General features: G+C 44.6%; 1 protein-coding gene across 4 annotated transcripts; it reads right to left on the bottom strand.

Annotated features, from left to right (window-relative positions):
• Positions 1–46583: 46583 nt before the first annotated feature.
• Positions 46584–171997, bottom strand: LOC117347856 (galactosylgalactosylxylosylprotein 3-beta-glucuronosyltransferase 1-like). 4 transcript variants are annotated; one of them, XM_033919308.1, is made up of 7 exons: positions 171903–171997; positions 122830–122934; positions 122564–122718; positions 76515–76993; positions 71334–71630; positions 54644–54755; positions 46584–46905 (listed from the first exon to the last, which is right to left on the bottom strand). In XM_033919308.1, the coding sequence occupies exons 1-6, from the start codon at positions 171953–171955 to the stop codon at positions 54669–54671; spliced, it is 1176 nt and encodes a 391-aa protein (XP_033775199.1). In that variant the 5' UTR covers positions 171956–171997; the 3' UTR covers positions 46584–46905; positions 54644–54668. The 4 variants fall into 4 exon arrangements, with proteins under 4 accessions (XP_033775199.1, XP_033775198.1, XP_033775200.1 ...); XM_033919307.1 differs by lacking the exon at positions 171903–171997 and adding an exon at positions 151140–151301 and having other exon boundaries at positions 122830–122929; XM_033919309.1 differs by lacking the exon at positions 171903–171997 and adding an exon at positions 151140–151265.
• Between the last annotated feature and the right edge of the window lie 116361 nt (positions 171998–288358).

The raw sequence follows: 288358 nt of genomic DNA, 5'->3' as shown, positions 1-288358 counted from the left end.
AGGTGGGGTATGTGACCCACCACGTTATGTTAATGAGTATGTGCTTTCTTTGCAGTGCTACACCGCTCTGTGAGGAAATGGAACAGTACCACATTCCACCACTAGAGCTTTGTTTGATGGGCACACAGAATTCAAGCCTGGTTTTTGGCAGGAATTTCAGTTTTCCTTTGTTCACTACTGATCATGTGTTTATTTTGCAGCACCGTAGCAGTTCGTATTCCACAGGCTGTCTCTGTATGTTGTTCACTCCCTTGGACAAACAAAGAAAGCAACCATACACTCCCCCCATTTGGTAGCAGTTCCGTAGTTACAGAGAAGACGAGCTTGAATAACAGACAAGATTTTCTTCAAAATGTTTCAGCATGAACTCTAAAACCATTATTCAGTTTCACTGAGACTGATCCATAGACTCAAATTTTATAATATTTGCATAGACATTCTGGACTCAAATGATTTTGCACAAATAACAGACTTTACTTCAAGCCAATTCACTTCATCTGAATTATGCTTCTGAACTTTAATTATGCTTTTGCATAATCCAGTAGGCTCATTATGACATCTTGTTAGCTATTGTATTGTCTTTATCATTGTCCTCATGCATTGTTCTCAGAAAAGACTCTTTGTTTACCCTATATTTAAAATTTTATTTTAATTTGCTGTATTTTATATACTGTGATAGGTTATAAGCTTGTCACACATTGTGGCAGTGCTTCTTCTTATTGGCTTTAGTTGCTGACATCACCAGTCTTTTTAATGATTTAATTTAATTTTGAGAAATGAGTTTTTGCACCACACACAGAAAAGAAAAATTATATCTTGTGTGCACTCAGTGCTTGCATCACCTGCACATGAGTGAACTTCACAGGGTTTCTACTTTGCATTACTTTACACCTTACTGTATTTAATTCTAGGTTACTATGCCAGACATTTCTGGGTATAGGGACAACTAAGTTTGGTAATATTGGGGTTCTCTTATTTTAGGGAAATCTAGGGATTTAGATATGTTCAATATATATCTAAGGTTCTATCTTTCTCTTAGCTATACTTTCTTTACATTTTTCTGACCTTTATACCTCAAAAAGTACTAGAGTTTCTTTGATACCTCTACAAATAACACAATGGATGCAAGTTTCGTCTTTATTCTGTTCTTCTGGCATATGGCTATTGTATCTGGATGGTAGAACAGACACTACCTATATACCTGCCCACTTGAATGGTAAGTTTCCTGTAAGGTTTTGCTTAGCCAGCACGTTGCATAAATTACTTGGAGAAGGGTTTTATCTAAGACAGTGGATGGGATTTGCTTGCTTTCTCACCTGAGAGAACAAGCATACCATGGGTAAGACATTCTCTGGGCTATGATTTAAGTCTGAGACTTGGGTTTTCCTGGTTCTTCGTTGGATCTGTCCTGTTTAATTGGTCCTGTCTAAAGCATCCTTGCAGAAGAAGGAATGACAGATAACATCCAACAAGCCTTAGGTGTGTCTGCTTTCGCCATAAATAGCTCGGCGTCCAAGAGGGGATTGTATAGGCCTGGTTTGGCGCAAACTACGCAGAAGCATTAGCAGAGCATGACAGAGACCTTTCTAGTCCTGATCAGAGGGTCTTATATACATGCAAACACATTTAAAGCTTTGAGAAGTTAGGATAATTAACAAAAGAACAGGAAATCGATGTGTAGCATAGGAAAATGTGAATTTCATATTTATGTGAATTGTTAGGTGAAGCAAGACAATAAGGGAAATCAGGTAATGCATAACATACTTCTAGAGGTATTGAAATAATGTTTATTAGAAGCAGTTGCAACACAGATGACATAGATATCCAGCAGTACAATATCACCAGGTCCAAAGAGATGGAATACAAATTCCAACAATACACGATCTGGTAAACTCAGAAAAAGAAAGTAAAAGCGGCCAAGCTCTGAGCCAGTCAGTCACAATCTGCAAAGTTTTAATTATTCAAAGAAAGAAGAACAGAAGCAACCCCCCAGCCATACCAAATGCACACCCCCTCCAACACTCCATACAAAACGCAACAATCACTCCACAACCACACACTCCCCCCACAACCACACACTCCCCCACTCATCCACCATCATGCCCCCCAGAAGGAGGAACGAGATACAGAGAGTAAGAAAGAGAAAGAACTGTAGAATCAAGAACGGGTATCCCGCTGTGCCCCCATATCCCCGGGACACAGCGACAAAGCCGTCTTCCACAGCCCCACATAGCAGCGCTGATCAAGGCGTCCCCCCCGCGGAGAAAGGTGAATTTCAAATTGTGCTACCTGGGCCATCCGATGGAGCCAATGAGTAAAAGAGGCCACCTGATCAGACACCCAATATTGCAAGAGAAGCTTTTTCACCAAAAGGAAGGCTAAATAAAGAAATTTCTGCTGAGGAGTCGAAAAACCAGCCTCCTCCAAAACTCTCAAGTCGCCCAACAAGAGCATGCCATAATCACGTGGGACAGGATGATGCACTATGCGCTCCAGAAAAGGGATAGCTTGCAGCCACAAATCAGTGGACGGGCATTCCAAAAAATGATGGGTCAAAGTCCCAGCAGCACGGCAACACCTGATGCAGACATCCCCCTCCCAAAGGCCCATACGAGCCCCATGCTTCCGCGAAATATATGCCCTATGTAATATCTTAAACTGCATTTCCCGAAGATCGGACGAGCCCCCCATGGTTCTAAGAGGACCAAACAATGCAAGAAACGCGCTCCGATCCCCCAGGAAGCCCAGTTCCTTCCGCCATACAGCGGCCACATCATCCAGGGCGCCCACAGACAATTGTGCCCGCAACAGCCGACCCCATGTCGACAGTCTGTTCTGAGCCGGCGGAACCAGAAAGAATAATGCATCCAAGGGACCACAGAGCCAAGCATCCCCCCACTTCTGAGTTAGCGTAGTATAGTAGTGGCGTATCTGAAGGTACACCCAAAAATGAGTGTGGGGCAGATTCCATCTCTTCTGAAGTTGAGCATAAGAAGGAAATACTACCCCATCTCCTCCATTCCAAACATCCCTCAAGGTCCGACACCCCCGCTCCTCCCACACCCTGAGGCGAGAAGGACCCATCCCCGGAACAAAAGCAAGGTTACCACACAACGGCAGGAGTATCGACGCAGCAGGCGTTTTCCGCTGCTGTCGCCTCCACCATCTCCACGCCAACCGTATCGGCTGGAGGAGAGCCAGTGTCGAGGAACCTCCGGGAACCGCCGAAGGCGGCAAATGTAGAAGGGCCAAGAAGGAGTGCGGCGCACACCAGGAAGCAAGCCAGCCCCCCGGAGCATACTTATGATGGCCAGTCCAACCCTCATGAATGAAACGAAACAGAGCAGCTACATTGTAATGTCGAACATCTGGGAGATTCAAGCCCCCCTGCGATCTATCCAGCATCAATTTAGCATAACTAATACGAGCCCTCTTGCGCCTCCAAATAAAAGTAGAAATAGTGGATCGAAAAACCCGCACATCCCGGGCAGAGAGCCATAGGGGGAGAGTCTGCAAGGGGTACAAGATTTTGGGCAGAAGAACCATTTTGGTGAGGGCAACTCTACCCCACAAGCCCAACGGTAACTCCCTCCAATGTTCACACTGGGCCGCGATGTGCTCAAGAGGTCGACTAACATTGTACTGATACAGGAGGGATAAGTCAGGTGTCAAATACACCCCTAAATACCGCAACGGCCCTCTGACAGGCGGTATGGAAAGAGCTGAGTGCCATGCCTCCCCGTGAGTTGAATCCAGAGGCAACAGTTCGGACTTGGCACAGTTAACCCGCAGGCCCGAGAAATTACCGAAAGTACGAACCACCCCGAGTGCTCGCTCCAAACCATCGAGGGGATGATCAAGATAGAGTAAGATGTCATCTGCGAAGAGGTTAATCCTACTCTCCCTGTCACCTATCCGAATTCCCCTAATAGAAGGATCAGCGCGCAACCTGGCCGCCAAAGGTTCGAGGGCTAGCACAAAAAGTAACGGGGAAAGGGGACACCCCTGCCGAGTGCCTCTACCTAAAGGAAAAGAAGCGGTAAGACCCCCATTCACCAGCAAACGTGCCTGCGGGCGGAGATATAAACTACGAATCCATTCATGATAGCGGCCGACCAGTCCATATTGTTGCAGAACCCAGAATAAATACTGCCACGAAATGCTGTCAAAGGCCTTCTCCATGTCTAAACCAACTATAGCCGATGTGCTCCCTGTCCCCCGTCTCGAGTGTAGTGCCATCAAGGCCCGGAAAAGATTCATAGAGGCATACCTGCCCGGAATAAAACCCACCTGATCTTCATGAATTAACAAAGGGAGGACAGCATTCAGACGGCGGGCCAATATAGCAGCCAGTAATTTGACATCCTGATTAAGCAGAGATATCGGGCGGTAGGATCCCACCTGTGCTGGGTCCTTCCCCGGTTTAGGGAGCAAAACCACATGGGCCATGTTTCTCAGGCCCAATCCCTGTCCCGCATGCATTGCATTATAAGCGTCCCCCAATGCTGGAGGAATTAAATCCGCCACTATCTTATAGAATTCGGGCCCAAACCCATCAGGTCCCGGCGCTTTCGTGAGTTTCAACGCTTTGATACCCAACTGAATTTCCTCCCCCGTAACCGGCGCGTTCAGAAGATCAAGTTGGGCAGCGGTCACTTGAGGCAAAGCTAAATCCCGGAAAAACTCCGTTCGGTCGTGATCAAGGGATTCGCGATGGGAATAAAGAGTCTCATAGAATTTCACAAATTGGGACTGAATAGCCTCTGCTCCAGTATGAAGACGACCCTCCTGATCATTAATGGACAAAATGACTTGTTGTTTTCGAGGAGGACGCACGAGATTAGCCAGCAACCGCCCGGCCTTCCCCCCCCCAGCGGTGCAGGCGATATCGTTGGAAATAAATATCCCTATGGGCCCGCTGCGTCAGAAGGACCTCCAATTGAGAACGGACATCGCCCATCCGACTCCTATCAGCCGCCGAGAGCGTAGCGACATGCCGTCGTCGCAAAGTTTTCAGCTCCTCAGAGAGCCGTAATAAATCTGCCTCCCGACGTCGCCGAACCCCAGACACATAAGCTATAATGTGTCCCCGGAGTACTGCCTTCGAGGCTTCCCAAAATATTATCGGGTCAACATCAGGCGTAACATTATGGCGACAATATTCCAGCCAGTGTTCCCTGAGATACCGGTGAAACTCCAAATCCTTGTACAAATGGCTCGGGAACCGCCACCCCCGCTGTGGAGTATCATTCGTAAGTCGGACCGCCAGTATCAACGGGGAATGATCGGATAATGGAACCTCTTCTATAGAAACGTGCTCTACCTGCGGGAGTAGTGAGGGCGGCGCCAGAAAGTAGTCCAAGCGGGTATAAACATCATGAGGGTGAGAGTAGAAAGTGTAAGTATGCTCAGTGGGATGCAAAGTCCGCCACAAATCCAACAAGTGCAGCTGATCCATCAGAAAATTGACCCCCTTGGCTCCATGGTCCCCCGTGCACATCCTCGCCAGCTTACAGTCCATCACAGGGTCTGCCGAGATGTTAAAGTCCCCCCCCAGCAAAGGTTGATATTCCGGGTACTGAGCTACTGTAGCCAGGAGCCCAGAGAAGAAGCGGTGACTATAGACATTAGGGGCATAGATATTACAAAACAGCCATTTCTGACCCCACAGTTCCCCCAACACCAACACATATCTGCCCTCTTTGTCCGAGAGAGTTTTGTGGATGTGCAGAGGCAATTGTTTATGAAACAGGATCGCCACCCCCCTCTGTCTGGAGTTAAAAGAAGAAGAACACACCTCGCCCACCCATTCCCTCCGCAACTTGGCATGCTCGGCACTAGAGAGGTGAGTCTCCTGCAGATATGCTATATCAATGTGATTACGCTTAAACCAATTTAGTAATTTCTTTCTCTTCACGGGGGAATGAATACCATCTACATTATAAGTAGAAAAGCGTAGATTAACCATTATCAAAGGAAGTACGAGATGACAAAATAGGAAGAAATGAGAAAAAAGAAGAGAGAAGGCCTCCCCAGCTAAGACCCCCCCTCTCTCTGCAAATAGGGCCCTAGTAGTAGGACAACAGCCCCCAACGTCCTCCAGCCCCGCCTGGAGAACCGGGACCACCAGAAAAAAGCAAAAGGTGCAGATCCACCACTCAACTCCCCGCCCCCCCTCCACACGCATACCCATACATCCCACCACTCACCCCCCCCCACCCCTCCGGACTCACCCCCATTCACACGACCCCACCCCAGAGAAAACTCCCCCAGGACACCCCCTGAACTCCCACCAAACCCCCAAAAAATAAAACAGCAAAACAAAATCCCCTAAGGGACGGCATATAACAGAGGGGTCATGGATCTGGGCAATCCACAATCCGATATTAGCAGTACAAAACATGTGTCATATAGTATATCAAGGTAATAAACAGTATAGAACAATATCATGCGCCCCACCCCCCAATCACATACAACCCAACCAGATGATGAGAATAGGCATTCTATAGCAAGAACAGGCAAGTGCAAAGAAAGCAGAACCACAACAGGACCACCGCCCATAGCACTCTCCACTCGAGAAGTAAATGCCAACACCAGCGAGACCTCCATGAGCTCATCCTCAAATCTCAATAAATGCTAAAGCACAAGATCAAAGGAGAAAGAAAGAGGAGAGTCCAGCAGCACCGGTCCGAACAAAAACAGCCAGGCAGAGATAAGCGCAAACCACCATGGCAGCAAGTCAGGCACCCCGCAGCTGCATGGACATGCCATCGCCAAGTTCAGGAAGCCGAATCTCCACCACTCTCCCCAGAGGGACCGGCAGCATTGAGGGTGTCGAGGAATCGCTGTGCCTCCCCTTTGGTCAGCATAGTGTGCACCTTGCCTTCCCTCCAGATCCGCAAGCTGGCAGGGTAAACCAGAGCAAAGCGAACCCCTTTGCGATGTAGGGATGTGCAGATGGGCGCCATTTCCCGCCTCTGGGATGAAACACATGCCGAGTAGTCATTGAAAAGTAGCAGCCGGCTTCCTTCGTACATCAAATTGCCAGCTGCCCGATAGGCTTTCAGCAAGTGTTCTTTCTCTCGCCAGTTCACATATTTGGCAATAGCCGCTCTAGGCTTAGAGGTGGACCCCGCAGCCGGACCCAGCCGGTGCACTCTCTCGCACACAAATGTGGCCGCCGATGCCTCCAGGCCGAGATGCTCCGGCAGCCACAAATGAAAGAAATTATAGAGTTCATCAGAGGACTTCAGCTCCGGGAGCCCCACAACCCTCAGGTTATTTCGCTGATGGCGGTTTTCCAGGTCGTCCACCTTGTCCTGGAGGGCCGACACCTGGGATTGCAGGCCATCAACTCGCCTCCGTTCCTCAAGGGCCTCATCCTCCCGGGTAGAAACACGCTGCTCCACCGCCCCCAACCTTTGAGCCTGGGCTTCAAACTTCTCGTGGATGCTCTCCACCGCCGACTGTAATTTGTTCAGTCGGTCCTCCAAAGCAGTCGTGACCAGGCGAGATATCTCCTGGGCCCAGTCTCCCACCTCCGGCGGTGCAGCACCGGGAGCCGACGCCATTTTCGGGTCCGGCGTGCAGAGTTTGCTCTTTGCAACTTTGGCCGCTTTAATGGGCATACCTGGGCTCAACCGGATCGGCAAACTCCCCCGAGGTTCCCGTCGGGAGACAAAGTGCGCTGGCCGTACAAGGGGCGAGGAAGAAGAACAAATAAATGCAGATATTTGCTGATATACAGTAATCAGAGCGCGGAGCCCAGCGGCACACGTCCGATCACCACGCTCGCATCACGTGACCCCCCTTCTAGAGGTATTAATGACTTCATTTTGTATTAATCTTCCTCCATGTTGGCTTCTGTCTTTCTTTGTGTCTCTTCTTGGGGAAAAAATACTGAAGTTTTCCCGCCTATAAAAGGCCTGTGATTCTAGTGGTCTTTGTGTGGACGACTATGCCTAGGGGAAATAGGAGAGACTTCATGGCCTAAGTATTAACAGATGGTCCTGGCATTCCAATACTGGGTATAGAAGAAAATCTTTCTTGAATGGTTTTGAATGCAGTATTGATCAGAAATGAAATATGAGTGTTGCTTGTATATGGGTGAAGGGATCCCTATGTGTGAGAATGATGTGTGATAGAATGATTTGTATTTAATTTCAAATAAGAACATAAGAATTGCCACTACTGAGTCAGACAGTGGTCCATCATGCCTAAGAGCAACAGCTGGAGTTAGGCCAAGAGTGAAGGAATGGTTACCATGGAAACCTAGAGGCCCAGCAAAAGTCAGCTAGGTTGACCTCCAGCATAGGAAGGGGGGGGTCTGGGGGTTTTCTGTTCGTATGTGTCAGTGAAACTTGAAGCTGTTAGTTTTCCAGACAGCTGATTTGATTTAAATTTTTTGAAAATGACAAAGTGTTCATTGGATATATTATAATGTTTTATTCATATTCAGAAATTGATGTAAACAAAAATATGATTTGTAAAACTTTTTTCTGTTAAGAGGAATTTTCTTTGTTTAAGCCTAAGGACAGCCTCTGTTGGTTGATTGGTTGACAGTTGTAAGAACATAAGAACATAAGCAGTGCCTCTGCCGGGTCAGACCACAGGTCCATCCTGCCCAGCAGTCCGCTCCCGCGGCGGCCCAAACAGGTCATGACCTGTCTGTATCACCAGAAGGGGCTCCCTTGCCACCTTGGTTTCTCATTTAAGTCCTGTCTTCCTATCGAAGTCCTAACCCTCCGGTCTAGCACATGCACGACCTGGTTTGGTTTCTATACTCATTACCTGATTAGCTTTCTATACTTGTGTTACATCCCAGCTCCTCCCTCAGTATCCCATGATCCCTTTATCCTTCAGGAATCCGTCCAATCCCTGTTTGAATCCCTGTACCGTACTCTGCCTGATCACTTCCTCTGGTAGCGCATTCCAAGTGTCCACGACCCTTTGGGTGAAAAAAAACTTCCTTGCGTTTGTTTTGAACCTATCTCCCTTCAGTTTCTCCGAATGCCCCCTCGTACCTGTTGTCCCCTTCAGTCTGAAGAATCTGTCCCTATCCACCCTCTCTATGCCCCTCATGATCTTGAAGGTCTCTATCATATCTCCCCTGAGCCTCCTCTTTTCCAGAGAGAAGAGCCCCAGCCTATCCAACCTCTCGGCGTATGGGCGTATGGGCAGTGTGATGTCATATTGGTCGGTGTGAAGGTATAAAAGGAACGCACCAGTATAGACTCTTTGAGACCATGCCTTACTTCAGGGAAGGTACAAATTTCACACCTGAGGGGTCTCCACTGCACTGAATGCCTTCCGAAGGATGTTTCTGATAAAACTAATTAAAATATAACCGATTAGCAAATATTTGTGCAGTTGCCATTCTTCTGAAACACCTAAGAGTGAGATTGGTGCAGTGCGCTAATCAGGGGTACAGATCCAACAGCCCAACTGTGCCCAGATCAGTGAGCTTTAGTGAATCTAGCCCTTGGTATTGGGGGCAGGTAAGAGTTACAGGTGGTGTTACAGTTGGGGGACATGATGGAGGACTTGTGCAGAGGGGTTTCTGCTGGGGATCATTGTAAGTTCTTGTTTGGGGGTGAGCAGGAGGATCTGAGGCTTCAGGCGAGGGAAGTCTTGAGAAATTACTTCTGAGCAAAATTTATACAATGCAATTACGCATTAAGTGTGTTTTGTTGGGATTTCACCAATGTAATTATTAATGCAGTTCATGTTTGGTTTAGGGTGAAAGTGATTTTGAAGAGACATAGTAGCCCCTGAAGAAACTTAGCAGTAAATGGCTGGGTAGCTGTCGGGCTAAAAAATAAGTGCTCTTCTTTATTTGATTTTTTCAAACTCACCAGACAGATAAATATCAGCCTGCAAAGAAAAATTAACTTGAACATAAGAATAGCCTTACTGGGTCAGACCAATGGTCCATCAAGCCCAGTAGCCCGTTCACATGGTGGCCCATCCAGGTCACTAGTACCTGGCCAAAACCCAAAGAGTAGCAACATTCCAAAATCCCAAAGAGTAACAAAAGAAACATAGAAATAGACGGCAGATAAGGGCCACGGCCCATCTAGTCTGCCCACCCTAATGTCCCTCCCCTACCTTTGCCCTGTGAATAGATCTCATGTGCCGATCCCATTTGGCCTTAAAATCAGCACACTGCTGGCCTCAATCACCTGTAGTGGAAGACTATTCCAGCGATCAACCACTCTTTCAGTGAAAAAGAATTTCCTGGTGTCACCTCGTAGTTTCACCAGGAAATTCTTTTTCACTGAAAGAGTGGTTGATCGCTGGAATAGTCTTCCACTACAGGTGATTGAGGCCAGCAGCATGCCTGATTTTAAGGCCAAATGGGATCGGCACATGGGATCTATTCACAGGGCAAAAGATTCTAGAACCCCAAAAAGAATCAAGATTCCAGGCAGAATTTCAAAGAATAGCAAGATTCTGGAACCCCAAAGAGTAGCAATATTCCATGCTACCGATACAGGGCAAGGAGTGACTTCCCCCGTGTCTTTCTCAATAACAGCCTATGGACTTTTCCTCCAGGCACTTGTCCAAACCTTTCTTTAAACCAGCTAAGCTATCCGCACTTACCACATCCTCTGGCAACGCATTCCAGAGCTTAACTAGTCTCTGAGTGAAAAAACATTTCCTCCAGTTTATTCAGTCAGTTGTCAGTATAAAAGCTAAACAAACTGTTCTTTCATATACAGTTTGGATCACCCTTCATTTTAACAATGCCTAAACGCAAGTGCACTTTTAATGTTAACTGACAAACTAAGTACCGATTTATAAAGCAGCAAGAAAGTATTCCATCGTACATCAGATATGAAAAGTGTCGTACAGAATTTAGCATAGCCCATGGAGGTGGTAGCGATAATGAGCAACATTGAAGATCAGAAAAACATAAAAATTCTGATATTGCTGCCGCTTCGAGTTCTTTGATACTTAATTTTTTTAAGAAAATGGATTCACCAACTTCGAAAGATCTGGAAGTTGCTGCGACGGAAGGCGCCTGGGCTTATCATATGGTGCAAGAGAACCACAGTTTTCGCTCAAACGATTGTGCTTCTAAGTTAATTCACTTGATAAATACTAACCAACTGTTAGTGTAAACTTTAGTCACTTAACTGTAAACCACTAACTATTGTCTGTAATCTTTTCAACTCTAATCTTATGAAGCTATATGGTGCCCACTCACATGATATAGCATCATATATACTGTTAATAGACTATTACTATACAGTCTTTTGCCAACATAAACTTCAATATATAAGTTTATGTATATATATTTATCTTTTTATTTCTTCTTTTCATTTGTATGGACCTTCGGATACTAACTGGACCATGGATTGTGCCCAGCTGTCTCTTGTCTTCATCAGTCCACTTTATTGTTTATTTCTATCAAAACTCTAAAATTCATTTTAATTTCATAATCATATTCCTAATTATTTATTCTCTTATTTTTCATAACTATTTCTTCATTTCATTTCTTAATATATTTTTTATTTAGTCTTATTTAATTGGCTACTTAGCTTTGAGGTAGCTCTCAAAGTTCATCAATGGCTACCTCGTAGCTAAGTAGCCAATTAAATAAGACTAAATAAAAAAATATATTAAGAAATTAAATGAAGAAATAGTTATGAAGAATAAGAGAATAAATAATTAGGAATACGATTATGAAATTAAAATGAATTTTAGAGTTTTGATAGACATAAACAATGAAAAGAAGAAATAACATAGTAGATGACGGCAGATAAAGACCCGAATGGTCCATCCAGTCTGCCCAACCTGATTCAATTTACATTTTTTAATTTTTTCTTCTTAGCTATTTCTGGGCAAGAATCCAAAGCTTTACCCGGTACTGTGCTTGGGTTCCAACTACCAAAATCTCTGTTAAGACTTACTTCAGCCCATCTACACCCTCCCAGCCATTGAAGCCCTCCCCAGCCCATCCTCCACCAAACGGCCATATACAGACACAGACCGTGCAAGTCTGCCCAGCATTGGCCTTAGTTCAATATTTAATATTTTCTGATTCTAAATCCTCTGTGTTCATCCACGCTTCTTTGAACTCAGTCACAGTTTTACTCTCCACCACCTCTCTCGGGAGCGCATTCCAGGCATCCACTACCCTCTCCGTAAAGTAGAATTTCCTAACATTGCCCCTGAATCTACCACCCCTCAACCTCAAATTATGTCCTCTGGTTTTAACATTTTCCTTTCTCTGAAAAAGATTTGTTCTACGTTAATACCCTTCAAGTATTTGAACGTCTGAATCATATCTCCCTTGTCTCTCCTTTCCTCTAGTAACATATTAACATAGTAGATGACGGCAGATAAAGACCCGAATAGTCCATCCAGTCTGCCCAACCTGATTCAATTTAAATTTTTTAATTTTTTCTTCTTAGCTATTTCTGGGCAAGAATCCAAAGCTTTACCAGGTACTGTGCTTGGGTTCCAACTGCCAAAATCTCTGTTAAGACTTACTCCAGCCCATCTACACCCTCCCAGCCATTGAAGCCCTCCCCAGCCCATCCTCCACCAAACGGCCATATACAGACACAAACCATGCAAGTCTGCCCAGTACTGGCCTTAGTTCAATATTTAATCTTATTTTCTGATTCTAGACCCTTTGTGTTCATCCCATGCTTCTTTGAACTCAGTCACAGTTTTACTCTGCACCACCTCTCTCGGGAGCGCATTCCAGGCATCCACCACCCTTTCTGTAAAGTAGAATTTCCTAACATTGCTCTTGAATCTACCACCCCTCAACCTCAAATTATGTCCTCTGGTTTTACCATTTTCCTTTCTCTGAAAAAGATTTGTTCTACGTTAATACCCTTCAAGTATTTGAACGTCTGAATCATATCTCCCCTGTCTCTCCTTTCCTCTAGGGTATACATATTCAGGGCTTCCAGTCTCTCCTCATACGTCTTCTGGTACAAGCCTCCTATCATTTTCGTCGCCCTCCTCTGGACCGCCTCAAGTCTTCTTACGTCCTTCGCCAGATACGGTCTCCTAATTGAACACAATACTCCAAGTGGGGCCTTACCAATGACCTGTACAGGGGCATCAACACCTTCTTCCTTCTACTGACTACGCCTCTCTTTATACAGCCCAGCATCCTTCTGGCAGCAGCCACTGCCTTGTCACACTGTTTTTTCACCTTTAGATCTTCGGACACTATCACCCCAAGGTCCCTCTCCCCGTCCGTGCATATCAGCTTCTCTCCTCCCAGCATATACGGTTCCTTCCTATTATTAATCCCCAAATGCATTACTCTGCATTTCTTTGCATTGAATTTTAGTTGCCAGGCATTAGACCATTCCTCTAACTTTTGCAGATTCTTTTTCATCTTTTCCACTCCCTCTTCGGTGTGTACTCTGTTATAAATCTTGGTATCATCTGCAAAAAGGCACACTTTTCCTTCTAGCCCTTCAGCAATGTCACTCACAAACATATTGAACAGGATTGGCCCCAGCACTGATCCCTGAGGGACTCCACTACTCACCTTTCCTTCCGTCGAGCGACTTCCATTAACCAACGCCCTCTGGCGTCTGTCCGACAGCCAGTTTCTGACTCAGTTCACCACTTTGGGTCCTAACTTCAGCCCTTCAAGTTTGTTCAACAGCCTTCTATGAGGAACTGTATCAAAGGCTTTGCTGAAATCCAAGTAAATTACATCTAGCATATGTCCTCGATCCAGCTCTCTGGTCACCCAATCAAAAAATTCAATCAGGTTCGTTTGGCACGATTTACCTTTTGTAAAGCCATGTTGCCTCAGATCCTGTAACCCATTAGATTCAAGGAAGTACACTATCCTTTCTTTCAGCAAAACTTCCATTATTTTTCCAACAACTGAAGTGAGGCTCACCGGCCTGTAGTTTCCTGCTTCATCCCTGTGACCACTTTTATGAATATGAACCACATCCGCTCTCCTCCAATCCCCAGGAATCACTCCCGTCTCCAGAGATATGTTGAACAAGTCTTCGCCAGAACCTCTCTGAGCTCCCTTAGTATCCTGGGATGGATCCCGTCTGGTCCCATCGCTTTGTCCATCTTCAGTTTTTCAAGTTGCTCATAAACACCCTCCTCCGTGAACGGCGCAGAATCTACTCCATTTTCTTGTGTAACTTTGCTAGACAATCTCAGTCCTTCAGGATTTTCTTCTGTGAACACAGAACAGAAGTATTTGTTTAGCACATTCGCTTTCTCCTCATCACTTTCCACATATTGGTTCCCAGCATCTTTTAGCCTAGCAATTCCATTTTTCATCTTCCTCCTTTCACTAATATATCTGAAACAATTTTTGTCTCCCTTTTTTACATTTTTAGCCATTTGTTCTTCCGCCTGTGCCTTCGCCAAACGTATCTCTCTCTTGGCTTCTTTCAGTTTCACCCTGTAGTCCTTTCTGCTCTCCTCTTCTTGGGTTTTTTTATATTTCATGAACGCCAACTCTTTCGCCTTTATTTTCTCAGCCACTAGGTTGGAGAACCATATCGGCTTCCTTTTTCTCTTGTTTTTATTGATTTTCTTCACATAAAGGTCCGTAGCCATTTTTATCGCTCCTTTCAGCTTAGACCACTGTCTTTCCACTTCTCTTATGTCCTCCCATCCTAACAGCTCTTTCTTCAGGTACTCTCCCATAGCATTAAAGTCCGTACGTTTGAAATCTAGGACTTTAAGTATCATGCGGCCGCTCTCCACTTTAACCGTTATATCAAACCAAACCGTTTGATGATCGCTACTTCCCAGATGAGCACCCACTCGAACATTAGAGATACTCTCTCCATTTGTGAGGACCAGATCCAATATCACTTTTTCCCTTGTGGGTTCCATCACCATTTGTCTGAGCAGAGCCTCTTGAAAAGCATCCACAATCTCCCTACTTCTTTCCGATTCCGCAGATGGAACATTCCAGTCCGCATCCGGCAGGTTGAAATCTCCCAACAGCGGAACCTCCTCTTTCCTTCCAAACTTTTGGATATCCACAATCAGATCCTTATCAATTTGCTGCGATTGAGTCGGGGGTCTATGGAAACTCAGAACCATCAGAAAATACTTTGATGCACCATCCTTCCGCTTACTGGTTCAATCATCCATCCTGAGCTTGCTCGATTATTGCAATATTATTTACTTAGGTTCCTTCAAAAAAACCATTCTAAGACTCAGAGTTATTCAAAATTCAGCAGTTCGACTGATCTTTAGGCTGAAAAAATGGGAACACATAAGCCCCTACTATCAAAGACTCCATTGGCTGCCCCTAGAGGCGCGAATCCTGTTTAAGTTCACTTGTCTATGTTATAAATCAATATTTGGTCTGGCTCCCACTTACCTGGTTTCCCACTTCAATCTGGCAAATTATCTTAGGCCCACACGAAGAATTCATCTGTTCACCTATCTGACAATAAAAGCCTGCCACTACAAAAGATTCTTGGACAGAACTCTTGCCTTCCAGGCAGGCAAATGGAACGACTGGCTTAGTAACGTTTTCGCGCACTCTTCATCCTACTTCAGTTTTAGAAAACTATTAAAAACAAGTCTGTTTAATCGATTTGTTAACTAAGAATCTACTCAGCACTTCTTTTAGCTTTCACATTCTTTATTATGTAAGATTGTATTGCTGACTTTGATTGTAACCTCTTCGCTGATTGTCTAGCACTTCTTGCTGTAAACCGCCTCGAACTTATATGGCTTTGGCGGTATATAAGAATAAAATTATTATTATTATTATTACACCCACATTGATAGAAGTTCCATCTTCTCTTTTCAGAGCAATCCATATTGCTTCTTCCTCTCCCCAGGTCCCTTGCATTTCGGTCGCTTGGATATTGATCTTTACATAGAGAGCTACTCCTCCACCTTTTTGACCATCTCTGTCCTTCCTAAAAAGATTATATCCCGGTATGTTTGCATCCCATCCATGTGATTCACTGAACCATGTCTCTGTGATAGCGACAATATCTAGATCTGCCTCTAACATCAGGGCTTGCAGATCATGAACTTTGTTGCTTAGACTGTGAGCATTTGTGGTCATTGCTTTCCAGATAAATATATAAAGATAAATAAAAAGATAAATATATATAAATATATTCATAAACTTATTTATATTGATATTGATATTGATATTGATATTGAAGTTTATGTTGGCAATAGGCTGTATAGTAGTAGTCTCTTAGCAGTATATATGATGCCGCATCACGTGAGCGGGCACCATATAGCTTCATAAGTTAAGGGTCTAAGTTAATTCAAACATGTTTTGAACAGAAATTTAGATATGCTCTTACGAAAACAGAAGCTGTTGTAAATGTGTTAGCGCCAATAGTAATAGGTGAATTAAAAGATCGCCTCAGCGAATACTATATTAACTGATGCTTCAAACCACGGGTCCACAAAAATATTCCCTGTTTTAGTTCGCTTCTTTTTACCGTACGAAGGCACACAAGTCAAACTTTTAGAATTTCAAGACCAACCGGGTGAAACATCAGACGTTATTTTCAGTTATCTAATGGAAATATTGACAGAAAATAATTTCACTTCAAAAATCATGGCATTTTGTGGAGATAATACTAACTGCAATTTTGGCGGATTGAATAGATGAGGTGTCAACAATGTTTATGCAAATCTAATTTATATCATGGAAGAACACTGATAGGAATTGGATGTGGAGCTCACATAATTCACAACACGATTAAAACTGCCACAGATTGTCTACCTGTAGACTTTGAACGCGTTATTGTGAAAATATATTCACATTTTTATATCTCTACTGTTTGCGTGGAAACTGAAAGAATTTTGTAATGAAGTTGACACAGAATATCAAAAATTACCAGGCTATAGTAAAACTAGTGGCTCCATTTACAAAGGTGTGCTAGTGGTTTTAACTCGCGCTTAGCGCACACTAAAATGCCACATGCGCTAGCCGCTACCACCTCCTTTTAAGCAGGCAGTATTTTTTCAGCTAGCGCGTGCTAATCCTTTGCATGCGCTAAAAACGCTAGCGCACCTTTGTAAAAGGAGCCCTTGGTGGCTTGCGCTTATGCCAGCTATTGAAAGAGCTTTGAAACTGTACAAGAAATTTAAAAAACTACTTTTTGAGTATTGATAAATGCCCAAACATATTGAGAACCTTTTTTGAAAATTCTAGCTGTGAATTATGGCTTTTTTTTATGCATGCACAGTCAGCAACGTTCCATCAAGCTGTGTTAAAGATCGAGGGTCAGAGTATTTCTGCAGTTGATGCCATGAAGGAAATTAATCAACTTAAAGACAATTTGATCTTGAAACAAAGTACTCTGTTTCTTCCCCACTCCGTTCATAATTTAATGGCAAAATTCCAAGAAAATGGCTGCAGAAGAATATATTAAAACTACAGCTGCTGAGTTCTAGAAAATAAGCAAAGAATATCTGGAGCAGTGGACTTGGTTCTGTGAAGAGTTAAAAATATTTGAATGGTCAAATTTAACCAAAATACCTACTTGAGAAGAAATTCAAAGTGTAATGGATGTATTGATTGAAAAGGGATTTCTTAATTGTAACCAAAATACAGAAGTATTTAATGAATATTCACTTATTTCTAACACTGCAAAAAGTGACAGAATGGAACACTGGGAGTGTTTCAACTAAAAGTCATTAGGTGGAATTGTTCAAACACTTTCACACCAATAATGTGGCCTGAGTGCAGAAAGAAAGAAATATTGGATGCAGTCAGATAGTAGTATAACCAGAGACTCATGAAGTTTTGTGAATCTTTACAAAGTTCTGAGATGGAGAATGATTATGAATCAGGAGAAAACATGTTTTGATTTAAATATAATTTCTTTGCTAAATGCACTATACGACTCCAATAATGTGGCCTGAGTGCAGAAAGAAAGAAATATCGGATGCAGTCAGTGGTAAAGAAATGCTTTTTTGCACTATGGAAGTTAAAGACCATTAAAAAATATTTTGATCCTTTATCTTTCAGGTTATTGGTACAGGCATTGATACTATCCATTTTGGATTACTACAATGTTGTTTATTTGGGAGCCCCAAAGAAAATTATGAGAAAATTGAGAATAGTACAAAATATGGCTGTCCGACTGATATTTGGGTTGAGAAAAATGAACATATCAGCTCCTATTATCGACGATTGCATTGGCTGCCGGTGGAAGCACAAATACTATTCAAATTTTCTTGCATTTGTTTTAAGCTGATTTGGGGATTAGCATCAATTTACTTTTTATCCCACTTTGTGTTGTATAACCCAATAAGGACAACTAGGAGTAGAAATTATTTGCTCATCTAAAAATTATTGGCAGCAGATACAAGACCTATTTGGATAGGACTCTCACATTTCAAGCAAGTAAGCAGCAGTCCTAGTTGGGCAATTGCATTACCGTATTTTCGCGGATATAACGCGCGCGTTATACGTGATTTTACGTACCGCGCATACCCCTCGCGCGTTATATGCCTGAGCGCGGTATAGAAAAGTTTTTAAACATAGTTCCCACCCCGCCCGACGCCCGATTCACCCCCCAAGCAGGACCGCTCGCACCCCCACCCCGAACGACCGCTCGCACGCGCTCCCACCCGCACCCGCATCCACGATCGGAGCAAGAGGGAGCCCAAGCCCTCTTGCCCGGCCGACTCCCCGACGTCCGATACATCCCCCCCCCCGGCAGGACCACTCGCACCCTCACCCCGAAGGACCGCCGACTCCCCAACAATATCGGGCCATGAGGGAGCCCAAACCCTCCTGGCCACGGCGACCCCCTAACCCCACCCCGCACTACATTACGGGCAGGAGGGATCCCAGGCCCTCCTGCCCTCGACGCAAACCCCCCTCCCTCCAACGACCGCCCCCCCCCCAAGAACCTCCGACCGCCCCCCCAGCCGACCCGCGACCCCCCTGGCCGACCCCCACGACCCCCCCACCCCCCTTCCCCGTACCTTTGGAAGTTGGCCGGACAGACGGGAGCCAAACCCGCCTGTCCGGCAGGCAGCCAACGAAGGAATGAGGCCGGATTGGCCCATCCGTCCTAAAGCTCCGCCTACTGGTGGGGCCTAAGGCGCGTGGGCCAATCAGAATAGGCCCTGGAGCCTTAGGTCCCACCTGGGGGCGCGGCCTGAGGATCCCCTGGGGGCGTGTCTCAGGCCGCGCCCCCAGGTGGGACCTAAGGCTCCAGGGCCTATTCTGATTGGCCCACGCGCCTTAGGCCCCACCAGTAGGCGGAGCTTTAGGACGGATGGGCCAATCCGGCCTCATTCCTTCGTTGGCTGCCTGCCGGACAGGCGGGTTTGGCTCCCGTCTGTCCGGCCAACTTCCAAAGGTACGGGGAAGGGGGGGGGGGGGGGTCGGGGGGGTCGGCCAGGGGGGTCGCGGGTCGGCTGGGGGGGGGGGGTGTTTGCGTCGAGGGCAGGAGGGCCTGGGATCCCTCCTGCCCGTAATGTAGTGCGGGGTGGGGTTAGGGGGTCGCCGTGGCCAGGAGGGTTTGGGCTCCCTTCTGGCCCAACTACACAAAGGTACGGGGAAGGCGGGTGGGGGTGTCGTGGGGGTCGGCCAGGGGGGTCGCGGGTCGGCTGGGGGACGGGCGGAGGTTCTTGGGGGGGGGGCGGTCGTTGGGGGGAGGGGGTTTGCGTCGAGGGCAGGAGGGCCTGGGATCCCTCCTGCCCGTAATGTAGTGCGGGGGGGGGTTAGGGGGGTCGCCGTGGCCAGGAGGGTTTGGGCTCCCTCCTGGCCCGATATTGTTGGGGAGTCGGCGGTCCTTCGGGGTGAGGGTGCGAGTGGTCCTGCCGGGGGGGGGGGGATGTATCGGACGTCGGGGGGGGCATCAGGCTTTCAGGATGGGGACAGACCTTCAAGGGGGGACAGGACTTCAAGGGAGGACAGTGCACGGAAAGTCAGGGGGGGTGAACGGAGAGTCGGGACAGCGCACGGAAAGTCAGGGCAGTGCACGGAAGTCAGGGGGGGTGAACGGAGAGTCGGGCAGCATGCGCGTTATATGCCTGAGCGCGGTATAGAAAAGTTTTTGTACATATCATCGTGATTTCTGCGCGCTATACCCCTGTGCGCGTTTTACAATGGTGCGCGTTATATCCGCGAAAATACGGTAGTGGAGCTATGCTGTCTTATGGTGTATTTCAAAAACAAATTAAGTCAGCACTGTTTGATAAATTTATTTCTTAAACTGTGGATACTGTTGTCATGATAATCTGATATTGAGTATATTTTAGAAAATTGTTGTATTTTAATTATTTGTAATTAGTTGATTGTCCAGTCTTCTTCCTTGTAAACCACCAAGAAGTCAATTGATTATGGGGGTATAGAAGAATAAAGTTTGTTATGATATGTATGTATGTAAAGAAGTACAACCAGAGACTCATGAAATCACCATACAACAAAGGTAGGAAAAATGATTTTATTTTCAATTTAGTGATCAAGATATGTCAGTTTTGAATATTTATATATTTTGCACTATATTTGTCTATTTTTCTATAGTTGTTACCGAGGTGATTGCATATTTTAAAGTCATCTGCCTTGACCTCTTTGAAAAATAAAACAAATATAAATGATAATTAACATTTTCTCGCCTTTCAGGGAGGGGTGGAGACCAGTGTTCCCGCTAAGGTGCGTTGGCCTGCGCGCGCGCACAAAATATTACATCGCAGCGCAAAGTTTCTCTTCACAGCGCACACACGCGTCGCAAAGGTAAGGGGAGGTAAGGTAAGGGGACGCATTGGGGGGATTGCACTTCCCCACAATTGCCATGCTTCGGTTCCTCTTCTTCCTTCCTTCCTCCCCCCCCCCCCCCCGCGGGACCCTGCGGCACCATCAACTCTTACTCCCTCTAATGTCGGCCCTGCAGCTCCAGACTTCCTCGCACCTTCTCCCCTCCCCCTTTGGATCGCTATTATTTTAAATGTTATAGCCGCGGAGCTGTATCCATCAGTGGAGATGTCTAACCTCGGCCTGCCCCGGAACTCTTACTGCAACAGTGACTTCCTGTTCCTGCCTAGACGGGCGGCTGCTGCAGTAAGAGTTCCGGGGCAGGCCGAGGTTAGACATCTCCACTGATGGATACAGCTCCGCGGCTATAACATTTAAAATAATAGCGATCCAAAGGGGGAGGGGAGAAGGTGCGAGGAAGTCTGGAGCTGCAGGGCCGACATTAGAGGGAGTAAGAGTTGATGGTGCCGCAGGGTCCCGCGGGGGGGGGGGGGGTAGGAAGGAAGGAAGAAGAGGAACCGAAGCATGGCAATTGTGGGGAAGTGCAGAGCTGCAGGGAAGAGTGTTGCGGTACCCAGCTGGAGGGAGAAGGAAGATGAGGGAGGGAATTAAAGGAGATGCCAGGGCTTGGAGCGTAGGAGGAAGGTATGCCAGTCTAAGGGAAAAGGAAGGGGGAGATGTGAGAGCATGGAGGGGGAGCGAAAGATGGAAGAAAAGGAAAGGAGAGAGAGGCCAGAGGATCAGGGAAGGGGAGATACCAGACTATGAGGAGAGGTGTGGGAGAGGGAAGGCGAGGAGAGAGATGCCAGACCAATGGGGTGAAAGGAGAGATGGAAGGGGGAGGCATACAGTTTCTGGAAGGGGCATAGAAGGAGAGAAGATGCCATATAGGGGAAGAGAGACGGCAGACAGTGAATGGAAGGAAGAGAGTTACAAGAAGATGAGGAAAGGAGAAACCACAGAAGACAAAGGTAGAAAAAAATTTCTATTTATTTATTGCTTTAGGAGACATGTGTCACTGTTTCTGTGAAGCATTGTATGCAGAGTCCAGCTTCTTGCTGGTTCAATTTAACCTTTGTCTATGTATTTTTATTTTATCCCCCCTTTTACAAAACTGTGAAGCGTTTTTAGCGGTAGCAGCTCTGATGCTCAGAATTTTATGAGCATCAGAGCTGTTACCTCCGTAGCTAAAATCCACACTACAGTTTTGTAAAAGAGGGAGGGGTTAGTTTGTGATTACATATTCCTTACTAGGCGAAGGTGTTTTCTGTGTTCTGTGTGTTCGAAAGACATGGTTTTCTGTTAGGATTGACGGTGTAGGATTGATCTGTGCTGGTCTGGCTTGTTTAGTTTTACAATGGGTGTATTGATGTACTGCTCACTGCAATATGTAAGATGCTGCCTTTTCCTAGGTACTCATGTGTGACGTGTGGTTTGTTACTAAAAATCATGTTTTTCTTACAGATGGGGGGGGGTGCCAAAAAATGATGGGCCCCGGATGTTACATATGCTAGGTACGCCACTGTATGTAAAGATACCAGAAAGCTGGCGTAGCAAAAACTTCTAAGTTTTGAGTATTTAACCCTCCCACAATCTCACGGGCACTCGTTTCAAGTTTATTGAGATTTTGATTTAAACGCAATATCAAATATTTTCAATGCATATAACAAAAATAAATTTGGGGAAATAAATAAAACCATTTGAACCAGTGTTCCCGCTAAGCTGCGCTGGCGTGCGCTGGCGCACAAAATATTACATCGCAGCGCACACGTTTCTCGTCACAGCGCACGATCGGAAGAGGCGTACGGCAGATGGCAGGGCGGCGAGAGGAGAATCGGGCGAGTTGGCTCATAACTTGCTGGCGCCCGATATTTTTGGCTCACGGTGAAAAAAGTTTGCTCACAACACCCGCCCGCTTAGAGGGAACACTGGTGGAGACTGAACAAGATGGCTGCCTGAAGCGCTCCACAGGACACCACAGAAAAATTTTTACCTTCTCGATGGTTAAGAGGAAGGCTAAGACCTGGATCTATCCAGCTGAACCCAGGTCGGCCCAGCATTTGTCCGGTCCAATGGATGCTTTTGTGGAGTGGGGACTACCAGTTGTAATGGCTGAAAAGTTCTTAGATGGAGGCAGGAACCAAATGGAGGATTCCATGTCCTCCCTCAAGGCAATCAGCTTCTCCCTGGAAGAACGAAGAGCTCCGGATCAACCACTCTCCCTTCCTGCGTGTGACGATGCAGGGAAAGAGGAGAGCAGTACAGCTCAGCCTGCAGACCATGGAGAGATTTGGCTCTGAGGCACAGGCATCGCAGGCTGATTCATCAACTCAACTGCAATCTGGTGAAGCCTTGAAGACGACATGGAAAACGAAGGACCCACTTCATCTCAATTTGCAGCAAGGTACTGTGAAATTATCTGATTTAGAATTAATTTTAACGATTCCAACCCTGGTTAAACCACCAGCGATTGACCTGGATTCTATTTGGGAAGCCATTTCCTCATTATAAGTATCTTTGGGCACCCAGATTCAAACTTTAACTTCCTATTGCGCTGGAGTACTTTCTGACTCTTCTAAATTCAATGATAGAGTGGAAAAACTGGAAGTAAATCATACAGTTCAACAGACTAAAACTGAGGCACTGCAAAATCAATGTCAACTTTAAATTAGAAATATTGGAAAATCTATCTAGAAGACAAAACCTCAGACTAATCAATTTTCCTAAAGCAATTTCTATTACACCTCTTGATATATTCAAGAGATACCGTGTTTCCCTGAAAATAAGACCTACCCCCAAAATAAGCCTAGCAGGATTTTCAGGGTAGGTCTTAATATAAGCCCTACCTCTAAAATAAGCCCTAGTCCAGGGATTTGCGGCAGTTTCCCTTCCCTCTCTCCCATCAGAACCCTGCCGCGAGCCCTACTTACCTCCGTAAGCAGCATCAGGCCTGATCTACGAGGGATGGGAGGGAGGGTAGGGAAGCTGGGCAAAGATCCTGCTACACGAGGGATTGGAGGGAGGGTAGGGAAGCTGGGCAAGGATCCTGCTACACGAGGAATGGGAGGAAGGGAAGCTGGGCAAGGATCCTGCTGCACGAGGGAAGGGAGGAAAGATGCTGCACATTGTGACCAGTCAGACTCTGTGCCTGACATGTTCTCAGCTAGAAACCCCAGGAGAGGGCAGAGACAGAGCTAGGAAAGCTGTTCTCAAGCCCCGCAGAGCCCATCAGCCTAAGTTCCCTGAGTACACTAGGGAAGACTCCGCTGAAGATGAGGTCCTATCTGACTATTCAGAAGCTGAAGACATGGAAACTCATCCCAGCTCAGCTAGGTTAGCTCCCAAACTTGTGAATATTAGGTTTAGACATACTCCTGTGAGAAAACCCTGCAGTTACCAGAACATCCTCAGGGGGAGCCCAAGAGAGCCTCAGAGCAAAGCCAGCAGCTTTCTCTTCAGAATTGGAGAGAACAAGGAAGGGAAGGGGCCCTTCTGTGTTCAGCAGCCAGCCAGATCAGAGCAACTGAATAGCCTGGAACCCATGGAAGTGGAGAATTTAGCCCCTTGCCAGGAAGCTGAGGCCTCACCTCAAGGGGAAGCAATGGAGGTTTGTGAACAGATATTTGCAGAAAAGAAAGCAATGGAAATTGATATTGCTTGCAAGGCTAGTAACTGAAAAAACTGTGTTTTTATCCCAGGACAAGCAGGCATGATATTCTCACATGTGGGTGACGTCATCTACGGAGCCCCAGCGCGGACAGCTTTTCAAGCAAACTTGCTAGAAGTTTCAAGTTTGCACACTGCACCACGCATGTGCATGCCTTCTCGCCCACTAGAGGGCGCATCCCACCTCGTGGTCCTCAGTTCAATTTTTTCCGCGGAGCCAGAAAGCCCTGTGGATTTGAGCTCCAGTTTTGTATTGCCTTTCTGCTGCCGCGTTTCGTTTTTTCGTTCGATTCGCGGTGCTCCTTTCTTTTTTGTGTTTTTCCTTCGTTTTAATTTTAAAAAAAAAATATATTTTTCTTTTCGTTGGGCTCCGGGGGCTCCCGGCAGCCGTGGCCGCGGGACGTCGGTCGTTCCCGGCCTCCTTTTCCGTTGATGTCCCGTCCTGTTACGGGATTTAAGAAGTGCAGCCGGTGTGAGAGGTTACTTTCCATCACTGACCCTCACCGGTGGTGCATTGTTTGTCTCGGGCCGGATCATCCGACAGCTTCGTGTGATCGCTGTGCTACTTTTCAGGCCAGAGCCCTCCGCCGCCGAAAGGCCAGAATGGCGGAATTGTTCGCCGTGGACGCGCCGGCTAAGGCCTCGATGTCGGCCTCGGCCTCGGCCCCGGCCTTGACCTCGTCCTCGTCCTCGGGAAAACCGGCTTCGGGTAAGTCCTCTGTTCCATCCCCGTCAGCGAAGAAGCCATCCTCTGCTCCGGCTAAGGCGAGTGGGTCGACCCCGGCCCCGCCTCGGACCCCGGCTTCGCACACCCCGAGGGAATACTCGAGACCGAGGTCGCCCTCCAGGGAGTGTGCTCCGGACCCGGAACTCCCGACCTTCGTGGGGATTCCGGCCTTACAGGACCTCCTCCGAGCTCTTATTTCATCGGAGCTGTCGGGGGCCCTGGAAGTGTTGCAGCGAGCTGCGGTTCCGGCGGCCTCGACCTCGCAGGCCTCGGCCGGGGCGCCCTCGACCTCGGAGGCCCCGGCCTCGGGGCCCTCGACCTCGGGAGCCCCGGCCTCGGTGGCCTCGGTCTCGGGTACTGTGGCCCCTTTAACCTCGGCCCCGGCTGTGCCCTCGACCTCGGGGGGGCCGCCTGAGCGGAGTGTGCGGCCCAAGGAAAAGTTGCGCAGAGTGCGCCGTATTTCCTCCTCTTCCTCCTCGAGGTCTTCCCGGGACGCCTCGCCCTCGACGCGACCTCGGACGGGGCGCCGATCGAGGAAGCCGAAGCGCCCGCGGGGCTCGCCTCGGAGGCACGATCGTTCCTCGCCGCTCGGGGGCGAGGCGCTGCAGGTATCGGAGTTGCGCCTCGACAACCCGAGGCTCCTCCGATCACCTCATGGGAAGTCTTCCCGTGCCGCCTCGCCGAGGAAGTGGGAGAGTGCCCCCCGGACCCCGGGATCCTCACCCAAGGGTTCTTCGAGGCGGAGAAATTCTCCTTCCCCCTCGAGGGCCTTGGAAAGAGAATCCTGGGGCTCGGGGTCGGTCAGGGATCCTCATTATTCCCATGAGGCCTCTCCCCTCTCCTCGGTGGGGAGGTCGAGAACCCCGTCTCCTCCAGCCAGGCCGTCCTCATTTTCCACTTTTGTTCAGGACATGGCCCGAGCCCTGGGGTTGGACCTTATGGTCGGTTCCCAATATTCTAAAGAATTTTTGGAGGAGCAAGACCTTCCCACTCCTCCTAGGGAGGTGCCTAGGCTCCCCCTCAACAGAGTCCTCCTGCAGACCTGGTTGAAGAATTTGTCGAACCCTCTTACAGTCACGTCTGTGCCTTCTAAAATGGAAGCGAAGTATAGGACGGTGCCCCCTAAAGGGTTTGAAAAGGCGCAGCTCTCCCACCAGTCTCTTCTGGTGGAGTCTGCCCTTAAGAAATCACAGCCCTCACGGGTTTCTGCGGCGGTTCCACCCGGCAGGGAGGGGCGGACCCTGGACAAGTTTGGCCGTCGCCTCTATTCAAATTCCCTGATGGCCACCAGGGTTCTAAATTATGCCTTCACCTTTTCCTCCTATTTGCGTGGCATGGTGAAGGACCTTCCTCAATATCGAGACTCCTTACCGGACTCCCAAAGAGCAGGATTTGATAAGTTTATGTCCAACCTGTCTCAATTGCGGTTGTACCTCTTTCATGCGGTGTACGATGCATTTGAGCTGGTTTCGAGGGTGTCGGCCTTCGCAGTGGCCATGCGCCGTCTGGCCTGGCTTCGCACCCTCGATATGGACCCAAACCTGCAGGAACGTCTTGCAGACTTGCCTTGTGTGGGGTCCGAGTTATTTGATGAGTCCTTAGATGCGGCGACCAAGCGGTTGTCGGAGCAGGAGCGCTCGTTAGCATCCCTGGTCCGCCCCAAACCTAGGCCCCCGCAGCAGAAACCTTTCCGTCCTCCGCCGCGCCGATACCCTCAGAAGTCGACTCCGGCTTTTTCAAGGCCGCCTCCGAGACGTCCGTCTCAGCGAGGCAGAGGGGGACAAACCCAAGCCCCGGCGCAGGGTCCTTCTAAACCCGCGCCTTCCTTTTGACGGGCTGAGCGGACGGGGCGGGTTCCCCTCCGCGAAATCACAGGAACCCCTTCCCATCGGGGGGCGTCTTCGGTTCTTCCACATGGCATGGACCGAGATAACATCAGACGCTTGGGTGCTCCGGACCGTCTCCGAGGGCTACTCGCTCAACTTTGTGTCCTTGCCACCGGATCATCCCCCAAGGGTGGCCTCTTGCAACCGAGCGCAACTTCCGATCCTTCTGGCCGAGGCCAGGGCTCTGTTGGTGCTTCGGGCGGTCGAACCGGTCCCCAAGGACCAGCGGGGTACGGGGTTTTACTCCCGTTACTTTTTGGTCCCAAAAAAGACCGGGGACCTACGCCCCATACTGGACCTCAGGAAGCTCAACAAATTCCTGGTCCGGGAGAAGTTTCGAATGCTGTCTCTCCCGGTTTTATATCCTCTCTTGGAGGGAGGGGACTGGATGTGCTCCCTCGACTTGAAGGAAGCATACACCCATGTTCCGGTGCATCCCGCCTTCCGAAGATTTTTACGATTCCAGGTGGGAGATCTGCACCTTCAGTACAGGGTCCTGCCCTTCGGCCTGGCCTCGTCCCCCCGAGTCTTCACGAAGTGCATGGTGGTGGTCGCAGCAGCCCTGAGGTCTCGTGGGCTTCATGTGTTCCCTTACCTGGACGATTGGCTCATCAAAGCCCCGACCAGGGAGGGGGTTATCTCAGCGACCCGACAGTCTATTGCCTTCCTGCAGAGCCTCGGGTTCGAGATAAACTTTCCAAAATCACAGTTGTGCCCGGCTCAGTCTCTTCAATTTATAGGCGCAGTGCTGGACACTGTGCGCCTGCGCTCGTATCTCCCGCCCCAGCGGTTGGAAGCCTTGGTGCGGATGGGCCGTCAGGTCTCTCAACTGTCGGTGGTGTCGGCCCAGCGCATGATGATGCTGCTCGGCCATATGGCGTCGACGGTCCACGTCACTCCGTTCGCCAGGCTGCACCTGAGGTTGCCTCAGTGGACCCTAGCTTCCCAGTGGCGTCAGGAGTGCGATCCGGTGTCTCGTCTCATTGCGGTGACTCCGCTTTTGCGGAAATCGCTGCGTTGGTGGACCGACTCTTCAAATCTGTCCAAGGGTTTACTGTTTCTCACCCCTCCTTTTCGCAAGGTTCTGACCACAGACTCCTCGGAGTACGCATGGGGAGCCCACCTCGACGGTCTTCGAACGCAGGGCCTGTGTTCTGCCGAGGACCGTCGGTGTCACATCAACGTGCTAGAACTTCGGGCCATCTTTCTGGCGGTTCGAGCATTCGTCCACATATTGCAGAATCAGGTAGTCCTCGTCCGCACGGACAACCAAGTGGCGATGTACTATGTGAACAAGCAGGGTGGAACGGGTTCTTGGCCCCTCTGCTCGGAGGCTCTTCGCCTTTGGGAGTGGGCGGTCTCCCGGAACATCTTCCTTCGGGCGGTCTACATCCAGGGAGAACAGAACTGTCTGGCAGACAAACTCAGTCGACTTCTGCAGCCGCACGAGTGAACTCTACACTCCGGAGTCCTGCGCGAGGTTTTCGCTCGCTGGGGAACGCCGCAGGTGGATCTGTTTGCCTCTCCGGAGACCCGCAAACTGCCCCTGTATTGTTCTCGGATGTACTCCCGGGACCGTCTGGAGGCCGATGCCTTCCTTCTCGATTGGGAAGGGAGGTTCCTGTATGCGTTCCCTCCCTTTCCTCTGATCATGCGAACGTTAGTACATCTCAAATCGTCCGCTGCCACGATGATTCTCATTGCACCTCGGTGGCCGCGTCAGCACTGGTTCTCCCTGCTGCTTCAGCTCAGTACCAGGGAGCCTCTTCTTCTGCCTGTGTTTCCTTCTCTGCTGTCTCAGAGTCAAGGATCCATGTTGCATCCCAATCTGCAGTCATTACACCTGACCAGTGGCGTACCAAGGGGGGGGGCGGTCCGCCCCGGGTACCAAGCCCTGAGGGGGTGCTCCCGGTCCGGTCCAGTTACCCCCCCCTGCGCCGGGTGTCGCGTCTGGAAACAGCCTGCAGCAAGATCGCGATGCCAGAGATCTTTGCCTGCTTCGACTGTTTCCTCCGCCACGGTCCTGCCCCTCCTCTGATGTCAGAGGAGGGGCGGGACCGCGGCGGAGGAAACAGCCGAAGCAGGCAAAGATCTCTGGCATCGCGCGATCTTGTTGCAGGCTGTTTCCCCAGGGCAGTAGCGTACCAAGGGGGGCGAGGGGGAGGTCCATCCCGGGTGCCGCCTTAGGGGGGGTGCACAGCTGGCCCGGTCCCTATCGCGCTCCTACCCTCCCAGCGAAAGCAGCATTGGCGCCATTATCGAAAAAGGTAATGGCGCCAGGCCTTGGAGCACCAAGGCAGACCGCTTCTCCCCTCTCCCAGCCGAAACCCCGCTGACCATCCTATCTCTCTCCCCCCCCAAGTGAACCTTTCTGACCCTCCCAGCGAAAGCAGCAAACCTCCCTCCAGTAGCGTCGGCTTTATCCTCCCTCTGCCGCATCACTGATGACATCATCAGTAACGCGGCAGAGGGAGGAGAAAGCCGCGAAGGAGGTTTGCTGCTCTCGCTGGGAAGGTCGGAAAGGTTCACGGGGGGGGGGAGATAGGAGGGTCAGCGGGGGTTCGGCTGGGAGGGGGGAGAAGCGGACTGCCTCGGTGCTCCATTACCTTCTTCGGGCAGCAGCAGCGTTTACAATTCGCTGCTGTTGCCGGCTTCAGGCCTTGTTCTCTGCCGGGTCCTGCCTACTTCCAGTTTTCATGAAGACAGGACCCGACAGAGAGGAAGGCCTGAAGCGGGCAACATCAGTGAATTGTGAATGCTGCTGCTGCCCGATGAAGTTCAGGACATCAGGACATCGGGGAAGGAGCAGGGAGAAATCGGCTGCTGGCTTGGGGGTGAGGGTAGGGAAAGAATCGTGGAAGTGAAGAAATCGGCACGATGGCTTTGTGCAGGCTAGGGGGAGAGAGAAAGAAAGGAAAAAAATAAAGAGGGGGGGCCAGGGGGAGAGAGAAAGAAAGGCAGAAAGAAAGAGGGGGACCAAGGGGAGAGAAAGAAAGGCAGAAATAAAGAGGGGGACCAAGGGGAGAGAAAGAAAGGCAGAAATAAAGAGGGGGTCAAAGGGGGAGAGAAAGAAAGGCAGAAAGAAAGAGGAGGGCCAGGGGGAGAGAGAAAGAAAGGCAGAAAGAAAGAGGGGGACCAAGGGGAGAGAAAGAAAGGCAGAAATAAAGAGGGGGGTCAAGGGGGAGAGAAAGAAAGGCAGAAAGAAAGAGGGGGGCCAGGAGGAGAGAGAAAGAAGAAGGATCAGAAGAAGGACCAGAGACTCATGAAATCACCAGACAAAAAAGTAGGAAAAATGATTTTATTTTCAACTTAGTGATCAAAATGTGTCCGTTTTGAAAATTTATATCTGCTGTCTATATTTTGCACTATGGCCCCCTTTTACTAAACCGCAATAGAGTTTTTTAGCGCAGGGAGCCTATGAGCGTCGAGAGCAGCATGGGGCATTCAGCGCAGCTCCCTACGCTAAAAACCGCTATCGCAGTTTAGTAAAAAGGGAGGGGGAATATTTGTCTATTTTTGTATAGTTGTTACTGAGGTGACATTGCATAAAGTCATCTGCCTTGACCTCTTTGAAAACCCGCAGAATATAAATGATAATTAACATTTTCTCTGCGTACAGCGTGCTTTGTGTTTTTAAAATTTTATTGTTGGTAGATCATTTTGACTTGGCCACAAAGGTAAGGGGGAGGGAGGGAGGGGAACTGCTGAAAGACATCTAATAATCCTTGCAGGCTTGACTGCAGGGAATTATTTTTGTAAAATCATGTTTTGTTATGTGACTGGCATTATCTAGACTTTAATTTCTATGAATGAATAGAATGAAAATGATATAAAATTACTTGCTTGTTTTTATGTGCGTGCGCTGAAGGAAAGTGGAGAGAGAGTGGGCTGAGGATGCTGAAGGGAAATGGGGAAGAGAGTGGGGAGAAGACGCTGATTTATAAATTGACAATTGTACAGAATATTGTTTCTTTTTATACTTTAATATAAACAATTCAAGGCTTGTGTGGATGGAATCAGGTGGTTTGCGGGGATGGGGACCGAGCTTAGGGGGATTAGTCCAATAAAATTGTATTTTTTTATATCTCATTATTTGTTTTATTTTTATTTGTTAATTTATAAAGTGGTGATTGTTATGTATCAGTTTTTTCAAATTTACATCTACTGTCTTTATATTTTGCACTGTATTAGAGGACATGTGTTACTGTTTTTTGTGGTGTTGCATTGTATCCAGGGTCTGGTTTCTTGGCGGATCAGTTTAACTTTTGTCTACATATTTCTATTTTAGTTTGTGATTATTCCATTTTGGGCGAGGGTGTATCTCTGTTCTGTGTGTATGAAAAAGACATAGTTTTCAGTTGGCATTGACTACAGGACCAATTGACTGTGCGGGATCTGTCTTGTTTAGTTTTACAATGTATGTGTTGGTGTTCTAGTGCTCACTGCAGTGTTTAAGATGCAGCCTTTTCCTAGGTACACTCTTGTGGTGCGATATGTAGATTGGTACTAAAAATCATATTTTTCATATAGATGGGGGGGGTGTCAAAAAATGATGGGCCCTGGGTGCCACATACCCTAAGTACGCCACTGCCTGCAACTACTCCATATGTACTTCTAATGTCATGACAATTTAGACATAATTTATGTTTTGTTATGTTTGGAATAATGGTTACATATATGAGGTTCAATAAAAGAAAATTTTCACTGCCTGTTTCTATTCTGACCATTTATTCCATTTCATGGTTATTGCAAAAAAAAAATAAAAAATTTTTTTACATGGGGGGGGGGGGGGGGGGGTGTCAAAAAATGATGGGCCCCGGGTGCCACATACCCTAGGTATGCCACTGCACCTGACAGCTTGGTTTCTTGCTCCTTAACTTCGCCTGATCTGTCTCAATCTGTGAGGGAGGTGTTGGAAGCCTCCCGCAAGATTTCGACTAGGCTTTGTTATTCGCAGAAATGGACCAGGTTTTCCACCTGGTGTTCGTCTTTTCACCTGGATCCGGTTTCGGTTCCGGTGTCCTCGGTTTTGGACTATTTATTTCACCTGTCGCACTCTGGTTTGAAAACCACTTCTGTGCGTGTTCATCTTAGTGCTATTTCTGCTTTCCATCAACATCTGGATGGGCGTCCTCTGTCGATCCATCCTTTGGTGACACGCTTCATGAAAGGGTTACTCAGGGTTTGTCCCCCTCTTAAGCCTCCTTCAGTCGTGTGGGATTTGAATGTGGTTTTAGCTCAACTGATGAAACCTCCTTTTGAGCCACTCAACAAGTCTCTCTTGAAATTTCTGACTTGGAAGGTGATTTTTCTGATTGCCCTCACATCCGCTAGGCGGATTGGGGAGTTGCAAGCTTTGGTTGCGGACCCTCCTTTCACTGTCTTCCATCATGACAAGGTGGTTCTCCGCACCCATCCTAAGTTTTTACCTAAAGTTGTTTCTGATTTCCACCTCAATCAGTCCATTGTCCTTCCTGTGTTCTTTCCTAAGCCCCACTCCCATCCTGGCGAGACGGCGCTTCACACGCTTGACTGTAAGAGGGCGTTGGCATATTACCTTCAACGCACCAGGTCTCATAGGAAGGTTCCTCAATTGTTTTTGTCCTTCGATCCTAATCGATTAGGGCATCCTGTTTCCAAGCGCACTCTGTCTAACTGGTTAGCTGCTTGTATTTCTTTTTGCTATGCTCAGGCTGGACTTCCGCCCCCGGGTCGAGTCACGGGGCATAAGGTCCGAGCGATGGCAGCTTCGGTTGCTTTCCTCCGATCCACTCCTATGGAGGACATATGTAAAGCTGCCACTTGGTCTTCGGTTCATACGTTCACCTCTCATTACTGTCTGGACACTTTGTCCAGAAGCGACGGCCGGTTTGGCCAGTCGGTGTTGCGTAACCTGTTTTCCTGAATTGCCATCCTCCCACCTGCCCTTTTTTGGTTGGCTTGGAGGTCACCCACATGTGAGAATATCATGCCTGCTTGTCCTGGGATAAAGCACAGTTACTTACCGTAACAGGTGTTATCCAGGGACAGCAGGCATATATTCTCACAACCCGCCCGCCTCCCCGGGGATGGCTTCTCTGCTAGTTATGGAACTGAGGACCACGAGGTGGGATGCGCCCTCTAGTGGGCGAGAAGGCATGCACATGCGTGGTGCAGTGTGCAAACTTGAAACTTCTAGCAAGTTTGCTTGAAAAGCTGTCCGCGCTGGGGCTCCGTAGATGACGTCACCCACATGTGAGAATATATGCCTGCTGTCCCTGGATAACACCTGTTACGGTAAGTAACTGTGCTTTTTGTTGAGAAGTTTTCCAAGCTAGTCATTGCTTTAAAGTGAACTGTTTTTGAATGCTGTTTTGAAGTTTTGTATGGACAATTACTAGGGCTTGTATAACAGCCTGCAGCTTAATGAGAAAGAGTTTTTTTTTTTCTTTCTCCTTGTTGCTACCTGGACCCATAGCACTACTGTGGCCCAATACAAGGCCCCAGGCGGGGGCAGGGCTCATTAGCTATAATGTTATAAAGGACTGTTGCTGGTGCTTTCTCAGTTTGTTTTGCTGGAGAAATGTTTTGGGGTTTATTTGAACTGCATTACTTTTGGTTTGAATGCAGTAATGTACAGGGACTGAGGACTGCTCTAATGTGGGAGAAGTTTGTCAAGATCTCGGGTGGGAATATTTGAAAATTTGTGTGAAGACAAACTTGGCAGGTCTCTTGCCCCAGCTCAGGAGCACCGAGCTGAGGGCCTCCTGAACTTTTTCTGTTTTGAATTTGGGTGTGTTTGGTGGAAATTATTACACTGTGCTTGGTGAGATTAATGCTCTCTAGAGTAAGGCCAAGGCCCAGGTGAGGCCTAGTTGCAGGAAGCTGTGCTGCACTTGCCATAGCACCGGGACTGTGTATATCTTGATTTGCTGACCAGGATTTTTGCTTTGAATTTTTCCTTTTTGTTTCTTGTCTGCCATTCTGATTTTGTTTTGTGGAATAAAGAACCCTGGATAGGATTTTGACTAATTACCTGATTTCCTCTTGACTGTTTTATTTGATATTTTGCCTGTGGGAACTGTCTCTTTATCGAGCAGCATACCAGTGTAGTTTTCCTGTGGTCCACTCGGGGCGCTATCAGTCTAGTCCAGGGCCCGGTGGCCACAACATGTGGGTTGAAGGAGCGGAAGGGAGAGATGATCATGTACATATCCCGAAAATAAGACCTAGTGCCTTTTTTGGGCCTAAAATTAATATGACACTGTTTATTTTCGGGGAAACATGGTATTTATCTGAAGTTTTGAAGGTTGCAGAGTCTTCTTACCCACCAATATCGAAAATCTATTATATACCATTTGGTAAGAAGAAATCAGAGAAGGGTTAGCAAGATTTCTCAATGGATAGTTTGTTTTGGGGGTTTTTTTTTTGTTTTTTTTTAATTATTTTATTTATAAAATTTTACAATATTTCCAAGCATATACATCTTGTACAGTAAAGTGAGATCAAACAACATATTAAACTAAAATTCCAAAATTAATATTTACTACAAGGAAAAACTAATCTAGCTGATCTCACACTAGTCCTCAATATTATTGGATCCACTATTAAGAGCAGAACATATATAATTCAAATTAATTAAGTATGAAAAATCCTTGTCTGACTAAAGTGCAGGGAGCTAGTTTTCCATGGACGTTGTTATTCCTTTTTCAAGACGTTTCATTGAGAGAAAACTAATCAACTGAGATGGCTCTGTAAATATATACTTCAATGATAAATATCTAACTACACATTTACATGGATATCTCAAGAAAAAACTACCCCCTATTTGAGTCACTCCAGGTTTTAGAATTAAAAATTCTTTCCTTCTTTTTTGAGTCTCTCTAGAGACATCAGGGAAAATCTGAATATGCTGCCCCAGGAAGTCTTTAGACCTATTTTTAAAGAAAAGTTTTAATATCCAATCCTTGTCTGGAGCCAAAGCAACAGACAACAAGAGAGTAGTTGGAACAGCCAGCTCTCTATCTGATTGTTCCAGTATTGCTGAAATGTCCAATGACCTCTCCCGGGGTTCCTCAATGTTTTCTTCTTTGAATTGGGGCTTAGCAGGTAGGTAATACACTCTTGTAAGAGGAGGTAAGGAGTTTTCAGGAATTTCCAAAATTTCCATAAAATATCTTTTCACCATTTCTCTAGGAGAAGTTGACAGGATCTTTGGAAAATTTATAAATCTCAAATTATTTATTCGACCATTATTCTCCTGTATTTCCAACTTCTTCCTGAGTAATATATTATCTTTAACCAACATATCTTGATTTTGTTTCAATAACATTAACTCCTTATTTGTATTTTGTGTCTCTGTTTTAAATTGTAACATATCCTGCTTTAAAACTTTTATTTCTTCCTTTTGTTCTTTTAATTCTTTATCCAAACTTTTTATTTGAGGATTTAAGGAATTCCCCAAGTTCACCACCAAGTCCCATAATGCTTCGAGTGTGACTGTAGGAGGTTTTGTAGGTGAAAAAAGTTGTAATGGTGTAGTATCTAAATGTTCTGAAATTAGCTTTACCTCAGTGACGTCTTGTATTCCCCCAACCTCTGTTGTCCCGGTCGCAAGTCCTTGCAGAGAGATCATTCCACTCTGCGTTGTCATATTCGGCGAGCCCTCCATACTAGCCTCTGTGGACAAAGAAAAACCCACCTCCTCAGGTGGATTCTGGTCCCGTGGGGAGCTGGCAGCTTGCGGCGTCGGTTGAAGGGGTGGCGTCCTAACGTCGGGGCTGAGAGTGATATCATGCTCAGGGGAACCCACCGCACTACTCTCCGGCGGTGTCCCCAATGAGCTAGGACCCGACCCTTCTTGTTCCCGTTGTAGGCGTCGGAGAAAATCATCAATGGTAACCACTGGGGTTAAGGGTCGCCGGGAGGCTCCTCCGGTATTCCTTCCTCGTCTTTTCGGCATTATTAAGAAAAGAAAAACTTCAACGACGTCCTCACTGCAGCAGACATGGGATAAACATCTTAGATCCAATAATAGGAAGCAGGATCCGAGCCGGATCTATGTACCCCAAATGAAAGTTGCCCACCATCGGCTCCTGGACTCCACGTGGCTCCTAAGGGGCTCCTTCGGCCACGCCCTGCGGCCGCGCTTTTAACGATGTTGGAGACGGACCCAGTGACGTCAGGGATCCGTCTCTGTGGATGCCTGACTGCGCCGCCAAACAGGAAGAGAAGCCGCCGCTGTTGGAATCCGGGACCAGCAACGGGTCACCCCACAACTATCCTCCAGTCCGGTAACTGCTCCCAGTACTACTACAGCAGCGGCTGCTTTTAACGATGTTGGAGACGGACCCAGTGACGTCAGGGGTCCGTCTCTGTGGATGCCTGACTGTGCCGCCAAACAGGAAGAGAAGCCGCCGCTGTTGGAATCCGGGACCAGCAACGGGTCACCCCACAACTCTCCTCCAGTCCGGTAACTGCTCCTGTTTTGGGTTTTTTAAAAATATCTTTATTCATTTTGAAGCCATAAGTAAGTGCAACATATAATACAATCATATTACACTATAAAAGCACTTAAATACAATTAAAATTGTAATCTATGACAAATAGATATATCACCCCCCATAATTATATTCAAAAAGTACACTCAAATTAAGAAATTAAAAATATGTTCCAACCAACCCTGGACATGTATGACCAAAGAGCAAAATCAACAATCACTCTTTGCAAAACGTTGTCAATGGCTCCCAGATCTTCAGAAACTTTTTGTAATGTACCTGTTGTATAGCCATAATAAGTTCCATTTTAAAAACGTGATAGACTCCCACCAAAAGGTATAGTTCAATCTTTCCCAGTTTTTCCAATTCCTTAAAATAAGCTATATGGCAACCCCTGTCTTAATAAAGAGAAGTTTATTATTGTGAGATGATAATTGGCAGTTGGCATTGGATTCAGATAGAGAATCGCTGTTAAAAATGTTCTTTAAATATCAGAATAAATTGTTTATGAATAGAAAAATTGGAATGTTTCTGGATGTGTCGAGGGTTTCCCAAAAAAGCAGAAGCAATTTTTGCTTCTACGACCCCAAATCATAAAGTTGGGGGTCAACTTTTAGGGCCTCTTCTACTAAACTGCGCTAGTGTTTTTAGCGCAGGGAGCCATGCTGAATGGTCCGCACTACTCCTGATGCTCATAGAGTTCCTATGAGCGTCGGGAGCAGTGTGGGCCATTCAGCGCGGCTCCCATTGCTAAAAACGCTAGCGTGGTTTAGTAGAAGAGGGGGTTACTCTCAGATTCCCTTGTAAATGTTTGATTAATCTTCAAGGAGTTAAATATATATATTTTTGAAGCATCACAATTAACTAAATTTTTAGCGAGTAAAGTGGTTGTTTTTTCTAGTACCCCCATTGGAAAAGGAAGGCTAGCCCATAGTAAGGCACTCATCTTTTTCTTTACCTTTTAAAAATTTGAGAATAAATTTCCATTGATATCACAGTCCCTTTCTTCTTTATTATTGGGGGACTAACTAACTGTACAATACAGTAAAACCTTGGATTGCAAGTAACTTGGTTTGCAAGTGTTTTGCAAGACAAGCAAAACATTTTATTAAATTTTAACTTGATATACAAGCAATGTCTTGCAATACAAGTACATACAGTATACACACATCACAAATGAGCCGAAGGTTCTCTATTCTCTGACGCTGCAAGAGTGTAGTGACTGTTCTAAACGAGCAAAGTCTTGCAATACGAGTACACATCATCACAACTGAGACAATGGTTCTTTTCTCTCTGACGCTGCAGGAGTGTAGTAACTGTTCTAAATGAGCGAGGTCTTCCAATACGAGTACGTATAATATTATGAATTAAAGTTTTGGGGTTGTGGAACGAATCGTCTGAGTTTCCATTATTTCCTATGGGAAAATTTGCTTTGATATACGAATGCTTTGGATTACAAGCATGCTTCTGGAACGAATTATGCTCGCAACCAAGGTTTTACTGTATAAAGATTGTTTCCTATTTTATTTTGTAATAATTATTTGTGGTGTTATAATTTCCATTGTACAGTTATTGTATTTATGATTTGTTATGATCATAAAAATTTTAAATTTAATAGAAATAATTACAAAAAAGATAATTAACATTTTCTTTGCATACATTGTGCTTTGTGTTTTAAAAAAAAAATTTTATGGTTACCATTATGAATTAATAAGATATTGTGTGTATATAAAAAATGAATGGAAGAAATTGTAAGTGGCATTGGGACGGGGCTAGGGCGGGATTGGGGGGTGGGGATGAAATTAGTAGATGTCCCCTTTTGAGGGAAAAAATAAATGGTTACCTTAGGTATGTCTAACATTTAGGTGCCCACAATTTGACCAGCAGTACAGCTGGTAAGTTACCTAAGTAAGTGGGAGCCCCACCTAAGTCCCATTCTTGCTCTTTCTCTTACAGATATGCGTTATGCAAATACATGGGTATTTGCAGAATAGTGCTTAGGAGCCCTCTTAGCACATTTGCATGTAAGTGCTAGTATTCTAGACATTTACCTGTGCAATGCATGCACAAAAATGGGCAACTAGGTTATGCAATTGCTTTTACAGGTGAAACAGTGGCCATTGTTGCAGTGGATGGAGATATTTGTAAAGAGACTTTCAGTATTAAAGATAATTTACAATAGAGTCATGCAGATAATATAGTGTTATATATGCAAAAGGATGTACTGAAGCCAGAGGATTGGGGGAGGGGAGGGGGGGGGTTCCAGCAAGAACAATGGTGGCAATTACTGAGGTCTTTTCGCTCCATATATAAGTGTAAGTTTGATTTTTATTATTGAGAAGGTTATATAAGCTGTCTAGTACACTGCTTCTCAACTCGGTCCTCAGGGCTTACCCAGCCAGTCAGGGTTTCAGGATATCTACAACAAATATGCATGAGATAGATTTTCCTGAAATTAATGAGCAACAATTTTTTAAAAATCAGAATTTATTAATGTAGAAAAACCAAGTACAGTGGAACCTTGGATTACGAGCATAATCCGTTCCAGGAGCATGCTCGTAATCCAAAATGCTCGTTTATCAAAGCAAGTTTCCCCATAGGAAATAATGGAAACTCACTTTGATACGTTCCCCCCCTCACCCCGATAACCGGCATCGCTCCCCCCCCCGCTCGCAAAGGCCCCCTCGCTCCAACCGGCACCCCTCCCGCGCGAAATAGCCCCCCCGCCCAAACAACTTAAACTCGGAAATAAGGTGCCTTACAAATGTTAAACACAGCAGCATGCATGACTATGAAGCCGTTTGCACCAGATGTTACACTCAACCCTACTCCGGGGCTTACCTCTGCAAAGAAACGCTCCCAGGAGGCAGCAGAGAAATGACCCGAGGCGCCAGCTGATCCTCCTGGAACTCCCCAAAACGCCCATGTCTAGGGTCTGCGCTCCAAGAAAGATGACGGCAACAGCAGCGGGAGGGCGAGATCTTCCGGCGCCGGCTCAAAAGGGAAATGCCTCGGTGGATTCCATGCTCGGGCCAGCCGGGCGGGCACATGTGCAGCGCTTGGAACTTACTCGCGCACAGCCCCGGCTCCTGCTTTCATCACGTGCCGCAGTCCTTCCGATGCCCCTATGGCTCTGCCCGCGAGGGAACTTTTTCAGCCCAAGCACACATGGAGGGGGGGGGGGCAAGGGGGAGGCGGGTCAGCTTCTCTTTGTAGTTGCAAATGGGAACAATTCCGAGATGAGCATCCTCAGGCAGAGCTGCCTCCTGCCCAGGTTGATTAAAAGCAGACGAGTTGAGTTGTGATGGTTGGGGTGTTTTTGTTGGTTTTTTTTTTAAGCGCTTGGAGTCCTCTTTCTCTTTTCTTTTTACTTCCTGGCAGACAATCCCCCTTGTTTCTATCTCAGCCTTTTCCAAACTCTGACCATCTCCCCCCTCCCCCCCCCCCGTCTGGCACCGGCACGCAGGCACAGATCGTGCCGGTGCCTAGAAGATCTTCCGGCTTCTGCCTGCCTTGAGCATGCATCTGCGCATGCTCAAGGCAGGCAGAAGCCAGAAGATCTTCTAGGCACCGGCACGATCTGTACCTGCGTGCCGGTGCCAGATGGGGGGAGGGTAAGTTTAAGTTGTTCGGGCGGGGGGGGGGGGACGGTTCTCGCGGGGGGGGTGTGCCGGTTGGAGTGAGGGGGGCCTTTGCGAGCGGGGGGGGCGATGCCGGTTATCGGGGGGAGTGCTCGCAAATCAAGTCAACACTCGGTTTGCGAGTCAAAAGTTTGCTAAGTGTTTTGCTCGTCTTGCAAAACACTCGCAAACCGGGTTACTTGCAAACTGAGGTTTGACTGTACATCATCTTAATGTATAGACTTTTCAACATAGTCACCACTTCTCTGTACACATTTTTCACCATCGTTCTGCAAGCTTCAAAATTCCCTTGCAGCAGAACTCCATTCTAGCTGCCTGGATGTCCTCCACCGTCTCGTAGTGTTGGCCTTGCATCTGTTCCTTCACAAAACCAAAAAGATGGTAGTAAGAAGGTGCCAGGTCGGAACTGAAGGCAGGGTGCAGAAAATCATCTCCTTCATTTTGATATCTCTGAAGAAGGTCTTGAGTGATAGCTTTTCTTTGAACTTTGTAGTTTTCGGTCAACAAGCCATGGGACCAGCGGCCACAAACATTTTGACCGTTTAAGCTTTCAATCATTTCCTATGCTGCACTGTGTCCTATTCCAAGTTTTGTTGCGATTTCAATCACAGTGACACGTCTATCTTTTTTAATGATATCATCAACCCTTTCCTTATTGCGTTCAATGCAGGCAGTTCAAGGGTGACCGCTATGAGGCTGATCTTAGATGCTCGTGTTTCCATCTTTGAAATGTTTCACTCATCTCCTAATACTGCTAGCACCCATACACACATCCCCATATGCATGCTAAAGTCTTTGGAGAATTTCTGCAGTGGGGATTTCCTCTTTAACAAGGAATTCAATGACATGTTGACAGAATGAAACATCAGTGTCTTTCATTTTGTATCTACTGCCTATAGTCACCTGATAGAAGCTAATGATGTCACAATACCTCAACACATAGTGTAAAGTCTGTATATTAAGATAATGTACTTGTTTTTCCTACATTAATGCATTCTGATTTTTAAAAAATTGATGCTCATTAATTTCAGAATGACCCTTGTATATTCTTTGTGAATATCCTGAAAACGTTATAGGCTGAGTGTGACCTAAGGACTGGGTTGCGAAGCACAAGTCTACTGTATCCAGTTCAGTGATTCTCAAACCTGTCCTGGGGGACCACCAACCATTCAGGTTATTAGGACATCCCCAATGAATATGCATGAGAGAAGGGGGGAGAGTGTGGCACAGTGGTTAAAACTATAGGCTAAGTATCCTAAGGTTGTAGGTTCAAACTCATGCTGCTCCTTGTGACCCTGGGCAAGTCACCTAATCCCCGCATTGGTCCACAGGGGTGGAGGTATAGTCAGACATAGGAGTCTGACTGGCAGTCCAAAGATTGGCTTTGCAGAAGCATTCCCAGCTCTGAAGCAGTGAAATTTCTTAAATCCAGAAAAAGAGAGCAAAGCATACCTGGTCTTCAACCCCAATTTATTAGCAACCAATCAAAAAGTCCAATGTTTTATTGTGTCCATCGGACTTTTTGATTGGTTTCTAATAAATTGGGGCTGAAGACCAGGCACTCTGCTCTCTTTATCTAGATTTGTGTTTAGCCATGCAGAGGCAATTGTCTCTCTCCTTGACTACATTGAAATTTCTCATCCAGCTACTGTGAGAGAGCTGAAAGCAGGCTGCAGCACTGATCCTGTCAGGTCACAGTGATAGATTATGAGTCCACCAGGACAGACAGGGAAAAAATTTATTGAGTACCTGAATAAATTTATGTAAACTATTCTGAGCTCCCTGAGGAGAACTGTATAGAAAATTGAATAAATAAACAAATGTGCATATATATAATGAAGGTGACAAACATGCAAATCTGTTTCATGTATATTCATTATGAATACCCTGAAAATCCAACTGGCTGATGCAGTGGCATACCAAGGGCGGGGCGGGAAGGGTGGTCTGCCCCGTGTGCTTGCCATGAAAGGGTATTCCCAGCCTTGGAGTCATGGTCTGGGAACTTCCCCCTCTCACAGCCCAGCCTCAAAGCTCTGGGTGGTCCCCTTTCTCTTTGTGCCAGTCCGATGTCACGCTGAATCACTGCTGGCCTCGGCAGTGATTCATCAACATTGCCTACAGCTCCCCTTTCTGCTTTCCATCTTCCATGGTTCACCTGGGTGAAAACAGGAAGTTGTGTCATTGGAGACAGACCATGGAAGATGGAAAGCAGGAAGGGGAGCCACGGGAAACATTGCTGAATCACTGCCAAGGCCAGCAGTTTTTTCAGCATGACAGAAGGTGAGGGCGACATTGGACAAGTGCGGAGAGTAGGGTGAGAACATACCGGATTGAGGAAGAAGCCTCCTGGACTTACTGTTGTTTGTTTAAGTACAAAGGGGGTATTAATTAAGAAGTGTCAGATTGGGTGTGGGGGAGAGCTTATGGGGCCAGAAACAAAGGTCAGAGAGAGAGAGAAATGATGGGCAATGAAGGGAGAGAAATTGGACCTGAGGTGGTGTGGAGGAAAAGGGAAAGAGAGACTTGAAGGGAGAACTGTTGGGAAGAGATAGGGAGAAATGGTGGACCTGGGGGAGGGAGGCAGGTAGGCAGGTAAGATGTTGGATCTGGGAGAGCAGGGAGAGTTGATGCCTGGGGAAAGAGATAGAAATGTTGCACATGATAATGGAGTGGAGGAAGGGAGAGATGCTGCAAGGAGGAGAATAGAAAGGTTTGACCCAGGGCACAAGGCAGAAAAAGAGAGAAAGAGAGAGATGGTAGACAGTGGGAAAGAAACAGAAATGTTGGATATGGCAATGGAAGGGAAGGTACAGAGATAGAAGATGGACGGTGAGCACTGAGAAAGAAGAAAACATCAAATGGGCAGGGGACCCTGGCGAGCGAGTTAACAGAACACAAACATAAACCAGAGCCTGGGACCAACATGATTTAAATCAGTGTTCTTCAACCTTTTGACACCTATGGACTGGTGGAAATAAAATAATTATTTTGTGGACTGGAACCGGTCCGCAGACCGGCAGTTGAAAAACACTGGGCTAAGTCATGGGCCAGACCCCGCCCAGCTCCACCGAATCTCCATCCCAGACTTCGTCCCCATAATAGTACTAATTGTAACACCATTTTTTCCATTTTTCATATATACACACATCACACACAATATAATTGTATTACCAACACATAATGGTAATCATTACATTAGTGATTTTTATTCCGCCATTACCTTGCGGTTCAAGGCGGATTACATAAGAGGTTATCTGGACATTTCCAGAAGAGTTACAGAGTTGAGCGGGTTACTTTGGGAAATGAAATGCTTCCTGCTTCCTGATTCCTGATGGATTTCTTGAATAGCAGGGTTTTTATTTCTTTTCTGAAAGTTTTGTAGTCTGGTGTTGTGATCAGTAGATTGGAGAGTTGGTGGTCTAGTTTCGCTGCCTGCATGGCTAGTAGGTCATCGTACATTTTTTTGCATTTAGCGCCTCTGATTGGAGGGTGCGTGAATGATGTCTGGGTTCTCCTTTGCCTGGTTGTGGTAGTTTGGATAAGGCGGTTGTTAAAGTAGGCTAGGCTGTCTCCATTTATGGCTTTAAATAGTTGACAGTAAAATTTGAATAGTATTCTTGCTTGTATTGGGAGCCAGTGTGAGTCTTATGCGGTGGTGGTGTGGTCATATTTCACTGAATAGATCAGTCTCAGAGCTGTGTTTTGTACAATTTGTAGTTGTTTTATCATGACCACGGGGCAGGGCAGCTAGAGGATGTTGCAGTACTCTAGAAGTCCTAAGACTAGGGATTGGACCAAGAGCTGGAATTGTTTTCTGTCGAAGAACTTTCGGATTAGCCTTAAGTTTCGCATGACCACGAATGATTTCTGTATTGTTTTGTTGATTTGTGGTTGCATGGTCCAGCATCTGTCTTTCATCACTCCCAGAAGTCTTAGGGTGGGTTGAATGGGGTATGTGATTGAGTTTATTACTACGTTTGTTGTGGATGGGGTTTTATTTTTTTCAAGAAGTATAAATTTTGTTTTGTCTGGGTTCAGTTTTAGTTTGTGGTCTTTCATCCATGTTGCCACTGTTTCTAGAGTTCTGTGTAGTGTATCTGTCATGGTGGGTGTTGGCTGATCAAAAGGAAGGAGAATGGTGATGTCATCTGCATAGCTATAGGAGGTTAAGCCTATTTTGTCTAGGTAGGTGCCGAGGGATGCAATGTAGAGATTGAAGAGTGTTGGGGATATTGGCAATCCTTGGGGTACACCACAGGGTGGGACCATGGTTCTGATTTTTCTTTGTGTGACTTTACTCTGTAAGTCCTGGATTGTAGGAATCCTTGAAACCATGTGTGTACCTTACCTGTGAGTCCTATTGAATCTAGTATTTGTAGTAGGATGTCATGGTCTACCAGGTCAAATGCTGCAGTGAGATCTAGTTGTATAAGCAGCATTTTTTTTTTTTTTTGCCTGTGCTGAGCTGTTGTTTAGCTGTGTCCAGGAGGGAGCCTAGTAGTGTCTCTGTGCTGTAGTTGGTTCTGAACCCAGACTGTGTAGGGTGGAGTAAGTTGTGATTTTCTAGGTAGTTGTTGAGGTTGTTTAGCTACGAAACATTCCATTAGCTTGATATATAATAGGATTGAGGCTATGGGTCTGTAGTTGGATGATAGATCTGTTGCTACTTTTGGGTCTTTTATGATCGGGGTGATGATGATGATTTTGTTGAGGTCTTGTGGGAGCAGGGATTGTATCCATTGTATGAGGAGTGTGCAGAATTTTGGGCTGGAGGCTTTTAACAAGTATGGAGAACAATGGTTGAGGTTGCAGGCTGCATGGCTGTATTTTTTAAAGAGACTGTTTAGGTCAGACTATTATATTGTAGCAAAGTCAGACCAGGTTCTGTCTGCTGAAGCTAATTCTTTTTCTATGGGGGGCATTGTGATCTCATCTAGGTGGATTGGGGTTTTTGCGAAGGTTGTCCTGGCTGTTGTAATTTTGTTTTTAAAGTATTCAGCTAAAAGGGTGGCTGAAGGAGGTGGAATGTCATTATTGGCCAGGTAGGGTTTGGTGTCTGTGAGTTCTTTTAGTAATTGAAATAGTTTTTTTGTGTCTTGAGCTTCTATGCCTATTTGGTTGGTGTAGTGTATCCTCATTTCTTTTAGTTTTTGCTTGTATTGGTTTAATTTTCTCCATGCTGTTTTTGTGTGTTCTTGGTTACTTTTTCTCCATTTTCTTTCTAGTCGTCTGCATTGTCTTTTGAGTAGGAGTATTTAGTTGTGCCCATGTGCCTAAGGCCCCGCACACAGGATGGGCCTAAGGCTCCCGGGCCTATTCTGATTGGCCCAGGCGCCTCAGGCCCCACCTGTGGGCAGGGTTTCTGCCGCCTTGGCCAATCCGGCCCCATTCTGGACCCGGCTGGCCTGCCGGACGGGTGGGCTTGGCACCCGTCCATCTGGACAACTAAAAGGTACGGGGAAGGGGGGTGGGGGTGTCGTGGGGTCAGCCGGGGGGGCGCAGGTCGACGGGGGGGGGGCGATCGGGGGTTCTGGGTGGCGGTCATTGGGGGAGGGGGGGTGTCGAGGGCAGGAGGGCCTGGGATCCCTCCTGCCCATATTGTAGTGGGGGGTGGAGGGTAGGGGGTCGCCGGGGCCAGGAGGGCTTGGGCTCCCTCCTGGCCCAATCCAGTCGGGGGGGGGGGGGTCGCTGGGGCCAGGAGAGCTTGGGCTCTCTCCTGGCCCGTTGTGTCGGAGGGGGGGGTCGCCGGGGCAAGAAGGGCTTGGGCTCCCTCCTGGCCATATCGAGTCGGGGGTGGGGGCATGATCGTTGGGGGCAAGAGGGCTTGAGCTCCCTCTTGCCCCGATGCCATCGGGGGGGTCGCGGTTCGATAGGGCAAGAGGGCTTGGGCTCCCTTTTGCCCCGATGTTGTTGGTGGGGGGGGGGGGGGTCACGGTTCAACATGGCAGGAGGGCTTGGGCACCCTCCTGCCTGGATCGTTGTGGGGGGGGGGATTTTATAACCGGTGTTTTTTTGACAGACACCGGTTACAGAATCCAGCTTTTAGACAAAGGACTGGCTCCTCCTTCGCCTAAAAGCCCTTCTGTTGGACGTTTGGGGTTTAGGCGTTTTTTTGGTTCATTATGGCCAAAAAGTGTAGACGTCATGGGAGTGTACTTGTAGACGTAGTGGTGATCTGGGTGTTTAGTAGAGGCAGGTCATAATCAAAACACGGATATTTGTTTTGGTTATGGACACTTTCCCTGCTTCTGCTTTGAACGTTTAAGGACTTAGGCCAAAAAGGAACTTAGACGGTTTTTTTGATTATGCCCCTCTATTTGTAGTTAAAATAACTGGTATTGGGGAGATGTGGTTTGCTGCAGCCTTCTAGTTGGTTAGGAGCAGGATGATCAGTAAGACAGTTTGTATTTGTTTTGTGTTAATGTTTTCATTGTGAAAGATAGGAGGTAATGGGATGGTGGGTGTGAGGTTGCAGGTGATTTTCTGGGGGTTAGGATGTTGCTTTCTCTCTTGGTGGTTGATGGTGGCAGATGATTGGATTTTGGTGTGATTGTGTGTGTGAATGGAGTTGAAGAAGACCCAGGTGATCTGGAGTTGGCTAGGTCAAGTCTGATTTGCGTCGTTGTGGAGCAAAGTTGGGTCGAGGAAGGAAGGACAAAATGGGAGATTTCTTCCTCTGCCTGCTGAAGCGCTGGATCAGTTTTCTCTGGCACTCAACTAGAGCTGAAGAAGAGTCGGGTGATCCAGGGCATCTCTGTTAAGCACACTGTATGCTTCTCATTATTCATTCCTACCAAAACAAAGATAACCCCATGCAAATACGGGACCAAAAACTAAAAGTACTAATATATACAAACAAACCCTAAGATGCAAAACTCTGCAGTACAACCCCCAGAGGAAAAGAAACAAATGCATTTTTTCCTGAACAGACAGCAGATGTAAATCAATCACTAAATTAAAAAATAAAATCATTCCCCCTACTGTTGTTGTCTCCCTCCTTCCATGCTGTGCCTTGCCTTCTGGCCTGCCCCCTAGTGTTATCTTCGGGCCGGTTCCCTCTTCCTCAGTGCTGCAGTATACAAAGCCATGGGCCTCTGCACCTTATCTGGAAGCTTTCCCTCTGACGTTTCAAAGTCAGAGAGAAGGCTTCCAGTGCAGGCGCAAGACGTGCATAGGAGCCTCTACTCACGGCTTTGTGCATGGGAAGAGGGAGCCGGCCTGAAAACAACGCCGTATCGATTGCACTGTGGACCAGCGGCTGAAGAGCACTGTCTGGGGCCCAATGCACATGCCGGCCCTGTGTACCGGCAGGAAATTTATGTGGACTGGCACCGGTCTAAATAATAAAATGACCAACAACAAAAGGTAGAAAAAATAATGTTATTTTCTATTTTGTGATTACAAGATGTCAGATTTGAAATATGTATCTTGCCAGAGTGGTGTAACTGTGTGTATAGCAGACTCCACACAAAGATTGACAACACCAACCTCTTCATCGGTCCAATATTCTTTAAAGTGCTAGTGTTAATGCATTTAAGGCTAATGCACTTTAAAGAATATTGGACCGATGAAGAGGTTGGTGATGTCAAGTTTCAAGTTTTATTATTTTTAATATACCGACCGTTAGCATGTATCTGGCCGGTTTACAAAGCTAAAAAAATAAAATAAAAGGTAAAATAATAATTATGTAAGGGGGGAAGAGTGAACATTAAAAAGACAATTAACAAATACTAACATGAACTTGAGGGTAATAAGGGGAAGGGAGAGTCAATAATTACATTATTAAAAACAAAATTTAAAAGAAAAGGGAGGGGGGATATAACATCAGGAATGGGGATCGCTTCATAAAAGCGGTTGAGATGATTTTGCTAGCTTTAGGAGAGGAGGTATTTAAAAGTTGTGGTATGCATCTTGAAATAAGAATGTTTTTTGTTTAGTCTTGAATTTGTCGAGACGATTTTCATGACGGAGTTGAGGTGGCATGGCGTTCCATAAAGTTGGAGCAACTACGGAGAAGTTAGTTTTCCTAGTGTAGTAGAATTCTTTGATGGAAGGGATGGTCAGTAAGTTCTGATCTGCTGATCTAAGGGTCCGAGAAGGGCAGAGAGGGAAAAGATGGAAGACGTGAGAGTTTGATTTTAAAGACCAGCATTAAGGTTTTATAAGTGATACAATGCATGATGGGTAACCAGTGGGCTTCTTTCAGAAGAGGAGTAACGTGATCATATTTCCCTACTTTATGGATAAGTTTGATTGCTGTATTTTGGATGAGCTGCAAATGACGTAGTTCTTTTTGGGGAAGTCCATTATATAGGGAATTACAGCAGTCTAGATGAGAGATGACCAGTGAGTGGATGAGGGTTATGATAGCATTAGTTTCGAGAACTGAAGTTAGGGAACGGGTAAGCCGAAGTTTGTAAAAGCAGGTTTTTAAAACGGAGCTTATCTGGTCATGAAAGTTACTCAATCATAGTAACATAGTAACATAGTAGATGACGGCAGATAAAGACCCGAATGGTCCATCCAGTCTGCCCAACCTGATTCAATTTAAATTTTTTTTTTTTTTTTCTTCTTAGCTATTTCTGGACGAGAATCTAAAGCTTTACCCGGTACTGTGCTTGGGTTCCAACTGCCGAAATCTCTGTTAAGACTTACTCCAGCCCATCTACACCCTCCCAGCCATTGAAGCCCTCCCCTGCCCATCCTCCTCCAAACGGCCATACATAGACGCAGACCGTACAAGTCTGCCCAGTAACTGACCTAGTTCAATCTTTAATATTATTTTCTGATTCTAAATCTTCTGTGTTCATCCCACGATTCTTTGAACTCAGTCACAGTTTTACTCTCCACCACCTCTCTCGGGAGCGCATTCCAGGCATCCACCACCCTCTCTGTAAAGTAGAATTTCCTAACATTGCCCCTGAATCTACCACCCCTCAACCTCAAATTATGTCCTCTGGTTTTACCATTTTCCTTTCTCTGGAAAAGATTTTGTTCTACGTTAATACCCTTTAAGTATTTGAACGTCTGAATCATATCTCCCCTGTCTCTCCTTTCCTCTAGGGTATACATATTCAGGGCTTCCAGTCTCTCCTCATACGTCTTCTGGCGCAAGCCTCCTATCATTTTCGTCGCCCTCCTATGGACCGCCTCAAGTCTTCTTACGTCTTTCGCCAGATACGGTCTCCAAAACTGAACACAATACTCCAAGTGGGGCCTCACCAATGACCTGTACAGGGGCATCAACACCTTCTTCCTTCTACTGACTACGCCTCTCTTTATACAGCCCAGAATCCTTCTGGCAGCAGCCACTGCCTTGTCACACTGTTTTTTCGCCTTTAGATCTTCGGACACTATCACCCCAAGGTCCCTCTCCCCGTCCGTGCATATCAGCTTCTCTCCTCCCAGCATATACGGTTCCTTCCTATTATTAATCCCCAAATGCATTACTCTGCATTTCTTTGCATTGAATTTTAGTTGCCAGGCATTAGACCATTCCTCTAACTTTTGCAGATCCTTTTTCATATTCTCCACTCCCTCTTCGGTGTCTACTCTGTTACAAATCTTGGTATCATCTGCAAAAAGGCACACTTTTCCTTCTAACCCTTCAGCAATGTCACTTACATACATATTGAACAGGATTGGCCACAGCACCGAACCCTGAGGGACTCCACTAGTCACCTTTCCTTCCTCCGAGCGACTTCCATTAACCACCACCCTCTGGCGTCTGTCCGACAGCCAGTTTCTGACCCAGTTCACCACTTTGGGTCCTAACTTCAGCCCTTCAAGTTTGTTCAACAGCCTCCTATGAGGAACTGTATCAAAGGCTTTGCTGAAATCCAAGTAAATTACATGTGTCCTCGATCCAGCTCTCTGGTCCCCCAATCAAAAAATTCAATCAGGTTTGTTTGGCACGATTTACCTTTTGTAAAGCCATGTTGCCTCGGATCCTGTAACCCATTAGATTCAAGGAAATACACTATCCTTTCTTTCAGCAACACTTCCATTATTTTTCCAACAACTGAAGTGAGGCTCACCGGCCTGTAGTTTCCTGCTTCATCCCTGTGACCACTTTTATGAATAGGGACCACATCCGCTCTCCTCCAATCCCCAGGAATCACTCCCGTCTCCAGAGATATGTTGAACAAGTCTTTAATAGGACTCGCCAGAACCTCTCTGAGCTCCCTTAGTATCCTGGGATGGATCCCGTCTGGTCCCATCGCTTTGGCCACCTTCAGTTTTTCAAGTTGCTCATAAACACCCTCCTCCGTGAACAGCGCAGAATCTACTCCATTTTCTCATGTAACTTTGCCAGACAATCTCAGTCCTTCTCCAGGATTTTCTTCTGTGAACACAGAACAGAAGTATTTGTTTAGCACATTTGCTTTCTCCTCATCACTCTCCACATATTTGTTCCCAGCATCTTTTAGCCTAGCAATTCCATTTTTTATCTTCCTCCTTTCACTAATATATCTGAAAAAAATTTTATCTCCCTTTTTTACATTTTTAGCCATTTGTTCTTCCGCCTGTGCCTTCGCCAAACGTATCTCTCTCTTGGCTTCTTTCTGTTTCACCCTGTTTTCCTTTCTGCTCTCCTCTTCTTGGCTTTTTTTATATTTCATGAACGCCAACTCTTTCGCCTTTATTTTCTCAGCCACTAGGTTGGAGAACCATATCGGCTTCCTTTTTCTCTTGTTTTTATTGATTTTCTTCACATAAAGGTCCGTAGCCATTTTTATCGCTCCTTTCAGCTTAGACCACTGTCTTTCCACTTCTCTTATGTCCTCCCATCCTAACAGCTCTTTCTTCAGGTACTTTCCCATTGCATTAAAGTCCGTATGTTTGAAATCTAGGACTTTAAGTATCGTGCGGCCGCTCTCCACTTTAGCCGTTATATCAAACCAAACCGTTTGATGATCGCTACTACCCAGGTGAGCACCCACTCGAACATTAGAGATACTCTCTCCATTTGTGAGGACCAGATCCAATATCACTTTTTCCCTTGTGGGTTCCGTCACCAATTGTCTGAGCAGAGCCTCTTGAAAGGCATCCACAATCTCCCTACTTCTTTCCGATTCCACAGACGGAACATTCCAGTCCGCATCCGGCAGGTTGAAATCTCCCAACAGCAGAACCTCCTCTTTCATTACAAACTTTTGGATATCCGCAATCAGATCCTTATCAATTTGCTGCGATTGAGTCGGAGGTCTGTAGACTACACCCACGTAGATAGAAGTTCCATCTTCTCTTTTCAGAGCAATCCATATCGCTTCTTCCTCTCCCCAGGTCCCTTGCATTTCGGTCACTTGGATATTGATCTTTACATAGAGAGCTACTCCTCCACCTTTATGACCATCTCTGTCCTTCCTAAAAAGATTATATCCCGGTATGTTTGCATCCCATCCATGTGATTCACTGAACCATGTCTCTGTGATAGCAACAATATCTAGATCTGCCTCTAATATCAGGGCTTGCAGATCATGAACTTTGTTGCTTAGACTGCGAGCATTTGTGGTCATCGCTTTCCAGCTATTTTTTCAGCGATAATCTCCTTTTTCGTATGGATTTTTGTGTAGTTTCACTTTCCGTTGCAATACTAAGAAATGAGTTGCTGATATTGCTTATGTTGCAGCCTTTACTACTATCACATCTTTTCTTTTGCCGGGGGTGGTCTCTGTGTGTGGAGTCTGCTATACACACAGTTACACCGCTGAGGTCTAACGAAAAAAGTTTATTTAAGGTGATTATCTACATAGTTTTACGGTTCATAGACAAAATCGCGCGAGACAACGGCGTGCCGACAACTGAGCACAGACAACTGAGCGCAAGGTTGACGGCGCACCTAAGAAAAGCACTATTTTAAAGGGTTCCGAAGGGGGGTGTTGGTGGGGAACTCCCCTATTTTACTTAACAGACATCGCGCTGGCGTTGTGGGGGGCTTGGGGGGTTGTAACCCCCCTCATTATATTTGAAACTGAACTTTTTGCCTGTTTTTTAGGGAAAAGGTTCAGTTTTAAGTATAATGTGGGGGGTTACAACCCCCCAAAACCCCCCACAACGGAAGCGCAATGTCTGTTAAGTAAAGTGGGGGGGTTCCCCCCCACACCCTCCGTCGGAGCCCTTTAAAATAGTGCTTTTCTTCGGCGCGCCATCAACCTTGCGCTCAGTTGTCTGCGCGCCGTTGTCTCGCGCGATTTAGTCCCGTCACCTAGTTTTACAACAGAGATAAACCTTAAATTTAAAGATTTTTGAAGCCTTTTTGAATCTTTTGTGGTGACAAGAGCTGCTGTTAGACAGCAAGATTGAGCTAGGACCTAACAGAGAGAAGAAAAGTCATTTTTGTTTATTTTGTGTAAATCACAGCACCAACTTGGGGGTGGAGAGGTTGTAACCCTATGTAATGTTACATTGTAACACTGTGAATGTTAAACTGCAACCCATTCTGATCTCTCTGTGGAGGATGGGGGTATAAAAATAAATAATTAAATAAAATATTTTTTTTATATTGGGGGGAGAGGGGGGGGTTAGAAAATGACCGGCCCCGGGTGTCACATACCCTAGGTCAGTGTTTTTCAACCTTTTTTGGGCAAAGGCACACTTGTTTCATGAAAAAAATCATGAGGCACACCACCATTAGAAAATGTTAAAAAATTTAACTCTGTGCCTATATTGACTTTATATAAAGTAATTCTCTTGAATAGGAATCAAATAAACACAAAGAAAGTATTTTATAATTACTTTATTATGAAATATTAAGTAAACAGAATAGTGAAAAATTATAAAATACTTTATTCAGTGCGAAACCTGGGCCTGTTTGGCTGAACACAAAGCTGATATTCTGGCTGGAATCGAAGAAAGACACACACGTAGCTCTTCGTCAACAGCCGTTCCCTTCACCGCCCCGTCACCGTCACCGCCATCCCTTTCACCGCCCCGTCACCGCCACTGCCATCCGATTCACCGCCCCGTCACCGTCCCCGCTGCATCCATATAAGCCTTAGTACTGTAATATTTAGCTTATTCCTTTCTTATAAATCAAAGTTCCTGCTGCTGAACTAGAGAAAGAGATGTTCAGCTGGCAGGGCTTTGTTTATAAATTTTTATCAACACAACTAATATACTATTTTATCCTAAAGCAAAAAATAAATAAATAAATAAATATAATTTTTTTTTCTACCTTTGTTGTCTGGTTTCTGCTTTCCACATCTTCTCATTCAATTCCTTCCATCCACTGTGTGTCTTCTCTCTACGTCTTCCATTTGCTGTTACTGTGCCTCTCCCTTCACCCCCCCCCCCCAATTGGTCTAGCACCCATCTTCTTCCCTCCGCTCCCCCATAGTCTGGCATCTGTCTTCTTCCCACTCTGTCTTCCACATTTCCCTTCGGGGTCTGTTCCTCTCCACCCTCCTTCAATGTCTGTCCTATTCCTTTCCACCACCACCCTTCCCTCCCTCCTTTACCATCTGTTCCTTTCTACTACCCTTCAGCTCCTTTCACGTGGCTTATCTATCTACCTTCCTCCCTCTTATTTTCATGGCACGTTACAATGTAATTTGTGCAAGCCTGCGAGCTCGGTCCCTGTCTCATCCCCACAAACCATCTCGCTTCTGTGCTCCTATTTTCTCCATTTCTAATATCTCCCCTATGTATCTGTCATTGCCCCCCCTGTGTCCATATACCATCCCCATGGCATGTCCCCTTTATGTCTCTGTCCCTATGCCCCATGCACATAATTTCCCCTCTTTCTGTTACCTTCCTGTGTCCAGATTTCCCCTATCTTCCTCTTCCATACCAGTGTGTCTCTTCTTTTCAACCCCATCTAGCTTTTTTCCCTCTTTCTTCCCCCCCCCCTGCTTCTAGCATCTGGCTCACCTGCCTGTCCTTCCCTTTCTTTCCTGCTGTGGGTTTTTCTTTCCGTCTTCATCCCCTTGGCCCAGAATCCTTTTCCCTTTCACTCCCTCCTTCCAATTTGAGCCGGGAACACGAGCGATCGCACGGTCCCCGCAGCCACCACTCGCCTGCCCAATCGATCCTACTGTTTAGCCAGCTCTCTCCCTTCGCCTCACCTTAGTTTGTAGGTTTTGTTTTTCGGCGACATGCACGTTTTCCCAAAGAGCCGCGCACTGCTCAGTGTTCAATCTTCTGCTCTGCTGCAACTTCCTGTTTCCGGTTGCGTCAGAGCAGAAGATCGAAACTGAACAGCAGCGGGGACCGGGGAAGTCTCATGGGAGCGCGTGCCGGACCCGGCCTGAGGCCTAATCAGTGTCTGCACCGTACGGCACACCAGGCAACATCTCGCGGCACACTAGTGTGCCGTGGAACAGCGGTTGAAAAACACTGCCCTAGGTATGCCATGGGGCTGATGATTTCCCAGGACACGTCTGAGAACTACTGATCTAGTTTGCTTTGAAATCTTCTGTTGGCATTATGCCAGGTTACAAATTGAATTTCTACTCAGTAGATTTGACAGCTAACAATCATTTTTTGAGGTTTAAGTGGCAGATTTGTTGCCGCATTAATATTTTTACCTGTTCCATTCACAAGATGTCTCAATTAGATTTCCACACTAGGATCTGTTAAGCCTTCGTTACCCTCATTCACCAATATAGGTTTCTCTGTTCTGGTGTGCCAGACTAGAATCTGAAAGCACAACAGCAAGCAACATGAGTTACAGAATCCAGATATGGTGCTGCACTTTCTTTCCCACTCATTTCTCTATCCTATAAAGAAGATATGTCATTGTATGGCATGACAATGGTCATTACAGTGGTCCTTAAGAATTACAAAGCTGAGACTTTAGCAATGGTTTTGAGTGATTACTGAGTCATAGCCTCATGGCCATTGAGCTAAAGTGGTTCACAAATAAAAAATTACATGGTGTAAAGATTGCTATTTAGTGATATATATATATATAAAAAATAGTACCTGAGATCGAGAGGAAGTTTTCATTATAGCAAAACATTTGCAATGTTTATTTAAGGAATAAGGATCCACTGCACCAGAGAATATAACACTGTAGTCTTGTTAGAGAGGATAAAATTCAGTGCTGTGATAACAACATGGTAATTAATGATGGAACCTGTCACCTTTGAGTATGTATTTGCAGACTTCTCTAGCCCTGACTTCTACCAGGCTAACACAGAGGCCAAATAAACTATTTAACCAGAGCAAAAGGAACTTTCTTTGAGTAAGGGCAGAACAGAGATGGTTTTGGTCACCATTGGGAAGGGAAAGCTAAGGGCTCCTTTTACTAAGCTGCTCTAGCATTTTTAGCGTTCGCAGCATTTTAGCACGCGCTAAACCCGTGCTACATGGCTAGAACTAGCATGCACGGCATTTTAGCGCGCATTAATGCCCTAACGCAGCTTAGTAAAAGAAGCCCTAAGTGTTTGTTCTATATTGCATGTGGTTTATGTGCTCACAAATTAGTTTGAACAAGGTTTTGACCTATGATAATTATTCCAGTGCAATAGGTGAGACATTCTAAAACAGTGTTTCTCAACTCAGTCCTGGAGTACCCCCTTGCCAGTCAGGTTTTTCAGGATATCCACAATGAGTATGCATAAAAGAAATTTGCATACACTGCTTCCATTATATATATATTTCTTTCGTGCATATTCATTGTGGATATCCTGAAAACCTGACTGGCAAGGGGTATTCCAGGACTGAGTTGAGAAACACTGTTCTAGACAGTAGGGTTATTTCTCCATAGCTGCGTGCTGCTACAGAAGGAATCCACTCCGGATTTTTTACTCGCCTTTGTTGTACTTCACTGGATCTCTACCTCCACCTTCAGTTCTTTCCTTTTGCACATGTGCCTGCAGGAGTGTTTGCTCTGCTCTCCCCATTTTATTATTTTAATTCGATGTAATTTCATCCCCTTTTCGTGGAGCAAGTTTGAAGTTCTGCCTGCTTGAAAGATCACAGACTTCGGTCTGTAGCTGACAGGCCCATCCCTGTTAGCTGGATACCTGTTAGCTAGCCTGCATAGTTTTCTCTAGAGCTCAGGGCCATCCCTGAAGTGGTCTTACCTTCTCTTAATCAGGGGTCAAGCGCAGACTGTTAGGTGCCCTTAGGAGGCACGATGGGATCTCGCAGGGTGCCGGCTGTGTCATCGCGCCTCTGCCCGTCCCGGTGCACATCCATTGGTATGCATGGGTGGAGGTGTAGTCAGACATAGGAGTCTGACTGGCAGCCTGAATATCAGCTTTGCAGAAGTATTTCCAGGTTTGTGTTAGTGAAATTTCTCATCCAGCTACTGTGAGAGAGCTTAAAGCAGGCTGCAGCACTGCTCCTGTCATGCACAGCGAATACACAGCCTGGCAGCTTGTAAGAGACATCAGGGGAGATTGGAAAAGTGAGGTTTGAAGGTTTCTGGATATTCCCTGTGTTTTCCCACCTGAAATATCCTAAAATTGCAGTTTTTACAGTTTGGGAAGTATGAAAAATATTGTGATTTTGGCATAATTTTTTATATGGTGGCCATCTTGGATCTTTTTTTCTAAAGTTTCCTGCTTCTTCAAAACTGCAAATTTTGCCTGGAAACATGCTGGAATGGAGTCCTTTGGCTCGTCTAATGTGGATTCTTGCCAGGATTGCGCAATTATAGTGCTTTTAGAGCATCCATGTGTCACATGGTGCAGTGGGGGGGGGGGGGGCTAAAGTGTCCAACTTAGCTTCTCCCCTACTGAAGCAGGTGACCAAATGCTCAGCTAGCCGATCGGGGTGGTTGTCTTTGCTTCTGTCAGCCAGACTGTGGACCCTCCTTAGTCAAATAAATGCAAATGCAAGTCATCTAAGAGTGACTTTCTGCCCCTAGAGCAGGACACTTTTTCTATATTTATGAAATTTTTGTGGTCAGAGTTTCAGACCAAGTGTTTATCCCCCTAAACAGTCTCAATCCACCTTCGCGGCGTCTCATAGTGGCGTGGTGCCTCTTGGCTTGGCTTTGCCTCAGCCTGCTGCGGCTCTTGCACTACCTGATCTTGATCTGAGGGACCCGGATGCTGTTGTTTCCCTTACTGATCCCTTGTTTGCAAGTACAGTGCTTCCCAGAGATAAGTTATGTGTGCTGGATCTGCGCATCTCTCAAACGTCTTGGATCCAGTGGATGATTCTACTGTCTTGAACTTATTTAAGTTTGTGGCCCTGCCCCTTCTAGATGCTTCCCTCTTGGACATGATGCTCAAGACTGTTTTTCTGCTCGCCAGTACTTTGACGCGTTGTGTGTCAGAACTGCAGGTGTTGTCTTTCAGTGATCCTTTCCTCCGTATTTCAGAGGTGGGGGTTACCCTTTGGTGGCTCAGGGCCACCATCAGGGCAGTACTACCAGTCCTGCATTCAGGGACCCGGAGCTGACAGGGGGCCCGGACTCCCCCAGGGTCCTAGGCCACAGTTCTTCAACTGCCGGTCCGCGGACCGGTGACGGTCTGCAGGAAATTTTTGCCGGTCTGCGCAGGGCAGGCAAGATTGACTCCCTTCAATTTCCTGCCGGTCTGCTCAGGGCTAGCAAGATCAACAGCTGAAGTCTGCGCTGGGCCAGAGAGATCTTGGGGAGCCTCCGAGAGTGGCTTTCTCCCCTCTCTGCAGCTCTCCTTCACTTACCAGCACAGCGATTCTCGAAGGCAGCCTCGGGGCTTTTGCTGAGTCGCAGCTGCCTCTGATGATGCAACTTCCTCTTTCCTCAGAGGCGGCGCGACCCAACAAAGGACCTGAGACTGACTTCCTGAATCGCTGCGCTGGGAAGTAAGGAGAGCTGCTGGGAGGGGAGAAAGCCACTATTGGAGTCTGGGAAGCTGCTGGGCAAGGGGAAACAGGGACAGCTACTACTGGAGAGGGAGAAGGAAAGATGCTGCTGGGAGGGGAGGAGGGAAAGGAATCTGGGAAGCTGCTGGGCAAGGGAAAAAAATGGACAGCTGCTACTGGACCTGGAGGGAAGGAGAAGGAGAGATGCTGCTGGGAGGGGAGGAGGGGAAAGAGTCTGGGAAGCTGCTGGGCAAGGGAAAAAAAGGGACAGCTGCTACTGGACCTGGAGGGAAGGAGAAGGAGAGATGCTGCTGGGAGGGGAGGAGGGAAAGGAGTCTGGGAAGCTGCTGGGCAAGGGAAAAAAAGGGACAGCTGCTACTGGACCTGGAGGGAAGCTTGTGGGCAAGGGAAAAAATAGGGACAGCTGCTACTGGAGAGGGAGAAGGAGAAATGCTGCTGGGAGGGGAGGAAGGGAAGAGAGTTACTGCTGGACAGGAGGAGGAGGAGGGAAGGGAGAATGAAAAAAGGAATGAAACAGCTGGCAGAGAGATTAGAGGAGGGGAAGGGGAAGGGGAGACACAGGCATGAGAAAGTAGAGAGATTGATGATAGGAAGGGGTCAGCAGAAAAATAAGCAGAAAGGGACAACGATGATAGATCTGGTGTAGGAGAGATAAAAATGAAGAGAGCAGTGAAGCTGGAATGAATCATGTAAAAAGGAGAGAGGGGGCACAAACTGGATGGCAAGGGGAGAGGGGCATAGAAAGAAGACAGATACCATATGGAAGGGGGAGAGGACAGACAGTGGATGGAAGGGGCAGATGCTGGATTGAAGAGACAGAGAGGGCAGGCGCTGGAAGGAAGAGAGTGAAAAGAAGATTGAAAGCAGAAACCAGAGACGACAAAAGGTAGAAAAAAATAATTTTATTTCTATTTTGTGATTAGAATATATCAGATTTGAAATATATATCCTGCTAGAGCTGGTGTTGGACATAACTGGGGACTGCAAAACCCAGGCAGTGCTTCTTTAGCTTCCAGCTGGCTTACGGCGCTCTCTGACCAGGGGGCAGTTGCGCTAGTTGCACTCCCTTAAAACTATTTCTGTCATGTGTGACTGCAGTATTCTGTTAGCATGATATTTCTGTGTAGCATTCTGTAATAATTTGGCTTGTTCAGTTTTCTTGATAGTAGATGGGATATATGTGAAGGGGAGGGAAGACAGGGGTTTTGTTGATCCTTGCTCTGAATTATTTGTATTTATAAAATGACAATTGTACAGAATATTGTTTCTTTTTATACTTTAATAAAATACATTCAATATAAAATCATAACTGAGGCTTGTGTGGATGGGATCAGATGATTTGTGGGGACCGAGCTCGCAGAGATGGGGTGGAAACGGGGTTTTTAAATTTTAGTCCTAGTAATTTGCCGGTCCACAAAATAATTCTTTTTTTTCTGCTGGTCCACGGGTATAAAAAGGTTGAAGAACACTGTCCTAGGCCACCATAGCACAAATTCCTGTATTATGCTTCTGCTGTGCACAACAATAAACAATAAACACTGCTGTCATACTTTTTTGTCCCCTGCTGATTTCCTGATAGCACCCCCTCCCGGACAAAAGTGGATCCTTCTACCTGGCCCGCGGCCGCAGCCGGCGATATACTAGGTGCGTGCCTCTCGTCTCCTGACTCCTTCACCAAGGCCCGCCCTGTCTCCACTCCGATTGGCTTGGGCTTAGGGTGCCTAGCCAATCAGGAGACACATCACTTGCATGACACTGAATCTGCGAGAGCGAGTCGGCCGGATGACATCACCACGTCTCTAGGAGGACAGGACGAGAGGAGCAGCACGAGGAGCTGCAGAACTAGTAAGGCAGTGATCAATTTAAACATGCACCTTTCTTCCTCCATCCCATAACACACACAGCCTGGTGGTGATGATTATCAGATTGATTCATGAATATATAATGATGTTATGAGTGTGCACCTCTTCCTTCCCATCCTCCTCAGCATGTCACATACAGCATGTTACTTTACACAAAGTCTGTGTAATGTAACATGCTGTATGTGACATGCTGAGGAGGATGGGAAGGAAGAGGTGCACACTCATAACATCATTATATATTCATCCATAGCTGCATGTTAATGATGTGCTCATATGCACTTATTTATCATCATAACATATACATCATTATTAATATGCAGCTGTGGATGTGTAAGGACAGGCTGAGGAGGATGGATGGGAAGGAAGGAAGGTGCACATATCAACATATCGTACATTTTTAACATGCATGATGCAGCTATAGGCAAGCTGAGGAGGATGGAATCATACAGATGTGTATGTTCAGATATGCGCTCAGATGTGTAGTTTTTTCTGATATATTTATTAAGCTTACAGTATTTATAAAAACACATTTAATACTTGTTACAAAAAGTATTGTGCAATTGTGATCTACTTCTGGCCTACAAAGGTCAAAAGAAATCCTTAACTGAGATTTTACATTCAAAAGTGAATTATAGCTACTAGCACTATTATTTATTAGTTATTTATTATGCAGATGTTTGTTAGTTTGTTATTAGTTCAGTATTAGACATATGTTAGTTTAGAATAGATAGGTATAGATTAGTTTAGTTTAGGTTAGGGCCCTGCTGAAAGAGTCTACCTTGACGTGGTTGCAGGCTTACAAATCTTTTGGTCAAAGAGTGCGGCGACAGAGAAAAGTATGTGTGTATTCGGCACATGGAAGAAGGGGGATTCGGGGGGGGAAGGGGTGTGTGGGGGGCCCAATAGGATTGCTCAGTAAGGGGCCCAGAAATTTCTGATGGCGGCCCTGTGGTGGCTCCTTCCTAACGAAGGTTGTTTTGGCTTTCCATGTCAATCAGGAAGTGTGTTTGCCTGCCTTTCAACCGATAAGTTGCAAGACACAGGACCATCTGTTGAAGAAACTGGATGTGTGCATAGTTCTGCGTTATTTGGAGGTCACCAACAAATTCTGACTCTCTGCCCATTTGTTTGTGCTGACTCATTCAGTTAAGCAGGGCACTCCCGCTTCCAAGGCCACAATTTCCAGATGGATCCATTGAGCCATTTCGTCAGCCTACATTCTTTCTTGGAAACAGTCTCCTGTTTCCATCAAGATGCATTCTACCAGGAGTGTGGCATCTTCGTAGATCTGTCTCTCCTGAAGAAATTTGCAGAAGGTGACATGGTCTTCTATTTACATGTTTGCCAAGTTCTTCAGAGTGGATGTGGTGGCAAGGCAGGACTCTGTCTTTGGATCCTTGGTATTAAGGGTCAGCACAGCAAGCTGCCCTAGCTTTTTGGGGGACTACTTTTGTACATCCCCACTGTCTAGAATGTGTCATCTATTGCACTGGAAAAAGGGATTATGTACTTATTCCGATAAGCTCTTTTCCATTAGATAGGTGAAACATTCTAGACTCCCACCCTATGCTTCCTGCACTTGCATACAGTTTTCAGTCTGTTTATGCTTCTCCAAGCTGATTCTTGGTGCCTGTCAGCCCTTTTGGGCTGGGAAGAATTTATATATATATATATATATATATATATATACACTTCTCCCTCGTTATTCGCGGGGGATAGGGGCAGAGCCAGACCACGAATGGTGAAAAACCGTGAATATCCAGCTCTGACCCACCCCTGCCTCCCTTCCGCCTTCCCCTGGCATCTCGGCCTTACCTGGTGGTCTAGCTGGTTTTTGGGGAAGGAGCGATCCTGCCCCGTGCAGATAGCCATTAAGAAATGGCTGTGGGGAGTTCCCGTAGTCTCTCGAGAGACTACAGGAACTCCCCACAGCCATTTCCTAATGGCTATCTGCCCGGGGCAGGACAATTTGTTTAAGCCTATTGCTACAGGTGCCTCTACTTCACTTGTATTGGATGGCTCTACATGCTTGGGTAGTAACTAAAAATGGTTCTAGAGAAACAAGTGAAGTATAACAGAGGCAGAGTGAAACATTCTGAGTGGATTCCTTCTGCAGCAGCATGTGGCTATAAGGAAATAACCCTACTGTCTAGAACAGGGGTGCCTAAAACGTCGATCGCGATCTACCGGTCGATCGCAAAGGCAACGCCGGTAGCTCACAGAGCCAATGTTCTCCCTAGCATTCCCCCGGTCACTGTCTCACCTTTAAACTAGTGGAATTATGGCAGCCTGCAGAGCGAACATAGCAGATTTCCGTCAGCCTCTGTAGCAAGTTCCCTCTGCCGCTGTCCCGCCCCCAACGTCAGAGGAGGTGCGGGACCACGGCAGAGGGAACGTGCTACAGAAGCTGATGGCAGCATGCTACGTTCGCTCTGCAGGCTGCCGTAATGAACTTTCAACTGTGATAGGCCAGAGAGAAGAACGGAGGTGAGGGATCCAGTCTAAGGGAAGCAGCACGATGATCCAGTCTGATGGAAGCAGCGGAGATAAGGTCCCACATGTCGGGGTAAAATTGGGCCCATTGCGAGGGAGGAGGGAGATTGCCTTAGAGACGCTGGATCGGGGAGGGGGGGGAGAGAGAAGAGACAAAAGGACCTTGAGGAGGGGCAGGAAAGCAGCCTTGAACAAAAAGGGAGTGGGAAGATAAGGCAGATCCTGGACTACTAGAAGGCTTAGAGAGGTTGAAACACTCTGAACCGAGGAGAGAGAGATGCCAGGCCCTGGGGAGGGGGAAGACAAAGAGAGTGAGAGACACAAAGACCTGGACCAATGATGGGAGGACTCAAAATGTTAGCAGAAGGAAGATAGAGAGGGAGAAACCTGAAACAAAGGGGAGGCAGAAGAGAGGGGACAGATATTGGGCTATGGGACAGAAGAGACAGAAGGGGAGAGACCCTGAGGAAGAACAAAGAGTTGCAATATCAGAACAGAGGAGGGAGACATGTTGCCAATAGGGGTGGAGGAGAGAGAAAGAAAAGCTGGAAGGACAGAGAGATGTTGGTTGGGGAATGGAGCGAGGTCTGGAGGACAGAAGAGGTGCACTCGATATATATATAAATAAATATGGGGGTCTTTTACTAAGGCGCGCTAGCTGATTTAGCGTGCACTAAATGCTAACGCGTCCATAGAATACAATGGGCGCACGCTAAATCGGCTAGCGCACCACAGTACAAGAGGGGGTATATGTTTACTATTTTTATTGTTGGTAGATCATTTTGACTTGGTCGTTTTGAAAGTAGCTCGCAAGCCAAAAAAGTGTGGGCACCCCTGGTCTAGAATGTCTCACCTATCTACTGGAAAAAAGCTTACCTGGGTATGTACATAATCTCTTTTTACCCCGTTCTAGTGTTGAAAGTATTGACACAAGGGCATTTCAGTTCTGATGTTTTTCCCTTGAATATATTCTCATTTTATAGTTTCCTTTGGTTTATCACTGGGTTCATTTATATTTGTTGCCAATTTTTAACACTTTCCATGACCAATTTATGTGAATTATATGAATGTTAAAATTGAAAATGGAAGTGGCTACTCTTGGATATAAATATCCCAAACATGCATTTAATTCTAACCGTGGCTTACAGAAATTTGTTGACCCTATATTTAAAAAATCAAAACCAAGCCCCCAATAGAACAAAGGAGAAAATTGGTGGTACAACTGACATAATATTTAATTTTTGGAAGATTTATCCTAGGAAACTGCAGCATTATATTCATTTATTGCAAAGTTGTAAAAAAAAAAAGACATATTCAGGACCTGCAGCTTCCAACTGAGAGATTTATTGTCTGCAGCTGACTTTGTTCCATGTGTGAAAAAAAACTACAAATTTATTTTTTAAACAATCTCATATAAAATAACTAAAGTGACCTTTTTCTAAAATGCATTAGAAATTTGCACTTAACACACTGAAATGCAAGGTCGTCAGTGCAGCCAGCACTCCTTCAACATCGGGACAGGCAGTCCCGCTGCTGTCCGCTCCAGCCAGCTGAGGGGGTCCTTCGGAGGAGCCTTAATTGCCGGTTCAGCCGGGAGGGAGCCTGTCGTCAGTGCAGCCAGCACTCCTTCAACATCGGGACAGGCAGTCCCGCTGCTGTCCGCTCCAGCCAGCTGAGGGGGTCCTTCGGAGGAGCCTTAATTGCCGGTTCAGCCGGGAGGGAGCCTGTCGTCAGTGCAGCCAGCACTTCTTCAACATCGGGACAGGCAGTCCCGCTGCTGTCCGCTCCAGCCAGCTGAGGGGGTCCTTCGGAGGAGCCTTAATTGCCGGTTCAGCCGGGAGGGAGCCTGTCGTCAGTGCAGCCAGCACTCCTTCAACATCGGGACAGGCAGTCCCGCTGCTGTCCGCTCCAGCCAGCTGAGGGGGTCCTTCGGAGGAGCCTTAATTGCCGGTTCAGCCGGGAGGGAGCCTGTCGTCAGTGCAGCCAGCACTCCTTCAACATCGGGACAGGCAGTCCCGCTGCTGTCCGCTCCAGCCAGCTGAGGGGGTCCTTCGGAGGAGCCTTAATTGCCTGTTCAGCCGGGAGGGAGCCTGTCGTCAGTGCAGCCAGCACTCCTTCAACATCGGGACAGGCAGTCCCGCTGCTGTCCGCTCCAGCCAGCTGAGGGGGTCCTTCGGAGGAGCCTTAATTGCCGGTTCAGCCGGGAGGGAGCCTGTCGTCAGTGCAGCCAGCACTCCTTCAACATCGGGACAGGCAGTCCCGCTGCTGTCCGCTCCAGCCAGCTGAGGGGGTCCTTCGGAGGAGCCTTAATTGCCGGTTCAGCCGGGAGGGAGCCTGTCGTCAGTGCAGCCAGCACTCCTTCAACATCGGGACAGGCAGTCCCGCTGCTGTCCGCTCCAGCCAGCTGAGGGGGTCCTTCGGAGGAGCCTTAATTGCCGGTTCAGCCGGGAGGGAGCCTGTCGTCAGTGCAGCCAGCACTCCTTCAACATCGGGACAGGCAGTCCCGCTGCTGTCCGCTCCAGCCAGCTGAGGGGGTCCTTCGGAGGAGCCTTAATTGCCGGTTCAGCCGGGAGGGAGCCTGTCGTCAGTGCAGCCAGCACTCCTTCAACATCGGGACAGGCAGTCCCGCTGCTGTCCGCTCCAGCCAGCTGAGGGGGTCCTTCGGAGGAGCCTTAATTGCCGGTTCAGCCGGGAGGGAGCCTGTCGTCAGTGCAGCCAGCACTCCTTCAACATCGGGACAGGCAGTCCCGCTGCTGTCCGCTCCAGCCAGCTGAGGGGGTCCTTCGGAGGAGCCTTAATTGCCGGTTCAGCCGGGAGGGAGCCTGTCGTCAGTGCAGCCAGCACTCCTTCAACATCGGGACAGGCAGTCCCGCTGCTGTCCGCTCCAGCCAGCTGAGGGGGTCCTTCGGAGGAGCCTTAATTGCCGGTTCAGCCGGGAGGGAGCCTGTCGTCAGTGCAGCCAGCACTCCTTCAACATCGGGACAGGCAGTCCCGCTGCTGTCCGCTCCAGCCAGCTGAGGGGGTCCTTCGGAGGAGCCTTAATTGCCGGTTCAGCCGGGAGGGAGCCTGTCGTCAGTGCAGCCAGCACTCCTTCAACATCGGGACAGGCAGTCCCGCTGCTGTCCGCTCCAGCCAGCTGAGGGGGTCCTTCGGAGGAGCCTTAATTGCCGGTTCAGCCGGGAGGGAGCCTGTCGTCAGTGCAGCCAGCACTCCTTCAACATCGGGACAGGCAGTCCCGCTGCTGTCCGCTCCAGCCAGCTGAGGGGGTCCTTCGGAGGAGCCTTAATTGTCGGTTCAGCCGCGGTACGCGGCCCGCGGTCGCGAGCCTCGGGTCGCGAGCCGAAGGGGCGTGGCTAAAGGGGCTTGCCCCTTTTGAGCCCCTTCGGAGTCCAGAGGACCAGGGAGCAGAGGTATCTAATTCCTTAATATGGGCAAGAGGAAGGTTAAAGCAAATCAATCTGCTACAATGACGGGCCCGATGGATCGTCATCTTATGCTTCCTGGTTTGTCACATGTTGAAGAGCAGGTAACATTAGATACTCAAGCTGTCTCCCTATCCTCAGGGGAACCATCACCACCTCCTCAACCATCTTATTCCTTAGGGTTAGAAGTATCTCCTCTCCCTTTTAAAGAGGGAGTAACTTCTTCCCCACAATTATCTTTATTATCTGAACTGGAGGTTTCAGGACAATCCTTGGGGCAAGCTAAAGAACTAATTCCAGTACAGATGAGTACTGGGCTAGGCTCAGTTGTTATCCCTAAGGATAAAGTGATCACTCTAAATGATATTTGGCTTAGCATTAATAGAATAGAGACATCATTGCAAAAAACTGTTTCGGATTTGTGTCAATTTTCAACTGATATAACAATGAAAATTAAAGAGCAAGAAGGTAAAATTGGTGAAACAGCTGTTAAGTTTGAAAAATTGGATCAAGTAGTAAGTACTTTACAAGCTAGTGCTGTTTCTAATATTAAGGATAGTATGGTGATGCATTCTAAATTAGAAAAAATGGAAAATTCTATCAAGGTTAAAAATCTTCGTATTTTAAATTTTCCAATCACACATTATCTGTCTCCGATGGAACTCTTGAGAATGTATTTGAAAGAGATATTACAATATAATAATGTGGAAGCTTTTGAAGTTGATAATTTGTACTACATCTCGAGAGATTCCAAGGTTATGGCAAATGAAGGTGAAATGGATAAAATGGTGTCACCTGATAGTTTGAATGTTTCGCAGTTTCTAGAATCATCTAAAGATATAATAGATAAACGTGCAACTCTTCTTGTGACTTTTAAGACAGAGTTGGAAAAACATGCTATTTTAAAATTGTATTTTGCGAAAAAACAGGAAATGTTTTGTGGCCAACGGGTGATAATTTTTCCTGACGTCGCTAGACAAACTCAGTTTAAAAGGAAGCAGTTCCTTCAGCTAAAGCCTAAGGTTTTGGCAGTTGGAGCTACTTTCTTTTTGAAATTTCCATGCAAATGCCTCATATCGTATGGAAGTGATAAATATGTGTTTTATGATCCAGTCCAGTTAGAAGACTTTGTTAAACAGAAACCTTTGTTGAAAGTTTAGTTACTATTACTGATTTTATTTTTGGAGGACGATGTATATAAATATAAATGCCATTTTGCCTGTCTTTAGATGCTAGATTGATGGATTTGATTCTTTTTTCTTTCCTTTCCTTTTTTTAAAAAAAAAGGTACTGGCGACCATGATAATGTGGACTAAGACACGGTTGATAATTGCCTAAATTTTTTATGTTCTCTATATTGAGTTTGTTGTGGTCATTCATGAATATTTGTTATTAATGTATTGTAACAAATAACCAAATAAAGAATTAAAAAAAAAAAAAAACACACTGAAATGCAAGATATTATTGTGGGGTAAGTGCATAATTAACACAGCTAACAGTTGGGGGGGGGGGGGTGTTCCTTGAATGTCAACTGTAGGAGCTCTGTTAAAATGTCTATTATCACATGCTATTCTAGTTGAAATTAAAGCATAGGCATGCAGCACTTCCTGTTTGTCAGCACATTATATGAGCAATGCATTAACTTCTTCACCCATGCCCTACCTAGTTAAGTCTCCTAAAAGAAAATGCCATTAACACACTACTAAAATCTGTTGTTTCTCTATATCACCAAAATCTGACCCTTCCTCTCGAGCACACTATCAAAATCCTTATCCACACTTTTATTACTTCTTGCCTAGACTACTGCAACTTGCTTCTTACAGGTCTTCCACATAACCATCTCTCTCCTGCAATCCATTCAAAATTCTGCTGCATGACTTATATTCTACTAAAGTCGCTTTGCTTACATCACCCTTCTCCTGAAGTCACTTCATTGGCTCCCTATCCATTTCTGCATACAGTTCAAACTCCTTTTATTGACTTAACAAGTGCATTCACTCTGCAGCTCCTCAATATCTCCTCTCTTATTCCTCCCTATATTTTTTGGGCAAGTCTCTCTTATCTGTACCCGTCTCCTCTACTGCCAACTCCAGACTACGTTTCTGCTCTCTTGCTGCATCGTCCTCCTGGAACAGACTGCCTGAGTCAGTATATCAAGCTCTTGGCAGCATTCAAATCTATCATAAAAGCCCACTTTTTTGAGGTTGCTTTTAATTCCTAACCCCCACTCACTTGTAAAGCACCAATGCCTGAGAAACTTCCTGACCTCCTACTTGTCCTGTTTGTCTGTTTGATTAGATTATAACCTCTACTGAAAAGGGACTGTCCCTTGAATGATTTGCCGCATGCTAATGAACATTTTACCGCAAACTGTTACTGCAGTTAGGCATTAGCCGAAACCACACAGTAAATTGCACGTTAACAGCTTAACACAACACAGTTTAGTAAAAGGGCCCCTAAAATCTGTATAATAATTATATAAACATTTTGACGTCGGCCAAAAATGATTGTTAGATTAAAGCACACACTAATTTAAATGCCATCGCTGTTTCCCACTGCCCAGTTTAATTTCTGGAACACCCAAAGTATTGGTTCTAAAGTACTAGACGTTCCAAGGCAGATATGATATTCCTATTCATTGCCAACATTGCCACCTGCAGCCATAAGGGCTATTGGGGTTGTAGACCGGTGGGTATAGTGGGTTTTTTGGGGGGAGGGCTCACCATATCCTATAAGGGAGTTCTGGTGAGATGTTTATGTAGCACCCTTTTTTGTGAAGTTCACAGCTGTGCCCTGTAAGGTGCCCCACTGCTCTGTTGCCATGTCTGGGTGGCAAGTCCATCAGAATGTCCAAATGGCCTTGTTCTGTGCGTTTGAGACTTAGACAAATTTTTAGTCAAAAATGTAGTATAAAGATAGATGTACTGGCGGTCTGGATGATCAATAGCCTAGATGTCCCGACAGACAATTTTCGGGAAAAAAATATTCTAGATGTATTTTTCAAGAATGGACATTTTACCACCGCCAACTTTGGGCGTCTAGCACCATACATCCGAATCAGACGGATGTTTCGTTTCTTTTGATTATGGCCCTCCATGTTTGAAAATGCAGTGACATTAACACCAAATACCTAGTAATCTCCAAGGCTAAATTTGATTCTATTGTAGATGGATAATTTTATGCAATCAACCAAATGAAATTACGAGGGCTCTTCACAAAGTTTCTGTACTTTCATATTTTCACGGGAAATGGTTGGGGGCAGGAAAAGTGGTAAGAGGGTGTGCTGTAAAATGTCATGTGAATAGCCAGTTAGGCAAAACAGGGTGATTATGTGCGAAAAGTGTTATACAGTAATTTGCTTTTGAGATTTTTAATAAATAGTGTTTAAAAAATAAAAGGGCGGAAACTTTTTGAAGATCCCTCATGTATTAGACTGGATTTGGAGGTACATAATAGACAAAAAGGAGCCTTATTGATGAAATAGTGAAAGGGAAGGTAGAGAACAATGGGGCAAACTAGATGGGTCTTAGAATCTTTACCTGCTCATATTCTGTTTGGAAATTAAGATGGCAATATATAAGTGGATTCCTCCTTTTGGGCACTCTGATGCTGCATGGTGAGCACCTATCCCTCGACAACATCTGGGTGCCCAGATCCTTTATAGAATGCTATCATAAGCTGGCATTGGTCAACCTGATAGTCAGACCGTAGGAGACAGCTGCCTTTCTCCTGTGGTTGGCAGTGAAACTGGAAATTTAGTGTTGGCACCGTATCTGGCAACTTGCACTGAATTTCCGCTTTTTTTTTTTTTTTAGGCTGGCTGAAACATAGTTGACTGAGCCAATATTTATTGGTTGGCTGGCTAAGTCCTAGGAGCCAAAGATAGACCTGCCTTTTTATACAGGTCTATCTGGTTGCTGAACTTAGCCAGTGAACCAATGAATATTGGCAGTGGCTGGCTAAGTCATGCGACATAGCCAGTTACCGAACAATCTGCTGAACGGGAAAGTCAGCGGGACAAAGCCGATCATCTCCCTCTGAATATTGGTGGATAGCTAGCTATGTGCTATTTGGCTAGCCAGGAGCCGTTCCTGGCTAATCAAATAGTGCGGAATATCAGATGGGGTGTCCCTAAAATATCGGCACCCACAGTTACACCAGCCATAAAGCTGGGGTATTTGGGATGCAAAAATGTGGCAAGGTGTGTGTAACTGGGAGTCCTGCACATGTTCTATCCATGCCTTGCCCATGTGTAAATTTCCCTGGAGTTTTGCACTTTTTACCAAATTCTGCATAGGTCACCAAAATTTTGGCACAGATCACAAATCTGCACATAAACTAATTAGGTGATAATAATCAATTGTTGGCATTAATTGACACTTAATTGATAGTAATTCAGAGTTACACATGAATCTGCCCTATAAAATGTGCACCTACATTTCCTAGTATGGAAATACTACTTTCCTAGTATAGAAAGGAGATGTGGCCATGGGAAGGGTGTTGGTGGGTTAGGAGTGTTCTTGGAAAGTAGGAGTGATTTTATAGAATACCTGGGTTTGCATCCTTTACATCCATCATTTGGGTGCAAACATTTACACAGCTTTTGGCAGGTGTAAATGCTTGTGCCTAGGGTTATCGGATGTCCAGGAAAACCTGAAGATATCTTCTTTTTAGAGGACTGTCCAGGTGCCCAGAGGGATTTCCAAAACCCGGCAGTTTGTCTGTCTTTTGGAAATCCCCGCCCTAAATCTGCACATGCGCAGTTGTCGACACAATGATGTCATACACATGTGAATGACTTTATCATGCCGATGTCTGCGCATGCATAGACGTAATCCTGAGCTCGGGGAGGTTCGTGGGGAGGCAGTGTGGGATGGGGGTATAATGGGGCAGAGCTGGAGGCACAATGGGGTGGGGTTGTGGGTAGAATGGGGCAGGACCCGGTGTCCTCTTTTTCTCATAGAGGAAATCTGGCAACCTTACTTGTGTTGAACTAGTATTCTGTAAAGGGCACTCTAGCAGAGAACCCTTTACAGGATACAATCTAGCTTGGATTGTAACAACATCCAATTTTGGGCAGCATTTACTGAATCTAGCTTTATAGCATTTATGCATGCCCTTACAGAATAGCCCTTAGGATAATTAGACCTGTAAGCAGTGACGTAGCAAGGGTGAGAGGCGCCCAGGGTGGTGGCGCCTCTCACCGTCCTTGTCTCCACCCCCCGCTCCTTCCACTGCTGCGTGCACACCCCATCCCTTCCCCCATATCTATAATTCACCGCCCTCATGACCCCGTCAGCTCTCCCTCTGACATCACTTCCTATGCGCGGCATCCAGAAGTGATGTCAGCGGTAGAGCCGATGCGGTTGCGCTCACGGCGGTGAACAACTAGAGATATGGGGAAAGGAAGGGGGATGCGTGACTAGGAGAAGAATGGGAAGAGGTGGCAGGGGGGGGAGGTGAGGAGGGGTTCTGGTGCCCCCTCCAACATGGTGCCTGAGGTGGACCGCCCCCCTCACTACATCACTACCTGTAAGTGCTAATTTACTCCACACGTGCACAAAGGAGCATGCACCATGCATGCCCAGTTATAGAATTGTCCGATACTACTTTATTTTCTATCTTCAATTGGAAACACTAGTGGAGATAAAGTCCAGACCCTCTTGATTAAATACCTTGGTGCAGTTGGCAGCTTTGGGCTCCAGGTCATTCAGGGTCACCAGCTGTTGAAGGAAGCTGCTTTCCTGGTAGCCACCTTTCACTCCATGAAATTTAAAGTATGCCTGAGATCGCTGGAGGATCAGCCTGAGGTTCACTGCGAAACCTGCCATGTCAATCGCAAATGGCCGGTGAGGATCAAACATAGTTTTCCAGCCATATACCTTCCCCACAGCATTCACCTTGGGTGACTCGTAAAGCAAGCCTCCTGCAAAGGCCACAGGCCACACTGACACTTTCCTGGTGGTACGCATCTGGTCACAGAGAAAAGAAAGTGAATGGTAGTATCCTGCTGAAGCGCTCCTATCCTGTAAAGGGGCCCCTTTTAGTTTATTTACTTGTGAGACAGCCTTTCTATTAACATATCAAAGCAGTGTTTATTTTAATTTAAATACAAATTAAAATAACACATTAAAGTAGTGCCAATTAAAGGCTGCTTAAGTAAGAGGTATTGCCTGAATAATAGAGTAGATTTATTATTTAATAATTTAATTCCGCTTGTTAATTGGGAAATCTTAAACCATTTGCAGCAATGAAGAAAATTATTTAAAATAGAGAAATAACATAGAAACCTAGAAAAATGAAGGCATATAAAGACCATATGACCTCTCTAGTCTGCCTAACCATGCCATCAGAATCCTGCTTTTCTGCACTTTACCATCAGGACTTGGATGTTATTTGTTAATGTTTGCTGCTACTCAGCTTTTTAATCATCGACTCTGTTGATAAGTATAACCTTAAGTTGTCTTAGATTCATTTCTATTACTGGTTTTGGATATTTACTCTTATATTTTACTTATTGATGATTTATTTAGTAATTGACTTGGTAGTATTATAATGATTGCTAAGAATAACCCTATGATTTTATCGGGTATTTTATACCTAATTTGTTATAAAAGCTGGGCTATTACAACTGAATTTTCTAATCCCATTCCAGTACATTATACTGGGTTTAAATCTTACAGACAGGGAATCTATCTAATAGATGCATATCGATTATTACATAATTGTTCTGAAGATGGGCCTTTTCAAATATCAGTACTTACTTCTAACCGGAGTCTTCCTAAACCTCATTCTAGAAGAGATAGGAATCTGATTCATATTAGTCGACAAGATGCTATTGTAAATACTAGCTTTATTACCTTGAAAGGATCATATCTGAATATTAGATCACTTAGAAATAAAACCTCGTTAATAAAAGATTGGTTAGAAGATTCAAAATTAGATTTTCTTTTTTCTAACAGAAATATGGCTAATATCTAATGATGACCCAATCATAAATGAATATGTTCCACATAACTATAAAATCTTACCTCTATCCAGAGATAGAAAGAGAGGTGGAGGTTTAGCTATTATTCTGAAAGATTCCTTTGATTTTATAAAGGTTTGATTTTATAAAGGTTGATTCATTTTCTTCTACTTCTACTTTTGATTGGGAAATATTAACTTGTCGTTTGTCTCGTTCAGATTTGGTTGATGTTTCAATGGTAACTTTATTTTATATCCCTTCGAAGAAATGGCATATTGTAAAAGATGATTTTTATGAATTTGTTTTATCTCATTCAATTGCTGGACCATATAATTTAATACTTGGCGATTTAAACTTACATTTAGACCAAGAAAATACGTTAGGAGTGATAAATCAAAAAAAGTTTTAAGAAACTCATGTTAATTACTAGCAGAGATCAAATTAATCAGGTTGAATTTTGGGCCCATTATGATTTATTACCAACCTCAGGTCAAGAAAAGAATTTTTTATCGGATTGAAATGATTCTCAATTCTCAATATTAGATCAAATAGCACCATTCAAAACGTATTTAAAAAGAACAAGAACATCAAATAAATGGTATGGCAATGAATTATTAGAGTTAAAAAGATTAGTGAGAAAGAAGGAAAAAGTCTGGAGAAGATCAGGCAAGGTGGAAGATAAATCAATATGGAGATTAGAGATAAAACCTTGATTAGGGAGAAACAAACCAAATATTATGCTCAGAAAGTAGGAAAATCCAATACAAATAGTAAAGAGTTATTTAAATTAGTTAATAATCTCTTTAATACAGAATCTAAAACAAGATCAAGGTTAGAAAGTCCAACATCAGCAGAGGCTTTAGCTCAGTACTTTGAAGCTAAGATCCATAATTTAAGAACCCACATAGATTCAACTTTGTATGCAAATTTTGAATTATTTTCATCCCAATCAAATGAGAGAATCAGGGCTGGTATGTCCTGGTCCCAATTCAACTTTCCTCTATTGGACGATGTTTTGTAACTTATTTTCTAAGTATGCAAAAAAGAATTGCCAACTTGATGATTGTCCTCCAATTGTAATGAGAAATGCTCCGCTCACTTTAAAATCAAAACTTTTTGATTGGATTGTATCATTATTAGTGGCTGGGTCGTTTTCAAGTGAGAAAGGTCAGACTTGAATCACCCCTATTATAAAGGATATGAAAGAAACTATAACTAATACATCCAATTTCAGACCAGTCGCTTCTATTCCCTTATTTACAAAAGTGATTGAAGGTTTAGTAAATGTGCAATTAGTGAATTATTTAGATAAATTTGAAATTTTACATAATTTTCAATCTGGCTTCCGCTCAGGATATTGCACTGAAATAGTTATAGCTTCAATAGTAGATCATATCCATAGCCTATTCAAATCGGGTTCAAGCGCAATTATTCTACAACTGGACTTGAGTAGTGCCTTTCACTTAGTTGACCATAATATATTACTAGTATGAAGGATTCCACTGGAATTTCAGGTAGGGTAGGGAATTGGTTTCAAGGGTTTTTGAAAAATAGGTCTTACCAGGTAAGTGCTGGACAATACTCTACCAGATGGGTAAATGAAAGTGGAGTCCCTCAGGGTTCACCACTTTCTCCAACTTTATTTAATGTTTACCTATCACCTTTATATTATTTATTACATGGTTTACAAGTAAAATTTTATGTTTGCGCAGATGACATTTCAATACTCATCTCTTTAACCAAACTCACTTCAGAAGTGTTAAATTATATAGCTTTTATTCACACACAAGTGGAAACTTTGTCATCTACATTTAGATTGAAATTAAGGGCTCCTTTTATCAAGGTGTGCTACGGGGGTTAGCGCGTCAGACATTTCATCACGCGCTAACCCCCGCGGCAAGCCAAAATACTAACGCCTCGTGAATGGAGGCATTAGCGGCTAGCCTGTGCAGTTAAAGACGGTATAGACAGTTCTAATCAATAAAAAAAATACTTTAGCTCCCAGGTTTTCTACATACATCACCAGCATGGCCATGTTTTGTCAAAGGGAATGTTTCAGGGGCAAATGGGTACCAATAGGTGTAACAGTCCAAACTTCACTAAACTGTTAAAAATAGTTTCAGAGAGAATAGTTGCTGCATTGACTGTGAGAAGGTGCAATTACTGATATATGGACTACTTCATCTTCACAAAAGAAATTTAAAACTTTAGTCAGGAAAATCTTTACTCTCGAATTAAGGGTACGCGTACCACATATTGAGAAACACCGATCTAAGAACTATATTGTCTTTCACCCAGGTTCTTGAAGCATGAAAATGTCCCATTTATCTGGTCTGGTCTAGCAGGAAGATTAAGGAGAATGTGTTTTTATCTGCTAATTTCTTTAATTGAGTCTTGCTAGACCAGTTCAGGATTCCACTAAGAAGACTAGAGCTCCTCGTTATTCCCTTCAGTATTGTAAATGTGAGGGACCATTCTACGATTATTGTTTTGACAGAGATTGAGTCAGTCTGGGGTCCCTAGTTGGATGTATGTTTTGGTTTGTTCAAATTGTTAGTTATAAGTGGTTTTTTTACTGGTATGTTTTTTTTTGTTGTTTTTTTTTAAATTCTTTATTCATTTTCAAAATTACATTAAGTATTAAATATATTCATTCACATTAACAATAAATACATCACTTACAAACAATCATTGATACATTTCATAAAATCTTATCCCTTCCCCTTTCCCATCCTCCCACCCATATATTCCATTATCATATAAAACATGTAATAATAAAATTCCCCCCTCACTGCACCTTAAATTGATAAAAATAAGGGAAATTATTTTAAATTAATCTGTACAATACTTTGTTAATGGTTTCCACACATCCTGAATCTTTTTAAAATAACCCCGTTGTAATGCAATAAACCTTTCCATTTTATAGATATGGCATAAAGAATTCCACCAGAAGTTGTAATTTAATCTCCTCCAATCCTTCCAATTATATGTAATTTGCTGAATGGCAACACCAGTCGTCATAAGTAGTATTTTATTGTTATTCAAAGAAATATGACTTTTTGCTCTCATTTCCATTTCAAATATCACAGTATCATAAGATAATGCCACTGGGTTATCTAATAAATTATTAATTTGGTCCCAAATTGATTTCCAAAAATTCATAATACATGGGCAATGAAACAATAAATGATCTAAAGTTCCTACTTCCAGATGACAATGCCAACATCTATTAGACAAAGAACTATCTAATTTTTGTAACCTAACAGGGGTCCACAACGCTCTATGTAACAGAAAAAACCAAGTTTGTCTCATAGATGCTGACACCGTACATTTCATCTTCCAAGACCAAATTCGTGGCCATTGAGATGCAGTAATTTCATGCTTAATCTCAATGCTCCAAATATCTTTTAAACCAGTTTTTAATTTCTTTTTATTAAATCCACTTAACACTTTGTACCACTGGGCGGCCTGGTGTCCCAAGAATTTCAGCTTTGGCATGGGATATTAACAAGTTCCAAGGCTGCACCAATTCTTATACTGTACTGATGATGACAGCAGTTTCTCTGTCCCCATCTGCTGGTGGAATGACACAATCCATTTGTCTGGGCTAGTCTAGTAGAACTTGAGAAAAAGAAATAGCAGCTATTGAGCATGTATTCCTATAAGCATGATTAAATTAAGTACCCTCTGCTCTATGTTCATTATCAAATACTATGCTAGAGGAGAAGAGAGACAGTTGACATTGTACCCAATGCCATAAGAAAAGTATGCCCAAAGTAAAAGAATAATGGGACAGAAGGGAAAAATTTGGAAATTAATCTTACTAATATCTGGAAATTTAACTGCACAGGACTAGGAAACTAATTGAAAAAAAAAAAAGTCTCCTCACCTCTTCAAACAGCTCCAGGCTGTAGGAGTTATCATCATCAGCAAAGTAAACAATTCCAGACTCGCTGTTGTTTTTATTAAAAGTCTCCCTCAGCCACCGGAGAGCTAGGTTCCTCTGCATTGTTCCTCGAGAAATGGGATTCGGGGGTGTTTCCACATGAAGATGGGTGTAGTTAAGTCCTGTCTCTCGCAACATTCTTGTTACAAGAGGGGTCCGTCTTTGGGAATCTTCCACAAGAATCCATTTCAAATTGGGCACATGTAACAATGTGTTGGCAAGACGTGTTAAATCTGCCTTCTGTAATGGGCGACTATACGTAGGTGTGATAGCATAGATAGTGGTTAGGTTAGCAGACCATGGAGGTGGCCTGGTGTAAAAGTATTCCGTCCTGACCACTTCCACTACGTCTCTGTCAGATGAACAATTCTTCTTCAAGTCTGAGCCCTGGCCTAGATCCCACCTTCCATCACTTCCTTCATCTATTAGAAGAAGACAACCATAGATCAGAGTCTAACAGTGTTAAACTGTTCACCTCTAAAAGCATTAAGCTTCAGTGAGCTGCTATCTTAGAAAAATCTGGATTTCAACCATTCTTGGGCAATTTTATATTAATACTGCAATCCACATGCATAGAACACTAACCTTCTAATTCTATAAATATGTACATAGAATTTAACGCTCAACATATAAAGTTGTGGTGCACAAGTTATAGAATAATGCTAGTTATATGCATAACTTAATTGGTAAATTAGCTGATACTTGGCATTAATAACCAATAATTGGCTATAATTGGGGTTAATTTGCACTTATTTGCAGTTATACACGTAACTGCCCTTAGTTGGGATTCTATAAATTGAGGCTCAGATTCTATAAAAGATGCCTAAATGTAGGTGCCTAACCCGGATGTCTCCATCCTTTTTTCTGGAGCCATTTGGTAACCCTAGTGTTGGTGGAGGGAACATCTGAAGTGATGCTATTCCAATAGGTAAACAACTGTCTACTCACGTGGAAAGCTTTGAAAATTGCACTTTTAAAGTAGCAGTTCTGTAGCTAGCTAGAAATGACTTTTCGCTAAAGAGCATATAGCACAGTATTGAAAGGGTACAAGTTGAAACAGCCTTGATTTTACTCCACTGTATTCAGGGAGATGTAGCTACCCATTTCTTTTGGAATGCAATAGAAAAGTACAGATCCACATCTCCATATAGTCAAAAGAATAAAACCACTATTGGCTTAGCTTGTTCCCCTGGATGGGGATCTCTATGGTTACCCTATTTACACATCATATTGATATTACTTTTGAATTTTGAAATTATTACAACATAATCTAAACTAAACTAAATCTTAAGTTTATATACTGCATCCTCTCCATAAAGATAGAGCTTGGCATGGTTTACAGGAATTTTAATATAAGGAAGGAAAAACATATTAAGAATTAGTGACTGGAAAGAGGGTAGCGAGATTTACATTTTTGAGAATAGCCAAGTTTTCAGATGCTTTTAGAATAATTGGAAGGAGCCCAGATTCTGCAGCAGGGCAGGAAGGTTATTCCAAAGCTCAGTGATTTTGAAGAAAAGAGATTTCCCTAATTTTCCTACATAAGTGATGCTTTTTAACGGGGGGAAAGATAGTTTAAGTTTTTGGGCGGATCTGGTAGTGTCAGGTCTCGAAGAATTCCAAGATAGTAGAATTAGGGGAGGAAGAATGCCATGCAGGATCTTGAATGTTAGGCAGGCATATTTAAAGCGAACCCTAGAAATTACTGGAAGCCAGTACAGTTTTGACAGAAGCGGGGAAACCTGATCAAATTTACTTTTTGTGAAGATCAACCTAGCCGCAGTGTTTTGGATCCGCTGAAGTCTTTGAAGACTTTTCTTGGTTAGACTTAGATAGATGGAGTTATAATAGTCCAGTTTGGAAAGAATGATTGATTGTACAAGGACAGCAAAATATTGGTGGAAGCAGGATCTCACTTTTCTCAACATGTGAAGACTAAAAAAACATTTTTTTACCAGAGAGTTGAGATGGTCATTAAATGAAAGTGTAGAAATACTTTTGCTCATTCTTTTTGGGATTGTTGGACTATACGCTCCTTTTAGAGGACTATAGTAACTTATATCCAACGCCTTTTCCCCTGTATCCTCTCGGGCACGGTGGAGCAATTGGTCTTGGACATCCTGGGAGCTTTCCGCAGTTTGCCTAAGGGGGATTCCCTGTGGTGTCGTAAGGTGTGTCTCCTTGCTCGTAAATGCATCCTGCAAAATTGGACAGTCCCGGAACTACCGTCCTTTTGGGGATGGCATTCCTTGGTACATAATTTGGCCTTCCCTAGCAACAGCAGCAGATGAATCCAGAGACCAATGGGATAGCACACATCTACCAGCAGGCGAAGATAGAGAAACTGATTAACAGGTGGTCCCATTGGCTGGCACTCCTCCTGTATCTCCAGTATTCTCTATCTCCCAGCAGGAAATGGATGCTATTCAACTAGCTCCTGAATTCTGGCTGTGACTGGAACTTTATTTTCTCCTGTTGAGGTTTCTCTTCAGTGAGACTGCCATTCTGTTTCTCCTGTTGAGGTTTCTCTTCAGTGAGCTGGCAATGCTATTTCTCCTGTTGAGATTTTCTCTTCAGTGAGACAGGGGTGTCCAGCTGAACTGTGCCGGCTTTAGGGGTTATACCTGGGCCCCCCCAGGTTCCTGCCTCACCCTCCCTCCATTGCTAGAGGGTCTGACTGGATCTCAATTTTTTTCTTCTTTCCCTTCTGTGTAAAAAAAAAAAAAGACCACAGTTGCTACATTCTGCTCTGATACTGCTGCTCAACCAGCTTTAACTGGCTTCAACCGGCCCTAACAACAAGCTTGTGAGTATGTCTCTGGTTTTTACTGTTGGTTGAACTTCAGGTTCTGTTTGGAAGTCTTAGTAATGTGGGTTCGGTCAACGTATGTTTAAGGAATGGATATTTTATTGAGGCTAAGTTTTATGACTAGAAATCCGTGGAGGGAGCCGGGACTTCCCGCCCTTTGCATGCACGCGCTTGGTTTCCTTGTTGGTTACAGCGCGGCAGTTACATGCTCGCACTTGTTCTCATTGTTGGGTTTCAGTGCAGCAGTAGTAGTCCTGTTTATTCTGAGGCTCTCTTTCATTGGTGTTTGTCACGGCCATGTGCAGCTGATTGTGCAGGTGCCGGTTTATAGCAGCGCGCATGAGATGGGACATGTTTTTTCCGGCGCTGTGGGCCGTTCTTCTGGTTATTCCCCGAGTCTGATTTTCTATCTATGCAAGCCGCGGCAGGGTAAATTTTGCGGGGCTTGAATCTGACTATGTTTCTAGGAGCGTTGATGCAGCAGCCACGTGTCAGCAAGAATCAGGCGTGCGCTTGGGTCTCCGGCGATGGCGGGAGAGCTGCAGCGTTCCGGTAGTTTGTTTCCAGCTGACTTTGGTCAGGGCATGCCGGGGCTTCTCTCCTTTCCAGTTCAGACAAGTTGTATGTGTTTCACCAGCTTTGGGACAAGCTTGGGCAGATTTATATGTCTATGTCTGTGTTCCTGCTGTACTCCATTGAAGGAAGCTGCTTGTTTAATCGGACTCTGGGGTTAGCACTCAAGGGGTTTACCAGAGAGACTCTGACCTGTGCTAGGTCACCCAGTCTTGGTTTGTCTCCGGACTGGGGTGACATACGACAACTCAAGGCACGGTGAGATCAGCAGTAAGATAGTGCCCTGTATTTCACACAGGTATCTCATTGTCTCTCTTGGGGTCCCTGCAGATTGAGCCTTTGTCTGTTGGTAACTGTCCTTATTTGGGCCTCTGTGCTGAGCTGCATGTGTCTAGTAGTGGCACAGGATATATATGCCTAAAGGTAGTACAAACAGTTTCTAAATTCGGGCTGTCTCTATGGGCATAATGACACTGCACATCTTCCTGCGGCCAGGACTCTCTTTCTCTATTTCTGAGGGGGCCTGGACTTCAGATTTCCATGCTTATCACGCTGGTTTCTCCTGTCGCCATTTTCTCATGGCACATGCTAGACGGGCCCCCCAACCAGACAGGAAAGGCTGTACAGCTTCTTTTAACCAGGAGCCAGTTACCTATTCTATCAAACCCGCGGAGGATCACACGCTATGTGGCTGTTAGCCTCATCCCTGAAGCTCTCATTAGCGATGTGAGCTTTGTCTGATACCTGTAAGGATGCTGTTGTTTTCCACGGGGCGGTAGATGCAGCATCTTGATTGAGTCTAGTACGTATTCACTTTAAAGGACATATGTATTTCGCTCATGTTGCATGGAGTTAGTACTGTTTTCATGGTTCCAGTATATTCCTCTTTACATTGTGAAACTTGAGTTTTCCTAGGAGAATCTTCTTGCAGATCCTACAGTTCTCATCCTGCCATTCCCTGACCTTCTGCAATTCATTCTGAGGGGATCTTGACTTCTTCCAATGACTCTTCAGGCTTTCTCATTAGGGAGAAGACACTATAATGTCAGGTCAGGGGGCTGTGAAGATTTTTCAGGATGCTTGCAACTTTGCATCCTCCTCAGGTTTCCAGTTCGTTCTTGGAGTCTCTATATTTTGTGTCCCTTTTCAGTGTTACTGGTCCTCAGGGCAGTTCTTGTAGTTCTTCGGGAACTAAGGGACGTTGTTCCACTTACTGCATGGTGCCCAAGATGGGGGCATTGGGCTGGCTGTATCCCATTCTGCTGAATTAGTTTCTCAGGGTTACACATTTCTGCAGAACAACTAGGAGAATATTTACATTTTCCCTATGGACTCCAAATCGGCACTAGGTTTGCTTGCCTCTTTTTGAGCAGTGCTTTCGGTTTTGGCACATGCCATTTCACCTACCCAAGGCTTCAAGAACATTTTAGAAAATGTGGGCAGTGGTACCGTTTTGGCGCTACCAGGTGATTCACCTAATTTCTTCTTGACTGACTGCTTGATTCGGACGTCTTCCAGTCGGGCCATTTGACTGACACGAAAAGGGTGGTTTCTTTTCCTCAGTTCTTTGGACGTGAATTTTCAAATTTGCACAGCGCTCTTTTCTCCTGTATTTATAGGTATATCGGGGAGATGTTTTTATTCATATAGGAGAGAAATGTGTTTCTTCTCAGAGACTAGGGCGATGGGTCACAGTCTCAGGTTTGCATTCTTCTTTGGTCACCATGACCCAGAGTATGGGATTCTGTATAGGTTATAGGATCCATGTTGCTGACTCCAGTGGGAACTTCGGCTTGCTTTCCCATTATAACGCTACAGCAGTCGCTTTTGTTTCGGTGGTTCCCGGTATCTCAGGCTCCAATTATTTGGTAGGCTCCTCATGCATCGCTCTGTATGATTTGGTGGCTCAGCGAGATTTCTCTTTTCAAAGGCATGCCTCGATCTTTGCTGGACTAGCTCATGACCACCAAACATCCCGGGCTGTCGGGTTGGGGGTCTCGGTGCCTTCCATCCTCAGCTCCAGGAGTCTGGTCTTAAGAGGCGACTCAGTATTTGTTCATCTTCTACTCTTGAGCATGGTCAGGCTACCTTTCTGGAGCTTCAAACCATTCTTTTGGAATGCCGCTGAGGGTCCTTTCAGTCAGTATTATGATGGGGGTATTTCTTTACAGCTTGGGCAGTAGGTGATGTACTCAGTTGCCAGGTACAGTTGTTCTACTTCAATAGGTGGACCCTCATCTTTCTCTTCTGTTGGCAGATCATTTTCAGGGTAAGGAAAAGAGTTTGGATAGACTTTCTCTCCGTGAAATCTGAGCATGGCCCATTTATTGTATGTTACAGTGTACAGCACTGTGTACGCTCTAGAAAGTGTAAACGTTAGTAATAGTGAAATCTTCTACATCCTGGATATTGGGAATTTTGGCTCAGGCGTTCTAGCTCTTTTTATGGACGTGAGATCTCCTGGAACTAGATCTCATGGCCTCTTCTCACAATTCAATGCTTCCTAGCTTCTTCGGTGGGCACAGGGAGTGGGAGTTAGAGGGGGTAACAGCGTGGCTTCTTTCTCACCTCTGGTTTCTCTTTTTCAGTATTTTCCCCTGGCTGATGGTGGCTTGGATTTGCCATCTCAAGCCGCTTTCCGGGCACAGTATTTGTAGAATCTCTGGCTTGGCTGCACCATCCTTGCTATGCAGATCTGATGAGTCTTTCGACAGCCAGACTAAGTTGTTTCCTGGTATCTCCGGATTTGCTCACCTAGGGTCCGATCAACATGGATATTCGTACTACTTTGGTATTATGACCTAGCTTTTGAGAAGTCATGACTGACGTGTAAGGGTTATGCGAAGCAGGTTGTTTCTTCTCTTATCCAGGCGCTACAGACGTCTTCACCTGTGGCTTCTGCTTCCTTTTGGAGGTTTTTCCTTTCTTGGATACTTCTCAACATTTGCATCCTTCCAGAGTTCCTTTTTGGCACAGGTGTATTGCCGAGGGCTTAGCGTTCAATTCCCTTCAGCTTCAAGTGCCATTCTTAGCTTGTTACAAGGGCTAGGTATATTGCTCTTCGATTACTTCTCAGCTTAATGTAGTTCAGTTCCTAAACGGAGTATGGTATATTTGTACACCTCTTAGAAAGCCCTGTCCGGAGTACAATCTTCAGGTACTTCTTCGCAGTTTACCGAAGGCTTCATTTCCTCCTTGTGCCGTTGAACATGGGGTTCTTGTGGCCATGGCTTCGGCTCTGCAGTTTTCCGAGTTGCAGACCTTGTTCAGTGGGGATTCCTATTTCTGATTTCCAAAATCTGGGGTATCAGTTCGGACGGTACCACAATTCTTTCTAAGGAGGTGTCATCCTTTCTTTTATGACACGCTCACTTTTCCTTCCTTCTTCCTGGGAGGAGAAATGGGGAGACGTGCTTTTATTCACTGCATTTTTTGAAAGTGCGTAGCGTTCTCCGCAAGCAAGGTTTCTAATGACTTTTAGTTGTTTAGATCACCTTTTTGTATTCTTCAAGGGACGCCTCAAACATATGGCGGTGTCCAAAGCCTCCATTGCTCGATGGGTCCAGGAGGACATTCTTTATGCTTGCTTGATGGCAGGGAAGCGGTTGGCGAAAGAACTTCATGACCATTCCATCAGAGTGATGGCTACTTGGACTCGGTCCAGAGGTTTTTTCCTTGGAGAAGTTTTGTCTCGCGGCTACTTGGTCTTCCGAGAGTGCTTTCTCTCAGCATTACTGGTTGGATGTGGGGTGCATGCGGTAGATGCGTTTAGTGCGTCGGTTGTTGCGGAGGCGGCGTTTGCTTCCCACCCAGATTGAGGATTGCTTTGCTACATCCCATTGGTCTCTGGATTCATCTGCTGCTGTTGCTAGGGAAGGAAAAATTATGTTCTTACCTGTTAATTTTCTTTCCCTTAGACGCAGCAGATGAATCCAGAGCCCCACCCTTTCTGGATATTGTCTGTCGTTTTTTTCTTTTGCAACTTTCGAAGTTTGTTATTATTGAGGGTTGTATTCTGTATTATTGCCTTTTGAGATTTGTTATGGGTAAGAAGTTTTTTCAATACTATGCCTATTGATGGTTACGGATGCTTGGGCAAGGAGCTATACTGGAGATACAGTAGGAGTGCCAGCCAATGGGACCACCTGTTAATCAGTTTCTCTATCTCCACCTGCTGGTAGATGTGTGCTATCCCATTGGTCTCTGGATTCATCTGCTGCGTCTAAGGGAAAGAAAATTAACAGGTAGGAACATAATTTTTCCTTGTGGGAGGCCTGTGAGGTGGTGGGCTGCCTGTGCAGACGTGGTCAGTTTTTGCTCGTTTGGGATGCTTATCTGAATTCTCTGTCCCCGAGGGCTTAGCTTCATTTTGAATACTATTCATTAGAAAGTCTGTGAAATGTTGAACTTTAGCTCGGCACCAGATACTGCAATCCCTTCTCTTTTTTTTTTAAATTTAGTCCAAGGGCCACAAGAGTCCGGACCCCTGGGGTGTTAGAGACCTCTGGGTCGCCTTCATTACTGCTCTCATGTGCACGTGTGTGTGTGGGGGGGAGGGGTTATGCTTTGTTGGGGTGGTATTGGGTGGGTTATGTTTTTTTGCACAGTTGTGCTTTGTTGACTCTGTATAATCTGGATTCTGTTGGTTCTATTTTTCTATTAAAAAAGATTTGAGCATAAATTGCACATGCCCAAATTGTGCATAATATTTAACGCCTTTTATGGAATTTGGGTGTTAGTGTCTAGTGCACTGTATTACGCACGTTAAACCGCTAGCGTGCCTTTGTAAAAGGAGCCCTTAATGCTGTTGTATATTCCCCCTCCTATTAGGCAGACTACTATTATGCAAGTTCTTTCTCTTCTTTCTGAATTTTCAACTGCCTCCCAATTCCCACTCATATTGGGTGATTTTAACATACATTTTGACAATTCAAATAATCCTGTAACCTTAGATTTTTTTGACCCACTTACATGACCTCAACTTTATTCCGTTATTTTCTGGCCCAACCCATTCAAAGGGGCATACATTAGGTGGGTACAAAAATCATATCTATCAGTACTCACTTTTTAAAAAGCCAGACATATTACAAGTTCCATGGTCCGACCATAGTTTCATTTTTTCATCTTATACATTACAGCCTTCCTCAGCAGTCACCTTAACACCCAAGATCATTTCCTCCAGAGATTTTCACGATCTTAATGAATCCTTAACCCCAACATTATTTTCTATTAAAATCAAACATTTTGAAACTGCAGTCCCAAATGAACAACTACAAATTTGGAACACAGCATGTCGTTCTCTTCTAGATACCTTAGTACCAATTGTCACTTGAACTATCTCTATTAAAAAACAACTTAATCCATGGTTTAATTCCACTTTACTCCTCCTTAAAAAAACAAATGCACTCCTGGGAATGCAGATGGCGATCTAACCCCACACAACTCAACCTTTACAGATACAAGGAACACTCACAATACTATCGTCAAATATTAAATGCAATAAAGAAAAAATACTAAATAGATAAAATCACCAAAGCAAAGAACTCATCGGCTCTCTTTTCTATCCTTAAAAAAATTAACCTACATTAGGGATTACATTACATTAGGGATTTCTATTCCGCCATTACCTTGCGGTTCAAGGCGGCTTACAAAAGATTTATAAACGGGATTACAATGGAGGAACCGATGATAAATTAGAGTGGTAAATAGATAATTTCGGGGCAAGGATAAATACAGTTTACAGGAAGTGTGTAAATGGAGGTTACATTAGTAGCATAGTTGTTATTGCTGATGTAGTGAGGGTAGATTTTTTGTCTATTTTGGCGTTGTTAATAGTAGGTGAAGTTAGGGCTGATTTAGGAATTTCTTAAAAAGTATTGTTTTTATTTCTTTTCTGAATGTCTTGTAGTCTGATGTGGTCATCAGCAGGTTGGAGATCCGGGTATCCAGTTTTGCGGCTTGAGTGGCTAGGAGGCCGTCGTGAAGTTTTGATCTTTTTACTTCATTGATCGGAGGAGGTATGAATGGGGAGTGCGCTTTTCTGTGTCTGAGTGTGTATGCTTGGTTGAGGCGGTTATTCAGGTAAGAAGGACTGTCTTCATTTAGGGATTTAAATAGCATGCAGTAGAATTTGAATTGTATTCTTTCTTGGATTGGTAGCCAATGTGAGTTGATATAAGCTTCTGTGATGTGGTCATATTTTCTCAATGAGAAGATGAGTCTCAAGGCTGTATTTTGGATTGTTTGAAGTTGTTTAATCATAGTAGCAGGGCATGGGAGGAAAAGGATGTTGCAGTAGTCTAGCAGTCCTAGGATTAGGGATTGTACTATAAGCTGGAATTGATTTCTTTCAAAGAATTTCCAGACTTGTCTCAGATTTCTCATGATTGTGAAGGATTTCTGGATTGTTTTGTTTATTTGCGGTTGCATGGTACAGCATCTGTCTATGGTCATTCCTAGTAGTTTTATGGTGGTTTGAATGGGATTGTTGATTGAGTTGAGTTCTAAATTGGTTGAGGTTTGGATTTTGTCATTTTCGAAGAGGATGAATTTAGTTTTGTCTGGGTTGAGTTTAAATTTGTGATCTTTCATCCAGATCATAACTGTATTAAGTGTTCGGTGTAGGATGTTTGGCATGGTGGGTTTAGGCTGATCATAAGGTATGAGGATGGTAATGTCGTCCGCGTAGCTATAGGTGGTTATACCTAGATTGTTCAGATGTGTTCAGAGAGAAGCAGTGTATAGGTTGAAGAGGGTGGGGGATAGTGGGGAACCCTGTGGAACTCCGCAGGGGTTTGACCAAGGTTCTGATTTTTCGTTGTTTGATTTTACGCTGTAGGTTCTGGATTTTAGGAAGCCTTCAAACCAAGAGTATACTTTATCAGAGATGCCTATTGCGTCCAAGATTTGCAGAAGGATATTGTGATCAACTAGGTCAAAGGCTGCAGTCAGGTCTAATTGTATAAGGAGCATTTTTTTCCCTGTACTGAGGTGTTGTCTGATTGTGTCCATAAGGGAGCCTAGGAGAGTTTCTGTGCTGAAATTGATTCTGAAGCCAGGTTGCGTGGGGTGGAGTAGGTTATGGTCATCTAGATAGTTAGAGAGTTGTTTGGCTACTAGGCCTTCTATAAGTTTGACATATAGCGGTATTGAGGCAATAGGTCTGAAGTTGGAAGGTTGGTCTGGTGGTCCTTTTGGATCTTTTTGGATTGGAGTGATGATGATTTTGCTGAGTACAGTGAGGAAAATGCCATCCGTGAGCGTGGATTGAATCCAATGTAGAAGTAGTGTACGGAATTTTACACTGGAGGTAGTAAGGAGATAAGAAGGGCAGTGGTTGTAGTCACAGGAGGCGTGGCTGTATTTTTTGTAGAGGTTATTGAATTCGGGCCATTGTATGTTGGTGAATTGAGACCAAGTTCTGTCTGCTGCGGTTGAATCTTTTTCTGTGGGGTGAATTGTGATTACGTTTGGGTGGGAAGGGGTAGAATCGAGGGTGGCTCTGGCATTGGTAATTTTGTTCTTGAAGTGATCTGCTAGGAGGGTAGCTGATGGGGGTGGGATATTGTTTGTGGTTGTGTAGGGTTTGGTGTCTGTCAGATCTTTTAAGATTTGGAAAAGTTTTTTGGGGTCTTGGGTTTCTGTGCCTATAAAATTTGTGTAATGAGTTTTCCTCTTGTCTTTTAGTATTCGTTTGTATTGTTTGATGATGTTTTTCCAAGCAATTTTTGTTTGGTCTAGGTTTGTTTTTCTCCATTTTCTTTCTAATCTTCTACACTGTCTTTTGAGTTGGAGCAGTTCATTGTCAAACCATGGGTCTGATCTTCTGCTGGTTCTGGTTTTGGTTTGTAGTGGGGCTAGTTCATCAAGGATGTTGGTGGATATATGTTTCCAGTGAGAGATGAAGTTTTTTGGGTCTTGGTCTTGGATTGATTCATCTACTTTTGACCAGAAGGTGGTTGGTTCGATATATTTGTGGGAGGTGTATGTTATTTTTTTAGATTGAGGTGTGGTTTTGTTCTTGTTCCAGTTGATTTTGAAGTTGTATGTGAAGTGGTCTGACCAAAGCGATGGGGACCAGGTTCCTTTGGGGGTTTGAATTGCTGGGGTGGATGGTTGGTGCGTCATGAATGCTGCAATGTCCAGTTGATGACCTTTTTCATGTGTTGTTTGTCGGTTTAGGATTTGGAAGGACAGGGCATTGAGGAAGGATAGACAGTTTTTTGTTGGTGTGGAAGTTGGGTCTTCTAGGTGAAGATTTAGGTCTCCTAGGATAAGGTTGTATTCCGCAGTTAAGGAGTTTTGGTAAATTAAGTTTTCAAATTCCGGTCTCACAGTGGTCCAGTTGCCTGGTGTTATATAGTAGAGCAAGCAGTTTAGTGAGTTTTTTAGAGTAGTGCTTGTGAGATGGCAGGCGAGGAGGTCCATTTGCGGGGTGGATGTTTTTTCTAGTATGTTTAGGGTAAGGGAGTCCTTGATTATTATTGCTAGACCTCCTCCTCTTTTTTTCTCTCTGCAGGTCACTGATATTTTGTACCCCTGCGGACATACCTCGGTTATTCTAGGGTCTGTGTCTGAGGTTAGCCAGGTTTCTGTGAGGAAGAGACAGTCTAGGTTTTCTGTTATTATCCAGTTTTTTATATGGTCAGTTTTGGGTCCTATGGTTCTGATGTTTACGTATGCACAGTTTATGGAAGCGATGTCTGTTTGCTGAATGTGTTCCGTTTCAGGGTAGATGAGAGTTTTGGGAAGATGTTGAGGTTTGGTTTTGGGGTGTGCAGGTCTTCTACTCCATGTTAGGGTGATAGGGTGTTGAGTGCTTGAATGATGGTTCGAGTTTCCTGTTGTGAGGGATCTCCTGTTGAGATTTTGGATATTGGTTGCATAGGAACTTGCGGGTAAGGTGGGTAGGTTGCTTGCTATTACTTTCCAACTGGTAATGAGGAGGATTATCAGTAGGGTGGCATGAGTGTGTGATTTCGGGGATAACTTCATTTTGATGATTGGGGATGTGGTCTTGTGCTGGCTCAGGGTGCTGGCAAGGGTGATTGTGCTCCCTGTTGTGTGGAAAATAGGTCTTGTAGTTGGATCTTTCTGGCTTTGGGAGGCGGAGCTGACCTCCTTCGCGGCTCGAGGTCGCTGTACTGTGTTGAGACCGTTCCCAAAGTCAGTGGTTGATGGTTTTGAGGTTGCTTCGCAAAGGTGCTCGCTAAGGCGCCTTTGACGTGCGCCTTCGATGGCGCGCCGAACGGCTGCGCGCCGTTGGCTGCTGAGCCTTTTAACTGGCTCAGTGGTGGAACGTCGGGGGAAAGGGGCGGAGTGCGCTCCCACGCTTCCTTTCCTCTGCTCGGTCCAGGTGCGGCTGCCGAGGCCGGTGAGTGAAGAAAAACTGTTTAAATTAAATAAAAGTAAACTTAAAGTGCAGAAACCTTGTCCTGCGCATTGCCGCTGAGCCTTTTAACTGATTGGTTCAACATTACCTTGATAATGAGTATGGACCATGCAGGTCCATCTGCCATCATTTGCTAAGTTACTTAGAAACTTAATTCTTATAAACTTATTGGTTTACCCTTAATGACTGTGATTGCTCACCCATGCTTTCTACTGAAATGCATTCCCATTATACTGGAATAAGCAGAAAGATCTCCGTTTTAATTACTTGGGGAGTGAGAGTTATATCCCTTTTTTTCACTCATTATGAGCCTTTCTCCTACCCTCACCACATCCAGATGGTACATGCAGGTTAAGTTATGTGCCATCACCAAGAGCCTCCAAGGAAGTTTCCTAGAAAGCTCTGCACATTGTAGTTACCTCACTACAAAAGAGGCAGCAATCATTCCATTCAAGAACGGACAATGGCCTTGAATTTGTCTTTTGTGCTGCAGCTGTTCTGGCGGTGGGAGAGAGCGAGCCGTTGGGGAGGTAAGGCCCGCTCAGGTCGGGGATCATGATGAACGGGTAGCCGGGATAGGGTGGGCCTTTGAACAGCCCTCCATCTTGCCTCTTCGCAGCTTCCTCTAAACTTTCTCGGGCTTTCTCGCGGAAAGAAGTTTCCATGCGAGGCGGAGGCCGCCTCTCCGCCTCGGAGTCCGAAGAGCTATTGCAAACACAAAATGGTCATTTCCAGGGAGCAATCCCCTTTGGCTCAAAACTTAGCCAACTTTTTTCCAAACTAAAATCAAGTTAATTAGGGACAAGACCATAAATATAATCTCAAGCTCCTTAGATCCCGGAGGATCACACCTCTTCCGGAACAGTAAAAAGCAGCACGCTTTGTGCTTCCTGCTCTAATTTTGTCTTATCATCACTGAAAGAAATTGAATGCATAATTAAATCTTTGATCATCAAAGGAACCAGTACAGAGCCTCTTCCGCCATTTATTCTAAAACATCATTTTTCTATCTTTGGTCCCTATATTCTCGAAATCATTCATAATTGTCTTGTCTCAGCCAGTCTACCTGCGGATTGGAAACATCCTGGGCTCCTTTTACAAAGCTGCACTAGCGGTTTTAGCTTGCACTAAACAGCCACGCATGCTAAAACTCTGCATACGCTAAAAATGCTATCGCAGCTTTGTAAAAGGAGCCCTCTATCTTATATCAAATTATTAAAAACCCAAAAAATAATGATATGGATTGCACAAATTATCGATCTAAAGCCAACCTCCCATTTCTAGTGAAACTAACCAAAAAAATTGTCTTTAACCAGCTTTCCGATTATGTGGACAAATCCCAACCAAACTTGTTTCCGTATGAAACATTCAACAGAACACTCCCTTTTAGGTCTCACCACAACCATCCACTATTTTCTAGACCAACACAAATCTGTGATTCTCATCTCACTGGACCTTGCCACAGCCTTTGACACAATAGATCACCAACTTCTGCTCCTTAGACTAGTTTCTATTGGAATTTCAAACCAGGTTCTTGATTGGTTTAAATCCTATTTTTCCGAAAGAACTTCAACTTTACATTTCAATAACTCCATATCAAAGCCTTTTAAAACTCATTTTGGCATTCCACAAGGTTCAATATTATCCCTTTTGTTATTCAATATTTACGTTGCCCCACTTTTAACTTTGTCAGTCAATCGGTTTCACTGTTTACGCATACGCCAATGATATTCAAATTTTACATGTCATTGATCCATCGAACTCATTTCCGCTATTAACCTCAAACTTGATAATATTCATGACTGGTTAACTTCAAACATGTTCTCTTTAAGCATTACAAAAACAAGCACTGTTCTATTCCCCTGGAAAGAAGGATTACAATTAGTTTTGCTAATATCCATCAACAACATTCCACTCGAATGTACTGATTCTACAAAATTTTTAGGTGTCATTATTGACAATAAACTCACATACCGTCCTCAGATTAGTGCCCTGGTCAAAAACTGTTTCTATAAGCTCAGGATGATCCGATCATTAGTTCCTCTTTTAGACTCTAAAGGCTCTTAACATCGTAATTCATTCTCTCATCATATATAAAATTGATTATTATAATTCCCTTTACAAAGGACTGTGTTAAAAAGACATTAAGCGTCTCCAACTTATCCAAAATACAGCTATTAAAATTATTACTAACTCGAAAAGATTTGATCATGATTATTAAAGAACGCACACCGAATTACATACAAAATTGCCTCATTAACTTTCAAAACTCAAAAGACTAATGCCTCTGCCTTCCTAGACAGACTTTTAATACCATATGATCCCCCCAGAACATTAAGGTCCACCTCACAACATAGCCTCAATGTTCCTTCACTTAAAATAATTGGCATTCGTCGAGCCACAATTTTTTTCAGTCACTGCTCCATTAATCTGGAATTCCCTCCCACTTTTTATTAGAGCAGAACAAAATTTGGACAAATTCAAGTGTAGTTTAAAAAGTTTTCTGTTTAAAGATGGCTACGAATGGGTCTTGTAATTTTTCAGTCTTTTATTTTTGAAGCCAATCCCTATTTCTTCTTACACCTATTGTGTTATCCTTTCATATTTACTTTACTTAAAAATTGTAGTTCTCCCCTTTTTTACTTCTTGTTTACATTGCCCTTTCTTAATTCAAGTCTGTCCAATTGTATGAAGATTTAGTCCTCTTTATGTTGTTTGTTCCCCCATTTTATATTTTATAATTTATATTTTAACTTTTTAATTGTACAATGCTTTGAATGTTATGTTAAGCGTTTAATCAAATTTTTATTAAACTATGAAACTATGAATGCCCCCTTCAAAAATTTGGTCCATCCAGATGAGATGCCAGTGAGATCTTTCCCACCCAAGCTCGTAAGCACAAAAGGCCTGCCACCTGAACTTTGAGAGATACCACCTCCAGGCCTTTCTCTATTCCAGCCTAGAGAAATGCAAGAATCACCAGGATTGGAGCTTTGAAGGGCTCCACCTTATCCTTGGTGCACTAGAGCTGAAAGCCCTCCAGGCCTTAGTGTAGACCGCAACAGTTGAAGGCTTAATTGCTTGGAGAAGAGTACAAATGACTACCTCCAAATATCCTTTGTATACTAAGACTGAGCACTCAGTAGCCATACCGTAAGGCTAAATTGATCTGGGTTCTCCATGTGGATTGAACCCTGACTGAGTAGCTTTGTTTGAACCAGTAGCTTGATGTATCTGTCCCATTGGAGCCTTACTAGATCTATACACCATGTCCAGAGGCCAATCTGGGGCTACTACCTTGTTTCCCCGAAAATAAGACCTACCCACAAAATAAGCCCTAGCAGAATTTTTGGGGTAGGTCTTAATATAAGTCCTAACCCAAAAATAAGCCCTGGTCCCGGGATTCACCGGCAGTTTCCCTTCCCTTCCCTCCCTCCCTTGTGCAGCCGAACCTCCATCCTTCCCTCCCTCCCATCCGAACCCAGTCAACTGTGAGCGATCCCTACATACGATACCTCCCTAAGCAGTGTCAGGCTGGCAGCACTCTACACAGGCTGCTTTGGCCTTGTCTGCCCCTAAATTCATTCTGCCGCATTACTGATGATATCATCAGTAACGCAGCAGAGTGAATTCACAGGTGGACAAGGCTGAAGCAGCCTGTTTAGAGTGCTGCTGGCCCAATGCTGCCTATGGAGGTATGTAGAGCTCGCTCGCGATCAGCTAGACTGACAGTGGTAAAATTGATTTATCCCAGGACAAGCAGGCAGCATATTCTTAACGTATGGGTGACGTCACCGACGGAGCCCCGGTACGGACCTTTTTAACTAGAAAGTTCTAGTTGGCCGCACCGCGCATGCGCGGGTGCCTTCCCGCCCGACGGAGGAGTGCGTGGTCTCCAGTTTCTTCGTTTCCGCGGAGCGAAGAAGACGCATGTGCTTTTCAACGGCCGTTGAAAACTCTCAATTTGCCTTCCCGCTCGCGATTTTTGATCCACTTTTGGTTCTATTTTTGTCTTTTGACTTCATTCTTTAAAAAAAAAAAATAAAAAAATTCTTTTTCGAGTCTTTTTCTTTATTTTTGCAGCTGGCCCCGGCGGGGCCTGTTGTAATCATCCAAGCCTCCGGGTTTGATTTCGCGGAGGCCGTGTTTCCCTTCATGCCCCCTCAGCCGGGCTTCAAGAAGTGCCAGCGGTGTGCACGCCCGATCTCTCTAACTGACCCACACAACTGGTGCCTTCAGTGTTTGGGTCCAGAGCATCGGGCTGACACCTGCACCCGCTGTGCTACTCTCAAGAAACGCACTCTTAAGAACCGGCAAATACAGCAAAATATTCTTTTCGGTACCGGTTCTACCATGGATCAGGCCCCGACGTCGACGGCACCGCCTAAATCGGCACCGACCACATCGACACCGCCTGATCCTCCTTCGGGGTCCATAGCGCCAGGTAAGCCGGCTAAGAAGCCTTCCACTTCCCTTGAGCGACCTCCAGCTACAGCGGTGACCCCGGTCCTTCCGACGTCCCGCCGATCCCGTAAACGCTCCGCTCCGATCACGGTGAGTGCCTCGTCATCGGCCTCCTCATCGCCGGAGCGTCGAGCAGCACCTATGGTACCGAAGAAATCTAAAGCGGTACCGGTGCCCCCATTGGAGGACCGAATCTCGGCCATCCTCCAGGACAAGCTTCAGGAGCAGCTACAGAAGCAACTCCAACAGCTCCTTCCAACCTTACTGGCACCGCTCCTTCCGGTACCGGTCCAGCCCGAGCTTCGCACCGCTCCACCGGTATCCACTCCCTCGGTACCGTTGAACACATCCATGCCGGTCTTATCTGCTCAGCCTGCACTTCAGACTTGCTCGGCAGAAGACCCTTCCCAGGCCCCAGATTGACGCCGGTCGTCTCGGGATCGGGATCGGCACCATTCCTCCAGGGACAGGGATCGACGCCGGTCTTCATCCCCCGGCACCGTATCCATGCGATCTGGCAAGTCCCTTTCTAAAACCCGCCATGCTGAGCCGGCTATCAGGGACCCAGACCTATGGGAGCAATCCCCACTCGGTACCGAGGAGGATGCCTCTTCTACAGATGAGGAACCCTCCATGGCTGAAACCACTTCTAAGCCCGAGCAATCCTCCTTCACGAAGTTCCTTCGGGAGATGTCCGCAGCTCTCTCCATCCCCCTTGAGTCCGACTCTAAGAAGTCCCAGGCCTTTTTAGAAGCTTTGGACTTCGACCAACCTCCCAAGGAGTTTCTTAAACTTCCTGTACATGATATCCTACGGGAAACATTTTATAAAAATTTGGAGACTCCACTTACTGTTCCAGGTGCCCCTAAAAAACTGGACAGTTTATACCGGGTCATCCCTATTCCGGGATTTGACAAACCCCAATTGCCCCATGAGAGCCTCCTTGTAGAGTCCACTCTCAAAAAATCTCAGGGCTCCAGCGTTTATGCCTCCACCCCTCCTGGCAGAGAGGGAAAGACAATGGACAAATTTGGAAAGCGCCTGTACCAGAATGCCATGCTGGCTAACAGAGCCAACAATTACACCTTTCATTTTTCATTTTATATGAAACACCTGGTCCAACAACTTTCTGCTCTAGAAAAATATATACCTGAGCGTAAGGTCCCGCTCTTCCAACAGCAGATTTCCAACCTCCTTCAGCTCAGAAAATTTATGGTGCGCTCGATTTACGATTCCTTCGAGCTTACTTCACGAGCCTCCGCACTGGCTGTGGCCATGCGACGCCTAGCCTGGCTGAGGGTGTCTGACCTTGATGTGAACCACCAGGACCGTCTCGCCAACGCGCCCTTTCTTGGTGACGAGCTTTTTGGGGAGTCTCTTGATACCACCACACAAAAACTTTCGGCTCATGAGACCAGATGGGACACCCTCATTAAGCCCAAAAAGAAAACTCCACCTGCACGACCATACAGGCCTCAGTCCTCTTATCAACGTCGATTCTCTGCCAGGCCGCTGAATCCTCCTCACCAGCAATCCCGCCGGCCTCGTCAACAACAACAACACACTCAGGCTCGTTCTCAGTCTCACCAGGCGACCAAGCCTCCGCCTCAGACAAAACCTCCTCAGCCCTTTTGACTCCTTTCTCCAGGGCATAGCCAGTCTCCAACCATCGTTGCCTCTTCCTCAACCGATCGGAGGCCGCCTCACCATTTTTCTCCAACGCTGGGAGGCCATCACATCAGACCTGTGGGTTCTCAACATCATCCGTTACGGATACTCACTAAGGTTCCAGACTCTCCCTCTAGACCATCCTCCCGTAGAGTCTGCTTCTCACTCCTCCCAAGCTCCACTCCTCCTCAGGGAGGTCCAATCCCTCCTCCTCCTCAATGCCATCGAAGAAGTTCCTCCAGACCAAAGGGGTCAGGGATTTTACTCCCGCTACTTCCTGGTACCCAAGAAAACGGGAGATCTTCGTCCCATCTTAGACCTCAGGAACCTCAACAAGTGTTTGGTCAAAGAAAAGTTCAGAATGCTCTCCCTGGCCACGCTTTATCCTCTTCTATCTCAACACGACTGGCTATGTTCCCTGGACCTCAAGGAGGCCTACACTCACATCCCGATCCATCAGGCTTCGCGTCGCTACCTCCGATTCCAGATACAGAATCACCACTATCAGTACAAGGTGCTGCCCTTTGGTCTCGCATCATCACCCAGGGTGTTCACCAAGTGCCTGATTGTGGTAGCGGCTTTTCTCAGGTCCCACAACCTACAAGTGTTCCCATACTTGGACGATTGGTTGGTGAAAGCAACTACATCTCCGCTTGTGCTGCAAGCCACTCATCAAACCATCTCTTTCCTCCATCTCTTGGGGTTCGAGATCAATTATCCCAAGTCGCATCTGCTTCCTACGCAGCGCCTGCAGTTCATCGGAGCAGTTCTCGACACCAATCTGATGAGGGCGTTCCTTCCTGCCGACCGGCACCGGACTCTGCTTCACCTTTGTCGGCAGGTGCTCCTTCATCCATCCATCCCTGCTCGCCAGATGATGGTCCTTCTAGGCCACATGGCCTCAACAGTCCATGTGACTCCTCTGGCACGACTCCACCTCAGGATACCTCAATGGACCCTTGCCAACCAATGGTCACAGACCACGAATCTTCTTTCTCATCCCATCTCTGTGACATCGTCTCTTCAGCAATCTCTTCAATGGTGGTTGAACTCCTCAAATCTCTCCAGGGGACTTCTCTTCCATCCGCCTCCTCATTCCATGGTCATAACCACGGATGCTTCCCCCTATGCATGGGGGGCCCACTTGGGCGATCTTCGCACCCAGGGACTTTGGACCCCTCAGGAGCGTCACCATCACATCAACTTCCTGGAGCTCAGAGCCATGTTTTATGCTCTCAAGGCTTTCCAGCATCTCCTCTACCCTCAGGTTCTTCTCCTGTGCACGGACAACCAAGTCGCCATGTACTACATCAACAAGCAAGGCGGCACCGGATCTCGTCTCCTTTGTCAGGAGGCCCTCCGAATCTGGACCTGGGCCACGGCCCACAATCTTTACCTCAAGGCTGTCTATATCCAGGGCGAACAGAACTCCCTGGCTGACCATCTCAGCCGCATCCTTCAACCTCACGAGTGGACCCTGGACCCTCCCACACTCCACTCCATCTTTGCTCGCTGGGGCACCCCGCAAGTGGACCTATTTGCAGCTCCTCACAACCATCAGCTGCCCCAGTTCTGTTCCAGACTCTTCTCTCCGCATCGTCTGACCCCAGATGCATTCCTACTCGACTGGACGGATCGGTTCCTCTATGCCTTTCCTCCACTCCCTCTGATGTTGCGGACCTTGTTCAAGCTCCGCAAGGACAGGGCCACCATGATTCTCATCGCCCCCCGGTGGCCCCGACAGCACTGGTTCTCCCTCCTGCTCCAGCTCAGCTCCAGGGAGCCCATTCCTCTTCCTGTGTTTCCTACTCTGCTTACACAGCAGCATCAGTCTCTACTGCACCCCAATCTGTCTTCCCTCCACCTGACTGCTTGGTTTCTCTCGGGCTGACCTCTCCAGATACCCTGTCTCAGCCTGTCCGTCGCATTTTGGATGCCTCCAGGAAACCCTCCACGCTCCAATGTTACCATCAGAAGTGGACCCGGTTTTCCTCTTGGTGCCTCCTGCATCATCACAATCCCACCTCATTGGCGGTAGAGACCATTCTGGACTATCTGCTCTCTCTGTCCGATGCTGGTCTCAAGTCTACCTCAATCAGAGTCCACCTCAGTGCCATCACTGCTTTTCATGAGCCTATCCTCGGAAAACCTCTCACGGCTCACCCTCTGGTTTCCCGCTTCATGAGAGGCCTCTTCAACATCAAACCACCTCTACAGCCTCCTCCTGTCGTCTGGGACCTAAATGTGGTTTTGTCAGCCCTCATGAATCCTCCCTTTGAGCCTCTTGCTACTACTTCGCTCAAACTTCTCACATGGAAGGTGCTTTTCCTCATTGCCATCACCTCTGCCAGGAGGGTCAGTGAACTGCATGCACTGGTCGCCGATCCACCATTCACAGTTTTTCACCATGACAAGGTGGTTCTGCGTACCCATCCTAAATTCCTTCCCAAGGTGGTTTCAGCTTTTCACCTCAACCAATCGATTGTATTGCCTGTCTTCTTCCCAAAACCCCATTCTCATCCTGGAGAACAGGCGTTACACACACTGGATTGTAAACGTGCCCTTGCTTACTACCTTGACCGTACCAGGGCTCACCGTTCCTCTCCTCAACTTTTTCTGACCTTCGATCCCAACCGTCTGGGTCGTCCTGTCTCTAAACGAACGCTGTCCAATTGGCTTGCTGCCTGTATTGCGTTCTGTTATGCTCGGGCCGGCCTGTCCCTGGAAGGACCTGTCACGGCCCATAGGGTCAGAGCTATGGCTGCTTCTGTGGCTTTCCTCCGTTCCACACCTATTGAGGAAATCTGCAAGGCGGCCACTTGGTCTTCAGTTCACACGTTCACTACTCACTACTGTCTGGATACCTTCTCCAGACGGGATGGACACTTCGGCCAATCTGTGTTACAAAATTTATTTTCCTAATGGCCAACCATCCCTCCTCCCTCTCTGTTAGCTTGGAGGTCACCCATACGTTAAGAATATGCTGCCTGCTTGTCCTGGGATAAAGCACAGTTACTTACCGTAACAGGTGTTATCCAGGGACAGCAGGCAGATATTCTTACGACCCACCCACCTCCCCGGGTTGGCTTCTTAGCTGGCTTATCTTAACTGGAGACCACGCACTCCTCCGTCGGGCGGGAAGGCACCCGCGCATGCGCGGTGCGGCCAACTAGAACTTTCTAGTTAAAAAGGTCCGTACCGGGGCTCCGTCGGTGACGTCACCCATACGTTAAGAATATCTGCCTGCTGTCCCTGGATAACACCTGTTACGGTAAGTAACTGTGCTTTATGGCCTGAGGAAGTTTGATTGTGTGATGCCTTGCTACCATGAATTGCATTGTCTTCCGGTGGAGGCTAGGGTAACATTAGTCGGAAATCTTTATCATAATACGCCGCCTGATAAGTGAGAGTGATATTCTTACTGATAAGCGATTCGTGATATTTCTTACTTTTACAGCCCTTGACCGAAGGAAACGTAAACAGAGCATGTGATTTCCTACCATTCTTCTGCGACAAAATATCAAACCTGTCAACAAGATATCGTGGGACAAGTCCGAAGGCTACTTTATAATATAACATAACTTTATTCTTCTACTAGTCTAATAGCCCATTACATTAATGGGTGCTAGAATATATGTCTGTCTGTCTTTCTTTCTTTCTGTCTCTCTCCCTCCCACTGTCTGTCTTTCTTTCTGTCTCTCTCTTTCCTCCGCTGTCCACCACCACCCCTTGCCTATTCCCCCTGTCCAGCAGCAGCCCTTCTCCCTTCGTTTTACCTCCCCTCTATCCAGCAGCACCTCTTCCCTGCTTCCCCTGTCCAGCAGTAGGCCTCCCTTCCTGTTTCCTCCCCCCCTGTCTAGCAGCACCCCTTATCTGCTCCCCCTGTCCAGCATCCGACTTCGTCACAGCTCAACTGCCTGCACGCGCTGACAACCGCCTCAAGACACTGCAGCCTGCACGTGCCGACAGCCGCTGTGTGCACCTCAATCCGACAGCCGCCTCAAGTCACCCTGGTATTGGCCCGCTCCCGGCATTGCTGCCACCGCTGCCATCCATGCTGGGCGGATAGATGGTTCCATGAGGAGCCTGTGGGGCCACAACCGGTCAGTGTGGCTGGTGATCGGGAGGAGGAGTCCTGATGTCTTCTAGCACACATGCGCCCTCTTGCCGGCCATGAACCTACAGATCAGGGAACACGAAACACGCCGGTAAGAGTGCGCATGTGCACTTAGGGTTTTATTATAGTAGATACCGCCACAATCAAACAATTTCTAGGCGGTTTATACTGAAGAGAGCTGGACAATCAGCGAAGTACAAAATACAAATAGCAAGAATACTCTTCAGTGTAAACCGCCTAGAAATCATTTGATTGTGGCGGTATAGAAGAATGAAGTTATGTTATATTATAAAGTAGCCTTCGGACTTGTCCCACGATATCTTGTTGACAGGTTTGATATTTTGTCGCAGAAGAATAGTAGGAAATCACATGCTCTGTTTAAGTTTCCTTCTGTCAAGGGCTGTAAACTTATGAAATATCAATAATGCACTCTTGCTTATCAGGCGACGTATTATGATAGAGATTTCTGATTAATGTTAGTTAGAGCTTCCAAACTGCACCAAGCGGTCTGGCTCAACAGGAACACCTGGGGGTTGCCCTGCATGCAGCAGACTGCCCATGTGGAATCTGTATTCTCTCCCAGGCAGAGCTGCCCCAAATCTGAGACCTCTAGGCACTGAAGCCTCCCAAAATGGATAAAGAAACTTACCCCAAAATTATAAAAACCGAACAGAACAGATTAGAACATACGTTCTCAATTCGCTTGAAGAAGGAAAAGCACTATACTCCACTGGTGAAAGAGGAGGAGCTGAATGATGATTGACATCCTTCTGTAATGGTTCATGACTAGAAGATATTCACCTACAGTACAGACCCCTATGTTTATGTAACAGAGTATTATTATTATGAAATGATCATATCAGCTCATAACAAAACTTACATAAAAACATAAAGCAATAAAATTATTAGACCAATTGTAAACAAAGAAATCACCTCATGATACAAAAATGTAATATTATCATCTGTACTACACACTGAAGCAAAAACACATACTTTATTCACAAAAGAGCAAAGTGTGAGAATGAAGAGGACCCTTTCCCATTACCAATCAATATAAGTAGTTTGCTGTGCAAAGGTCATTATTCTACTTCTGATGGTAGATGCCAAAGAGTCTGTGAGGATAATTCAGCAGGAAATTTAGACAGGTTCTTGGGATGGAAGAATAAAAAATTGTACACGGTAAGGTTTCAGTTCCTCTCTGCAGTGCCACTTTCAAGTTAAAGATGCTCTGCCTTTTGGTTCTGCCCCATTATTCAGCACTTCTGGAGGTGTATAATCTCTTATATGTCAGGGTTAATTGGGAGAGTCTTACGCAGTACCCCAGACCACTTTGTCTTGGATTTGCCAGAGGCTTTTGGCCATTTACTTAGGGGGCATCGAGCTATGTATAGGAAGATGAGTTTACTGGCCAGGAAATGTATTCTTCAGTGCTAGACGGTTCCGGATCCTCCGGCATATTGGCATTGGCAGAACCAATTACATCAGTTGGTCATTTGGGAGGCGCGAGATGCCAGAGGGTCTAGGAAACAAAAGATGTTGGTTTTGAATATATGGGAGCCTTATCTGCAAGTCTTACATCCTAAGGGTCGCAGTGCAGTTTTAAGATGGGTGTCCTAATTTGTTAGTTAGTTGGGTTGGGAGAGTAATGGTGAGTACTGGTGGGGCGGTGTGGAGAGTATTATTGGGGGGAGGAGAAGGGGGGGTTTGAGAAGGGGAAATGGGGTGTATTGAAGATTCTGACAATTAGTCAAAGATAGGTTAAATGGCTCAGGTGGGGGGAAGGGGTGGAGTGACTATTTTGGGGTTCATAAGAGTACAGGGCTTTGGAGTACCTTTCCACCCTCATTAATCTCACTTGCCCTATGTAGAGAAGGAAGGGGAGGAAGTTTGGTTGATGTTACTCTTTTATTGTATATTCTTGTTCTATTATTGTATATGATGCATTATTATTTGTACTTTGCACCTTTGGGGTGCGCTGGTGTTGTATTTGCTGTGTTTGCATCAATAAAAATTGCTTGAACCTAAAGATGCTCTGAAGTTCCTGCCCATCTGCAGAGCTATGGAAGAGGAGTACGGACTGTATGCTTTAGTGAATTAAGGGCTCAGGAGCAGGGCCGGATTAAAGGGTAGACCCAATAGGCATGTGCGTCGGACCCGAGGAGTTCATGGGGGCCCGATACGCTGCTATGATGACGTCACATCATCTACAGCACCAGCATGCCTTCCACAATCCTGCTGCAATCGCCATAATTTTGTTTCCACTATGCTCCAGTCTAGCAGCGGCACCTCTCCCTACACCCCTCCCCCCCCCTGCCCGACTAGCAGGCTCTCTCTCTTTATTGCAATTTGCCTGATAGCTACTGTAACATTAGGAAATAGATTCCTTCCAGCAACCTTAGTCCACTTCCGATGATGCAACTTGCTTTTCCCTTGGAGGCAGGCCCCGAGGCTGCTAGAGGGAATCGATTTGTTAACGCTATGGTAGCTTTCAGGTTTCTGGTCCTGGATCCATTATTGCTCTTTCCCGGCAGGGTGCTAGAGTTGGCTTCAATGCTGTTTGTGAGGAGTTCTGCTAATTGAAGTCCATTGGCTTGGAGGGCAATGTTGTATGGACAGATTTGCTGGTTAGAAAGCTCCTGGGATGCAACGCTAGGCACTAGGCACCTAGGCCCTGATTCTGCAAAGTGCCGTCCCAATTTTAGGCAGATGTAGGCGTCCTACAACTGTATAATCAGCCAATCGGGATGCACGTTTTAAAAAAAAAATGCTCCTCAGGCAGGCCACCTTTATTGAAGGCACCTCTGGGAGCCTAGGGAGGCCCGCAAGATGCCTACGCTCGCCTAAGGGCCTTAGGCGAACCTAGGTGGCCCTGCGCATCTCCCTAGTAGAGGAAGAGACACTTAAAATGTAGGCCAGCAAAATGCCCCACCAGTATTCGCCATTACTCTCCCAACCCAACTAACTAACAAATTAGGACACCTATCTTAAAACTGCACTGCAACCCTTAGGATGTAAGACTTGCAGATAAGGCTCCCATATATTAAAAAACAACATCTTTTGTTTCCTAGACCCTCCGGCATCTCACGCCTCCCACCTCCCAAATGACCAACTGATGTAATTGGGCCTGGGCCAATCACACCTTAGAGTTAGTGGGGATGGGCGGACCCGCAATGCCTAAGGCCTAATTGGTCCAGGCTTCTAGAGCCTGGGCCAGTCAGGCCTTAGACTTAGCAGGGATGGGCCGGGAAGAGCGGGCCCGTCTCATTTCGACGAGGTGGGCCTGTCGGCTGGACGGCAGCAAGACCCGTCCAGCTAGCCAACATTTAAAGGTTACTTGGGAGGAAGTTAGCTGGGGGAGGGTTAGGGGAGTCATCGGGGGGGAGGTCGTTAGCATGGGGGTTCCGGAGGGGGTCTGGCTTTCCGGCAGGAGGGGTTGAGCACCATCCTGCCGGCGATTGGGAGTTTGGGGGGTAGGGGCGGCTTTCTGGAAGGAGGAGTTCAGCACCCTCCTGCTGGTGATCTACAGTTTTGGGGGGCAGGTCGTTAGCATGGGGTGTCCGGAGGGGGGCCGGCTTTCCGGCAGGAGGGGTTTAGCACCCTCCTACTGGCGATTAGAAGTTTGGAGGGGTTCCGGCAGGAGGGGTTCGGCACCCTCCTGCCGGTGATCGGACAGGCAGTCACTATACTTATGCCTTGCCGCGATAAGTGTAACAACTGCCTCTACTCTAACCCGATTCTCTAACCGGCGTCTGTACCATGGATGCCGGTTACAGAATCGGGGTTAGTGTAGGCCCGATTCTGTATAGGACACCTCTCCCTGGCGTCCTATACAGAACCAGGGCCCTCTAATGTTTTAGATTTCTTTTTTTTTAATTACTTTTTGCTTGGATGGGGGTTCCTTGCTTGTGGCGGGAGGTAGGGCCTTGTGCTGGGGCATTGAGGAAAGATCTCTTCTGCAGGACTCTGTGAAGGCGATAGGATGGTCGTTCTCTCCCAACCATTTCTCTGCCTATTCTTTATCTTTGGGGTTCTTTTTTAAATGGGCTATCATGGTACCGAATTTTTATTTTTTTTGAGGAGGGGAGCATAGACATGCTGGACCTTTGTTTTGTTGTGTTCAGTGGGCGCTTTTGCTTCTCAACATTCCTTTCAACTATATTTTTCTTTCCTATCACTATTACTTTGTTAATTAAATGTATTTATTTTATATTTCTTCTTCTTTTTTATGACACTATTGCCTAATTTCTTTTGCTCCATTTCTGTGGGATACCGGGGCATTATTAGAGGGGAAACTATTGACCTTTATTAAGGGATTATAGTTGAGGGGGGTGAGAATGGACATTGGGTAGGAAGTTTCTAGGTGGTTGGACCTAAAGGGTATAGGAGGGAGGGTAAGATGGGGAGGCATTTGATCAGCAGCCAAGAGGATGGAGGGTTCATTTCTTGTGGGCTTGGGAGCTGTGCTTCTAACACTTCCTCCAGCAATGGATATTGAGGGATTTCAGGGGCAAGAGGGCAGCGAGGGAAGCTGAACTCACCTCACTAGTCAAAGGGGGTGGGGTATGCTGCTGCACCCAATTGGGGAGAGAGAGGGAAGGAAGGAGAAAGAAGACCAGGGAAGGGAGAGGAGAAGATAGAGATGCAAAGACCATGGGAGGGAAGGAAAGGAGATACCAGACCATGGAGGAGGAGGGAAAGGAAAGAGACAGATGTCAGAGCAGGGGCAAGGAAGGAAAGAAAATGTCAGATAATGAAGGGGGAGAGATAGAAGAGAAGGAGAGCATAAAGATACCAGGGGGGAACTAAGGAAACAGATGCTAGACCAAAGGGAAAGGAGAAGAAATGCCAGAGCATGGAGGGGGAGGGAGAGATAGGAGAGAGATGCCAGGCCATGAGGTTGAGTGGGAAGGAAGGAAGGAAAGGAGAAGAGATGCCAGAGTATAGGAGAAGGGGTGGAGACAGAAAAATGGAGAGGGGGTGAAGCTGAAATGATCATATACAAAGGAGAGAATAGGAACAGGACAGACAGTTTATTGAAGGAACATAGAAAGATGGAAGATGCCATATGGAAGAGAGAGGGCAGGCAGTAGATGGAAGGGGTAGAGAGAGGAGGACAGATGCTGAATGGAAGTGTGGGGAGAGGGGGGGATAGGGGAGGACAGACATTGAATGGAAGGGGTGTGAGAGAGAGGAGCAGATACTGGAAGGAAGTGGAGAGGAGATAGGAAAAAGGGCACATGCTGGATTGGGTTAGAGGATAGAGTGAGATACTGGAAGGGGTTAAGGAAAGAGATAGCAAGCTATATGTAGACACAATGAAAGAGGGAAATTGAGGACTGAATAGTAAGAAAGAATTTAGACAGAGGCATAAAATAAATTGAGAATGAAGACCAGGAAAGAATAGGAGGAAGGGAGTGGAGAGAGAGATGCCAGAGCAGGGGGATGGGAGGACGAAAGATACAGATACCAGATCTGAGGGGAGGAAATGAGGAGAGAGCGAGAGATGCTATAATCTTCTGAGAGGGTGGGAAATAGGGAAGAAGACAAGTGACACACCTGGGGGGGGGGAGTGGAGAGAAGTAGATGGATGCCACACCAATGGGGGGAGGGAGAGATGGAGAGAGAGGCAGTTTCTGGAAGAGGCATAGAAAGAGAGCAAATGCCATATGGAAGAGGCAGAGAGAGGGCAGACAGTAGATGGAAGGAAGAGAATGATGAGAAGATGAAGAAAACAGAATCCAGACAATAAAGGTAGAAAAATTTCTATTTGTTTTATTTATTTATTTTTGCTTTAGGATAAAGTATTATTGTATTGATAATCGTTTATTAATAGAAAATGGAAATAAGGTGATCCTGTTTATTAGTCTAATTTTTAATACTTTTTTTTTTTTTTTTTACTAATTCAGAGACCATAATTCCTTTCCTCAAGTCATGACAGGGATACTGTAACAGCAGTATAGTTTACTGACCTGAAGAAAGAGGTTTTAACCTCTGAAAGCTAAGTGAGAAATGTATCAGTCCAATAAAAAGACGGGCACAAAATTTTCTTGCCCCATGCCTCCTACCCAAGTGCAAAATATAAATGGGTGGGCTTCCCAAAGCCATGTCAGCTGAAGATCTCTTCCTCTAGGAAGGAAGGGGAGATTTGTTCAGAGATGTTTGGAGGTTGCATAGAAGAAAAACTATACACTGGCACTGGTATGGTAATCTTTGTTGTTTGTTTTGAATTTTAAAATAAAAGAAATACAGTCTAACTGTTGAGTGGGAATTTTACTCATTCAGGATGTGATGTGATGTTATTTCACTTCTCTCCCAAGGCATTTAAGTGATATAAAACTGGATAACTGTCAAGGTTCTAAGAAAATATACTTTAGGGACTGATATCTAATCAAACACTTGCAGGGAAACCTTAAGTGAAAAACATCTCTGTTACTGCTGGTTTCAAAATCAAGAACTGTCATCTCCTTTTTTGGGTCTCCCTTGAGACCTGGATTTTATGTCCCAAGAATTCCTTTGATCTATTCTTAAAGAACATCCTTAAAATCCATTCTTTATCGGGTAAAAGCGCTACTGTCAACAAAAGTGTAGCTAGAGAAGCGAAAGAAGTATCAGATGTCTCCAATAAATTGGAAATCAATAATATATAAAAGCCGCTGTTGTGTTATCAATCAAATCATGTATTGTTTTGTCTTTGTTAATGTCACACTAAAAGGCTGACAATAGATGTTTTATTACACTCATTAATAATTCTTGTTCTCAATTGTATGGACCTTCAGATAGCAGTCAGGCACCACGCTACTGGTTGCTTTGCTCTTCGTCGGTCCAGCCTTTACTAATTATTCATATAAGATTCATTTTGTTATTTTTTATTTTTTTGTATTTTTTTTTTTACTTGGAATTTCCTATATATTTATATTAAAGGAAAGTCACGTGGCCTATAGTGATCTTGTCCTATATTCACCTCTCCCGCCATGCATGTTTCATAATGAAACTTTTCTTTAGGGTCAAGGGAAACTGCAATAAAATAATCAATATCTATGCATTACTTTCTCATAAATAAAAGACAAACTGACAACGGATAGAGCCTCTACTGTGTAATACTGCAAAAAAGAAGAAAGAACCAGCTGCTTACCATTTGAGGGAGCTAACTCGGACTTGTAACATGGCCACGGTTTGCAATTAAGGCCATAAAATACAGCTGGCCTGATGCACATCACAAACGAATGACATCATAATCATACCAGTGCGAGGCTCAGCCCCAGCAGGACCGGAGCTAGTGACCTAGGGCACTCATAGGATCGATAACCACTCGATCTCCTCATTTAATCCTATGGGAGCCAGGGATTTAAGTTTGTATATCCATTTCAGCTGCCATATCCTGTTCTGTACGGACCCAGGATTTGTGTTCATTTAAACGGGTCTTGATGGAGCGCATAGTGCGCCCAATATAGATTTGTTACATGGACACTGGATCAAATACACCACACAAGTGGAATTACAATTTGTAGAAGCATAAGTGTAGTATTTAATTCCAGTGTCCGGGTGCACCCAGCATTGACCTGTCATAGTCAGGCTGCACCATTGACAACTGCCACATCCCGTATGCGTCCCCCTACTGTGAGGCACCGTCGCAAGCTTGCTTTTGACAAGCTCCCCTATATTTCTGGTGCATTTATACGAAAATATGGGTCTCTGGGCAGTTGGAAACAGCTAACCTAGCTACGTGCCAGTGTTCGAGTATCACCTTGTTGATTTTAGGGGACAGAGGAGTGAATTTTTGAACAAAAATTAATCCCAAATCTTCCTTGTCCTCATGGTAAGTCAGTAATAACTCACATTGTGCAAATTTTGCCCTGGTATAAGCTTGTTGTATGATCCCCCTTGAGTATCCACGTTGATAAAATCTAACTTTTATCTCATTAGCCTGAATTTTGAAATCTTCAAATGACGAACAAATCTGTCGTAAGCGCAGGAATTGACTAATCGGAAGACTGTTCTTCAAACGATCTGGATGAAAATTGTGATAACATAATAGACTATTCCTATCAGTGATTTTCCGATACAGGGACGTTTTGAATCCTTTCACTTCCTTCTGGATGTTAATATCTAAGAATGCAATTTCCCTAGTATTAATCGTTGCAGTAAACTTGATTTTGGGCAACAGACTATTAAGCCATACTATGAAGAGATCAAGATCTTGTATAGAGGCTGTCCAAATAAAAGATATTATCAAGGAATCTTTTCCATATGATGATATTTTTGAACCCCTCAGAATTATAGATGTATTTCTCTTCCATTTTCGCCATATATAAACTCGCGATAGATGGCACTACCGAGGCACCCATAGCAATTCCATGGATCTGTTCAAAACATTCTTCATTAAACCAGAAATAACTTCTGGTCAGAACCAATTCACCTAATTTCATGAGGAAGTCAGCGGAGATTCTAGGATACAAAGTCTTTTGATTGAAAATTACCTGCATCATCCCTAGTGCTTCATCAGTTGGGATCATTGTATATAGTGATGCCACATCAAGCGTGACTAGTACAAATACAAAAAAAAAAAAAATCACAAAATGAATCTTATATGAATAATTAATAAAGACTGGACCGACAAAGAGCAAAGCAACCGGTAGCGTGGTGCCCGGCTGCTATCTGAAGGTCCATACAATTAAGAACAAGAATTATTAATAAGTGAGTATTAAAATATCTATTGTAAGCCTTTTAGTGTGACAAAACAATACATGATTCCAATAAATTGGAAACATCCAGTGGGGTCTCTTGTTGATTTTCATTTCCAGGATGTTGCTGATCTATTTTCTGTGGCAAATAATAAACTCGAACAAAGGGAGGTATAGTTTGCTCTAGTATATTCAGCACTTCTTTAAAAGTACCTCTTCAGCATTTTTGTTGGAGTGACAGTAGGCTACTTTGGAAAATTTAATTTACGCAAATTATTTACTCTACTTTGATTTCCCAGAACTTCCAATTTTTTCCTTAGAAAAATATTATCTGTTACCAATGCTTCCTTAATTTTTTTTACTGAATTTACCTCTGTAGAAACTTTTAATAAATCAGTCTTAATTGTTGAAGTGTCTTGTTTTAAAGTTGAAAGTTCTTTTATCTGTATGTTCAGTCTCTCCCCTAATTCGTTTACTTGTGGTGCAATTGAGTTTCCCAAATTTACTACAAGGTCCCACAGAGCATCCAGAGTAACTTCGGGTGGTTTAGTTACTGTTGTGAAAGATACAAGTGGTAAAGAGTTTCTCAGTTCCCAGGCATACCTCTTGTCTACCTCGGTCCGTCTCCGCTATAGTTGTAATTCCTTCCTCAGGCGGTCTCTCTGGGGAAACCAAAATCGCCTCGGGATCCTCCAACAAGCCCTCACCGGCCTCCTGTGGCTCAAACACTGCCTCTTTGGACATGTTAAGCTCACGCAGAGAGCTTGTTCTCTGAGGCTGCGGGGGCGGTGTTCTGATGTCGGGACTCAAAGTGGCATTAAGCCCATGGAGATCAACAACGGCGTCACTCCCCGCCAATGTCTCCAGTGGGCGATTCCCCGACAGCCCTGGTTCCCGCTGCAGGCGCCGCAAAAGTTCATCTATAGGGCCGATTGGAGGTGCTGCTGGGTGTCGGTAGGTATGCCATGTCTGGGCTCCGGCATTGAATTTCCAGTATTTAACGGCTATGGGCATTGCACAAAGATAGGCCTGAGTTTTTATGCGGTCCTATTTATGTGATGCCCCCAGAATGCCGCCGAAATAGCTGGTTTTACATTAGGCGCTAACTGGACATTTTCAGTAGCCCTAACCTGATAGTTCCTCCAGCCTCTTAGCATCCAAACCTTCCATATGCCTCTCCCATCAAACTCTAATTTCCCTTCCCTTGCTCCCTGCCATTACCCAAATCCCCTCCCTCCATCCCCACCCACATTTGGTATGAGAAAGCATATCAGGAAACACTAATTCACTAAAAGAAAAAAGAAAGGCATACTACACTTATCATTAGGCATATAAATCCAAGACAACAAAAAAACTTTTTCAAACTACTAAAAGGAACTCAGACACCAAACCCTACCTGGCCACCAAAAGTGCCCCTCCCCCCACAGCCAATCAATTGGCTGAATTCTTCAGAAACAAAATATCAACAGCCAGAAACACCTTCACTGGGACCCCAAACCACCTCGACGTAATCTTGATACCACCTAAAGAAAACGAGGCCTACACAGCAGACAGAAACTGGTCAGATTTCCCAGACACACAATAGCACGACTTAGACAAACTCTACAAAAAATAAAGTCATGCAGCCTGCGACCTCAATCACTGTCCCCCATACCTGTTAAAAGCTGACAGCACTAGGTTCTGTACCCACCTCATGCGGTGGATTAGTTACATGCTCACAGAAGGTCAATTTCCACACAAAGTCGTCAAAATCATCATAACCCCTATTCTGAAAGGCCCAAAGGGAGCAATAGATCAGCCATCCAATTACAGACCTGTAGCCTCAATACCGCTATACGTCAAACTAATGGAAGGCCTCTTAGCAAAACTTCTCACCGAATAATTAGAAACCCCTAATATTCTTCATCCCTCACAATCAGGCTTCAGAGGCAACTACAGTACAGAAACACTACTAGTCTCTCTCCTAGACACAGCTAAACAACAATTGGTTTGAAGAATTCCTCCGCTCAAGAAGATACAGAGTAAAAGCAATCAGAATCCTGGAACAACCCTTGCGGAGTCCCCCAAGGCTCCCCACTATCACTAACACTCTTCAGCCTTTACATAGCCACACTTGGCACATGCTTAGACAAACAAGGTATAATGTCATACAGCTACACAGACGATATCACCATTCTCCTGCCTTTCGACCAAACCACTCCCAACACAACGAACAAACTACACATTGCACTAGAAACAGTATCAAAATGGATGAGAGACCACAAATTAAAACTGAACCAAGACAAAACCAAATTCTTACTTCTAGAAAGAAACAAAACCCCAACCATAACAAACCTAGAATATAAACTCCATCACATATCCCTTACAACCCAACCTAAAACTGCTGGGAATAATGATAGACAAAGGCTGCACCATGCAACTTCAAATCAGCGAAACGGTTCAGAAGGCATTCGCAACCATGCGCAACTTTAAGACAAAATACTTCAACATCGAACAATTCAAACTCATAGTATAAGCACTAATCCTAGGACTCCTGGACTACTGTAACATACTTTACCTGTCATGCCCTGCCAACATGATAAAACAATTACAAACAGTCCAAAATACAGCCCTAAGACTAATATACTCGCTCAATAAATACGACCACATTACCCCAGCTTTCCAAGACTCACACTGGCTCCCAGTACAAGCACGCATACAACACAAATTCTACTGTACCTTATTCAAAGCCCTAAATGGAAATGGACCAAGATATCTGAATAACCGCCTAATCTGGAAAAACACATCCAGACCAAGGAGAACTCAAGCACACTTTACCCACCCCCCCAATCAAAGGCATACAAAGCAAAAAAAAAAAAAAAAAAAAAAATATATATATATATATATATATATATATATATATATATATATATGTGGGTCTACTAGCCACCAGGGCAGCAAAAATAGACCACCACCTCTCAAATCTGCTGACCATGACACCCAACTACAAAACATTCAGGAAAGAACTGAAAACCATACTATTCAAGAAATTTGTCAAATGATCTAACCAAACCGTATAGACCATTCACAGATCCCAACGCATACTATAGCTATCAATCTTATAATCTCCCTGGGAATGCCCAGGCTAATTTCTTGCTGTAAACTGCCTAGAACTGAAAGGTATTGGCGGGATAGAAGACATCAATGTAATGTAATTCCCCTCTCCATCCCATACTGGAAAACCTCTCCTGAAATGATCTCTAGTCATGTCAGTAGAAGGACTTGTGCTTTCCTCATATTGGCTCAGCATCCAGCATAGCTTTGCCAACACTAGCAGCTGCACAACTGGCATTGACTTTGCTATCATGCTGGATGCTGGGCCAGTGAGAGGTCAGCATAAGTGATCTTGCAGTTTTAAGTAGGCACGTTTTGGGGGATTCTTACAAATGGGGTGGAGGTTGAGAGGCCGAGGTAGTACTTTAGAGACAGGAGGATTTCCTGCAAACAGCAAACATCTACATAAGAACATAAGAATTGCCACTGCTGGGTCTGACCAGTGGTCCATCGTGCCCAGCAGTCCACTCATGCGGCAGCCCTCTGGTCAAAGACCAGCGCCCTGAGACTAGCCCTACCTGCGTACATTCTGGTTCAGCAGGAACTTGTTGAACTTAGTCTTGCATCCCTGGAGGGTATTTTCCCCTATGACAGAATCCGGAAGAGTGTTCCAGTTCTCTACCACTCTCTGGGTGAAGAAGAACTTCCTTACTTTCATACGGAATCTATCCCCTTTCAATTTTAGAGAGTGCCCTCTCGTTCTCCTTACCTTGGAGAGAGTGAACAACCTGTCCTTTTCCACCAAGTCTATTCCCTTCAGTACCTTGAATGTTTCAATCATGTCTCTTCTCAATCTCCTCTGTTCAAGGGAGGAAAGGCCGAGTTTCTCTAATCTTTCACTGTACGGCAACTCCTCCAGCCCCGTAACCATCTTAGTCACTCTTCTCTGGACCCTTTCGAGTAGTACTGTGTCCTTCTTCATGTACAGCGACAAGTGCTGGACGAAGTACTCCAGGTGAGGGCGCACCATGGCCTGGTACAGTGGAATGATAACCTTCTCCGAGCACCATGGCCTGGTACAGTGGAACGATAACCTTCTCCGATCTGTTCATGATCCCTTTCTTTATCATTCCTAGCATTTTTTTTGCCGCCAGTGCACATTGCGCGGACTGCTTCATCGACTTGTCAATCAGAACTCCCAAATCCATTCCTGGGAGGTCTCTCCAAGTACCGCCCTGGACATCCTGTATTCGTGCATGAGATTTTTGTTACCGACATGCATCACTTTACACTTAAACACATTGAACCTCATCTGCATATTCGATGCCCTTTCCTTGAGCCTGATTATGTCACGTTGCAGATCTTCGCAATCCCCCTGCATCTTCACTACTCTGAACAACTTCGTATTCGCAAATTTAATTACCTCACTCGTCATACCTATGTCCAGGTCATTTATAAAGAATTTGAAGAACACAGGTCCAAGTACCAAACCCTGCAGCACTCCGCTCGTGACGCTTTTCCAGTCCGAGTATTGTCCATTTACTCCCACTCTGTTTCCTATCCACCAACCAGTTTTTTATCCACATGAGTATGTCACCCTAGATTCCATGGCTCACAATTTTTCGTAGTAGTCGTTCATGCGGGACCTTGTCGAACGCATCTGAAAATCCAGATATACAAATGTAGGCCGGCTCACCCTTGTCTATCTGCCTGTTTACTCCTTCGAAGAAGTGCAACAAGTTTGTCAAGCATGATCTCTCCTTGCTGAAGCCATGCTGGCTGGTCCTCATATTGCGTCCGTGAAGGTGATCAATGATGCGGTCCTTTATCAGTGCCTCTACCATATTTCCTGGTACTGAAGTCAGACTCACCGGTCTGTAGTTTCCCGGATCTTCTCTCGAACCTTTCTTGAAGATCCGTGTAACATTTGCCACTTTCCAGTCTTCCGGAATCCTTCCCCATTTGATCTACAGATTGGCTATCAGTTGAAGCAGTTCAGCTATAGTTCCTTTCAGTTTCTTGATTACCCTCGGATGGATGCCATCCATTCCCGGTGATTTATCATTTTTAAGCCTATCAATCTGCCTGCATACCTCTTCTAGACTGACCGTCAACCCTCAAGTTTATTTATTAATTTGATGAATTGCTTATCCATAATTTACTAAGCGAATTACAACGAGTTATAATAAACATTAAAAAACAAACAAATAATATTAAGTAAAAAAGGATAAAAAACAGACTCATAAACAAACATAACAGAAATACGAGAGGATAAAGGGGAAAAGTTACATCGTTAATGTTTCAGAAAAAAGAGGAGAGAACCATTCAGGGAAAAACATAAGGAAGGATGACTTGGCTACACTGCATAAATTATGTTTATTTTAAAGACTAAAGGCATCGTTAAAAAGAAAGGTTTTTTAGTTTATTTTTAAAATGACTCGAGTTCTTTTTCATCTCTTATGTCAGTTTCCCGTCTTCAGCTTCCGGTATATTGTGTATATCCTCTTCTGGAAATACAGACGCAAAAATTGTGTTCAGTTTGTCAGCAATAGCTTTGTCCTCCTTTAGCACTCCCTTTATTTCATGGTCATCCAACGGCCCTACCGCTTCCTCTTAATATATTGAAAGAACAGCTTGAAGTTTTTTGCCTCTTTGGCTATTTTTTCCTCAGTCTCTTTTGGCTCCTCTTACCGCCTTATGGCACTTGCTTTGATGTTGTTTGTGCTTTTTCCAGTTTTCATCTGTTTTTGACCTTTTCCATTCCTTAAATGAAGTCTTCTAGTCTCTGATCGCTTCCTTCACTGCTACAGTGAGCCATGCCAGTTCCTTGTTCTTTTTCCTCTTGGATCCCTTGTTGATACGTGGTATATATAGATTGTGTGCCTCGGTGACCGTGTCCTTAAAAAGGGAACAAGCTTCCTCTAGTGTTTTTACATTGCTTATCCTCTTCTTAATCTTCTTTCCCATCGTGAGTCTCATCCCTTCATAATCACCTTTTCGGAAGTTCAGTGCCATGGCCGTTGTTCTGGATTGATGTTTCACCCCTGCGTCCAGGTCCAAGCGGATCATATTGTAATCACTGGTTCCCAGCGTTCCCTCTACTTCTACATCTTGCGCTGGTCCTCATAGTCCATTTAGAATTAAGTCCAGAATTGCATTTCTTCTCATATATCTTGGCAGTTCCACTGTTGCTTGTGATTTTCCACAGCCTCCCTGTATGTTTCCTTGATCAACCTCTCTAACTTCCGGACTTCTTCCTCAATCTTGAAGATTTCTGCCTCTCTGACCTCCTCCTCCACTGCTCGAAGTGCTTATAGTTCCAGTATAGTTCCAGGAGTCTAACTTGTTTCTTCAGGTCCTTCAGTTCCTCGCATCGAGTGCATACATAAGACCGATTCCCAGAGGGGAAGTAGTCGTACATATGGCAAACGGTGCAGAAAACTGGGTTGCTCAACATCCTGCTTCTGTTTGCTGCTTCCATTGCTGTCCGCTTGTCGGTCTGCTGTCTGAAGTGGTTTCTCCCTGCTTTTGGTTGTTTCTTGAGTGTCCTCTGTGTCTGCTGCAGTTGCCCTCTGCTCTGTTTGCTTGTGTCTCCTCTGTGTCTGCTGCGGTTGCCCTCTGCTCTGTTTCTGTGTCCTCTGTGTCTGCTGCAGTTGCCTTCTGCTCTGTTTGCTTGTGTGTTCTCTGTGTCTGCTGTGGTTGCCCTTTGATCTTCTATGCAGTAACTCGTCCCTCCTTATGGCCCTTCGCAAGGACGTTCTCGCTAAGTAAAGCGCCTTTAGCGCTCGCTTTCGACGCATGCCGAACAGCTGAGCGCCGTTGGCCCATCCCCTTTTAATGGGGAGCTCTGGTAGATGACGGGATGGGCGGAGCTAACTCTCACCGCTGCCCTTGCTCTCTCCTGCCTTCTGCTCCTGCTTCCCTTCTCTCCTGCTACCCTTCTCTGATCCTCTGATTCAGAAAACATTGGAAGAAACAGTGACAGTAAATGAAAAATCTTTATTGCTGAAAGTCAAAGAAATGTGTGAGCATTGGAACCCATTACATCTTTCTTGGTTGGGGAGAATCCAAACTGTAGAAATGATGATTTTGCCTGTAGTTTATTATCAAATGAGCATGGTTCCTATTTATTTTCAGGGATCCTTATATAAAAAATTGAATGGTATTCTCGGGAAATTTATTTGGCTGGGTAAAACTGCTCAAATTGCTTTAGTATCCTTAGAAAAACCAATTGTGGAGAGTGGGGTAAATTTTCCCAATTTTTATAGATATCAAGCTTTTATAATGCATCAGGGTATGTATTGGATCCTTCCTAAGCTCATGGAACATCTCCCTGATTGGCTTTACTTAGAATGGCAACTCCTGTCCCCATTGCAATTGTGTCACATTTTCAAGTTTCAAGTTACCAAGGATTTATAAGGACAATAGAATTTTATTATCTACATGGCAGACATTAAAATTTATTAATAACATAATACCTATTCCAACTCATCAATCCACATGTCAGTCCTTATGGTTAAACTCCAAGATTCAAATTAGCGAGTCTAAGATCCTCTGGAAGCACTGGCTGCAGATAGGCATACACACATTGAATGATGTGTTATCAGACGGGAAGATGCTTGACTTTTCACGACTGCAACAATCAATTGGTATTTCAAAGTCTCGAGCATTTAAGTGGTTGCATTTGAAGCAGGCCAATCAGAATGGGTTCCCTGATTGGTGCAATTTAAAAACTCAGTATAGCTTGCCGGGCCTGTGTTTCCAGACAGATTTGCCAGGGCATCAGGCAGCCAAGTGGTATAAATTAATATCTGAGTAAAAAACCAAAAACTAGTCTAAGAGACATTTGGAGCATTGAGACAAAGCAGCAAATTTCTACTACTCAATGGCCACAGATTTGGATTTGGAGGATGAGACGTACAGCATCAGCCTCTGAGACAAATCTGGTTATTTTTGAAGTTTCTACATCACTATTTCTTATTCAATTTTTATGTATTTGAACTGCTTTCTGTATATTACTTATAATATCCAATAAAATTAATGAACTAAAAAAAAAAAAAGTTTTAAGACTAATAGATGCTGGCATTATCTGGATATAGGGACATTGGATCATCTGCTCTTCTTTTGTCCACTGATACTTAAATTTTGGCAATCCATTTGGAAGTTCCATTGGCATTGACATATGATGCAGTGCTGTTTGGTATGTTATTAATGCCCAAGAGTCCAATAACTTCACATAACAATAAATTATTTCTCATCATGACAGGAGTTGCCAAACAGCTTATTATAAAGAATTGGAAAAATTGGGTTAAACTATAGTTTTTGGTGGGAAACATTGTGCCAAACTTATAAGTTTGAACGTATGAGTTCAATGCATTTGGAACATTATAAGAAGTTCAAGGAAATTTGGGAGCCATTAACAAAATTTTGTAAGAATTGATTATTAATTTTGCCCTTTGATTCTGCACATCCAGGATGGGTGGGTGGGGGGGGATATGTAATTAATTTATTATTTGATTGCAAGATTGTCTATCTTGATCATTTCCATTATATTAAAGGATCCTTTTACTAAGGTGCGCTAGCGTTTTTAGCGCACGCAGGAAATTACCTCACACTGCGCGGAAAAACTAACGCCAGCTCAATGCTGGCATTAAGGTCTAGCACGCGCGGCAATGTAGAATGCGCTGTTTCACGTGTTAAAGCCCTAACGCAGCTTAGTAAAAGGAGCCCCAAGTGCTTTTACATTTTTAGGAAGGGTGGGTGGGGAGGGGGAGGGGGTTATGTATTTATTGTATCATTTGAAGGAATTGAGTGCTGTCTGTGTTAATTGATTGATAATATGTTGCACTTTGTGCTGGTTTTAAAATGAATAAAGATAAAAAAAATTAAAAAAAGAGGATTATGAGGGAGATTCTCTTTCTCATTTGTTGTTGTTTTTTGTTTTTTTTTTAAATAACGGTTGCTAATGGAGGCAGAGGGAGAGGAATTGAGGATCAGGAAGACGTTTACATTTTTGATACCATTAGTAAGAGAAGAGGATCACAGGCTTGGGCAATTAAAGCTAACTTGTTATTTTTGTGTGTATCTGAAGGAAATTAATCCCACTGTTCTATATGACAGCTGAATCTATCACCATCTCTTTGATTCAAACAATACATTTTATACTGAAAAATGCCCACATTATTTATAATTGGGATAACTGAATATACATAGTAACATAGCAGATGACGGCAGATAAAGACCCGAATGGTCCATCCAGTCTGCCCAATCTGATTCAATTTTAATTTTTAAAATTTTTTTCTTCTGGGTAAGAATCCAAAACTCTACCCGGTACTGTGCTTGGGTTCCAACTACTGAAATCTCCGTCAAAGCTCACTCCAGCCCATCTACATCATCCCAGCCATTGAAGCCCTCCCCAGCCCATCCCCCCAAACGGCCGTATACAGACACAGACCGTGCAAGTCTGCCCAGTACTGGCCTCAGTTCTTCAATATTTACTATTTTCTGATTCTAGATCCACTGTGTTCATCCCATGCTTCTTTGAACTCCGTCATCGTTTTCCTCTCCACCACCTCTCTCGGGAGCGCATTCCAGGCATCCACTACTCTCTTGGTAAAGTAGTATTTCCTAACATTGCTCTTCAATCTACCACCCCTCAACCTCAAATTATGTCCTCTGTTCTTACCATTTTCTTTTCTCTGGAAAAGATTTTGTTCTACGTTAATACCTTTCAAGTATTTGAACATCTAAATCATATCTCCCCTGTCCCTCCTTTCTTCTAGGGCATACATATTCAGGACTTCCAGTCTCTCCTCATACGTCTTCTGGCATAAACCTCCTATCATTTTCGTCGCCCTCCTCTGGACTGCTTCCAAGTCTTCTTACGTTCTTCACCAGATACAGTCTCCAAAACTGAACACAATACCCCTTCTTCTGCTTCTTCTCCACTAGAATCTGTCTATTAACACTTAAATTCCTAGGACTGATGTGTAGACCCTCCCCTGGACTGTGTCTACAGAAGTGGTCTCCAAAGCTGGGGATAGCTTTCAAGATGAGAACATCAATAGAAGTCTGTACAACACTATCATCCCCTTCTATTTTATGTAAGAGGGATAGGCATTAATTAGCATGAGCTCCTTAGATAGGAGGATTTAGGTGATGTGGTAGTATGTACAGAAATTACAAAAAAGTTGGCCAGGCTAACCCACTGTATTGTGAGCAGTAGTACGATCAAGAGGTAGAATGTTATGTTATGTTAAGTTTATCAGGTTTTTTATTCTGCCTTTACCTATTCAGTTCATAGTCAGATTACATTACAAGACATTGGATCAGTTACCCAGGACATGGACATTTTGACATGGACTTCAATAGGGTTGCTAGTACAGGTAGATCAGTTCAATTACTAAAATAGTTAGGTCATAGCTTCAAATACATAGTTACAAGTACAAGTAGGTTATTGTTGGTTCTTCGTTTTGTCCCAGGAGTTGCATTAGACAGTCTAGAAATGTGTTTTTACAATTACCATTTCAGTTACTTCAGGGTTAGCTCCCTGTCTTGGTACAGAAATGCTTTTAAAAGTTTTCTGAACCTGAGATAGTGGTCACAAGAACATAGTGTAAGTGGTAGTTGGTTCCAGCATTTTACTAATTGATATTGGATGTATAAGGCAATTTTCCTGGTTGGCTTTATATCGTTGCATGCTGGGAATTTTAAGTGGAAAAGATTTTTGGTGGAATATCTGTTGGAGGCACCCTGGAATAGGGTGGCCAACTTTCTTAGGTAGTCGGTGACATTCCCTTTCAGGATCTTAAAGGCAGTGATGCCTAATTTAAACTTGATTCTCATGGTTATGGGCAGCCAATGTACTTTGATATAGTAGGGCTATAGGTGTTCCAATTTCCATAGTCCATATATGAGTCTTACTGCTGTGTTTTGAACGAGTTGTAGACACAATAACGACGTTTTAGAGCAAAGAACTAGTGTTGCATTACAGTAGTCTAGTCGAGATAGGATTAGAGATTGCACTGAAATTCAGAAAGCCTCTGTTTCAAATTATTTTCCGATATATCTTAGTTTTCTCATCACAAGGAAAGATTGCTTTATTATTGATTGTACATTGCTCTTTATGGATTGATGGTTATCAATTTCTACTCCTAAGATTTGGGATTGTAGTAAGGTAGATGCTAGTAAGGAATAGATTAGTATGTGTTAGCTACCCTGGTACAGCATGACCTGTGTGGAGACAGGAAAGGTTCTCTTTGTATGATGGGAAATGATTCCAGTTGGTGTCTCAGCCTTGTACATTGCTAGCAGTGGCATAATAAGGAACTTCGCCAGGCAGCACTGGGTGTAAGAGATGGCCAACATACTATTGAACAGACTCATGTAGAATGGGCCATTTATGTATGTCACATAATGAAGTCACATGGAAATGAATTCTATATATAAACGCCCCAAAAATTGGGGCTGAAAAAAAACTATTAAGTGCTACTCAATAAACTATGCTCAAAGTTAGGCATACTGTATTTTTCGCTCTAGAAGATGCACTTTTCCCCAAAAAGAAATTGGTTGGAAATAAGGGTGCGTCTTAAAGAGCGAATATCTGCCCCCCCACACCTTAATTCCTTTGGCGGTCCAACACTGTAGGGCAGCCCTGGATCGCGGTAGGAATTGAGGTAAAGGGAGTGGCCCTTCCCTGTCTCGGTGTGGGGGCCCTATGGGAGGGACCCTGCTGGGGGATCCTGCCTGCCAGCCAGCCACCAGTCCTGCCTGTCACCAGGCCACTAGGCATGCCTGCCTGCCTGCTTCCCTGTCACCAGGCCACTACGCCTGCCTGCTCTGTGTCCTGCCCCTGCCCCTGCCTGCTCTTTGTCCTGCCCCTGCCAGCCCTGGGCCCTGCCCCAGCTTTCTCTGTGCCCTGTCCCGGTCCATCCTGTGCTGGCATACCACTAGACCACCAGAGGGGGGACAGGGTGCAGAGCCTGGTAGGGAGAATTTGGTTCAGAATGCTTTTTTTCTTGTTTTCCCTCTCTAAATCTAGTGTGCGTCTTATGGTCAGGTGCATCTGATGGAGCGAAAAATATGGTAGTTTATAGAATAGCGCTTAAGGCCGGGAACCATGTCTAATTTTAGGTGTGGCCATTTGGCACCAATGGAAACGTAGCGCAAATCCTTGTGCCTAAAGTTATGCTTGGATACCCTTATTCTATAAATTACACACGTAAATATGAGGAGTGCCCCTGATCTGCCTTTAACCCTCCCATTCCCACACTCACTTTTTGGAACCATGTGTAAAATTTAGGCATGGATCCCATGGTTAAATTTACAGACAAATTTAAATTCATGCTGTTAATTGCATGTTAAGCCAATTATCCACGCTAATTGGTTTGTTATTCAATTATGTGTGCGAATTGGATACAGCCCAAATTTGTGCATGCAACTCAAAGCACAATATATAGAACTAGTCTTTAAGCCCGTTACATTAACGGGTGCTAGAATAGATGTGTGTATCTGTCTTTCTTTCTGTCTCTCTCTTTCCTCGGCTGTCCACCACCATCTCTTCCCTGCTCCCCCTGTCCAGCAGTAGACCTTCTCCCTCCCTTTTACCTCCCTTGTGTCCAACAGCAGCCCTTCTCCCTTCCTTATACCTCCTCCCTGTCCAGCAGCACCTCTTCCCTGATCCCCCTGTCCAGCAGTAGGCCTTCTCCCTTCCTTTTATGTCCCCCCTGTCCAGCAGCACCTCTTACCTGATCCCCCTGTCCAGCATCCGCTAGCCCGGGCAGCCTTGGGGCTTTTGCTAGGCCGGCCCACTTCGCATTACCAAACTGGGCCGGCCTAGCAAATGCCCCGCATTTTCTGGTCCGGGGGTGAGAAGAGGCGTCAGGGCAGTGCAGCAGTCAAACCCGGCAGAACAGCAGTCAAACAGCCACCACTGTTGCAAGCCATCCCACGCGCCTGAAATGGAATTCGGCACAGAGGCACACAGCACGGTGGCAGGGAACACGAAACCCTAAGCGCGCATGTCTTGTCTTTCTGTATGTCTCTCTCCCTGGCCTCCTGTCTTTCTTTCTGTCTGTCTGTCTGTCTGTCTCCCTGGCCCCATGTCTTTCTTTCTTTCTGTCTCTCTCCTTGGCCCCATGTCTGTCTGTCTGTCTTTCTTTCTGTCTGTCTGTCTGTCTCCCTGGCCCCCTGTCTGTCAGTCTTTCTCTCTCCCTGGCCCCCTGTCTGTTTGTCTTTCTGTCTGTCTCTCTTCCTGGCCCCCATTCTGGTTTTCTTTCTTTCTTTCTGTCTCTCTCCCTTGCCCCCTGTCTGTCTTTCTTTCTCTCTCTCCCTGCCCGCTGTCTTTCTGTGTGTCTGTCTTTCGTTCTCGTGCGCTGAGATGCTTCAGCTCCAGCCCCCTTCTCCCATCTACCCTTAAATCACTCCTTTTGCCTCCTCCCCCAGCCTGAACAACCGCCAACCACAGTCTGGATACTGAGCATCAGTATGCCTCCTTCTGTTATTTTTGTGCTCTCCTTGGTCCTGTTAGACGGAGTGAGGGCGGGAGGGATGAGTCGCCGCCTCCATGCTTTCATGCTTAAGGTGCCTCCGCATGCGCAGTAGGAGTCAGGATCGCCGAGGGAGGGCAATGGGGAAACTGCCGCTGGCTCCTTCTACTGCACATGTGTGACACTGAATCACAGATCACGGAGGCAGGGATCACAGAGTTTGAAGTACGCATGCGTGCTAAGGGTTTTATTATGACAGATTAGGGGGATGACGTGTTGTATGATTTTATTATTATTATTATTATTATTATTAGGTTCTTATATCCCGCCATACCCAAAGAGTTCTAGGCGGTTTACATTCGTTACATTAGGATCCGGTCTGAACCCGGATTTACAAAATTTTTTTATCGGAATTGCAGGTAGCGCGGAAGGAGGCACAGGTTTATCGTAGTTGGGTTAGAGGATAAAATGGAGGGAGTGAGAAACCAGAAGAGGGGGGGGGAGAGGGAGGTGGGGGTGGGGGGGGAAATGACGTCGTCGTCATGAGAAATTAGTCCATAGAGAACTGGTTGATTCCTCAGCCTTGTATATTTATCAGCAGGGCAATGGAATATGGTGCATAGATGCTGTGGTAAGATAATGAGAAGTGGATTTGTCAGTTTATCACTCTTTTGCACTGTGATTAGCAGAAAACAGAAGTATTTTTGGGTAATGGTGTTGGACTAGGATGGCAATTAGATGGTAGGGAGTAGAACTATCAGGTTCTCACCCTTGTGTACTGGAAGCAGAGGGGCATTCTGGTGCCAGACAATGAAGAGTAAAGTCCAAGGCAGAATGATAAACACGATAGCGAGCATGTCTCTTCTATTCAACATCTCCAGGGCAGGCTGAACCCAACGCTCCTCAAGACCTGAAAGCAGAACCCTAAAATAGAACAGAAAAGCACATGGATAATATGGAGCAGTGAGCAGGAAGAAAACAGGAAAGACAGAGCTCACACCACACAGCAGCACATTTACACCATTTACATCTTACCAGAGCTTATAACAGAAGCAGATTTTGTAGTGCAACAGCTGCACAGGATGAAGGAGAATTTTACATGAACTTAGAGATGAGCCTGCAGCTGGTGAGAATCCTGCACTAAAAAGAAGAGAAATAGCAATGAATAAGTACATGGAGACATTAAACTTTTTTCTTGCCACTTCAGTACTCTTTCTTCTCTTACGTTATGAAATGCAAGACATGAAGAAAGCACAAAGATAAGCAATCTGGTGGAGTTATGAAGCTCAATGGTATTTGTATGGTTTTACTTAGGAGTGAATGCTTTTTGTAAGAGTGAATGTTCCTTAGTATGTTTGTTGTTTATATGGGCTAGGTCTGTACTATCTAATAATGGAGTTCTTTTTTATATTTGTTTATTTTACTTTTATTATATTCTGTAAAATGAACGAGCGGTATAACAAGATTAAGAAACCATATGAGTATAACAATACATATTAATAATGACTAAAAGCACCGTGTTGCATCCATGCATGTGCAGATGGTCTCCCAACACGGTCCCAACATGGAAACTTTTCAAAACTCAGCCAGAGTTCCGGATTTTGAAAAGCCATCCAGATGCCCGGCATGTTCTCTAAATAGATAACTTATCCGGGAAAATTTGGATGTCTGGGAACCCTAACCTGGGGTAATGTAGGGTTAAGAAACTTGCTCGGAGTTGCAATAGTTGCAATAGTTCAATACAAATCTAAATCTAGTTCCCCAGGTTCTCAGCTGCTAGTATTATTTAGCATTTCTATAGCGTTGATAGGAATATGCAGTGCTACACAACATCATATTTAAGAGAGTTTGTGGGGGGAAAAACCCTTGTCTCTAGAGCAAACTGGAACAGCTTTCCTCTCTGCTGAAAGCAAGGTTTTACAACCCTCTCTCTTTCCAGAAGGGACTGGCATTCAAAGCAAACAAAACAAACAGCTTCAGGCTTCAGTCTTTCTTAGGTTTGTGCAGGGCACTAGTCCTTAATGGCTTTATCAGATAAGGAGGCAGGTTGAAGCAAATGGAGCTAGCACTAAGCACCCAGCTGGAACCTCAGCCCCTTTTGCAGAGATATCGGTGCTTCAATCCCATTCCCCACTCTAGGTAACTGCCCCAGCAAGTCTTCACAGTACACAAACAGTTCATTTTTTAAGTTGAAAGAAAAACATTTACAGTTTCCAAACTTTTTGCTTGGCTATCAGTACCTCCAATGGCTACTTCCTCTCCAACCCCATTCTGGGGATTACTTGTCCACACAGGAGTGACTTCCACGGGCTGAAGTTGTTCTAATGAGGACTCCCCATTACTCTCATCAGCATCCAACAAATCTATGTCTGCTTTTTCCTGAAGGCTGGAGCTTTCCTCCCAGTCCTTCCTCTGGCAAGCCTGCTGCCTGGGTTTGGTTTCTCTCTCCTCTCCACTCTCCTTTCACTCCCCTTTGTGTAGCGGGGCACACCCTGATAAGGCTTGCTTTTCTCACTGATGCTTCTTCTGGGTATTTAGTAGTGCTACCCGATTCAAGAAAAAAAAATTTGATTCGATTCAGCCTATTGAATTGATTTTTCGATTCGATTTTCCTGCCCAATTGGGTGTTTTTTAAAAACATCCTGGTGGGTTTATTTTATAACCTCTTCACCCCCTTTGCCTTCTCTTAACCACACTGGCGCTGTGGTGTAAACAAACAAAAAAGACTTTTTCTCTCTCTGTTAAATCCTAGCTCACATTTGTGGTCTAACACCAGCTCTGGCAGGATCCACATTTCAAATCTGACATATTGTAATCACAAAACAGAAAATAAAATTATTTTTTCTACCTTTTGTTGTCAGGTCATTATTCCAATCTTGTTGCTCCCAGGCTGTGGTTGTCTTCTGATAATTTGCTTGCCAGGGTCTCCTTCCATCTGCCATCTCTGTCTTCCCCTTCCGTTTCCCTTCCCTCCTACAGAGGTCTGGCATCTTTCCTTCTTTTCGTCTTCATCTACAGATCCACCTTTTCTCAACTACCCTTTCATCCAGCATCTCTCCCTCCTTCCCCACCATCCCCTCAACCTTTCTTTTCCCACCTACCCTCCTATCCAGTATCTCTATCCCCCCTCCACACCATCCCTTGTGTCTAACTTCTCTCCCTTTCTGTTTCTTCCCTCCCTAAATCCCATTGCCCATCATCTCTCTCCCTCTCCTCTATTTTTAGACCCATTATTTCTTCACCCCAAAGTCCATCATATGCACTTCTCTTTGAACCCCTTTCCCTCCCTCCGTGTACTTCTACACCAGGGCCCATTCCCCTGAAGGTTTGTCCCCCACCTCCGAAGGCCTACACCCCACCCCTGAAGGCCTGCCTGTTCCCCCTGAAGGCCTACATCCCACCCCTGAAGGCCTGCCTGTCCCCCCTGAAGGCTTGCACCCAAGGCCTGCCTGTCCCCCCTGAAGGCCTGCACCCAAGGCCTGTTTGTCCCCACTGAAGGCCTGTACAACCTCCCTTCCCCCCAAAGGACTGCACACCCCATCCAGTCCCCCCCCCCCCCCCCCCACCGGAATGCCTGCATGTTCCCCCTGGCCTCCTGGCATCAATTTACCTAATTTCAGCAGCCTGGACCACGGCAGAGAGAAGGCAGCTCGGAAGACCCGATGGCAGCTTGCAAAAATCGCTAGCACTGGCGATTTTATCCAGCTGCTGAAATTAGGTAAATTGATGCCGGGAGGCCAGGGGGGAAGCCGGACAGAAGCACTTCCCGACTGACACTCCCCACTTGCCCTCTAAAGCGGGAACGGCAGCGGCCGGCAAGAGGCACACTTCTTTCTAACATTGCAGTATATTATTGCAAACTGCAAGTGATTGTATAGCATGCTACATACAATGTCAACACAATATGCAATAAAACATCGTTATAGACCACATAGGATGTGAGAAGATGTGGAACATATAGACCAGTGTCTCACAAACTTTTCCAGCCGGCGGCATACTAAATCCAGTGCCCAGGCCAGAAGGCACCTGGAAGTTGATGCAGTGACATCACGCGCATGCTTGATGTTATTGCGTCAATGTCCGCGCATGTGCGGAGGCCTATCTGGCTGCAATCCCACCATTACAAGGATCCAGGAGGTGTGGGGAGAAGAGTAGAGATGCCAGCCAGGAGGAGAGTCAGCTGCACCAACAGACTTCCTACAGGACATGCCTCTCGCCACGAGAGGCACATCCTGTAGGCAGACAGCCAGCATGGACGACTATCCTCCTTGACAGTGTGTTGCGGCACGCCAGAAATCTCAGGAGGTATACTGGTATATATAGGCAACCTATCAAAGTACGCTTGAGAATTTCTTTTAATCAAACCTGTAGCACTTAATACAATGGTGAATATTTCTTGCATCTGTATCCCTCATTTTGTTGGTTTCCAGTTGCATTGCGCACACCTGTGGTATTGACTCTGGTTCCAGTAACCCTAATTTTGTATGTCTTAAAAAAGTTGGTAATAGTGGAACCACACTTTCAGGCCTGGACTGAACTTATTTCAACAGGATTTTGCACCTGCCCGAGGATGCTTGCCATTTAGGAAGTGACTTTAAGAGTCACAGTGGAAACAATTTCTCTGTCTGATTAAGGAAGCACTTTGTGACTGATTCACTACAACAACTGCTAAACCACACAGGAAAGTTCACAAGCACATGTGGGGACAATTTGCAAACCAAGAGAAGACACTCTAAAAGAATTAGATAAGCGAACAATTTAAAACAAGGGTCAAATGCATAAATATGTGGGAAATATAAGAAAGTACTTAGAAAGCAAAAGTAGATCAAAACATGATATTGGAATGGATGAAGTGTAAACTTAAAGGTGAGAGATTGATAATTGAAGCACAGAAACAAACACAGCAAAAGAGACAAATGTACGCAGATTCTACAGCACTGAACTGGACTTGATTATACATCGTACCACTGGTCGTGATGTAATAGTGTTAGAAGGCCTGTACAGTATACAAAGTAGGGCTGCATTTCGATTAAAATTTTAAGCACGATTGTGCAATTGCAGGAACATTATTTATTTATTTTTCCCACTGCAGCTCCTTGTGACTCTAGTTAACCCTCCATTGTCTAGAGTCATAAGGAAATGCAGTGGGGAAAATAATATACCTTTACTCGCATGAGTCATCATGATTACAAATTTTAATAAAAATGCAGCCCTAAAAAATAAGAGAATAAAATGTAATGAAAAGATAAGAAATACAAAATGCAAGTTGAAAAATGACAAATTAAAGAATCTAAAATAGCATGCAGAATAGCAAGAAATAGCCATAGATTTTTCAGAGCCTACTTCAGCAAAGCAAGCCTAATAAGGTAACCAGGTTTATCCACTGGCATCTATCTATGGGGGTAATATTCAGCCAGTGGCACTCAGTATTTTGTTAAATATTGGCCAACAATGACTGAATTATTCCTGGATATTCAGTGCCAGCACCTATTTGGGAACAGCGTTGAATATCTAGACAGTCACGTCAAGAGTTACTCGAGTCAAGAGTTAAACATAAGAACATAAGAACATAAGAACATAAGAACTGCCATCTCCGGATCAGACCTTCGGTCCATCAAGTCCGGCGATCCGCACACGCGGAGGCCCTGCCAGGTGTACACCTGGCGTAATTTATAGTCCACCATATCTTTATATGCCTCTCTTAAGGAGATATGCATCTAGTTTGCTCTTGAAGCCTAGGACGGTCGATTCCGCAATAATCTCCTCTGGGAGGGCATTCCAGGTGTCAACCACTCTCTGAGTGAAGCAGAACTTCCTGACATTAGTCCTGAACCTGTCCCCCCTTAGCTTCATTACATGTCCTCTAGTCCGTGTCAAATTGGACAGTGTAAATAATCTTCTCTGCTCTATTTTGTCGATTCCTTTCAGTATTTTGAAGGTCTCGATCATATCCCCACGCATTCTCCTTTTCTCAAGGGAGAACAATCCTAGTGTTATAAGTCTATCCTCATATTCCAGTCTCTCCATACCCTTCACCAGTTTTGTTGCTCGTCTCTGCACCCTCTCCAGCAGTTTTATATCCTTCTTTAGGTAGGGAGACCAATGTTGGACGCAGTATTCCAAGTGTGGTCTGACCATTGCCCTATAAAGCGGCATTATAACTTTCTCCGATCTACTCGAGATTCCTTTCTTTATCATGCCCAACATTCTATTTGCCTTCTTTGCCGCTGCCGCGCATTGTGCCGACGGCTTCAGGGTCCTATCTATCAGTACACCCAGGTCCCTTTCTTGTTCACTCTTCCCCAGAGTTGCACCTGACATTGTATACTCGTATTCCTTATTTTTATTGCCTAAATGCATTACCTTGCATTTCTCCACATTGAACTTCATCTGCCATTTCTCCGCCCATGTTTCTAACCGACACAAGTCGCTCTGGAGTTTCTCTATATCCTCCTGCGATCTGATTGCCCGGCATAGTTTTGTATCGTCTGCAAACTTGATGATCTCACTGGATGTTCCTTCCTCCAGGTCATTGATATAAATATTAAAAAGGATCGGCCCAAGTACCGAGCCCTGGGGTACACCACTAGTCACTTTCTCCCAGTCGGAGAACTTCCCATTTATGCCCACTCTCTGCTTTCGGTTTTCCAGCCATTTGCCTATCCATCTTTGTATATCTCCCTCTATGCCATGGCTTTGTAGTTTCCTGAGAAGTCTTTCGTGTGGAACTTTGTCGAACGCTTTTTGGAAGTCCAAGTATATTATGTCCACAGGCTTCCCACTATCAATTTGCTCGTTTACGGTCTCAAAAAATTGGAGTAAATTCGTCAAACATGATTTCCCTTTCCTGAATCCATGTTGACTGGGTTTCATCAAGTCGTGTGCGTCCAAGTGCCGGACTATGCTATCCTTGATCAGTGCTTCGACCATCTTGCCGGGGACCGACGTAAGACTCACAGGCCTATAGTTGCCCGGTTCCCCTCTCGATCCTTTTTTGAAAATTGGCGTGACGTTCGCTATCCTCCAGTCGTCCGGTATCTGTCCAGTTCTGATTGTCAGGTTTGCAAGTTTGTGCAATAACTCTCCGATTTCAACCTTCAATTCCTTTAAGACTCTCGGGTGAATTCCATCCGGTCCAGGGGATTTGTCACTTTTAAGTTTGTCGATCTGATAGTATATCTGGTCTAAGTCCACTTCAACTGTGGTGAGGCTGTTCTCTATTTCTCCTGGAAACACTTTCTCTGCTTCAGGTATTGTTGAGGTGTCTTCCTTCGTAAAGACAGACGCAAAGAAGGAATTTAGTTTGTCTGCGATTTGTTTATCTTCCTTGATGTACCCTTTTCTTCCCTGGTCGTCCAGGGGTCCCACTGCCTCTTTTGCAGGTTTTTTTCCCTTTCACGTATCTAAAGAAGGGCTTGAAGTTTTTGGCCTCCTGGGCTATTTTTTCCTCATAATCCTGTTTGGCATCCCTCACCGCCTTGTGACATTTCTTCTGATCATCTTTATGTTTGTTCCAGGCTTCGGTTGTCTTTATGCATTTCCATTTTTTGAAAGAGTCCTTCTTTTCTTTTATGGCTTCCTTCACCTGTATGGTAAGCCATGCCGGTTCTCTTTTGCTCTTTGTTCTCCGATCTTTGGAAATCCTCGGAATGTAGAGATCTTGTGCTTCTGTGATAGTATTTTTCAGTAAGGACCATGCCTGATCTACCGTTTCAAGTTTGTCCACCATCTTCTCTAGTCGTTTTTTCTACCATGGCCCTCATGCGATCGTATTTACCCTTTTTAAAGTTTAAGGTGGTGGTTAAGGTTTTGGCATGTTTCCCTTTCCCGATGTCAAGTTTAAAGTTGATTACATTGTGATCACTCGTTCCCAGTGGAACCACGACTTCCACTTCTGTTATCGGTCCCGTGAGGCCATTTAGGACCAAGTCCAAGGTGGCGTTGCCTCTTGTCGGCTCTTTTACCATTTGTTCCAGGAAGCAATCCCCTAGCACCTCCAGGAACTTGGCCTCCTTGCCGCAGTTGGAGGTTGCTAGTTTCCAGTCTATCCCTGGGAAATTGAAGTCTCCCAATATAATTACATTGCCCGTCTTGCATTCTTGTTTGATTTCCTCCATCATTTCTGAGTCAATTTCCTCCGCCTGTCCTGGGGGACGATAGTAAAGGCCAATTTTCGTATCTGCACCATATTGACCAGGAATTTTGATCCAGAGTGACTCAAGCTTCTCTTTCATTTCTGTTGTAACCATTTCAACAGAATCTATTCCCTCCTTAACATATAGAGCAATACCTCCACCTTTCTGCCCTACTCGATCTCTTCTATACAGTTTGTATCCCTGTAGTACTGTGTCCCATTTGTTTTCTTCATTCCACCATGTTTCTGTTATGCCAATGATATCCAATATGTCATGTCTCGCTATTGTCTCTAGTTCCCCCATTTTGTTACCTAGACTTCTAGCATTCGTATACATACATCTAAATTCCCTTTGTGTTACCTTTTTGGACCTTCTACTCTTGGCCGTCCCTATAGTTTCAAATACGGTATCCTTTACTGCTCCTGTGTTATCACCCTTGTTTGCTGTGTGGTCGTCCTCTCCTGTGTCTGAGTTGTCCCTTTCTGCTTTTTCTCCCTTATTGGCTGTGGGGTCGTCTTCTCTTGTGTAGGAGTAGTAGTCCTTGGCTTCTTCGTCGGGGCATCCTGCTATCCGTGCCATCGACCGGTGGTCGACTGTCGGCTTTCCCCTATCTTTCAGTTTAAAGCCTTCTCGATTGCCTTCTTCATGTTGCCTGCCAAAACTCGTGCTCCTTCCTTGTTGAGGTGTAGTCCGTCCCTTCTGTAGTACTTGCTTTTTCCCCAGAACGCCGTCCAGTTGCGCACGAAGTCGAAGCCTTCTTCTTCGCACCATCGTCTCATCCAGGCGTTGATTACTTGCAATTCCCCTTGTCTCTTTCCATCCGCTCTTGGTACTGGGAGGATCTCAGAGAAGGCCACCCTCACCTCCCTGATCTTCAGTTGTCTTCCGAGTGAGCGGAGCTGGCCCTTCAGCTCTTCCCTGTCATACTTCCGCCCGCTCACATCATTTGTTCCCACGTGGATAAGCACAGCGGTGTCCTCTCCCCCTGCGCCATCTATGATCCTGGAGATCCTGTTGGTCACATCCTTCACTCTTGCTCCAGGCAGACAGGTGACGACTCTGTTCTCTCTTCCTCCTGCGGTGTGGCTGTCCACATGTCGTATAATGGAGTCGCCTACGATGATCCCCATCTTCTTTATTCGGGAGTTCCTTGGGGGGCGTAGGTCCACGTCCTTGGAGTAGGGCCAGTCTTCTTCCTCCACTGATACTCTTGAAATTGTTTCCTGTTCTTTGGGTGGGGGGATGTCTTCCTGTGCTCTCACTATTCCTCCTGGTGTGCGGTTGTCTCCTACCTCGTCTTCGGTTTCTTCTGTGTTTGCATGGGTGTCTTCTCTCCTCACATGGGTTTCTTGAGTACAGTTTTCCAGCCCTGGGATCTCTACGTGGTGCTGATGAGCTTCCTCTATGAACATTTCTAGTTCCTTGACCTCGTCGTTTGGGCTGTACTCCACTAGAATCTTCTCCTGTGCTCGGATTCTGTCTTCGAGTTCCATCACTGTTCCTTCCAATAGTCTTACCTGACATTTCAAGCTATCCATCTCCATGCATCGATTGCAAATGTATGCCTGGATCCCCGAAGGGAGGTAGTCATACATATTGCAGCCGATACAGAAGACCGGAAAGCTCACCTTCTGACTTCCTTGGGCTTCCATTTCTTGCTTCCCTCGTGTGTGCTTGTGTTCCTTGCCTGCTGCTTCCTTATGTTGCTTGCCTTGCTGTGTCTTTTGTGTGTGCTGTCTCCGCTCTACCTCACCTTGATTGTATGTGTGGGTTTGTTCCCTTGGCGTCTGTCTCTTCCTTACCTTCTGTGTTTGTCGCTTCTTTACCGTTCAGTCCTCCTCGGTGTTCTTGATAGTAGATACTTGATAGTAGATACTCGTCCCTTGCAAGGCCCTTCGCCGCGCGCCGAACGGCTGGGCGCCGTTGGCTCCGCCCCCTTTCAAGGGGGAGTTCGGGCTCTGACCTCGCTGACGCTTGGGGGTGGGCGGAGCTAACTCTCGCCGCTGCCCCTGCTGTGGATCGCCTTTATTCCCTGCCTTTTGCCTCCTGTCTCTCTCTTAAGGTCTTCCTACCTCCTCTCTGCCTTCTGCCTGCTTTTCAGCCGGTGTTCAGGTCAGCCAGTATACAACGACGATTCCTGGATAACTACCCAGTTAAATTAGGACAGTCTTTATGCTGTTTTAAGTTAACCAGATAGTTATCTGGTCATTGTTTACTCTTTTCAAAATTACAAGGACTAGGGGGCATGCAATGAAGCTACAAGGGGCAGCTGAAAAGTTCTCAACCTAACTAAGAAGAGAATAATGTAGAACCATGAAACTTATGAGTTATTCCACATGTTTCTTGACACTCTTCATTTTGTTCATATCATTGAAACAAAAAGTGTCAAGAAGTGTATGGACTAACTTGTAAGCTTCATATCTCCATATCATTCTCTTCTTGGTTGGGCTGAGAACTTTACAGCGGCTCCTTGTACTAAATCATACATTTAAAACAAATCATAGAAAATATTTCTTCACTCAGTGTATACTTAAACTCAATAATTTGTTGTGGTAAAAGCAGTTAGCATTGCAGGGTTTAAAAAACTATTGACTCGCTCCTAAAAGAAAAGTCCATAAACCATTTTTATGATGAACTTGGGAAAATCTGCAGCATACTCCTGGAATAAGCAGCATCAAACTGGTTTTTATTCTTCCAGGATGCTTGGAAAAAGGAAACTGGCTTGATGGATCTTTGGTCTGACCCAATATGGCAATGCTTAAGTTCCTATGCTTTTAACTCCTAGCCCTGGACCACCCAGCCCAAATTGGATGGTGCTAATACAATTTGCCTAGATTTTCAGTGTCACTGTGGTTATAAGCCCCACAACAGTACTTTGGCAGTTGTGGTTGAAAGCAGCAGTTAGGATCTGCGTACTTCAAAATCCTGAGTGGTGTAGAACGGGTACAAGTGGTCAATTTTTTTATTTCATCAAAATTACAAAGACTAGGAGACACTGAATGGAGTTACAGGGAAATACTTTTAAAACCAATAGGAGGAAATATTTTTTCACTCAGAGAATAGTTAAGCTCTGAAGCATGTTGTCAGAGGTTGTAGTATGAGCAGTTAATGTAGCTAATTTTAGGAAAGATTTCTACAATTCCTGGAGGAAAGTTCATAGTCTTTTATTAAGACAGACATGGGGGAAGCCATCGCTTGCCCTGGGATTGATAGCATGCAATGTTGCTAATATTAGGATTTTGCCAGGTACTAGTGATCTGTACTGGCTACTGTGAATACGGGCTACGGGATAAGATAGACCATTGGTCTGAGCCAGTAAGACTATTCTTATATTCTTAGTGTGATATAATTATGAGGGAAGTGCTGCTCTTCCCCAAGTGCGGGGCAATAGCATATGGTGGACTGATAGACCCATGAGCTGTTATTGCTCAGGGAGCAGGTGAGAGGCTTCAGTCTCTGGTGCTCCAGGGAAGGAGAGATGAGTGGTTCTTCCTTCCCAGTAGATTGTTCTCCTTATACCAGTTAGATTACCATCTGAGGATGTTTTTGTTGGATTACTGTCCATAAGAACATAAGAATAGCCTTACAGGGTCAGACCAATGGTCCATCAAGCTTAGTAGTCTATTTTCATGGTGGCCAATCCAGGTCTCTAGTACCTGGCAAAAACCCAAAGAGTAGCAACATTTCATTCATAATCATAAAGAATAGCAAAATTCTGGAATCCCAAAATGATCTACCAACAATAAAATTTTAAAAAAACACACTGTATGTAAGCAGAGAAAATGTTAATTATCATTTATATTTTGGGGTTTATTCAAAGAGGTCAAGGAAGATGACTTTATGCAAAGTTCCGGAACTTGGCTGCTGAGAGAATGGCTGCATGATCAGTGCTCTCCCTATCCCTGCTCTCCTAATAGTCATCAGCAACGATTTTTTAAAAACCTTTTTTCTGGTTTTTTGCTGAGAGTATGAGAACTGACTGCTGGTTAATCCTCCCTGCCATTAAGAAGTAGATCAGAAGTACGATTTGGCTAATTGTAAGTTATTGACAGTTGAGTTTTGAATCGCTGACAGTGGTCCTCTGATCCAGCAACTTGAAATCAGCACAAGAAAAAAAGAAGGAGCCTGCTTCTTTAGATAATCAATTTGATCCACTTATCTTCTGAGCTAGCGGGGGCTATGTGGCTGTTATCTGCTGACTGGAGCACTGACAGTGACTGGTGAACTGGCTGTTGATATTTATTTTTTTCCAGCCAGATACATTTCTCTCCCACTCTGAAATCTTTATCTAACTGCTAATTGAAAATCAACACAAATACCTACGAGCAGAATAGTGAAGCTGGTGCCTGAACTAGATAGACGCCGGGGCCGCACCAGCGGCAGGCAACAGAAGCAGCAGCGGGGTAATTAAGAGCATAGCTCCGCCCCTCCGCCGATCTAGCAGGTGATAACGGTGAGCATAAGGAGACACCGAGGCCGCACAGAAACCAGCGGCAGGCAGCAGAATCAGCAGCAGGGACTTAAAAGCACAGCTCTGCCTCTCCCCCAATCCAGCAGGGGATAACGGATGAACACAAGGAGACTCCGGGACCGCTCCGAAACCAGTGGCAGGCAGCAGAATCAGCGGCTGGACTTATTAGCACAGCTTTGCCCCTCCCCCGATCCAGTAGGAGATAACGGTGAGCACAAGGAGACGCCGAGGCCGTACCGAAACCAGCGGCAGACAGCAGAAGCAGCGGCGGGGACTTAAGAGCACAGCTGCACCCCTCCCTCAAATGCGCCTATATGAACATCAGATCTATTGGCCCTAAAACAGAACGCATAAAAAACTGGATAGAAGAAGATAACCTTGATTGCCTTTTCCTCACAGAGACCTGGATCACCTCTGATACAGACCCCAGAATAACTGAAGTCTGTCCAAAAAGCCACAAAATGACCCTGGTATGCAGAGAAAATAAGAGAGGAGGAGGAATTGCCATCATAGCCAGAGACACATTAAACATACACCTACTAGACAAAATAACAAACCAATACATGGATTTACTTGCATGTCAACTCTCAAGCACATCACTTAAAGGAACACTCACATGCTACATAACCCCAAGTAACTGGAGTACTGCCAGGCCAATATTTGAAGAATTTATCTATCGAAACTCCCTAGTAACTACCTACAACCTTCTTCTAGGAGACCTCAACCTTTACCTTGAAAACCATTCCTGCAAAGATGCTGAAACCGTACTAGCATACCTAGAAACCTTAACATATAAAATCTTAGATCCTCAAACTACACATGAAAAAGGACACCAGCTGGACATCGTAGCATACATGTCCCAACAGACCTCACACCCAGAAATTCAAACCTTAAATGGAAAATGGTACCGTTCCCTTTGGTCTGATCACTACACCTACTCATTTCAAGTTTCAAGTTTATTAATTTTAATATACCGACCATCAAACAAATATCTGGCCGGTTAACAATAAAATTTAAAAGATAGGAAGACTAAAAAATTTGAAATCAATTGGTCCTGTAACAAACACACTCCGACTACTCAACAGACTACCTTCCGCTCACGCAAACATATAGATCCCACAGTATTCTGGACAAAAACAGACACCATAATCCAACATTACACATCTAAAGACTTCATCTCAAAATGGAACCTGCTAAGTAGGGCCACCCTAAACGAACTAGCCCCAGAAAAAACTAAAACCAAAATCCACAGGAAATCAAACAAATGGTTCGACAACAAACTTCTCCAACTCAAAAGACAATGCAGACAACTGGAAAGAAAATGGAGAAAAAGCGACCAAGAATCCACAAAAACAGCATGGAAAGCAACAAACCGAAAGTACAAACAAAAACTGAAAGAAAAAAGAAGGGCATACTACTCGAAACAAATTGGAGATGGACCCCAAGACTCAAAAAAGCTATTCCAGCTACTAAAAGTCCTCACAAACACAACACCATACATAGAGAACAACAATTCGCCCCCACCTACAGCCACCCTCTTAGCTACCTACTTCAAAAACAAAATCACAAATATCAGACTCAGAGCCTCTTTCAGCGGAACACCCTCACATATAGAGACATCATTTCTACCAACAGAAAAAGAATCAGTTGCAGCAGATAGAACCTGGTCCCATTTTTCACCTATAGAATGGGCAGAGTTCAACAATCTTTATAATAAATACAGCCATGCAGCCTGTGACCTCAACCATTGCCCTCCATACCTACTGAAAAACTCAAGCATATTATTCCAATCCCTACTTCTACAATGGATATACTCATAATTACTAGAGGGTTATTTCCCACAAGAACTCAGCGAAATCATAATAACTCCGATACTAAAGGAGCAAAAGACCAACCTTCCAAATACAGACCCATTGCCTCAATCCCATTGTACATCAAGCTGATGGAAGGTCTCGTAGCAAAAACTTTAGCCTCTTACCTAGAGAATCACAACATACTCCACTCCACACAATCGGGATTCAGAGCCAAATACAGGACGGAGACATTACTAGGAACACTAATGGACACTGCAAGACAACACCTCTGTACAGGCAAGAAAATCATGCTGATACAACTAGATCTTTCTGCAGCCTTCGACTTGGTAGACCACGACATGCTTCTACAAACTCTCGACTCAATAGGAATCTCAGACAAGGTACTTGCATGGTTCAAAGGATTCCTGCAATCAAGAACTTACAGAGTTAAAATAATGCAAGAAAAATCAGAACCATGGTCTAACCCCTGCGGAGTTCCCCAAGGATCACCCCTATCACCCACACTATTCAATATATACATAGCCTCCCTCAGCTACTACCTAGATAATCATGGCATAAGTTCATACAGCTACGCAGATGACATCACTATTCTCCTGCCCTTCGACTAACCAGAACCCGTCATGACTAGCATAATACACAAAACTCTAAAATCAGTTGAAATTTGGATGACAGAGCACAAATTAAAACTTAACCCTGACAAAACTTATTTCATCCTACTAGAAAACAATAAAACTCCAACATTAACTAATCTTGTAATAAACTCAATCTCATACCCAATACAACCTACACTAAAATTGCTAGGAATCACAATTGACAGAGGCTGCACCATGCAACCCCAAATTAACAAAATAAAGGCATCGTTCATGACCTTGAGAAATCTAAGAAAAATCTGAACATTCTTCGAAAAGAAGCAATTCCTACTATTGGTACAATCTCTTATCCTTGGGATGATAGACTACTGCAACATACTATACCTACCTTGCCCCGTGACCATGATGAAGCAATTGCAGACAATACAGAATACAGCCCTGAGACTTGTATATTTCCTAAAAAAATATGATCATATCACAGAGGCATACCATGACTCGCACTGGCTTCCAATAGAAGCGAGAGTACACTTCAAATTCTACTGCTTACTTTACAAGGCTCTCAATGGAGAGGGCCCAACCTACTGGAATAGCTGACTAAATCAATCCTCCTCAATCTGACACAGAAGATCCCACTCACTTTTCTCTCACCCGTCATCCAAAGATGTCAAACGAAAAAAACTTTGACAACCTAATAGCCTCGAAAGCAGCTAAACTGGACAGATAAATCACTATTCTGTTATCTTCGACTTAAGACTACAAAGCCTTCAAGAGAGATATTAAAACCATACTCTTCAAAAAACACATAAAACCTATCCAGCACAACCAATCCCAACCAAATATCTAACACTCTATTTACCCTTAGATCTCTCTAATACTCTTTTATCTATCAAACGTTATCTAAAACCCATAATTTCACCCTATTCTTATCTTCTAAAGACCTCCACTTCCCTTTGGTAACACTTTACCCAATGTTTATTACCTTAAAAAATTATATGTCATCGCTTATTCTATTCCTTTTAATTTGAATGTAATTCTTGTTTTTAGTTTGAATGTAATCCGCCTTGAACCGCAAGGTAATGGCGGAATAGAAATCACTAATGTAATGTAATGTAATGTCACCTCAGTAACAATTATACAAAAATAGACAAATATACTCCCTCCCTTTTTACAAAACCATGATAGCGCAGGGAGCTGTGCTGAATGGACTCATAGGCTCACTGTACTAAATAACGCTATTGCGGTTTAGTAAAAGGGGACCATAGTGCAAAATATAGACAGCAGATATAAATTCTGAAAAAGGACACATTTTGATCACTAAATTGAACATAAAATCATTTTTCCTACCATTGTCTGGTGATTTCATGAGTTTCTGCATGCACTTTCTTCTTCTGACTGTGTATCTAATATTTCTTCCCTTCTTTTAGCCTCCTGTATGCTTCCTCTCCTCCAGACCTCATTCCCTCCTACAACTTTTTCTTCCTCTCTCCCTGCCCCCTTCCCTTTCATTCTTTCATCCTGCCCCCTTCTTTCTTTCTGTCTCCCTGTCCTCCCTTTCTTTCTGTCTCCCTGCCTGCCCCCTTTCTTTCTGTCTCATTGCCTGCCCCCTTTCTTTCTTTGTCTTTCTTTCTCCCTGCCCATCCAAGCCATCGCCATCGGAGAACAGGCCCCCAAGCCACCGCTGTCAAGTTATGTGCTCTCCCTGCTTCCCGACGCCGTAAACATGACAACAGAAGCACCGGGCCCACCAGCCTTCCCCCTGACATCAATTCTGACGTTGGAGAGACAGTTACGGGCCAGCCAGGCAGCGATTGGCTGGCCTGGAACTTTCTCTCTGATGTCAGAATTGATGATGGAGGGGGAGGGAAGGGGGAGGCTGGTGGACTTGTGGCTTTTGCTGTCCTGTTTAGGGTGTCCGGAAGCAGGGAGAACGCGAAAGCAACCCTATCAAGGAGCCAGGGATGGGCTCCGCGATCAACTTGCATTGCCTTCGCGATCTACTAGTCGATCATGATCAACTTTTTGGGCACTCTTGCCATAACACAAAACACAAACCCAAAAGAGAAATGAAAATGCTCACCTGCTGCAAGTTGAAAAAAAACAAAAACTCATTTAACTACTTACAGTTCGCAAATCTTAACTGCTGCTTTCAACAACAACTTCCAAAGCACTGTTGTGGGGCTTAAAACCATGTCCAGCCCTTCAGGAAAAAAATAAATAAATAAAAAATCACGTGACAGGTGAACTGAAAGTGGAGTTGCCAGATTGGCTGGGCCATGTTTAGCTGTCCTGTCATGTGATTTTTCTCCTGACAGGGCTGGGCGTGGTTATAAGCCCTACAACAGTGCTTTGGAAATTGTGGTTGAAAGCAGCAGTTAGGATCCTGAGTGGTGTAGAACGGGTGCAAGTGGATCAATTTTTAATTCCATCAAAATTACAAAGACTAGGGGACACTGAATGAAGTTACAGGGAAATACTTTTAAAACCAATAGGAGGAAATATTTTTTCACTCAGAGAATAGTTAAGCTCTGAAGCATGTTGCCAGAGGTTGTAGTAAGAGCAGTTAATAGTTGAACAGGTTTGTACAATTTCCTGGATGTAAGTTCATAGTCTGTTATTAAGACAGACATAGGGGAAACTACCATTTACCCTGGGATTGGTAGCATACAATATTGCTAATATTTGGGATTTTGCCAGGTACTAGTGATCTGTATTGGCCACTGTGAAGATGGGCTACGGGGCTAGATGGACCATTGGTTTGAGCCAGTAAGGCTATTCTTATATTCTCAGTGTGATATAATTATGAGGGAAGTGCTGCTCATCCCGAAGTGTGGTGCAATAGCATATGGGAGACTCATAGACCCCTAAACCCAAAGAGTAGCAACATTTCATTCATAATCATAAAGAATAGCAAGATTCTGGAATCCCAAAATGATCTACCAAAAATAAAATTAAAAAACCCCCCACAATGCACACTATGTACGCAGAGAAAATGTTAATTATCATTTATATTCCGGGGTTTATTCAAAGAGGTCAAGGAAGATGACTTTATGCAATGTCACCTCAGTAACAATTATACAAAAATAGACAAATATACCCCCTCCCTTTTTATTAAACTGCGATAGCATTTTTTTAGCGCAGGGAGCTGTGCTGAATGGGCTCATAGGCTACCTGTGCTAAAAAACGCTATTGTAGTTTAGTAAAAGGGCACCATAGTGGAAAATAGACAGCAGATATAAATCCTGAAAATGGACACATTTTGATCACTAAATTGAACTTTCTTCTTCTCTGTGCATCTAATATTTCTTCCCTTCTTTTAGCCTCATGTATGGTTCCTCTCCTCCAGACCTCATTCCCTCCCACAACTTTTTCTTCCTCTCCCTGCCCCTTCCCTTTCTTTCTTTCTCCATGCCCCCCTTCTTTCTTTCATTCCTTCTGTCTTTCTTTATGTCTCCCTGTCCTCCCTTTTTTCTGTTTTCCTTCTTTCTTTCTGTCTCATTGCCTGCCCCCTTTCTTTCTCCCTGCCACCCTTCCCAAAGCCACCTCCATTGGGGAACAGGCCCCAAGCCACCGCCATCGAGTTATGAGCTCTCCCTGCTTTCCGACGCCGTAAACAAGACAACAGAAGCACTGGGCCTACCAGCCCTCCCCCTGACATCAATTCTGATGTCGGAGAGGAAGTTCTGGAGAGGAGACTGAGGGGGGATATGATCGAAACATTCAAGATAATGACGGGAATAGACTTAGTAAAGACAGGTTGTTCACCGTCTCCAAGGAAGAGAGAACGAGAGGGCACTCTCTATAGTTAAACCTTTAAGGCTCTGGCAAATGTTCTAGAGCAGTATTCTTCAACCTTTTGACATCTATGGACCAGCAGAAATAAAATAATTATTTTGTGTACTAGCACCAGTCCGCGGACCGGCAATTGAAGAACACTGGGCTAAGACGTGGGTCAGACCCTGCCCCCATAACAGTACTAATTGTAACTCCATTACTGCCGTTGTCTTTCTGTTTTCACATGGAAAGTTTAGGAATTACGAGGCATATTGTCAGAAATATCGGACACTATATGAAAAAGAAAAATATTTTTATGTGAAGAGTGATTATAGAAAGAAATAGAAGTGGAGAGTCGAAAAGGGACCCACCAAAAAGAGCTGAGATAGTATCTCTTTTCTATTGTCAACCAGTGGTGTAGCCAGAAGGCAATTGTGTGGGCCAACAGAAATTTTGGATGATCACACATTTCCTCTCCCTATACCCCCTCCCCCAGTGCCTCACTTCCCCCTGCGGGAGCCCCCCAAAACCCTTAAAAACCAAGGAGTAGATATTCAAAGCAATTACCATTTGTGTGGGGCTACCTGGGGATACGCAGTGCTGCTGATTATCCCTGCTAAGCATCCAGCCCCTAACTGACTAGGGGTAACTGCATAAAGGGCCCCTTTTACAAAGCTGTGGTAGTGAGTCCCGACACTGAAAATGCGACTCAGCCCATAGGAATTGAATGGGCTGCGTCGCATTTGCCACACAGGAATCGCTACTGCGGCTTTGTAAAAGGGGCCCAAAGTTAGGACAGTGAAACAACTGTTCCAACTTTATGTGGCGAGTTAACCAGCCACTGGTCAGTATAAAACAGGAGTAACAAACCAAATATCAGAAAACTTATTTAGATAGGATGGAAGACCTGAAACAACCAGGCCTAACAACCATCAAAGAGATAAAATGAGAGCGCCTAATGAATAAGCCTATAACAAGGTCTCAAATTTGACATGATTGGTCATCTATTGTCCGACAATAACCTATTCCAGAGTATGGGTGACAAAAATACAAACAAACAAAAAATGATTGATTGACAAGTGCACTCAAACCTCACTGCAGCAGGAGTGTTGAAACAACCTTAGTGGATGGGAACAGACTTATGTAATAATGGGTGAGATTAAGTAAAATGAATGGCACAATGTGTTTTGTAAAAGGCTTAGAGATGAAATAGCGGAGTTACTACAGCAGATTTGCAACCTATCCCTGAGAACAGGGGTAATCCCGGAAGACTGGAGGATATCGAATGTTACACCCATCTTCAAGAAAGGATCCAGAGGCGACCCAGGGAATTATAGACCGGTCAGCTTAACCTCAGTTCCGGGGAAGATGGCCGAATTAGAAATCAAGGACAGTATCAATGAGCATATAGAAAAAAATAAGCTGATGAGAACTAGCCAGCACGGTTTCTGTAATGGTAGATCATGCCAAACGAACCTACTGCACTTCTTTGAGGGGATAAGCGAACAACTGGACAAAGGCAACCCCATAGATGTAGTGTACCTGGATTTCCAGAAAGCCTTCGACAAGGTGCCTCACGAGCGCCTACTAAGGAAACTGTGGAACCACAGAGTGGAAGGGCGCATACACAGATGGATCAGAAACTGGCTGGCGAATAGAAAACAGAGAGTGGGAGTGAAAGGTCATTATTTTGACTGGAAAGGGGTTACGAGTGGGGTCCCACCGGGGTCAGTACTGGACCGCTGTTGTTCAATATATTTATCAATGACCTGGAAGCAGAGACAAAGTGCGAAATTATAAAATTTGCAGACAACACTAAACTCTCCAGTAAGGTTAGAACTGTCGAGGAATGTAGAGAACTTCAAAGGGACCTGAACAAACTGAGTGAGTTGGCAAATAAATGGCAGATAAGCTTCAATGTGGAGAAATGCAAAGTTATGCACATGGGAAAAGGAAACCCGATGTACAATTACACAATGGGGGTGGGATAGTATTGGGGGAAGGCACTCTAGAAAAGGACCTGGGGGTTAAAGTGGATAGAACAATGAAACCGGCGGCACAATGCGCCACGGCCTTGAAAAAGGCAAACAGAATGTTGGGCATTATCAAAAAAGGTATCGCTACCAGAAGCTAGGAAGTTATCCTCCCGCTGTATAGGGCGATGGTGAGACCACATCTGGAGAACTGCATTCAATACTGGTCACCGTACCTTAAGAAGGATATGGCGGTACTTGAGAGGGTCCAGAGAAGAGCAACAAAAATGATAAAGGGCATGGAGAACCTTTCGTATGCTGAGAAGTTGGAGAAGCTGGGGCTCTTTTCCCTAGAAAAGCGGAGACTTAGAGGGGATACGATAGAAACTTACAAGATCATGAAGGGTATAGAGAAGGTAGAGAGGGACAGATTCTTCAGATTGGCCAGGGTGACAAAAACTAGAGGGCACTCGGAAAAATTGAAGGGAGACAGATTCAGAACAAATGCCAGGAAATTCTTCTTCACTCAGAGGGTGGTGGACACCTGGAATGCACTTCCAGAGGAGTTAGTAGAACAGAATACGATTTTGGGTTTCAAAATGGGACTGGACAGTTCCTGAAGGAAAAGGGGATTGAAGGGTACAAATAGAGGGGTACTATACAGTACAAAATGCTTTAGAGTAATAGATAACTTACAGGTCATTGACCTGGGGGGCCTCCGTGGGAGCGGACTGCTGGGCACGATAGACCTGATAGACCTGACTCAGCAGAGGCGATGCTTATGTTATGTTCTTATAAGATATAAGGAGCCAATGTTATTCAGTTAGGAAAGGAGACGTATGATCCTACTTCTTGGCTATTGATAGAAACTTGACTGTTATGTTCCGTGTTGTTTGTAGATGTTTGAGCGGTAAACCTGCTAAACCAGCCAAATGAGAATTTTTTAATTATTATTTAGTTATGCTTTTTCAAATACAAACACAACAATCCTCGTTACAGCAAATCAGAGGATTAATAATAAGAAACAAAAATACATATATTGCAAAATAAACATTAAGCCAGTAAATAGTACAACCTTCAAAATAAATATGCAATATTTGTTTGAAGAAATATCATATATAACTCTTCCTTAGACCACCATAATTTACCCTTTTAGGGAGCAACATAGAAATGACAAGGAGATCACATACAGAGTTAATTACCAACTTAAGAAACAGGCTTAATGTGGTTTATACCGGTTTAAATTAATTTTCCTTGCAGCTCCTTAGGTAAATTTTTGCAGGGATATATTTAGCAAGTGGCTCCCATTTTTATTGTTTCTTCCCTCATAGTCAGAAACAACTTCCTCCATTCTCGAGTGGATTTAGTAACATCAGGAAATATCCAAATTTTTTCTCCCAAAAATAAACTTGGGGAGAAATGGAAAAAAGTTCTCATAATCATATTTAAATCCTGCTCAAAAACCAAGGTACCATGATATTGAATTTCTAGCTGGGAGTTTTCAAGAATTCCAGATATATTATTTAAATCTAGTTCTTGTGATTTATCCAATTACTTATCTACAGGATTTTCAAAATTTTCTGATTTTTTCTTGGACTATATTAAATTCTATTTAATTGTGGTATTATTTCAGAAGAAATTTTTAAAGTTTCCATTAGATATCTTTTGAAGGTATCATTAGGTGTAGTCAAAGTCAATTTAGGAAAATTAAGTACTCGTAAGTTCAACCTGCGATTAAAGTTATCCAATTGCTCAATTTTCTGTTGAAGCAAAAGTTTATCTTTAACCATAGTAGTAGAAAGAGTTTGTAAAGAGGAAATATTTATTAACTTGTTCAAATTTCGTATTAGTTTCAAGTTGAAATTTTTGTGCTGATGTGGTAAATCATCCAATTTACTCTCGACTTTAGATAAGTCTTCAGCTGATTTTGTTGCTGTGGTTTTCAGTCTCTGCAGTACCTTCCAAATGTTTTCCAAAGTCACTGCCAAGGAGCCAAGTCCCTTTGCTCCTTCTGATGTTATCTCAGCGTCTTGGTCTGCACGGGAACTCCCTCGGCGTGTTAACACCGGGCTCAACTCAACCTTGGCACTCACACGTCCCGCGCCATCCTGTTCTAGAATCGGCAGTGATTGAGCTCCGGGGGTGGGGGGGGGTACAAAGTTATTTCAAGGTGCAAGTATCCGGTGGCTCCTTCCCCCGGTAATAACTGGCAAGCTCGTCAGAAATTGTTCAATCAATGATTGCCGAGGTGTATATCCGGACAACGCCCTTGCATTTAGTATGGGGCATATTCAAAATTCTCTTGAAGAAAAAAGTATTTCCAGCAGCAAACAGCAAGTTAGGATGGAACTCCGATTCTGACTGCTCACGCCACCACCATCTTGTTCCCTTCACAGCCAAATGTCCAAGAGAGAATTTTAACAGTCCAGGTGATTGAAAAGCAAAACATTCCAGAGATATTGAAGGTTTTTGGTGTCCAACAGAAACGTAACCGTTGTAATTTTCTTCAGTACAGCAGAATAGATATAGAAGATAGTGACTGAGCTCTGTCTCTTAAAGGCTAATATGAATCTATGTGAACACCTATCTTGACTTTTCAGTTACAGTAAGAGGGTTCTAAGGAATAGCGAGAGCCAGAGTGGAATTAGTAGCTGGGCTTGTAAATCTAATAACCATGTATTTATGAGGACTAAATTTTAATCCATGCTCCTCAAGCCAAATTAAAAATGAGTCAAGACAGGAGTTAAGTCCACAGAAGACAATATTACATTAGTGATTTCTATTCTGCTATTACCATGCGGTTCAAGGCGGATTACAAAAGGAGTTATCTAGCCATTTCCAGAGTTCTGAATACCATCAATATAGGAAAATGTACTAACAACGAAGCTCTAAATAAGAGTAAAATAATTTAATTTAATTTAATTCTTATATACCGCTAATAACCGTGAGGTTTCTAAGCGGTTTACAAAAATGATGCATTAAAGATACAATAAATAAAAACTAAATAAATAAGATAGGTACTTGGAAATTCCCTAACTGTCCCAAAGGTTCACAATCTAACTAAAGTACCTGAAGAAACAGTATGAAAAATAAAAATAAAAAAAGACAGAGGTAGAGATAGAGATAGAAATGAAATATTCCAACAAGTAATGAATAAATAATTTCAAGATAGAATTAAAATAATAATTAAAGTAAACAAAATAGAGATAAAAATAAGCATAGAGAGAAACAGAAACACACTCCAAAAAAGCATCAAGATCTTTGACTTGTAATTATTATGATCATTTAACACCAGATCTTAAATGCCTTTCCGGAATACATCATATCCCTATCCCTCTCCATACCCACCTCCATCTCCACCCCCAATTCACTTCAACCACCATTCCCATTCTATTCTTTAACTGCCGTCAACCCCAGTTCCAATGGCTATCATCTGGGTCCCGAGTTTCCTCCAAGAACAGGCGTCATCTCTGGCAAGGTAATCTCCACCGCTGCCGCAGATGATGTGAGATCCTCAGAGGTAGACCCTTCGGAATGGGGGAGGTGTGAAGATGGTGTCGGGTACCCTGCTGGAAAGGGCTCCCAAACCGACCGTTGGTCTGAGTGTCAGACTGCAGCTCTCCTCTGTTGGCTCTCCCCTGCTGGAATGGGGGAGGAGTGAGGATGGTGTCGGGTGCCCTGCTGGAACGGGCTCCCGATCTGGCCACTAGTGAAACTGGCAGTTGGTGCCGAGCACCGTCAGCGCTGCTCCTCCTGTAGTTCTCTCCCCTGCTGGAACGGGAGAGGGGTGTAGATGATGCTAGGTGCCCTGCTGGAAAGGGCTCCCAATCTGGCCACTAGTGAAACTGGCAGTTGGTGCCGAGCACCGTCAGCACTGCTCCTCCTGTAGTTCTCTCCCCTGCTGGAACGGGGGAGGGGTGTAGATAATCAAAATCAAATTGCGTTGGTGCCAAGTTGGAACCCTGAAGTATACCATGGGAAAAGGATCTTGATTTAGGAAAGTGGGAATCCTGCATAACCTGGAATTATCTCTTGGGCAGGCATGATTCAAACCAGCTAAAGACTGTACCCTCCAGGCCAGTTCTTCTAGTTTTTCGACAGCAGTGTATGATTTACAAGATCTGTGGCCACATTGAGGTCACGTTGGACTGTAAAAGAGCCCTTATAGACGTCTTAAGTTCATTCTAAGGACTCAGTAGTAGTAAGGCCAGCCAGTGCCAAGTGTGTCCATAGCTGACCCTGTGCAGCCCAGCAGTGAGCTTCCTATCTCTTTCCCAGTATCAAGAAATGGGTTTAAGGCAGAGCTTGCACATATCCTGCCATTCCTGATGATCCTTGGAAGCTCAGGTTGGGTCAGAGTGAGTCTGTGGTTTTACTAAGTATGAAGAGTGTTCCACTCGTGTGCCAGCTGTCTGCTTGCTTGGATCTTGCCTACATTAGAATCACTTGCCTTATGTCCCATGTTTGCCTTCTCTCTCTTTTAATTATTGTCCCTGGCATGTGGAAGTTTGGTGCAGTGCAACCAAACCAACACCAAAGCAAAAATTGTTAGATTGATTAGTGTAATTCCCCAGAGTGGCTAAATTTTTGGGCCGGTTCTGGATCGCTAACATCTCCATCCTGATACATTATGGATCTGCAGTGCTGATTTCAGCGAGTAGAATCAAGAACTACAAACTCCCATGCTGCTTTGGGATGTAAGTTCACAAAGTCTCCCTCCTGGAATTGGGTGGCTCTGAATTCTCAACTTTGTCCTGTGTGTAATGTAATGTAATTTATTTCTTATATACCGCTACATCCGTTAGGTTCTAAGCGGTTTACAGAAAATATACATTAAGATTAGAAATAAGAAAGGTACTTGAAAAATTCCCTTACTGTCCCGAAGGCTCACAATCTAACTAAAGTACCTGGAGGGTAATAGAGAAGTGAAAAGTAGAGTTAGAGGAAAAATAAAATAACAAGACAGCATTGATCTAAATACTTGGAAGGTAGAAGAGAGGAGAGAAAGGAATAGAAGCAGAATGGGTTAGCGTCAGTGATGAAGTGGAGCAAGTAAGTTTAGGAGGAGCGATTGAAGTTTCCAGAAAGGGCTTCTTCAGGGAAGAGACTTGGCCGACAGTCCCAGGATGCCTATGTCTCCTCCCCTGCGATGTTCTCCCATCCATGCATTCCCTCCCAGACACACTGCCCATGCCCCATCCGCTCCAAGGAGGCTGCCCCAGATGAGGCCCACGGTGAATGCAGGATTCTCTCCTCTGCGGGAAAGCCGCCCGGAGCCGACAGTCGATCTTCTTAGCAGATTGCAGGGTGGGAAGAGTTCACACTCTTGGTAGGATCGGGTCTGTGTGCTCTCGGTGGTTGTGGCTGGTCTCGTTGCTGCTTAGGTGTAAAAGCAGTTGATCTCCACTGCTGCTGATATTTAAAAGCAGGCAGATTGATCTCTCCAATGGACTGCAGGGGGAGGAGTTCACGCTCCTGGCAGGATCGGGTCTGTGGGCTCTTGGTGGTTGCGGTAGGTCTCGCTGCTGCTTGTATGTAAAAGCAGTTGTTTTTCTACTGCTGCTGATATTTAAAGCAGGTAGATTGATCTCTTAAACGGGATATTGGGGGAGGAGCTCACATGCCTGGTTGGATCGGGGCAAGGGCTCCTATTATAGGCAGCTGGTCTTGCTGCTACTTAGGTGTTAAAGCAGTTGATCTTCCTAGCGGACTGCAGGAGGTGTGGAGCTCACACTCCTGTCATGATCTGGTCTATGGGCTCTTGGTAGTTGCGGTTGGTCCCAATGCTGCTTAGGTGTAAAAGCAGTTGTTCTCCCACTGCTGCTGATATTTAAAAGCAGGTAGATTGATCTATCCAATGGACTGCTGGGGGAAGATCTTATATGTCTGGTTGGATCGTGGCAAAGGGTTCCCGGTAGTGGCGGCTGGTCCTGTTGCTGCTTAGGTGTAAAAACAGTTGATCTTCTTATCGGATTGTAGGGGGGGGTGGATCTCACATTCCTGGCAGGTTCGGGTCTGTGGGTTCTTGGTGGTTGCGGAAGGACCCGCTGCTGCTTAGGTGTAAAAGCAGTTGTTTTCCCAATGCTGCTGATATTTAAAAGCAGGCAGATTGATCTCTCCAACAAATTGTATGGTGAAGAGCATACACGTCTGGCTGGATTGGGACAAAAGCTCTCGATAGTGGCGGCTGGTCTTGGTGCTGCTTAGGTGTAAAAGCAGTTGATCTCCTACTTCTGATAATATTTAAAAGCAAGCATATTGATTTTTCCAACGGAATGCTGGGGGAAGAGCTTACTTGTTTGGCTGGATCAGGGCAAAGGGCTCTCGGTAGTGGTGGCTGGTCCTGTTGCTGCTTAGGTGTAAAAAACAGTTGATCTTCCTAGTGGACTGCAGGGGGAGGTGGAGCTCACACTCTTGGTTGGATCGGGTCTGTGTCTGTCACAATTAGCTTGTAAGCTCTTCTGAGCAGGAACTGTCTCTTGCGTGTACAATGTATAGCACTGCGTGCATCTGGTAGTGCTATAGAAATAATAAATAAACCAAGGCCAGTACTGGGCAGACTTGCATGATCTATGTCCGTATATGGCCATGTGGTTGAGGATGGGCTGGGAAGAGCTTCAATGGCTGGGATGATTTAGATAAGCTTTGACGGAGACTTCAGTAGATGGAATCTAAGCACAGTGCCGGGCAGAGCTTTCGATTCTTGCCCAGAAAGCTAAGAAGAAAATTTGTTAAAAAATTCAATCAGTAATTTAAAGAGTGGGTAAGATTGGGCAGACTGGATGGACCATTCGGGTCTTTATCTGCCGTCATCTACTATGTTACTATGTACATTGTTGTTATTGTAATGAAGGAAAGCAGAGAGGTTTCTGAGCTACATTGCTGTGGCAAAGTGACTGGATCTTCTTTAGGAAGGCAGTGAGTTGGTCAAAGACAACTTTTTCAAAATTATTGTAATGAAAAGTAAATGTGAAACTGGTTGGTAATTTTGAAACTGAAAGAGCAACAGAATAGGCAATCATTTGACCTTTATCTACAGCATCGAAAATCGCTCTGCAAGAGACTAGCGTTGACCATAGAATGCTTCTGCTGTTTGAGTTTTTGCCAGGATCTTGGCCTCCATGAAGATGAGATATTGGGCTAGATCAGTGGTCTCAAACCCTTTGCAGGGCCACATTTTGGATTTGTAGGTACTTGAAAGGCCTCAGAAAAAATAATTATGTCTTATTAAAGAAATGATATAATTTTCCATGAGGTAAAACTCTAGTTTATAAATCTTTTGACTAAGTCTTTAATATTATTATTATTGGCTCGACACGCACGTATTTCGGCCAATATGGCCTGCCTCAGGAACCTTCCTTAAAAGATCAATTACTTGGGTAAATCACTTTATCCAATTCCTCATGTACAGCCCTGACCAAAACAAGATCTTCAATAAATAACGTTGAGCAGACGTAAACCCCAAATGGATCTCTTTTTCCATATGTGTGTAGTTCCTTTTGAAATGAGGGATAGATGTATGCTGGTCTATATTTGGCGAAAGTTAACCGGCTAGGAACGGCCTCAGACTGTTAACTTGTGTCTCGGTGACTAACCAGTCATTTTCAGAGGCATTTCATCAGTTATATCTGCTGAAAATGCCTGGTTAGCGCCACATAAAAAGCAGAAAATGGGGGCATTTTGGGGGGTGTTCTGGGGAATGAAACTGCTTAAGTCTGAATTCTGAACTTAATTGACTTAATGGGAAATAAAGCTGCATAAAAAGAAGACCTATCTTTGCCTGCTAAGCCATGACTGATTAAGTCTGAATATCACCTTAACCATCCATGCAATATCTGGCAATGAAAGACCCAGATATTCAATGTCAGCCACTGAAAATAGCCCCGCATTGAACATACTGGTTGAACGCCAGCAGTAGGCAGTCACATCACTGCCCGCCGCTGGCTGAATCTCGTCCCAAGCCACACCAAAACCAGGTATTATGGATTTCCATGTGTTAATATCAGCTTTCTGAAGCTGGTTTTTATTTCTGTATGTGATATTGTGACCGGGTAAGACCTGGACTGGAGTAGCCCAAGCTCTGACCTGGGTCATCCAAGCCTCAGCCGAGTGGTTGAATGAGGCATGGAGGGTAGAGGCGTGTTTGCATCAAAATAAAAAGGTCCAGTACAGGTGTTTAGTGTGAATTTTAAGATGACTTTATTTTCTGGCTTTATACTGTAGTGCCATTTAAACTACAAACAAACAAACAACTCCCAATGGGTGGCTAAACAACCTGTTAGCCCACCAAGCTTATTCATTTTACAGTTCAAGGAAAAATATGGCAAACTTTAAACTACTTGCCTCTGAAGCAATTCTCAGGGTGTAATTAGCCCTTAACTCTTCTGTTACCCTTTGTTAATCAGAAGCAGTCATTCTTAATGTCTTTGTTACTTTGTTTTTTTGAGGCAATACCACATTATCAGAAACAGGTTTTACTTCCCTCAGACTTCACTCTGTGACCATGCCCTCAACCATGCCTAATTCCTCAGGCTCAATTTCAATATCCTCTACTGACATTTCTTCTGGCATTTTCATCTCATATTCAGTACCTTCAGAAGAAAGATTATAGGCTTGAGCTCCGAGGTCTTCCATCTGCATGTTTTGGGACATGCTGATCTCTGCCTTCTGAATCCGGGCTTGCACAGGTCAGCTTCTTCTCAAGGATTCAGGAATGCTGTAAGTTTGTGGCTGCTTCCTTGGCCTAGAGACCACACCCTTTTCTCTTGCATAGGGCTGATTGCCTCTCAAAACACCTGTGGTTCTCTGGTGCTTTGCTAATGAGCCTGGATAGCTTCCCTGCTCACTAACCCTGACCCCAGCAGAGTTGATTGCAGAAGCTAATCCCTTTGTGGGTTTTGCTATTACCTGCCTAGTGCATGCTGGTTCCTGTAGTTCTTTGCCTTTAGCATTTCCTACACTAGAACTAGCAAGTATAATCAGGTCACTTTTGGGTTGCCTTTCACTGGGGATAAATTCTGCAGGGCAGTTCCCTAACCTGCCTGCTCCTAGGGGTAGGTTTAGGGATAGTTTTAGAACACTGCAGGGTTTCTTCCAGCTTGACAGAACTCTCCCTGTCAAATATTCACCCCTTAAAACCCGACTTATTCTTGTCCTAGGTGCTGGCACAGGCCTAGCCTATTCTCCTACCTGGGAACAGGTTTCATGGCTCAGGGACCCTTCCTCATATTCTACAAATTCATTAGTGGACCCCTGTTCTCCCCTCTCGGTATGATCGGATATTAGCCCTTCACTAATTCTAGGAAAACAAATTTTCTCACAAAGCAGTTGGACAATCCTGTCCCTCTGCCTCACCTTGTAATCCACCTGTCCCAAATTGAACATGAGGATTTTTAGGGCTCCTCGGTACTCCAAGTCAATGACCCCTGCCCCTACATGTAGACCATACCTGGTCGCAAGACCTGACCGCGATGCAATACGGTCATAGTATCCTCTAGGTATTGCCACCTGCAGGTCAGTGGGGATCAGGCACCTTTCACCTGCGGGAATGACCACCTCCTTAGCACTAGACAGGTCACAACCTGCTGCTAACTCTGTGGCTCTATAGGGTAACGACCTGGAAATTGGCATGACGAGCGAGATGATTAAATATGCAGACAATACAAAGTTATTCAGAGTAGTGAAGACACAGAAGGATTGCGAAGACCTGTAATGTAACAAACACACTTGAGAAATGGCCTGCAACATGGCAAATGAGGTTTAACGTGGATAAGTATAAAGTGATGCATGTCGGTAACAAAAATCTTATACACAAATCTTATACAGGATGTCCGGTGCAGTACTGGAAGAGACCCCGCAGGAAAGAGACATGGGAGTACTGGTCGACAAGTCAATGAAGCTGTCCGCGCAATGCGCAGCATTGGCGGGAAAGAGGGTGAACAGAAGGCTAGGAATGATTAAGAAGGGGATCACAAACAGATCGGAGAAGGTTATCATGCCGGGCCATGGTACGCCTCCACTTGGAATACTGCATCCAGCACTGGTCACCGTACATGAAGAAGGACACAGTACTACTCGAAAGGGTCCAGAGAAGAGAAACTGAGATGGTTAAGGGGTTGGAGGAGTTGCTGTAGAGTGAGAGATTAGAGAAACTGGGCCTCTTCTCCCTTGAAAAGAGGAGACTGAAGGGGGGACATGATCGAAACATTCAAGATAATGAAGGGAATAGACTTAGTAGATAAAGAAAGGTTGTTCACCATCTCCAAGGTAGAGAGAACGAGAGGGCTATCTCTAAAGTTAAAAGGGGATAGATTCCGTACAAACGTAAGGAAGTTCTTCACCCAAAGAGTGGTAGAAAACTGGAACGCTCTTCTGGAGGCTGTTATAGGAGAAAACACCCTCCAGGGATTCAAGACAAAGTTAGACAAGTTCCTGCTGAACCAGAATGTACGCAGGGAAGGCTAGTCTCAGATAGGTCTTTGACCTAAGGGCCGCCACGGGAGCGGACTGCTGAACACGATGGACCACTGGTCTGACCCAGCAGTGGCAATTCTTATGTTTACTATAATCGTATGCAAAGAAGCCCAATTTATTCCTATGGGTTTCTTGGCATTTAGCCTTCGCTAATCATTAACGTGTGTTAAATCCATTGGCACACCTTAGTGAAAGGACCCCAAATACTTGAAAATTGTTTCTGAAGGAAAAAACAACTGGGAGTTAGATTTAAAGATTCGGATGAAAGATAAAAGCTTGCAGGTTAGTTTTGTTTAAACCATGTTGAAAACAGGTCTCTTTTATGTAAGGATTTATATTTCCTGAAAATACTGAAAGGGACCAAATGCCATAGGAAAAATAAAATCATTCAAGCATAATCTTATGTGCAAACCTTAAGGCTCTAGCAAATGTTCTAGAGCAGTGTTCTTCAACCTTTTGAAACCTATGGACTGGCAGAAATAAAATAATTATTATGTGTACTGGCACTAGTTCGCGGACCGGCAGTTGAAGAACACTGGGTTAAGTCGTGGGCCAGACCCCACCCCCATAACAGTACTAATTGTAACTCCATTTTTTCCATTCATTTTTCCAATACACACACAATATAATCGTATTAACAACACATAATGGTTAACCACACAATTAAACTACACAAAGCACACTGTATGCTTCTCAATATTCATTCCTACCAGAACACAGATAACACCTATGCAAATATGGGATCAAAAACTAAAAGTACTGGGTTTAGCTCCCAAATATATTATTGAGCTTTTCTCTTTTGCAACCAACAGACATAAAAGAAACTCACATCTGAATTTTGTTTTTCCGCCTGTTAGAGGATGTAAACTTAAAAAAATCTTCAAAATCTTTTTTCATATCAAGCAGCGTTATGGGGTAAGGATTTAGAACAATTGTTTTTGCTTACTGACACCTATGGGGAATTTAGGAGATATCGAAAAACATATCTGTTTTTCAAGTATTCAGGCAGCTAATTCATAAAAATTTTATTATGCACTATTTTGATCATTTTAGTGTCTCTAATTATTGGCTTTAAACTTTTTTTTTAGTTCTATAGTTCTATTCAACTTCTTTTATTGGTTTTTTTAAACTATTGTAAACCGCATAAAACTTTACGGCATTGCGGTATATAAACTGGTTATTATTATTATTAATATATACCAACAAACCCTAAGGTGCAAGACTCTGCATGCAGTACAACCCTGGAGGAAAAGAAACAAATGTATTTCTTCCTGAAAAGACAGGTATCCAACAGGATAGATTATACAGTACTGTATACATAGGGCAGCTATACAAACATCTCAAGCCAAAAAGCAAATACATGGAGAACAATGATAGCCTATTCATTCAAGCTACACAGGAACAGTGTGCTTGAAACACCAGGGCTCTAAACTCCTGAACCAACGTAAAAGATCACTAAACGTACTCCAAATTAATTACTTTTCGCAAAATGCTAGATCTGCTTTTCACATGCTATTACCTTCTTTAGAAAAATGATAAACTGATCGCTGGCTGAATTACTGACGTTGTCTTTCTGTTTTCACATGGAAAGTTTAGGAATTATGAGGCATATTGTCAGAAATATCGGACACTATATGAAAAAGAAAAAGATTTTTATGTGAAGAGTGATTATAGAAAGAAATAGAAGTGGAGAGTCGAAAAGGGACCCCACCAAAAAGAGCTGAGATAGTATCTCTTTTCTATTGTCAACCAGTGGTGTAGCCAGAAGGCAATTGTTGTGTCGGCCAACAGAAATTTTGGATGATCACACATTTCCTCTCCCTATACCCCCTCCCCCAGTGCCTCTTTTCCCCCTGCGGGGGCCCCCCAAAACCCTTAAAAACCAAGGAGTAGATATTCAAAGCAATTACCATTTGTGTGGGGCTACCTGGGGATACGCAGTGATGCTGAATATCCCTGCTAAGCATCTAGCCCCTAACTGACTAGGGGTAACTGCATAAAGGGCCCCTTTTACAAAGCTGTGGTAGTGAGTCCTGACACCGCAAATGCGACTCAGCCTATAGGAATTGAATGGGCTGCGTCGCATTTGCTACACGGGAATTGCTACTGCGGCTTTGTAAAAGAGGCCCAAAGTTAGGACAGTGAAACAACTGTTCCAACTTTATGTGGCGAGTTAACCAGCCACTGGTCAGTATAAAACAGGAGTAACAAACCAAATATCAGAAAACTTATTTAGATAGGATGGAAGACCAGAAACAACCAGGCCTAACATCCATCAAAGAGATAAAATGAGAGCGCCTAATGAATAAGCCTATAACAAGGTCTCAAATTTGACATGATTGGTCATCTATTGTCCGACAATAACCTATTCCAGAGTATGGGTGATAAAAATACAAACAAACAAAAAATGATTGATTGACAAGTGCACTCAAACCTCACTGCAGCAGGAGTGTTGAAACGACCTTAGTGAATGGGAACAGACTTATGTAATAATGGGTGAGATTAAGTACAATGAATGGCACAATGTGTTTGTAAAAGGATTTTAAGCTGAATTTTATAAGATATAAGGAGCCAATGTTATTCAGTTAGGAAAAGAGACGTGTGATCCTAGTTCTTGGCCATTGATAGAAACTTGACTGTTATGTTCTGTGTTGTTTGTAGATGTTTGAGCGGTAAGCCTGCTAAACCAGCCAAGTGAGAATTTTTTAATTATTATTTAGTTATGCTTTTTCAAATACAAACACAACAATCCTCGTTACAGCAAATCAGAGGATTAATAATAAGAAACAAAAATACATATATTGCAAAATAAACATTAACCACCTAATGCAATGCGCTGTCGCACAAAACTCAAATGTAGTCTTCTAAAACGATATTTTTGAGATTAACTGGGATCTCAAGTGCTCACAGCCATAGTATTGAAGTATTTTTCAAAATCAATGGCCGATACCGTGAGCTATCATTAAACCCTTATGTAATCTCTATTTTCTCTTCTGCTTATGTTCTATGCATTTTATTATTTATTTTTACTTTTTACTTTTATAATTTTTCCTTTTATAAAATGTATAAGTTAATTGCTTTTCTATCCCATATAGTGTAAAATCACTTATCTTATTTTCTTTCTTAATATTTCTCCTGATGTTTGTTCACTTCAATATTTCATTCTCACTTCCTTCACTTGGATATTGTATTTCACTTTCTTTCCTTTATTCTCTTTACTCTACGGAAGATCTCCGTTTCGCACCCAAATTTTAACACGGGGCTTCGTCAGGAAAGCGATAACATTCACTATAGAAAAAGCAAATTCCATTAATATTCACTTTAAAAACGGGTTTCAACATTAACTCTCACGTATTTATTTTAATATAATCTTTAATTCTTTGCGCTAAACTAGGTAATATGGTGATAGCTATTGGGAACAATTTTTCTTTTCTACATCATATACATTATAAATTCTTCTTTACATAATGTTTTAAACTTCCTTATGCATTATATTATAAAACACTCTGTTTTTCAGACACAAGATTCTACTCTTCCGTTTAACACAAATATCCTCTATACCCCGTTCGGATCAAAATAGCTTTTTCGCCTACCTCGCTTCTAATCATGACATGAAGATACTTCAGACTGGAGTCTCAAATCAATTCTAGGAGACTTCTTCTTGGTCTGCATAACCAGCTGCTATTGATCGGAGAATACGCCAGGCTCTAACTCTTTCTCATTTAAAGCCCAACATTGGCTTCTGACATCACATCCGGTAAAACCGGTGCAGCCACGGCCCCACTTAGACTCCGCCCCCTAAGCGTGCGTCATGACGTCACCCAGATTAAACTGAACTGAACTGAACTGAACGAAAGCCTGCTACTGTCATTCATTATAACTGGCAATCCTTTTTTTATGAAATTCTCTTCTCATTTACTCTTAATATATTCATAAACCTTTTTCTCATTTGCCTCCAGTTTTTACCTCTCTGCTATCATTATTATCTTTCAAAAAAAGGTTTGCCAGTTAATGGCTATGTTTAGCCCTTGGGGTTGTAAGCTGCCTAAACGCTCAATCCACCTTTGTTCTGTCTGTAACAGCTTTCTCCCCCTATCTCCTCCTCGTATTGATGTTTCAATTTTATCAATTACCATACATTTTAGTTGGAGAAATATTAAGAAAGAAAATAAGATAAGTGATTTTACACTATATGGGATAGTAAAGCAAATAACTTATACATTTTATAAAAGGAAAAATTATAAAAGTAAAAAGTAAAAATAAATAATAAAATGCATAGAACATAAGCAGAAGAGAAAATAGAGATTACATAAGGGTTCAATGATAGCTCACGGTATCGGCCATTGATTTTGAAAAATACTTCAATACTATGGCTGTGAGCACTTGAGATCCCAATTAATCTCAAAAATATCGTTTTAGAAGACTACATTTGAGTTTTGTGCAACAGCGCATTGCATTAGGTGGATAGTGAATTTCACAATAATAGCTTGAGTGGTAAAATAAACATTAAGCCAGTAAATAGTACAACCTTCAAAATAAATATACAATATATGTTTATAGAAATATCGTATATAACACTTCCTTAGACCACCATAATTTACCCTTTTAGGAAGCAAAATAGAAATGACAAGGAGATCACATACAGAGTTAATTATCGACTTAAGAAACAGGCTTAATGTGGTTTATACCGGTTTAAATTATTTTCCTTGCAGCTCCTTAGGTAAATTTTGCAGGGATATATTTAGCGAGTGGCTCCTATTTTTATTGTTTCTTCCCTCATAGTCAGAAACAACTTCCTCCATTCTTGAATGGATTTAGTAACATCAGGAAATATCCAAATTTTTTCTCCCAAAAATAAACTTGGGAGAAATGGAAAAAAGTTCTTATAATCATATTTAAATGCTGCTCAAAAACCAATGATACTATCAAGGTTTCAAGTTTCAAGTTTATTAAGATTTGTTATCTACGCAATATCATATATTTCAATGCGTATAAGAATTATTTTTTAAAAGGGGAGGACAAAACAAGACATTGTATATAAATTATATATGTTCTAATACAAACTGGTACAAAAGGCAAGGAGGATGAACTACAATCTTTAAAGGAAGAAGAAACATTTAGGGAAGAACACATATGGTGGGAACACATAAAAAATAAAAAAATAAATAAAGGATAATTTAGCAACTTACTCATAAGATTGATAAAGGTCTAAAGGTTTAGTAATTGGTAAGTTTTGCTGTCTATATTTTGAATGCGTCCTTATACAGAAAACTGTTTAAGAAGCACTTGAATTTTTCTAAGGAAGGTTCATTATGTAGGTATAGTGGTAAATTGTTCCAAACCTGGGGTGCTATGACCGAGAAAATGGTAGATCTCTTGGTCCCTATTATTTTTAGAGAAGGAATAGTTAATAAATGTTGTATTGATCTGAGTGCCCTAAATGGAGAATACGGAGCATGTGATTGTTGAATTTTAAAAGTTAACAATATGATTTTTAAAAGTTATTCTATGTGTGATTGGTAGCCAATGTGCAGCTTGTAAAAGTGGTATAACGTGGTCATATTTTTTTGCATTTGTAATAATTTTTATTGTTGTATTTTGTATTATCTGTAGCCTTCTTATTTCTTTATTGGTTATGCCATGGTATAAAGTATTGCAATAATCTAGCCTAGAGATGATTAATGAGTGGATTAGAATGTTGACAGCTTCAGGTTTTAAAACTTTTGATAATGATCTGATGAGACGTAACTTATAAAAGCAATTTTTAACTACTGAACGAATTTGGTTATGATAGGAGAGTTCCTGATCTAGTGTTACTCCCAATATTTTTGTTGTAGTTACTACTTGGAGAGGGATATTATATTATTTAAATCTAGTTCTTGTGATTTATCCAATTACTTATCTACAGGATTTTCAAGATTTTCTGATTCTTTTCTTGGACTATATTAAATTCTATTTAATTGTGGTATTATTTCACAAGAAATTTTAAAGTTTCCGTTAGATATCTTTTGAAGTTATCAATAGGTGTAGTCAAAGTCAATTTAGGAAAATTAAGTATTCGTAAGTTCAACCTGCGATTAAAGTTTTCCAATTGCTCAATTTTCCATTGAAGCAAAAGATTATCTTTAACCATAATAGTAGAAAGAGTTTGTAAAGAAGAAATATTTATTAACGTGTTCAAATTTCGTATTAATTTCAAGTTGAAATTTTTGTACTGATGTGGTAAATCATCCAATTTACTCACGACTTCAGCTGATTTTGTCACTGCGTTTTCCAGTCTCTGCAGTGCCTTCCAAATGCTTTCCAAAGTCACTGTCGAGGAGCTGAGTCCCTCTGCTCCTTCTGATGTTATCTCAGCGTCTTGGTCTGCACGGGATCCCCTGGTCTACACGGCAACCCCCTCGGCGTGTTAACACCAGGCTCATCTCAACCTTGGCACTCTCACGTCCCACGCCGTCCTGCGCTAGTTTCAGCAGTGATCGAGCTGCGGGGCTGGGGGCGAGGGGAGAACAAAGTTATTTCAAGGCCCAAGTGTCCAGCGGCTCCTTCCAACAAAGCTACAATGGCAAAGTCCCCTCCCCCCCGTAATAACTGGCGAGCTTGTCATAAATCGGTCCATCGACGATTGCTTGGGCGTAGAGGGGTCTATCCGGAAAACACCCTTGCGTTTAGTATGGGGAATATTCAAAATCCTCTCGAAGAAAAAAGTATTTCCAGCAGCAAACAGCAAGGTAGGATGGAACTCCGATTCTGGCTGCTCACGCCGCGGTCATCTTGTTTCCTTCACCGGCCAAATGTCCAAACGAGAATTTTAATAGTCCAGGTGATTGAAAAGCAAAACATTCTTGAGACAATGAAGGTTTTTGGTGTCCAACAGAAACGTAACCATTGTAATTTTCTTCAGTACAGCAGAATAGATACAGAAGATGGTGACTGAGCTCTGTCTGCTAAAGGGTTCTAAGGAATAGCGAGTGCCAGAGTGGAATTAGTAGCTGGGCTTGTAAACCTAATAACCATGTATTTATGAGGACTAAATTTTAATCCAAGCTCCTCAAGCCAAATTAAAAATGAGTCAAGACAGGAGTTAAGTCCACAGAAGACAATATATTACATTAGTGATTTCTATTCTACCATTACCTTGCAGTTCAAGGCAGATTACAGAAGGAGTTATCTGGCCATTTCCAGAGGTCTGAATACAATCAACATAGGAAAATGTACTAACAACGAAGCTCTAAATAAGAGTAAATAAAATCAAAATCAAATTGCGTTGGTGCCTAGATGGAACCCTGAAGTATGCAATGGGAAAAGAATCTTGGTTTGGGAAAGTTGGGAATCCTGCATAACCTGGAATGATCTCTTGGGCAGGCGTGATTCAAACCAGTTAAAGACTGTACCCTCCAGGCCAGTTCTTCTAATTTTTCGACAGTAGTGTATGATTTACAAGATCAGTGGCCACATTGAGGTCAAGTTGGACTGTAACAGAGCCCTTACAGACATCTTAAGTTCATTCTAAGGACTCAGTAGTAGTAAGGCCAGCCAGTGCCAAGTGTGTCCATAGCTGTCCCTGTGCAGCCCAGCAGTGAGCTTCCTATCTCTTTCCCAGTATCAAGAAATGGGTTTAAGGCAGAGCTTGCACATATCCTGCCATACCTGGTGATCCTTGGAAGCCCAGGTTGGGTCAGAGTGAGTCTGTGGTTTTACTAAGTATGAAGAGTGTTCCACTCGTGTGCCAGCTGTCTGCTTGCTTGGATCTTGCCTACATCAGAATCACTTGCCTTATGCCCCGTGGTGGTGGCGACGGCTCTGCGGTCGATGGGCCTTCAGGTCTTTCCGTACCTCGACGATTGGTTAATCAAAGCCTCGATGAAAGAGGGGGTTATTTCAGCGACCTTTCAGACTATTACCTTCCTTCAGAGTCTGGGGTTCGAGTTGAACTTCTCAAAGTCTCAGTTGTGCCCCTCTCAGTCCCTCCAATTTATCGGGGCCGTGCTGGACACGGTTCGCCTCCGGTCGTTCCTGCCTCCCCCTTGGGAGGCCAAGCTCGTGCGGCTGAGCCAGCAGGTTTCCCTGCGGACTTCGGTCTCGGCCATTCAGATGATGGTCCTCTTGGGACAATTGGCCTCCACCGTGCATGTCACACCGTTAGCGAGGCTGCATCTAAGGGTCCCTCAGTGGACTCTGGCCTCTCAGTGGCGACAGGATCGGGATCCCGCTTCTCATCACATTGCGGTGACTCCCTCCTTGAAACGCTCGCTCCTTTGGTGGACCAGCTCTTCCAATCTTTCAAGAAGGGTTGCTCTTTCTCACTCCTCAGCATCACAAGGCACTGACAACGGACTCCTCAGCGTATGCTTGGGGGGGGGCGCATCTCGACGGTCTGGGTACGCAGGGCCTTTGGTCGAGTGCGGATTGTCGTTGCCACATCAACTTGTTGGAGCTTCGGGCCATTTACAATGCCATGGTGCCTTCCGCCATTTGCTTCAGATTGGGTGGTCCTGGTACGCACGGACAACCAGGTAGCGATGTATTACGTCAACAAGCAGGGGGGTACGGGTTCCCTGTCTCTCTGCAAGGAGGCTCTTCGCCTTTGGAATTGGGCGTTCCGCCACAACATCTATCTTCGTGCGGTTTACATCCAGGGCGAGCATAACTGCCTGGCGGACAAGTTAAGCAGCCTACTGCAGCCGCACGAATGGTCTCTCCATTCCCAGACTCTGCGTCAGGTGTTTCTTCGGTGGGGGACTCCACAGATAGATCTCTTCGCCTCGCCCCTCAATCACAAGTTGCCTCTTTTCTGCTCCAGGGTGTTCTCCACGGATTGTCTCGAGGCCGATGCGTTCCTTTTGGATTGGACGGGCAGGTTCCTGTATGCATTTCCTTCCTTCCTATTGATTCTAAGGACGCTTGTCTATCTCGGGCCTGCCCGCGCCACCATGATTCTGATCGCTCCTCAGTGGCCTTGGCAGCCGTGGTTTTCCCTGCTTCTTCAACTCAGTGTCAGGGATCCTCTGCTTCTGCCTGTGTTTCCTTCTCTGCTATCTCAGAGTTGGGGTTCGCTGTTGCATCCCAATCTGCAGTCTCTTCATCTGACGGCTTGGTTCCTTTCCACCTGACTTCTTCCCTTGAGTTGTCCCAGTAGGTGAGGGATGTTCTGGAAGCTTCTTGGAAGGCTTCTACTAGGCAGTTTTATGCCCAGAAGTGGACTAGATTCGCCACGTGGTGTGCTTTAAATCAGGTGGAACCTTTGTCTGCTTCTTTATCTTCGGTTTTGGATTATTTGCTTCATTTGTCTCGGTCTGGCCTCAAGACCAATTCTGTTCGTGTACATCTTAGTGCGATTGCCGCCTTCCATCGGCAGCTTGTTGGGAAGTCGCTTTCTTTTTTTTTTTAAACGTATGTTTATTAGCAGTGAAAGATACACCACCCAACAGGGCGCAAACAAACAACAATAGGGCAAAAATTGTCCATGACAAGCGAAAATACAGTAGCCTAGGCGAAGCTTCCAAAACAGATCCCCCCACACAGATACAGTATGTAACAAGAATAAAGAGACATCGAGGGCATCGGAAACATAAGCGATGAAGGACAACCGATTGAGATAAAGCCGCCCAGCTGGGACGGCGATCTCACACCTTTTTAAATATTAGACAAATAACCCATAGAACCACAAAGAGCTCACAGCACCACTCACATACTGCACCATCCACACCGGTCAGGCAAAACACACATTCCCCCAATCCCCTCCCACCCTCCCCCCACCCTCCCCCCCTTCCCTGGGGCACCAGAGCAAGATAGAGAGAAGAATTAATGGAGCATATCAGAGGTATTGCAGGGGGAACACAGATTAGAAACTAAACAGGCGCCATTCCCCCGTCCTGTTCTTGTGATGGCACCAGGTCCCTCAGTCTCTCCCACAGGCCAACGTAATGTTGCTTAAGCACATTCGGAGATCTAGCATACAACCGAATTTCAAACTGAGCCACTTCCCGGAGTCTACTCCTCCAGTGGGGTATCGGAGGCGATTCCACCGACATCCAATAAGTCAAAATCAATTTTTTCACTACGAGTATAACATTATAGAAGAATCTACATTGGGGGATAGTGAAATCTTGATCCTGGAGGGAGGTCTGCAGACCCAGAAGGAGAAACCCATAGTCCCATTCAACCGTACGTTGCACAGCGCGCTCCAGCAGGGTGAGAGCCTCCTGCCATATACTCAATTTGGGGCATTCCATAAAAGAGTGAAGGTACGTACCTACTCGGTTCTTGCATTTAACACAGAAATCACTGTCCCAAAGCCCCAGGCGCGCCCCTCGCTGGGCAGTGAAATAGGCCCGGTGGAGAATCTTATACTGGAGTTCCTGAAAGTCAGCAGACTTAGTGTAAGAGTATAAAGTGCTGAAACAAGCTAAAAATTGGGGTTCGGAAATATCCTGTCCCAAATCCTGTTCCCAGGAGGAGCGCACAGGGGCAAGCACCGATAGGGGGAGAGACACCTTAAGGACTCGGTACCAGTGGGCAAGGGAATTAGCTATGGGCGGGGTAGCCGAGAAAAGAGTATCCAGATGACCTTTAACCCAAACCCCATCACCTCCTCTACGTTCAACATCCCAAAAGTGACGCACTTGAAAGTAAGAGAATAAATAACAAGAGGGGAGGCCCCACGCGTCTCGTGTTTGCTGGAAGGATGGGAATCCAGCGGGAGATAAATCAAGTAAGTCCTCCGTCGTCCCGCAGCCCCGAGCCGCCCATTGCTGAAATACTGAGTTACCCCAACCCGGCTGAAACCTGGAATTGCCCACCAGATGTACAAAAGGAGACACCTCCGGCGACAGCTGTTGTCTGCGCCTCCACCATCGCCATGCCAGTCTAAACGGTCGTAAAAAACGAAAGCAAACCAGATATCTCCTCCCGGGATCGTCCTGACGATGTAATGTATTCATAAAGTGAAAAGGGGAGCTCCAGCCCGCTAGCCAACCCCGAGGAGAATAACGAGAGTACCCTGTATAACCCTCATGAATCCAGCGAATGAGAGACGCTACATTATATAGCCGAATATCCGGGACATTAAGTCCCCCCAGGCATTTGTCCAATGTAAGTTTGGACATCGCTATCCGAGGGGCTCGGGACCTCCAAATAAAACGAGAAATAGTAGATTAAAAGCAAATTCGTCCCGTCTGCTAAGCCAAAGAGGCATAGTCTGCAAGGGATACAGAAGTTTCGGAACCAAAACCATTTTTACCAAAGCTACCCGACCCAGGATACCCAACGGTAGCTCCTGCCAGGTCTGGCATAACTTTCCAATAGCTTCAAGTTGCCGTCAAATGTTGGCATTGTAAAGAGTAGGCAGGTCAGTACTAAGGTATATTCCCAAATAGCGCATCGGTTTAGTCGTAGGGGCAATAGGCAACACTGCATGCCAAGGCTGCGCTGGGCCCCCTGACAGCAGTAGGAGTTCCGACTTGCTACAGTTAACTTTTAAACCAGACAAGGCTCCAAAGGCTCGAATCACCTCCAAGGCTCTGGGCAGGTGCAGGGGAACCTGGTCCATATAAAGTAAGATGTCGTCAGCAAATAAGCTGATCTTGCATTCCTGCCTCCTCACCACAACGCCCTTGATGGTTTCATCCTGTCGGACCTTAGCTGCTAGGGGCTCGATAGCCAAAAGAAAAAGAAGAGGGGATAGAGGGCAGCCCTGTCTCGTACCCCTCTGCAGGCCAAAATCCCCAGTCAAACCCCCGTTAATCAGTAAGCGCGCCCTGGGGTTATGATATAAAGCCGTCACCCAGGCCAGAAACTCACCCTGAAAGCCACTCCTACGCAGGACCCAAAAAAGGTAGTCCCAGGAGATGCTGTCGAACGCTTTTTCCATATCCAGTCCTGCCACCGCCTCTTGGCCGCCCCTACCCACCCTGTCGTGAATCGCGCCCAGGACCTTCATCAAATTCATGGAGGCATATCGGCCAGGTACAAACCCAACCTGGTCTGGGTGAACAAGATCAGGGAGAAAGCGATTCAAACGCCGCGCCAAAGTCACGGCCAGAAGTTTGATGTCCTGATCTAGAAGGGAGATGGGACGAAGCGACCCCACCAGGTCCGGGTCCTTGCCCGGCTTTGGGAGCAGAACTATATGGGCCATATTATCCGGAAAGAAGCTTCCCGTCTCCGCTACCGCATTGTACATTGCACTCAGGGGTTGCGCCACCAGGTCCTCAAGAATTCGGTAATATTCAGGTCCGAACCCATCCGGACCTGGCGCCTTCGCCAGTTTGAGAGACCGAATGGAGACGCGGAGTTCAGCCTCGGATATGGGTAGGCTCAGCAATGCAGCCTGATCCTCCTCCAGGTGTGGTAGAGATAGGCCTCGGAAAAATTCCTCGAGAGCAGTCTCGTCCAACGGGCGTTTACTATACAGGGTCTCATAGTACCTGACAAACTGTTCTGCTATTTGGCTTTCCCCCTCATGCCGGGTTCCCTTAGTGTCGCGGATCGCAGTGATGAGTTGGCGTTTTTTATACGGTCGCACTAGATTTGCCAGAAGTTTCCCCGTCTTGCCCCCCCACCTATGCATGTTATACCGTTGAAACGCAAGTGTCTGTTCCGCTCGCTGGTGAAGTAAAATCTCAATGCGTTCTCGTATTTTCTTATAGTCCGTTCTATCAGAGTCCGACAGAGAGGAGATATGGGCCCTGCGGAATTGATGTAGTTGACGCGTAAGCGATAAAAGCTCTGCTCCCCTAGCCCGGCGTTTGGCAGCCGTATATGCAATCACGTCCCCCTCAGGACCGCCTTGGAGGCATACCAGAAAGATACCGGCCCTATTTCAGGAGTGTCGTTAGTAGCCTGGTAATCTACCCAACGCGCTCGCAGGTAGGTCCGAAATTCCTGATCATGATACAGATACAGTGTCATTTTCCAGGAGGAAGCCTTGCTACCAGCCGCAAGAGTCAAAGAAAGATCCACGGTGGCGTGGTCAGAAACCATGGATTCCACTATTTCCGACCTAGAAGCCCTGGAGAACAGCCGTTGGTCAAGTAAGATGTAATCTAGTCGGGCGTACACTATGTGGACATGAGAGTAAAAAGTAAAGTCCGAATCATACGGGTGTAGGGCCCGCCAGACGTCCACCAGGCCGAAGTGCTGTGCCAGGAATTCCACCCCTTTATTGTCATGATCCCTTAAACTGCCCCTGGGAGGTTTGCAATCCACCCCTGGGTCTGCAGTGATATTCATGTCTCCCCCCAGGATCACCTGGTAATCCGGGTGGGCCGAAACCATAGAGAGGACTGTGGAGAAAAATTTATGACAGTAGGTGTTTGGGGCATATAAGTTACAAAGCAGCAGCTTTAGACCCCAGACCTCCCCCAGAACAATAACATATCTCCCCTTCCGGTCCGTCAATTGTTTATGCAGGACAAAGGGCAACCGCTTGTGGAGTAGAATTGCACCCCCCGCTGTCGGCCCCCAGAAGTGGAGGAATAAACATCCCCGACCCAATTTCTCCGCAATTTGGAGTGTTCAATCTGAGTTAGGTGGGTCTCCTGTAAATAGGCCACATCCGCTTTCAAATTACGTAAGTTAGTGAGTATGCGAGATCTTTTGACTGGGGACCTGATGCCATCAACATTAAAGGTAACAATCCTTAGTTCAGCCATAGCAGAGAGAGGAACACGTTATAAAACTCAAAATCCAGAGGGAAACATCCCTCTGAGAACGTAAAGATTCATCCATTTTCCACTAGCCATACATGAACTGAGCCTGTGCAGGAATAACATATAAGTGCAGGCGAAGCCTCCCAGCTAAGCTTTGCCGCCTTCGCTATCCAGGTGCCCCATGCCCCAGCAACCATGACCCCCACGCAACCCCCCCCTCACACAACCTCGACTCAGACACACACCCCCACGCACACCCCACCCCCCATCCCCCCAGCAACCCCCCCTCCCCCCATGCTGCGCCCTCCCTGCCAGCATACGTACCCATATACACCCCCCAGCCTGCCCGGAGACCTCCCCCCCCTCCGGAACCTCCCCTTCTGCATCCCAAAGGACCATACAACCCCATGTGAAATGAAACGTAAACATAACACATAAGTCAATAAGGTATCTCCATCAAGTCCATGACAGATTCTATATAAGAACCACATTGTGCCAAAAGGATTGCCGAGCTGGCCATGATGTCCCCCGCCAAGTAGATCCCAAAAGGTCCCACAAAATGAAGTGTGGCCGGGAGATAAATAGGAGTCCTTGCAAGCACAAAGAAACAAGAGCCATGCACCAGTATGCACAATCCACCAGAACCATGCCCCCGAAGCGGGAAGTCGCTTTCTGTCCACCCCTTGGTTTCTCGTTTCATGAGGGGCCTCTTGAATGTCCATCCTCCTCTCAAGCCTCCCCTTGTGGTTTGGGATCTCAATGTGGTTCTCGCTCAATTGATGAAACCCCCCTGTGAACCCATGGATAAAGCTCATCTGAAGTTCCTTACTTGGAAAGTGATCTTCCTGCTTGCCCTCACGTCTGCTCGCAGGGTTAGTGAGCTGCAGGCTTTGGTTGCGGCCCCACCTTTTACTGTTTTTCATCATGACAAGGTGGTCTTGTGCACTCATCCCAAGTTCTTGCCTAAGGTAGTGTCAGATTTTCACCTTAATCAGTCTATTGTTCTTCCGGTGTTTTTTCCTAAACCCCATTCTCATCCTAGTGAGGTGGCGCTTCATACTCTTGACTGTAAGAGGGCGTTGGCATTCTATCTCCAACGCACCCAGTCTCATCAGAAGGTTCCGCAATTGTTCTTGTCCTTTGATCCTAATCGGTTGGGACGTCCTGTTTCCAAGCGCACCTTGTCCAACTGGTTGGCTGCTTGTATTTCTTTTTGCTACACTCAGGCTGGTCTCTCGCTGCATGGTCGGGTCAAGGACATGAAGTCCGAGCGATGGCGGCTTCTGTCGCTTTCCTCAGGTCCACACCAATTGAGGAGATCTGCAAGGCTGCCACTTGGTCTTCGGTTCATACCTTCACCCCTCGCTACTGTCTAGATACTTTGTCCAGGAGCGATGGCCGGTTTGGCCAGTCGGTTTTGCGTAATCTGTTTTCCTAAATTGCCAACTTCCCTCCGTCCCTTTTTGGTTAGCTTGGAGGTCACCCACATGTAGAGAATATGCTGCCTGCTTGTCCTGGGATAAAGCACAGTTACTTACCGTAACATGTGTTATCCAGGGACAGCAGGCAGATATTCTTGCAACCCTCCCACCTCCCCGGGGTTGGCTTCTTTGCTAGTTATCTGAACTGAAGACCACGAGGAGGGAATGCGCCCTCTAGTGGAGCGGGAAGGCACACACATGCATGGTGCAGCACCAGCAAACTTGAAATCTTCAATCAAGTTTGCTTGAAAAGCTGTCCGTGTCGGGGCTCCGTGGATGACGTCACCCACATGTAGAGAATATCTGCCTGCTGTCCCTGTATAACACCTGTTACAGTAAGTAACTGTGCTTTATAGTTTATAAATCTTTTGGCTAAGTCTTTAATAATATTATTGTAATTTATAGCTAAAGAGACATATGATCAAGAAACCATTTTATTTTACTTTTGTGATTCTGATGAATATACCGAGGGCCTCAAAATAGTACCCGGCGGGCTGCATGTGGTCCCTGGACCGCATGTTTGAGACCACTGGGCTAGATGGACCATTGGTTTAACCCAGAAAGGCTATTTTTATCTATAATAATAAAACTCTAAGCGCACATGCGCACTCCCACTTGCGTGTTCCGTGATCAGTAGGTCCCTGGCAGGTAGGAGTGCGCATGCGTGCCTAGGGTTCTGTTTTCATGTAAGCCGATTCGTCGTCTTCGCCCACCCCCCGCCGTACCCGAACCCCCATTGACCCTCCCACCCTAACCCTCCCACCGTGAGATGACAACAAACATCCCGCCTCCAGCAGCGTCTGCAGCACTCCAAACACGCTGCCTCGTGGCCCTCCACCGCCCCAATTTCCTCTGCCACTTTCCTGATGACATCATCAGAGATGTAGCAGAGGAGATCAGGACAGCAGAAGGCCGCGAAGCAGCGCGCTCAGTGCGCTGTGGATGCTGCCGGTGCCAGGAGGCCCGTCGGTTGACTCGCAATGGAAAGGTCAGTGGGGTAGACTGCACGTCGGCAGTAGTGGCGGAGGGGGGAAAGATGGAAACATGCTTCTCAAGGGTTATACTGCAAAGGTGGATGGGAGGGAGGGAGGCAGGCAGGCAGGCAGGCTGGCTTCGGAGGGTGGGGGTGGGACAAAGTCTGGAAGGCAGTGAGGGGGACATAGGAAGGAGGCACTGGGGGGCACTAAGGACATAGAAAGGGGAACTGAGGGCACTGACATAGGAGGCACCAAGGGCACTAAGGGCACAGGACAGAGGCACTGGGTGCACTAAGGACACGGAAAGGAGATACTGGGGGCACTATGGACACAGGATGGAGGCACTGGGGGCACTATGGACACAGAGGCACTGGGGGTACTATGGGCATAGGAAGGGGTACTAAGGACATGGGAATGGATACTAATGACTTGGAAAAGAGGCACTAAGGACATGGGAAGGGGCACTGATGGCACTAAGGACATAGGAAGGGGCACTAAGGACATAGGAGGCACTGAGGGCACTAAGGACATAGGAAGGGGCACTGATGACATAGGAAGGAGGCACTGAGGGCACTAAGGACATAGGATGTGACACTAAGGACATAGGAGGCACTGAGGGCACTAAGGACATAGGAAGGTGCACTAATGACATAGGAAGGAGGCACTGAGGGCATTAAGGACATAGGATGGGACACTAAGGACATAGGAAGGTGGAACTGGGGGCACTAAAGGACATAGGAAGGAGGCACTGAGGGCACTAAGGACATAGGATGGGACACTTTGGACATATGAAGGGGGCCACGGAGAAACAGGCATGGCGCAACAAAGAAATATAGGCAGGCAGGGGGCCAGGGAGACAGAGACAGAAAGAAAGACAGACAGACAGCGTCCAAGAAAAGAGAGAGAGACAAAGAAAAAAAACACAAACAGACATCTACTCTAGCACCCGTTAATGTAACGGGCTTAAACAAGTTTCAAGTTTATTAGGATTTTATATACCGCCTATCAAGATTATCTAAGCGGTTTTACAATCAGGTACTCAAGTATTTTCCCTATCTGTCCCGGTGGGCTCACAATCTACCTAATGTACCTGAGGCTATGAAGGACGGAGTGACTTGCCCAGGGTCACAAGGAGCAGCGCGGGGTTTGAACCCACAACCCCAGGGTGCTGAGGCTGTAGATCCAACCACTGCGCCACACACTCCTTAATAAATGGCCACAAACAAACCACAGTGGAGATACGTAGTAATGTTGGTGTGCAGTTTATTCATGAAATGTAAAAGTATGTGCAGTGGCTCGACACACATGTATTTTGGCCAATATGGCCTGCCTCAGGAGCCTTCCTTGAAAGGATCAATTACTTGGGTTAATCACTTCATCCAATTCCTCATGTACAGCTCTGACCAAAACAAGATCTTCAATAAATACCATTGAGCAGACGTAAATCCCAAATGAATCTCTTTTTCCATATGTGTGTACTTCTTTTAGCGAGAGTTAACCGGCTGTAACGGCCTCAGACTATTAACTTGTGTCTCGGTGACTAACCAGTCATTTTAAGAGGCATTTCATCGTTATATCTGCTGAAAATGCCTGGTTAGCACCACAAAAAAAGCAGAAAATGGGGGCATTCTGGGGGGTGTTCTGGGGAATGTGACTGCTTAAGTCTGAATTCTGAACTTAATCGACTTAATGGGAAATAAAGCTGCATAAAAAGAAGACCTATCTTTGCCTGCTAAGCCATGACTGATTAAGTCTGAATATCACCTTAACCATCCATGCAATATCTGGCAATGAAAGACCCAGATATTCAATGCCAGTCACTGAAAATAGCCCCGCATTGAACATACGGGTTGAACGCCAACAGAAGGCAGTCACATCACTGCCCGCTGCCGGCTAAACCTCAGCCCAAACCACACCAAAGCCAGGTATTATGGATTTCCATGTGTTAATATCAGCTTTCTGAAGCTGGTTTTTATTTCTGTATGTGATATTGTGACCGGTTAACACCTGGACTGGAGTAGCCCGAGCCCTGACCTGGGCCATCCAAGCCTCAGCCGAGTGGTTGAATGAGGCATGGAGGGTAGAGGGGTGTCTGCATCAAAATAAAAAGGTCCAGTACAGGAGTTTAGTGTGAATTTTAAGATGACTTTATTTTCTGGCTTTATACTGTAGTGCCATTTAAACTACAAACAAAAAATAAAAAAAAAACTCTCAATGGGTGGCTAAACAACCTGTTAGCCCACCAAGCTTATTCACTTTACAGTTCAAGGAAAAGTATGGAAACTTTAAACCGCTTGCTTCTGGAGCAATTCTCAGGGTGTAATTAGCCCTTAACTCTTCGGTTACCCTTAGTTAATCAGAAGCAGTCATTCTTAATTTCTTTGTTACTTTGTTTTGTGAGGCAATACCACATTATCAGAAATAGCTGTTACTCCACTCTGTGACCATGCCCTCAAACATGCCTAATTCCTCAGGCTCCATTTCAATATCCTCTACTGACATTTGTTCTAGCATTTTCATCTCATATTCAGTACCTTCAGAATGAGGTGGTGACGGAGACTACCATTCTGGGTTTCAAGTGTAAGTTGGATGTATACCTCCTTGCAAAACATATTGATGGATACGGTTAACCAGGGTCTCCAACTGGGAGCACCTGGCTTGGCCTCCGCTTGTGCGGGTCGCCGGAATAGATGGACCTAGGGTCTGATCCGGCGTAGGCATTTCTTATGTTCTTAAGAAAGATTATAGGCTTGAGCTCCAAGGTCTTCTACCTGCTTGTTTTGGGACGTGCAGATCTCTGCCTTCTGAATCTGGGTTTGCACATGTTAATGTCTCCTCAATGATTCAGGAATGCTGTAAGCTTGTGGCTGCCTCCTAGGCCTAGAGACCACACCCTTTTCTCTAGCAAGGGGCTAATTGCTCTCAAAACACCTGTGGTTCTCTTGTGCTTTGCTAATAAGCCTGGATAGCTTCGCTGCTCACTAACCCTGACCCCATCAGAGTTGATTGCAGGAGCTAATCCCTTTGTGGGTTTTGCTATCACCTGCCTGGTGCATGCTGGTACCTGTAGTTAATGGCCTTTAGCATTCCCTACACTAGAACTAGCAAGCAGTGGCGTACCTAGCCTATGTAACACCCGGAGCCCATCATTTTTTGACACCCCCCATCTGTATGAAAACATGATTTTTAGTAACAATCCACACGTCACACATGAGTACCTAGGAAAAAGCAGCATCTTACATACTGCAATGAGCAGTACAACATCAATACACCCATTGTAAAACTAAACAAGCCAGACTAGTAGAGATCAATCCTGCAGTCAATCCAAAAAAAACCATGTCTTTCGAACACACAAAACTCCTTCGCCTAGTATGGAATATGTAATTACAAACTAACTCCTCCCTCTTTTACAAAACTATAGTGTGGATTTTAGCCATGGAGGTAACAGCTTTGATGCTCATAGAATTCTGAGTATTAGAGCTGCTACCACCAAGGCTGGTGCTAAAAAATGTTCCACAGTTTTGTAAAATAGAAATGCATAGACAAAGGTTAAATTGAACCAGCAAGAAGCTGGACTCTGCATACAATGCAACCCCACAGAAACAGTGACACATGTCTCCTAAAGCAATAAATAAACAGAAAATGTTTTTCTACCTCTGTCTTCTTGTAACTCTCTTCCTTCCATCCACTGTCTGCCATCTCTCTTCCCCTATATGACATCTTCTCTCCTATGCCCCTTCCAGAAACTGTATGCCTCCCGCTTCCATCTCTCCTTTCACCCCCATTGGTCTGGCATCTTTCTCCTCTCCTTCCCTCTCCCACACCTCTCCTCTGCAATCCCTTTCCCTTTTTCCCTCATTTTTCTTTTCAATTTATTTTCTGCATCTGTCTAGATCACGTTCTTACTACCCTCTCATCAATTTCCTTTTTTACTGTCTACCTAAAGCTTGCCACCTCTTCCCCTCACCCCCCAGTGTTTCCCTAACTCAATCCTTTTCTCCCTATCATGTGCCCTCCTTTTATTTATCCCCTCCTTCCCTCATATACCCTCTTTCTCTAACCCTTCCATCTAGTACCTTCTCCTCTTTCTGTCCACTTCCATCCAGTGTCTGCTCCCCTCTTTCTCTCCTCCCATTTACTTCCTGCATTTGCTCCCTTATCTCTCCCATCTGCACTTCCATCCAGCATAGGCTCTCCACTACCATCCATTGTCTGCCCTTTCTCTCTCCATCCACCCCTCTTCAATCAGCATCTGCCCCCTTTCTTTCCCTCCAATATCATAAGAACATAAGAAGTTGCCAGCACTGGGTCAGACCAGAAGTCCATCGCGCCCAGCGGTCCGCACCCGCGGCGGCCCATCAGGTCTGTGACCTGTGAAGTGGTTTCTGACCATTTCTGTAACCTACCTCTACATCTATCTGTAACCCTCAATCACCTCATCCTTTAGGAACCTATCTAAACCTTCCTTGAAACCCCGTAGTGTGCTCTGGCCTATCACAACCTCCGGAAGCGCGTTCCATGTGTCCTTCCCCCTTATGTCTCTACGCTTTCTCTGTACATCAATTCCATCAGCACCACCCTGCCCCCTTTCTTTCCCTACACCACTCTTACATTCCAGCAGTCCTGTTCCTTTCTCTCCCTTCATGCAGCAAGGTCCCGCGATGACTGTAGCTGCTGGCTGCCAGTCTACCCCACTCTTACGAACTTGCTCTGGAGCGGACTTGGCAACTGCATGCTGGAAGGTCCCATGATGACTCGTCTGCTGGCTCTGCTCCGGAAGAAGTTTCATTGGAGAAGGTGGACCCAGCAGACGCAGGGAGTTGCAGCAAAGTCCCGCAATGATTGCATCTGCCGGGTCCACCCCCTCTGATGTAACTTACTTCTTCCGGAGCAGAGCCGTCAGACAAGTCATCGCGGGTCCTTCCTGTACCTCAGCGCGGCTGCCGACACTGCTGCACAGAAAGTAAGTCAGAAGTAACGTGACCATTTATTTTTTTCATCAAAAGGGGACATCTATTAATTGACTGTGTATCCTTTCTTTCATTTCTTTCTTTCTGCACTCAGGCCCAACAATTGTCCCTTTCTATTCCCTTCCCTCCTTCCTTCCAATGTCCTTAGTGCCCCTAGTGCCTCCGTCCTGTGTCCAGAGCGCCCACAGTGCCTCCGTCCTGTGTCCTTAGTGCCCCCAATGCCTCCTTCCCGTGTCCTTAGTGCCCCAGTGCCACCGTCCTGTGTCCATAGTGCTCCCAGTGCCTCCTTCCATGTCCTTAGTGTCCCCAGTGCCTCCGTCCCATATCCATAGTGCCCCCAGTGCTTCCTTCCCATGTCCTTAGTGCCCCCAGTGCCTCCGTCCTATGTCCATAGTGCCCCCAGTGCCTCCTTCTCGTGCCCTTAGTGCCCCAGTGCCTCCGTCCTGTGTCCATAGTGCTCCCAGTGCCTCCTTCCATGTCCTTAGTGTCCCCAGTGCCTCCGTCCCATATCCATAGTGCCCCCAGTGCTTCCTTCCCATGTCCTTAGTGCCCCCAGTGCCTCCGTCCTGTGTCCATAGTGCCTCCCCCACTGCTGCTGCTAATCGCCAAGAAGTCTTCTTTCCGATGTCAATTCTGACGTCAAAGAGGACGTTCCGGGCCAGCCAGGCAGTGATTGGCTGGCCCGGAACGTCCTTTCCGACGTCAGAATTGACGTCGGAAAGAAGACTTCTTGTTGGTGATTAGCGGCAGCAGCGGGGGGGGGGGTAAGACTGCAGTGGCGCGGACCGGGGGAAAGGAAGGAAGAGCAGGTCCAGTTGCATGGTTAGGGCAGGAGGACCTGGACCTGGCCAACTGTGCACCCCACCAAGGCGTGCACCTGAGGAGGACCACTCCCCCGCCCCCCCTTGGTACGCCACTGCTAGCAAGTATAATCAGGTCACTTTTGGGTTGCCTTTGGGGATAAATTCTGCGAGGTAGTTCCCTAACCTGCCTGCTCCTTGGGGTAGGTTTAGTGATAGTTTTAGAGCACTGCAGGGTTTCTTCCAGCTTGACAGGACTCTCCCTGTCACATATTCACCCCCTTAAAACACGACTTATTCTTGTCCTAGGTGCTGGCACAGGCCTATCCTGCTCTCCTACCCAGGAACAGGTTTCATGGCTCAGGGACCCTTCCTCATATTCTACAAATTCATTAGTGGACCCCTGTTCCCCCCTCTCGGTATGCTCAGATATTAGCTCTTCACTAATTCTAGGGAAACAAATTTTCTCACATATCAGTTGGGGAATCCTGTCCCTCTGCCGCACCTTATAATCTGCCTGTCCCAAACTGAACATGAGGATTTTTAAATCTCTTCGGTAGTCCAAGTCAATGACCCCTGCCCCTACATGTAGACCATACCTGGTCACAAGACCTGACCGCGATGCAATACGGTCATAGTATCCTCTAGGTATTACCACTTGCATGTCAGTGGGGATCAGGCACCTTTCCCCTGTGGGAATGACCACCTCCTTAGCACTAGACAGGTCACAACCTGCTGCTAACTCTTTAAGGTGGCTCTATAAGGTAACTTAGCATTTTTAGAAAGACAAAGCATCTTAAAACTGGCTCTTCCTCCATCTTTATGTTCTTATGTTGGACTCCTATCCCTACCATTCTGACCTCTAAGGGAATAGGGCCTGCTTCCCTGGGACTAATCTTCCTAGCACATGCCTCTACTTCCTTTGCCTTTGCCTCCATATAGGGCCCACACTCTTGTGCCCATTCCTGCACATCCTTCATCATTGTGGGCCAGTACACCCTCTGCAAGGCTTACTGTATGGTCTGGGATACTGTCCTATGTCCCCTCCTGGGATTAATGTGTATGCTTTCAAAAAGCAACTCTTTTCATCTGCTAGGAACCACCAGCCTATGCCATCTTTTGCCTTTGGTGGAAGCTTTACTCATTTTATATAGTAAACCACCCCACAACTGTAGCTGAGGGTTGCGCCCCCCCCCCTCATGTTCTCCAACTCTGCCATACTGGCTTAAGAGTAGGATCCTGGCTCTTGGGCCCACTCAGGAAACCTCTGAAGCACCTCCCCCGGCACCCAGGGCTTCCAGCTATCTTGAAGTCCCCCCTTCAAACTGTCATTATAGCCATGCTTAGCAGCTCTTTTCTCCTCATGGAATGATTATCCCAGGACAAGCAGGCAGCATATTCTTAACACATGGGTGACGTCACCGACGGAGCCCTCGGTACGGACCTTTTTAACTAGAAGTTTCTAGTTGGCCGCACCGCGCGTGCGCGAGTGCCTTCCCGCCCGACGGAGGAGTGCGTGGTCCCCAGTTTCTTCGTTTCCGCGGAGCGAAGAAGACGCGTGTGTTTTTTCAACGGCCGTTGAAACCACTTTTTGCCTTCCCGCTCGCGCTTTTTTTCCATTTTTTATCTTCCTTTGCCTTCGGGTTTCCTTTTTCTTTGCTTTGTAAAAAAAAAAATAAAAAAAACTCTCCTCTTCGGCACCGGGTCGGCGATGGACTCCTCGACATTGACAGCGGTACCACAGAAATCGGCACCGTCTACCTCGACACCGCCCGACCCCACATCGGCGTCTCTGGCGCCAGGTAAGCCGGCTAAGAAGCCTTCCTCTTCCCTCGAGCGCCCTCCAACTACGGTGGCGACGCCGACCTTGCCGGCATCGCACCGGTCCCGCAAGCGCTCCGCCCCGATCTCGGTGAGTGCCTCGTCATCGGCCTCCTCATCGCCGGGGCGTGGAGCGGCATCTAAGGAACCGAAGAAAAAGAAAGCGGTTCCGATGCCACCCCTAGATGACCGTATCTCGGCCATCTTAAAGGTTCAACTTCAGGAACAGTTACAGCAGCAACTCGAACACCTGTTGCCCACTATCCTGGCACCGCTCCTTCCGGTACCAGACCGGCCCGAGCCCCGTACCGAACCCCCGGTATCCACCCCTTCGGTACCCATCAACACCTCCATGCCGATTCTTTCGGCTGAGCAGCTTCATACCCATCCAGTGGTTCACTCCCATACCACATCGGATCCTTCTCGGCACCAAGCAGTGCGTCATTCTTCCCGGGACCGGGATCGACGCCGGTCTTCCTCTCCTGGTACCGTTTCGGTGCGTTCTGGGAAATCTTTATCCAAGACCCGCCATACCGCACCTTCCACCCCGGTGTCTCGACATGCACCAGAAGTCCGGGACCCTGACTTATGGGAGGAAACCCCTCTCGGTACCGAGGAGGATCCCTCCTCATCTGATGAGGACCCGTCGGCACCCGATGCCACCTCCAAACCGGAGCAGTCCTCATTTTCTAAATTTCTGAGGGAGATGTCTGCAGCCCTGTCCCTTCCTTTAGAATCTGACTCAAAGAAGTCTCAAGCCTTCCTGGAGGCTTTAGATTTCGAACAACCTCCTAAAGAGTTCCTCAAGCTCCCCGTGCATGACATCCTACGGGAGACCTTTTACAAAAACTTGGAGACTCCCCTTACGGTACCGGGGGCTCCACGTAAACTGGACAACCTCTATCGAGTCATCCCTATTCCAGGGTTCGACAAGGCTCAATTGCCCCATGAGTCCCTTCTTGTTGAATCCACCTTGAAGAAGACTCAGGGCTCCAGTGTCTATGCCTCTACCCCTCCTGGCAGAGAGGGTAAGACCATGGACAAGTTTGGCAAGAGGCTCTATCAGAATGCCATGCTGGCCAACAGGGCGAACAACTATTCCTTCCATTTTTCGTTCTATATGAAACATTTGGTCCAACAGCTGCCTGCCCTTCAAAAGTACCTGCCGGAGCGCAAGGTCCCACTGTTCCAGCAGCACATCTCTGGCCTTCTTCAGTTGCGCAAGTTTATGGTCCGCTCGATATACGACTCTTTCGAGCTCACCTCCCGTGCCTCTGCCATGGCCGTTGCCATGCGCCGCTTGGCCTGGCTGAGAGTCTCCGACCTGGACATCAACCACCAGGATCGTCTAGCCAATGCCCCCTGTCTCGGGGATGAACTTTTTGGAGAGTCACTGGATTCCACCACCCAGAAACTCTCCGCCCATGAAACAAGGTGGGACACCCTGATCAAACCAAAAAAGAAGGCTCCGCCTGCCCGACCTTATCGACCTCAGTCATCTTATCAGCGCAGGTTCTCAGCCAGGCCACTCAATCCGCCTCCTCAACAGCCTCGGCGGCCCCGTCAACAGCAGCACCATGCCCAGGCTCGTTCTCAGGCCACTCAACCCTCCAAGCCTCTTCAGCCTGCTAAGCAATCCCAGCCCTTTTGACTCTTCTCTCCAGGGCACAGCCAGTCATCCACCCTTGCTACCTCTTCCACAACCAATCGGAGGTCGTCTCACCATATTCTCCAGCCGTTGGGAGGTCATCACATCGGACCAGTGGGTCCTCAACATCATCCGCCACGGCTACTCTCTCAACTTCCAGACTCTTCCACCGGACAACCTTCCCGTAGAGTCTGCTTCACACTCATCTCAAACCCCCCTCCTCCTGAGGGAGGTTCAATCCCTCCTCCTTCTCAATGCCATCGAAGACGTACCTCCAGATCAAAGGGGTCAGGGATTCTACTCCCGCTACTTCCTGGTTCCCAAAAAGACGGGAGACCTCCGTCCCATTCTCGATCTCAGGGACCTCAACAAGTGTCTGGTCAAGGAGAAGTTCAGAATGCTCTCCCTTGCCACGCTCTACCCTCTTCTTTCTCAACACGACTGGCTATGTTCCCTGGACCTCAAAGAGGCCTACACTCACATCTCCATCAATCAGAATTCTCGCCGCTACCTGCGGTTCCAGGTGCTGCACCACCACTATCAGTACAAGGTGCTACCGTTCGGCCTCGCTTCCTCACCCAGGGTCTTCACCAAGTGCCTTATAGTGGTGGCGGCCTTCCTCAGGTCTCACAACCTCCAGGTGTTCCCCTATTTGGACGATTGGTTGGTGAAAGCACCTACGTCTCAACTTGCGCTACAGGCTACTCATCACACCATCTCTCTCCTCCACCTCCTGGGGTTCGAGATCAACTACCCCAAGTCGCATCTGCTTCCCACCCAGCGACTTCAGTTCATTGGAGCAGTTCTGGACACCACACTCATGAGGGCTTTTCTCCCCTCCGATCGTCAGCGGACCCTGCTCCACCTCTGTCGTCAGGTGCTCATGCATCCCTCCATTCCTGCCCGACAGATGATGGTCCTCCTGGGTCACATGGCCTCGACGGTGCATGTCCTTCCTCTGGCACGTCTCCACCTTCGCACGCCTCAGTGGACTTTCGCCAACCAATGGTCACAGACTACGGATCTTCTTTCTCATCCCATCTCTGTGACATCATCTCTTCAGCAATCTCTCCAATGGTGGTTGAACTCCTCAAATCTTTCCAGGGGTCTACTTTTTCATCTACCCCCTCACTCTATGATCATCACCACGGATGCGTCCCCCTATGCGTGGGGAGCTCACCTAGGAGATCTACGCACCCAGGGACTTTGGATCCCACAGGAGCGTCGTCATCACATCAATTTCCTGGAACTCAGAGCCATGTTCTACGCCCTCAAGGCTTTCCAACATCTCCTCTGTCCTCAAGTCCTCCTCCTGTGCACAGACAATCAAGTCGCCATGTACTACTTAAACAAGCAAGGCGGCACCGGATCTCGCCCCCTTTGTTTGGAGGCTTTGCGCATCTGGACCTGGGCCACGGACCGCAATCTCTTTCTCAGGGCGGTCTATATCCAGGGCGAACAGAACTCCCTGGCCGACAATCTCAGCCGCATCCTTCAACCTCACGAGTGGACGTTGGACCCTCCGACTCTGCTCTCCATCTTTGCTCGATGGGGCACGCCGCAGGTGGACCTCTTTGCAGCTCCTCACAATCATCAACTGCCCCTCTTCTGTTCCAGACTCTTCTCTCCTCACCGTCTGGCCCCGGATGCATTCCTGCTCGATTGGAGGGACCGGTTCCTGTATTGCCTTCCCTCCATTTCCTCTGATGTTGCGGACCTTGTCCAAGCTCCGCAAGGACAAAGCCACCATGATTCTCATTGCCCCTCGGTGGCCTCGTCAACACTGGTTCTCCCTCCTGCTCCAACTCAGCTCCAGGGAGCCCATTCCTCTTCCTGTGTTTCATACTCTACTTACACAGCAGCATCAGTCTCTTCTGCATCCCAATCTGTCTTCACTCCACCTGACAGCTTGGTTTCTCTCGGGCTAACCTCTCCGGAGAATCTATCTCAACCTGTCCGCCTCATTTTGGACGCCTCCAGGAAACCGGCCACCCTCCAATGTTACCATCAGAAGTGGACCAGATTCTCCTCGTGGTGTCTCCGGCATCATCATGAACCCACCTCTCTAGCGGTGGAACTTGTATTGGATTATCTGCTCTCACTGTCCAATGCTGGCCTCAAGTCTACCTCCATCAGAGTCCACCTCAGTGCCATCACTGCGTTTCATGAGCCTATTCTCGGAAAACCCCTCACGGCTCATCCTCTGGTTTCCAGATTTATGAGAGGTCTCTTCAATATCAAACCGCCTCTCAAGCCTCCTCCTGTCGTCTGGGACCTGAATGTGGTTCTATCAGCACTCATGAAACCTCCGTTTGAGCCTCTTGCCACAACTTCGCTCAGGCTTCTTACCTGGAAGGTGCTTTTCCTAATTGCCATCACCTCTGCCAGGAGAGTTAGCGAACTGCATGCACTGGTTGCTGACCCACCGTTCACTGTTTTTCACCATGACAAGGTTGTTCTGCGTACCCACCCTAAATTCCTTCCCAAGGTGGTCTCGGCTTTTCACCTCAACCAGTCCATTGTGTTGCCCGTCTTCTTCCCTAAGCCTCACTCGCATCCTGGGAAACAGGCGTTGCACACGCTGGATTGTAAGCGTGCCCTTGCTTACTACCTTGATCGTACCAGAGCTCACCGAACATCCCCTCAGCTATTTTTGTCTTTCGATCCCAACCGTTTGGGTCGTCCTGCGTCCAAACGGACACTTTCAAATTGGCTTGCTGCCTGTATTGCATTCTGCTATGCTCGGGCCGGTCTCTCACTGGAAGGAGCTGTCACGGCCCACAGAGTCCGAGCTATGGCTGCTTCTGTAGCTTTCCTCCGTTCCACGCCCATCGAGGAAATCTGCAAGGCAGCCACTTGGTCCTCAGTTCACACGTTCACTACTCACTACTGTCTGGATGCCTTCTCCAGACGGGATGGACACTTCGGCCAATCTGTGTTACAAAATTTATTTTCTTAATGGCCAACCATCCCCCCTCCCTCTTTGTTAGCTTGGAGGTCACCCATGTGTTAAGAATATGCTGCCTGCTTGTCCTGGGATAAAGCACAGTTACTTACCGTAACAGGTGTTATCCAGGGACAGCAGGCAGATATTCTTACGTCCCACCCACCTCCCCGGGTTGGCTTCTTAGCTGGCTTATCCTAACTGGGGACCACGCACTCCTCCGTCGGGCGGGAAGGCACTCGCGCACGCGCGGTGCGGCCAACTAGAAACTTCTAGTTAAAAAGGTCCGTACCGAGGGCTCCGTCGGTGACGTCACCCATGTGTTAAGAATATCTGCCTGCTGTCCCTGGATAACACCTGTTACGGTAAGTAACTGTGCTTTTTGGACCTGGAAAATGGGAGGCAGAGGGAAGGGAGAGATGAACACAGGGCAGAAATAAAATACTGAGAAGTTGGATATAAAATGCTGGGAACCTGGATGCAGTTGGAGTGGGGGAGATATGCTAGCAGGCTGAACACTGCGATTAATTATGATTAAATTTTAATTGAAATGTAGCCTTTGTTATAATTTAATGAGCCAGAGTCTGACTTGGTTGTTAATTGTTCTTTCACACCCATTTCTCTTGTGAGGACTGCATAGGACACTATGAGGGGCATTTTTGATATGACTTCTAAGTTCGACTTTGGACATTTTTGGCAGCGAGTCAAAAGATTGGTTAGAGGAATGTCCATTTTCGAAACTGCAAAACGTGTAACTTTTTTTCAAAAATAACCATTTCTAGGAAGCAAGATGGCAGCAGGGTTAGGGATCAGAGAACGCTCTCTCTAACCTTCATCCTTAATTCTCCTCTTTACGGCGATTGTGGAATGTGTATTCAACCGTGGGCTTTACAGATAATAATGCCACATACTAAAAGGAAAGGCTCTGTCTGGCCGACTCCCTCATCGTCTGAGCAGTTGAAGATGGAGCATTTTCTGGCCAGCTCACCATCGGTTGCTGGAGAGGGGCAACCTGCGATTGCTTCTGCTATGCCCCCACTGTGTCTGACGTCAGTATTCTGCGATACCACTGTGGCCACTACCCGAGAAGGGTTGATGCAGCCACAGGGAGGGGGAGCTGCGTGGGAAAAGGACACTAAAGCCTTGATCAGCGATGGAGCAGAAGGAATTCGCTCCCCCCCCCAGTGGTGACTCTGGAAGGCATCTGGGATATGCTTCAAAGGCTGGAAGTTGCTGTGACTAAATCTACCACTGAATTTTCTGTGGTGACAAGTAAAATTGATAACTTCATTTGTGTCCTTTAAAACTCAAACTACCAGCAAATTTGAACAGACAGATATAGAAATATCCTCTCTTCAAAACCTCGCAGGGAATCTTGTTAAAGATAAACTTTTTGTTTTAAGGAAGATTGAACAAATTGAAAACTTTAATAGAAGATTAAACCTCAGGCTACTTAATTTTCCTAAAACAGCTGGCATTTTGCCAGCTGATATGTTTAAAAAAATTCTGGTGGAAATATTAAAATTCCCACTAGAAGCAATACGTCCTATAAATAAAATTTACTATCTTCCTGAAAAAAGAAGTCAGAGGATTTGCCTAGAAGTGATAAGCTACAACCTTTTGATTTGAGTAATCTGTCTGAATTTCTGAAATAATCTACCACAGAAATTGAAACTTGTTCCACTCTTCTTGTCTCATTTGTATTTGAACAGGATCTTAATGTAGTGATACATAAATTTTTCAGACTTCCACAAGCTCTATTTTTGGGTCAAAATATCTGGGTTTTCCCACATGTGACAAAAGCCACTCAGGAACAAAGAAAAGTATTCCTGAGTATGAGGCATGAAGTTAAAGCATTGGTGGCTACTTTTTTGTTAAGTTACCCCTGTAAATGTCTTTGTCAAGTATGCTGGGACAAAATATGTTGTTTTTATTCCCGACCAGCTTAGAGACTTGCTAGATACCAAGAAGCTAGTCCAGAATGTATAAAGCTAGTTTAAAAGGTTTTTGATGGTGTTATAACCCGTTAAGCATATTACCTGTAACTATACTTATTAATGATCTCCTTATCTTTCTTTGCTTCCTCCTGATATAATTTTGTGGACTGAGGAAGAGATAATTGCTTTCCTTCTTTTAAGAATATCTCCTTTTTGTTAAAATTTGAATTCTTTTTACTTTATTCTCTGTATTTCCTAAACAAGTGGATGCTTGTGAATTTGTTGAAAACTGATAAATCTATATATATAAAATCGGAGGTATGTATGTGTGTATGTGTGTATGTGCCGCGATCACGCAAAAACGGCTTGACCGATTTGAACGAAACTTGGTATGCAGATCCCTCACTACCTGGGGTGATATGTTCTGGGGGTCTCGCGGCCCACCTGCACATGTGGGCGGAGCTACAAACAGAAAATCAGATTTCACCCATTCATGTCAATGGAAAAAATGTAAAAAGCTGCCAACGCAAAAACGGCTTGCCCGATTTGAACGAAACTTGCTATGCTGATCCCTCACTACCTGGGGTGATATGTTCTGTGGGTCTTGCGGCCCACCTGCACACGTGGGCGGAGCTACAAACAGAAAATCTGATTTCACCCATTCAAGTCAATGGAAAAAATGTAAAAAGCTGTGGGACCGATTTGAACGCAAATTGGTATGCAGATCCCTCACTACCTGGGGTGATATGTTCTGGGGGTCTCGCGGCCCACCTGCACACGTGGGCGGAGCTACAAACAGAAAATCAGATTTCACCCATTCACGTCAATGGAAAAAATGTAAAAAGCTGTGGGACCGATTTGAACGAAACTTGGTATGCAGATCCCTCACTACCTGGGGTGATATGTTCTGGGGGTCTCGCGGCCCACCTGCACATGTGGGCGGAGCTACAAACAGAACATTAGATTTCACCCATTCATGTCAATGCAATAAAAGTAAAATGCTGCCATTCTCACAGGAATTTAAAAAACGGCTTGACCGATTTGAATGAAACTTGGTATGCAGATCCCTCACTACCTGGGGTGATATGTTCTGGGGGTCTCGCGGCCCACCTGCACACGTGGGCGGAGCTACAAACAGAAAATCTGATTTCACCCATTCAAGTCAATGGAAAAAATGTAAAAAGCTGTGGGACCGATTTGAACGAAACTTGATATGCAGATCCCTCACTACCTGGGGTGATATGTTCTGGGGGTCTCGCGGCCCACCTGCACACGTGGGCGGAGCTACAAACAGAAAATCAGATTTCACCCATTCATGTCAATGGAAAAAATGTAAAAAGCTGCCATTCTCACAGTAATTCCAACTACCTGGGGTGATATGTCCTGGGGGTCTCGCGGCCACCTGCACACGTGGGCGGAGCTACAAACAGAACATCAGATTTCACCCATTCATGTCAATGGAAAAAATGTAAACAGCTGCCATTCTCACAGTAAATCTAAAACGGCTTGACTGATTTGAACGAAACTTGGTATGCAGATCCCTCACTAACTGGGGTGATATGTTCTGGGGGTCTCTTCACCCAAGAATTTATATGTTCTTGCTCCTGGAGGTGAAACTAAAAATGTTGTTTATAATCAAGTTTTGTGTTAGTTGTATTGTATTCATTTTGTCAAATATTTCACATTATAATTTGAATATTGTACTTTTTATAAAGCTGTAAAAAAATAATTTCATTCACCACTATAAAGTATCTTTATTTGAATCCATTTACAGTGTTATTGCTATAATTAAATACCCGTGCAACGCCGGGGCATCAGCTAGTAAATAATAAAAACAACCATTTCTAGACGTGTTTACCTTTAGTGTGTCTATCTTTTTTGACCATTTTCAAAAAATACTACTACTAATAATAATAACTTTATTTTTATATACCGCAGTACCACAACAGTTTAGAGCGGTTCTAAAACATCCAAATACAAAACACACAAAATAAGCCATTGGGAGGTAGAAGGGGTCAGAATTTTTAGTAGACTGGCCACACAGATATCCTAACTGAGCAGTGGGCACCCTAGGGGGCACTGCAATAAACTTCATATACAAGATCCCAGGTACACATCTCACCCTAACCCCTTTGCATTCTATGGTGAGCCCTCCAAAATGTACTGGACCCAACTGTTTAACACTCTAATAGCCTTAATGCCTGCATGTGGCACCTATATGTCAGTACAGGAGGGTTTTGGTGGGCACACAAGTATACAAGTTAGGATAGGATATGGGCCTGGGTCCCCTTCTCTGGGTCCCACTGCACTGACCACTAGGCTACTCCTGCCACCTGCTTGCTGCTCTACTGGGACTGACCATAAACTTTCCCGCCCCTGCACGCACACTTGCACACTCACCAGTGGTAAGCAGCATCTGTCATAAAGAGAGCAATATGTACTATTTCTTTCACATCTTTGGGGGATGTGAGGGGGGCTGTGACCACTGGGGGAATGTGGAGGAGGGCCATGCCTGTATTCCTCCATTAGTCATCTGGTCAGCTTGAGCACCTTTTTGGCTCTTATTCATTTTTAAAACAGGTCTAGCTCCAAACGTCCATGGTGCCTTGAACATTTTGCAAAACATTTATTGCTGCAAAACGTTCAAGTCCTAAGCCCGCCCAAAACATGCCTTTAGCATGTCCCCATGAAATTTAGATGCACTGCTATGAAATGGCACAGATAACCATCTAGAAAGTAGGTTTTGAAAATGGCGATTTGGACATTTTGGTGATCCAAATGTACAAGTGCCACTTTATGACATCTTTTGGACATTTTTCTTGTTTGAAAATGAGCCCCTAATTGAGGTGATGTTATACTATGAACATTTTTATTCTGCGTAACCAAACTGAGGCTCAAGTCCATGTCTAGACTGGTCTGGAAGGAATCAAGGAAAGAAAATTAGTTTGTGAGATCTAATTTCTCCAATATTCTGTGTGTTGTTGTTTTTTTAATAAGGCATTGTTTTCTTCTTAATGAGGTTTTAAAAAAATAAGTTTTCAAACTATTTTGTTAAAAAGTACATAGCTTCTATGAGTTATGATGGTAGCTTTGTTTTATTTTCTGAATAACTTTGTATCGTCTGCAAATTTAATCGCCTCACTCGTCGTACCTATTTCCAGATCATTTATGAATATGTTGAAGAGCACGGATCCAAGCACCGAGCCATGCGGCACCCCACTGGTGACGCTCTTCCAGTCTGAGTATTGTCCACTTACACCCCACCCTCTGTTTCCTATCCGCTAGCCAGTTTTTAATCCACATGAGTATTTCACCCTCTATTCCATGGCTCTCAATTTTCCGAAGTAGTCATTCATGTGGAACCTTGTCGAACGCCTTCTGAAAATCGAGATATACAATGTCGACAGGGTCACCCTTGTCTATCTGCCTGTTTACTGCCTCAAAGAAGTGCAGCAAGTTCATCAAGCAAGATTGTCCCTTGCTGAAGACTGGTCCTCATCAGATTGTGTTCGTCAAGGTGATCAATGAAGCGGTATTTTATCAGCGCCTCTACCATCTTTCCCGGTATAGAGGTCAGACTCACCGGTCTGTATTTTCCCAGATCTCCCCTCGAACCTTTTTTGAAGATCGGCGTAACATTCGCCACCTTCCAGTCTTCCGGAATCTTTCCCAATTTGATTGACAGATTGGCTATTAGTTGAAGCAGTTCAGCTATAGTCCCTTTCAGTTCCTTGATTACCCTTGGATGGATGCCATCTGGTCCCAGGGATTTGTCACTTTTAAGCCTATCAATCTGCCTGCGTACTTCCTCTAGACTGACCGTCAACCTTGTCAGTTTCTCGTCTTTGCCCCCAGTCTTTGCCTGTCGGGTTCCAGTATGTTTTGTATATCCTCTTTGGTAAATACCGACGCAAAAAGTGTGTTCATTTTATCAGCGATGGCTTTGTCCTCCTTTGGCACTCCCTTTAATCCATGATCATCCAACGGTCCCACTGCTTCCTTTGCAGGTCGTTTCCCCTTAATATATCTAAAGAACGGCTTGAAGTTTTTCGCCTTCTTGGCTATTTTTTTCCTCGTAGTCTCTTTTGGCCCCTTTTACCGCATTATGGCACCTGCGTTGATGCTGTTTGTGCTTCTTCCAATTTTCATCCGTTTTTGACCTTTTCCATTCCTTGAACGAAGTCTTCGTGTCTCTGATCGCTTCCTTCACCGCTACAGTGAGCCACACCGGTTCTTTGTTCTTTTTCCTCTTGGATCCCTTGTTGATATGCGGTATATATAGATTTTGCGCCTCAGTGACTGTGTCCTTAAAAAGGGACCATGCCTGTTCAAGCGATTTTACAGTCTTTTTGATCTTCTTCCCCACCTTTCGTAATTCCCTTTTCGGAAGTTCAGTGCCATGGCCGTCGTTCTGGATTGATGTTTCACCCCTGCATCAATGTCAAAGCAGATCATATTGTGATCACTGCTTCCCAGCATCCCTTCTACTTCTACATCTTCAGTTTTGCACTTTGAGGAGGAAGCTAAGGACCCTCCTCGAGTGGTGGACCATCTGCTTCAGGGGATCCGGCTAGCATCTTGCTCTTTTCCCATGCATCAGGATATTCATGATGTGGTGCATGAACAGTGGCAGAGGCTGGACGCGCTGTGTCGCTTGCCACGGTCCAGGGCTAGACTATATGGCTTTCCTGATGGGGACAGGAATACCTTTAAGTCTCTTGTGGTTGATGCAATGGTCTCGGCTATCGCACATCGACACACTGTGATAGTTGAGATCAGTTTGGCCCTGAGAGACTCTCCGTAAGATGGAGGCTCTCCATAAGCAGACTTTTGATGTGGCTGCCATGGCTGTGGTGGTGGTCTGGTGGCTCGGGAGTCAGTTGATTGGTCTTTAATGGATCAGGAGGTGGCTAAGATTGAGCTCAGCGCTTCTTATATTTCTGATACTATGTATGATCTGTTGAGGGCATCGGCCAAGTCCATGACCCTTGGAGTAGCGACTCTCCGTACTCTGTGGCTTTGGGGGTTGGTTCGTGGATGTGGCCTCTAAGTCTAAGCTCAGTAAATTACCATTTCAAGGTTCCTTCCTCTTTGGGGAGAAGTTGGATAAGCTGGTTCAGACCTTGAGTGACTCTAAGGCAGGGGTGGCCAACCTTTTGGCTTCCCTGGGCTGCATTGGCCGAAAAAAATGTTTCTGGGGCCGTACAAACGCGCAAACGCTGCAGCAAGACAGAGGAGGGAGCCGGCAAGATGGTAAACACCCGGGGGCAGCAGAAGAAATCATTGCATCGTCCTTGACCGGGGTCACACAAAATACTTCATGGGGCCGCAGGTTGGACAGCCCTGCTCTAAGGTGTCTCAGCTTCTGGAGGACCGATCTTACCAAGCACCTTGTGGGCATTTATGTGAATTTCATAGGCTTCGCCGTGGCCAGGGATGAGCCCCTTTTCCTTCCAGAGGTCGCTTCTTTCAGCACATGCAGTGATTTTGGGAAGCCTGCTGGTTGTGGTTGAAACTCCGCCAGTGGCTCCTCTTCCGCTCATCCAGCCCAATGACTTGCAGCGGGTCCTTCCCTGGTTCCAGTGGGAACCTTCTTGCGGGAATTTTACCGGGGGTGGGCCGAGATCACAACAGATCAGTGGGTCCTAGAAGTAATTTGGGATGGCTTTGCTCTAGAGCAGAGGTCCCCAAAGTCCCTCCTTGAGGGCCAAATCCAGTTGGGTTTTCAGGATTTCCCCAAAGAATATGCATAAGATCTATGTGCATGTACTGCTTTCAATGCATATTCATTGGGCAAATCATGAAAAACCAGCCTGGGGAATTTCTGATTTCTCTTGACCTGACGGAGGCCTACCTGCATGTTCCAATTCGGGCCTCCCATCAGCAATTCCTTTGCTTTGTGATTTGGGAAAACATTATCAGTTTTATGCCCTTCCTTTTGGTTTGGTTACGGCTCTGCGGATCTTCACCAAGATTATGGTAGTCGTGGTGGCAGCAGCCTTACACAAGGAGGACTTTTTGGTTCATCCCTATCTGGATGACTGGTTGATTTGAGGGATTGTTTTAGGAGAGCTTCTGGGTCACGACTCGAGTAGTAGAGTTTCTGCAGTCACTGAGCTGGTTGGTCAACCTGTCCAAAAGCCAGTTGTCTCCATCTCAGCGCTTAGAGTGTCTCAGAGTTCTCTTTGACACTGGCTTGGGGAGAGTCTTCCTTCCCGAGGCCCAGGTGTTGATACTGCAGTTGCAGATTCGCTCCCTCATAGATTGTCGTTGCCCTCAGGTGCAGGATTTTCTGCAGGTCTTAGGGTCAATGGCAGCCTCCTTGGAAGTAGTCAGGTGGGCTTAGGTGCCCTCTTCAGTTTGTGTTTCTTCGGCGGTGGTCGCCACAGATTCACGATCTGGAGTCTCTCATCCCTTTTCATTGATTGGTTCATCGCAGACTGCGCTGGTGGCTACAGTCTTCCAATCTGGTTCAGTGAGTGAGTCTGGATGCTGATCCAGTGACCCAGTGGACACTTCTTCTAACGGACGCCAGTCTCCTTGGTTGGGGAGCTCAGTGTCTCAGTTGCTCAGCTCAGGCCAGCTGATCACTTGTGGAGACTTCCTGTCGATCAGTATTCTGGAGACCAGAGCCATTCAGTTGGCATTGCTGGCTTTCCAGCCGTTGCTAGAGGGCAAGTCAGTTCAGGTTCTCTCGGACAATGCCACAGCGATAGCTTATGTCAATCGTCAGGGGGAGCCAAGAGTCATCTGGTAATGCAGGAGGCAACTCTTCTCATGGAATTGGCAGAGGCTCATCTTCTGGAATTCTCAGCCTCCCACATAGCGGGAGTGGAAAACGTTTGGCGGACTTCCTCAGTTGTCGTGTGCTAGATCCTGGCGAGTGGTGTCTTGAGCTGGAGTCCTTTGAGTTGATTGTTCATTCGTGGGGCCGGCCGTTCATGGACCTCATGGACACAAGTATCAATGCAAAAGCACCGAGGTTCTTCAGTCGGTGCAGGGATTACCAAGCCGAGGGGCTGGATGCTCTGGTGCAGCTTTGGTAAACAGTTGGCTTGCTGTATATTTTTCCTCCATGGCCTCTGGTGGGAAGAGTGCTTTTTCGCATTGCCCGGCACACAGGCTGTGTGTTCCTGGTGGCTCCAGACTGGCCCAGGTGCCTGCGGTATGCAGATCTGATTTGGCTTTTTCGTGGCAGATCCTCTTCCACTGCCCCTCTCGCCTGACTTTCTTATTCAGGGTCCCATTCTCATGCTCATTCCAGGTCCCTTTTGTCTTACGACTTGGCTCTTGAAAAGGAACGCCTAAGTAAGAAAGAACATTCAGATAAGGTGATCGCCACCCTCTTGGGTTCTTGGAGGACTTTCCACCTCTCAAGCTAATGTGTGCATTTGCTGTATTTTTGAGGAGTGGTGTTCCATGTGTGATGTGGTTCGCCTTCGTTTGTCTTTGCCTCACATCTTGGAGTTTTTGCAGAATGGATTGAAGTGGGACCTTGCATGGTCCTCTCTCAGGGTACAGATAGCAGCTTTGTCTTTCTTATGTGGTATGTTGCATTGTTGGTATTTTGACCTCTTATCTGAATGTGGTTTGATTCTTGAGTGCAGAGAAAATGCTTCGACCATCAGTTTGTAATTTGATTCCTGCCTGGGATCTCAATCTGGTTTATTCCGTGCTTCTTTTTCCTCCTTATGAGCCTCTTGGCTCCTGCAGGTTGAAGGACCTTACTCTTAAGGTGGTGTTCCTGGTAGCTATTACTTCCACGAGAAGCATTTCTAAACTGCAAGCCTTTTCGTGTAGGCCTCCCTTCTTGAAGTTCTCCAGGGAGCAGGTCGTGCTGCGGCAGTTCCCTCCTTTCTTCCAAAGGTGGTTTCGCCTTTTCATGTCAACCAATCCATTGTCCTTCTGTTATTAGGTAGTTGGGAGGCCACTTTGGAGCAGAGACAGTTGCGCAGATTGGATGTCTGTAAGGTCTTTCACTCTTATGTTTAGCGGTCCCAGAAGTTTCATCAGATGGATTGTCTTTTTGTCCTGGTGGATCCTCGTAAAGGGGGCAGTGCTTCCAAGGCTATGATTGCGCGCTGGATCAAGGATGCTATTGCTTCGGCATACCTTCTTCAAAAGAAACCTGTTCCGGATTTTCTCAAAGCTCATTCCACATGGATTCAGGCGGCCTCTTGGTCTGAAAGTTTGCTTTTGCCTCTGGTGGATATCTGTAAAGCGGCAGTTTGGTCTTCTCTCCATTCCTTTGTTTGTCACTATCGTGTGGATGTTCAGGCGTGTCGAGACAATACAATACAATAAACCAATTTCTAGACCACATAACCAAATAGTTTGATGCGGTTCACAAAATAATAATAAAAAGTACAAGGAATGAGAAGGTAGGAGAGAAACTAGTTCGTGTTCCTGTGTTGGCTCTTTGGGGGTTCCACCCATGATGGGTACTGCTTTGGTACATCCCATCAGTTCTGTGCCGGTCTGGGAGGACAATAAAGAAGGAGAAATTAGGTTCTTACCTGCTAACTTTCTTTCTTTTAGTCCCTCCAGATTGGCCATTTTATTCGGTGTTTTATGCGAAGAGTACGTTTTTTTCTGCTGTATCATTTGATCTTGGTTGTGGGGAGTATAATAAGAGCAGCGGCATTTGGTTCGGCTCTTTTAGCTGGCGAACTGTGGGGACGTTTTGAAGGTTCTTGCTCTAGTCAGTATCCAATAGTGTTTTCTGGTCTGATCTGGACATTTAATTTGGCTTCTCCATGTAAGAGTGGAGTTGGTATGTTTCTTGTTCTCAGTTCTTAGTACTGCTTGGATATTCGTCAGACTGATTGTAGATGGGATTTCACAGCACACTTATACTAGTGCCAAAAGTCAATCTGTCTCAGTCTCCACCTGCTGGCAGAGGAACGTAAACCCATTCGTTCTGTACTGGTCTGGAGGGACTAAAAGAAAGAAAATTAGCAGGTAAGATCCTAATTTCTCCATCCAGCCTGCAGCATTCAGTACAATTAAACTGAAACTGGATATGTCCTTGGACAAGCAGGTAGCATATTCTGGTGTAGTTTTTAACCTTGCTTTGGAGGGGAAAAGGGTAAATAAATTATATTGGTATTAGGAGGAGGGGAGGCAATTCACCGTTAATACGCACAACATTTGAAGGGTGCACTGCCCATAGTGTCCACCCTAAACTACACCTATGGTTAGAACTCTTGTCTTTTCCTTGAATATGTAACTGTAAGACATTTCCCTTTCCTTGTGAAGTCTACAGGTAGCCCAATGGAATGATACCCCTGATGAACCTATGGGACCAGCCTTTTTTCGAGGGACCTTGCAGGTGGGTTTCATATGTCTGGACACTTTTTTGAAGCTAGAGGTAGCTCTGAGTGCAAGACTAGTATTACTTCTGGTTGCTGTGCTGTGGGAAAGTTGATTGACTCTGAAGTTTTCATCTCTTCCTAACATGCACTGCTGTTCAAATTTCACTCCATCTTTGTTGTTTATTAATGCCTCTGCTGTTTGTTTATAACCTACCTTTATATTCTTTCTTTTCCCAGGGCTGGGAGAAGGGTGCTGTATTTGTTAATGGATAGAACCTTGGATGATACTGGAGCATTGGTCCTCAGTGTACTCCATATCTCCCAAGAACCATGGCTTCAACCTGGCGAAAATGAAGTAAACCAACTTCTTTTTTTTTTTTTTTTTAAATTGAAAAGCTTTTATTGAAAAAACATTCCAAACAGTACATAGCAAGTGCACATGAAATGCAAGAACACAAATACAAAGAGCAAAATATCACACTCCAAATTAGCCCACAGAGCTACAATCAGCAATATAGACATGTGCAACCCTGCAAACGAAATAACAAACTATAATACCCACCCAGATACAACCAATACCCCCCCTCCCACCCCCCAGGGACAAAACACAATACCCACTACTTTCAGTAAGGTTGTGAATAATCTATACCAACCATAGACCAAATAGTGGAAAGGAATATGGAAATGGGATCCCCCCAAGCTTCGCCCACCCAGTCCACTTTCAAGGTCAGCTCAAGGCCCTCGACCACCCCTACCACAAACCCCCACAGAAGCCCGAAATTGACGCCACACATGAGCATAGCCATGTAGTTTACCATGCCTCAGAGCCGTTAAGTGATATAGATTCTGCCAAGTGAGCAGACGTTGCTCCACCAGGGCCCACGTGGGAGAAGGCACCTGATTCCACCGAGAGGCAATGGCCAATCGAGCAGCAGTGAATGCTAGTTTACAGAACAGAGAGTCCCCCCGAGCCAGGTCTAATTGATGCCAAAACAACAAGGCGTGTCGCCAATCGGCCGGAATCTGGACATCCAGGATCTGGGACACCCGAGCAAAGACCTCAGTCCAGAATCCACACACCCGCCCACACTGCCACCACATATGAAAGTAGGTACCTACCTCCCCACAGCCCCTCCAGCAAAGCACACTCGCACCCCCCTGCCAGCGAGCCACAGTCTGAGGGGTATAATACCAACGGAAAAGTACCTTATATCCGTTTTCAATCAGCAAAGCGGCTATACCCGCCGAGGAGATCTCCGACCATATGTCGCCCCAAGTGTCCCAGGAAATAACAGAACCACAGTCATCCTCCCAGGCCTTCATGTACGGAAGGGGAGCCCCCCGACCATTAAGACACCTATATACCACGGAGAGCGCTCCCCTCCGAAGCACTGGGCCCAGTAATAGCTCGAAGGGCGTCTTACCACCCCTCAAGTCCTCCAGAAGACCCGAGGACCTAATATAATGGAGAACCTGCAGGTAGGGGAACAAATCCCGTATCCCAAGCCCATACTTGCCCCTAAGTTCCATAAAGGGTCTAACCCCTCCCAAAACCGGGTCCCACAGCTGCCCCACACAAACTAAGCCCCGTGACTCCCAAGCTGCAAACACTCCCCCATCCCCTCCCGGTGGAAAGCCAGGGTTATATCTCAACGGAGTATACCAGGAGTGTCGCTTACTCCCCAGTAAACAAGCTTTGGTCTGATTCCATACCCTCAAGGAAGTCACCACCGAGGATACCCCCCCTACCAGGCTCGCCCTACCAGGCACCCACGGCCGATGTAACAAAAGTACCCCCTCACTTAACCGTTGCTCAATTTCCACCCACAGTTTCGGTGTCTGCATCTGCCATTCCAAGAGGGCGCGCAGCTGAGCAGCCTGATAATATTTCACCACATCCGGGACCCCCAACCCTCCGTCCCCTCTCCCCATGCACATGACCTTCCTACTCACCCTCGGCCGTCTACCAGCCCAGATAAAATTAAAGATATGCCTCTGCACCCCCTCCAAGATTTTCCTATCCACCCAAAGAGGCAATACCTGGAATAAGAACAACAAGCGAGGCAGAATCATCATCTTCACGATGGCCACCCGGCCCAGCCAAGAGAAATACAGATCTTTCCAATTAAGTAAATCTTGGCGAATGCGACGAAAGAGCGGTGGGAAGTTGAGGTCAAATAACTCCACTCCCGGCGGTCCAAAATAAACCCCTAGATAACGCAATGAATGGGAAACCCACCGAAACGGATACCGATCTCGAAGATAGGAAACCCGGTCAGCCGGCAAGTTAACATTGAGGAGCTCCGATTTACCAACATTGACCCGAAATCCTGATACCTCCCCATAAATCTCCAACTCCCGCAATATAGCCGGCAAGGAAGCTGCCGGGTCCTCCACCGTAAACAAAATATCATCCGCAAACAAAGCCAACTTAAAATCCCCACCCGGTACCATGACCCCCTTAATATCCGGATTCATTCGCACACGCTGCGCCAGAGGTTCCACGGTCAAAGCAAAAAGAAGCGGAGAGAGGGGACACCCCTGACGTGTACCCCGTGCTAGAGAAAAAGTCTCCGAATAACTACCATTCACCTTGATGCAACTCAGAGGTCCACTATATAGGACCCGAATCCAGTCCCGCATTCTCGGGCCCAGACCCACCGACTCCAAGACCCGAAATAAGAAAGGCCAAGAAACTCTATCGAACGCCTTCTCAGCATCGATAGACAAAAACACCGTTTCTCTCCCCCCCCCCCCTGGCCTTGTCATACAGATTATAGACCCTACGCGTGTTATCACCCACCTGTCTGCCAACCACAAATCCTGACTGATCCGGATGGATCAGCCGAGGGATCCAACTCATCAATCGGTCCGCCAGAATGCGCGTGAAGATCTTAGTATCCACCCCCAATAGAGATATCGGCCTATAGGAAGCACATTGGAGGGGATCCTTCCCCTCTTTGGCCAACACTGTCACCCCCGCCAAGCGCATAAAGAAGGGGAGGGCACTATTCCCTTGCAATGAGTTAAGAAAACGCAACAAGGGGGGCAGCAGCAGATCTTGGAAACGTTTGTAGTACCGAACGGTAAAACCGTCCAATCCAGGGGACTTACCAAGTTTCATAGAACGCAACGCACTACGAGCCTCAATCAATGTGAGAGGACGGTCCAACCGTGCCGCATCACCCTGTGCAATCTGGGGCAACCCTGCTGAATTCAAATAAGCAACCTGGTCCTGTAAGGGCCCTGAAGCTTCCGGGGTATAGAGTTGTGAATAATATTCCACAAACCGTGCGCGTATAGCTTCCTCAGTCTGTAACACTTCCCCAGAGGCCGCCCGGAGTGACAGGATCTGATTTCGCGTCTGTCTCACCTTAAGACGATGTGCAACCAGGCGACTAGCTTTATTGGAAAACTCAAAGTATCTCTGCTGGAGGAGCTGTAAATTATGGTGTAATCTATCCAAGTCCAAAGCCTGGAGATCCCTACGGGCCTGAAACAAGCGCTCCCGCAACACCACATTCCAAGGGGAACGCTTATGGAAACTTTCCAGCCTACCAATAACAATCAACAGGCCAGCAGCCTCCTCCCGCCTTTTTCGTTGCCGAGCCGATGACAGGGCTATCAGCCTGCCCCTAAGGGTAGCCTTTAACCCCTCCCAAACCGCCTCCAACGAGGCTCCACACTCCACATTCACATCTAGGTATTCTTGTATCCACCCTTCAATCTGCGTTCCCACCTCTGGGTCATCTAGAAGACTATCATTAAAACGCCAAAATTTCCGTCCTACCCCCCCTCCCGCCCCCTGGAAGCGCAACCACACCGGGGCATGATCCGACCACATAAGGGACTCAATCCCTGCAGACTCCACCCTCCGGAGAAGTCCCCTCTCCACAAAAACATAATCAATTCTGGAATAAGAGGAGTGTATACCCGAAAAGTAGGTAAAGTCCTTCACCGAAGGATGGAGCCACCTCCAGCAATCCACCACATTCAAACCAGCCAATGCCTCACGCAACAATTTCCGATCCCTTCTCCCATAATGATCCGCCCTCCCCGAATTATCCAAGTGAGGGGTCACTGTAAGATTAAAATCCCCACCGAGCACCAGGGCCCCCCCTTAAACTTAAGGATCCGAGGGACCAACTCACGGAAGAAGATCCCCTGTCCCTCATTAGGGGCATAAACATTTACCAGGGAGTACAAGATCCCCTCAATCATAGCCTCCAACATGATGTATCTGCCCTGAGGATCCCTCACCACCCTATGCACCTCGCAGCGGATCCCTTTACGGATAAGAATACCCACCCCGCACCTCTTAGAAGTGCCCACCCGGGAAGCCCAAAAGGCCTGCGGGAACCTGTGATCCCCAACCAAGGATTCATGGGACTGCAGTAAATGAGTTTCCTGGACAAAGCAAACATCAGCCCTCAAACGGAGCAATTCCCTATAGAAGGCTCTTCTCTTGTTAGGGGAATTAAGACCCCTAATGTTATAAGAAACTAATTTAAACACCTCCATAGTTCAAATAAGTATAGAGAAAATGCAAACCCAACCCCAACATATATGTCCCCTTCTCCCCCCATCCCTCCCCCCACCCCCCCTCCCCCACAGGAAGAAGCTCCCCCATAGTACGTAGAGTACCAGAAAGAAGAGAACAGAAAAGAGAAATCCTACCCAGCCCCTGTCTCCCCAGCAACCTCCTCCCCCCCACATCCCCTCCCCTCCACCCCCCACTCCCCCACGTGAGAGTCCACAGATCTCCCACCAACATATAAGGAATGTAACAATCCCCGAAGCCCCTGTCACACCACCCCACAACCAGACAAAATTGTCAAATAACAAACAACCTCCACCCCAAACAAACACAACCGCCCATCCACCCTCCATAATCCACTCCCCCCTCCCGCTCCCTATCCCTCCCAACAGTCCCTCAGCACCCCACTCTCCCACCCCTCCACAACATGTCCAGTACAGCAATGTCCCTCCAAGAGCACCGCCCCATAACTTGAACAGAGGAGCACAGTCACCCAGGGCAGATTGCCCCCCCACTGGAGGAACAGCCCCCTGGCAGCGCAAGGGGGAAGGAACAGCCAGGCAAAATTAGCGGTCCTCCCACAATGGAGAGTACCTCAGGCGGGAGCAGTATTCTGAGGCGAGGGGCCACTGCCTCGGCTCCCCCTCCCCCCTCGTGACCCCTGATCCACACGCTGCCATCTCAAGGCCGTTGGAAGCCGCACGCTACTGGTCCCTACCCCCACAGCCGAAGCAGGTTCCTCTGGAATCTCGATGCCAGCTTGTTGCAGCAGGGTTCGGGCTTCACGAACTGTAGTAACTCTGGTGTGCACTCCATTGATAGTAATGACCACTCCAAAGGGATAAGTCCAACGGTAGCGCAGATTGCCACGCTGCAGAGCCTTCGTCACTTCTCGGAATGCCCTGCGCTTCTGTAGTGTACTCGCTGCCAGATCTTGATAGAATTCCAGCCGATGACCCTCCCAGGTCACCGTGCCCATTTCTCGAGCTCTGCGGAAGATCTGTTCTTTAAGCACAAAGCTCCTTAGACACAGCACAATGTCCTTAGGCTGATCCGATGTGCGGGGCCCCATAGCTCTGTGAGCACGCTCCAGACCTGGATCCAACGTGTCATTCTGCAACAGCCAGCGAAGCAAAGTAGTAGTGGTAGCACTGACATCTTTATATTCCGGCAATTCGGGTAAGCCCCGCACCCACAGGTTATTTCGCCTGGTACGGTTCTCCAGATCCTCCACCTTGTCTAGCAGAAGCTGATGTTCCGCGGCGGCACTCTCCAAGAAGCGCTGCATCCCGGTCACTGAGTCTTCGCAGCTATCCATGCGCATATCCACCACTTCTACGCGGTTGCCCACCTCCACGAGGTCCGTGCGCAGCTCCTGCACTACCTCCCGGGCCTGCACCATCATCGCCGAAATTTCGGCTTTCACCTCAGAGATCCAGCGCTGAATATCTAGCTTGGTAAGGGGATCCGCAGGGGAGCACTCAGGGGCCAACGCGGCAACCGGTGCAGCCACCTCCACTAGAGCCCCACTCGAATGCGCCGCCTCACCTCCGCCGGTCTCTAGGCCCGCGCTGCCACGTGCTGTCCGGCTCAGCGCTTGTTCCAGCGTGCGCTGGCCGTTTTTCTCCGTCGGAAGTTTTTTGCGCGTTGCCATGGGGTCCCTACTCCTTGCGCTCTTCACCCCACTGCCTGAAGGTATATTTTAATGCTTTTTCGCAGCAAATTTAACAATTTAGCGCCGGGCCCGAACGGAGCTCTGAGATCAAGCTCCCGTTCGCATCGGTGACGTCACTTCCTCCTCAGTAAACCAACTTCTTTGTATCTTTCCTTCTCCTTAATTTGAAGACCCATGAAGGCAAACTTGATGAAAAATAACAGATCATTGTAAACATGTTGATAAACTGTACAGATGTTCTCAATGGACAAACAGAATTGTTCAGCCACATCAAAGATGATGTCATCAGATGACATTAAACCAAGTCTGTTCTTTCATAATTCAGAAATATTTAGAAAATTTTCTGAGCATGTACAGATGTTCCTATATGGTACCCTAGCTTTTCCTACTCAGGCTCTACTGCAATAGTTAGCATTTAGTTCTTGCTTCACTCAAAAAAACAAATGAGAAAACAGAAAACCACTAAGATGCTAAACTCTGTTTCAATCCATGGTCGGATTAGAGAATGAGCAATCATGCAGAAAACCAGGCGGTGAGCCATTTTCTGCATCGGGTCAGCAAATGCGATCATCACTAAACAAGTAAAAACTGGTTTAGCAATGATCCTCAGATGATCATTGACTTTAGTGCATCTAGCTCTTAGTCACATTTTTTGCACCTCCATTCTTAAGACCCTAGGTAGTAGGAGAGAGCAGTATTAACTGCCTGAGGGGGGAAAGCATGCCATGAAGACTGAAGGAACTCTATACACTCAAGTTATTTTCATTGATAGCTGAGAGGTGGACACCATGGAACTCAAGAGAAGACCGTGGGATGTCCTAAAGGGGTCCTCGGGGCCCTCTAGTAAGTCTAATGTGGGCAACCTGTTTAAATTGTTGGAGTTCCCAGGCTCCGGCAGAAGGAGTGTCGGTGGCTGATCAAGTAGGTTTGTCCAGTGCAAATGCACACCCTCCAGTAGAAGTCACTGGGCAGGGTCCAGAAGCCCAGTCAGATAAGGATTGGGGAGACTGGGAATCTGAATCTATGCCTTTGCTGTCCCAGAGTGAGTCTTCTATTGTGGGAAATGCAGAAACCCAGGCAGAGACCATGAGTTCAGAGGCAGTAGTAGTACTGGACCTGGGGAGGATCTGAATGTATGCCATCTGTTCAAGTCAACAGCCTTGTTCTAGCTTATTTCTGTGATACTGAGAGAATTAAAACTGGATTTTCCGCAGGCATCTTCTATACAGTGCTCTATTATGAGTGCTTCCCAGATTCAGATATTTTTCTTCCTTGCATCCTAATCTCACTTCTATAATTATGGAGCAGATCTCACTTTAATTACGGAACATTAGGAGATCACAGAGGGCTCCCTAAGGGTGCTAAGACTATGACTAATCTTTACCTGATTTTCAGCAGTTATTTGCCCAGCCAAAGGTGGTTTCCCTGGAAGCACAAGTTACCAGGCGTACTTCCCTCCTTAGTAAAGGGGGGAGTAATGTGAAAGGATGCACGGGACTGCAGGTCAAATGTTGTTTTAAGTTTTAGTTATAGTTTATTATTTATAGTCTGCCTTTATCCAAGGTGGATCACAGCATCAACATACATAATATCCAGACAATACAAAGAGAAAAACACCAATACATAACTATTACAAAAAAATTTTCATCCAGATATAACATCAAGAATAGATCACTGTAACATGTCAGAGAAAACCTGAAAAACTCAGTTAAGATATTAGAGGTATACTGTATTTTATCTGACAAAAAAACTGAGCTTCAACAATTTCTTGAACTGACACACACATCTTTATGCTGTTGAAGCTATCCTGGTAGCTTATTCCACACGTTCTTAATCTTTCAAAATGTAAATTTTTGTGAGAGGGAATGGCCTGCTGAGCACAGTGCTCTAGATGGAACACATGGTGTCACACAGTCTTGTAGATACTTGGATGACGACCGATTCAAGCTCAAATACACTAGCAATAACAGTTTATGCCTCACCCGAAATTCCATAGTCAACCAATACATGGAGATGAATCCTACACAATAAATGTAATATCGAATTCTTTGCTATCTGCAGAGCTTACATGCTCGATGATGGACTGCCCAATAGCATAATGTTATGATAATCAAGCCCCCCAAAACAATAGATTGAACAACTTGTTTAAAATCCTTTTTAGACAAGTATGATTGAAGTTTATTTAACATTCACAATTTAAAATAAACTTAAGCAGCAAATCAAAGCTTTAGCCTTGGGAGTTAAAGCAGCATTGGCAGCTCCTTTTGTGGCACATGCCTGTCAGACGAAAGTCCATTAGATTCCGGTCACGGATGATGACCTCTACCCCCAGCTGGTAATGGCAGGGATTGATTATATAGTGGATGCCCTATATGACATATCAGAGTCTTGAGCAAGGTATCTGCTTATTCTGTCTCCGCCCACATGCTTTGGATCAGGCAGTGGGCAGGAGATTCAGCTTTGAAAGCCGCTCTAAGCAGTCTTCCATTTAAGGAGAAGATGCTCTTCAGTAAAGAACTGGACAACTTTATGGCCACTGTGGCAGACCATCATCCTAAGATTCTTCCAGACATGAGACCTTATATCCCACAGGGTCTAGATGAGATACTTTTCATGGCTGAAGGCACTTTCACCAGTACTCCAGAGGAATTGGTACCCAGAGAACATAAAGTTCTCAGCAGAGGTCCAGAAACTCCAGACATACCGGTCAACATGCACTTGCGGCCTCTAAGAAGTCTCGAAGTCAGGTCAGTAGCCTTGCCTCTGCAGATAGGAGGGAGGTTAACGTCCTATTGGATCTGCTCGGACTGCTGGGTGCTGGTAATAATACAAGCCGGATACAAACTCTTTTCCAAAGCTTGGAAAAGAGATGACTAAGGGGAGATATGATTGAAGTCTACAAAATCCTGAGTGGAGTAGAATGGGTATAAGTGGATCGATTTTTCACTCCGTCAAAAATTACAAAGACTAGGGGACACTTAATGAAGTTACAGGGAAATACTTTTAAAACCAATAGGAGGAAATATTTTTTCACTCAGAGAATAGTTAAGCTCTGGAACGCATTGCCAGAGGTTGTGGTAAGAGCAGATAGATAACGTAGCTAGTTATAAGAAAGGTTGGACAATTTCCTGGAGAAAAGTCCATAGTTTGTTATTGAGACAGACATGGGGAAAACACTGCTTGTCCTGGATCGGTAGCATGGAATGTCTCTATTCTTTGGGTTTTTGCCAGGTACCAGGGACCTGGATTGGCCACCATGAGAATGGGCTACTGGGCTAGATGGACCATTGGTCTGACCCAGTAAAGCTATTCTTATGCTCTTATGAATTCAGCTACCTCCTAGTGGACTACTTTCAGGACAGCTGGAGAAGGCGGTCAGAGTCCCAGCAACAGTACAAAGGTTCAGCCATAAAACCCTTTCCTCTCACAGAATCGTGCTTGGGCAGATACTCAATATACTTCATAGTGCTCAAGAAAGACTCAGACGACTGGAGACTGATCCTGGATCTGAAATCAGTCAGTCAAGCACTAAGTGTGCTGCAGTTCCATATGTAGACCGTTCGTTCATTGCAATGGTCGCACTAGGGTTAATTCCACGCCTTCCTGGATTTGATGGAGGCCTATTCCCATAATTCCGGAGCACAGGTTTTTGAGATTTCATGTGCTAGGAAGACATTTTCAGTTCTCTGCACTTCCTTTCGGTCTGGAGATGGCTCTGTGCACCTTCACCAAGGTGATGGTAGAGGTGGCGGCTAACCTCAGAAAGGAGGGAATTCAGGAATTGGCTGATCAGAGCCTTATCCAAGATGAGAGAGAACAGTGTCCTAGGTCAGTGTTCTTCAACCACCGGTCCATGGACCAGTGCAGGTCCACAGAAATTTCCTGCCGGTCCACAGGGCCAGCACATGCATCAGACCCAAAACAGTGTTCTTCAACCGCCGGTCCACGGTGCGATCGATGCAGCGTTATCTTCAAGCCAGCTCCCTCTTCCTAACTGATTCAGTGCACAAAGCCAAGGGCATCCTGCGCCTGAACCAGAAGCCTCTCTGACGTTGCAACGTCAGAGGGAAGGCTTCCAGATGAGGCACGGGACGTGCAAGGTACAATTAGTACTATTATGGGGGTGGGGTCTGGGGTGGAGATTGGATAAAGATGGGCGGGGTCTGGCCCACAACTTAGTCCAGTGTGCTTCAACTGCTGGTCCATGGACCGATGCCGGTCCACAGAATAATTCTTTTATTTCTGCCGGTCCATAGGTGTAAAAAGGTTGAAAAACACTGTCCTAGGTGGTCCAGCTGTTGCAGGATCGGGGCTGGATTGTCAACTTCTAAAAGAGTCACCTGGAGCCAGATCCTGGAGTATTTGGAAATCCATTTCAACATGGCAGAGAATTCTGTCTTTTTTCCCAAGCCGCACAAACGGAAGCTAACAAAAAAAGATTTTAGACTTCCCGAACATGCCAATTCCCATGGCTTGGCACTAGCTCCAGCTACCAGAATCTATGACAGCATCCATAGAAGTAGTCCCTTGGTCAAAGGCTTATGTGCATCCTCTCCAGGATGCTCTATTGTCCTGATGGCCCCTGCAGACAGATTGGCTCCTGAAGCCGCTAGCCTGGATGGTAGAAGTGCAGCGAAGCTTGTATTGGTGGCTCCAGTTGGAGTCAATGGAGAAAGGCAAGCCACTGCACATTGTGTCTTGAGTGTTTCTGATGAAGATGCCAGTCTCTACAGCTGAGGGGAGCATTGCCTCAGTCATCCAGTTTAGGGCCAATGGACACCTTCGCAAAGGAAATGGTCTATAAACTCACTGGAGCTGCGAGCCATTCAACTCACCCTACAAACACTGGAAAAAGATCTCTGGAAGGCAAAATGGTCAGTGTTTTTTCAGACAGTGCTACAGTGGTAGTTTATGTCAGTTGACAGGGAGTTACCAGAAAAGTACTGAGCTTCATTGACTATCTCATTCAACAGACCTTGGACCTGGGAGAGTGGTGTTTGTCCCGCAAAGCATTCAACCGCATGGTGCATCGATGGGGGTGGCTGGTGCTCGACTTCATGGCATCAGCAGAAAACAAGAAAGTGGATAGATTCTTCAACTGCAGATTCAAGCTGAGAAATGCCAACTTCGCTGCCCTAGTTTAGTGGTTCTTAAACCTGTCCTGGGATCCCCCAGCCAGTCAGGTTTTCAAGATATCCCTAATGAATATGCATGAGGCAGATTTGCATGCTTGTCATCTCTCTTATATGCACATCTGCCTCATGCATATTCATTAGGGGTATCTTGAAAACCTGACTGGCTGGAGGATCTCAGGACAGGTTTAAGAACCACTGCCCTAGTTCAACCATGGCCAGAACAAGAGCTGCTGTATGTTTCCCCCATAGCCCATGATAAGCTGGGTCATACAGTGGATAGCAAACCATCTGGGATTGGTAATCCTTGTGGTGCCAGATTGGCCACATCATCCATGATATGCAGACCTTGTGCTCCTTTGAAAGAAGAGAGGTCTTAAATTGCCAGTGCATTTGGATCTCCTGCTGCAGGGTCCAGTTCCCATGGAGAGTCCAGAATGCTTTGGTCTTGTGGCATGGCTCTTGAGCACTCAGATTACTCAGAAGTGGTTATAGCTACCCTCCTTAGAGCCAAGAGGCCACCAAAGATTGTGGGCTATGCAAAGACCTAGAAGTCATTTCAACGTTGGTGTGCAAAGAACATGGTGGAGCTGTTAAAAGCCCTGGTGTCAGGTGTTTTTGACATTTCTGCAGGCCAGTCTGAATAAAGAGCTGGCAGTTGGATCCCTCAAAGTCCAGGTAGCAGGTCTCTCATGTTTCAGAGCCTGAGTGGGAAAAAGCTCTTTGGTCCAGTCGGGTTTTCAAGATTGCACTGCTTTCATTGAATACTAATAGATCTCATGCATATTCATTGTTGAAATCATGAAAACCCGACTGGATTTCGGCCCTCGAGGACAGACATTTGACACCTCTGATCTAAGGCGACCAATTCCAGATGGACTCACAAGGCAATCTTGTTGGCATTCATTGGCTATAGGAAACAGCCACCGATTTCCTTGAGAGCACACTCAAGTATGGCTTCTTCGTGGGTTGAGTCTCAGGCAATCCTCCCAAGGAGATTTGTTGGGCAGCTATGTGATCCACTCTCCATACATTTACAATGTTTTACAGAGTGGATGTGGTAGTACAAGAGGATACAGCGTTTGGGTCCTCAATTTTAAGGGCAGCTCATCAGTTCTGCCCTAAACTCAAGAGTCTGCTTAGCTACATCACCTATCGTCAGAACTCCTAGACATATTCTTTATCTTTATTGGAAGATTCTATACCACACTAATGACTGGGGAGTCAATTCAGAGTGGTTTTCAAGAATATTTTATTTATTTATTTTGATTTCTATCCCGTCCTCCCAGTAGCTCAGAACGGGTTACAAGCCAACATTCACAATGGAAAACATTTTGGACAGTACAAGACTATACAGCAACTTAAGTACAGGAGAGTGCAGAAAGGAGGGGGAATATAAGGGGGTCAAGGGGTAGTTTGCAGTTAGAATTTCAGTTAAAGAGGAGGGTCTTTACTGCTTTCCGTTAGGTCATCAGAGAGTTCTGTAGTCTGATTTGTGGGGGGGAGTTGGTTCCAGAGATAGGGGATGAAGTGGCTGTAGGAGTGTTCGCAGGTGGTTTCTGACAGGAGAGACATTCCTGGGGGGATACATAGGCATTTCTCTGTTTCAGAGCGGAGGATGCGGGTGGGGGAGTACAGGGTTAGCTTGGATCCTATGTACACTGGGGTGGTGGCGTAGATTCTTTTATGTGCTATCACCAGGGCCTTGAAAGCACAACGTTGGTTGATTGGGAGCCAGTGCTCTGCTTGGAGGGCTGGGGAGATAGGGTCATGATAGTTGAGGTTATGTAGGAGGCGGGTTGCTGCGTTTTGTACGCGCTGGAGGCGTTTGAGATCTTTTTTGGCCATTCCATTAAATAGGGAGTTACAGTAATCCATCCTGGAGAGAACATAGACGTAGAGGAGTTGGGCTAGGTCAGGTTTGGAGATGTAAGGTTTGATTCTTCTCAGTTGGCGGAGTTAGTAGAAGAAGGTGAAGACTATTTGAGATATGTGGGTGGACAGAGACAGGTGGCCATCTAATGCTACTCTTAGGCTGCGTACCTGATCTGTTGCTGTTAGTGAGGTGGAGTCCCATGATAGAGTTGGGCGTGTGTATTTGGTACATTTTTTTACTAATCCATAAGAATTCGGTTTTGGAGGTGCTCAGCTGTAGTTTGTTGTTTAACATCCAGGTTTTCATGTCAGAGAGGCAGAGTTGGAGATTATCAATTTGGGATAATTGGTTTTCACCTAGTGGGAGGAGTAGCTGGATGTCATCGGTGTAAGAGTGAATTTTGATGTTGTACTTCTGGGCTATATCTAGGACAGGTATGATGTAGAGGTTAAAAAAGGAGGGGAGGATAGAAGGGCGCCTTGGGGAACACCGTATTTGATAGGTTTGATGTCAGATTTGGTCTGTAATGGATTTTAAAATACAGATTATCATTTACATCCTAGCTGCTTGGCTAGGATGCCATATGAATTTTAGTGTTTATTGTTGCATTTATATTATTACACTATTATATACTGTATGCATACTGTATTTACATACATCCTAAATAATTCTAGCAAATAATGTATGAGGTTCAAGTTTACAGTTTAATCATTCTAAGTATATTTAAACCATCTTAAATAGACATATTGTACCAGAATGGAAGATTAGGTTCTTACCTTGATAATTTTCTTTCTGGTAGGTGTGTCTAGGAGTTCTGACTCTCCGCCCTGTCAGTTAGAATTTGCCTGTTTACTGTCTCAGACAGAGCGTACGTCTACAGCTGGAGATTATCTCCTTCCAGTGTAATATGAAGAATAAAATACCAAATGTAAAAAAAAAAAAAATAGTGAGTCTTTCAGTGCTGGTTGCACCTTGACCTGTGGGTTGTTCATTCTACCTGGGTTTACATTATAGGTTGATTAACCAGGCAACAGGAGGACAAAGACATGGAATTAATCGAGGACATAGAGAACATCACACTGCGCGGGGATACAGTAATGCTAGGAGACGTCAACATGCCAGATGCAGATTGGAACACACTCTCCGCGACTACGGGTAGCAGCAAAAGAATATTAACCTCCATAAAGGGTGCACGTCTCAAGCAATTGGTATTGGAGCCCACCAGGGACCAGGCGTTACTAGACCTAGTTCTCACCAACGGAGATAGCGTCACGGAAGTCTCAGTAGGAGACACACTGGCCTCCAGCGACCATAATATGGTATGGCTCAACCTCAAGAAAGGTTTCCCTAAGACAAACACAGCAACAAGGGTTCTCAACTTTAGAGGCACAGACTTCAACCGCATGGGAGATTTTGTCCATCAGGAGCTACAAGCAATATCTGACAATGTGGAGGATATGTGGTCGTCTCTGAAGTCACGAAGCAACAGACCGATACATAAAGACAGTAAGTAAACGCAGGAGAAACAAAAGACCCCAATGGTTCAGTAAAGAAATTTCAGACCTAGTTAAACAGAAAAAAGACGCATTTATCACCTACAAACATTTAGGCAGAGAGAGGGCGAAAGAGGACTATCTAGACAGATCTAAAGCTGTCAAAACAGCAGTCAGAGAAGCCAAACTCCGAATGGAGGAAGAGCTAGCACGGAAAATTAAGAAAGGGGATAAATCTTTCTTCAGCTATATTAGTGACAGGAAAAGAAACAAAGATGGGATAGTACGCCTGAAGCAATCGGACGGTAACTTTGCGGAATCAGATTCTGAGAAGGCAGAACTACTAAACAAATACTTCTGTTCAGTGTTCACCCGCGAAGCGCCGGGAGCTGGACCACAGCTGCAGACGGGAGATAACCAGAAAGACCCATTTCAAGATTTCGAATTTACGCCCAGTAGCGTCTATGACGAACTATCAAGACTCAAAGTAAACAAAGCCATGGGACCGGATAACCTACACCCCAGAATGCTCAGGGAGTTAAGGGAAGTCCTGGCAGAACCATTATCTGTTCTTTTCAATCTTTCCCTAAGCACAGGAAGGGTCCCCTTGGACTGGAAAACCGCCAACGTAATCCCACTCCATAAAAAGGGCTGCAGGACAGAGACAGCAAACTACAGACCAGTGAGTCTTACGTCTATAGTGTGTAAACTCAAGGAAACACTGATCAAACAGAATCTTGACACAATCCTAGACGAAGAAAAACTGCGTGATCCACACCAACACGGGTTCACCCAGGGTAGATCCTGCCAATCTAATCTGATTAGCTTTTTTGACTGGGTTACTAGACAACTGGATGCCGGAGAGTCACTGGACGTGGTATATTTGGACTTCAGTAAAGCATTTGATAGCGTCCCTCATCGAAGATTACTGAACAAGCTGAAATCGATAGGATTAGGAGACACTCTAACTACATGGGTTGGGGATTGGCTGAGCGGTAGACTTCAGAAGGTGGTGGTGAACGGTACCCCATCCGAAGCATCGGACATGATCAGTGGAGTGCCGCAGGGCTCGGTCCTGGGCCCGATTCTATTTAACTTATTCATAAGAGATATGACGCAAGGACTTAGAGGAAGAGTATCACTGTTCGCCGACGCCGCCAAACTTTGCAACATAGTAGGCAAAAGCTTATTACCTGATAATATGACACACGACCTACTGTTGCTGGAACAATGGTCAACTACTTGGCAGCTAGGCTTCAATGCTAAAAAATGCAAGATAATGCACCTGGGTAAGAGAAACCCGCGTAGAACTTATGTACTAAATGGTGAGACCTTGGTTAGGACCACGGCGGAACGCGACCTAGGGGTGATCATTAGTGAGGACATGAAGGTTGCCAATCAAGTGGAGAAGGCTTCCTCCAGGGCAAGACAAATGATGGGGTGTATCCGCAGAGGTTTCGTCAGCAGGAGACCTGAAGTTATGATGCCGTTGTACAGAGCCATGGTGAGGCCTCACTTGGAGTACTGTGTTCAGTTTTGGAGACCACACTACCGAAAGGACATGCTGAGGATCGAGTCGGTTCATCGAACGGCCGCCAGGATGGTCTTGGGGCTCAAGGATCTCATGTATGAAGAAAGATTTAAAAAATTGCGGCTGTACTCACTTGAGGAAAGAAGAGAACGGGGAGATATGATTGAAACATATAAGTACATCACGGGACGCATCGAGTCAGAAGATGATATCTTCTGGCTCATGGGACTCTCAACCACCAGAGGGCATCCGCTGAAAATCAGGGGAGGGAAGTTTCATGGCGACTCCAGGAAGTACTTCTTCACCGAAAGAGTAGTGGATCATTGGAACAGACTCCCACTCCAGGTGATAAAGGCCAGCAGCGTGACGAATTTTAAGAGAAAATGGGATACTCACGTAGGATCTTTAAGGGAGTAAATTCAGGGGAGGGGATACTTGGAATGGGCAGACTTGATGGGCTATAGCCCTTTTCTGCTGCTTTTTTCTATGTGTCTATGTTTCTAACCTAATTCAATTTTGTCTTACAGAGCAGAACAGAAATGGATTATCAGAGATGTTCCCTTTACCCCTCCTTCCTATTTCTTTTGTTGTAGTGATAATCGATTGCTTTGGTACAAACTAAAGGGGGCACTATAGCCAGTGGAAGTTGAAGAATGAAAATGTCATCCTTCTGCAACACAACTCGTGAGAGGGTGATATTACCCATCAACAGGACTTCTAGACACATCTAACAGAAAGATGATGATCGAGGTAAGAACCCAATTTTCCAATTCCAAAAATATAATCCCATGCAAATAGCCCATCATCCCAAAAGCCACTGGAAGTTGAAGAACGTAAATTTCATCCTTCTGCAACACAACTCGTGAGAGGGGGATATTACCTATCATCAGGACTCCTAGACACATTTAACAGAAAGATGATGGTTGAGGTAAGAACCCAATTTTTCGATTCCAAAAATATAATCCCATGCAAATAGCCCTTGAACCCAAAACCTAATTGCCCCATCACCCTGCATACTGCCCTCATTTTTGCATATATACATACATACCCACATATCTAACAGCCTACAGGCAATGCAGTTATACATTCACCTACATACATATATAATAGGGTTGGAAAGAATTACATGAGCCATGCTCTGTCTGCTTTTACACTTGTTATGGTCTACTGTTTGTAGCGTTTTCTTCAGGACCATCTTCTCCCCTCTAGGACAAGAGGGTAAGGGAGAATGATGAGCAGGAAGGGGCTAATTTAAGAAGCAGAGTGGCTTTTCTGTTTTGTCTCCCACTCCAAGCAGGTCTTCCTTTTAAGCATGAATGAATGTCAATTCCTCTTCCAGGCTATTCCTCTAGAAATTATGCTTAAGTACCAGTGTAGCCTTGACTATCCTCTTCCCTTCATTGTCAAGAATGGGTGATATAACTAATTCTCTCACACTGTATGAATACAGCTACTTTTATAGCATCTAAGAGGAGCCTTCATTCTGTTCACAATTAAAGGGATCTTCTTCTGACAGTAAACATTTCTTCTTTATTTTCTGTTCTAACAGATCATAATTTTTGAGCAGCATAGAGCTGGCCATATCCTTCAGTCAATGGATGTACCTCTCTTGGGGAAGACTTTATATGTGGATTAATAAGACCAATACATTCCCACCTAACTGAGCTAAAGAGCAGCAGAACTTCCTGCATTGAACCAGGAAAATGATCTGCAGGTACTGTTTCTATTAGAGATGTTTTCATGCATTTCTGTTGAATTCTTATAATGGTCCTCTAGTGGATTTTAAGTTCTACTGCACATAGGAAAAGCATACAACCTGGTATTAGCCAGGAAGGTCTCAGTGCTATGGTGGAAATAGGTCAGAGACTGAAGGTGTAATCAAATGTAAGAAAGACACATTCCTCAAGAGGCAGTGTGACCTACTAAGAGAAGGGAGGAAATAGGGAATGCTAGACAGACTGGTAAGCCTTGATATACTTCCAGACACCTAAGACTTTTATAAGAATTCATTTTTCTTGTAGGAAGAATGATCCCTCTCATAAGAACAGAAACATTTTATTAAGCTACTGGGCAAAACAACTTGTTTTGCCTCTGTTTAAATGCCCATCTTGAAATCGTTATTCAGCTTTATGTTCTGGTTTATCAGTCAGTGCTTGTTCTTATACATACCATTAATACTTCCAAGGCAAAGTTTCATATTACTTGAATTTCACTATTTTCCTGGTGCACTTTTACTGCAATTAGTTTTTATTTTATTTTTATACAAGAAGAGAATTTCTTTCTTCAATTAATCATTGAATAAAAGAGTGATGATGGAAATTGTAGAAACCATTTCCAATACAAAAAAGGGAAGAAAAAGCTGGATGCTTCAAAAATGCTCCTGAAACCTGTATCAAAGAGTGATGATGGAAATTGTAGAAACCATTTCCAATACAAAAAAGGGAAGAAAAAGCTGGATGCTTCAAAAATGCTCCTGAAACCTCACTACTGCGGGAGCCTTCTTACATCTGGAGGATACCACCTGAGGGGATTTACAGCCGGTTCCTGGCCTCCTGCAGCAGCGGTTTGGGGTTTATTTTTCCTTCGCTGGAAGGCATCTACAGAGACAGACCCTCTGACATCACCGGGTCCGTCTCCAACGCTTTAAAACCAAGCCGCCGCCGAACCGGGAGCCTTCTTACATCTGAAGGATACCACCTGAGGGGATTTAAAGCCGGTTCCTGGCCTCCTGCAGCAGCGGTTTGGGGTTTATTTTTCCTTCGCTGGCAGGCATCTACAGAGACGGACCCCCTGACGTCACCGGGTCCGTCTCCAACGCTTTAAAACCAAGCCGCCGCCGCGACTGAACCGGGAGCCTTCTTACATCTGGAGGATACCACCTGAGGGGATTTAAAGCCGGTTCCTGGCCTCCTGCAGCAGCGGTTTGGGGTTTATTTTTCCTTCGCTGGCAGGCATCTACAGAGACGGACCCCCTGACGTCACCGGGTCCGTCTCCAACGCTTTAAAACCAAGCCGCCGCCGCGACTGAACCGGGAGCCTTCTTACATCTGGAGGATACCACCTGAGGGGATTTAAAGCCGGTTCCTGGCCTCCTGCAGCAGCGGTTTGGGGTTTATTTTTCCTTCGCTGGTAGGCATCTACAGAGACGGACCCCCTGACGTCACCGGGTCCGTCTCCAACGCTTTAAAACCAAGCCGCCGCCGCGACTGAACCGGGAGCCTTCTTACATCTGGAGGATACCACCTGAGGGGATTTAAAGCCGGTTCCTGGCCTCCTGCAGCAGCGGTTTGGGGTTTATTTTTCCTTCGCTGGCAGGCATCTACAGAGACGGACCCCCTGACGTCACTGGGTCCGTCTCCAATGCTTTAAAACCAAGCCGCCGCCGCGATTGCGGCTGCAGCCCCTTAGGGCACGCCCCTTGGAGCCACGAAGAGCCCGGGAGCTGGAAGCCGGTTGGTAATATAAAAGTCTTCCTATAACTTTTACATGACTGCTTAGAATATGGGGAAAATAAAGATAAAACCTAAAAGTTCTACACCAGTGGTATCGGGTCCAATGAATAGACATTTATCATTATTTTCTGATAATCCACCAGTGGCACCACCAAATGTAGACTCCTCCTTGTCAGGAGCCTCAATAAGTCCTCTCAATCGTACTCCTCCCCTTCATCCGGTACCCAGTGATAGTGGGAATATAACACCCACTACATCCGAAGCTCAAGTGGTTTCATCTACCCATTTAAGTAAATTAGTATATGCTGAAATACCTAAACCATTGATATTTACTGGTGGAGTGGATGAAAACACACGAACAGAGGAAACACAGGATATTACCTTAAAAGATTTATGGTTAGGTATATCCAGAGTTGAAGGGTTTCTCAGGACAACGATGAAACAAATGGGAGACTATTCTCAGTTAGTTTTTTCTAAATTAGAAAATGTGGATGCTGACCTAGGTTGTTTGGATAAATGACTAAATGTGGTGGAAAATCAATGTAATAATTTACAAGCTGTCTCGGTATCAGCTGTTAAAGATTCTACAGTAATACATTCTAAAATTGAATCTATAGAGAACATGAATAGAGTGAAAAATCTACGCTTGGTCAATTTTCCAGTAACTCATTTATTGTCACCTGAGATTTTATTAAGGAAATTTCTTAAAGAAGTACTGGGAATGACCAATGCTGAGAATTTTCCAATAAATAATTACCGTATTATTATACTAGCTGATGCCCCGGCGTTGCACGGGTATTTAATTATAGCAATAACACTGTAAATGGATTTAAATAAAGATACTTTATAGTGGTGAATGAAATAATTTTGTTACAGCTTTATAAAAAGTAAAATATTCAAAGTATAATGTGAAATATTTGACAAAATGAATACAATTCAACTAACACAAAAATTGATTATAAACAACATTTTTAGTTTCACCTCCAGGAGCAAGAACATATACATTCTTGGGTGAACCCACCCTTCCCACGTGTGCAGGTGGGCCGCGAGACCTCCAGAACATATCACCCCAGGTAGTGAGGGATCTGCATACCAAGTTTCGTTCAAATCGGTTCCACAGCTTCTTACATTTTTTCCATTGACTTGAATGGGTGAAATCTGATTTTCTGTTTGTAGCTCCGCCCACGTGTGCAGGTGGGCCGCGAGACCCCTAGAACATATCACCCCAGGTAGTGAGCGATCTGCATACCAATTTACGTTCAAAGCGGTCCCACAGCTTTTTACATTTTTTCCATTGACTTGAATGGATGAAATCTGATTTTCTGTTTGTAGCTCCGCCCACGTGTGCATGTGGGCCGCGAGACCCCCAGAACATATCACCCCCGGTAGTGAGGGATCTGCATACCAATTTTCGTTCAAATCGGTCCCACAGCGTTTTACATTTTTTCCATTGACATGAATGGGTGAAATCCGATTTTCTGTTTGTAGCTCCGCTCACGTGTGCAGGTGGGCCGCGAGACCCCCAGAACATATCACCACAGGTAGTGAGGGATCTGCATACCAAGTTTCGTTCAAATCGGTCAAGCCGGTTTTGAATTACTGTGAGAATGGCAGCTTTTTACATTTTTTCCATTGACATGAATGGGTGAAATATGATTTTCTGTTTGTAGCTCCGCCCACGTGTGCAGGTGGGATGCGAGACCCCCAGAACATATCACCCCAGGTAGTGAGGGATCTGCATACCAAGTTTCGTTCAAATCGGTCAAGCCGGTTTTGAATTACTGTGAGAATGGCAGCTTTTTACATTTTTTCCATTGACATGAATGGGTGAAATATGATTTTCTGTTTGTAGCTCCGCCCACGTGTGCAGGTGGGATGCGAGACCCCCAGAACATATCACCCCAGGTAGTGAGGGATCTGCATACCAAGTTTCGTTCAAATCGGTCAAGCCGTTTTTGAATTACTGTGAGAATGGCAGCTTTTTACATTTTTTCCATTGACATGAATGGGTGAAATCTGATTTTCTGTTTGTAGCTCCGCCCACGTGTGCAGGTGGGCCGCGAGACCCCCAGAACATATCATCCCAGGTAGTGAGGGATCTGCATACCAAGTTTTGTTCAAATCGGTCAAGCCGTTTTTGAATTACTGTGAGAATGGCAGCTTTTTACATTTTTTCCATTGACATGAATGGGTGAAATATGATTTTCTGTTTGTAGCTCCGCCCACGTGTGCAGGTGGGATGCGAGACCCCCAGAACATATCACCCCAGGTAGTGAGGGATCTGCATACCAAGTTTCGTTCAAATCGGTCAAGCCGTTTTTGAATTACTGTGAGAATGGCAGCTTTTTACATTTTTTCCATTGACATGAATGGGTGAAATCTGATTTTCTGTTTGTAGCTCCGTTCACGTGTGCAGGTGGGCCGCGAGACCCCCAGAACATATCACCCCAGGTAGTGAGGGATCTGCATACCAAGTTTCGTTCAAATCGGTCAAGCAGTTTTTGAATTACTGTGAGAATGACAGCTTTTTACATTTTTTCCATTGACATGAATGGGTAAAATCTGATTTTCTGTTTGTAGCTCCGCCCACGTGTGCAAGTGGGCCGCGAGTCCCCCAGAACATATCATCCCAGGTAGTGAGGGATCTGCATACCAAGTTTCGTTCAAATCGGTCAAGCCGTTTTTGAATTACTGTGAGAATGGCAGCTTTTTACATTTTTTCCATTGACATGAATGGGTAAAATCTGATTTTCTGTTTGTAGCTCCGCCCACGTGTGCAAGTGGGCCGCGAGACCCCCAGAACATATCACCCCAGGTAGTGAAGGATCTGCATACCAAGTTTCGTTCAAATCGGTCAAGCCGTTTTTGAATTACTGTGAGAATGGCAGCTTTTTACATTTTTTCCATTGACATGAATGGGTGAAATCTGATTTTCTGTTTGTAGCTCCGCCCATGTGTGCAGGTGGGCCGCGAGACCCCCAGAACATATCATCCCAGGTAGTGAGGGATCTGCATACCAAGTTTTGTTCAAATCGGTCAAGCCGTTTTTGAATTACTGTGAGAATGGCAGCTTTTTACATTTTTTCCATTGACATGAATGGGTAAAATCTGATTTTCTGTTTGTAGCTCTGCCCACGTGTGCAGGTGGGCCGCGAGACCCCCAGAACATATCACCCCAGGTAGTGAGGGATCTGCATACCAAGTTTCGTTCAAATCAGTCAAGCCGTTTTTGAATTACTGTGAGAATGGCAGCTTTTTACATTTTTTCCATTGACATGAATGGGTGAAATCTGATTTTCTGTTTGTAGCTCCGCCCACGTGTGCAGGTGGGCCGCGAGACCCCCAGAACATATCATCCCAGGTAGTGAGGGATCTGCATACCAAGTTTCGTTCAAATCGGTCAAGCCGTTTTTGCGTGATCGCGGCACACACACACATACACACATACATACCTCCGATTTTATATATATATAGATTCCTCCAAAAAAACTTGAATCTGCCCAGGAGGTGGACCATCTGACCACACCAGAGGTAAATTTGACTGAATTCCTAGAAGATACACAGGATGTGATTCAGAGTCGGTCCACCCTGGTAATAACATGCATGAGCGAGATGGATAAGATGTTGATAAAGAGACTTTACTTTAAAAACAGGTTAATGAAATTTTGTGGGGATTTGGTTAGGATTTTTCCGGATGTATCCAGAACCACACAGTTGAGGAGGAAAGAATTTTTGAAATTGAAGGATAGAGTGTTGGCACTGGATGCATCCTTTCACCTGAAATTTCCCTGTAAATGTCTGATTAAGCTACAAGATATTGAATATTGTTTTTGGGATCCTATACAACTACAACAATTTTTAATTGCAAGAGAAATGAGATTTGTTTCACCTTGCTGAGAAATATGAGGAGAATTAATATAAATAGTATCCCAGTTTAAGGAATGATTCAGGGTCCATTAAATATGAACCAAGAATTATTATCCTTTGTATTTCTCGAACTCTACTTTATTAAAAATAGTAAGATATACTCCCCATTAATGTGGGCTTGAAAGGAGCTTTGTATGTATGATTTGATTATGTATAGATTTAATGTGATTTCCTTTTTCTTTTGAATTATTGGATATTGTAATGTATTCAAAATTAAAAATAAAAAAAGAAACCTCACTACTTTTAAGTGGTTAAATCCAGTTGAGATTCTTGATGACAGTTTAGTGTTCCAACAGGTCATCCTAGGACAAGCAGTCTTAATGTAACAGATTTTAAGCCTTTGCTCTATCCTAATCTCTGTCCAAGTGTAACCAGGGTTAAAAGTTTAAAAGATACTGAGTGAAAAAACAGGGTTTAAAGAAAATTTGGAAGGGTTTAAAGAAGCAGAGAGTGTCTGGAATTTAAGAATTGTGTTTTTTTTTTCTTGTTTTGAGAAGTTTGGTTTGTGTATTGTTTGTATTGGTGCAGTTTTGAGGTTTTCTGTTGCTGATCTCTTGCACAGGTCTGCTGTCCTCATGCAGAGATCACCTTCAGCTGTATGAACATTCTAACTGTCAGATTTGACAGTTGGGAGGGTGACTTGGATCTGTGTAGAGGTGTTTTGGTTTCTGTACCTGGTGAGAAGGTAATTTATGGTGGTTTTTATTTGAGTTTGTGAAGGATTGTGAAAGCCTGGTTAAGGTCTGAAGTTTGGTATTGATGCTGGTAATGTTTGAGAGTCTGAAGAGATTTTTTTTGTGATGTTCTGTGAGAATTTTTTGGGAAATATGTGAGAGATTCCCTAAGAAATACAGTGGAACCACGGTTTGCGAGTAACCCGGTTTGCGAGTGTTTTGCAAGACGAGCAAAACACTCAGCAAACTTTTGCCTCGCAAACCGAGCATGTTCCGGTGTACGAGCACCTCCTCCCCCCCGCTCTAACTGGCATCGCACCCCCCCGAACCGGCATCTCAACCCCCCCCCCCTGCAAACGTCCCCCCGCGAGAACTGCAAAGCACCCCGTGCTGAAAGCAGCATCCGCCCACCCTTCCTCCCAAACACGGTCCTTACTCCTTCTGCTCGTTGTAAGGGTGAAAGCAAGCTCCTGCCTCTTGCCTGGGCTGGGCCTTGAGCATCTGCGCATGCTCAAGGCCTTCTGGCTCTCGTTCTCTTGGAGATCTCGTTCTATCCGAGAGAACGAGAGCCAGAAGGCCTTGAGCATGCGCAGATGCTCAAGGCCCAGCCCAGGCAAGAGGCGGGAGCTCGCATTCACCCTTACAACGAGCAGAAAGGGTAAGAACCGTGTTTGGGAGGAAAGGCGGGCGGATGCCGCTTTCAGTACTGGGGTGCTTTGCGGTTCTCGCAGGGGGGCGTTCGCGGGGAGGGAGGGGGGGTTTGCGATGCCGGTTCGGGGGGATGCGATGCCGGTTAGAGTAGGGGGAGGGGGTGATAGTGCAGCGCCAGTTGCCTCGGGGGTGGGGGGGGAGGCGGTTGGTGGAACGAATCAAAGCGAGTTTCCATTCATTCCTATGGGGAAACTCGCTTTGATATACGAGTAACTTGATTTATGAGCATACTTCTGGAACGAATTATGCTCGTAAACCAAGGTTCCACTGTATATGGTGCTGAGTTCTGAATAAAGTTTCAGTCTGCTCTTCTGTAAGAATCTTTTGGGAAATATTTGAGAGATTCCCTGTCTAAGAAATATATGATGCTGATTTCTGAATAAAGTTTCAGACTGCTCTTCTGTGAGACTCTTCTGGGAAATGTTTGAGAGGATCTTTGAGCAAAACTGAAAACATTCTTGTTCCAAGATGCCTTTGGATAACAACTGTCCTGTTGAGGGCATATTTTAATATTTTAAAAATTTAATGTTTTCAATACTATAATATTTTGATATTTAAAAAAAAACTTTGAAAATTTTAAAACTTTAAAATTCCAAAATTTAAAATATAAAGTAAATTGTTAATTTTTACCCTAGCCTATTATATTTTCCTTTCATGTTGCACCTTTTCTATAAAAATTGTACTTCTTCATGCTATCCTATTGTTTGCAGAAGGTCCGTATGTCTTGTGCTTTTAATACTCAGATTGTCTTCCAGTATCCCCTGTTTTTATAACGATATACGTTTTTATGTAACACTGCATTGTAAACTGCTTAGATATTTGATTAAGCGGTCTAAAAAATTATTTTAATAAACTTGAAACTTGACTTCTGTGGTGCTGGTTTTTGGAGGAGATTTTATTAGAGATTCTGTGACAGATTCCTATGAAATGTTATAAGAGAATATTGGTGAAGAAAAGTTGGTAAACTGTTTTGGGAACCTTTTCCTGAGAATATCTGTTGTAAAGTTTATTGAGAATTTGTTTTTTTGTGATTTGAGAACTAGGAAATAGGGAAAAAGTATAGGGTATATCAATTATCTGGTTTTCTTTAGATTATAAATTATTTTAGGAAAATTTGGGGTTATTAGATTAGGATAGGGGTTTCCCTTATTGGTTTGTTTAAGTCAAGAATAGTAGGTTGGTTCCAGGAAAATAGAGTCTGCTAGCAAGAGATTCTGCTAGCAACAGCGCGCCTACGTGGTACCCCTACATAGAAAGAACATAAAGCCTCAAATACCCAAATCTGAGGAAAAAGAAGAACTTTACAAAGGGGAAGTAGAATTTATTTGTTTAGATTTGATATACAGCATTTGTTTATTAAATATTATTTTTTTTTCTTTTGTTTAAACATTTTTATTATTTTATCAAATTAAAATAATGTAATACATTTAATTGAAAATATTAAAATATTACAAAGAAAACACTATTTCAAACAAATATTATAGAATCATAGCTATAACCACCCTCCCTTCCATCAATAATTGATATTGACAATATTAAACATCTTAATAAGAAGATTCAATATCTATTATACCATTATTTATCCTTACCCAACCCTCTCTCCCGTCCCAACCCAGATGTGTAATGAAAAAACTCAGAGGGCAATATATTATCTTTTACTTTGACTCCGCAAATAATGCCAATGGATTCCAAATTTTGTTAAATAGCATTCTGCGTTCACTCTTTCAAATCTATATGTAATACATACATTTGTCCACCAAAATGTGTAATTTAACCTATCATGATTTTTCCAATTTTTTGTGATCATTTGAACCGCAATTCCAGTTAAAAAAAAAAAAAAAGACGACTTTTAAACTTATCAAGGGGAGATTTAATAAGTAAAATGGTACCACAAATTATTGCTTGGTATGTTAATGGAATATCCGACTCCAAAACTAAATTTATTTGTCTCCAAATTGACTTCCAAAAACTAAATATCAGCAGACAGAAAAATAACAAATGATCTAAAGTCCCTATATTAGTATGACAGTGCCAGCATCTATTTGATTTGGAACTATCTAATTTTTGCAACCGAACTGGGGTCCAATAAATTCTATGCAATAAAAATAACCATGTTTGTCTCATAGATGCTGATGCTGTACATTTTAATGTCCAATTCCAAATTCGTGGCCATCGAGATACAGAAATATACTGCATAATCTCGATGCTCCAAATGTCTCTAAGACTATTTTTGGGTTTTTTATTCATAAATTCAGAAATTAATTTATACCACTGGGCAGCCTGATATCCTACTAAATTTGTCTGGTAGCAAAGGATTTGTAGATTAAAATAATTTTTAAAATTTTTCCATTCAGGGAACCCAATCCGAATAGCCTGCTTCAACTGCAACCACTTATATTGTTTATAATTAAAAATGCCAAATGATCGTTGCAGCTGTGAAAATTCCAGCAGTTTCTCATTGGATATTACATCATCCAATGTCCGAATTCCTGCCTGCATCCATTTCTTCCAGGCGATCCCAGCACCGCCCACTTGAATCTTGGAGTTTAACCATAAGGACTGCAAAGTAGATTTCATTATAGGAACATCTGTTAGTTTATCAATACTTTTAATTGTTTTCCATGTATCCAATAAAATCACATTATCTCTAGCATAATTAGGTAATCTGATACTTAGTATATGAGAAAGTCGCATTAGGGACATAATTTTCCATTCTAAGTATAACCAATCTGGCAAATGTTCCATGAGTTCAGGGAGGATCCAATACATTCCTTGGCGCATAATATAGGCTTGATGATACCTATAAAAGTTGGGAAAATTTACCCCACCCTCCGCAATCGGCTTTTGTAAAGTTACCATAGCGATTCTAGCTTTTTTACCCAGCCAAATAAATTTAGTAATAATATTATTTAATTTTTCATAAAAAGACCCCTGAAAGTAATTGGTAACAAACTACAGGCAGAATTTTCATTTTTACAGTCTGAACTCTCCCTCACCAAGACAAATATTTAATACCTCCTTCCTTCCACAGAAAAGAGAACTTTTCAAATAATCCCTTGGAACAGTGAACGTTTAACGGAAGAACCTCTGATTTACTCCAGTTAATCTTATACCCTGAAAATTTTCCAAATCTATCAATCAGCTCAAGTAAATATGGAATGGTTGTTTCCGGATTACTCAAGTGAAGCAAAATGTCATCTGCATAAGCAGAGACTTTATATTCCCGACCTGCATAAGGAATACCCTGAATCTCCTCTGCCTGTTGAATAGCCAATAACAAGGGTTCCAAAACAATATCAAACAGTAGAGAAGATAATGGACATCCTTGTCTAACACCCCTCTTCAAACAAAATTTTTCGAGAAAGTATTATTAATATATAATCTGGCAGAAGGGGAGCTATACAAGGTTTGAATCATTTGAATAAATCCAGATCCAATTCCAAACCAATCCATTGCTTGATACATGAAGGTCCATTCTACATGATCAAAGGCCTTCTCTGCATCCAAAGATACAGTGAAGGCTGGATCGTTAATGTTTTTGAAAAATTTAACATATGTAATGCCAATCTAGTATTATTAGAAGAATGCCTTTGAGCAACAAACCCTGTTTGGTGTAATCCAATGATATAAGGGAGAGCCTTAGCTAAGCGTAAAGCTAATAACTTAGCCAAAAGTTTTCCATCTACATTTATCAAGGAAATAGGCCTGTAGTTTGAGACCAAAGCAGGATCTTTATTTGGCTTTGGCAAAACAATAGTTAAGGATTCTGCCATGGTACCTAATATGCAACCTTTAGTTAGTTGAGCCTGATATAAATTTAGTAAATATGGTAACAGGGCATTTTGAAATGATTTATAAAATTCCACTGTGAAGCCATCACCACCTGGAGCAGATCCAACTCTAAGGGACTTCAATGCTATTTGTAATTCCTTTATCGATATGGGCAAATCAAGTCTATTTTTTATATGCTCGGGAATTTTGGGACCTTTAATTGATTTTAAAAATTCTATACCATCTTTTTCCTTATTTGAATAAAGTTCAGAAGAATACAAAGATTTGTAAAAATTTAAAAATTGTTTTAGAATATTTGTAGTTTGTAAATGAGTTTCACCTTTTTCATCTTTGATCGCAACTATTTTTATTTTCTTTTTTTTCGCTTTAAGATAATTAGGTAGTAGTCTTCCCGCTTTATTCGAGTTTCCATAATACAAGGCTTGTTGTGAAAACAAATCTTTCATTGCCAGCTGTGAGGAAATTTCATTATATTTATATTTAACCTTTAATAGGGCTTGTAAACTATCTTTTTCCCATTTTGCCGATAATTTTGTTTCTAAATCCTTAATCTCTTTTTCCAAATTAGTAAACTCTATATTAAGCTTTTTCTTAACATGTGACACAAATGAAATAATTTGTCCCCTAATGGTTGCTTTAAACGCATCCCATAGTGTTTCTTCTGAAACATTAAATTGAAAATATTCCTCTATCTTTTGCTGAATTCCTTCAAGAAACTTTGAATCTGCAAGTCATGCATTATTTAAATCTCCATACAGGTCTTCCTAAATTTTCTTCCTCCAACTTTATTTCAATCCAAACACCTCCATGATCTGACAAGATGATTGGATCTATGTTAGCTTTAGTCACATTTTGTATTAATGAATCTGAAACAAATATATAGTTTATCCTTGAAAACGAATTATGAATATGAGACCAAAATGAAAATTCCCGAGCATTGAAATGCAGAATCTTCCAAATATCTTTTAGACCACAGTTTTTCAACCGCCGGTCCGCGGACCGGTTACGGTCCGCAGGAAATTTTTGCCGGTCCGCACAGGGCCGGCAAGATTGACTCACTTCAACTTCCTGCCGATCCGCGCAGGGCCGGCAAGATCAACATGTGAAGCATGCGCTGGGCCGGAGAGATCTTGGGGAGCCTCCGACAGTGGCTTTCTCCCCTCTCTGCAGCTCTCCTTTACTTCCCAGTGCAGCGATTAACAAAGGCAGCCTCGGGGCTTTTGCTGAGTCGCAGCTACCTCTGATGATGCAACTTCCTCTTTCCTCAGAGGCGGCGCGGCGCGACCCAACAAAGGACCCAAGGCTGCCTTTGTGAATCGCTGCGCTGGGAAGTAAGAAGAGCTGCTGAGAGGGGAGAAAACCACTATCAGAGTCTGGGAAGCTGCTGGGCAGGGGAAAAAAGGGACAGCTGCTACTGGAGAGGGAGAAGGAGAGATGCTGCTGGGAGGGGAGGAGGGAAAGGAATCTGGGAAGCTGCTGGGCAAGAAAAAAAAGGGACAGCTGCTACTGGAGAGGGAGAAGGAGAGATGCTTCTGGGAGGGGAGGAGGGAAAGGAATCTGGGAAGATGCTGGGCAAGGAAAAAAAGGGACAGTTGCTACTGGAGAGGGAGAAGGAGAGATGCTGCTGGGAGGAAAGGGAAGAGAATTACTGCTGGACAGGAGGAGGAGGGAAGGGAGAATGAAAAAAGGAAGGAAACAGCTGGCAGAGAGATTAGAGGAGGGGAAGGGGAGACACAGGCATGAGAAAGTAGAGAGATTGATGATAGGAAGGGGTCAGCAGAAAAATAAGCAGAGAGGGACAATGATGATAGATCTGGTGTAGGAGAGATAAAAATGAAGAGAGCAGTGAAGCTGGAATGAATCATGTAAAAAGGAGAGAGGGGGCACAAGCTGGATGGAAAGGGGAGAGGGACATAGAAAGAAGACAGATACCATATGGAAGGGGGAGAAGACAGACAGTGGATGGAAGGGGCAGATGCTGGATTGAAGAGACAGAGAGGGCAGACGCTGGAAGGAAGAGAGTGAAAAGAAGATTGAAAGCAGAAACCAGAGATGACAAAAGTTAGAAAAAAATAATTTTATTTCTATTTTGTGATTAGAATATATCAGATTTGAAATATATATCCTGCTAGAGCTGGTGTTAGACATAACTGGGGACTGCAAAGCCCAGGCAGTGCTTCTTTAGCTTCCAGCTGGCTTAGGGCGCTCTCTGACCAGGGGTCAGTTGCCCTAGTTGCACTCCCCTAAAACTATTCCTGTCATGTGTGACTGCAGTATTCTGTTAGCATGATATTTCTGTGTAGCATTCTGTAATAATTTGGCTTGTTCAGTTTTCTTGATAGTAGAGGGGATATATGTGAAGGGGAGGGGAGACAGGGGTTTTGTTGATCCTGCTCTGAATTATTTGTATTTATAAAATGACAATTGTACAGAATATTGTTTCTTTTTATACTTTAATAAAATACATTCAATATAAAATCATAACTGAGGCTTGTGTGGATGGGATCAGATGATTTGTGGGGACCGACTCACGGAGATGGGGCAGAAACGGGGTTTTTAAATTTTAGTCCTAGTAGTTTGCCGGTCCACAAAATAATTCTTTTTTTTCTGCCGGTCCACGGGTGTAAAAAGATTGAAGAACACTGTTTTAGACTACAAGAGTGTATCATATTATCAAGTCCCATTGATTTAATTATTTTACTAGGATTTTTATCTATCAATGGATCCATAACAGCATTGAAGTCCCCAGCTACTATTATTTTAGAAGTAGCCAGTGGTAACAGCAATTTCTGAAGAGAAATAAAAAATTCTGATTGATTAGAATTTGGGGCATAGATATTTAAAAGCGCCAAAGAATTTTCCCCTGATTTCATTTCTATATGCACCCATCTTCCTGAAGGGTCACTACTTTTAAAAGTGAACGTAGCAGAATATCTTGTATGAATCAGAATAGCCACGCCTGCTTTTTTCCCTACCGCAGGAGCGTAAAAACAATGTTTTATCCAACCCATTTTGAGCTTTTTTTATTCTATTTCAGATAGGTGTGTCTCCTGTATACAATATATATCTGCTATTTGCTGTTTTAGAAAATTTAGTGTTTTTTCCGCTTAATAGGATGGTTTAATCCATTGACATTTAATGAGAAAATTTTTAGATTCATTTATATGAATATTGTTATCTTGTTCTTTGGAGATAACATACAATAATTCATTTTCCAACCTTCTCTTTGTTTTATCATTACACATCTACATGCCCCTATAAACAACCCCTTAAACTCCCCACCCTCCACCCACATATGTAGTACGAATACTTGAGAACACTCATATAGACAAGTGATTACAAACCCCCCATTCCTTTCTATAATAAGCTTAAATAAATAGATGAATCAGTAATAATTATTCCTGATTAAATATATTCATTACCATTCATGAATTTTATTACCCATTCATCTTAGTATTCTCTAGTACAGCTCAGTTAAACATTACAATATACTTTCCCCATTTATTCCCTCTTTATCTTTTTAATCTAATGCCCTCACTTAGTTACTATTTTATCTAGATTTCTGTAATATTATACTTGACATACATTTATATATTTCATATATTTAAAGTTTATAATGCTACTATGTCATAAAATTTTCAATGGTTATATAAACATTCTTCTAAATACCATAATAAACATCAGATCCTCATATTATTTACAAATACCCTGTATATAAATTTTTATGTAAAGACCTTCATAAAATTCATATCCTTAAATCCTGAAATGATATATTTTAAAATCTCTATAACATAAAGAAAAAGGACCTAAAAACCTCATATAATATATGTGCCCCTTTTATATAATATGAACTTAATTAATACCCCTAAATTCTCTATTTCAATTAACCAATTAGCTGCCAAATTTCATCTAAATGAACTAAAATATCACAACTAAGAGACCATATTCTTATTATATGTGCAATAAATTTTTTCCCCTTTTTAATGACCTATAAAGAAACAAATTCACATATCCTAAAAATTAACATTAATTTGTTCTTTAAATTCAGTAAAGGTAAAGCATCCTTAAACAATACCATGTAATGACTCAAGGATATCTTATTAAAAGGAATTTTTTATTTTTCCCCAATATCAAATGCACCCTAATAATAACCATAAATTATATAATCTATGTATCTATATATAATATCATCACATGTTGATATAAATAGATAAATACCTATTTTTGCATACATTTTCAATTAACTATTATTTACTTCTCAAGATCATAATTCCTTACATAGAAAAATAACCAGCATAAGAAGTACTGTCCATGCCTCAGTTGAAATATATATTATATAGTCTCAATCTTCAGCATATTTGCCCAAGCGAATTTTTTCATGTAATTGTATAGTAATTAAATACATTCCTGAACGCACCCGAACCAGTTGAAACAGATTTCTTTCCAAAGCCCCACGTTAAGCAAGGCACTCCAGAATATGTTGATCTATTTAATATCGCAGAATTAATCTTGTTGAACTTTTGACTTGCACGTTGTCTTGGATTCATGGGTACTTGAATAATATTTTAATACTTTCCTAGATGCACCCGATCTGTTTTTAAAAAAAGGTATATTCCTTCCTAGAACTTCACATCAAGCAAGGCAGTCCAGAAATATGCTGTTCTTATCCAAAAACCGCAGTTTGTTTTTGTTGATCTCCCGACACTGATGCTGACGCCAACGTGCACAACGACCTGGACGCATGCATTATCAACGCTGTCAACGTTCCTTTAAGAACATCATTACATCACTGTGCATACGACTCACAAGCCTTCCATTCTCCAACCGTCAAATCTACGCTGGAATCTGATGCCATTTCGTTGTCACTGGTAACGTATCATTACGTCACTATTCTTCCAAATCATTCAACCGAACTAATCAAATGTCGTTAATGATGAATTTTCTTTTAAATGAGATGAATTTTCTTTTCCAAGTTAAAATTAATAAAGTTGAATAAATAAAAGTGACTGTCCTACCCCACCAATGCAATTCTTCTTTTCTTCTTTTATTCCGATGCGATCATTCTTTCTGTAGTCTTTTAGTTCACAGGTTCATAGGTTCCTCCTGTTGGGAAATAAATTCTTTTAACTTTTCTGGATTATCGAATTGAGTTGTTTTGTTTTTGAACGTAACTTTCATAACAGCCGGGTAAAAAAGGCCATATCTTGCTCCAAGTTGTTTTAATTGCGGTCTGAGTGCCAGTAGCTGTTTCCTTAAGTTAGCCGTTGAACTGGCAAAATCGAGAAAACAAAGAAAATTTTTTTCCTTTATATTACAGAGTCTTATTTTCTTTGGCTAATTTTAGTATTTCTATGGTTTGCTGATATCGCAACATACGAAAAATGAAAGGTCTAGGATACATTTGATTGCTAACCCTTTTTTGTCGGTACTCTATGAGCATGTTCTATTTCCAACGGAAATTTTGATTTTATCTTTAAAACTTTTGGAAGAAAAGATTCCAAAAACGCAATAGCGTCTTTATCTTCTGCCCCTTCCTCCAAACCTAAAAGTCTCACATTATTTATACGAAAGCAATTATCCTGATCCACCAGATGTTTTTCCAAAACAGTTATTTTCTTTTGATCTGTTTGAATTTGTCCAACTTCTATGTTACTCAGACGTTTTTCCGTCTTTTCCATTCTGGCATTTACAATTTCATTTTGTCTTGTCAAGTTGTAAAGTTCCTCTCTAAGCTCTGCTAATTTCTCCGAATTACCTTTTAATATTAATCCAATTTGCCTCAGCTCCTCCATTAAATATTATTTCTAATTTAAATTTTGAATCCTTAGTGCTTCTTTATATTTATTTTATGTTTAATAAATATTTTAATTCCAAGGTTATACCATATTATTATATATTATTATTTTGTTTATGTAATTCACCCCTTCTCCTGGGGAAAGGTATCAATTTAACCCTCGGTGTGCACGACTACAAAACAAATCTTATTTCAAGAGGGATACTTTTTACCTCAGTCTGAGAAGGAGGGGTTTACACAAGGTTTACTATCACTGTAACACTTGAGAACTGTGTGTAGGACTTGCCATTCAGTTGTTTATGCCATAGGTGGAATAGCATGTTGATTTAGGTTGAAAGAAGCCTAGAGATAAAGTCCAGAGCTCTCTATAGAGTAATTACAATTTACAAGTTTATTAGAATTTGATGAATCGCTTAATCGGTTTGCTGAGCGATGTACAAAATTATTAAAAGAAAAGTAAGAATTACAAAAAGGACAAACCAAATGACAAAATTCTTAGAGACAAGACAAACTTGAGTTGGGAGGAAGGGGGGGAAAAGTTACAATTCTATTTAGAAGAAAAACAAAAAAGGAAAAGAACAAAAGGAAATGTGATAGTTAAAATTTAAAAATATTAAGCAAATCTAAAGTTCAAGTATTGTAAGCATCTTTAAAAAGATAAGATTTTAATGATTTTTTAAAGGAGGAGAGGTCTTTTTCATTTTTAATATAATATGGTAATGAATTCCACCATTGGGGGCCCAATACAGAAAACATATCAGATCTTCTCGTGCCTATTATTTTCAAAGAGGGTAAAGATAAGAGATTTTGGAAGGATGACCTGAGTGGACGTATTGTCTTGTGGGGTATTAACATTCTGGCTATGAATTGAGGTTCATTATAGGTTAGGGTTTTAAATATTAGCAACATGAGCTTAAAAAGGATGCGATTGATAGGGAGCCAGTGAGAATCGATCAATAATGGCGTGACGTAGTCATATTTCTTAGCGTTATATATTAGTTTAATAGCTGTATTTTGGATAAGTTGAAGTCTTCTTTTTTCTTTTTGGGAGATGTTAAGTAGTAGTGAGTTGCAGTAATCCATTTTAGCTATGATCAGTGAATGTATCAGAATATTAATCGATTTGGGCTCAAGAAATTTGGCGATTGATCATATTAAACACAATTTATAAAAACATATTTTGACTATATTATTGATATGTTCGTGGAACAGTAGTTTATCATCGATTATGACCCCATGAATTTTTAAGGTGGATACGGACTCTAGTGAGATGTTATTTAGGACAAATGGGGTCTTCAAGCTTATATCTTTTTTCCAAGTAAAGATCATGGATTTTGTTTTATTTATATTTAATGCTAATCTAGCCGAAGTTGCTAAAGCAGTATCAGTTGTAAGCCAGAAAGAAAGGACATGACAAAAGTGCCTCTGTTTACTGTAAAGACAGAAATGGCTGTGAATGAGGATCTTTAAATAGTTTTAAACAGACTTGAATGAAATTGTTGGATGATTTTGTTTTAATTGAATTACAAAAAAAAAAGAGAAAAGGATATTGCTGTTCTAGTTTAATGAGCAGTTTGGTTTCAGTGAATGCAAAAATAAAAAGTAGCAGTCCAAACCTAAAATTGAAAGTCTTTATTTCATTCACATAACTAAAGTGTCACCTTTAATGGGAAGATTTTCTCACTGGAGGCATCACATTTTTATTAAAGCTGCCAAATCTTATTTTCTTCAGCTACCTTTTATGATGGCTTGAATAAATATAGAATTTTGGGTGTTTGCAGCACCAGATTAACGGTTTTTGGTTTCTAACACTAAAATTCCAAGGCTACAGCCCATGATTTTTTATTTTCATTTTTTTGCTCCTTCTGAGGAATCTGCTTCTCTCCTTATGGGAGTTTTGAGCTCCTTCGTGTGCTTCCTGAGGGCACCCCCCTTTTCTCACTACCATACTTTTTGTATGTTACTGTTTCCTTTCTCTATTCCTTTCCTTATGGCTCCAATTCGCTTTCTGCTTCTCATACTCCTTTTCCCCCAATCTTACTCCCTGTCCCCTTCTACTCCACTCCAGTAGTCCTCACTATCCTTCTTCTTTTCCTATCCCCTCATCAACCACCTTGTCATCTACCTTATTCTCAGCTCTCAAACTTAAACATTCTCCCCCTTCTATTCATCTATCTCCTTTCTTTTTGAGCACCTCCCATCTTCATCATTGCCATCACTATTCCCCTTTGCTTCAACACATTCTCCTGCTCCTTCTTCTGCTCACCTCAGGGGATGTCAATCCCAACCCTGGCCTTCCATGCCATATGCTTTACCACATGTGCAACTGTCCTCCTCTCTCCCTTTCTCATGCACCATATGGAATGTTCACTCTGCCTCCAACAAATTACCTTATATTCACAATCTCTTCATCTCTCATGCCCTCCACCTGATTGGACTAAGACATGGATTCACCCTAAGGACTCCACTGCAGCTGCTGCCCTCTCCCATGAAGGCTACCACTTCTCCCATACATTACATCCTGCTGGTCGAGGTAGAGGTGCTGGGCTTCTTCTCTCTCCTTCTTGCAGATTTCAACCTTTTCCCCCACCCCAATCACACTCAATCCACCTATTCATTCCTCTACCTCTCTGGATAGCAGTCATATATCGTCTCCACAACAAGTCCCCTTCCTCCTTTCTCACTGAGATTGACTCCTGGCTTTCCGTCTTCCTTGATTCATCTTCTTTCTTCCTCCTTGGGGATTTTAACATTCACGCTGATGATCCCTCCAAAACTTATGCCTCTAAGTTTTTTGCCTTAACCTCCTTATTTGACCTCCCATCTATGCTCCACAACTCCTACTCACCAGCATGGCCACTGCCTTGATCTTGTCTTCTTCTCCAACTGCTCCCTCTCTTAACCTCTCCACTTCACTGCTTCCCATCTCTGATCATAATCTGATAACCTTCACAATTTCTCATCCTCCCCCTAACCACGCTCAGTCATCTCCAACAGATTTTGAAATTGTCACACCCTTGATCCTTCCAAACACTTCATCACTGTTTCACCTGTTCTCAGCTCCATTATGTTATCCAAGTCTGTTGATAAGGTTGTCTCGCTGTACAATTCTATTCTCTCCTCTGCACTAGATAGCACCCCCCATGTTTCCCGCTATGTTAGGTGTACCAAATCTCAACCTTGGCTCATTCCTAGTATCTGATACTTATATTCCTGTACCCTCTCTGCCAAGCACCTTTGGCTTAAATCTCGCACACATGCTGATTTTCTTCACTTTAAATTCATGCTGACCTCATTTAATTCTGTGCTCACGCTGGCCAAACAAAACTACTATATCCAGTTAACTAACTACCTTTCTACAACCCCCACTGTCTCTTTGCCAAGCTGAATTCCCTCCTCAAAACATTCTCTTCTCTGACCCTCCTTCTCTCTCCCCCCAGATGATGACTGAATTCTTCCATGACAAGGTTCACAAGATTGCCCTTGAATTTCTCCCCTTTCTACCATCCATACTCCTGCCCTTCTATCTCCCACCATTCCTTCTTCCTTCACCCAAATAACTCAGGTGGAACCTGCACATCCTCCTTCTTCTGACCCAACTACCCTTGCCTGGTCCCACCCACTCGAACCTCCAACTCCTGCCCATTTTTCTTCCTTCTTTGAAATCACGGAGGAAGAAACTGCACAACTTCTATCCTCAGCTCAGCCTACTATATGCCCCTCTGACCCTATTCCCACCCCTCTCATTGACTCTATTTCACATACTGTTATCCCTGCTGTCGTATCCTCAACCTATCCATTTCCACTGCAACTGTTCCTTATGCCTTCAAACATGTGGTGGTTAAGCCACTTATCAAAAACCCTCACAGGGTAGTACCTGCCGCTCCAACTATTGCCCTGTCTCCCTTCTTCTGTTCCTATCCAAGCTACTTGAGTGTGCTGTCCTCCATCGCTGCCTTGACTTACTTTCATTGCAAAAGACTCTGTCTTTTGCACTCTCCACTCCACAGAGACTGCCCTTACCAAAGTCTGCAGTGATCTGTTTCTGGCCAGATCAAAAGGCCTTTACTTTATCCTTATCCTTCTTGACCTGTCTGCTGCTTATGATACTGTTAATCACTGGTTACTCCTTGATACGCTGTCCTTACTTGGATTCTGCAAATCTGTCCTCTCCAGTGTTCTGCGCGGACTGTCATATGTATGACTACCTCCCCTCGGGGAGACAGTCATATGTATGCAGTCGGTGTCAGGAGCTGAAAAGCTTGAGGAAAGAAGTCAAGCAACTTGAGGACAAGATATAGGAGCTAGAAGGACTTTACACCACGGAGGACCCTACCAGGGCATTTGAAGACTTCAGGAGTGAGAAACACATCGAGAAGGAAGACAGGAAACTCGAGGAATTCATTGAGGAAGCATACAGGAGGAGGGTGGAAGAGAACGAACTCCAGATGAGAGATGATGCAACACCAACATGGAAGGGGGAGCAAGAAGCAGATGACCTCAAAGAAGACACCCACAGAAGAATACCACACGAGGGGGAAGAATTGGCTAGTCGATGCCCAGAAGAAGAGAGAGCGAAGCACACTGAGGACATTGACCTGAGACCGATAAGAAAATTTAAGAAGGGAAAGTCAGCGATCCTGGTGGGAGACTCGATATTGAGGCATGTGGACAGCCACATAGCAGGAGGAAGAGAGGATCGACTGGTGACCTGCCTCCCAGGAGCGAGAACCAAGGACATCGTGGACAAAATTGGGAAGGTCCTGGAAGGAGCGGAGACTGAAGAGACCGCAGTAATGATCCACATCGGGACGAATGATGTCAGCAGGAGAGACTACAGAAGAGGCACGCTGATAGAACAGTTCAAGATTCTGGGAAGGAAACTGAAGATGAGGACCCAGAAGATAGCATTCTCAGAGATCCTACCGGTACCAAGGGCAGAGGTGAAAAGGCAGGAAGAACTACAATCAATAAATGCGTGGATGAGGAGATGGTGTGAGGAAGAAGGGTTCCACTTCGTGAGGAACTGGACAACGTTCTGGGGCAAGAGCAAGCTCTACAGGAGAGATGGACTGCACCTGAACGCGGCGGGAACAAGACTTCTAGCAAACAACGTCAAGAGAGGAATAGAACATGCTTTAAACTAAGAGGAAGGGGAAAGCTGACAGTCGACCTAGCGTCGACGATTCGGAAGATACTAAGGTCGACGGTATCCCATGAAGATACTAAGGGGAAAAAAGGCTGGGAAGAAACAAGGGACAAATTACAGGAGTCGACTAACCCAGAAGTGGAGGTTAGAAAGATTGTAGCAAAAGAGAAGACACCAAAGACCGAAGCACAGGGAAAGGAAATGAGAAGGACGAAATGCCAGGATCTAAATTGCATATATGCTAATGCAAGGAGCCTAAGAAACAAAATGGAGGAACTAGAAGCCATGGCCAATGCAGAGGACATAGACATCATTGGAATCTCTGAAACGTGGTGGAATGAGGAAAACAAATGGGATACAGCACTGCCGGGATACAAGCTCTATCGCCAGGACAGGTCAGGACAGAAAGGAGGAGGAATAGCCCTATACGTAAAAGAAAGCATACAATCGACAAGAATGGACACAGTGGAGACGACCAACAAACTGGAATCGCTATGGGTTAAAATACCGGGTAGGAAAGGGCATGAAATAAAGATGGGCTTATACTATCGTCCACCCGGGCAAACCAGAGATATTGATAAAGAAATGGATGCCGAGATGAAGCGAGAATGCAAAAGAGGTTACATGGTTGTTATGGGAGACTTCAACTACCCCGGGATAGACTGGAGTCTTGGAAGCTCAAGATACGCCAGGGAGACAGAATTCCTGGAGGCTATACAAGATTGCTTCATGGAGCAGCTTGTTAGAGAACTGACGAGAGGAAATGCAACTTTGGATCTAATCCTAAATGGGCTAATGGGACCTGCAAAGGAAGTGGAAGTAGTGGGACCGTTGGGAAATAGCGATCATAATATGATCAAGTTCAAGGTTGAAGTAGGAATACCGAACGGAAAGAGAACCATAGCGACAACGTTCAACTTCAGGAAAGGAAACTATGAAGCAATGAGGGAAATGGTAAGGAAGAAAATTAGGAACACTTCCAAGAAATGGCAAATGGTAGAACATGCCTGGTCTTTTTTCAAGGACACGGTGAGCGAGGCGCAAAATCTGTACATCCCCAGATTCAGAAAGGGGTGCAAAAAGAGTCGAACAAAAGACCCGGTATGGATGACTAAAATAGTGAAGGAAGCGATAGCCAATAAGAAAAATTCATTCAGGAAATGGAAGAAGGACAAAACTGAGGAGAACTGGAAAGAGCATAGGAAGTATCAAAAAGAATGTCACAGTGTGGTTCGAAAAGCCAAAAGAGAGTACGAAGAGAGGCTAGCCAGGGAGGCACAAAATTTCAAACCGTTCTTCAGATATGTTAAAGGGAAACAGCCAGCTAGGGAGGAGGTGGGACCGCTGGACGAAAGAGACAGGAAGGGAGCGGTGAAGGAGGAGAAAGAAGTCGCGGAAAGACTTAACATGTTCTTTTCGTCTGTATTTACAAACGAAGACACAACCAACATACCGGAACCTGAACAAATCTTCAATGGAAATCAAGCAGAAAAATTAACATCCATGGAAGTGAGCCTTGATGATGTACACGGGCAGATAGAAAAACTTAAAACTGACAAATCCCCTGGTCCGGATGGAATCCATCCAAGGGTTTTGAAAGAATTAAAGGAGGAGATAGCTGAACTACTGCAGCAAATTTGCAACCTATCCTTGAAAACAGGCATGATCCCGGAGGATTGGAAGATAGCCAACATCACGCCCATCTTTAAAAAGGGACCAAGAGGTGACCCGGGAAACTACAGACCGGTGAGTCTGACCTCGGTTCCGGGGAAAATGGCGGAAGCACTGATAAAAGAAAACATCGATGAACATTTGGATAGAAACGAACTTCTGAAAACAAGCCAACATGGTTTCTGCAGGGGGAGATTGTGCCTAACTAACTTATTGCACTTCTTCGAAGGAATTAACAAAAGGATGGACAGGGGAGACCCCATAGATATCATATACCTTGATTTCCAAAAAGCCTTTGACAAGGTGCCTCACAAACGTCTACTCCGGAAACTGAAGAATCATGGGGTGGATGGAGACGTACATAGATGGATCAGAAACTGGTTGGCAGGTAGGAAACAGAGGGTAGGAGTGAAGGGCCACTACTCGGACTGGATGAGGGTCACGAGTGGTGTTCCACAGGGCTCGGTGCTCGGGCCGCTGCTATTTAATATATTCATAAATGATCTAGAAACAGGGACGAAGTGTGAGATAATAAAATTTGCGGACGATACAAAAATATTTAGTGGAGCTGGAACTAAAGAGGAATGCGAAGAATTGCAAAGGGACTTGAACAAACTGGGGGAATGGGCGGCGAGATGGCAGATGAAGTTCAACGTTGAGAAATGTAAAGTATTGCATGTGGGAAGCAGAAACCCAAGGTACAACTATACGATGGGAGGGATGTTATTGAATGAGAGCACCCAAGAAAGGGACTTGGGGGTAATGGTGGACATGACAATGAAGCCGACGGCACAGTTCACAGCGGCCGCTAAGAAAGCAAATAGAATGCTAGGTATAATCAAGAAGGGTATTACAACCAGGACAAAAGAAGTTATCCTGCCGTTGTATCGGGCGATGGTGCGCCCGCATCTGGAATACTGCGTCCAATATTGGTCGCCGTACCTTAAGAAGGATATGGCGTTACTCGAGAGAGTTCAGAGGAGAGCGACGCGTCTGATAAAAGGGATGGAAAACCTTTCATATGCTGAGAGATTGGAGAAACTGGGTCTCTTTTCCCTGGAGAAGAGGAGACTTAGAGGGGATATGATAGAGACTTATAAGATCATGAAGGGCATAGAGAGAGTAGAGAGGGACAGATTCTTCAAACTTTCTAAAAATAAAAGAACAAGAGGGCACTCAGAAAAGTTGAAAGGGGACAGATTCAAAACGAATGCTAGGAAGTTCTTCTTTACCCAACGAGTGGTGGACAACTGGAATGCGCTTCCAGAGGGCGTAATAGGGCAGAGTACAGTACTGGGGTTTAAGAAAGGATTGGACAATTTCCTGCTGGAAAAGGGGATAGAAGGGTATAAATAGAGGATTACTGCACAGGTCCTGGACCTGTTGGGCCGCCGCGTGAGCGGACTTCTGGGCATGATGGACCTCAGGTCTGACCCAGGAGAGGCATTGCTTATGTTCTTATGTTCTTATACCTCCTACCTCTCCCATCACACCTTTAGTGTATGTGCTGGTGGGTCCTCTGATGCTATCCCACTAGTGGTTGGTGTACCCCAGGCTATGTCTTAGGACCTCTTATCTTCTATCTCAACTCCTCTTTCCTCGGTGCCCTGATCCCCTTGCCTAAATGCCGAGATTTCACCTAAAAACCAAGAAAATGTCTCAGCCTGCTGCCTGGATGTCCTGTCACCACCTGAAACTAAATATGCCCAAGACTGAACTGCTTCTTTCTTCCTAAACCCTCTGTACTTCTCCCTCCATTCTCCGTCTCTTGTGAATAATACTGTTATCATTCTTGTCTCCTCTGCTTTGGAGTTGTTTTCGACTCCGACCTCTCATTTTCTAGCAACATCCAACAGACTGCTAAAGCCTGTCACTTCTGTCTCTACATCACCAAAATTTGCCCCTTCCTCTCTTAGCACACTACCCAGCCCTTGTCCACACTCTCATAACCTCACACTTAGACTATTACAATCTACTTCTAACAGGTCTCCTGCTGAACCGCCTCTCCCCTCTGCAATCTGTACAAAACTCTGCTAAATGAATTATCTTCTGCTAACCTCACTACTCTTACTTCACTCCTCTTCTCAAATCACTTCTCTAACTCCCTATCCACCTTCACATACAGTTCAAACTCCTATTATTAACCTACAAGTGTGTTTATTCTGCAGCCCCTCAATATCTCTCCTCTCTTGTACCTCCTTATACACTTCTCCAAGAACTCTGTTCCTCAGCAAATTCTTCAGCCAAATTACTTTTATCTGTACCCTTCTCCTCCACTTCCAATTCAAGACTAGAGAGTTGCGCGGGGACAGAAATCAGACTCGTCCCTGTCCATCCCCAGTAGAATCAAACCCATCCCCACTAGGAGTCAAACCCGTCCCCCCTAGAATCAAATCTGTCCCCGCTGGAATTAAATCCGTCCATTCCCGTCAGAAATTTTTCAGAAATAGTTATTTCATTTAATTATGCTACTGAATTAAAGGCTGTGGTAGAGACCCATTTACAAATAGGCAAAGACACTTTATTAATTTGGAAATATTAATTGGGAAGAATAGATACATACTTTGAAAATGGGTTTCTACCAGAGCCTCTAATGTAAATATAAAATATAAATAATCAGCTGATGAGGACCCCCAAGCTGTCAGCTGAGGACTTCCTCTGTAGTTAGCCGGGGGTCCCTTTTGCCAAGCTTGGCAGGTAGCAGGAGGTTCCCTGAATCACAGATACTGGCACCTCAGTGGCTCATGGATGCTGCCAGCGACTTCTGCGCTTGGTGGAGAGGAGTTCTGGCCATCTTTAGAGGAGGTCCTCTGCTGGCGCTGCTTGGGGATCCCCACAAGCCACAGCAAGGGTCAGCAAGTACTTCAACACTGTAGAAATAAAACCAGAAATGTATTTTCTTTTCTTTTGAACACAATACAAAGACATCTGCTATATACATTTCCCAAAGTTAACATAGTTTAGTCAATACCTTTGTTGTCTGGAGACTTATTTATCCATCACGTTGGTCCCAGTTTCTTTTTTCCGCTTACCCATCTTCTGTAAATTCATCTGTTGCTGTCCATTGGTTTCTCCTACCATGATCCAGCATTTATCCCTCTCTCATCCCCCGGACCATGTGCAGCATCTTTTGCCCCTGCCCACCAGCCCCATGCCCAACATTTCTCCTTCTATCACCCCTCTCCAGCACCATGCCACATCTCTCCCTCCATTCCCTTCACCACTATGTCCAACATTCCTCCTTCTTGCATCCCTTTCAATCTGTCGTACTGTTCCTTTTCCACCACATCATTTCTCCCTCTGATCTTTCTCTTCGCTATCATCTGTACCTCACTCCCTCCAAATGACCAAAAATTATTTCTTCCATTCACCGTGTACACGACCATCTCTCTTTCCCTCTCACTGACACACCCACACCCAATTCTCCTGTTCTATTCCTTCCCCCATCTCAACATCTCTTTCCTCCATCCTCTCCCGAGTTCATGCCTTCTGTCTCTCGCGTTTGCCTCCCACATTCAACCTCCTTCTGTGTCCCGCATTTACCTCCCACGTTCGCATACAGATAACAGCAGGGGTTGGAGGCAGCAGTAATAAATTAGAAGATTCTGTACCAAAGAAAATGTGCACATTTATTGGAATTCACTCTCCTGTGAGCCAAAATGTTTTGTTAGCTAACCTTATAAGGTAAAAACTGCACACATAGAACCTTTAAACTACCAAATACACTGGCAGTGCAATTAAGGTTTAAAATTTCAAGCTTTTCAGCTAGACATGGGCAAGAAAAAAAAAAGCACTGAAAAATAAAACGCTGATGTAACTCAAAAAGTGTGCAGATTTTTGTAAAACAAAATTTATGGATAGGTCGGGACTCTGACCGTGAAAGTTCAGTGAAACAGCCTCTCTTTTGACCCAGTCTTGAAATAACATGGTAGTACTGTAACGACTGTGAATAATCCAGGGAAAAGGTAGGCACTTACCCTAAGAAGGTAATGTATTTGGGATCAGAAGCTAGGCTGGCATCGATTCTTAGAGAGAGGAACTGCAGGTTGAGCTGGGCTTTTGCCTCCTGAAGTTTGACTTTCAATTCCACAGCAGTCCATTGAGAAGCAATGTGAGCCTGCCTGCACTGCAGCATGCACACGTAGCTGACCAGAAGTCTTCCCCTGACATTAGAGCCGACGTTGGAGGGAAGACTTCGCAGAGAAAATGAAATTCTATGAAACATTTACCATTAAATTTGTTTTCACAAAGAAAAATGCTACTAAGCACATTTTGAATGCTATTAAAATATGTTTATTGCATTGTGCTGATAAAAAAACAGTGACACAAAGAGGCCCTGAGCCAATAAAACACAGAACCCCGACATGCATTTGCCCAGACTTGAGTGGGAAGTTGCCCCATACTATAATGGGGTTGACTCTGAAAACTGGCAAGAGCCAATTTAAGTGCTGAGGAAGTAGAACCAACTGCCAAGTATTCATTTTAGCCTTTGAAAAAAGGAGCATGGCTTTAACCCTTTCAGGACCAAGGGACATATTTGTCCCATAACTTTAAAATCCTATAAATTTTGATTGGGATAGTCTACAGTTCTAAATTTGATATGTACGGATTCCATAGGATACTGCCTTTATGTAAACAAACTGGTTCCGACATTCATTCATTAGCGTCGTTGCCAGATTGACGAGAAGATTCACTTGCCACACTGTCCATAAGCCAGAAGTTTGATTTTTTAAATAAAAATAATGATATTTCACAAAAAAAATCAATTTTTTGGCATCTGCAAGCCCTTTTTACCATAAAAATGTCGTCAAAACCACAAAAATTGGCCTATGATCCTTATGGTCCTGAAAGGGTTAAAAATTAAACTGAAAACCATGAAACAAAGTGTTCCAATCCACACCATTATACAGAGAGGATCTTTTTCAGCCATTGCACAGGACATTTTAAGATTCCATGATCTAGACGGCAATGTTGGTGTCTAAAAAAAAAATTAGAAATCACTAAATAATTTGAAATCGTATACAAAAATTAATCTGATATAGGAGGCAACATAACAAACCTTTTTATTTTCATTATTTAATATATTAGGGTACAGCTTGTCCTTCAGACCAAGTATCATAAGTCAACGGCACAATGCGCAGCAGCCTCAAAGAAGGCAAACAGAATGTTGGGTATTATTAAGAAGGGTATTACAACCAGAACGAAAGAAGTCATCATGCCGCTGTATCGCGCGATGGTGCGACCGCATCTGGAATACTGTGTTCAATATTGGTCGCCGTACCTTAAGAAGGACATGGAGATACTTGAGCGGGTTCAGAGAAGAGCGACAAGAATGATAAAAGGTATGGAAAACCTTTCATACGCTGAGAGGCTAGAAAGGCTGGGGCTCTTCACCCTGGAAAAGCGGAGACTCAGAGGAGACATGATAGAGACTTACAAGATCATGAAGGGCATAGAGAAGGTGGAAAGGGACAGATTCTTCAGCCTATTGGGAGCTACCAGAACAAGGGGGCACTCGGAAAAATTGAAAGGGGACAGGTTTAGAACCAATGCTAGGAAATTTTTCTTCACTCAGAGGGAGGATGTAATAGGACAGAATACATTAAGAGGATTCAAAGAGGGATTGGACAAGTTCCTGAAGGATACGCGAATTGAGGGATATAGATAGAGACAGAGATAGGATGATGAAAGGGTATTGAAAGGTTTTAGTCAAAGGATCACTTACAGGTCATGGACCTGATGGGCTGCCGCGTAAGCGGACCGCTGGGCGTGATGGACCTCTGGTCTGACTCAGCGGAGGCAACTTCTTATGTTCTTATCTATATTTTTTAAGGTTGCGTTTTATACCAAAAGTGTCTGTCTTCAACTAGCAAAGCAAATTGTGCTTCTTTTTTCTTGGTTAGGCCAGGCTCATCCTTCACCCACTGAAGTTTCCTTTCCTTGTGCAATATTGTCAGCTACCAAAGCTTTCTAGCCAAATACCTGCATTCTGTAGACTTTATAAGACTTCATTTAAAAAGTAGCTTATATGATGGAAACCAAATTTGCAAGGCTTAAAATTAAGTTGGAGGATTTCCTGTAGTTAAATCAGCAGGCTAACTGTTGATACCATTTTAAGGATATCAGATTTTAAAGATGCAGTCTATAGGATCTGACACAATACCTTCTCAGCAAATTCTTTGTGATTTATCTTCAGTGCAACATCAGTGACCTTTTCAGTTAGGTGTTCAGGGCACGAAGGAAAGCATACAAGACCCTAGAATTCAATTAGAGGAAAACTTGGGTATGATATGAAAAAAACATGCCTTTGAAAAGGACAAAAGTGTTCATAACATGACCACATATTTTTTTCTTTTTCTGCCTCTTCAAATTTATATACTTGAAGTGGCAAAAAACCCCAAAAAGGAATTTAAATCATTAAGAATTTTTTTTTTTAAATAGCAGCTTTCAATGTTATCAGTAGTGTTTTCCTCTTTTAAGTATGGAGGAACTGTTTTTCTTTCTTACCCCGCCAGAAGATACTAGATGAGAAGAGCTCGTGGGCGAAAGAAATCTGCAAAAAGAATCTGGTGAGGAAGAAATTATACAAGGCTAAGTTCATCCTCTTTCACAAGTAAAATTAGGTTACCTCCTGTCTTTGCATTTTTTTTCTTGACATTCTGCTACTCTGTCCTCTCATCTATCAATCACTCTACACACAACATAAAAGGAAAAGAGAACATGTGAAGTCTTAGATGGATTTTAAAAATGCAAAATGGAAAGTAATAGGTTTTCCCCAAGCAAAAATAACATGGCCTGGGTATACCTACATATCCACCGGTCAAGAGCTCTGACCAAGCATTTGTCAGTAAGATTAAAAAGAAGTTTGAACACAATAATATAAGCTGTAAACATTAATCACACAAAAATCAACTCAGGCAAGGAAATCTACTTACAGCCTAAGTTTCTTCCATTATTTTGTTTACATAGCTGGCTTAAGACCCACCAAGAGAACAAAATCAAACCCTTCTGCTAGGTTTTCAGCAGTTATCTGTTGTGTAGCATAATAAATATAAATTTAAAAAGTTCTCCAATTACAGGGCAAGATGCCATCCCAGAAGGCAGTCATTTCTCTACTACTGAATAGATGCTCAAGCATGAGATCATATTTGGGCCATGTTTTATGAGGGTAGAGGTTAAATGGGAAATCAATTAGAAAACAATCTTTGTTCTGGTTCCCATTGAAATGTACTGTCAGAAACTGGCATCCTCAGCCTGGTTTCACTGACTTTGCAGAGATCTTCTTCCAGTTCTTCTAAGGTGGTCCCCACCTAAGCATGCCATTCACGCACACCTTCAAGCCAGGACTGTTGTATGGCTCGTACTGCAAAGAAGATGGTGCCATGCCTCAAATTTGTGTGGTTTTCAGAGTGCTCAAAGTACACAAGGAATTCACAATGTCCTTGGGGTCTGGCTTTGTCCTTAGAAGCAGGCCTGGCAGAGTGTTTGGTATAAAGAGATGCCTGTAATATGAAAGCAGAATCGCTTAGAAAGAGGCAGCTTCTGCAGAGAAATAGAAAGGTAAAAAAAATGGGGTATTGCTGGTTCTGATACTTCTCTTCAGAACCTACCTGGTGGTCTGCACATCTTACTTCCTCATATCGAACATCCTCTAGAATAGGGGTGCCCAACACGTCGATCGCGATCGACCGGTCGATCGGGAAGGCAACGCCAGTCGATCTCGTGTTGCCGTTCCAATCGGCCGGCCGATCAGCCTTCCTCTCCCCAAGGTTCCCCACCGGAATCTCCCCAAGGTTCCCCATGCACACTCATTCTTGCTGCGCCCTTCCTGCCCGACTGCCAGAACCCGTCGTCCGACTGGGGGATGCTGTCACTTCTTTCGGGAGAAGGCGGGAGGGAGGTCTAGGGAAGTCACGACCCTTGAGAGCTGAGGCGCCGGCTGCCCCTGGCGGAATTGACAAGCCAGACTGGAGAAAGGTGGTCGGGAGCAGGAGGTGCTCTGCCCAAAAATGCCGGAGCTGCTGCTGCTGCTCTGACGTCTTGAGCCTGAAAATGGGAAGTTGAGTGTCGTGCTAAAAAGAGACTGGAACGGCTCTCATGGAAGACTGGCTTTTTTTCTTTTCTTTTCCTCGGCCCTGGGGATCCAGAGATTTGGGCCTGCAGAAGCCTCATGCTGACCAGCATTCCTCTCCCCGACATCAATTCTTACATCGGAGAGGAATTTCTGGGCCAGCCAATCGCTGCCTGGCTGGCCCGGAACTTCCTCTCCGACATCAGAATTGAAGGGGAGCAGAATGCTGGTCAGTGCAAGGCTTCTGCATGCAGAGCTTGGTGGGCGGTGGCTTGGAGGCCTGTTCCCCGGTGGCGACAGCAAACCTAGTGGCTTGGGGGAGGGCAGGGAGAAAGAAACAAAGGGGGCAAGCAGGGAGACAAAAAGAAAGTGGGCATGGAGAGAGAGAGAGAAAGAAAGAACAGGAGGCAGGGAGAAAGAAAGAAAAAGTTGGGGGAGAGAATGAGGTATGGAAGAGAGAAAGCATATAGGAGGCTGAAAGAAGGAGTGGGCTGAAATCAGAAGATGTCAGAAGAAGTGCAGCCAGAGTGAAGTGAGAAAAAGTCAGAAGAAGAAAGTGCAACCAGAGACTCATGAAATCACCAAACAAAAGTAGGAAAAATGATTTTATTTTCAATTTAGTGATCAAAATGTGTCTGTTTTGAGAATTTATATCTGCTGTCTATATTTTGCACTATGGCTCCCTTTTACTAAACCACAATAGCGGTTTTTAGCGCAGGGAGCCTATGAGCGTCGAGAGCAGCGTGGGGCATTCAGCGCAACTCCCTGCGCTAAAAACTGCTATGTGGTTTAGTAAAAAGGGAGGGGCTATATTTGTCTATTTTTGTATGGTTGTTATTGAGATGACATTGCAGAGTCATCTGCCTTGACCTCTTTGAAAAAAACCCGGAATATGAATGATAATTAACATTTTCTCTGCCTTTCAGTGTGCTTTGTGGGTTTTTAAAATTTTTTTTATTGTTGGTAGATCATTTTGACTTGGTCATTTTAAAAGTAGCTCGCAAGCCGTGGGCACCCCTGCTCTAGAATCTAAGCTAACTGCCACTGGCGCTAATAAGAGTGAGGGGGGTGGGAATCACATTTTTTTAAAAAATTAAAATTACAAAACATATTAACGTGGGTCTAATTGTGCTGCTCCTTAGCCACAGCTATTATCTAATAGACTATAAGGAAAATTTTGATATGATCCAGTGCAAATTTTGTGCAAAATCAAAGGTTCTGTATGCCATGGCAAATTAGGCAGCCACAAAGTTGGCCATCTCTTCTGGAATCAGCATAAGCATATTGTGAGAAATTTGGACTGCTTACAAGCTTGTGGCATGTAATTTTGTTTTGGGTTTTTGTTTGAAACTGACCATAATTATGTTTTTACATTGTATTCTCCAAGGACAAGTAGGCATAATATCCTCACATGTAGGCTATGTCATCCATGGAACCTAGTATGGATACTGCCGCTTTAAATCTTTAGGCAGTGCCCATGGCCGTGAAGCAGGAGCAAGTGGGCATCCCTTCAGCCCCACTAGACAACAGGACCACCCTCCCCAATAAGCCGTGGAACTGGGTTGGGAAGGCAGGGGATGTGGGGGAGCCTCTGGTTCATGGCCATTTTTGAGAGCTTTAGGCCCTGGTTGATGAGTCTGGAGGAGGCTGCCATATTTTAGGCTCACGCCAAATGTGTTGGCCTTGGGGGTGAGGGCTTTGTTGTGGTTTCAGGAAGCTTGGCATGCCTGGTTGTGGTGTTGGACACTTGGCTGTGATGTTGGGGATGATAAACTGGGAAGGTGCTTGAGAGCCTCTTGTAAAACAGTATAGAAATTCTGCATGTCCGGATTGGACATTTGAATTCCCCTCTACATGCCTCTGAATTTTTTGATGTAGCCAGTTGGAGAGCCAAAGAAATGAAAATCTTTTTTTGATCACAACACCTTAAAGAGATAATCTTGTAGTAGGCAACTTTTAGGTTGTGCATCAGAAGCCTATTCTATATTGGAATGTAGACATTGGGTCCTTTATAGAATATTAGTGTATCCTGGTACTGGTATGCCTAAGGTGACCATATGTCCCGTTTTCAATGGGACCGTCCCGTTATTGGACCGACTGTACCATTGTCCCGAACCACCGCTTCAGGACACCAAAATGTCCCGTTTTCTGCCACTGCCACAATCGCAATCCTGCACTGCCGATTCGCGTCCCGGTTTGTTTTAAGCTGCTGCAATCACGATCCTGCTGCCCCAATCCTACACTGCCGATTTGTTGCGCTACCTCGTCCCGCCCCTTAGAGCAGCACTTTTTTGTAAGTGGCTGGCCCAGAAGCTTTCCCTCTGATGTCAAGCGTTCACATCGGAGAGAGGCTTGTGGGTTAGCCACGTGTAGGGTAGCTGGTTCATCGTCTTCTGCCGTGCCGTGTTATGCCGAGCCAATCTGTGCATTGCGGGGAGTGCTGCAGTGCTGAGTACTGAGGAGCAATTGAAGCAGGAACACTTGAAAGAGGAGCAGCAGTAGTTAAAACAGTAAGTAAGGCCAGGGACAAATGCTGGAAAGCTGAGCAAGGAGAGGCAGAAAGCCGAGATGATTTTTTTTTTTTTTCATATGGTGCTGCAGATGTTAAAAAAAAAAATCATCTCGGCCTTCTGCCCCTCTCTGCCTTCCAGCATTTGTCCCCAGCAGCATTCCCCGCATCACTATGTTCAATATCCCAACTCCACCCCCTCTGTTCCACCTCCACCAACATATTAAAAAAAAAAAAATCATCTCGGCCTTCTACCTATCTCTGCCTTCCAGCATTTGTCCCCTGCAGCACTCCCCGCTTCACTATGTCCAAAGGCTCAGATGATTTTTGTACAAAAGTAGTACCTTGGGTGTTTGAGGTTTGGTAATTAAATATACTTGATAGCGGTTTGCATAGCTAAGACACCCATGCTGTGTTTAGAACAATAGAGGTAAGTTAATTAGTCTCCAAAGGGCTTGTTTGGATTTATCCTTGAAAAAAATTACGTAGCTTGAAAAGCATGGAGAGAAATAGGAGTTAGAAAATTGTTTATGCATAATATAATACAAATTTGATTAGAATTGGGTACATATTTCAGGGAATATATTTCTCTTGTTCCTTTATTTTTAAAAGTTTTAAGATGGGACAGCAAACATCTGGTTGAGTTTTGTAAAAGTTTTATAGGAAAGTAACAGAATGAGTCTAGAGAGAAAGAAGTATTTCAGACAAATAAGGTGGTTTAAATTTGACAAATGAGCAAGGCACCAGAGTTGGATAGTAAGTGTGGTGGATCTTTTTGTTGCAAGTGAATGAAAGGGAAAAGTTTAAACAGTTAGATGGTTTAACACTGAATTGGTGATTGTGCAGAAGGAGAAAAGTATGTGTTCTGGCTGTCGTAAAAGAGTGCCTGCTGGTTTATACAGCATGCTTTTAGAAGGTACAAAGTATGTGAAAGCAGGAGCCGAGGTAAGTGTTTGGAAATAAAAAACATGAGAAAGTTTGTCAGACGTGTTAAAGAAGAGATGTTTATATGAATTGTGACCTGATTAAAAGGGCTATTCAAGTGATGTATTTAATTTTAAATGTTTTATTTGTACACTTGATGTAAGATTAATGAATGAATTAATAAAGAATAAAAAAAAGGGGCTAGTGTAGCTAAGAAAAAAAAAAAAAAAAGATACCACGCTTAGAAGAAAAATAAATTTATATGAAAGTACAGAATTAGAGATTGTGCATGCATGTGGTGTTTTCCTGGGTGTGCATGAAAGAAAAAAAAAAAAAATCCCTGCCTTTGTATTTCTATCCCATTGTTTCAAATTAGTTCTGAATATGAATTTTTGTTCCCCTGCATGGTTTATAAAGTATTTTTAGGATTGTGTATTGCCCTGAATGTATGATTAGGTAATTGATCACATTTAAAATATACTTAAAAATAAACTGGTGAATTGCGCCTCCAAAGGAACAAAATAAAGTTAAAGAATAGCAGAGATAGAGGTTAAGTACACATAATTTTCTGTAAATTGAAATATATGATAAACAAAGGGCTTGATAACATTGGTAAAGGTAATAAATAATTATGATAGTGATTTATGTAAATGGGTGGACACGGAGCTGAATTGTAGCTAATTTTTACAAGTAATCTCTTTGGGGTAGGAACCTGATACAGAATATGGATTGAGAATAATTATTTTGTGCTAGTAGAAAGTTTAATTATGCCTTTTAGATAGTGGGTCTGCATTTTAAATTTTCCTGTGGCCATGTTTGGTCTCACAGGACCCTGTAAAAAGTTTTATTGAATCTGTGCTTTTTCTCCCAGCAAATACAGGTTACAGTCTCGGCAGAATTCCGGTCAGCCCTGTCTGCAGAGGGGTGGGGTATGTGACCCACCATGTTATGTTAATGAGTATGTGCTTTCTTTGCAGTGCTACATCGCTCTATGAGGAAAAGGAACAGTACCACATTCCACCACTAGAGCTTTGTTTGATGGGCACACAGAATTCAAGCCTGGTTTTTGGCAGGAATTTCAGTTTTCCTTTGTTCACTACTGATCATGTGTTTATTTTGCAGCACCGTAGCAGTTCATATTCCACAGGCTGTCTCTGCAAACTACATGTTGTCCACTCTCTTGAACAAACAAAGAAAGCAAGCATACACTCCCCCCATTTGGTAGCAGTTCCGTAGTTACAGAGAAGACGAGCTTGAATAACAGACAAAATTTTCTTCAAAATGTTTCAGCATGAACTCTAAAACCATTATTCAGTTTCACTGAGACTGATCCATAGACTCTAATTTTATAATATTTGCAAAGACATTCTGGACTCAAAAGATTTTGCACAAATAACACTTTACTTCAAGGCACTTTACTTTAAGTCACTTCATTTGAATTATGCTTCTGAACTTTAATTATGCTTTTGCATAATCCAGTAGGCTCATTATGACATCATGTTAGCTATTGTATTGTTTTTATCATTGTCCTCATGCATTGTTCTCAGAAAAGACTTTGTTTACCCTGTATTTTAAATTTTAATTTAATTTGCTGTATTTTATATACTGTGATAGGTTATAAGCTTGTCACACATTGTGGCAGTGCTTCTTCTTATTGGCTTTAGTTGCTGACATCACCAGTCCTTTTAATGATTTAATTTTATTTTGAGAAATGAGTTTTTGCACCACACACAGAAAAGAAAAATTATATTTTGTGTGCACTCAGGGGTAAATTCTCTATAATACGTCTAACTTAGGTGTGCTTTAAACGTCCATAAAAAGCAAGTGTCAATCAAACGGTACTTAGGCGTCAGGTTGATGTCTGTACAGACGCTGAGTGCAAATGGCCGTACTTAGACGCCAGATAGACGTCTGTACGATGTTTTTTTTTAATTATACTGATTTTTTATACTCTTTACTGATTTATTATCAGTCATTCAGCATTGTAAGCTTTCACATAATTAACCCAAAGTATAGGATGATGAAAAGGATAATCAAAACACAGTATACCATTTTGTAAACTATATATTTTCTGTAATATATTAGTTTTAGTGGGAGTTGATCTGGGAATATCAGTGAGGTAGGGAATGGCAGACAGAGAACACTGCTGTGTTGTATCTTTTTCCTCTATGATATCAGAATTGTACAGTTTACCATTAATACAAAGTAAAAAAATATGTTATGTTTGAAAGGAGAACTAGAAGATGAAACGTACCGAGTGGGTGTTGAACTTACATTATCAGTATGGAAGGTGGGAAACTGTAGATGTATGCTACACAGAAAGCTGTACAGTAATGTCATACTCACCTCCTATTAGAAGTGGAAAGGATAGGACGTTGAACACCACATAGGCTTCTGATAAACTTAGTTTAAGTTCCACAAAGACTGGCAGGAAAGGCACCCTAAGTCATCCAATAAGCTTTCTCTGGATTTCCCAGAGACATTATTTCAGAGAGGATAGTTTAAAAGTGATATCTTGCTCTAAATAACACTCTCCTGGTCTTAAAACATTGCTACAATCAGCTCATTCTTCAGAACAAAGGTAAATCCCATAACTTGCACTGGCCCAACTTAGAAACAGAATCAAAACACAGATCAGACCTGAATGTGGCTTCTAGTTCACAGGAAGAGGAAGTAGCCAGCAGCACAATGCTGACCTCATTGTGACATCATAAAGGTGCACCTGGAAGGTAGATATGCCACAAGTAAAAGACAAGCCGGGAGTTGAACTCGCAACCTCCGGATGATCAATACAGCGCTTTTACTCACTGAGCTACACCACCTTTTACGCCAGTGTCTCTGCATACCTTAGTGATGTGCTAAGGTATAATCTACTTAGCTATCATCTCACAATCAGTTGAGGCAAAAGACTGGTAGCTCAATGGTGTAAAGCACTGCTGTCACGGATGCAAAACCCATATTCTTAAGTATGGTTCAATAAATGTAATAACAGAGTCAAATTATGCTGTTTATTTTATCAAACCCAAGCACAACTTTGTAATGTATTGTGTATAGTATTTCTAATATGTTTGAGATGAAAATGAGAAGCGATAGTCTATCTAAAATAATAAAATGCTAGCCGCGCATGCGCACTTAGACCTGCGTGATCGGTAATCCCTGTTCTGTGAGATGTAGGTCCATGGCTTTGCAGGAGTGCGCATGCGCGGGTCCCCGGCCACTCCCCTCCTCCCGCCCTCACTCAACATGGAAGCCAGGCAAGCTCTCTCCCTGCCTGCGTCCTCAGCAGTGAACACACCTCCCGCCCTAACTCGCCGCTGCTGCTGCTGATCCTCCTGTAAAGAGCAGCCTGCGATGGTGTCCGGCTTTAGCGAACCTCGCAGGCCGCTCTTTACAGGAGGATCAGCCACCACGGGAAAAGCCACTGAAAAAAAAACTTCAGTCGCAGCAGGCCAGCCAGCGGGAAGGGAAGGAAGAGGGGCCGAACGGAGCAGGGCAGCTCACGGTAAGAGAAGGGAATGGGGGGGGGGGGAAATGCTGCTACTGCTTCAAAAGGGACCTGGAGGGGAAGGGAAATATCACTTCTGCTTTTGCAAAGGAAAGTGGGGTGTGGGAGACAGACAGACAGAAAGACAGACAGACAAAGGGTGCCAGGGAGAGAGAGAGAAAAATAGCAGGAGGGAGAGAGACAGAAAGAAAGGAAGAAAGAGACAGGAGCAGGGAGAGAGACATAAATAAAGAAAGACAAACAGGTATATTCTAGCACCCGTTAATGTAACGGGCATAAACACTAGTATATATTATATACTCCTTTGAGAGCGAATAGGTAGCAGTGAAAAAGAGGGATGGTGAGAGTTGGAGTTGACCCGGTGACCTTGAGAGGTTGGAACAGGCGCATTAACCTGGTGAGCTAGAAATGCTTTCTTTGAGCTGAGTGTGATATGATAGCTAATGAGATGATACATAGGCAGCTCAGTCAAGTATGATATGAAAGGGCAGTGAGATGCATCTTAATAGAAGCTGGTGTAGCTCTATGGGTTAGGAGCCTGTGCTAGTCATACAGAGGTTGTGAGTTCTACACCCAGCGCATCTTTTTAATTGTAGCATACTACCTTGAAGGTGCGGCTTGATGATCTCACAATGAGGTCTGCTAAGAGTCAAAACACTGCTGTTTCATATATATTTTCTTCATGATTTCATATGCCATGTTTAAAAGGAGATATAAGACTAGTTGTTTAGCCTGTTACATTAACGGGTGCTAGCAGCCCTTCTCCCTTACAACGGCCCCACACTCACGGTCTGGCTGGCTCCCCCACCAAAGGCCTTCAAGGCGGCAGCCCCTCCCGCATCCGTCCCCACGTCCCAAGCCTCTCCGAAGGCCGGCTCCAAAGAAAATGCTACCCCTCTGTCCAAAGCCGCGGCGGCAGACTCCCTCAAGAGGCGCACCAGCGTCGGAAGCCTTGTCTCTGACGTTGTGAGAAGCCGCCGCCGCAGCCCCAAACAGAAAAACAACATCTCCATGGGAGCCAGCCCCGGACACAGGTAGTCTCTCTTGGGCCGCAACGGAGAGGGCAGGGGGTGTTAGCGGCCGGCAGCCGCCACTCCACACCACAGCCACCACTCCGTACTGCCTTTAGAAACTTTAGCCGGTAGGGTGTGAGGTGGAGAGCAGGGAAGGGTGCGCATGCGCACTTGTCTTGCCACATCCCGACAGAAAAGGGATCAGGGAACATGCGAGGCAAGTGCGCATGCGCGGCTAGCATTTTATTATTTAAGATGAGTTGAACTCAAATTATCAGCATGGAAGTTTAGTTTTCATGCTACACAGTAATGTTATAATCAACTTCTATAAGAGGTGGAAAGCATCATCAAGGTGCACCTGGAAGGTAGATATGCCACAAGTAAAAGACATGCTGGGAGTTGAACTCACAACCTCCGAATGATCGATACAGCGCTTTTACTCACTGAGCTACACCACCTTTTACTCCAGTGTAGCTGAGAGCAAATGAATGTATCTGATGCACAATGCTGATGAAAATATCACAGATGAAGCACCAGAAGCACAAATGCACAGGAGTGTAAAGGAGACAAAATTTTGCTATTTTACAGCCCTCTATATCCTATCCACGTCTAATTAACGTCTGATGCATAGGCGTTGTTAAATCTTACTTAATCCCGCTTAGGCGTCGTATGAGGAAAAACAGCGTCCTTAGCGTCTTGCGGGCCTATAAGTACGCCCATGCGGCGTCGAGTGACGTCATGCCGTTTCAGCGTTGTGACGTCACAGAATCGCCGATTTTTACAACGCAATTGATTTTGGAAAACATGGCTGCCAGGAGGAGCCCCAACTTCTCCTCGGAGGACTCCCACCTCCTGGCCACACTGTTTCTGAGAAAGGAACACCACTTTTTTAAAGTGGCAGGGCACAGAAGGACTTTCCTTCAGTATCGTGCCTCCTGGGAGCGCCTCACCAGGAGGTACAACAGACTGGCTTCCTATCCCAGGAATGTAAGTATTCATATTCAAGTGATCAAAGAATAAAGTAAATATATTTTCTTTACATAAATCTGTACAGAATATTGCTTTCTTATTAACCCCCCCCCCCCAAAAAAAAGTGGCAGAGTGGGATGTGAACTTACAACCTCCAGTTCTTAATCATGGTCATTCATAAAGTGCACTTTTTAATCTTTGTGCCACATGTAAGTGATTCCAAACAGCTCATTTATAGTATAAACTTATTGAAGTGTGCAGCACATCCTCAGCACCTTCTGCTGCTGCTTCTCATCCTAGCCAACCCATTGTATTGGCACACCAGGATAAGAGAAGAAGGCTGAATGCATTTATTTAAACTATTGCCATAATGCTGTACAAACCTAAATTTACTCATGTTGCTTCCTATAGCCCAGGATGCAGCATTGGGGCCTGCTAACATCCATGTGTGCTCCCTATCCTATTATCACTGAAGGCCAGCAAAATTTATCACCCATTTTTCTGTGTTATAGAGGTCAAGACATAAATAAAACAGTTAGGTCACAGTGCGATATGACACTCATCCTCTCTCTCCCCCTCTCCTTTTCCATTATGCAGATGGAGGACCTCTGCAAACGTGGCCGGCTCCTGAGACGGGAGGAGCAGGCTTTTCTCCAGGGGGTGCGGCGTGAACTTGCCGCGCAAGCTGGTGAGTAATAATATTGGAAATCATTCAGTGAGCACAGTACACGTAACCTCTTCATGAAATCATCAATAATAATAAAATGTTAAGCGCGCATGCGTACTCGAAAGTCGTGTTCCCTGTTCCATCGCGACAGCATGAGTGCGTATGCGCGCTTAACGTCAGTCTCCTTTTTTTCAAGCCACTGCTAGCGACGCGTCTGAGCTGGACCCCCCCGTTGACCCTCCCACCGCTACAAGGCTGACAAACCTGGCAGGAGCAGCAGCATTGCAGGCACAGTAAACGCTGCTTCGGGTCTTCTACTGGCCTAATTTCCTCTGCCGCGTCCCTCTGCCAGTAGAAGACCCGAAGCAGCGTTTACTGTGCCTGCGACGCTGCTGCTCCTGCCGGGTTTGTCAACCCTGTAGCGGTGGGAGGGTCAATGGGGGTTTCGGTTGTGCCGGGTCGGCGGCAGGGGGGGGGAGTCAGGCATGTGGAAGGGGAATGGGAGGGAGGCAGGCTGGCATCGGAGGGGGGGAGGAAGGTGGCACTGGGGGTACTAAGGACATAGAAAGGGGCACTATGGACATAGGAAGAGGCACAGGGAGATTCACAGACAGAAAAAATGACAGACAGGCAGCATGCAAGGAGAGAGAGACAAAGAAAAAAAATACCCAGACAGACATTTACTCTAGCACCCGTTAATGTAACGGATAGAGATTTGCCTGCACTGCCTTCTTGCTGTGCAAATCTCTCATGCATATCCTGAAAGGAGATGTCGAGGACTGCAATTTCCCACCCTTTGTCTTAACATCTCCTTTTTTCATGGCCAAATGTGGGCAAGGTGTAATAGTAGAAATCTATTAGAACTCATTGTCTGTTGTCAAGATTGTGTCTCATACTAGAGAATGACACGGTGGCGGTTTACCCGCGGCCACCGCGTTTAGCCGCGGGTAACCCGCTGAAACAGGGAACGAAAACTAGCAGTCGCTGCGGGGACGGGGACAAGGCCATTCACCGCCCCGTGGAGCGGTGAATGGTCTTGTCCCCGCAGTGAGGCATGAAGGATCGCGCGGTCCCCACAGCCCACACCCGCCTGCCCAATCGATCCTAGTGATTAGCCAGCTCTCTCCCTTCTCCTCACCTTAGTTTGTAGGTTTTCTTTTTCGGCGACTCGCACACTATCAAAGAGTGCTCAGTTTCGATCTTTTGCTCTGACGCAACCGGAAATAGGAAGTTGCAGCAGAGCAGAAGATTGAACACTGAGCAGCCGCGCGTGCGCGGCTCTTTGGGAAAGCGTGCAGGTCGCCGAAAAAGAAAGCCTACAAACTAAGGTGAGGAGAAGGGAGAGAGCTGGCTAAATGGTAGGATCGATTGGGCAGGCGGGTGGGGGCTGCAGGGATCATGCGATCGCCCGTGTTCCCGGCTCAAACTGGAAGGAGGGAGTGAAAGGGAAAAAGATTCTGGGCCAAGGGGATGAAGACGGAAAGAAAAACCCACAGCAGGAAAGAAATGGAAGGACAGGCAGGTGAGCCAGATGCTAGAAGCAGGGGGGGGGGGGGAAGAAAGAGGGAAAAAAGCTAGATGGGGTTGAAAAGAAGAGACACTGTTATGGAAGAGGAAGATAGGGGAAATCTAGACACAGGAAGATAACAGAAAGAGGGGAAATTCTGTGCATGGGGCATAGGGACAGAGACAAAGGGGACATGCCATGGGGATGGTATATGGACACAGGAGGGGGGCAATGGCAGATACATAGGGGAGTTATTAGAAATGGGGAAAATAGGAGCACTGAAGCGAGATGGTTTGTGGAGATGGGACAGGGACCGAGCTCGCAGGCTCCAGTGGCTTGCACAAATTACATTGTAACGTGCCATGAAAATAAGAGGGAGGAAGGTAGATAGATAGGCCACGTGAGAGGAGCTGAAGGGTGGTAGAAAGGAACAGATGGTAAAGGAGGGATGGAAGGGTGGTGATGGAAAGGAATAGGACAGACATTGAAGGAGGGTGGAGAGGAACAGACCCTGAAGGGAAATGTGGAAGACAGAGTGGGAAGAAGACAGATGCCAGACTATGAGGGAGCGGAGGGAAGAAGATGGGTGCTAGACCAATTGGGGGGGGGGGGTGAAGGGAGAGGCACAGTAACAGCAAATGGAAGACGCAGAGAGAAGACACAGTGGATGGAAGGAATTGAATGAGAAGATGTGGAAAGCAAAAACCAGACAACAAAGGTAGAAAAAAAAAATTCTATTTATTTATTTATTTATTTTTTGCTTTAGGATAAAGTAGTATATTAGTTGTGTTGATAAAAATTGATAAACAAAACCCTGCCAGCTGAACATCTTTCTCTAGTTCAGCAGCAGAAACTTTGATTTATAAGAAAGGAATAAGCTAAATATTACAGTACTAAGGCTTATATGGATGCAGCGGGGACGGTGACGGGGCGGTGAATGGGATGGCAGTGGCAGTGAAGGGGCGGTGAAAGGGATGACGGTGACGGGGCGGTGAAGGGAACGGTGGTGACGGGACGGTGCAGAGGATGGTGGGCCGGGGACAGATTTTTTTCTCCGTGCCATTCTCTATCTCATACCTCACAAATAGGTACTGCTTTGGCACAAGTAGAGCTAGCAGCAGGGCTTGCAGATGACACCGGGTATTGCCTGTCTCCTAAATGTTTATAAGGTTCCTTTTAGGAGGTGCATGTTTTGCAGTTTTATTAATATTACAAGGAAAGAAAGCAGTAAAAATGCCATGTTCAAAAATTTCCTTCACCTACCTGATGGTATCCTGTTTCCTTCCTGAAGCAGCAGCTGCAGCAACACCCCCTGAGAGTCCAGGAGCCGGCCATGAGGTGGCGGAGGCGCAGGCCCGGGCAGAGCAGCAGGCCCGGGAGCTGGCAGAAGCCTGGGAGGCAGAAGAAGCAGAGGCCCAAGGCGAGGCCTGAGCGAGGGCACTTCCCAGAAGCCACCCATCCCACACCCCTTCCCCCTCCTCTCTGCCCCTTCTGTTTTTAGACCCTACCCCATCCTGTTCCCTCTCTGGCTCCCCCCCAGAGCAGCATGACCAGCCTCAGGAGGAGGCCGGCCTCCTCCATGCACCCTCAACTCTCCAACACAGACAGTTCCAGGATTAGGAGCTGTGTTGGAGAGGTTGGGGAGGATAGAGGAGGCCCTGATCACCCTTATCCAGGAGCACCAGTCATTGAGGGAATGGCTGGCTTGGTTGGAGCATGGTGAGGAGGGAGGGCATGCGTACAGCCATGAGCCACCGTCCTCTCAATGACTGGCCTTTCCATAGCTCCTGGCTCCTCCTGAGGTAGCTCAAACTGCTCTTGGGGGTTCACCCACCCTTTCTTTTCCATCCCTCTCCTCCCCTTAGTATATAGTTTTGTTTTCAAAGTTTTAAAAGTTTTAAGATATATTTTATATTTAATTAAAAAAGTTTATATTGGTTTATAGGTTTCCTGTGTAGGTTTCTCTTTGGAGGTAGTGCTGAATGGGCCCTGCCATTCCCTTTCAAATTAACAAGGTGACTTAGTAAATGTGTATAGGCCCTGATATTTATAATCTAAACATATATAAGCACAAGGTGAAAAATGGTATATGATTTTAATTGGACAGGCCAGGAAAACAGCATGGAAGATGGATTGAGACAATGAAGAGTTCATTGGTTAATTTCTCTTTGTAAAAGAGAGCTTAACACTCATCCATGTACAGTTCTCTCATTAAATACCTGTGAAGGGAAAAAAAGTGTAGTTAATCACAAGGGCAAAGAAAGGTTGCATGACATCATTCTCACCTATTTTACTTGTTAGTACTTGAGCTCTGGCCTCTTGGAAAAACACAAGGCCACACTGTGCTAGGGACAGATTGCTTTGCTCGGGGTGAGGGGGGGAGGGGGGGAGACAGAAAGATACAGACAGCGGCCAAGGAGAGAGAGATAAAGGTGTAACTCAGGTATAGTTCTAACAGTCAAGTGAAGAATAGTAGAGTAAGCAAATAAATGTTATCATATAGTTTTCTCACCTACAATTGTTTGGCCAGGTGCAAGTTGGTGTGCTGAGCTGCTCTTCTGGTCTCTCTGGCAAACACATTGGGGTACTGAGCATACTCCACCTGAAATGAAGAATAGAGAGAAACATATTACAAAGACCTATGTCTCCAAAATTAAACACTGAAGTTGTGGCAGAATGTCACATCACAGTCTCCAACACACACCTAGTAGTAACAGAAGTGCTAACATACCTTTGGACTCCCTATTAATATAAACAGCTACAGCTGACCCCTTTTGATAATAAAGATGCCTAACCCATTAGACACTTATTAGGAGTTTTCCACCTGAACCATGTACATTGATTTGATGTCCACTGAAAGGCAGTGTTCCCCCCCACACACAACACACCTGACCTATTCTTATCAATGAGGTAGTACACAGAACCATTCCTCAAATGATTTAAACTTTCCTGTAATTTGATTCTACAAAGAATGAACTTTAGCTCTATTAGTAAACCCTCTCAGATGTGTGAACACATACATTTTACTTACATATCCATTTTGCTACCACCATAATTTCTACCAGCATTCGTGCTCTTACAACAAACTCACCTTGACTTGAATGTGTTATCACTCTTTTTTGTCAGCCCTGTGGAATGGAGGTAGAAGAACTATTATAAACAATAACACACAATGAAAGTCCATAAAAAGAAGTCAGTTCTTGCTGGTTGGTTTCTTTGGTTCTATCATAGGGACACCTAAGTAGCTTACAAATTATCATTCTCACCTGGACTTACTATCTAAGCTGCTTCTAGAAAAGATAAAACAACATATTAGAATGACATGTAGCTGTTAATGGCTCTGTGGAATAGAGAGAGGTGGGAGGCAGAGATAGGAAAGCAAATTTAAAAGACAAAGACAGAGTAAAGTCTCAAATGTCTGCATAAGCGATAGGACAGAATAGAAAGGAAACTCTGCTCACCTGGACCTTCTTATACTCACTTAACCACGCCCACCACACCTCATTGGTTGTCCGATGTTCTATAAGTATCTTGAAAAGCTGGCTGCACCTTGCACCTCTATGTTCTAAACAAAGTTCTCTCTATAGCTCAATGCCTTAAAGCACTGCTTTTTATCTTCCATACATCAGGGGTTCAAGTCTTGAATAAGGTTTGCAAATAGTTTATATTACTGTTTCAGGCAGGAAAACTGGTAACTTTTTAGCCATGCCTTTACTTCAATATATTTTGCTTCAGCTTTTATTATCTGCCTCCATTGTCTAATTTTTAATGCAACCTGTTCTCTCTCATGCTGAACACCCTCCCCCACCCCAACTTCCCCTCCCTAAATTTCAAGCCAAACTGCATTTACCAATACTAATGTGTGTAAGATCCATCTCACCACATGTATCATCCTTCAACACCTATCCAAGCCCTCTGATGTTTGATTTAACTCATAACTGTTGGCCAATGCCTATATTGCATCAAAAGAAACACATTCCTACTAGAATGGCTTGTAGTTGGGAGCAAATGAAAGTATCTCATGCACCTGTGGCTGCAGAATGCTGATGAGAAACAGCAAATTCCACCACTTATAAGAACTGTTAGGATGCAAGGAAACAAAAGTGAAGGTAAGGATGGGATTTGAACCAGGGTGCTTGAGAAGATGGACAAGGCGTAATAGAGCACATTAACCAGGTGATCCACAAATGTCATCTTGCTGTCAGAGGAAAGGTTTCCTCTCATCACTGCTTAGGATGTCCGAGCCATGGTAAGTTGAAAATAGGTTTGCCTGGAAAGGAAAATGTGCACCTTACAAATGGCAAAGTCCACCATGTAGACCCTGTTATAAGAGCTAATAGGAAGCTGCTAGGACCTTACTAAAATGAGCAAAGGTGGGAGTTGAACCAGGGAGTTTGAGAGGTTGGAACAGGCGCATTAACCTGTTGAGCTAGAAATGCTTTCTTTGTGCTTATTGTGACATGATAGTTAATGAGATGATACATAGGCAGCTCAGTCACGTATGATATGAAAGGGTGGTGAGATCCGTCTAAGCAGAAGTTGCTGTAGCTCTATGGGTTAAACTCCTGTGCTAGTCGTACAGAGGTTGTGAGTTCTACACCCAGCACATCTTTTAATTGTGGCATAATACCTTGAAGGTGCTAATCTAATCTAATCTAAACCTTAAGTTTATATACCACATCATCTCCATGAGAATGGAGCTTGACATGGTTTACAAGAACTTAAAATAGTGGGTAGAGAAGAAGAAAAAGGATTACATGAACTTATGTGTAGAAGGGGGGAGAGAAAGGGGGGAAGGATAGAGCTACAATTTGCTGAAAAGCCAGGTTTTCAGTTGTTTGCGGAATAACTGAAGGGAGCTCAGGTTCCGCAACGGGGTGGTGAGGTCATTCCAAAGACCTGTGATTTTGAAGAGAAGGGATTTTCCCAGTTTGCCTGAATAGTGGATGCCGTGTGGAGAGGGGAAGGCTAGTTTAAGCCTTTGGGCAGTTCTGGAGGAGTCGGGACTGGAGGAGTTGAAAGACAGTGGGATAAGAAGAGGCAGGATTCCATGAATGATCTTGAAAGCCAGGCAGGAACATTTGAAATGGATTCTGGAGATTATTGGGAGCCAGTGAAGTTTGGCAAGGAGTGAGGAGGCATGGTCAGACTTGCGTTTTGAGAAGATCAGTTTGGCTGCAGTATTCTGGATTAGCTGGAGTCTTAGAATACTTTTTTTTGATAGATTTAAGTAGATGGCGTTGCAGTAATCTAGTTTGGAGAGGATGATGGATTGGACAAGGATGGCAAAGTGTTGTTGGCTGAAGTAGGATCTAGCTTTCCTCAGCATGTGAAGGCTGAAAAAGCATGATTTTGTTAAGGAGTTGAGGTGGTCATTGAGGGAGAGAGAGGAATCGATAGTGATACCAAGGACCTTGCATGAGAACTCAAGCTGTAGTGTATCGCCTGTGGGTAGTGCGAAAAGTGTGGGCAGGTGTTCGAATTTTGGGCCGAGCCAGAGTAGTTTTGTTTTAGAATCATTTAGTTTCATCTGTACCGAGAGGGACCAGGCACGGAGTCTCATTATGCAAGCTGTAATGTTTTCGTGGAGGTTGGTGAGGTTCTGGTCAGTCTCAAGGAGGACAAGGATGTCATCTGCATAAGTGTAGATTGTTTCCAGGGGGGATAGTTGAAAGAGTTTCAGGGAGGACATGTAGATGTTAAAGAGAATAGGGGAAAGGGGTGATCCTTGAGGGACACCGCAAGATGGAGTCCAAGGAGTGGACATGGTGCCATTTGTGTTGACAGTGTAGGGATGGGAGCGTAAGAAGTTTGAGAACCACATTAGGATGGTGGAATCGATTCCAGTCTCAGAAAGTTGGTAAAGTAGTATGTCGTGATGGACGACATCAAAAGCAGCGGAAAGGTCGAATTGTAGTAGGACAGCGAATTTGTTACGTGAGTGTAGTTGTTGTACCTTTGAAATTAGGGAAACTAGGAGGGATTCAGTGCTAAAGCAGGGTCTGAAGCCATGTTGGTAGGGGTGAAGAATGGAGAATCTCTCGAGATAGGAGGAGAGCTGGGTAGCAACTATGGTTTCTAGAAGTTTGGTAAGTAGAGGGATATTTGCTATGGGACGGTAGTTTGATGGTAGGGAGGGGTCGAGATCGGCTTTTTTCAGAATAGGTGACAAGGCAATGTGGCCCATTTTTGTGGAGAACAAGCCTGATAGTAGAGCAGAGTTAATGAGTCTCGTAAGGGAGGAGATGGCTAGATAACAAACGGTACAATAGCAGTTTTGATTTGCTTATACCATTTCTTATAGGCAGTTAATTCTGCTAGGAGACAAAACACTGCTGTTTTATATATTGTTTCTTCACTATTTCAGAAATGTATACTTTACCATGATAAAAACTAACAAAGTATGCCGTGTTTAAAAGGAGAAATATAAGATGAGTTGAACTCAAATTCTTAGCATGGAAGGGGGAAAAGTTTATTTTTCTGCTACACAGAAAGTTGTACAGTAATGTTATAATCAACTCCTATAAGAAGCGGAAAGCATCATCAAGGTGCACCTGGAAGGTAGATATGCCACAAGTAAAATACAGGCTAGGAGTTGAACCTTCAAACCCTGGAAGATCAGTACATCGCCTTTACTCACTGAGCTACAGCACCTTTCACTCCAATGTCTCTGTCTCCCTTGTCATATCATACCTTAGTGAACTGCTAAGGTAAAAAGAGCTTAGCTATAATCTCATAGTAGGCTGAGACAAAAGAGTGGTAGCTCAATGGTTAAAAGCGCTGCTTTCACTGAGCCCCAAACCCATATTCCCAAGTATGGTTGAATACATGTGACGTGGAGACCAAAAATGCTGTTTTGATCGAACGCAAGCTCCATTTTTCTAATGTCCAACCCAGACCATGCTCACACGCTAATCTTCATTCTAAGCACTGTACTAATGGATGTATGACTGTAAGTAATCTGTTCCGTTTAGGCGTCATATGCGGAAATGCGGTGTTCTTTGCGCTTAACGATCGGCGTCATTTGTGCTGCAATTCCTTAATACATATTTGATATTTGTTTTCTACCAGAAAACCTTCCAAATCTTTAGGCATTCCTTTGCTTAAACTTATTTGAGTTGATCCTTAAAATGATCTTCACCAATTCTCAGCAGCCTGTTCTCTGTCATCCTAGACCCCCCTCCCCCACCCCAACACACACTCCTGCAGCATAACATTCTAACCCTAACCATGAAAAACAGCAAAGTCCACCATATATATATGTATGTATATATATACACATACCACTTTGAATGCTAATAGGAAGCTGTGAAAAAGAGGTATGCTGATGGTGGGATTTGAACCGGTGACTTTGAGAGATTGGACGAAGCGCATTAACCTGGTGAGACAGAAATGCTTTCTTTGAGTTGAGTGTGACATGATAGCTAATGAGCTGATACATAGGCAGCTCAGTCAAGTATGATATGAAAGGGTGGTGAGATCGACCTAAGTAGAAGCTGCTGTAGCTCTATGGGTTAGGAGCCTGTGCTAGTCATACAGAGGTTGTGAGTTCTACACCCAGCACATCTTTTTAACTGTGGCATACTACTTTGAAGGTGCAGATTGATGAGGTCACAATGAGGTCAGTTTTGTGCAGCTGAAGACCTCCATTTTGCAATGAAGGAAGCTGAATGTTAAGGTGTGTATCTGTTTATTCTCTTTTTAAGTGCTGATAAATAAAGTAATGTGTGCAATAATGATATGTGTTTGCTGTTCTTTCTTTGCTTTCAAAAGAGAGCCGATTGCAGTGCTGTTTGTTGAGAAAAAAAGGGGGTTGTTTTTAAACAGGAAAGCAATGTGTAAATTATATTATTGTTTGGGCAGAAATGTAGTTTGTTATCCATGCAATATAATGTGTTCTATTGATATGGTGTCATTAAATTTATTATGACAGAGAAAAGATGAAAATTACCTATTCAAACTCACTATTGGAATTATTGTTGCACCAAGGACGTCTAACTCACGTCTAAAGGGGAGCCGGAATTAAGAAAGTTGAAACCACATTGAAATGAAGCAAAATCCACGTTAGTCCAGCGTTTCTTACGCCTACATTATAAACGATATATAGACGCGGTTTCCCACCTAAGTAGCATCTAAGTAGTGCCTGCCCATCACCACTCCCATGTCACGCCCATGTCACGCCCACGTCTACATATATAGACGCGCCTATGCCTTCCGTAGACATCTATCATACGTCTATCTTTTTAGGACGTCTAGCTACGTCTAAGTCCCAATTAACGCTTATTAAGACCCTTAACGCCATAATTATTCAATTACTATGGACATCTAAAGCACGCCTAAGTTTAGACGTATTATAGAGAATTTACCCCTCAGTGCTTGCATCACCTGCACATGAGTGAACTTCACTTAGGGTTTCCACTTTGCATTATTTTACTGTATTTAATTCTAGGTTACTATGCCAGACATTTCTGGTTATAGGGACAACTCCTAAGTTTGGTAATATTGGGGTTCTCTTATTTTAGGGAAATCTAGGGTTTTAGATATGTTCAATATATATCTAAGGTTCTATCTTTCTCTTAGCTATACTTTCTTTACATTTTTCTGACCTTTATACCTCAAAAAGTACTAGAGTTTCATTGATACCTCTACAAATAGCACAATGGACACAAGTTTCGTCTTTGTTCTGTTCTTCTGGCATATGGCTATTGTATCTGGATGGTAGAACAGACACTACCTATATACCTGCCCACTTGAATGGTAAATTTCCTGTATGGTTGCATAAATTACTTGGAGAAGGGTTTTATCTAAGACAGTGGATGGGATTTGCTTGCTTTCTCACCTGAGAGAACAAGCATACCATGGGTAAGACATTCTCTGGGCTATGATTTAAGTCTGAGACTTGGGTTTTCCTGGTTCTTTGTTGGATCTGTCCTGTTTAATTGGCCTCAGGCATCTATTTGCAGCAGTGGACCTCAACTTTACTCTGATCCATAGGGGATTGGTCCTGTCCAAAGCACCCTTGCAGAAGAAGGAATGACAGATAACATCCAACAAGGCCTAGGTGTGTCTGCCTTCGCCATAAATAGCTCGGCATCCAAGAGGGGATTGTATAGGCCTGGTTTGGTGCAAACTACTCAGAAGCATTAGAAGAGCATGACAGAGACCTTTCTAGTCCTGATCAGAGGGTCTTATATACATTGAAACACATTTAAAGCTTTGAGAAGTCAGGATAATTAGCAAAAGACCAGGAAATCGATGTGTAGCATAGGAAAATGTGAATTTCATATTTATGTGAATTGTTAGGTGAAGCAAGACAATAAGGGAAATCAGGTAATGCATAACATACTTCTAGAGGTATTAATGACTTCATTTTGTATTAATCTTCCTCCATGTTGGCTTCTGGCTTTGTGTCTCTTCTTGGGGAAAAAAATACTGAAGTTTTCCCGCCTATAAAAGGCCTGTGATTCTAGTGTTCTTTGTTTGGATTGCTATGTCTAGAGGAAATAGGAGAGACCTCATGGCTTAAGTATTAACAGATGGTCCTGGCATTCCAATGCTGGGTATAGAAGAAAATCTTTCTTGAATGGTTTTGAATGCAGTTATTGATCAGAAATGAAATCTGAGTGTTGCTTGTGTATGGGTGAAGGGATCCCTATGTGTGAGAATGATGTGTGATAGAATGATTTGTATTTAATTTCAAATGTTTTACATATATAAGATTCAAGAAACTTTAAGGGAGCCTAAGAGCAACATCTGGAGTTAGTTAGGCCAAGAGTGAAGGAATGGTTACCATGGAAACCTAGAGGCTCGGCAAAGGTCAGCTAGGTTGACCTCCAGCATAGAAAGGGGGGGTCTGGGATTTTTCTGTTCGTGTGTGTCAGTGAAACTTGAAGCTGTTAGTTTTCCAAGCATGGATTCTACAAACACAGACGGCTGATTTGATTTAAATTTTTTGAGAATGACAAAGTGTTCATTGGGTATATTATAATGTTTTATGCATATTCAGAAATTGATGTAAACAAAAATATGATTTGTAAAACTTTTTTCTATGTTAAGAGGAATTTTCTTTGTTTAAACCTAAGGACAGCCTCTGTTGGTTGATTGGTTGACAGTTGTGATGTCATACTGGTCGGTGTGAAGGTATAAAAGGAATGCACCAGTATAGACTCTTTGAGACCATGCCTTGCTTCAGGGAAGGTACAAATTTCATGCCTGAGGGGTCTCCTCTGCACTGAGGGGTAAATTCTCTATTAGTACGTCTAACATAGGCGTGCTTTAGACGTCCGGGAAACGCAAGTGTCAATCAAACGGTACATAGGCGTGCGGTAGACGTCCCTACAACCTCTTCGCGCAAAATAGACGCAGGTTTCTGAAACGTCATTAAGACGTCTCCAATGGACCCGTGATAGACGTGGGTACGGTTTTGTTTTGTTTTTGTTTTTTTTTTTTTTAATTATACTTTATTTATACTCTTTATTATCACTCATTCAGCATTGTAAGTATAGGATGATGAAAAATATAACTAAAACACAGTATACCATTTTGTAAACTATATATTAGTTGATCTAGCAATATCAGTGAGGTAGGGAATGGCAGACAGAGAACACTGCTGTGTTGTATCTTTTTCCTCTAGGATATCAGAATTGTACAGTTTACCATTAATACAAGGAAAAAAAATATGTTATGTTTCAAAGGAGAACTAGAAGATGAAACGTACCGAGTGGGTGTTGAACTTACATTATCAGTATGGAAGGTGGGAACCGGTAGATGTATGCTACACAGAAAGCTGTACAGAAATCTCATACTCACCTCCTATTAGAAGTGGAAAGGATAGGACTTTGAACACCATATAAACTTCATTTAAGTTCCACAAAGACTGGCAGGAAAGGCACCCTAAGTCATCCAATAAGCTTTCTCTCGATTTCCCAGAGACATTATTTCAGAGAGGATAGTTTAGAAGTGATATCTTGCTCGAAAGAACACTCTCCTGGTCTTAAAACATTGCAACAATCAGCTCATTCTTCAGAACAAAGGTAAATCCCATAACTTACACTGGCCCAACTTAGAAACAGAATCAAAACACAGATTAGACTTGAATGTGGCTTCTAGTTCACAGGAAGAGGAAGTAGCAAGCAGCACAATGCTGATCTCATTGTGACATCATCAAGGTGCACCTGGAAGGTAGATATGCCACAAGTAAAAGACAAGCCAGGAGTTGAACTCACAACCTACAGATGATCAATATAGTGCTTTTACTCACTGACCTACACCTGTGTCTCTGGTTCCCCTGTCATAGCATACCTTAGTGATGTGCTAAAGTATACTCTACTTAGCTATCATATCACAGTCAGTTGAGGCAAAAGACTGGTAGCTCAATGGTGTAAAGCACCATTGTCACGGATGCAACACCCATATTCTTAAGTATGGTTCAATAAATGTAATACAGAGTCAAAATTATGCTGTTTATTTTATCAAACCCAAGCTCAACTTTGTAATGTATTGTGTATAGTCTCGCTAATGTGTTTGTGATGAAAATGAGATGCAATAGGTGTATATCCTATATAATAAAACCCTAGCCGCGCATGCGCACATACCTGCGTGCTTCTGTGATCTCTGCTCTGTGATCAGTAGGTCTGTGGCCAGCAGGAGTGCAGATGCAGCAGCCAGGCGACTCCCCCCCTCCCGCCCTCACTCACCACCACTGTTCCCTCTAAGCTGAGCAGGAGTCCTCCACCCACAGTCTCACCAATAGAGGGTGCTGTTTTACTGTCACATTTTTCAATTGTGAGGGACAGGCAAGTTCTGCAGGACTCCAGGGAACATACCTGTCCTTAGCGACTGAAAATATTCCACCCCCTAGTGGTAGCAATGCAGCTGGAGGACACCTGCTCAGCTTAGAGGGAACACTGAGTTACCACCACCGCCAAAGCCTCCTCCTTCTGCCCAGCCGGGAGGAGGGCTCCGAGTCGCTGAAGACTCCCAGATCAGCTTACACGGTCCCTAAAAAATGAACCTTTTCATCTGAGGCGCGAGGCTGCGGTGACCTCCCTCCACCGGCTCACTAAGGTTCGTCTTAAGAAATTCAAATGCGTTGTTGAAAATGCAAGTGACTGTTCTCTGTCATCCTAGACACCCCTGCAACACCCCAACAACACACTCCTGCAGCATAAACCCCTCATGTTATAATCAAGTAAAAGACAAGCCGGGAGTTGAACTCACAACCTTTGGATGATTGGTACAGCGCGTTTTACTCACTGAGCTACTGAGCTACTTAACTCTAGCCTTAATCCTAACCATAAAGTAGCGTCTGACGTCATAGAAGCCGTTAGAATTTTGAAATCGTTTTGGACGTTCATTGGGTGTTCTCAGATCAAATACACCTGTAGATACTTGCAATGATTATCCCTTGTCAAAGCTTGTACGTAAAGCCATTTCTGGAGACTCCCATTCCCAAATCCCCAACATAACTCAGTGCTTAAAAGCACAGCATGTATCTTCCAAAGGTCAGGAGTTCAAGTCCTGACTAAGGTTACTAAAGACATAATATTATTTTTTTTTTCCACCCACCCAAACATGCATAGCTAAGCTAAACTATGTGAACCTCACTTCCCAATCTTCATTTATTTAATTTATAACTTGTCATTGTGTTTGTTCAAATGTAGATAGTGTGAACCTAAATACATGGGGGGGGAGGTGAAATTTCATTAGGTTTACATGGTAAGCTTCTAAGCTTGTACCTAAAGTCTTTTCTGGAGACTCCCATTCCCAAATCCCCAACATAGCTCAGTGCTTAAAAGCACTGCATGTATCTTCCAAAGGTCAGGGGTTCAAGTCCTGACTAAGGTTACCAAAGACATAATATTCTTTTTTTTTCCACCCACCCAAACATGCATAGCTAAGCTAAAATATGTGAACCTCACTCCCAATCTTCATTTATTTAATTTATAACTTGTCATTGTGTTTGGGGGAGGTGAAGTTTCATTAGGTTTACATGGTAAGCTTCTAAGCGTTCTGCTATACTTTTTTGTATAACAGCGATATCGGCGTGGTTTAGGATGTAATCAACAGTGTTGATGTAGCGCGGATCGTCCGCCGCAAGCACGCCCAAGCGGCACAAAAACGTCATCGCGTTGTTTTGCGTTGTGACGTCATAGAATCGCCTGTTCTTCATACGCAGTTATTTCTCATAAAATGGCTGCCAGGAGACAGCCCAACTTCAGCACTGCTGACAGTAAACTCCTGGCAAGGCTGTTTTTGGTGCGCGAGCACCATTATTTTGTGATGCCGGGACATCGCAGGACATACCTGCAATATAGAGAGTCCTGGACCCGCCTGACCCGGCGGTACAATCGAAGAGCTTCATGTCCCAGGGAAGTAAGTATTCCAAGTCAGGCCCTCACAAATAATCATGTCAAATGTAATGATGATGGAAACCTGTCTCAATCAAATTGTCATTTTTTTGTGGGTAAATCTTGATTCCTTTTAAAAACTACAATTGTGCATAATAAATCTTTTACATTGAATACTGAAATTAAGCACATCCCAAAGGAGCAGTAGTAGGATTTCAAATGACAAATTCAGCTCCTAGAAGGCATCTATTCCATTCACAACATGCACACAACTAATTTTTGGGTCACAAGCTTCGCATTTGTAATAGAAACATCTTGAAATCAACTTTGCCAAAGGAAAACAAATATATTAAAGTGCTGCTATGTCATTTCAAATACCTTCACCTTTCCTGTATCAATCTGCTGGTCTAGGGAGATAGTGGCATGACGTTTAAAGTGACAGCGTCAGTACCCTGACGTCAGGGGTTTCAAGCCACGCTGCTCCTTCTGACCAAACTATTTTATTGCCCCTGCTGCATGATTGTAAGCTCACCAGGACATGCTGTAATGTGGGTCAGTGCTGATAGGCTACAGCCTCAGCACCCTGGGGTTGTGAGTTCAATCCCACACTTCTCCTTGTGATGCTGGCCATGTCACCTCACCCCCCCCCCACTGTCCCAGGTACAGTAGAGAGATAGCGATGCCTCCAGCACAGAAAGGGGAAAATGCTGGAGTACGTGAATAAATTCATGTAAAACATGTGGCAGAAGGGGGTGGAGGCAGGCAGCAAAGCGGATAGGGGCTCTTGGAGGGCAGCGTATTCCATTTTTATGTGCTTATAGAGGTCAATACTTAAGTAAACATGTTATGCCACAGTGCTAGATGGCACTCATCATATCCTTCCCTCTCTGTTCTTTCTCTCTCTCTATTATCCAGGTTGAGGATCTCAGGAAAAGGGGGCAGCTGCTGAGGCGCCAGGAGCGGGCCTTCCTTGAGGGGGTGAGGGAGGAATTGCGCGCTGAAGCCGGTGAGTAATGAGTCCAGCGTGTGTTTCTTTGTGATCAGCCTACCAGAATAAATAGATGAAAATGCTTGAGTAGCTGTAAACCATTCTTAATCATAAAATCTGCAGTAAAGCTGCTATTGTGATATCATGTCACAATGGCGTTATGGTGTTCTACTTGCCTCACTTACTTATGCTACATTTTGATGTTTACAGTGGAGTAGGTGCTTTGCATCCTGTTATTAGCATTTGAAGAAAATAACGTAGTAAAGAATGTCATGTTCAAAAGTGTTGTGGACATATCTGACTGTATCCTATTTCTCTCTTGTCAAGCAGCAGCACAGGCACCCCCTCAGGAGGTGGCACCCATGACCCCACTCTGGGCCCCGGAGGTGAGGGAGGGGGCTCCGCCCTGGTCATCGGCAGAGGAGGAGGAGGAGGGGGAAGAAGAGGAAGATTCCCCGTGGCAGCTTCCTGAGCCACCCACACCGCCTGCCCCACCACTGCCCCCTGGACCACCACCGCCTGCCCCACCACTGTCCCTTGGACTGCCTGCCCCACCACTGCCCCCTGGACCCCCACCGCCTGCCCCACCACTACCTCCAGGACCCCCACCACCATCCCCTGTTGGACCTTCCCCTTCCCCCACCCATAGCCCTTCCCCTCTCTCCTGCCCTTCCTGTTCCTGATCCCATCCCACCCCCTTTCCTTGCTGTTCCTCCCCAGGAGCAGCCCTACCAGCCTCAGGAGGGGGCGGGCAGGGAGATGGAGCCCTACTCTGCCCTCTTGGAGGAGGTGCAGGTATTGAGAGGGTGTGTGGAGAGGATGGAACATGCCCTCTTGCGGCTGGTAGCCGAAAGAGGGCATGGTGCCAGCAGCCATACACCCTCTCAATGACTGCACCTCTTCCGCCCCCCTCGCCTGAGGTAGCTCAAGCTGCTCTTGGGGGGCACCCACCCTCTTTCCCTGTGTTATGTGTATGTAAATAGTTATTTTAAAAAAAGTTTTACGTTTTAAAAAGTTTTCTATTTTAATAAAAAAATTGTTTATAGTTTAAACTTTCCTGTGTGGTTTTAACCTTGTAGCATCAGCAGTTTAGTGGACAGAGTCCAAGGTAGATAGGGGTTCAGGAGGGACTGCTGAATGGGCCCTTTTCAATATAACAACAAGGTGACATATAGAAAGTTTGACAATCTTTATTGGGGTCTGTCATTCATTCTATTACCTGCTAGCTACTCTGATGTCAAATCATTGCAGAATCTAGGAAAAAAGCAAGTGAATGCAAGGATATATGCAACTGTAGGTAGATGACGACATCTCAGCTATGATGTGCAAAGTAAGCCAGTCCCTGTTCCAAAGTAAATGGCTACATAAGGAAGAGAATATAAGTCACTCTGGTAGATTTGTTGTTAAGGAATAGGGTTACTGCTAGTAAGAGTTGGCTCCACACCAGGAGAATCCAAATGAGACATGTGGGTTTTTCTTCCTTTCACGGAAGGTGATGGAAGTAAAGGCCAGATACCTCAATCTATCCTCCTGGTTCTTGAGCTGCACTATTTTGGTTAAGCAGGTGTGGAAACCACAAAGATGCTCACAGCTGCACTGCTCTCAGTAATACAAAACTCCATCTGACAATACTGCAGGAACAACTACAGTTGCCTGAAAACAGAAAAGAGAAGAAGCTGGTTTACACAAAGTTCACAAACAGGGGGGTTCAACCCCCAAGGTCCATATCTGTCCTCCCTTCCCTGAAGCAAAGTGTTAACCTCATTTATGTTGAGCTGCTTAGATGTCACTGTGGTATAGTTATTAAAGCAATAGCCTTAACTCGCTGATGATGTGGGTTAATATCACCTGTAATCCTCCACTGCTACTGTTTAGAACTCATGTGAGGGAATAGACTAACTGAAAACAAAAAGTTTGTGTGCAGGAATGCGTGCCATGGTGTTCTACGAGGCCAACATTATCAATTTACTATTGTTCTTGAAAGTCATCAAGGATACCTGTGTGAAGAGAACAAAAGGCCTTTGACAAGGTACCCCATGAGCGGCTGCTTAGGAAGCTGTGGAACCACGGGGTGGAAGGGGACGTATACAGATGGATCAAACACTGGTTGGCAGGCAGGAGACAGAGGGTTGGAGTGAAGGGTCACTACTCGGGCTGGAGGAAAGTCACGAGCGGAGTTCCGCAGGGGTCTGTACTTGGACCGCTGCTGTTCAATATATTTATAAATGACCTGGAAACGGGGACGAAATGTGAAGTTATAAAATTTGCGGACGACACTAAACTCTGTAGAAGGGTTAGAACTACGGAAGAGTGTGAGGATCTACAAAGGGACCTAAACAAACTGGAGGAGTGGGCGAATAAATGGCAGATGAAATTCAATGTAGGGAAATGCAAGGTCATGCATATAGGGAGAAAAAACCCGATGTTCAGCTACCAAATGGGGGGATTAGTATTAGAGGGAAGTAACCTTGAAAGAGATTTGGGTGTACTGGTGGATACAACAATGAAGTCAACGGCGCAATGCGCAGCAGCCGCGAAGAAGGCAAACAGAATGTTGGGTATTATTAAAAATGGTATTATGACCAGAACAAAAGAAGTCATCCTGCCGTTGTATCGGGCAATGGTGCGCCCGCACCTGGAGTACTGTGTTCAGTATTGGTCACCGTACCTCAAGAAGGATATGGCAATACTTGAGAGGGTCCAGAGGAGAGCGACACGAATGATTAAGGGCATGGAAAACCTTTCATACACTGAAAGACTGGAGAGGCTAGAGCTCTTCTCCTTGGAAAAGCGGAGACTCAGAGGAGACATGATAGAAACCTACAAGATCATGAAGGGCATAGAGAAAGTAGAGAGAGATAGATTCTTCAAAATTTCAAGACAAAAAAGAACAAGAGGGCATTCGGAAAAATTGGTAGGGGATAGATTCAAAACAAATGCTAGGAAGTTTTTCTTTACTCAACGGGTGGTGGATACCTGGAATGCGCTTCCAGAGGACGTAATAGGGCAGAGTACGGTAATGGGGTTTAAGAAAGGATTGGACAATTTTCTGTTGAAAAAGGGGATAGAGGGGTATAGATAGAGGATTGCTGCACAGGTCCTGGACCTGTTGGGCCGCCGCGTGAGCGGACTGCTGGGCGCGATGGACCTCGGGTCTGACCCAGCAGAGGCATTGCTTATGTTCTTATGTTAAACATGTTAGCTTTGTGAACATTTATTTCACTCATCAGAAGAGTGACTCAAGTGAAGAATAGTAATGTAAGCAAATAAAGGTTACTATATATCATTCTCACCTACAACTGTTTGGCTAGGTGCAAGCTGGTGTGCTGAGCTGCTCGTCTGGTCTCTCTCTGGCAAACACATAGGTGATGAGCATAATTAACCTGAAATGAAGAATAGAGAGAAACTGTTAACAAAGACCTATGTCTCCAAAATTAAACACTGAAGTTGTGGCAGAACACACACCTAGAAGTAACAGAGGTGCTAACATACCTTTAGACTCCTTATTAAAAATGGCAGCCATTAGGCACTCATAGGAGTTTTCCACCTGAACCATGTACACTGATTGGATGTCCACTGAATGGCAGTGTTTCCCCCCCCCCAACACACCCGACCTATTTTTATCAATGAGTTAGTACACAGAACCATTCCTCACCTGATTTTAACTTGCCTGTAATTTGATTCTACAAAGAATTAACTTTAGCTCTATGAGTAAACCCTCTCAGATGTGTGAACACATCCATTTTACTTACATATCCATTTTTCTACCAGCAAAATTTCTACCAGCATGGTCTTTATCAGTCTTCTCAGTCATTTTTGTCAGCCCTGTGGAATGAAGAGTAAGAGATATCAGAAATAAAATAGCTATTATAAACAATAGCACACAATGAAAGCCCATAAAGAGAAGTCAGTTTTTCTGGTTGGTTTCTTTAGTTCTATCATAAGGACACCTAAGTAGCTTACAAAATATCATTCTCACCTGGACTTACTATCTGAGCTGCTTCTAGAAAAGATAAAAAAACATATTAGAATGACATGTAGCTTGTTAATGGCTCTGTGGAATAGAGAGAAATGGGAGGCAGAGATAGGAAAAAAAATGAAAAAGACTAAGACAGAGTAAAGTCTCAAACATCTGCATAAGCAATAGGACAGAATAGAAAAGAAACACTGCTCACCTGGACCTTCTTATACCCATGCACGCCTATGTAGCGTCTGATGTCAGCATGGCGAGAAAACTTTCTCTATGCCTATTGGGCGCCGTTCGGGTGCGGTTGCTTGTCCCGCTTCCTAACCACACCCATCACACCTCATTGGCTGTCCTATGGGGGTGTGTTTGAACGTGTTCTACAAGTAGCCTGAAAAGATGTCTTCACCTTGCAACATGGCTCCAAAACGGAAATCGAATTTCTTGCATGGAGAGTTGCAGATATGGAAAATGGAGGTGGGGCAGACCATGACATTATGAAAGCAGGGAGAGTGGTGGGTGTGGGCATCTATGTGTAACCTGGCCTGGCCCCTTCTTTTCCCTAACAATTGATTCCCCTCCACACTTAACACAAAACCTAAGTCCTCAACAATCCCTCACACCAACACCCAGAAAAATCCATAAACTAAAGAAATACAGATAATGGGGGTGGGGAGGAGAGTCAAAGGTAGAAGGGAGTATAAAGGAGAACAGCCAAGTCATAGCGCAAAGTTTCATCATTGAGGAAACGGAACACCACAAACACCAACTCACATGAGGGGGGTCTTACATAGGAAAAATGGCTGTGCCAAAGCTTTCTATATACTAAGCACGCCTAATTAGCGGCTGACGTCATAGGAACTGTTAGGATTCAAATCTAATTGGATGTGCATTGGATGTCGTTTTGCCATATACAGCTGTAATGACGTTGTAGTCATTTCCTTCACATCTCTAAGCTTTGATACGAAGCTCTATGTTCTAAACTAAGTTACCTCTATAGCTCTATGCCTTAAGGCATTGCTTTTTCATCTTCCATACATCAGAGGGTTCAAGTCTTGAGTAAGGTTAGCAAATAGTTTATATTCATTTCTCAGCCAGGAGACCTGGTAACTCTTTAGCCTTGCCTTTACATATCAATATTTTGCTTCAGCTTTTATTATGTGCAGCCCATTGTCTAATATTTAATGCAACCTGTTCTCTCTCATGCTGAACACCCTCCCCCCACCAAACACATCCCCCCTAACTGGATCATTCTTCAACACCTGTCCAAGCCCTCTGAAGTTTGATTTAACTCATAGCTGTTGGCCAATGCCTATATTGCATCAAAAAAAACACATCCCTACTAGAACGGCTTCCAGTTAGGAGCAAATGAAAGTATCTCATGCACCTGTGGCTGCAGAATGCTGAGGAGAAACAGCAAATTCCACCACTTCTGAGAACTGTTAGGATGCAAGGAAACAAAAGTGAAGGTGCTTAGAATGAAGATTAGCGTGTGAGCATGGTCTGGGTTGGACATTAGAAAAATGTGGATAACAAACCACATTTCTGCCCAAACAATAATATAATTTACACATGGCTTTTACAACCCCCTTTTTCTTCTCAACAAACAGCACTGCAATCGGCTCTCTTTTGAAGCAAAGAAAAAACAGCACACATTATCAGCACTTAAAAAGAGAATAAACAGATACACACCTTAACATTCAGCTTCCCTCATTGCAAAATGGAGGTCTTCAGTTGCACAAAACTGACCTCATTGTGACCTCATCAATCTGCACCTTCAAAGTAGTATGCCACAATTAAAAGATGTGCTGGGTGTAGAACTCACAACCTCTGGATGTTAGGAGCACAGGCTGGCGCCTAACACATAGAGCTACAGCTGCTTCTACTAAGGTCCATCTCACCACCCGTTCATATCATACTTGACTGAGCTGTCTATGCTCATTAGCGATCATATCAGGATGAACTCAAATAAGTTTAAGCAAAGGAATGCCTAAAGATTTGGAAGGTTTTCAAGTAGAAAACAAATATCAACTATGTATTAAAGAATTGCAGCACAAATGACGCTGATCGGTAAGGGCAAAAAAAACCACCACTTTTCCGGTATGACGCTTCACCTCACATGCATTCAAGCACACTTGGGAATATGGGTTTGGGGCTCAGTGAAAGCAGCGCTTTTAACCATTGAGCTACCACTCTTTTATCTCAGCCTACTATGACATTATAGCTAAATTCATTTTCCCTTAGCACTTCACTAAGATATGATATGACAAAGGAGCCAGAGGCATTGGTGCTGTAGCTCAGTGAGGAAAGGTACTCTCTACCAATCTTCTGGGCTTTGAGGGTTCAAATTCCAGCCTGTATTTTACTTGTGGCATATCTACCTTCCAGGTGCACTTTGATGCTGCTTTTCACTTCTTATAGGAGTTGAATATAACATTACTGTACAACTTTGCTGTGTAGCAGAAAAATAAACTTTTCCCCCTTCCATGCTAAGAATTTGAGTTCAACTCATCTTATATTTCTCCTTTTAAACATGGCATACTTTGTTAGTTTTTATCATGGTAAAGTATACATTTCTGAAATGGTGAAGAAACAATAATGTACAACTGCAGTGTTTTGTCTCACCAAACTGCTGTAAGCACAAGCAAGCATTACTAGGTCAACACGGTAATGCTCTTGTTCTGAGCTCTGACCTCTGAAACTCGCTGGTTCGACTCCCACCTTTGCTCATTTTAATAAGGTCCTAGTTTTTTCCTATTAGCAGGTTCCTATTAACAGGGTCTACATGGTGGACTTTGCCATTTGTAAGGTGCACATTTCCTTTTCCAGGCAAACCTATTTTCAACTTACCATGGCTCGGACATCCTAAGCAGTGATGAGAGCACATTAACCAGGCGATCCACAAATGTCATCTTGCTGTCAGAGGAAAGGTTTCCTCTCATCACTGCTTAGGATGTCCGAGCCATGGTAAGTTGAAATTAGGTTTGCCTGGAAAGGGAAATGTGCACCTTACAAATGGCAAAGTCCATGTAGACCCTGTTATAAGAGCTAATAGGAAAAAACTAGGACCTTATTAAAATGAGCAAAGGTGGGAGTCAAACCGGGGAGTTTCAGAGGTCTGAGCTCGGAACAGGAGCATTACCGTGTTGACCTAGTAATGCTTTCTTGTGCTTATAGCAGTTTGGTGAGACAAAACACTGCAGTTGTATATTATTGTTTCTTCACCATTTCAGAAATGTATACTTTACCATGATAAAAACTAACAAAGTATGCCATGTTTAAAAGGAGAAATATAAGATGAGTTGAGCTCAAATTCTTAGCATGGAAGGGGGAAAAGTTTATTTTTCTGCTACACAGCAAAGTTGTACAGTAATATTATATTCAACTCCTATAAGAAGTGGAAAGCATCATCAAAGTGCACCTGGAAGGTAGATATGCCACAAGTAAAATACAGGCTGGGATTTGAACCCTCAAAGCCCAGAAGATTGGTAGAGAGTGCCTTTCCTCACTGAGCTACAGCTCCAATGTCTCTGGCTCCCTTGTCATATCCTTTTCCCTTAGTGAAGTGCTAAGGGAAAAGGAGTTTAGCTATAATGTCAGAGCAGGCTGAGATAAAAGAGTGGTAGCTCAATGGTTAAAAGCGCTGCTTTCACTGAGCCCCAAACCCATATTCCCAAGTGTGCTTGAATGCATGTGAGGTGGAGCTCCATTTTTCTCACACGCTAATCTTCATTCTAAGCACTGTACTAATGCATATATGACTGTAAGTAATCTGTTCCGTTTAGGCGTCATACCGGAAAAGTGGTGTTTTTTTTGCCCTTACCGATCAGCGTCATTTGTGCTGCAATTCTTTAATACATAGTTGATATTTGTTTTCTACTTGAAAACCTTCCAAATCTTTAGGCATTCCTTTGCTTAAACTTATTTGAGTTCATCCTGATATGATCGCTAATGAGCATAGACAGCTCAGTCAAGTATGATATGGAAGGGTGGTGAGATGGACCTAAGTATAAGCAGCTGTAGCTCTATGTGTTAGGAGCCTATGTGTTAGGAGCCTGTGCTCCTAACATCCAGAGGTTGTGAGTTCTACACCCAGCACATCTTTTAGTTGTGGCATACTACTTTGAAGGTGCAGATTGATGAGGTCACAATGAGGTCAGTTTTGTGCAACTGAAGACCTCCATTTTGCAATGAGGAAAGCTGAATGTTAAGGTGTGTATCTGTTTATTCTCTTTTTAAGTGCTGATAATGTGTGCTGTTTTTTCTTTGCTTTCAAAAGAGAGCCGATTGCAGTGCTGTTTGTTGAGAAAAAAAAAGGGGGTTGTAAAAGCCATGTGTAAATTATATTATTGTTTGGGCAGAAATGTGGTTTGTTATCCATGCAATATAATGTGTTCCATTGTTATGGTGTCATTATATTTATTAGGACAGAGAAAAGATGAAAATTACCTATTCAAACTCACTATTGGAATTATTGATTTAAAAACACAGCGGACGTCTGCCTCGCGTCTAACAAAGAGCCGCAATTACGATAGTTGAAACGGCATTGAAATCCAAGTTAGACCAGGGTTTCTTATGTCTACATAATACACGATATTTAGACGCAGTTGCTCGCTCAGGTAGCATTCATCTAGCGTCCCCATTTAGCACGCCCACGGAACGCCCATGGAACGCCGACGTCCAGAGCTGGAGACGGGACTATGCTTTCTATAGACGTCAGTTCATCAACTACGTCTTAGGGACGTCTATGTGTCGTTTATTTCCCAATTAACATTAATTAAGACCCTTAACTCCGTAATTATTCACTTACATCAGACGCCTAAAGCACGCCTAAAATAAACGCAGTAATAGAGAATTTACCCCTGAATGTCTTCTGAAGGATGTTCCTGATAAAACTAATTAAAATATAACCGATTAGCAAATATTTGTGCAGTTGCCATTCTTCCTAAACACCTAAGAGTGAGATTGGCGCAGTGCGCTAATCAGGGAATACAGATCCAACAGCCAAACTGTGCCCAGATCAGTAAGCTTTAGTGAATCTAGCCCTTGGTATTGGGGGCAAGTAAGAGTTACAGGTGGTTTTACGGTTGGGGGACATGATGGAGGACTTGTACAGAGGGGTTTCTGCTGGGGATCACTGTAAGTTCTTGTTTGGAGGGGAGCAGGAGGATCTGAGGCTTCAGGCAAGGGAAGTCTTGAGAAATTACTTCTGAGCAAGATTTATAGAATGCAATTACGCATTAAGTGTGTTTTGTTGGGATTTCACCAATGTAATTATTAATGCAGTTCATGTTTGGTTTAGGGCTGAAGTGATTTTGAAGAGACATAGTAGCCCCTGAAGAAACTTAGCAGTAAATGGCTGGGTAGCTGTCGGGCTAAAAGATAAGTGCTCTTCTTTATTTGATTTTTTCAAACTCACCAGACAGATAAATATCAGCCTGCAAAGAAAAATTAAATTGAACATAAGAATAGCCTTACTGGGTCAGACCAATTGTCCATCAAGCCCAGTAGCCCGTTCACACGGTGGCCCATCCAGGTCACTAGTACCTGGCCAAAACCCAAAGAGTAGCAACATTCCAAAATCCCAAAGAGTAACAAAAAATTCTAGAACCCCAAAAAGAATCAAGGTTCCAGGCAGAATCTCAAAGAATAGCAAGATTCTGGAACCCCAAAGAGTAGCAATATTCCATGCTACCGATACAGGGCAAGAAGTGACTTCCCCCGTGTCTTTCTCAATAATAGCCTATGAACTTTTCCTCCAGGAACTTGTTCAAACCTTTCTTAAAACCAGCTAAGCTATCCGCTCTTACCACATCCTCTGGCAACGCATTCCAGAGCTTAATTATTCTCTGAGTGAAAAAACATTTCCTCCAGTTTATTCAGTCAGTTGTCAGTATAAGAGCTAAACAAACTGTTCTTTCATATACAGTTTGGATCACCCTTCATTTTAACAATGCCTAAACGCAAGTGCACTTTTAATGTTAACTGACAAACTAAGTACCGATTTATAAAGCAGCAAGAAAGTATTCCATCGTACATCAGATATGAAAAGTGTCGTACAGAATTTAGCATAGCCCATGGAGGTGGTAGCGATATTGAGCAACATTTAAGATCAGAAAAGCATAAAAATTCTGATTTTGCTGCCGCTTCGAGTTCTTTGATGCTTAATTTTTTTAAGAAAATGGATTCACCAACTTCGAAAGATCCGGAAGTTGCTGCGACGGAAGGCGCCTGGGCTTATCATACGGTGCAAGAGAACCACAGTTTTCGCTCAAACGATTGTGCTTCTAAGTTAATTCACTTGATAAATACTAACCAAGTGTTAGTGTAAACTTTAGTCACTTAACTGTAAACCACTAACTATTGTCTGTAATCTTTTCAACTCTCTAATCTTATGAAGCTATATGGTGCCCACTCACGTAATGTGGCATCATATATACTGTTAATAGACTATTACTATACAGCCTATTGCCAACATAAGCTTCAATATATAAGTTTATGTATATATATTTATCTTTTTATTTCTTCTTTTCATTTGTATGGACCTTCGGATACTAACTGGATCATGGATTGTGCCCAGCTATCTCTTGTCTTCATCAGTCCACTTTATTGTTTATTTCTATCAAAACTCTAAAATTCATTTTTCATAATCGTATTCCTAATTATTTATTCTCTTATTCTTCATAACTATTTCTTCATTTCATTTGTTAATATATTTTTTAATTAGTCTTATTTAATTGGCTACTTAGCTTCGAGGTAGCCATTAATGAACTTTTAGAGCTACCTCGAAGCTAAGTAGCCAATTAAATAAGACTAACTAAAAAAATATATTAAGAAATGAAATCAAGAAATAGTTATGAAGAATAAGAGAATAAATAATTAGGAATACGATTATGAAAAATGAATTTTAGAGTTTTGATAGAAATAAACAATAAAGTGGACTGATGAAGACAAGAGATAGCTGGGCACAAACCATGGTCCAGTTAGTATCCAAAGGTCCATACAAATGAAAAGAAGAAATAAAAAGATAAATATATATACATAAACTTATATATTGAAGTTTATGTTGGCAATAGGCTGTATAGTAATAGTCTCTTAGCAGTATATATGATGCCGCATCACGTAAGCGGGCACCATATAGCTTCATAAGTTAAGGGTCTAAGTTAATTGAAACATGTTTTGAACAGAAATTTAGATGTGCTCATATGAAAACAGAAGCTGTTGTTGTAAATGTTTTAGCGCCAATAGTAATAGGTGAATTAAAAGATCGCCTCAGCGAATGCAACTGTGTTAACTATATTAACTGATGCTTCAAACCACGGGTCCACAAAAATATTCCATGTTTTAGTTCGCTTCTTTTTAACGTACGAAGGCACACAAGTCAAACTTTTAGAATTTTAAGACCAACCGGGCGAAACATCAGATGTTATTGTCAGTTATCTAATGGAAATATTGACAGAAAATAATTTGACTTCAAAAATCATGGCATTTTGTGGAAATAATACTAACTGCAATTTTGGCGGATTGAATAGACGAGGCATCAACAATGTTTATGCAAAACTAAATTTATATCATGGAAGAATATTGATAGGAATTGGATATGGAGCTCACATAATTCACAACACGATTAAAACTGCCACAGATTGTCTACCTGTAGACTTTGAACGCATTATTGTGAAAATATATTCATATTTTTATCTCTACTGTTTGCGTGGAAACTGAAAGAATTTTGTAATGAAGTTGACACAGAATATCAAAAATTACCAGGCTATAGTAAAACTAGTGGCTCCATTTACAAAGGTGTGCTAGTGGTTTTAGCTCGCGCTTAGCGCATGCTAAAATGCAACATGCGCTAGCCGCTACCACCTCCTTTTAAGCAGGCAATATTTTTTCAGCTAGCGCGTGCTAATCCTGTGCATGCGCTAAAAACGCTAGCGCACCTTTGTAAAAGGAGCCCTTTGTGGCTTGCGCTTATGCCAGCTATTGAAAGAGCTTTGAAACTGTACAAGACATTTAAAAAAACTACTTTTTGAGTATTGATAAATGTGCAAACATATTGAGAACCTTTTTTGAAAATTCTAGCTCTGAATTATGGCTTTTTTTATGCATGCACAGTAAGCAACGTTCCATCAAGCTGTGTTAAAGATCGAGGGTCAGAGTATTTCTGCAGTTGATGCCATGAAGGAAATTAATCAACTTAAAGACAATTTGATCTTGAAACAAAGTACTCTGTTTCTTCCCCACTCTGTTCATAATTTAATGGCAAAATTCCAAGAGAATGGTTGAAGAAGAATATATTAAAACTACAGCTGCTGAGCACGAGGCAGACCGCGGCGGCGTTCTAACTTGCTCTTTTACAGCTTCTGTACTTATAGGGCAGGATCGGGAGGCAGCAGGGAGAAAGCCAGGACTGAAAGGACTGGAGGAGAGGCACAAGGGCAGCCAGGAGGGGTGAAAAGCTGATCGGGGTAGCGGCGAGAGATAGCTCCGCCCACCCCCACCGCGTCAGAGGTCGCTTCAGTGCCCAGGCTCCCCCTTAAAAGGCAGGAAGCCTGAGCACGAGGCAGACCGCGGCGGCGTTCTAACTTGCTCTTTTACAGCTTCTGTACTTACAGGGCAGGATCGGGAGGCAGCAGGGAGAAAGCCAGGACTGAGAGGGCTGGAGGAGAGGCACAAGGGCAGCCAGGAGGGGTGAAAAGCTGATCGGGGTAGCGGCGAGAGATAGCTCCGCCCACCCCCACCAAGTCAGAGGTCGCTTCAGTGCCTAGGCTCCCCCTTAAAAGGGGGCGCGCCAACGGCGTGCGGACGTTCGGCGCGTGGTGAAGGCGAGCGGCAAAGGCGCTCGCCTTAGCGAGGGCGCCTTTGCGAAGGAGCCAAGAGAAGGAGCCAGGAGTCCAGGCTGCTCAGCAGCAATTTCAATCTTCGATCTTCTTTAATAACTTCTTATAAAAAAAAAAAAAAAAAAATTTTTCCTTCTTCTATTCTCATTATTTTTTTTTCCTCTCTCTATTTCTACACCTAGCTACACGTCAGACAAACTCCAGCGCACCGAGGAACTTAAATCACAAGGAAGGAACAATGGAGGCAGCAGAAGGCCAGCGAAGCTTCCCAGTGTACTGCATTGACTGTCACATGTATGACTACCTCCCTTCCGGGAGGCAGGCCTACATATGCAGTCGATGTCAGGAACTGGCTAGCCTGAAGAAGGAGGTCGGGAGACTGCAGATCAAAGTAAAGGAGCTAGAAGGACTCCGCTCCATAGAGGAACCAAGGGAGCTTGAACCAACTGAGGACACCACCAGAGAGAACCACTTCAACGAACAGGTCAGGGAGCTCAAAAGATTCATCGAGGAGGCCTGCAAGATGGTAGAAACACAGGAACATCCACTCTTCAGAAGGGAACAAACTGATGGAGGACAGGACCCGCCAGGAGCGACCGGGACCCACCGGTACCCACCAGGAGCCGAGGGAGAGGAACCTAGCGGAGAAACAAATCAGGAGAAGGAAGGATTGGAGGACCCAATCATCGACACAGACCTGAGACCCAGGAGGAAGCTGAGGAGAGGAAAATCTGCTATCGTGGTGGGAGACTCATTCCTGAGAGAGGTGGACAGTCACATAGCAGGAGGCAGAGCGGATCGCCTAGTGACATGTCTCCCAGGGGCGAGGACAAAGGACATCTCCGACAGAATTGAGAGAATCATGGAGGGAGCTGAGACAGAGGAAACGGCAGTGATAATCCACGTCGGAACCAATGACGTCAGCAGAAGAAATTTCAACATGACTACACTGACCGAGCAGTTTAAGATCCTGGGGAGGAAGCTGAAGCTGAGGACTGGGAAGATAGCCTTTTCAGAGATCCTGCCAGTGCCAAGGGCAGATGCGAGGAGACAGACCGAGCTGCAAGCAACAAATGGATGGCTGAGGCGATGGTGTGACGAGGAAGGTTTCCTCTTTGTACGGAACTGGTCAACCTTCCTGGGGAAAAACAAGCTCTACAGGAGAGACGGACTGCATTTGAGCACGGCTGGGACGAGGATGCTGGCACGGAACATCCAGACCTGCATAGACATGACTTTAAACTGATAACAAGGGGAAAGCCGAGAGTCGATCTGACCTCGACACATCGGACCACAGTATCGAGCAAGGATACTGAAACAGGAAAGGAAGATAGTGGACTAGAGGCAAAATGGACACTTTATGGACATAATCCCAAGGATACAGTACAGGGACCCGAGAGGCAAGTAGAGCTAAAGAGCAAGACAGGGAGGACACAGCCGGAACCAGAGGGCTATCAAAGATCAAAGAAGCGGGCGGAGGACGGGATAGACACACCACAGGAGGCAGCCCGTGAGGAGACCAGCAGGAGCATCAAACAAAGAGTAGACCCAAAAGAAAAGGTAACTAACAGGGACTTAAATTGCCTATATACAAACGCTAGGAGCCTAAGGACTAAAATGGGGGAGCTAGAAGTTATAGCCAGAAATAAGGACCTAGACATAATAGGAATCACAGAGACATGGTGGTCAGAGGACAACAAATGGGATGTGGCCCTGCCAGGGTATAAACTTTACAGGAGGGACAGGGCGCACAAGAAGGGGGGAGGAATAGCACTGTATATAAAGAAACAACAGATCAGAAACAACATTAAGGGCAGACAGTCTGGAGTCACTATGGGTTAAACTAACAGGAGGGGAAGGAGCTGACATCAAATTGGGACTTTACTATCGCCCACCAGGACAGCCAGAAGCAAACGACCTGGATCTGGAGGCCGAACTGAGGCAGGTGTACAAAAGTGGAAGGGTGGTGGTTATGGGGGATTTCAACTATCCGGGAATAGATTGGGACATTGGGCACTCAAATTGCACGAGAGAAACTAAATTCATAGAGGTGATAAGAGACTGTTTCATGGAGCAGCTGGTCACAGAACCAACGCGAGGGGATGCCACTCTGGACCTAATCCTCAACGGGCTAGAAGGACCCGCAAAGGAAGTGGTGGTACTAGCACCGTTAGGGAACAGCGATCACAACATGATCCAGTACAAATTAAACATGGGAACATCAAAGGTGAAAAGAACCACAACGAAAGCACTCAACTTCAGAAAAGGAAACTACAAAGACATGAGGAAAATGGTAGGAAAAAAGCTCAGCAACAACTCAGGGAAGATGAAGACCGTAAAGGAAGCCTGGACACTGATCAACTTTAAGCTTGACATCGGGAATAGAAAACGTGCCAAAACCTTAACCAAAACCTTTAATTTTAAAAAGGGCAAATACGATCGCATGAGAGCCATGGTGAAACAACGACTCAAGAAAAAGGTGGACAAACTTGAAACGGTAGACCAGGCATGGTCCCTACTGAAAAATACTATCTCAGAAGCACAAAATCTCCACATTCCAAGGATCTCCAAAGAGGGGAGAACAAAAGGTAAGGGAGAACCGGCATGGCTTACCAGACAGGTGAGGGTAGCCATAAAAGAAAAGAAGGACTCTTTCAAAAAATGGAAACACATGAAAACAACCAAAGCATGGAAAATACATAAAGATGATCAAAAGAAATGTCACAAGGCGGTGAGGGATGCCAAAAAGGACTATGAGGAAAAAATAGCGCAAGAAGCCAAAAACTTCAAACCCTTCTTTAGATACGTGAAAGGGAAAAAACCCGCAAAAGAGGCGGTGGGACCCCTGGACGACCAGGGAAGGAAAGGGTACATCAAGGAAGATAAACAAATTGCTGACAAACTAAATTCCTTCTTTGCGTCCGTCTTTACGGAGGAGGATACCGCTAAAATACCAGAAGCAGTGAAAGTGTTTAGTGGAGTAATAGAAGACAGCCTCACCACAGTTGAAGTGGAGTTGGACCAGATATACTACCAGATCGACAAACTTAAAAGTGACAAATCCCCTGGACCGGATGGAATTCATCCGAGAGTTTTAAAGGAATTGAAGGTTGAAATCGGAGAGCTATTGCAGAAACTTGCCAATCTGACAATCAGAACTGGACAGATACCAGAAGACTGGAAGATAGCGAATGTCACGCCAATTTTCAAAAAAGGATCGAGAGGGGAACCGGGCAACTACAGACCTGTGAGTCTTACGTCTGTCCCTGGAAAGATGGTTGAAGCACTGATCAAGGATAGCATAGTCCGGCACCTAGATACACACGACTTGATGAAACCCAGTCAACATGGGTTCAGGAAAGGGAAATCATGTTTGACGAATTTACTTCAATTTTTCGAGACCGTGAACAAGCAAATTGATAGTGGAATGCCGGTGGACATAATATATTTGGACTTCCAGAAAGCATTCGACAAAGTTCCACATGAAAGGCTTCTCAGGAAACTACAAAGCCATGGAATAGAGGGAGATATACAAAGGTGGATAGGCAAATGGTTGGAAAACAGAAAGCAGAGAGTGGGCATAAATGGAAAGTTCTCAGACTGGGAGAAAGTGACTAGTGGTGTGCCCCAGGGCTCCGTGCTTGGGCCGATCCTATTTAATATTTATATCAATGACCTGGAAGACGGAATATCCAGTGAGATCATTAAGTTTGCAGACGACACAAAGCTATGCCGGGCAATCAGATCGCAGGAGGATAGCGAGGAACTCCAGAGCGACTTGTATCAGTTAGAGAAATGGGCAGATCAATGGCAGATGAAGTTCAAAGTGGAGAAATGCAAAGTAATGCATTTAGGTAGTAAGAATAAGGAATACGAGTATAGAATGTCAGGCGCAACTCTGGGTAAGAGCGAACAAGAAAAGGACCTGGGTGTACTGATAGATAGGACCCTGAAGCCGTCGGCACAATGCGCGGCAGCGGCAAAGAAAGCAAACAGAATGTTAGGCATGATAAAGAAAGGAATCACGAGTAGATCGGAGAAAGTCATAATACCGCTTTATAGAGCAATGGTCAGACCACACTTGGAATACTGTGTCCAACATTGGTCTCCCAACCTAAAGAAGGATATAAAACTGTTAGAGAGGGTGCAGAGACGAGCAACGAAGTTAATAAGAGGTATGGAGAACTTGGAATATGAGGAACGACTCAAGAAACTAGGACTGTTCTCCCTTGAGAAGAGAAGGCTGCGAGGGGACATGATCGAGACGTTCAAAATGCTGAAAGGCATCGATAAAATAGAGCAGGAAAATAAATTATTTACATTGTCCAACACGACACGGACAAGAGGACATGGTTTGAAGCTAAGGGGGGACAAGTCCAGGACAAATGTCAGGAAGTTCTGTTTTACGCAGCGAGTGGTAGACGCCTGGAATGCTCTCCCAAAGGAGGTTATCAAGGAATCCACTGTGCTGGGATTCAAAGGCAAATTAGATGCACATCTCCTTATGAGAGGCATAGAGGGATATGGGTGACTAAAACTACATCAGGTGTATACCTGACTGGGCCTCCGCGTGTGCGGATCGCCGGACTTGATGGACCATGGGTCTGATCCGGAGATGGCAGTTCTTATGTTCTTATGTTCTTATGTTCTTATGACAGTGCTCGAGGCACAAGACCTGTGCGTCCCAAGGTTCAGGAAAGGGTGCAAAAAAAATCGAACTAAAAACCCAGCATGGATAACAACTGCAGTTAATAAGGCGATAAGCAACAAGAAATCATCCTTCAAGAAATGGAAAAAGGAACCAACAAAGGAGAACCAGGAAGAGCACAAAAGGCACCAGAAAGAATGCCATCGAGAGGTCAGGAAAGCAAAGAGAGAATATGAGGAAAGACTGGCAGGAGAAGCAAGAAACTTCAAACCCTTCTTCAGGTATGTGAAAGGGAAACAACCAGCCAGAGAGGAAGTTGGACCACTGGATGACGGAGACAGGAAAGGAGCGATAAAGGAGGAAAAAGAGATAGCTGACAGGTTAAACAAATTCTTCTCGTCAGTCTTCACCAGAGAGGACACATCCAATATCCCAGAACCCGAAGTGACTATAAACGGGGAACACGACGAAAAGCTGGTGCAACTAGAGGTAAGCAAAGAGGATGTCCTCAGACAGATAGATAGACTGAAGAGCGACAAATCACCAGGCCCGGACGGCATCCACCCAAGGGTACTAAAAGAACTGAGAAACGAAATAGCAGAGACACTTCGCCAAATATGTAACCTCTCCCTAAAAACTTGGGAGATCCCAGAAGACTGGAAAATAGCAAATGTCACGCCCATCTTTAAGAAGGGATCAAGGGGTGACCCGGGAAACTACAAGCCTGTGAGCTTGACCTCGGTTCCGGGAAAGATGATGGAATGTAATGGTAAAGGACACAATCTGCGAACACATTAAAAAAAATGGACAACTGAAGGCGAGCCAGCATGGCTTCTGCGAGGGAAGGTCGTGCCTCACAAACTTGCTGTACTTCTTCGAGGGAATAAACAGCCAGATGGATAAGGGGAAATCCATAGACATCATTTACCTTGACTTCCAAAAAGCCTTCGACAAGGTACCTCACGAGCGGCTACTAAAAAAGCTGTGGAACCACGGGGTGCAAGGAGATATCTACCGATGGATCAAACACTGGTTGGCAGGCAGGAAACAGAGGGTTGGAGTAAAGGGCCAATACTCGGACTGGCAATGGGTCACGAGCAGAGTTCCACAGGGGTCGGTGCTGGGACCTCTATTGTTCAACATATTTATTGACGATCTGGAGACGGGGACAAAATGTGAGGTTATCAAATTTGCTGATGACACCAAACTCTGCAGCAGGGTTAGGAACACGGAAGACTGTGAAAACCTGCAAAGGGACCTAACGAGACTGGAAGACTGGGCAAATAAGTGGCAAATGAGTTTTAACGTAGAGAAATGCAAAGTCATGCATGTAGGGAAAAAGAACCCGATGTTCAGCTACAAAATGGGGGGAACACGGCTAGGGGTGAGTAACCTTGAAAGGGATCTGGGGGTGATGGTTGACACATCACTGAAACCATCGGCGCAATGTGCGACAGCCTCAAAGAAAGCAAACAGAATGCTGGGCATCATCAAAAAGGGTATCACAACCAGGACGAAGGAAGTCATCATGCCGCTGTATCGCACAATGGTGCGCCCGCACCTGGAGTACTGTGTTCAATACTGGTCGCCGTACCTCAAAAAGGACATGGCGGTACTCGAGGGAGTGCAGAGGAGGGCGACTAAACTGATAAAAGGTATGGAAAATTTCTCTTACGCTGACAGGTTAAAAACGCTGGGGCTGTTCTCTCTGGAGAAGAGGAGACTTAGAGGGGACATGATAGAAACCTTCAAAATCCTAAAGGGCATAGAGAAAGTGAATAAGAACAGATTCTTCAAACTGTGGGGAGCCACAAGCACTAGGGGTCACTCGGAGAAATTGAAAGGGGACAGGTTTAGAACAAATGCTAGGAAGTTCTTTTTTACCCAGAGGGTGGTGGACACATGGAACAAGCTTCCGGAGGAGGTGATAGGCCAGAACTCTGTACAGGGGTTCAAGAAAAGTTTGGATAGGTTCCTGGAGGATAAGGGGATAGAGGGGTACAGATAGAACTTGAGGTAGGTTATAGAAGTGGTCAGTAACCACTTCACAGGTCGCAGACCTGATGGGCCGCCGAGGGAGCGGACCGCTGGGCAGGATGGACCTCTGGTCTGACCCAGTGGAGGCAACTTCTTATGTTCTTATGTTCTTATAAAATAAGTAAAGAATATCTGGAGAAGTGGACTTGGTTCTGTGAAGAGTTAAAAATATTTGAATGGTCAAATTTAACGAAAATACCTACATGTGAAGAAATTCAAAGTGTAATGGATGTATTGATTGAAAAGGGATTTCTTAATTGTAACCAAAATACAGAAGTATTTAATGAATATTCACTTATTTCTAACTACATTACACTGCAAAAAGTGACAGAATGGAACACTGGGAGTGTTTCAACTGAAAGTCATTGGGTGGAATTGTTCAAACACTTTCACACCAATAATGTGGCCTGAGTGCAGAAAGAAAGAAATATTGGATGCAGTTAGATAGTAGTATAACCAGAAACTCATGAAGTTTTGTGAATCTTTACAAAGTTCTGAGATGGAGAATGATTATGAATCAGGAGAAAACGTATATTTGGCCTATTAGCTTGTTCCTGATGATAACATGTTTTGATTTAAATATAATTTCTTTGCTAAATGCACTACACGACTCCAATAATGTGGCCTGAGTGCAGAAAGAAAGAAATATCGGATGCAGTCATAAGAACATAAGAACATAAGAAATGCCCTCACCGGATCAGACCAAGGTCCATCTAGTCCAGTGCTCCGCACACGCAGCGGCCAAATTAGGTTCTCCTTTGTGGAGACCCGACTTTACCGTATCCCTCAATATGATATGCAAGAAGGTGTGCATCCAACTTGCGCTTGAATCCCAGTATCGTAGTCTCCACCACAACATCCTCTGGGAGTGCATTCCAAGCACCCACCACTCTCTGAGTGAAACAGAACTTCCTGAGATTTGTCCTAAACTTGCTACCACTCAGTTTCAGGCTATGACCTCTTGTCCGTGTCACATCTGAAAATGTTAGCATTTCTGCTTCTTGGTCTATCTTATCAAATCCTTTTAATATTTTAAAAGTCTCTATCAAATCCCCTCTCAGTCTTCTCTTCTCGAGGGTAAACAGTCCCAGTTTCCCGAGTCGTTCTTTGTAGCTCAAATGCTCCATTCCTTTGACGAGTTTCGTGGCTCGCCTCTGCACTTTCTCCAACAGAATTATATCCCTCTTGAGGTATGGACACCAGTGTTGGACACAATATTCCAAGTGCGGTCTGACCATTGTTCTATAAAGTGGCATTATGACATCTTTCGATCTACTCGTGATCCCCTTCTTAATTATGCCTAACATCCTGTTTGCTTTCTTTGCCGCCGCCGCCGCACATTGTACCGATGGCTTTAGGGTATTGTCAATCAGTACCCCTAAATCTCT

Source organism: Geotrypetes seraphini, chromosome 13, assembly GCF_902459505.1.
Source record: "Geotrypetes seraphini chromosome 13, aGeoSer1.1, whole genome shotgun sequence".
Lineage (NCBI taxonomy): Eukaryota > Metazoa > Chordata > Amphibia > Gymnophiona > Dermophiidae > Geotrypetes > Geotrypetes seraphini.
This window is presented reverse-complemented; position numbering and strand designations above follow the sequence as displayed.

Excerpts from the sequence above, each read along its gene's own strand:
- LOC117347856 (XM_033919306.1), bottom strand. The coding sequence starts at position 138,993 with ATGGTTTTAAGCCCCACAACAGTGCTTTGGAAGTTGTTGTTGAAAGCA. Across the intron at positions 122,719-122,829 it reads TGCTTCTGTTATAAGCTCTG|GGTTCTGCTTTCAGGTCTTG; the intron begins GTAAGATGTAAA and ends GTTCTATTTTAG. Across the intron at positions 76,994-122,563 it reads TCTGCTTCCAGTACACAAGG|ATGAAGGAAGTGATGGAAGG; the intron begins GTGAGAACCTGA and ends TTCTTCTAATAG.